The sequence below is a fragment of the Bradysia coprophila genome, unplaced genomic scaffold (assembly GCF_014529535.1).
Source record: "Bradysia coprophila strain Holo2 unplaced genomic scaffold, BU_Bcop_v1 contig_350, whole genome shotgun sequence".
NCBI classification, from domain to species: Eukaryota; Metazoa; Arthropoda; class Insecta; order Diptera; family Sciaridae; genus Bradysia; species Bradysia coprophila.
In genome coordinates, this window is record NW_023503608.1 from 11,376,646 (window position 1) to 11,648,486 (window position 271,841).

Below are 271,841 nucleotides of genomic sequence, written 5' to 3' on the forward strand. Positions count from 1 at the left end.
GGTCTTCCGCAAGGGAGTACACTTAGCCCTTACTTGTACAATTTGTTTACTGCGGACCTGAATGTTCTGTCTGGAGCTGATCTGGCACAGTTCGCCGACGACACTGGTATTTTGTGTAATGGAAAGTAGCCTGAGAGGATTACGAAAGTTCTTGAGAAGTCTTTCAAAGCGATCTCGAAATTCTACTACAGGTGGAAAATCAAAATCAATGACCGAAAAACTGGAGCAGTATTATTCTCGAAGAGACGTGCTGCTAGATTTTCTTCGAGTCGTGAAATCAGCCTGAATGGAAACGTCGTTCCTTGATCTGAACACATTAAATATTTGGGTGTACTGCTGGACCGAAAGTTGACCTTTGGCGAGCATTCGAAGCACACTCAGGTAAAAGCACAAAAGAGCATGGGGTTGGTGTACCCCTTGATCAACAGGAAGTCGAAGTTAAGTTCAAGAAACAAGTTGTTGGTTTTTAAAAGCTCTTTCCGGCCGGTACTTCTGTATGGGGTGGATGGTCAACAGTCACTTGAAGGGGCTGCAAGTCGCCCAAAATAAGTGCCTCAAGATGGTGTCAAATAAACCATACTATTTCCCCACTTTGAGTTTACACGAAAACACATGTGTGAGCTTTGTTAAAGATTCAATTAAGACTCAGACGGGGAAGTTTATTTCAAGTTGCTTGCTTTCCGAAAATCCGATGATCTCCAGCCTGTTTAGTTAAGGCTAGTGTCTCTAGTCTGTTTTCATTGTATCTCGTTGTAAACGTGCTAGTTGCTCATTTCACGATGCCGTGAGGCCCCACTCCCCCCGTCTTATCGCCAGTTAAGTCGTAGTCTTTAGTTTTTAAGTTAAGTAAAGTCAAGTATAAGAAAAGGTTTTTGTCAAGTTTTCCTATCGCCTTCTCGCTCGTCAGTCGCCATGTAAATAACTAACTAACACACTAACGCTAAATTAAGTTGGAAAGTCGTCCTTAGGCTAAACACTTGCAACAAGTGAAATATTATTATTATTATATTCGTAATTTGTATTTTTTTTTTAAATAATAAAGTTCGTTAAGTTAAACTGTTATCATTGTACTTTTCTTTTGTTTGTCTGTGACATCTTACGCCCATTTTTGAAAGTATCGGAACAAAATAGTCATTTACGCCACAAGAACTGAAGTCCGAAAGTAACTTTTCCACACCAATCTGCCGAAATGAAATGAAAAACTTTCCACTTTTCATTATTTTATATCCTTTATTTCAGTTATTTTTATACAAATATATTTCTTTATCATTTTTTTTATATTTATATCACATTCCAATTATGTTTTATTTATAGAGTTCAATAAAAAAAACATTTTCCTTTGCTTTTTTTTAATAATTAATTTAACTTTAATACAAAATAACTTTATTTAGAACATTGGCCATTACTATATTTTTTATGAACTAAATAAAGTTTGTATTCTCATCATCGCCTTTATCATTTTCTCGTTCTTTCTTTCTGTTTTCACTTTTCAATTTAAATTCCATAAACTTAATTTTTCATTGTAATCTTTTATTTTTATCCGGTAATAAACTCTCTCAATTTAATAGAATTTTTTTTTAAGTTTTTTTTTTCATTTTAAATTTTTAGAAGATATACGCTTGCCTATGTAAAATAAACTAGTTAAAACAAGCCAAATGCATTTAAATAGATTAATAATCTTTTAATAGTTTCATTGTTTGTTATTTTGAGGAGTATGTCTTATTAAGTGCAAATATTAATGTATTAACCTTCGCGGAAAGGCATCACATTATATGAAACAAAAAAACTAATTTTACGATTTCATTATAAATTTTCATAACATTTTAAATAAAAATAAATGTAAAGAAACGCACACGTCCCGGTCATGTCCAACATCAAAATGGCATAACTACCAAAGTGAAACAATTACATTTCACAAAGTATAATAATGCTCATCTCGATTCGTATCTCTGACCACACTGTGTACACTGCATTATGCATGTATTCAAAAGAAAGTAAAACGAAATGTGTATATAATATTGATGTTCGAAATTTAAATTGACATGGCCCTCAATAAAGGACTTTTGGCATAAGAAACTCTCAATTTCAATGATGATGATTGCGAGAGAGAGAGAGAGAGTGTGTCGCCATAGACGGAAAGTTGATTTTCATTAACCATTTAGTTTTTTTGTTAAAAACGGTCTAATTTACGATATTGCGGTATCATTTTATCGAAAAAAAAAATTTGTTTACTAACCAGGAGTCATAGGAGCGAGACAGAGAGAAACAATCCTATCACTTTGGACGAACCAAGATGAGGATTTTCATTTTTTGTTTTTAATTTTATCAAATGAGACTTTTAACAATTCATTATAAACGTGACAGTTATTCGGTATAATCCTAAAACCTAAAATATGTTTCCTGATAAAATGGATCCGCTCAAATTTGATAAAGAATCACGAACATTATGTAACACAAACACTTACAACTAGTGCGAAAAATGCGATATGCACAACAAATCGTTAGACTGACTAACCATCACACACGTAATTAACTTGGCCTGTCCCTTTGCTATGGATTTTTTTTCCCTATTTTTTTGCTTTCAATTTCAAAGCCCTGTAAGAAATTGAGGAAATCATAGCGGTAAAAAATGACGACAAAAAGTTTGTAAAAAAATATCATGAGACACTACTTTTTGAATCGGTTATCTCCTAGAACTTACAGATCAGTGGCCCAGAAATAAGTTGTCGGTACGGACTGTAATCGGTGAAATTCTAATTTCTAAATTAATCGTCCCTATAATCGGTTGCAGTTCAAGGTGCCGCTGGATTCGTATGATCGACGTGCTGTAATTGCGGTATTGATGATGTACCAGCGTCGATCTGCTGGGACTCCATGTATGATGGAAAGGAATTAAACGTTGGCGAAAATGTAGTTGTGGTTGTTGATAATGCGGTGGAATTTAATTGAAATGGCGTTGTGCTGCTCAGCGTTGGTTGTTGCATCATCTGCGATTGCTGTTGCTGTGACTGTTGAATAACGATTGTACCTTGTTGTGATGGTCGATTCTGCATCGAATATTGAATTTGAGGCTGACTGGTCTGCAACGATGGTGCGGCAGATGTAGTCGCTGACATATTTTCCATCCATTGATTCGCTAGAAAGAGAATACCTAAAGTTAGACAGAATATTGTTGTGGCAGGCTGTGGTGATCATTGCAGTTTCACAAACCGGAGCTACTATACTGCTTTATTCACGCATTGTCACATTGTTTTCCTAATATTTGAAAACTCCACCATCATTCTATTGAAATTTGAAAACTTTTGAGTGGATTAAATTCCCAAAAATTAAGACTTGTTGTTTGCTGTTGAGACAGGGAAGTACGTACGAAAGATTGAGAAATACTCAAGACTCACCTGAATCCAAATTCTTTTGGAATTTTTCCAATTCCATGTAGTGGCGCAGTCTCAATTCCTCTTCTTCTAAATGTTGTCGTTGCAGCAGTAATTGTAGTTGCTGTCGAGACTTAGGCTCTAATTGCATTGTGCTAATGATGTTCCGCGCATATTCTAGATTATGTTTGAAATCCTGAAACCAATCGTAGAGGTATATTTAAGTAAATTCATTTTGACGGTTGTGCAGATGAAAATGGTTTGCGATGTTGTTGGTCTTTCAATGTATATATTTGAGCCTTAATTGTCTAGACGTTTTTTATTGGACAGACCCAGTTTTGCTTCTGTGATTCACACATTCAAAGTTTGATTTTCTGGCTCAGGGATGGGCCTTCATAATAAATCTTTCTAATGACAAAATTGATTTCTTTTTCTTGAGACACTGGGCCAGAATGGCGAAGTGTTATATATTCAATATGCCTCAGTATTATTTGAAATGCTATCCGGCCCAGCGGTTCAAAGTAACTTTATTATCGTTGATATCTCTTCCCTCTGAACAAATAAGCAAATGCCAATACCTTCACAAAAAGGATATTTCATTTTTCGGAAGCGGATTATTTCCCTGATTGAACTGTTCTGTTTTCACAGTAAGGGAAATCAACAAAATCCTTTAAGAAGTTCCGAGCGTACGCTGAAATTGTAGTCTACATTTCTGCGTTTCGAAATTTTTGATCGCTGATATCTTTTTACGAGAGCCCTTTTTGAAAAATGTACGACCACATTTTCGAGTAAAAATATGTCAGCTTTGAATAAAAAATAAAATTGTCTGTGAAAGTTTCATGTGCTTTGAGAAAACTGTACCGATGCCCCAAATTTGCATCAAAGGTACACTTTTCTCAATGCACATGGAACTTTCACAGACAATTTTATTTTTTATTCAAAGCTGACATATTTTTACTCGAAAATGTGGTCGTACATTTTTCAAAAAGGGCTCTCGTAAAAAGATATCAGCGATCAAAAATTTCGAAAAGCAGAAATGTAGACTACAATTTCAGCGTACGCTCGGAAGCTCTTAATAAATGGCTATGACATCTATCCTAACCCTAGATTCGTCAACAATCTGTTAGAGATATTTCGATCAAAAGAAGTAACAGATTTATACTGGTGACATGCTTGTCGTTTGTGAAAGACAAGCTATTAGATCAGTTAATATCAAAAAGAAAAATTGGAACACGAAATTAGTTACATTATGTGTGATCAAATGAAAATAGCTAATCCCATGTTGAAGTCTTACGTCACTCTCATTGTACTCATTGTACTACCAGGATATAGATGGTTAAACTTGTTTGCCCGAAGAGTTTTGTGGATGTTAAACGAACTTACCGGACAAAATTAATGCCACTGCATTCATGAGAGTAACGCAAACTTGCATATTCTTAAACAACAAAAGGACGAGGAAAATCAGTTGATTTTCAGTTATCATAGCCTATTGCACTGATGGGAAGTCTTGTAATTTTATGCGAACAAGCAATGACAACCACAGTCAAACCGTACTTGCTAATTACTAACGACCACAGTAACAATCAGTAGTTTTGATACGGTTAAGTTAATGTTACACCAGAATAAAAATGGGAACAACCGACAGAGAAGAAAATGATGGTAAAACAAGTTAAAGTCGAGTGTTTTTTTTTACAATGGTTGAAAGTCTTTTGCCTGCATTTCTTTATAACAGATAATCGAAAAGTTAAAGCTAGTGAAGAAGCTGGTGCTGAACTAGGAACAAGGCGTGTAAACATCGAATCTATGGATTGTGAGGCCGATTAGGGTGTGGACATAAAAACTAGTATTGTGTTCAAGCGACTGGAAAAGGTATGGACGTCAATAATATATTTATTAGGACGAAAAGCGATAACGAGTTTTTTTCGCTTTGGTTCACCTTCAACTTTTACAGACAAGTATGAGTATTTTACTGACGGTATGCTTGCCACCTGTAGCCACATCGCCTGCAAAATATTTCATTTTCTTGTAACTAATTTAATTTTAAAAGGACTCCAAAAATAGGAAAGGCGTATAAGGAGTTTTAAAAGATTCTTATAAAAGAAATGTTCATTTTGATTAGTACAGTCCATCAATTAAGTTTAGAATATTTGTTACTACTTCTACTAGTATAGAGGTAGTTCGGAACGCGTAACAGCAAAAACTACGTTCCATTTGTTGTCTTATTTGTTTGTGTTAACATTGAAAGCTTATCTGATTGTATGATTCGAACAGATATTTTGGTTAATTTTCTATAATATTATATTCCATTGCATTTTCACAAAAGTAAGAATGTAGCACAAATAATTGTGTTATTACAAAGTGTAAGGTGTGCAGCAATACATACATTATACATTATAACATTAGCATACGTCAATCCATTCCATCTAATTAAAAATTCGAGCATTAATGCGGTAAAAGCAAACAAAAGGGAAAAAAAAAATTCTGAGATAGCTGAGTTAGGAAGCGTCAATCGAAAATTTCTGTGCGCAAGGAGAGTGTTCCAATCCGGATGAACAAAGCAATATAAAAATTTGAAGCAATGCCTTACCAACGGTGAATTTTGCCATACAATATTCGACAGCGATGTACCACTATTCAAATTTTTTGGCGTCGCAGCTACCATCGTTGACATGGATGATGATTTCTTTGGCAAATTAATCATGGGCATCGTTAATTTAGTTGTCTGATGACAACCATAAGATGCCATTGAATTAATGCCTCCCATCATAGAGTTATTATATTGTTGTTGGTTCAGAGATTTAAAGAATTGCTGTTGCGGATGCGATCTATTTTCCAGATCAAAGTATGTCGGCGTTACAGCCCGACTCTGTAGTGGGCTCGACACGGGACTGCCAGTCCTTGAATGAGGCACCGTACGGCTGGTGTTTTTTATTTTCGGATTGATCATTGGAACATTGGTTTGGGATTGAGTGAAATCTAGACTCTGCATTCGAGTGAAACGGTCGGCGCGTTTAGAACGGAAAGGCATACGTTGAACATTTGGTACTGAAGACAATGAGCTGGACTGTTTCAATAGCACCGGGGGTGGATCCATTTCACAGGACATGTCACTAGACGAACTGTCCGTCAGCGAACCATCATCATACTCATCAAACGTATCACTATTTGAATAGTCATTGGTTGTGGGCTGGGGTACTTCTTTTCCGGTTCGAACAAATTTAAAGATTGTGTGTAGTCGTGACTGCTGCACTGGCAACACCGACACCGATGTACCATGAATGGTACGATAAGCTGTTTGATCATGGTGATTCTTTTGTGGCGAAACGTTTAGATTACCGCAACTTCCTCCAAACGGCAACGACAGACTACTCGGTTTGCTGACCAACGTCGATGACTTCGTTCTTGAGTATTTTTTTCTACTCTTGTTGACTGGTGGAAATTCATTGGATAATAAATTGTCAAAACTTTGGCTATATCCCTGGGCATTTTGATGCTCTTCGATGGAATTTTGGCGTGAGTAAAATGGCTTTAAGTTCGATTGAATCAGTTTACTATGCCGTGTCCGAAGCTTTGGAATCACTTCGGCATTTTGATAAATCGGTTGGAATGTCATGTCATTTTTGGTCCTCGCTATATCATACTGATGATATTTCTGTATGGTCTTTACGAGAAATCGATTCTCTGCAACGGCTTTGCTCAACAATTGCTTATTCAGTTCAGCAGATGTCCGAGTATGTAAAGTCTTCGGAATGTACGGAGAAGAAATACTCTTGCTACGCTGAAACCGACTCAGCTTATTGCCTTTCATATTCGGTGTTGCGTTACGATGTGTCATCGATCCCGAGCTGGTTTCACTCTGATGCGAATTTTCAAATTTGTCTGAGCTAGACCTAGTAATTTCGTAACTGAAGTTGTAGTTCGATCTGTTCAGCGGAGCATCTTTGTCAATAGTTGCAACGCTCTGAGTGGATGAACGAAGGCTAGCATTAGCACCACGTTGAAATGGTTGGAAGATTTGTTGTAAGTTTTGAGATAAAGAGCGCGTTCGAACGCCCATTGCACTCGATTTTTTTCGTGTCTTTTCCCTGGCGCCGGTTTGATTAGTGGCTTTTTGTGAACCGAATTTTGTAGCGGTGGTATTGCGTTCTACAAGTGGCTTCTGTGTTTTCAGCTGCATTTTATTTTGAACATTTGAACCAGTTCATAAGAAAATTAATGAAAAAAATAACAATAAAAATGCAAAGGTACACTCAAAAAAGTAGCGCAAAAAATTAGGAAAATAAAAAAAAACACTTTTGCAGTCCAAAGTAATGTGGAAATGTCACAACGAAAACGTAATAACTTACCGTGGGCACTTGATTCTGATCGCTGATACCAGTCATGGATCGATAGTAGTCATCTCGGCCATATTGTTCTCGTGATGTCTGCTCCACGAATTGGTCTGTCAGTTCTATTGAACAAGATGCGTTTATTATACCAGAATAGCCGCTGAAAACTGACGTTTTGACTTACCACTTCCACCTGTTGAATTGGTAAAATTCTGAAAATTCATTGCACCGTAATCGTGTCGCTGCTCATCTACGCCTGAGTTAGATGATGAGACGAGAGGTGCGTTCGTTTGCAGCGTTCGTACAGAGTCTTGTGGCTGTACCTGAATGGGCGGTGTCGCTTCGCTCACAACACTCACTTGGAAACGAGAAATTTTCCGTGCAGCCTGTTGTGTTGGAACATTTAAGGCGTTGTCGTTGGAATCGGCTGAAGCGGTCGGAATTGAAATGTGCACCGAACCGACTGGCTGTTCGGCATGTGATGTTTGACTAGCATTGATTGGAAGCGTTGGGATGGCCTGAGTATTCGGAGCATTAGCCGTTTGTACGATATTCGATAACAATTCAACAGGCGGATTCGATGGTGGTTGTTGATCTTTGTTGTAACGTTTCTGGTGAATTTTGGCTAACTCTTGCTCTAAGTCAGAGAGCTGTTTCGGTTGAACGGTGACGGATGTTGTATTTGGCTGGTCTGCTGTTTGCGGAAAAACGGTCTCGTTTTGTTCGATAACTGGTGTTGATACAGCCGATGATGATTGGGTTGATGTTAGTTTCAATTGATTGATGTCGAGCTGAACTGTCGGCGAGTTGAGTTGGGACTGCTGCTGTTCCTAAGTGTCAAATAAAATCAATTTTTAGTGAACGATTCGGGCAATGCAATGTGTGTCAAGAGGATGGGCTATTCCCGTTCGTTCTTAATCTAAATAACGGAAGTATTTACTTGTTGAAGTTGTGATGTTTCGGTTAAATCCTGTGATGGTCCTGTATACACTTGCTGATGCTGTTCGTCTATTTGTTGATACAAAACAGGTTGCTCTGACTGACCCGGCGGCTGTTGACCTGAAGTCAACTGAGCCAATTTTAACTGTAACGCAGCCAATGTATTCTGCGGTTGTTGGGGAGCACTGAAAATTCAAACAAAAGATTAAAATTGTGAGCCGTGACTGGACTTCAGTTACTATTACATTTCTTGCTTGTCGATACTTCCTTGCTGAGACAATTTCCTTTCTGCAGACTCAACGTTGTCCAAAGTCACAGTATCGTTTGCAGCTCTGTTGTATTGCTCGAAAGCCGCTAACTCGGCTGATGTTCTCCGAGAATTGTAAACGGATGTAGTTTGGGACATATTCTCACTGGTCGAGGTGATAATTGGATCCGCAACCGCTCCGATATTAGATTGTTGTGGTGATGATGCAGCTAATTGAATGCCCGTTTGAGGTGATTGCAACTGCTGAACTATCGGATGCTGTTGAGGATATATGTCAGCTACAGGCTCAAATTGTTGCCCAGTTATTTCATTCATGATTTGAACAGTACCGCCAGCCGTAACGTCAGCATAGCTTAAGGGACCTTCAACCATACAGGCCAGTTGTTCATCAGATATTTGGCCGGTCGATTTTATAGCTTCAGAGACAGTCGGTTGAGAGTCCTTAGATTTTGTCTGAACATGCGCATGGGTAATGTTTTCTAAGCCAATTTTCAGTTGTTCCAATGTGTTTATTGACTCGGGTCCCAGTGGTTTATTCGGCATAGTGGCATTATACTGTTCAATAGTTTGATTCCTCAAATCATTCATTAGATTAGCATCGATCATATCACTACTATATCCCAGTCCTGGCTGTTGATTATTTTGACTATAAATCATTTGCTGCTGTGATGCATCGAATTGCTGAATGTTGACCACAGTTCCATCTTCATTATATATTTGTTGATGTATTGTATTCGGTTGACCGTCGAAAGGTGTCTCTGGTTTCGGCTGCTGCTCATGCTGAAGTTCGTCAATGTTATCACAGTCAATGGATACTACACTAGGAGTAACCAAAAACCGTGAAATCTTTCTAGCACGCTGCATTTGAGCTGGAGGAACATCTACATCTGGACTTCGTACGTTTTCATTCACTAGGGTTGAAGCGGTATCCTGTTCGCCAGAGGCAGGCTTATCAGTCATTTGAATAACGCACGATTCATCGCTACGAATAAATTCACCAGTCGGTAACGCATCACTACGGTCAATACACTCATCAGCAAAATCGTTTCGTAACGTTGACGTGGTTACAGACGATTCCCTTGTCACAGTATTTTCCGGTGTATAGTCGGACAGTGATGTATATTCGGATGCAGTGCTAGTTTTTCGTGAAATTGTATCCAATTCCTCGTAATTTCCATCCGTTTGATAATCTCTCAAACCCTTTTGGTCTTCGCCCAGCACCACAATGTCTTTCAAAGACGAACTGCCACTGTGCCCATCTGATGACGGCGATGGATCATGGTCACTGATATTTTGTTGTGTGTCACTCGACGATGCGGATGTTGTTGATGCTGCTTGTGATGGTATAGTAACTGGTGTCGTGACCAACGGCTGAAGACTGTAAATGGTCGGATCGAACATTTTTGTCATAGACATTTCATCGCGCTGTAACGGCAAATCGTTTTTAATTAGAATGTAATCTGTCGATAATTTTCAAAATCATTTTTATTGATGGAAGAAAGTTTAGTATTGTTAGAAGCAAACAAAAAATAATCTACTGAGAATATGCAAAAAAATATAAGCCAAACCAATAAGAAATAAGTGGAAATAGGAAAGTTATTTCACTAACGGAAGCGAAAGTAGTTGAGAAAAATGAATAATTTCATTGCGCAACTGTTCAGATAATGAAATGATGTAAGTTGCCTTCGATGGCAAAACATAAAAGTAGACATATGCCAATGAGGACAAATATAAACAGATGACTCTTCTACGATATGCTGCTTCAACATAGAAAAAGTCCTCTCTACTTCTATAGGTTTTTTTTTTTAATTATTTTGTTTGTAACAAGAATTTTTGGCTGAACGTTAAGACACATCGCGAATTGTGGTTCTACAACTCTTTTCGTGCGCATGCGAAAATGTCAAGTGGACTAGAACATCCTAGTCAATTATTTAACTTTTTCTATAATTTGTTGTCAAAACACGGATGAGAAGAATTTAAAGTTTACTCCTGGCACTGAAAATTTTACGATTCCTTCTCTCTTTGTTCTCTCTCTCAAACCAAGTTAACAAATTAAAAATCTAATTTCTCTAAAAAATAAATTTAAATTAAACAAAACTGATTCAAAAAAAGCGCCCACAATCAACAAATCGTTTAAAAAAAAAACAAAATGAAAAACAAAACCAAAATAAACTGCGGAATTACATGAATTTATTCATTTAGCGACTTACAGAACGATGTCTTTGATGAGTTTTAAACGGAGAACGTTGACGAGTTAACGACGCATGCCTCACCTAAACCAAAAATTAATATTGCTTTTATAGAACTTTTTAGATTACATTTTGCGAAACAAATTTTTATTAGTTGAAAAAAATTACTGAATTTAATTTAATAAATTAATAATCGTCAGACGACGTCGATATATATTTGGCAAAACATCAGGAATATTCGGATAATTTCTTCTATTTTACCGATATTTCACCAATCGTTACCGTTCAATGTTGTTGGTGAAGAGATTTAAATACAACTTTTTTAGGACATTTTTTCGCATTTACCGACCAGAAGCACGTAAAGCACTGTACATGCGAGGTTCCAAATTTTTATTTTCACGAGTTGGAATACAGTCCTCCGCCATAACGTCCCCACTCGTCAAAATAAAATATAGGAACCTCGGACGTAATGTAATTATAGGAACGGAGAATGACATTATTAAAACACATTCACTGGAAAATGTTTTCCTTACATATTACTGATGGTAGCAAAAATGACACTATTTAAGAAACATTTAAAGTTCGTTGGAAAATTTTCTAAACTGAAAGGAAATTCTTATTAATTTTCTAACTACTGGTCAATAAAGAGAAACAAATAGATTGTGGAAATTGTTATCGTCACTACCGCAAAAATCAGTGAGTCGGTCTTTTGAGATACGAAATTTAAAAATCAAAATCATTTGTTAGGAAATTAATTTTTCGATCATTGTCTATGAAAATATTGTTCGGTGAAGTGACAGAAGTGACCGACTTGCCGACAGCGTCAATCATTGGGAGTCCCGTGAAATAGTGCTCAAATCCATAATCTATTACTGAACATGATAAGAGAATGTAACAAAGTTTTTTTTTTAAATTGTATTTGAAGAATTATTTTTCGGTGGAATGAACTATACAAAGTTTCGAATATCAAAAACAGCTAGTCATCTGTCATCGACAATAACGACCAAAATAAATAGTACCACTGACTTGGATTGTATTAGCTAAATCTATGTTAAACCTGCGAAGTAAAAGATTTGATATCAAACACAGTGGTAATCTTTCAATCAACAAAAAGAAGTACTAGCCTTAATGGCTATGATTCTAATTTCTAGAATGAACGTTCTCTCACTATATACATCAGCGTAAAATATTATTAAAAAATTTTCAAGCTTAAATTCAGGATTGAGTCGATTTCATTTACTATAGCGTAGGATTGTTTTGATTTTTTTCACCTGCTGGTATTATGCCTTCTCCATTTTCAAACAGATTTCAGATTATCAACTCTTCTTGATATATCTATGTTTACGTTGAATGCAGGTTTTGTTAATTGTTGTTTTCATCTCTAAACTATACCATTTCGTCAGTTTTACGATTTTTATGACGAATGTACATCACGAACATGTTCACTATAAACTATCCAACGAAATAGACCAACGAAATTTGGTTAAATGCTCTCGCCCCTAAATATACACGGATGGTCCGAGTCAATTATCCGTAGATTGTTGGTAATAACTTTTACATCCTTCCCAAATTGAAGAATTGGGGTGTCAGGTAATAACTGTGTGGAAGGGAAGATTGATAGCTATCGACGATCATACACGATTCTACAAATAATTTTCGACTGTCCACTGCTGAGGATTAAAAACACTGAATTAGTTACTCTGAAGCGCTCATAACTCCCAAAGATGCCCTACACTCACAGAGTCAAAGCTCTCACAGAGTTACTATCAATGAACCGTAAGTTTTGATAATACTCTTGTTGTGTATTGCTGGTGTGCAAAAATCGCGACTCACACCACTCACACTGACCAAAAGATTTTTTTTTATTTTCACGATTCTTTTTCAAGTGATATAACCATATCCGGTCCTGCGACCTTTTTGGCAGAGTGTCCAAAGTTTTACATTAAATTTTGTGTCATTAACCACCTGGTTTTCTCATCTATTGAAAATACGCCTCCATTGCTATAAACGATTATTTTTGAGCATGCTCTTGTTAATGTGTCTGAACCAAATGTTTAATGTTCGTTTCACCCTGTTATCCCCTTGTTAACAAACTCTTTGATTAATTTTTGTATATTTTGTGTGCAGTAGTGCATGCAATGGATAATGCATTAATCAATACATCCCAATACCCAAGAACAATAATGTTGGTGTCTGTTGAACAAGCATCTTCAAACGAAGACGGGTGTATTATTTTTGCAAGTCAATTCGTTTTAGTTACAACTTACAATTGATCGGTTAGTGTATACTTGTAAGAAACAACACAAAAGAACTTGAAATTGTTACCTTATCCACATTTCGTCGAGAGGCTGTGGGAACAGGAATCTGATTCGGATTTAACTTCAGTTGACGGACAATATCTCTCACCATATCAGCGAAAACAACACTTTGACTTTCGGACAGCAAATCTTTAGATATCTGGAATAAGGATTTTGTCAACATTGTATTTTGAAGATAGTAAAAAACGTCTCACCAAATCATTTGCTACTTCGACTGGATTCACGTCGCTAATATCAAATTTAAACGTGATGGTCTTCAGTTTATTGTCCATTGAACAGTCAACTAGTGTCCCATTTTGAACGCTCATTACGACCAGTTTCGGGACTCGTTCGGTTGATTTATTTGATCGTCGCGATTTCTGCTTAGTCGTTGGTGTTTTAGTGATATTACTAGTTGGGTTCGGTGATGATGACAACGATTGGGACTGTGATTGAACGGGCTGTTGAACTGGTGTTTGAGATGGCACCTGGATTGGATTTTGCGGTAGTTGAGGAGAATTGACAGAATTTAACTGCTGGAAGTTTGGTGAAATTGACTGTTGGTTGTGTTGTTGATTTTGTGCAAAAATTATTTGTTGCTCTTGAGGAACTTGTTGTTGCTGCTGAATAATCTGTCCAGAATAATTTGAATTCGTCATCTGATGTTGAGCAAAGGCCTCTTTTTGATCGGCCTGAACTGTCTGAACAGTTTGTTGCTGAACAGGCTGTTGTTGAACGGATTGTTGTTGAACGGACTGTTGCTGAACAGATTGTTGTTGAACGGATTGCTGCTGATCAGGCTGTTGTTGAACGGGCAGTTGCTGAATAAGCTGTTGTTGAACAGGATGTTGCTGAATAGGCTGTTGTTGAACAGGATGTTGCTGAAGATGCTGTTGAACCGGTTGTTGTTGTTGAACATACTGTTGTTGAACCTGTTGTTGCTGAATATGCTGTTGTTGAACCGGTTGTTGCTGAACATGCTGTTGTTGAACCGGTTGTTGCTGAACATGCTGTTGTTGAACCTGTTGCTGTTGAATGTGTTGTTGTGGAACCTGTGTTTGATGAAGCTGTTGTTGTTGTTGTTGAACCTGTTGTTGTTGAACCTGTTGTTGTTGTTGAACCTGTTGTTGTTGTTGAACCTGTTGTTGTTGTTGAACTTGTTGTTGTTGTTGTTGAACCTGTGGTTGTTGCTGCACAGGCGGTTGCTGAACAGGTATGTGTTGTTGATGCTGCTGCTGTATATGTTGTTGCTGAACGGATTGCTGCTGTAACAGTGGCGCTTGAACGGGTTGTGCCTGTGAGGATTGTTGATGCATAGACGATTGCTGCTGAAGTGAATGCTGTTGCTGTTGATGCATCGTTTGTTGCGGCGGATGTTGTTGAGTCATGTGTTGAATTTGCGGTTGTTGTATGATATAATTGGAATTTGGAATGGCAGTTTGATTAGGATATAGTTGCTCTTGGGGGTGTGTTGCGTACATTTGCGTTGTTTGAGCAACTTGTGTCCCTTGCAATTGACCCTGGACTTGCGGAGAGACAGCGAAGTTTGGGGGACCTCCAGGTGGAAGAGACGAATTTTGAAGATTCATTTGTGGTTGAAGTGCAACAGATTGAATAAATTGTGGTTCTTGATTGACCTGTTGAGGCAATGACTGGTAAGAAATAGTTTGGTGTGGTTGAAGATTTCCTTGATTTGATTGTAGCGTCGAAGAAACTGTAGGCTGATTGTGAAGTTGTATTACTTGATTTACGGGAGGCTGCGGTGATTGATAAGCAAGAGGGTAGTTGCCTTGAGCTGAAGATTGCTGGGGCTGTAAATTTTGTTGAGGTGACTGCAAAGTTTGTTGTAAATTGGATTGCGGTGGTTGTAATGTTTGTTGTAAGACTTGCTGAGACTGTTGTAATATCGCTTGTTGCATTAATTGCTGTTGTTGTTGTGTTGGTGGATGAGTCATAATCTGCTGTTGTGGAGGTGATGGCGTTTGCTGCTGTATATTTTGATATTGTGCATGTTGCTGTGATACTTGTTGTCCAATAATTTGATTCTGCTGATAAGATTGCTGTGTTGGTTGGTTATTTTGAACAATTGACTGAACTTGACTGTAATTATTATTAGACGCAAGAACTTGGGTGTTGGGCGAAACCACTGCAGTAGAATTGCTTTGACCAGAAGCATATTGTTGTGGACTAGAAGATACAAGTACATTTTGCTGTGTTCCTTGAATTGACTGATTATACTGCATTTGTTGCGGTTGAAAAGTATTATTTTGTTGAATATATTGATTCTGCTGCGGTTGTTGTAATTGCATCGTCTGTGATACTTGATTCTGTTGGTAATACTGCGTTTGAGTAAACACTTGTCCTGACGTTACGAAATTGGAAGTATTTTGAATATTCTGTTGGATGTGCTGTTCATTTAAAATCATCTGGTGCTCAATTACTTGTTGCTGTTCCAATTGATTCTGAAATGCATGCTGTGCTTGTAGAGCTTGCATTTCAAGAGCAGCCTTCTCAATGTTCTCCAATTCTAATTGATGTTGTGCCCTTTTTTCACGTCGCTCCTTCAACATTGACGAAACTTGAACCTTCAACAATTTCGAAACTGCTCGTGCATCTTCTTCACTAATTATTGCCGCCTTTAACATTTCACTAGCAGTGTCTTCTGCATTATCAGTCACAATGTCGAATTCGAATTGAATAGCTTCATTTTCCTTGTGCTTGTACGTCCGTTTCTTCGAATCTAACAGTCTCAGTCGAAATTCAATTTTGTTGCATTCAGCCGAATTCAGAAAATTCTCCTTCGATATGGGCTCCAACTTAATGCCCAAATCTTCGCTGAAAAATTCCGAATTCAGAAGTTCCTTACAACCCGGTCGATCTTCCTTCTGCAATTGGATGCACTTCTCGATAATTTCTTTCACTTCTGGATTCTCGACTTTGTCAAAACTAGCAGGCTTATGCCCATTAACTACTTTCTTATAGATCTGAGCCGGGCCAGAACATTCATTGTATGGATATTCAGAGGTTGCCATCTCCAACATGCACATGCCAAAAGCGTACACATCGACAGCCTCGTCGTAGTGCTCTTCGTACATTTCGGGTGCCATGAACTCAGGTGTTCCAATGACCGATTTTGCAAAGCTGCGATTCTTTAATGTTGCCAGTCCTAAGTCACCTATTTTAACACTACCAGTTGTTCCCGTTATAAAAATATTGTCACACTTAAGATCACGATGAATGATCGGCGGTGTACGAGAATGCAGGAAATATAATCCCTTCAAAATCTGTCGACACCAAGACTTGAGTACTTTTGGGTTAATTTTCTTGAATCGTCGTAGATATCTGCAAGAGAAAAATGTATCGTTACAAAGGTGTGTTAGGCGGAAGAAATGGTCGCCACTTACGATTTTAGTGTGCCCGACAACATCAATTCAGTGACTAGAACAATATTTTTCTTTTTGGCAATGCTGGTTTCCCAGTAGTTATAAAATCGTACGATATTTGGATGCTGTAATTTTTTAAGCATGTCAGCCTCTTCACGGAAGCGTTGTCTCTCAGCCTTGTTTACTTTTTTGTCCTGCACATTGAAATTCTGTTGGTTAGTAGAAGAATGACAGAAAATTACAGTTCAGACTTACCAGCAGCTCACACCATGCCACTGCTACACCAGTCTGTGTATCCAGTCCACGAAAAACAGTTTTAAATGAACCACGGCCAACTTCTTTGTCATACTTGAAAAATCTTCCACACGGTGACATTCCGATCGGCTCGTCCTCATCATCGTCTTTTTTCTGTTGCTGCCGTTGTTCTTCAAACTTTTTCGGATCATAGATGGGCACGTAGTGCAACAGCTTCTCTTCCGAGGCAGTAAACTGCTCTTCCAAATGTTCAGTTTCACGACTAAGCAGTTCAATGTTGTCATCAAAATTTCTCGGATACTCGGTTTCGATTGTGTCCGTGTCATAATAACTTTTTGAGTACATGACGCTTAGTGTAGTATTTTCAAGACTTTTCCTCACAAATCGAATGTTTGTACGTTGACTACTGCTACTCGCAGTAGTCTCAGCAGCAGTTGTTCCACCTCCATCCGGAACCGTTTCGAGGCTCGAACCCGAGTTCATATTACTAACTGACGTAGACGATTTATCGATGCCCTTCGTTACTATCTCATCGACTATCGGATCAACAATATCTTTCGTCTCTGTCGGAAGGTCAGACTCTGGTTGCTCTGGTGGCTTTGGCTGCTCTGGCTGCTCTGACTGATTTGAATCACTGACAGCGTTCGAGTTTTCAGTTTCCTCTTTCGTCTCGTTTTGAAAACAGTCCTCCGTAACCTCATCGGCTTCAAGAACAGAATTGGAATCGCTAGTGTCCATTGCCTCCTTGGTATTAGTTTCACTTGTAATCGTTTCAGTTGAATCGTTCACGGTGCTATCATCCAATTTGGCAGAAGTTGTTTCTTTCACTTTTGCCTTAGCTAGTCCTTCATCTGTTTGTCGGCTGGAACTTGCTACCGTTGTGGCGTTCGTTGGTAACGAAGCTGTTGTAGCGATGTTGTTATTATTTATATTGTTGCTGTTCGAACCGACTAATGCTGCTCTTGCCCGATTCGTACGTGAAGAACCGGAAAACTCTCGAACCAATCGCTGAAAAAAAATAATTCGACTTGTCAGTAAGAATCGTCTATAGTATCTGTAGTTCATGAAAAATGTAAATTTGAACTAAAAATTGACAAGGGAATCGTTACAGGTCTTAGATTGAAACCTTCATTTCTTACGTGACTCAATGGCCTAGCAAATTTTCCATTGCTCGGTAATTGGTCTGTGACACTCCCCCCATAGCTACATCACACTACCCCTGTCAGTGAAAATTAATGATAGAGGTGACTACCGATTATGAACGAAAAAAAAATTAACAAAAGAACAACGAACCGTTATTAATGACCCCGTTGTGCTTATAACAGACGGCTCTGACGCCGTCGTCGTTGCTGTGGTGGTTGATTGCTGTGATGTTATTGTTTTTGTTTGAATATTGCCGGAATTAGCATTGGTTTCAGTTAATTTTGTGCTAACTGATGCCGTAGTTGAAGGTGATGTTACGGTTCCGAATTTTCGTTGACGTGTCGTTGGCCTTGAACTCGTATTTGGATTTCTGTAATCAAGTTACGAAAATAAAATTTACTTTTGCATGATTCATGTGTTTAGTGTTTGAAACAACAATGTGCAACCGAAAACAATGAACAAATTTGAGTGCTTTTTTCGATGTGACACGTCAATGTTCCGTATTACATACTACGATTGGTTTAACGACTTTCCTCCAGCCCATGACATCACGAATTTGTTAAACTTTTTTTTTTGGAACAAAAATTTTCCTGAAGCAAAAACCTTATTTGCATCAACCTTTCGGTTGAATTTATTTTCATTCTGTTTTTAATTAGCAAACAAACGTGTTTTTCCATGTTCAAAACCGACACAACCAAAATTTATAATTAAAAACCATGCTCAGCAACAGACATAAACGTATCTCCGTAAATGCCGTAACTGTTCGGTTAAATGATCCGTGTAAATTTACCTTGCAAAGGGTACTCCCCCAGCTGTAGTGGGAGTCCTTTGTGCCGCATTATTTCTACGGCCAATATTTTCTGCCTGTCGATGACCCAATTCGCACAAGTTTTGACCAATTGTCGCTAGTTTGGGCTTCGTCAATTTTCGCGAACACTTAGAGCGTCCGCTTTTAGCCGTCGAATCAATTTTAACAATTGAATTTAGATAAATTAGAATTTGCACTGGTTTCAATTGAATCTCATCAGGACTTCGACTTGTATCACTTTTGCAAATACAACCAGAACGTTGATATTACGTTGAAATTTGATAAATTTATTGATTTAGCCAACGAGCTGATTTGACTTTTTCTTAGTGATTTGAGTTCAACGCTTGTCGTCAATTTAGCAAATAATTATTTTAAAAAATATTTCGTTTGTCCCAACAGTAAATCTGGAAAGAGAAGAAATTAATCGTATTAGTTAAAATCAATTAGGCCGGGTGTGTAATACAATGTTGAAGGGTGCGGTATTCGATATAAATAACTTGGAAGATTCTGAATAATTCCGAATCGCACAGCGAATGGAATTCCCTGCTGAAAACGTACACGGAAAGATAAACAAATGAACAGGAAAGACGTTGATCAGCACACAATAATGTACTTAGTCTTAGTTGTTTATGTAAATATTGTACCAATCGACATTAATTTAATGATTATTCATCAGTCTCATCCTTTCGGATGTAGTCGATGTGGTTAATAAATTTATTATCTTGAATGTGGGAGCTAGAACATCAATCTTTAGATAAGGAACTAAGTACAACGGTCAATGGAATCAAATAGCCGTTTGGGTAATCCCAGAAATACAATCATTTTTATATCATTTCATTGATATCACTGAGGATGACATTCCTGAGAATCGCTTTTAATTCTTAGCAAATCTTTGTCATAAACTTTAATCAAAATATTGGTGTTCGATACGGAAATAAATTTCACAGAAATATGATTTGAATGGAAACGTGTTAGAATGGACTGCTAGAGGAAAGGGTAATATATCAAAAGGATATCGAGTACACACTGCACACAATACACGGTTGACGTAACCAATGAAGTAAATTTAGAACTAAAATGGAAACATCGTAACAATTTACGAATCAATATTACTCATAACACGTCGTACCGTCTGCCTCTAGTCAACCAACCATTCTGAGTTCAATGCAGTGTATGAACATAAAACAGCTTTTCTGGTTATATCGTACACTCACTGTTCATTTAATATTTGTGTGGCGATTTCTGTCGGATCCCCTTTTTTCTGGTCCCAGACACGTCTCTTTTCCAATTTAAACTGAGCTCTAGTCTTTCAACCACCTCATGTGAAAAAAAAATAAGATGAACAGGACACGTATCACGTATATAATGTAGGTATTTTAAATGAGCGAATTGCAAATATTTTGCTGGTCAATATCTTTGGAACATAATATTTTTTGACAGCTAACAAACCATATAGACGTTGGAGGAAATTACGTTTAAGATATTTCTGTGTTATGCATATAAATACCTACGACGATGGATTTTTTTTTGTTGGTTCTGCGTGTTCTTAACAAAAATGATTTAAGATTTTCGAAAGAAAAAGAATTCATTTAGGCCTTGCTCCCCAATTAAAATAAATTTGTCAATCTATGCACTTTCAAGGCCACCTAATTTTAATTCTTTTAAAATTAATTAAGATACTGTCATTCGATTATGTTTTCGTACAAAGGCACAGTAGTTATATTATTTGAGACACAAATACTCAGACATCATACACTTTAAATGTGCATATACATTTATTTTTTTTATAAATATAACACACAGCACATCTACCTAAATAGTACTCACATCACACTCATAATTCACGTCCATACTTCTTTTTTATATAAATAAATATGGCCAATATCAGATATCACTTCCATATAAAAAAAAATACTGAACAACTCATAGATTCAATTCAATTAAACTGATTTCCGAAATTATTCTGCACAAAATTGCAATATCCAAATTTCACTCCATATTGAAATTGTCGAAAACAAACACAAATCCGTACGGGAATGAATTTGAGGAAAAAAAAACTAACTTTGGTTCATCGTATATTTTGATTAGATTGAAACGTAAATTCCACGTTATTTTGATCTTTTACGGATAATTTTCACTTACTAAATCAACCAATTTATTCTTAAATTGCTGAATTTATAGACTACACCCTTTCATAATAGTCAAAAAAAATCTATATTATTTCTATGTGATCTCTTTTGGAATTAACGACACAGTAAGTCGTACAAGAAATATTTTTTTTTTCATATGGATCGTGTCCGTAGAGATGAACTGTAGGAATGAACGAATACATACGCAATATACTTTGATGTTAATTTTATACACACTGTCCAAGAAGTGAGCACGCGCACAAACCCACTCGTGAAGATGTGTGCATCAAACAGATTGATTTCAGTCGAATAGGCCAGTTACGATTCGAAATATTTATCATATTAGGTAGGTGGCGCCACTATCTTCATCTGTCATTCTCTTTTATCCGAAGAGAGTTTTTGTCAATTTTCTTATAGGTTTGTTCCAAGGCCATATGAATTGTCAAAATTCATCCGTATAACCATAACCTCAATAATATCTCTGTGTAAATCGCGTAGGCGACGTTGCTCGATTTGTATGAAATATCACGAAAGCGACGTTGCTATGGATGAAATTGTCGTTGTTCGGGTTGTCAAAGTTCGTGTTTACAGTTACTTGGAACAAACCTATTGTCGGTTCACACTTAAAAGTATGTTCCGGGCAATGAAAGTATAAACCAGGTATGGTCTGTTCATACAAACCGGAGGGCATGGCGATTTCATATAAACAAACTCACCTCTCATGAGAGGTACTTGGAACAAACCTATTGTCGGTTCACACTTAAAAGTATGTTCCGGGCAATGAAAGTATAAACCAGGTATGGTCTGTTCATACAAACCGGAGGGCATGGCGATTTCATATAAACAAACTCACCTCTCATGAGAGGTGAGTTTTTTTTATATGAAATCGCTGTGTCATCCGGTTTGTATGAACATACCATACCTTGTGTTGAGGTTCATTGGATCAAGGTACACACAGCCAAGTTAGCGAAACATTGAATTTTCACAAAAATTAGTTTTTATTAAAATGTATCACTTACGGATCATATGAAATTTTGTTTACAGACTTACCGGCAGCGCTGTACCAAAGCGTACTAAAATGCAGCCAAGTATTGAACAAATCCCACTATCTATATATAACTTTTCGACTTAAACCTATTTTACAGGAATACTTGTGAGGAAGGCAGACATCTCTTGTAGCAAAATCAAAATGTTTTTTCACTCACCACTAGTTTTCCCTGAAAACTACATAAGTACCATACTTGTTCTCATAGCTGAATACGGTTGTTTCGTGAAATTTTACCGTGAAAACTACAACAGCGCCATCTTCAACTAAAGGAAATTTGCGGAGAAGTTTAGAAAACGTCTCTAATAGAAAATTAGTAGTGGTTAGAGTGGTTCTGATTTCTGTTATACTGTTGGGAGATAACGTCAATAGGTTTGTTCCAAGTAACTGTAAACACGAACTTTGACAACCCGAACAACGACAATTTCATCCACAGCAACGTCGCTTACGTGAATTTTCATACAAATCGAGCTACGTCGCCTACGCGATTTACACAGAAATATTATTGAGGTTATGGTTCTGTGGATGAAATTTGACAATTCATATGGCCTTGGAACAAAGCTATTAGATGAGCCGTTGACATGCACTTACCAGCACATGGACATACGTTGGACATCCCCAACATATATAGAAAACATAGAAATGATCCAGTAACGACTGTAATCCAAGGTTCTGAAAGACCGACTCACGAAGGCGAGTGACATCAAATTTGTTAAACGTGTGAACTTGAAGACATATTTTTTTTGTCAAGTTGAATTCGTCGAGCCACAGAAAAGTTTTGATGCCACCGCTTGCACCGCCTTCGTGATCAACTCAGAAGTGTCTTAGCCTGTTCTTTCAGACCCTTGCTATAATCGTCGATAATCATGATCAGGATCGGTTGCCTTCATCACTGGGCTACGGAACGCATCAATAATTTTTTTTTATAATATGTGTCTTTTAAAATTTTTTACGTAAACGGTACTATCTGAAAGGTCTGATTCTAGTAAACAATGTCTACGACCTCCTGTGAGGCGAAGACGCAATACTATAGATTGTCAACGACTTTGAACCTGCAATTTCCCTTGCTGTTAATCTAGCTATCGCTCGAGAGTCTCAGCAAATCAATAAAATAAAACATCGTAAACTTTTACGATGCCTTGCCTATGTGGGAACAATGGCGTGTACACATTCAACGTATGACTAAGATGAGTGACATGATACACACATCTACCTTTTCTGGCAGGTCTACACTAGCACAACATTTTTTTTATGAATGTGTGTATTTCGCCGGAATTATGACTTATTTTGAAAATAATCTTTTTATTATTTCCACTGGCATGCAGGAAATAGATAATGTCAAATACCTACCTTAACGCATATCCTGAGTATCCTTTACGGGGTATCGGGTTTCGTGTAGACCATAAATAAATTCCATGCACAAACACATTTATTTTCTGATGGTACTCGAGCAATATTTACTTTAATTGACTTTCGAAGCGAACTCAAATCAAAACGTTTGTGTTTCCTCCACTCCGCGTATAAACATTTCAATTAAATACAACCGAATTAAAGGATGATACACTGTTGGTATAATGGAAAATTCCTTTTTCATAAATGGTTCGTAGTGAAGAAACTTAACCTTTTAAAAGCGACCAGCAAATAGAGGTATCATCATTATAACAGTCACTTCTGCTGTTGTCGCCTAGTGTTCAATGCAATATATTTTACTTCATTTCTTTTAACATTCGTTTTAAGTACTAACAACACATTAATGGTAGGTCATCGCTTGACTTATTTTCGTCGTTGCTGTCGATAACAGATGAATAACCATTTATACCCTCCGATATGGTGACACTTTTCGTACTTAGTCAAATAAAAATTGAAAATGAAAGAAAGTCGATTAAAGACACCGAAAGATGACTAATATTGCTGATTAAAGCTTATTCAAAGATTCCAATCGCTGAGATACATTGAAAACGCAGCATATAGTCGCATTTCGTGCTACAATTTAAAAAAAGTCTTTTTTCTTGTGGTTGAACAGAAAATACTTATCCATTCATTTTTGTCACCGTTTTTCTGTCGTTTTATTCAACCGATATGGGAGTGTTGCTCTCTATAATCAATACGTCATACGGATTTTAAGTTTTGTACAGCAGATGTTTTACAATACCAATCGATTGTGATACTAATAAACAGTCAACTGGACTTTCAGTTTTTTATTTAAACTTTTATTTAGTTCTAAAAAAACCCGTCTGAGTTATCAACCTTTTACATGGTTGAGTATTTTGGAGTGAGGAACTGTGTAGTTGTGTCATTCGAAAATGATCTGTTTCCACGGTTCTTGTTACTTATAATAGGCAGAGACTCGGCATTTTTTTTTATGGATATGCACGCACACAAGTTCAATAATGCTTCAAAACTCATACCAACATAACGGAAAAACATAACCACCTCCCATTTGGTTACCAGTTTCGATTCAATGTCAGTGGATCAGAAAAGAAATATTTTTATTTAATTTTAGTTTAGTCGCAAAGTGCTTGAAACAATCGAATTTACAAATTTATATTTTTAGTTTATTGAAATTTTTCGTATCGATAACATTCGTTCAATGGTGGCACATTTGTATTACTTTAGGAGTTGCTGATGCTGACTTAAGTATGTGAAAGTGAAATTTTTGAATGGGAAAATCGACAAGAAAAAAATCACTTGAAATAATTAATTGTTTGTCAAGTTGTGCATTTTGTGTGTTGAATTTCATTCTACAATAACATTTTGATTGTGATTCATTTTGACGTATGAATCAAATCTTTGTGTAGTATAAGAGAACCAGTCGAAATTCCTTCGCATTTATATAAAGAAAAAGCCCAACACCCAAGCGGATTTTTCGGTGGCATCAATGTTAACGTATCACAGTTATTACATAGATTCAGGTATATTTTCTATATTAATGAAGAAGGGAAACCCATTTAGATGTTTAATATACGTTTAGTTGTTAATGATCGTTTCGTAATTGGAAAGAATGTTAATAAGCAATTAAACCCCTTGTTTAAAGCAATATAATAGCTTTAGAGGCGAAATAAAAAGAATCGAATGATAACATCGTTTAGTCAATCTCTTACTCGTGCTATCTATTTAAAAGCGCGATAACGTTCAACCGAACCAAAAAAAAAAATGAATCGTGACAAATAATGCTAACACGGTTGGGCTCATGATTCATTCGAGTTTGATTTTATTCCGAAAAGGCTGAATATTCATTAAGACAGGTGTGAAATCTCTGAAAGTCTAAAGAATTTTGTTTGGAATTTCGCAGTTATAACCGGACTGGTTCAGGTAAAAACAAACAGTTTCATTGTTTCGGATTTCTGTTGTTGAGAGACATCATCAGTTTTTCGTAATGTTTTTCCTATAGACGTTTCCATTATTTTGATGGACTTGTCTCTAAACAATTGTTATTCATATTTACATTCGGTTAAGATCAATTCATAAAATCTACTTCTTAAAATCAATAAACTTGTTGTTAACCGCATCTTGAACCAAATTTGTTTAAGATTCCGACATTGATAGTTTTATCAATGATAAGGCGTACAATCCAAACTTGTTACATGGTAAGTGGCTTGCCATTTTTTCTGAGCACACAATCAGATTACGGTAACCTAATTGAGGAAGATATCACAGCCCAAAAAGCGAGTGCTGCTTTTTAGTGTTACTGTTGCCAAATACTGTTTCGTTCAATTAGAACCACTGATTCTTGCAACAATTTACTTGTTCCATTTAATCAAATTTTTGTGTGGTGACTGTGGTTCGTCTTTGTATTGTTATTTGTTGTCGGGTTCGAGTTGAACATGAACTAAACATATTTTTTGTCAATGTGAAAGCGAAAACCAATCCCAAAAAGGTAAAACTGATATCGAAAACAAAAATAAAAAAAATTAACAACACCGCTTGTATATCGATACGACAGTTCAAACATAGTTTTGACTGAGTTATTCGGATGTTACACCAAAGTGATAGAGGTACAACTGGAATTTCAATTCCCATTGCACACATACTTTCCACGTTATTGTTTTGATAACATTTATCGAGGAGAAGTTATTCGGTGTATGGATTTTGTCTTCAACACATCATACACCGTATGCATTGACGGTATATACCTTATTGACTTTCAAATTGTAAATCATTATTGCCAGCAAGTTATTTGTTACTTCGATGTATTTATATTTTTGTTAGGTATAGACCGTACAGACCGACACAACTTTGAGTTTTCTATTTGTACAATATCTTAAAAAGAAGTGAAATTCTTCGAAGAATTGGGTATACTTTTCTCAATTAATATGTTTTTCGATGAAATTAGAGACTAATTAAGCAATCGGTTATTTATACTACCTATGCTAACGTAAAAGGAAACAGGGTCAATTAAGTGGCTAACCGAAAACGGTTTCGATTCCGTAAACACCCATTAATTTTATGTTCCCTCACCGATCGCAAGGTTAATTGCAATTTTCTCGATTTCGTTTCAGATCGTTTTATATTTTTATCGTTGCTAAAATGACCTGGACAGTAGTGTGTTAAGTTTCCTACTTTATAAGCCAATGCAGTTACGATAGCCGGAGAGAACATGTCGCCAATGATCTATACGTTGTACGGATTCGCAATTTTCTTTTTCGTATTTTGGTGCGGAATTTGGTTCGTTCATTTATTGGCCATCACTTATGGGTAAGTTATTGTCATTCACAGACATTTTTATTATAAAATTGGGCAAATATTCGAACTTCGGATTGTGTTTCACAGAAAAGTAAAACTTCATCGGAAAGTATCTATTCAGCCGCGAGAGACACCCTTACCGAGCGTCTCGATCTTAAAACCTCTGATGGGTGTGGATCCGAATTTGGCGCAGAATTTGGAAACATTTTTCACATTAAATTATCCGGTGGTAAGTTTATCGACGGAAATTGAATTTTCTTTTCATTTCAACTGAAATTTTCATAATTCCACCCCCCCTCCAACAGTATGAATTACTATTTTGCATTGAGGATAAAGATGATCCAGCCATAGCGATTGTGAACTCTCTGATGGAAAAATATCCGTTGGTGGACGCTCATTTGTTTCTGGGTGGTTCTGTGGTTGGTGTTAATCCAAAAATTAATAACATGCAACCCGGCTACGAAGCAGCCAAATACGAATACATTATGATCTCAGACAGTGGTATTCGCAGTAAGTCTTCACTGACTTGTTCCTCGCGCATTTCGGCCCTAAAATGTTTTGTTTTCACAGTGAAAGAGGACACCTTGTTAGACATGGTACAACATATGACCGAAAAAGTAGGACTCGTTCATCAAATGCCGTTTACATGCGATCGGGATGGTTTTGCTGCCACATTCGAAAAGGTTTGTCATTTCCAATCGTTTCGAGTGTAAACAGAAATTGAAATCGATATTTTTTTAAGATATTTTTTGGCACCGTCCAGTCTCGCATATACTTAACCGCTGATCTAGCCGGCATTAACTGTCACACGGGCATGTCCTGCTTGATGCGAAAAAATGTTTTGATCGAAATGGGTGGCATCCGAATATTCGGATGTTATCTGGCTGAGGATTTTTTTATGGCCAAAGCATTCACCGATTACGGTTGGAAGACGTCGATCAGTAGCCAACCGGCAATGCAAAACTGTGGAACATGTAACATTGCGAGCTTTCAAGCCAGACTGACCAGATGGGCCAAATTACGAGTGGCAATGGTGCCGACTATGATTCTGTTGGAACCGCTATCCGAATGTATGATCGTTGGAGTTTTTGCTTCATGGGCTGTTAATGTGTTATTCCATTGGGACTCGTTGGTATTTTACTTAGTTCATATTTTACTTTGGTTCTTATCCGACTGGATTCTGTTGTCCATAGTTCAGGTAAGAATTTGCTAAATCGATTCGATAAAATGGATGGAGTGTTAATTGCAGTTCGATCATTACAGAACGGTTCGCTTCCATTCAACAAATTCGATTTTGTTGTTGGTTGGGTGTTTAGAGAATTCAGTGGTCCGTACCTATTCCTGCATGCCCTATGGAATCCGGCAATAAGATGGCGTGCCCGAGTATATAAACTAGCTTGGGGTGGCGTAGCATATGAAATATCTCCGAAAATTAAGTCATAGCTACCACAATGCGCTGATGTTGCGGTCATTTTCCTCGAAGAACGTTTCACGTGTTCTTGATTAATATATTTTTTTTTGTTTAGTCTTTAAGCTAAATCAGGTAATAAGCCGAATGCGAGCGGTTAATACATTTATTTTGTATGTGATGCCACATGATGAACAATAACACTGCGCTTGTTAGAAAATGAATTTTGATTTTTTTGGAAATTCTTTTGATGCAAGCAAATTTCTACTGATCGAGATCCCGTTTTACCGAATAAATTAATAGAAAAAAAAATTGCAAACAGTACCTTGGACCGTGTACATAAAATTCAATTTTTGAATTTATGGGAAAATTTCATTGCGTAACTCCGAAGATAAGAATTAGTTAAAATTATTAAATTATTTGCGGGGTGACACGTCATGATTATGTGTGTAAAGTAAAGTAAAGTTTTAGGGAATAATTATATTTAAAGTTTAATAATTTAATTAAAAACAAAGATAAAGTGAAAATGAAGCGATATTATATTATATTTTATATATAAAAATCAGAATAAAGAAAAATGATGGGCGTATTCACCGTTAGTATTCGTTTTGTATCGTAAGAGCAGGCCCTCCCAGTTAACCTCATTATTTCCGATTGCCGAAATTTAGCTAAACATTTACTCAATTTACCAAATGAAATTTGGACAAATTTCCTCGCAAATTTCAGCAACGTGTTTCAAGCACAAGTGGTACTCGAGGTGGTACTCTAAATAGAGTACTTAAACTGGACTGGATAGTGTATCAAGCAAATCTTGTCAATATAAAAAAACATAGCTAACGCCGACCCGTACGAAACACCTATTCGTATCAAAAGCCTTTACTGTGAAACTCTTCATTTCTTTTACTTCATTCTCTACTGAAAAGCTATTCGCCCTTTAAAATCACTTACATTATCTTTCTTTGCCTTGTTAGCATATACAAATAAATTGCCGGAGGCAATATAGACAGCCCCGTGTGAAGTCAACTTTCATAAATTCCTATTTAAACAGCTATATACCGCTATATTTACCTATATTTCACTATAAATAAACATTCCACAAATGAATTTGCTAGTATATACCTCTATATGCCTGTATATAGCTCAATATAGGTGAATATAGATATATATAGATGTCCATATATGGAATGCCTGAAACACCCCACACACATAACAAATTATTTCCATGTTAACATAAACACTCTAAGTACCATTTTTTATTTAGTTTTATTTTCCCAATATATATCACTTTTATTAAAATCCAATATGGCTGCCGGTGGCCATTTTGTTAGGAGACCGACGCTTTACATTCGTTAATACCTTTCAAATAAAAAAAAATTCATGAAATTCGGTCAAAATTTACTCGAGATATTGACAAAATACTCCACGTTCATTGTACGACCGAGTAGCCAGATAAGAGCTCACTCCAAGAGACCTAGCTCACGCTCCGGAGAACATAATTTCAAAAACTTTTTTTCCCTGATTGGTACGGTCAATACCTATCTAATAAAGCTAAAACAGACGAAATATGTTGAAATGTGGCCGACCTACAAGCAAAAACTGCTTGCCGCCCTGTGCCTGTTTCACACCAAGGGGCCTAACTCACGAGTCGGTCATCCGATTTCCATAAACTTTTTTTTGTCGATCGGTAGTGTAAATACCTTTTATTTGACGTATCACTTAGAAGTGTAACGTTTGAATGTCCGGAGATATCTTCGAAAAACCGTAAAGCACTTATGGGGCCACAGCTCGGGAAGGGTCGATCCAAAATCACTCATCTTCGAACTTAGCCTGTCTTTTAACATTACCAAACGGGAAAAAAAAGAATTTTCAAAATCGGATGCGTTTTACTCAAGTTATCGTGCAGACGGACAGACGGACAGACGGACATTTTTTTTTCACTGATTTGGCATCTCTAGACAACCACAATAGGTTTCCCCTTACTCAGGGAGTCCAATTCGACGTGTTACGGACGTATGCGTAAACGCATAAGACCCCAGTACTTCATACGGGTCTAAAAATGTAAAATATGTTCATACTCTATTTGGCAGCTGTCATTCGAAGCGTTTTTGCTGGAAACTGGAATTGCGTCGATTTCAGAAAATTTTCGGCTGCTACGTTTGTATATAAAAAAAGAACCTACTCTGAGATATAACAGGAATTTAGTGTCCACACATTTTCCAGGTGTTTTCCAAAAAAAATTGAAAATGGTTGCGAACTCAAACTAGAGAAGAGATGTGCGACCCGAGGTTATTTTGAAGCCCGGTCCGAAATTCAATAATTCGTTCTAACATGAGAATCTTAAGCAATAAAACTTATTTATTTATTTATAAGCAAACGCGAAAATCTGATATGTCTATGCCGAGTAGAGTAGTCAGAGCTCCACTTCTTTCTTTCTTTCTTTCTTTTTATTTTACAGCATAGCTTCATTCATAATCAGGAATTGCAAACCTGAAAAATACTATGCCCCACCTTTTGGGCGGGTCAGGTCCCTTGACTGACAATTTTATAAATATATTTTTACTCCATTTCATTTTATTTACCACTGTTAAACTTCCGAAACATCACAAATAACTGATATAAAACCTTCGCCTGAAATTCAAATTCTTTGGAAAAGTGTTTTCAATTATCGTAAATTTGCGGCAAGATTTTTAATCAACCATAAATCATAAATTCAAGGACTCGTGTGAATTACGGCCTTCGCTCCGCTCTGGTCGCAGACGTCCCACTTGTATAAGTTGTCTATTATTCTGTTTCAACGTCTTATTGTTAACGTTAATCAGAAGAAAGTGATGAGAATGTAGAATGATTACTCTTGGTACAAAATAAAGAAGTACGATAAATGTTCTTCTCATACACTTATGCAGAAAGAAGAAGTCTCCCGATATTTACTACGGCCGCAAACTTCACACTCCTTAAAGTCTTAAAGTTTTCTGTTTGATTATTTTTTAATGTCATTCCATACATTTGAATAACGATTCAGAAATTGGTTTTTCATAAAATTGTATTCATTTTTTATGCCATGGCCATGGCTACTTTTGCCCGTGATAGCTGACTATCACTGTGATAGCTGACTATCATGCGTGATCTGGATATAACTAACCGACAAAATCAAATTTCATCAAAGTAATCTTTTTCGATTGATTGAATTTCCAACAGTGTAAAATACTGTTTTTCTGGAATAACTTCCAGATTCTTAATCCCACATAGCCCATCTTCGAATTTAACCTCAGGAATTGAATTCTGCGATTACAAAAATAAAATTAGTAATTGGTTGATAATTACTCAAGTTATCGTGTTTACAAGCAAAATATTGGGACAAACAATTCCGTTTTTCATAACATTTCATACAACCTTTGGGACAAACATTTTAGGGTATTTTCTGGCATAAGACCCTGACTTACAGTCAAGGCCAATACATAACCAAGTCGACTCTTAAAAGAAAAGAAAATTCAGGTTACCCAAATCTGGTTTCACAAAGTCCGAACCGGATCGATCGGTTTGAGGTCCGTCCAACTAAAAATTGAAAATGGGTGCGAGGTCGATTCAGAGGGTAAAAGAAAAATTTACGATTTTGCGATAGAATTCTGTGAAAGGAGAATTTACGATTTTTTCTTATTTCAAAAATTAAAAAGATTTCAAGATCATGATATTCGTTTAACCTTATGTAAAAAATCCTTTCACGGATGGCAAGCATATAAATAGTATTATTATAGGATCTGCAGCTTCTTTCGTCTAAGTGATTGATTTATTTTAATAATCTTTTCCAGGGTACATCGCTTTTTTGTAGTCTCTATCCTCTGTCGATAACAGATGACATTGCCGCTGTTACGACTGCAGCAGGGCGATAGTAACTGAACAATATTACCCAACTGGAAGAGTTCCTTTGGTCAGGAACCAGAACTTAAGTTCCCCTCTCAATAGAAGTAAATTAAGGCAACGCAATGGAGAGTAGAGGCTTGGTGTAGAGTGCGCAAGGAAAGGACGGAGAAAATAACAATTGTTGGAACTTAAAAAAACATTGTGAACCAATTCTGCGTAAATTGTTTTATTCACTCTGTTAAAACACAAATGATTGATTTTCATAACACAAAAACGATTCAACTTCAATCATGCAATGCTAGATCTGCAGGTCCAAGAGCAAACTTGGTAAATCGGACCTGCAGTCCGGTACGAGTCGGTGAACATACCATTGGACCAGTGGTAATCTTAGCATTTTCCTCGATCGGCGTTAGTCGTACAAATTGCCATGGATTGTTACCCAATCTCGCTCTTATCGTAAGTGCGTTCCCTGAACGACTTACTCTGACTGTCACTGGTGTAGATCCATCATTCCAATTCGGTACAGGAGCTACAGACCAATCCGACATAGTTTTCGTGACAACAGCGCCCAGTTGCGGTACTCCATCCGATAATTCAACACCCGCTTTGATCCAGTTTTTTTCGTCAATGTAAACGAGAAGGCCTGCCTGGTCAAACTGAGCGTCAAACAGTGCCTTAAAAGTAACTTCTACTGCTCTTCCATCACTCAGTTCAGTTAAAAGAGCATGACCATTGTCATGTATGAAATTGTACGACGTTATCTGAAGTGTAAAAGGTGATTCACTGATTTATACCCGCGATTTGAGTGTTTTTGCTGCAAAATATTTGTTCTTACTCTCCAAAAGTCTGTTTCTGCACCTGTTGACACCAATATATCATTTTCTATTTCTGAAACTTGTGGGGGTGGATTTAGCCACACAGCTTGTGACCAAGGTACATTAAAATCTGTATCTGGAATCTTGGTGGTCATTGTATCTTACTCGATTCTGACAATAAACAACGCTTAAATACACAATGTAAACGTTCGTCCGCAACAACTATTACTATCTGATACACTTCAATGTTGATACCAAGGCTATATAATCGTACTAGTTGACTTACGAACATATCAAGTTGATTACAAAACTCTTATCAAATCTGTGATAAGACCAATAAACCGCGAAAAGTGCATTTATCTTGTAACCATAGAATCTTATAGTAAAGCATTCCGCAAAAGTCTATATTTTAGTACAGGTTCTGAAAGAAGTTAATTTCTATATTAAATTCTGTACATTGGTAGAACTGCTTGTCTTAATCTTTTCGTCACTTTTTATGTCTTAGAATGCGACGGAAAGAGAGCACCACTTTGATTGTTTCATCGAACGAAACAGGAAACACTTTTATGTGTTTTTATCTGCCTAGAACGATAATCTCGATGTTATCCCCTTGGGGCAAATTTCTTTATCTCGATATATCTGTTCTCGGCAGATAAAATAGCGTTTGCACCTCCGTCTGAAATGTTTATTTTGACGATTTAGATTATGTACATAACTTCGGCTCGGTAAATAACTTCCACAATAAACTTTTTAGACAGAGATGCATAATTTTACAAAAAAAACTGGATTGGTGTTCAATCACATTTTCAATTTCACTATCTTGGATATAGGAAAAATCGCTACATTGAAGAGTAGGACGAGTAGGATTAAAAACTACCAAAAAGGTACGAACGTCTTGCATGGACAGCCCCTAAAAATTAATTAGTTTGACTAATGAAGTAAAAAATTCTGCACACACGCCAAAAGTCAGAATAAAAGATTGTAAGACGATTGATGCTTAAAGAACTTTTTAAATTAGGACAGTAAAATGCGTTTGAATCTTTTATAGTTCTTGAATTAGGGATTTTGTTCGTAGCTCTAGAATTTTAAAAACGATCAACACAGACGACGAAAAAAAAACGATGGTATATGTCGGAGTTACTAAATACAGAAAGGGATTTTACATGAAACGCCAGACTATCCGGCGATATGTTGCTCTTTGATAAAATGTTCAAATTGCATTGAATTTTACAAAAATTATCTACTAAAAATTTACATCACTTAAAGTGGATCAGTGACATCTACGACCTCCAGTGTAAATAATATTTGGTTGTGATAAAATCTTTATTTAACTGGGAGAGAATATTGCACAATGTTACACATTTTGTTGGCATCTTTTATACACAGCGTTAACAAGAAGAAGCGAAGAAATTTTGGCCAGTGCGATCTAAAAAATACCGAAATGACTCAGACTCAGACTTCACATAATGAGCTTGGGCGTGTCCCGCCTCCAGCACGAATCCAATTTTTAAAAAGCTAATGATATGGTCAGCTCATACCTATCGAACTTTGAGGTTCCACAAGTTTACAGAGTAATAGTGATCAAGGTTGATTTTTCATGAAAAAAAACTCTCTATGGTCACTTCCTCCAAAACAGCACTGGCGGCTACTCGAAATCCTTACACTTAGATGCTACAATAATTTACTGTGGCAACTATAATAACCGCCGCCGCTCGGTCTTCGCTGGACTATAGCTACTAATATAACATAGATTATACAGTCAATTTGGTCTTTTCGCCTCCTATTACTATGCCCTTTAGTACGTTTTATTTCATTAGTTTTAACAAACATTTTGCTATAAAAGACCGTACCGTAATAGCCAGTGTTAAGTGTGTCGGTTAGCAAAACACAAAAATATTGTTTTTGTTTTTCAATTTCTATTATCGCAAGAGAAAACGATTCGAACATCAATCATGCAATGCTAAATCTGCAGGTCCAAGAGCAAACTTAGTAAATCGAACCTGTAGACCAGCACGAGTCGGTGAACATGCCATTGGACCAGCGGTTATCTTAGCATTTTCCTCGATCGGCGTGAGTCGTACAAATTGCCATGGACTGTCACTCAATCTCGCTCTTATCGTAAGTGCGTTTCCTGAACGACTTACTCGAACTGTCACTGGTGTATCATTCCAATTAGAAACAGGAGCTACTGACCAATCGGACATATTTCTCGTGACTACAGCGCCCAGTTGCAGTATTCCATCCGATAATTCAACACCCGCTTTGATCCAGTTTTTTTCGTCAATGTAAAGGAAAAGACCTGCATGGTCATATGCAGCGTCAAATAATGCCTTATAAGTAACTTCTACTGCTCTTCCGTCACTTAGTTCAGTTAAAAGAGCATGACCATTGTTATGTATGAAATTGTACGATGTTATCTGAAGTGTAAGAAGTGATTCACTGTTTTATACCCGCGATTGAAGTGTTTTTGCTGCAAAATATTTATTCTTACACGCCAAAAGTCCGACTCTGCACCTGTTGACACCAATAAATCATTTTCTATTTCTGAAACTTGTGGGGGTCGATTTAGCCACACAGCTTGTGACCAAGGTACATTAAAATCGGTAGCTGGAATCTTGGTGGTCATTGTATTTTACTCGATTCTGACAATAAACAACGCTGACACGTTCGTCTACAACAACTATTAATGTCTGTTACACTTCAATGTTGATACCATTGATACCAGAGCTATAATATAGTACTAGTTGACTTACGAAAAGTATAAAGTGGATTACGAAATTATTATCAACTCTGTGATAAGACCGATAAGACCAATGAACCACGAAAAGTGCACTTATCTTGTAACCACACAATCGTATCTGTAAAGCATTCTGTAAAAGTCTCTATTCTAGTACAGGTTCTCAAAGACGTTAATTTGTTAACATTGGCAGAACTGCCTGTCTCAAAATAATCTTTTCGGCACTTTTTTTGTCTGAGAACGCTAAAAAGAGCATCAATTGGATTGATTTGTGCCACCCTTTTTCAGTAGATTAGGGGTTATGAAAACGTATGGAGCTGTACATTTTTTGAAGAGAAAAACTCTCAACATTTTGTAATGTTGTCGATCACAAAACATTTATTTGTTGTCGACAACAACGACAGACAATGTTACAGATACAGGAAAAATCACTACGTTGAAGTAGGGTATGGGGTTGAAGTATCGATGCTTAAGGCCTGGTTTTTCTTTCATTGAATTGTCGTATTATAGAGAGGAGTGAGATATCTTTAAGATCGCCCGGTCCATTATAACGCATCGTCCAACTTAACCCCAGGGCACCGATTTTCGAAACATTCGTAACTTTAAGAATTAGTAACCTTACAGTTTTTATAGGATTTTATGCATGCAACTGTCAAATTAGGAATTCTTAGTGTACTAATGCTACGAGAATCTACGCCCAGGAATTACAAAAAAAATATAGGAAATCCATGAAAAATGTCTCACGATGTTTTATGAAGCAACGACACCAAAATTCTTTTGGGAATATCTCTAAGATCACCAATCTGTTGTAGCCCATCTTCGAACTAAACCTCAGGAATTCGATTCTTTGTCGATTAAAAAAGTTTTTGGAATTCCATTGAGAATTTCTTATCGTGTCATGAGTGGCAAACACATTTAAGGTTTTTGGTATACATTCATAGGGAACATTTTGTATGACAAACATTTTCAAGTTTTTATTATCATCCGAAAGACCCTGAATTTCAGTCAATCAAATAAAAGTGTTAGACCTTGTAAGCGACGCAGGCAAATTTTTGATTACATTTTTGTTTCTTTTGAATTACGTTGATTCCGAAAATTCCGAAAATTTTGAAAAGGTTCCGAAAAAGTTCTGAAAAATTCCGAAAAAAATTTTCAGAATTTTTCGGAACTTTTTCAGAATTTTCGGAATTAAAATTCTCCAAAGTAAGCCCTGCTTTGAGTAAGGTCAAAATGATTTTTCTTGTCGGTAAATCTGGATTTGCAGGTGGGAATTCGGGGGGCGAAGGGTGGTAAATTCCAACCTGCAATGTTCCTTAGTTTAGTCCCTGCAAAAAAGTGATTTTGATACATTTTTTTTCCTCTGAACCTGAAGGGTAGTAAAAAATTATTAATTTTGAGCCAAACATAAATTTCAGTGAAATTAGCATTGTTCGTCGAATTCTCTAGTGGCTCTATAGGCCTTTTAGTTTTTCGATAATAACATGTACCTTTTAGGAAAAAAAGTTTGTCAGAATCGATTCAGTAGTTTCTAAGATATCATTGCTGCAATAAGTTTCTCTATGATAAAATGTCCAAAATCGAAATAGCCTGAAGAACTAACACATTAACAAAATTCCCAGTAAATAATCTGTTAAAGCAACTATTTCACGTAAATGAATTGAATTTTTCAAAAATTATCATCTAAAAATTTACATAATTTAAAGTGGTTCCGTCACGACCTTCAGTGTAAATAATATTTGGGCATGATAAAATCGCTATTTAACAGGGAGAGAATCTTGTACACATTTGGTTGACATCTGTTAGCAAGCGATAACAAGAAAAGGCGAAGAAATTTTACCCATTGATATCTATAAAATATCCAAAATGTAACGCAATTGAAGTAAAAGATTGTTCCTCAAACTATGACATAAAATCAACCGAATGTTTTCGAAGCATGATATAGAACACGTTTTTATACTAAATGTTTGCATCATTTAAAAATAACTTTGTTCGATAGCGACCGGTCTGTTGCATCAGTGACATTTTTGTCACCAGACGAGATGTTGATAATAACAGACGCAATATTGTGATTTTTTTTATCATTTTTTTTATTTTGTTTTCTTTTCTACACTTCGAAAACTATAATATAATTAAATAAATTTTTGTTTTAACAATTTCTTATTATTTTTAGGCACATTTTTTTAATTATATCAATGTAAAATAAAACTTAAAATTAAAAACTAAACAACAGAAACTTGTAATCTTTTTTTATTCCTTCTTCTCTCGTGGATGAAACAACTTAATTGTAAAAACTTACAATAAAAATATTTATTTCCATATTTTACAATTTATTCATTTCTTGCTTTTTGTTTTAAAGTAATAAGACGACGTAAGACGATATTTTATGTAATTAATATTTTCTGTTTTCCTTTTTTTTTTCAACGCGAAACATTTTATTTTATGATTTAAATTCACATTTTGTTTATCTTCTTTATTATGCATTATAGGTGAGAGTGGTACATCTTAATAAGTGATAATTTATACTTCGATCGAAACGAAACGTTAATTAATAAACAGACACGTAACGCTATTTTCTTATGACAATTGTCATTTGTTAGATTGTACAATTCGGGACGAACAAAATCATCTTTTCTCAGGATATATTGTAAAACGGTTGCGTACAACTATAGAATGAAACTAGTTGCTAGGGTCATTTTTTCGTGTTAAAAGTACACATTCTCATTTGCCATTTTCGACAGAATGACTTAAGTAAGAGAACTGAGCAAACAATCACTGGACGAGAACAGTTAATGGAACATAATTTTATACATCTTCGCGTTGATAAAGCCGATCGAGAAATATATGAATAAACGCTTAAGACAACCGTGAAGTTATCACATTATTGTCGTTTTATTAAAAACTGAATATTGTCCCAGGACTACGTATTCAGGAGTTGGGAACGAAGTTATTTTCTCATTTTTCTTTTTTAATGAAATAAAATGCAAATGTAACAGGACAAGTCATGGTAATGGAATTTGTAGGTGCGATAAAGAATGTCCTCTCGAAAACCAAAGGATTGCCAAAAATAATCAGTTTGCTACCTCCTTAACATTGCAATAAACTTCTGTACATATTAAAGAACCCAAAAAAAATGTCACCAAAACATTTTTGGCTTTATTTGCTTAACGGCGAACATATAGATCTTGTTTTATTTAACAAAAAGAAAAAAATTAGCAAGAAAAATTATTTTTTAAAAAAAGAAACAAATTTCTATAAAATTATACAGAAAGAATCAATCAACGACATAAAAGAAATTTAGTCAAAAAATTTTAACCACTCAAAAAAAATAATCATTTTTTACATCAGGGTTATAAGCGAATCAAAAAATGGAAATCATATTTGTGTTAATTGATGAATTTTTATTCCGAAAAAGAAATGATAGATAAAATCGAAGATGTTTTCTCTTTCTTCTCCCATATCAAAACCGTTTGTAACATTCAAACGATTCTATTATTTCGTACGTTCAATGTTTAATCACTCGGTAAAAGTATGATAATTCCAGGACATTATAAAAATAGAGCTATGTGTGTTTTGCATATATACGAATATAACATGTACCGTTTTTCTTTTATTGGTTATTATTCATCTTCAATCCGTCTTCCTCTCTTTTTCTTTTTTTTTTAAGTATAACCAGAGAAATAATCATTAAATTAAAATCAAAAATTTCAAACCTAAAATTCCGCTCAATTTTTCAGTTTCAGTTTTACTTTTTCGCCGTTCCCTTTCGTCCACACTCCACTGACAGTTTAACGTGTTTTCGAAGTGATGCGATGACTGGGTATCTATGGTGCATCACCGTAACTATAGTCACGATCACCAACATTTAAACGATCTTGGGCTGCAGTCACCGAAAATCCAAGTATACGAGAATCTAATTTAAGCATTTTATTCTTCTTCTTTTCCTTTTTGCCTTTTCCCTGGAAAAAATTCGTAGAAAAGGATTTCTTTTAGTAAAGTAACCACTAAGTCCAGCTACACTTAGCACGAAAGAGAGCTAATTCAAACATTTCTTTTGTTCTTCTGTAAAGTTTGACAGTTTAAGAAAAGTAAAGTTGGAATTAGGTTTCTTTTGCATTGCTATGTGTAGCTACAGTAAGAATCGAGTGAGCATGAGTCGGTTGGAGGTGATTTTGCTGTAAGCAAGGAAGAAGAATGACACGCCGTATTGAAGATACTGCTAGACTGTTAAAAGGTTTTGAAGACAGCTATACCATTTGCAGTCAAAAATAAGCGATAAAACTAATGAAGTGAAAGATTGGAAATAACTGGATCACATGGAGTAATTATAGTACGACCTAAGGTTTGACCTAAACCTTCGTGACAGCTGAAAATATGTTTTCTCTAGATTCAAAATAGTTTTGTACATTCTGCGACTACGAGCTCTAATTCTACTCACTTCTAGTGATCGATAAGTTTTAAAAATTTCAGTTTGCGTTAAAATGACCCTAACTGGGTTTCAAAATAATTCGCCTGTTCATAGAATTTTTGATTTAACTTTAAAGTCACCTTACATTTGCCTACCTATCTTAGTCTTCTTATACTGGAAGTGCACTTTCAGAAGTCGTAGTTCTGTAAAAATATTGCAAATCTCTCCATTTATAAGCCTCGCTCTTTACGCTCCAATAGTGACTTCTTCTTATGCATTAAAAAAAGAACATGTCCAGGTCAAGATCAGGTCCAAGTAAGGCGAGTTTAAGGTCAGGGTAGAAACGGGACAAATTAAAATTAGGTCTAGCTCAGACCAAATTCTGATTTTCAAGTTTTCAAGCCTGATAAGCTGCTTTTTTAACGAATAAATTGACTTTAGATTCTACGGGGTCATGCTATCATGGAAAGACGTTTATGGAGTAATGTTCAAATAAAGCAATTGTTAAGCGACAACTTTCCATTTGCCTACCTTTACCTCCTGAAAATCATTCGACGGGGTAATAGCTGGAGCTGGCGAACACATATCATCAATGTGTGCATTGGCTGCACGTTGTTGATTTTTGTATTTACTACGACGCTCTAAGAACTGCTTTGCAAATTCTGTACATTCCTTGGTCTCACCTGAAAACAGAGAGAAATCATTGGAATCAGATTTTATTCGCTCTGAAATGGAAGATTTTATTTGTCGTACCCAAGTACATTCGAATGTAGTCTTTCACTTCAAATGGCGATTCAAGGTCTCGTAAAAATGACACAAATGTGGGAACTGAAAGTAATTCATCAAATTATTTTTCCCGAACAAAAAATTGAACAGAGAGAATATCATTTTTACCATCGATAGCATTTTCGTGAGCAGCTAGAGCCTTGAAGCACCAAACATTAAATTCTTGATTCGAATTTTCACTGGCTTCACGATCTTTTTTTCCTGCCTTTCCACTTTTCACACCAGCAGCAGAAACAGTAGCATTCGAATTGACCTTAACAGCTGGCTTAGCTGCAGCTGCTTGCAATTTACTGGTTGACTTAGCTGCAGCTTGTTGCATGTTCGACACCGTTTGACTTTTGACGAGTGTTTTAGTAGAAGCACTTACACCGGCTGGCATATTAGAAATTGAATTTGACATTCTAACATTGGTTTTGTTCGGCTCTTCCCAGAAGCCACCACTACTTATAGAACTGCCATTGCTCCACATTTTGCCTGCTCCGGCATTCCACATGGCTGGCGGACTTGTCGTGTTCGTGTTCCATATGGACGCCAAATGTTGTTGCGCTTGATCGGCTTCTCGTTTCTTAGCAGATGCGGTTACAATTGAATTTAGTGTCATTTGATCAGAAATACTTTGGCGTTTGACACTTTCTTCTGCTTGAATTTCTGCCAACGATTTAACACTGTGAGGTTGTAGATTCCATTTTTGGGTGGCCTCCTTTTGTTGCCGGGAATCGAGTAAGCTTTGGGTCTGCTGTTGTTCACGATACATCTGTTCGATGCGACTTTGTTCAGCTCTACGTTCCCGTTCAGCCTTTTGAATTTCGGCTAGGCTTAAACTAGGCTTAGCGACCTGAGCAACAGGATTGATCGACCATGGTGCAACCGAAGCGTTGGCGCTTTGCCTTGACAGAGATTGATTTTGATCGTTTTGTTGTGAACGACGTTGGCCTTCCATCAACTTAGCTTTACGTTGCTCAGCTATATCATCCAACCTCTTTTGTTCTTCAATGCTTTGACGACGTTTTTCTTCTTCTTGTTGCCTGCGGCGTTCATCTTCAGCTTGTTGCTTCTTCAATTCCTTTTGACGCTTCTTTTCGTCGTTTTCTTTCTTCTTATCATCCTTGGATTCCTTCTTGGATCCACTGCCATCTGATTTAGCAGCTTCTTTTTTTGACTGTTTCGGTTTTTCTTCTTCAGCCTTGGTTCTTTTTTCACTATCAATATCGCGTTTTCGTTTTTCGTCGCGTTGTTTCTCGAGCATTTGCTTTTCTATTAATTGCTGTTGCTGCTGCTGCTGCTGCTGCTGTTGTTGTTGATGTTGTTGCTGCTGCTGTTGTTGTTGTTGCTGTTGTACAACCTGTTGTAAGTGTTGATGTTGGGCTGCTTGCTGCTGCTGTTGAACCGTCAAATTCGGAATTTTCCAATTAATCAGGTCTTCTTTTTTAGGTTCATCTTTCTTCAATTCATCACGTATCTGCTTTTCAGTCTTCATTTGCTGTTGTTGATTGATTGTAGTTGGTAGCTTAATAGCATTTGCGGGCATTGGAGGCATTTGAATGGGCCATATACGATTCGTAGCCCAGGAAGATGCGGCTGCATTAGTTGATGGTTGACCTAAAGTTGGTTGTGGATGTGGAATACCTATGTTTGTTCCCATCCAACCACCGTTGTTCGGCGAATTTTTATCGATTGGATGTTGATTGCTGTTTGGCATAGTTACAAGACCGGTTGATGGTACTTTTTGCATGGCCAATTGCATCATTAGCGATTGGATTGCATCGTATTGATTCTGAGTTGATGGCTGAGGTGGTTGTTGATGCTGCATCGGAATAGGTAATGGAGTTTGATGTTGATTAAGCGACATTTGTTGCATAAGTCGGTTCAGCGCTGACGATGCATCGGGTGGTGAGGTCGTATTGGACGTAATGAAGTCATGGTTGTTGAACATATTTTGTTGGTTTGATGGTGATGGTTGTTGTTGTTTGAGGATCGGATGTTTAGGATGATTTATATTGGGTGGAATACCTAAGGTTTGAGATTGTTTGGCGCTCATCGGTGTCGGTGGCAATAAATAGTCGTTAATGTCTACCATTCCTTTATTAGCGACTTGTTGTTCGGGACTCACAATCGACCACGGATCTTCGGCTAATTTCATTAGTAATGCCTTCTGCTGAAGAAATTGAAATTCACTGGGCATCATTGGAACGGGATTTGTGGTTGGCTTCACTTGAGGAATGTTTGAAAGAGGAATTTCGTGTGATACGTGTGATGTGGATAAGTCATTCTTCATTGCATGTGACAACGCGTTGATCGTACCGAAAGGTAAACTTCCACGTTGTTTTACTAAATCACCAAGTGCTGAATAACGAGTCTCAAAGACCTGACGAACCAATAAATTCTCGTCGAAGTAACCAGCACGATACCATTCAGTCATTTCAGCTGCTGTAAATGGTCCCTGGATTTTTCCCTGTGGATCTTCGTACAGCCATTGATCACTAGGTGCGGGAGCATACTGCGATTCTTTGTACAATTGGTGTGGTGGTACATTGTCCGATTTTTTACGCAACAATGCAGCTGGACCGGATACATCTCGATCATTAGACGACATCTCATCGTCACTTATTAAGTGTTTAACCATATCATCGGCGACTTCTTGCATGCGATCAACGCTAGCTGACTCAGACATTGGTGGATGGGTAGATTTATTTTGCTTTTGCTGTGCTTGTAACATGGATTGGAGTTTTATGGATTGTTGCTGACTCTCTACGCTGTCATTAGCAGCATGGGTTGATTCAGACATGATCGGCTGGGGATTGGGTATAGTGGACATGTTCGGTTCTTTCTTAGCATCATTAGCCATGTTTCCGGTTGCCGATAAATTTTCTTTATTAGAATCTTCAACGACTCCATCCACTTTCTTATTTTGATTATTTACTGCATCGTTCTGTTCCGGTTTCGATACCCGCTTCCTATCAGGCTCACTCATTGGCACAGTTTTCTTTTCACTGTCAACAGCATCAATGTTAGCTCTATTATCAACATCGTCCTGCGTCTGAGGTTGATTTGCTTTCGATCTTGGAGTAGCTACTGGCTCGAGCGAAGATTCCTTTCTCATTTGACCTTCATCAGCTCGGATCGATGTTCTTCGATTGCTTTTTACGTTGCTGTCGGTCGCCTGACCATCATCATCTTCTTGGGTGCCGTGGAATGCACCGGAAGAATCAAAACTGCCGCCACCTTCGATTGGGTCTTCGGAAGCCCTATAAGTATACAGTTTTGTAAGTTTCGAATGCATTTTCGAACAGTTGCACGTTCATACCATTCCGGTAATTTTTCTTCGTCATTCCATGTGTGCAATGATTTACGAACAGCAGGACCTGCCAAAGATGACTTGTTTCCTGGGCCCGTTAAACTTCTATCAGATAAATTACTTGAGATAAACGGTCTGTTTTCGCTATTAGCATGACCGAGCGTTGACTCTTCATCCCTCCAGCTCTGTGACCTTGCTACATTGATTCAATGAAGAGGTTGATATAAACACTTTTGAAGCATAATTTATAGCAAAGTACCCCATTTATATCCTGTCGTTGCTCCACTCGGCCCTATACCACGCCATGTATCAGCTGCTACTGTTGTGGTTGACGTAGACGTTGTTGATGTTGAATCATCGTCACGACTTCTACGCCAACTTTCCACCGACGAGTTTCGCGTTATGTATTCCTTTCTCGGACTGGTTGATGAACCACCATTCCATTCGGCTGCATCGGTTCCATTTCTATCTAACCAGGGTGCCTGAGAAATTATGAATTACGTCAATGTGCTGTCATAAGGATGTTACATAAATCAATGGTAAGATCCTCAAAATTTTGACAGTTTCTCACAAGAATTAAATCATGAAATATTCAGTAATATTATTAATAAAGAAAGGAACTCACGCGTCCTCCTCCTCTAGCGTCCTCGTCATACATTGAACTTGACCGTTGGTATCCCAAAGTAGAGTGATATCCTCCTCTTCCACGGCCACGACCTCTCTCGATGGAGCCACCGCGACCGCCTCTACTTGATATACCAATCGGTGGCTGTACACCGCGAACGACCCAAGGTGTACGCTGCAAAAATGCAATAAATTCTTAATCCATTGGGTTCTTCAAGTTTTTGACTGGTAAATTTTCATTGTCCAATTGTTACCTCGTAAGGGACAACATCGTCGTCTGTACTCGGTGTTAATGCCAATGGACCGTTCATTTTTTCAACAAACAATTTTTTATATTTCGGTAAAATTTCTGGTATGCGCGCCTTATCACAAAGTAACAACATCTCTTCCCGACCGTATCGATATTCCGCTAACTGATACCTAGGTGCTGATATATTACTCGTGCTGTTGTTGTTGTTGCCGCTGTTTATGTTATTGTTGTTGTTTTGCCCGAACATATTACTCAGTCCTCCACCAGACTGTCCACTTTGGCCACCGCCGCCGATGTCGCTGGACATGTTGCGTAACCATTCCGGCCCAAATTTCATGGATTCCGTCATACTTGTTACTTGATTTGATTCGGTAAAATGCTTGAACGTGCAAGATTGTGGTTTTGTTTGACGAATTTTACCGTAGCTTTTGGTGTGTGATTTTCGATTATTTCTTTTTTCTTTTTGCAAATTTTTCACCTAGAAGGGAGGAAGAGAAATATTTTCAAATTCCAGTAAACTTTAGGTTTAAACGACTCAAATGAACAATGAACACTCGGAATGGACTAGAAGCAATTGACAGTGGCATCTTGATAAGTTAGAAGACCATGGACAAAGGCCTCGAAAGCAATTAACTGTATGAAACTACTTTTTCGATTGTGATAGTGTCCGAAACCTCAGACGTAAGGCTAGACTGTGTACAAGAATACAGCTTCACGTATGTACACCATACCACGTATATAGCAGACATTTAAAATGTTGTTGTAATTAGTATCTTTTGCAAGTACTACGACTGTCATTTTGCTGCATTTTCCGTTTTACTGATAACTTTTATCAGCATCCTAATACTAAAAGAATTTCTTACAAGATACATCGGTAGGCTGTACCCACAAATTACGTAGTAGTTCAACATGAGATTTTAGTAAGTTTAAGATTTGCATTTCTACGATGTTAATGTAATCGTTTCAAGAATAGTTTGCTCTCTCCAACGAGCTCTTGATCTTTCGACGTAAAAATAAAATAATTTGAAGTCAACGAGACTGACCCCGAAACTAGTATCTCTCACTTTTTAAAATTACACAGCACTTGAAAAGTCGTACTGATCGTCTTCAAAAAAAATCTTTTATTACACCACGAGAACTCATCAGAGGAAAATGACCGACTTTCTTCCATTATCCTGACACTCACTACTGCTTTACACCTAATCCACCTTCTCTCAGAATTAGATTCTTAGCGTAAAGTTCGTAAATCTGACACAATGTTAACGTGGAAACTTGCGAAATTTCAAATGGTACTATCAGAAGTTTATCACCTCCGATGATAAAGTACTTGCAAGTACCCCGTCGACGATTTAATTTCAATTTAATTTGTTGGCTAAAAATAATGAAAACCAATCTCAAGAAAACCCAAAATAAATCTTGTTCAAGCAGAACATATATTTCCTAGACTCGATGATTTTATTCTGGGCAACCAGCAATAAAATGTGATGTGTGCGTTTCAATGTGCGATTTTTTCGGCTCATTTTTTTTTTAAGGTCGTAAATGGACAAAATAGACGGTACTGCTTCGACAATAATGAAAGGAAATGTTTCACTCAACGTTTCGACGAAATTGAACATAACTAAATCATCGTGATCTCATACAGGTGCAATCGATAAATTCGTCGAAAATTAAATCTGAAAAAATTTGCTTCCGCACATTCATTCACACACACACTTTTTCTCCATCAACCAAAATTCTTTTTTTTTTAGTAAATGCACTCTTAACCACACAGTCCTGAACTAAACTTAATACATAAACGTCACTTAATTTATGAAAAAAATTATCCACAGGATTTATTTGCAATGAAATCTTCACTTATTTAATCCAAGTACCTGTAAATACGTAAGAGAAGATCCAAATTTGTAACTTTGATAATGACCGTCGTTTGCAAGAAACTAAAAAAAATTTCAAGATGGTAGATGTCGATGTGACTTATATTGCCAGAAAGAAAGATGGCGAAATAGTGACATAAATCAAATATGTGGAAATGGGTACTCTAAGTTCTGTACACCATTTCTTACAGTGCAATATCAGACAGGCCCATTGATTTTCATTTTCAATAGGTTGTGAATTGACGATTGTTCTATTTTCCGATCAAGTTGATCAAGTTTAAAACTTATAAGTAGGGTGAATGACACTGTTGTTGATCGATACTGCTAGATAATTTATTTATAGCAAAAGAAACATGCACCGCCAAAACAAAAGCGATGGGGTACTATACAATTGACTAAGATACATCAAAATTGCATAAAAATAAAAACAAATTCATTTCGTACTTTTACATTAAGATGGCAATGATGTATGGGACGTGAGGGGAAGTGAATGTAAATTATTTCTGTACTAAGCAGAGGTTCTAAAAAACAGTCTTTTGTGTTAACTTTGAACGGAACTAGTACAGAAACTATTATTTTCTTCCCAAGACCTTTTTATTTCATATTTTTGAATTGACTTCGATTATTGTAGAAATTTGCAATTGATACGAGGTACTTGCTGTTGACGAAGGTTCTGAAAGGACAGGCTATCACACATGTCCGGTGACAGTGATATCAAAACTAGTTTTTTTATATTAATTTTCTGTCAAAATTCGCGTCGGGTAAGTTGCCTGCATAACAAAAACAGAAACATTTATTGCCACTGTAAGACATCAAATTCGGATGTTTTGTGGAACACAACCTGTTCCTTCAGAATTTTGGTACATACAGCTGATATCCCCACATGTATACAATTAGCAATTTGTTCTTCTCGTTTCATTGAAATTTGCATGTTTATACACTTTTAACGACGTTATAAAAACATGATTCTTTCCCCTTCGCCACTGGTTATATGATCACAAAGTCTAGACCCCTACGACGTTCTCGCATTTTCGCAACACGCGCATTTCCTTATATTTTTGTTATTATTGTCACGCCTGTCTAAAAACGCAATTTCAAGTTCTCTGAACAAAAACCGAACGACGTGAACCGAGCAAAGTGCGACTGTTGATAAATCAAAACAACATGGCGTCGCAGGACGAGAATTCCCGTGAAATTTATCAATACTACATAAAAGTCGACCCGCCACACACGTCGCAAAACTCAGTGTCTAACATTAGTAACATTCTACGATATTCGAGCGTTGAAGAGGCGAAGCCAATGCCAAAACAACAACAAATGCTGTTATCAGTTGATCAACAACAACAATCATCCGAATCACAACATACCCGAACAATATTATCGCCTCCTGTACATATTCCACCCTTGGAATTGTTGCCAGCCGACGAACGTGAAATATCTCAGCACGATGATACATTCGGAGAGGAACGAGCCTCTCCAACACCTGACCAACGTTCCAACCCAAGAATACAAAGTCGTCGTTCAAGTGATTATTTCTCGCCACAAGGTATGGACCCAGCACCAACATTTCACAGTCCGCATGCACATCCTCAACATATCACGTCGGCATCATTAACATCAAGTGCACCGTCGCACATCGTTCGATCAGCCCGATCAGCATTAGCTCGACTTAGCTACAAGGATACAGTGCATTATGTTAGCGACCAATCGGTCGATATTGGTCGTAATTCGTCCACTTCTCAGGTACATTTTTCCGTTGGAAAAAACAGTTTTGTGTCACGGAAGCATTTGCGCATTCTGCCGAATGACGGAGAATTCGAGCTTATTTGTTTGGGCAAAAATGGTGTGTTTGTTGACGATGTTTTTCAGCGAAAAACTGACGAGCCATTGAAATTGGCAAAAATGTATGTGTTCCACCACCACCAACGACACTGTAACGTTATTATAAATCTAAACGGTTCAATGATTGTCTTACAGATGTACATTTCGATTTCCAAGCACAAACATTCGTATTCTTTTCGAAATGGATTGTGAAGACGATGTGATTTATTCCCCGTTAAAAATCTCAATACCAGAAGCTGATAACAAGAGAAGCCCGTTTCCATCGCCTACCGGTAATATTAGAACTGCTCCTTTCTATGGACCGTAAATGTAGACGACGTTTTTTTTTACTCCATCCAGGTACAATTAGCGCAGCCAATAGCTGTCCAACGAGTCCACGGCACAGTTTCCAGGACTATCACTTTTACAACAACAACAACACATTTCAAAATGTAAGACAAAATTGACAGGGCGTTGCATAATATGCATTTAATGATACTTTGCTTACCTGTAGGACTTATTTCAACCACCGTCGACAGCAGCATATACTAACGATCTTGAAAAACCGCCATATAGTTACGCTCAATTAATCGTACAGTCGATATCATCCGCACCGGATAGGCAACTAACTTTATCTGGCATTTATTCGTTTATTGCCAAACAATATCCCTTCTATCGGCGCGAAGCCAACAAGGGATGGCAGAATTCCATTCGACACAATTTAAGTCTAAACAGGTATGTCGAATGCTTTCGATTTAGATTTGGGCACCTCAATTCATCGTCATGAATGTATTTCATCCGCAGGTACTTTGTGAAAGTACCACGTTCTCAGGACGAGCCGGGAAAGGGGAGTTTCTGGAGGATTGATCCGACTAGCGAGGTAAAGCTAATTGAACAGAGCTATAAAAAGCGTCGGCAACGTGGTAGTCAATGCTTTCGAACGCCATTTGGTATGCCTAGATCTGCACCTGTGTCTCCGTCCAGTCATATTGGTAAGTTCGTTGCACGATTTTCCATACTTCCTCATTTTATCACTGATACCAAAGATCTGTTAACATAGAAATAGAACTGTGGAAGTGTCTTACAGTAATGCATAGGCTGTCGTTGACTAAAATTTTCCTTTCATTTTCAGATCATTCGCGAGACAATTCTCCATTGCACGATGTCGTCTTACAATCTGCACCAGGATCACCACGTGGTTCCTACCACAACCACCGTGATTCGCATGCATTACAAGACATAGAGTTGCAATCAGCCCCTTCGTCTCCATCATCGTCAACCGTTCACCCGTACAATGTACTGCATGAGGTCATTCAGTCGAATTCTAATTCATCTCCGAGTGGTTACCGTGAAGATCAAAAACTGATTATCGAGTCTGTTACGCAGAGCAGAGCTCCGATACCATCGTGGAGACCGAACTATGACCCGTCGACGGGGTAAGTTTGAAGGAGAAACCAAATTTAATCGAAATTGAATACGAAAAATTGAATTTCATGTAATCAGCAACAAGCAAATCACCATTATAACCAGTGGAGTGCGAACATCCCCGATCATAAAGCGTCCGCACGACGACGACAATGATTTCACGGATGAGCAGGATATGGAAGACGACGATACCGGTGAATTTGATTCGCCTGTTAAGCGTTTGAAGTTCAACTGAATATATCCTTTTGATAAGGATATTCAGCGTCGGCCATCCGTTCGATAAAAAACAACAAATTTTTTTTCAACGAAAAATTGTTCGTTTAGTCGTTGTTTAAAATGAAGACAAAAAACAACAACTGACCGACTGCAGTTATTTGGAGTTTTTGTGAAAGGAATACAAAAGAGACACAATTGCAGTACAAATTAAAGCATTTTGTGTGTTTAAATTTCGTTAATTTATCCAAAAGAAAGAAATAAATAGAATTGCATGTATGTACAGTTGAAAAGGCGGTGTTATTACTCATATGCAGTCAGCGAATGTAGGACATTTCATACGGACAGTGATCCCAAAACACACCCAAGACATAACCAATCACTTCCATCGTGACAGCACCTCTCTAAGTATCATTTTTACCGAGTTATTTCATTATTGCTAAAATCCAATATGGCGGTTGGCGGCCATTTTGTTAGGCAACTGAAAATAGTACTATAGTGTTACAGTGGTCATTACCTTTCAAACAAAAAAAAATCGTGAAAATCGAATGAAATTTACTCGAGATATAGCCAAAAAAATCTAGTTTCACTGTACGGCCGAGTAGCTAGACTGACGTTCAGTGTAGGAGTGAATCTATGAGACCATCGTATCTCGTACGGCTCTAAAAATTGCGAAAAGGTAGGTTCGGTCACAGAGCCAACGATGAAAAAATGACAATAAGACCTAAGTCAGTTTTTTCACTCTGTCTCTCTCACACCTCAATCAATGAGATGGAAAAGTGCAGAAGTTAACTGAGTCTTGTTGTAATTTTTTCATCGCAATACAATCTCTAGCAACTAAACTCGTCTGAATTGCGGATTTGCTGAGAAAGAAAGTTCCAATTTTGAAGCATAAACGAAAATTCGTGTACTCGAAATAGCAACGGAATTTGCTAGTTTCACTCTACCGGACTTACATTATATGCGGTGGATGTAATTCATTATAAATTTGTGATACGAGCCGAACTCACGAGTGTGTTTTAAGCAACGTGATTTGGAAAGTGTTATTTTGCCAAGTGTAGAGTTTGCATATCCGATCCAAAGGCAAGGTATGCAGCTACAAGAGTTCGCGGGAAGGATGAAATTGCAAATCATTATAACTTGTTCTAAGTTCCTCATGAGCGCCTCTATCCAAATCAGTAACACTTTTTTCGGTACATTTTCATAAAACTAATTTCTTGTTCAGGACCACAGTGTTCTTTGAGTAAAAAATTTCCTGATCATATTGTCGTTTTCAACAGATTGAAGATTTTATTAAATATTTAATCAAATTAGTGACAATCAAAAATTTTATGGAAGTTGCTTTAGAATTCTCAGATTAAAAATATTCAAAAAAGTGCATTCGGATTTTTTTTTTTTCCCTAAAACGCTGGGGTTAGGTTTTATGCAGAATCTTCCAATGATCTTTTCTGTATAATTCGATTTTTTTTTTAAATCTTTCTTCTGGTGGTAAAATTTAAAAAAATGATTTTCGTCCTAGTTTTAAAAAATTCCATGTTCAGCCACTAATTTCTCTGAAAATTTTTGATAAACATAATTGGTTCTTTTTCCTATTATTTAGTGCGTCTCAAGAGCTACTTGTATCAGCAAAAAGAAATTTTCGAAAAGTCATTCTCTCCCATTTATACATCTGTTTAGCTTCCCGATGGCCACTTTTCATACAATTTTATTTACTTTGAGTACGAGTATCGAACATGTAAAGGATAAGAAAAAATTTATTCTTATATGCAAAAATTAGTTTCTTTTTTAAATTTTACCACCAGAAGATTGATTTAAAAAAAAATCGAATTATACGGAAAAGATCATTGGAAGATTCTGCATGCATAAAACCTAACCCCAGCGTTTTACTGAAAAAAAAAATCTCGACCCACCCTATCACCAATGAATCACCATGTTTATAGAACTTCATTCAACCACACCATGTAGCGTAGCAGTGGAAATTTTCAATTTTACTTACTAACTGATCTGATTAGTAATTTTGCTGCACAAATGAAAATTGAATGCTCTTACTTCTTACTGTTTTAACAAAGCAATAACGTTTCGCTTCATGTCGTCAATGTTTTCCCTTGACAGTCGGGGCACCGAATATTCTATTTTACTGTTTTCGGCTTCAACTGATAGAATACCATTTTCATCGAATTGAAAGGTAATTTCGTTTTTCGCTTCACCGGCCGGCATTGGTGGAATGTTACGTATGTAAACTGTGAGCTGTTTGGATAATTCATACACAACAACCTCACATTTTGTCTGATTATTATGAGCTGTTCGACAGATTTCCTTTTTTGTTAGAGGAATTTTACTAAATACAGGAATCACAACAATTTCGCGTGAAAACGTTGATTTTTTCATTTGTACGCCCCTGTAAATAATATCTCTCAGTTTAATGTCACCTGCATCTGTTTGACCATTCAATACGGCTGCTAGCTTAGCGCTACCAGAAACAACTGCATTATCTGATAAGTGCTTAATTGCCGTGTCACGGAATTTCACTTTAAGATATCTCTTTATCTTTGACATTATTGTCGTAGCACCGACCAATAACATTTCATCCACTTTGCTTAATGTGATATTGTCGAATGAACTAGTACTTAATATATCGTTCCATAAACTGTCGAACAATTCAGCGGTTATTTCTTCAAATTTTGTTCGTTGCAGCGTTTCTAAATAGTCGATGCCTTCAACAAATGACTTTATTTCAATGGTTGCAACATGTTCCGATGACAATTTACATATCGCTCGGTCAATTTCTTTTCGTAATTTTTTAATGGCGCCACCGTCTAAGCGATAGTGTTCTCCGACCTTTTTGCTATACACAAGATCATCAATAAAATATTGCAATACCATGTTGGTGAAGTCTTCTCCACATAAAGACAATTTTCGAGTTTCTATCACTTGGTACGTGCGATTCTCCACTGTTATTAACGACACAACACCTTCTTCAGCACTCAAATGCAACACGAAAATAATTTTTTTGCCGACATTGGAAGCCAGACTTTCTGAAATGGCAGTAGCGCCTTGTTCATTTATGAGGCGCATTACTTTCAGTCCAGCTATTTCTACAGCATCGATGGTTGCTTGTCGTTTAATACTTTCGAAGTCGGCAGGAACAGTAACGACGGCATGCGTTACTTTTTCATTCAAATAATTTTCGGCTTTTTTCTTCAATTCGCTTACTATCATCGCATAAAGTTCTTCTAATACAAATTCTTTTGTTTCTGTTCCAGCTTGAACTTTCGCATAAGTTCTGCCGTCTCTTCTTAAAAACAATTCGTAATCATATTTTTTATACGGCGTATTATCGGTTGCCATAAAACGTCTAATATCATAAATGGTATTTTTTGGATTTTCTAATTGCTGACTTTTTGCTTCTTCACCAATTAGGATTTCGCCTTTGGAACCGAATGCCACTATTGGCGGTATATCGGCTATAATTTTTGCATTTCCATTTCTGAATACGGCCACACTGAAATGGAGAGAATAGATATTTATAGATCAAAAGAAGCGAAAACACGAAATTGCAGTATAAGTGTGAATTCGTATATCGAGAGAATTATTTTTTCATGCTTCGGGGCCGAAAATGAGGGCAATTTTCTCGGGTTTCCGGCCCTCTGCATGAAAACTTACATGTGCACCTGTTTGGGACGGTTGATTTAAGGCACTTTCGCTTGTAAGCCTCACTTCGTTCGGCCTACAATCCGCGAAATTGCCTAAAATCAATCGTCCAAAACAGGTACACAAATAACCATTACATTTTCATGCATAATTGTATGCAAAGAATGGTCAACTTCAAGTAGTGATTCAAGCGACCTTTTACAAAGCCCTGTCCTGTGGTAAAATATAAACATCTGTCTATATCGTCTATAGTAGTGTTCTTTCTTGTGCTGATCTAAGACCTTTTGTAACACAATTTCTCGTTAAAACTCTATCTCTGCTATCCATCCACCTAAAATTTATTTATAGTATGTTACACACTTGGTCAAGTAAGTGAGTCATGATTGCTCGAGTTTGAATGTGTGCGAGAGTATATAATCTGAGTTTAAATGATTGTGAAATGAGTGGACCCACAGGAGGAACGAGCGCACAATATAGTTTCAACAGTTATTTATTACGATTGCTGTAATTCAGCGAACACAAAAATTTTGGTAATGGGAAATTGTGTGCGAGTTCACTTTTTACAAGTTCAAAAGTGCGTTGTTTGCCAGATTACCTCATGCTCATGCCAAAAATGTAAGCACTGTAAAGTGAACTTTACTGGAAACGACATTTTTCTTACCTTGCTACTTGCTTTGAATATAGATTCTTCATGCATATGAAGGAGAACTTAAACTCTCTCTGCCTATCTTTTGTTTGTGTTTTTCGTATCATGACGCGAGTAAAACTTGTCAAACAAATAACTATTGTGCATCACATGGAGGGAAGCCATGAAATGGCCAGTAACTTCCCTTATCAATATCTATTACACAAAGCAGATTATACACTGACAAATGACTAATATAAGTATAATACAATGCTTTGGGTAGGTCACGCAGATGCAGATACGCAGGTTACACACCACACTTGATGGTAGTATGGCGGATTTTCATACAAAAAATTCACCTAACGTGATGATAATAGTCGCCGTGATGATGTGGTGAATTTTTTTATATGGAAAATCATCAGAGGTGGGGTGTTACCGCGTATCTAATAAAATGGCGGTCTCCGTGACCTCCACAACAGTATACAGCCTTGGGTATAATATACCAGGTATATGAATTTTTCACGAAAAGTATCCATTAGACCCAAAAATTGTTATGAGGGATTCTTTTGAAAAGCCGCCTACCAAAATCGGACCCATTTCGCCTGGGATTGATATATACATGGTTTGAAAGGTCTTTGCCAGTAGACCTCACACGGTCTCTAGCCACACCTGGTTGCTGGTTGAACATCTCCGAAGTTGGTAAAATGGTGATTTTTATCCGAATTTTTTGGCCGTTATAAACGATCGTCCCGGGCGAGAGTGGGCTCGTTGGAAAGCTGAGTTCAAGTAGTTTCGGGTCATGCCTAGTTTAATTTAATTCATTGATATATGTTTGCAAAAATCTGCAAGAAAAATTTTCAAAATCTGTGTGAACTTTAGACAGGTCTGGGCTGGTACTGATGACACTTAATGGGAACCTAACATGCTAGTCGTAACATACATTGTCTAAGCTTTCCATTGATACCCCATTTGCAGTGCTGGTGATTGCCGACATAACAGAATTTTATGTTAGCACAACCGCTACTCGTAAAACTCGCCAGCAATCACCAGCACTAGACAATGTATGTTACGACTAGCATGTTAGGTTCCCATTAAGCGTCATCAGTACCAGCCCAGACCTGTCTAAAGTTCACACAGATTTTGAAAATTTTTCTTGCAGATTTATGCAAACATATATCAATGAATTAAATTAAACTAGGCATGACCCGAAACTACTTGAACTCAGCTTTCCAACGAGCCACTCTCGCCCGGGACGATCGTTTATAACGGCCAAAAAATTCGGATAAAAATCACCATTTTACCAACTTCGGAGATGTTCAACCAGCAACCAGGTGTGGCTAGAGACCGTGTGAGGCCTGTTTTGAGGTCTACTGGCAAAGACCTTTCAAACAATGTATATATCAATCCTATGCGAAATGGGTCCGATTTTGGTAGGCGGCTTTTCAAAAGAATCCCTCTATACCTCAATACACATCGTGTGCCTAAAAAATCATTTATCACCAAGTCGCATAAAACGTTTTTCTCAATAAAGGCAACGAATGTTTCACTGAGTTGAGAAATTGTAATTTATGCAACAAGTTATTCTTTTTGTCACTAGATGTGTCACATCGTGTGACAAAAACAACAACTTTCGAAACGTATTGCATACAACGTTTTGTTCAATTTTGTCGCAAAATCACTTTTTCATGTATACGTAAAACCTTTATAAGTTGACCACCAAAATGATCGGATTAGGATTGTAGGTCGGCTATATAATAAGGCCGAGTTTTTGATTTTCGCACATGAAATCGGACTGCTGAGAGCCAAGTAGATCGATTTCATATGCGAAATTCCAAAACTCGGCCGTATAGCCGACTCACAGTCTGAACGTTTTTTATCACTAGTGACAAAAAGTTAGAATGGAAATCCTTTATGACACTAGCGAGAAATAATATATCGATACACCATTGAAATGATGCATGAATATTTTGCGACGGAATCGCATAAAGATAATTTAAACACGTATGAAAGTATCAATCAAATTTACCGTGCATTTTTCGCTCCCACATCGATTCCAATAACGGCTCCTATTTTATCTTCTTCATTTCTGGCTACTAAATTCGAATCATTCGAGCCTTCAGCTGCCGTTGATGTAGATAGATTATGGAACTTTGCATCTAATATACTTATTGCAGTAAATAGTTGTTCACTAGAGACTGAACTAATTTTTGGACTGGTGGACGAAAATCGAAAATCATTTCTTTTTGCAATGTCCCATGCAGATGGCTGCGATGTGGTGGATCTGGAATTCGTGATTTCGAAGTTGAATGGAAGTAGTGAAGTTGTTGATTGGTAATTGCATGGATTTTTAGTTCTATGTTTGATGAGAACTCTTTCTACTTTAGCTCGATTTTTAGTTTTTACTTCTTCATCATCCTTAGCAATCGAATTCGGAACTTCGGTAGATGCTAGTGCCTGTGGTTGCATACATTTTTTGACGTCAGTATGAATATCTGTCAGCATGCCATATATATCACGCATTGTAGGAACATGTTCACATTGTTCGCAGAACCATTTCATGCCTTTCACGCTAGCGAGATGTTGAAGTGCTTCTTTCGTCACCGGTACGCATTGGTAATGAAAGTATTTGCCGCAGGCACCACTGCATTTCATTTTTTCACTGAACCATGATGTGGAGCATCTAGCACAGGGCTCAATCGAAGAAGGATCATTTGCAGTTCCTAATTTAAAATGATGAGTTCGATTTCGTTTAAAAATGAATGGCTCATTACTTGATGAAATGGGTGCATTTGGATTTAGACCACCGATTGTACTTGTGGATGATGGTTGCTGGTCCCCGATAAGCGTGTTTGCTGGTGCAGCTGGCGTTCCAAATGGTCCTGGACCGAACCAGGTGTTAGTAGCTGGTTGCTGTAGCCCGAATGTATAGTTCATTCCTATATAATAAATTATTCAATATTTTTTTTAAATTATTAAATAATGACGTTAAGGTTACACTTGAGTCATTGGCGCGCGTCAACAAAAAATTTTGCAGCACAAGTGGGAGATGTTGATGAAAGTTAGGAAAATTTTTAAAATACAGAAAAATATGTACGGCAAGAAAGGCAAGACAAAGAGGGCCTAATCATCTGCCACTTTGTGATGCATTTTTTTTGTAAAATTTTCTTTCTAAATGTTTTTGGGTTGATATCAGTTTTTTTTTTGGAAGTATGCACAAGGAATCAAGGCTGTATACTTTGGGGAGGTCACGCAGATACAGATACGCGGGTTACGGTTACACACCACAGTTGATGATAAAATGGCCGATTTCATACAAAAATTCACCTACTCTGATGATTCTCGTCGTCTTGATGATGTGGTGAATTTTTTGTATATGTAAAGTCATCAGAAGTGGTGTTTCCCGCGTATCTAATAAAATGGCGGTCTGCGTGACCTCCCCAAAGTATACAGCCTTGCAAGGAATTGCGCCACCTTTACCCTTTTATGGGTTTCTTACTGATTTTGATTAGTGTGTTTTGCGCAGTTATTGTTCAGTTTATATCAGTTAGTTAATCTGTTCGGACGTTTTCAATAAATTCTTGTGTTCATTTTGCAATCCTTCTGGTCAGGTCATACTGACATACTGGCATCTAACAAATTCAAACTTCTCTTTATATTACACTCACGTTAAAAAATTTTAAAGCAAAGTTGTAAGTAAGGCTCGTCTGAAGTTGGAGTTAAAATATATAGATAAATGGGATAAATTGAACACATAGCCAATTCATTCACTCTTGACTTCAACATCATCATTTTTACCGAGATATTTCATTTTTACTGTAGGCCATTTTGTTAGGGAACTGAAAACAATTCCACCGCTTTACGGCCTTTATTACCTTTCAAACATAAAATCAAGACTTACCCGATGTACAGGCAAAAAACACTACTCTTCATTGTTCGGCCGAGTAGCCAGGACCTACTTTCAGTCTGTGACCTCTAGACATACCGATCGCTTTCATTTTGCATACCTAAAACTGCTTTTGGTCGCTTCGTTTTACGCAGTTAAAAACCTTGACCAGCACTTAAAATATCATCTTTCTGACCCTTTCACTGTACATACTCGACCGATTTTGCTCTTCTTGGAACTTATAGCCTTAATTTTCGAAAAGAAAATTTATCGAAATGGGGTATTGTTCAGTGAGAAACCTTACTCAGGGATTCGAATTCGCAATGTTGCAAACGTAACGCTGAAAGCTTGAGTCTTGTGTATTTCGTATCAGTCTTAAAATAACGATTTTTCTTACCAAACGTATTAACTGGCTTGCTTCCAAATAATCCAGGCGGTTGGGGTTGCGTTTGACCAAACGTCGATTGAGATTGTCCAAATATGTTTGCATTTTGCTGGGTTGATCCGAAAAATCCACCTGGTTGCACTGGTGGAGTCTCTAAAGTTCTCCTTATTGGAGACGTATTATTTTCTAAACATTTTCCGTCATATTCGAACATTGTTGTAGTACAATATAGTTATTTGGATCACAAGGGACGAAAGTAAAGAAATTCAACCGTGTGCGAGAGTTGCTGCCCGCGCCGAAGGCAAGGGCCGCAATCGCACAGGTTGAATTTCTTTACGTCGTCCCGTGTGATCCACATAACTTTTTATCACGAGAACTACGAAAATTGTAATTGAGGCTCATAAACTCGAAGAAATGCGTTATCGTATGATGAATTAAACCAAAATATGGTGACATTTGCGGGGGTCCAGGGGGCGGCAGCCCTCTGGTATAAGAAAATATTAATATTATCAACCATCACAACAATCAGACGTAAAAACAACAACAATATCCTTAGAATTATTCGTCATCTACTTTGTATGCTAACATTAATCAGAGCACTGGCGCACGGTTTGTTCAATATTGATCAAAGTAAACATCTTGACAAGATTTGACTTTCGCATTATGTACATCGACTTTCGCATTATATACATAGACTTTCGCATTATGTATTAACCGATTTCGATACATAACTTGCATTTTTTTACTTTCGCTTCCCGTTTGGGAACCGAAATAGTCATTTTCATGCTTCGGGGCCGAAAATGAGGGCAATTTTTTGAATTTTCTCGGGTTTCTGGCCCTCTGCATGAAAACTTACATGTGCACCTGTTTGGGACGGTTGATTTAAGGCACTTTCGCTTGTAAGCCTCACTTCGTTCGGCCTACAATCCGCGAAATTGCCTAAAATCAATCGTCCAAAACAGGTACACAAATAACCATTGTGTACCTGTTTTGGACGATTGATTTAAGGCAATTTCGCGGATTGTAGGCCGAACGAAGTGAGGTCTACAAGCGAAAGTGCCTTAAATCAACCGTCCCAAACAGGTGCACATGTGAGTTTTCATGCAGAGGGCCGGAAACCCGAGAAAATTCGAAAAATTGCCCTCATTTTCGGCCCCGAAGCATGAAAATTACAATTTTCGTAGTTCGTGTGATGAAAATATACTTACATATTCTCAGACCCACTTATCGCTGTCGACGTTAGAAATTGAGCAAAAATTAATAATTATTTGATAATATTTACATTACAGCAATGAGAATTACTCTAAAGTTTAACAAAAAAAATGGATTATGTATTTTACCACCGCACTTCAAGCATGAATACTGAAATACTAAATAGAGTACTGCAACCGGACAACTGGACAGTGTATCATACAAATTTTCAATGAAAGTACACTCTGAATACAATTGCTAAAAGTTTCTCATATGCAGAATGAGCACCAGCTGAATATCACCAGCTGGTGTACAAACAAAAACACTTTGTATTGTATACAATTCAAAGACAACCTACACACAGTGCATTTCTACGTTAACGTCATCTACGCGCACATAACACGTATGAATGAAGTAAACACATTGTTAAGAATGTTTTTTGATTGTTTATCATACAATAGTGTGTTAGCAGATCCAGCTGGTGATATTCAGCTGGTGCTCATTCTGCATATGAAAAATATTTACAGGCTGTGTAAGTACAGTCGAAGGCAGTCAATTTTCAGCATAAATTAGCTTCAGCTGTTTTTCAGCTCATACAAACAATCAGCACCGTTTATACGTCTTTATACGGTTTTACCACTATCATGCGCGTGCGTCAACCGTATAAACAAGTATAAACCGTTTTGATTGTATGTGTGGATCAGCTGAAAAACAGCTGAAGCAATTTATGCTGAAAATTGACTGCCTTTGACTGTGTAGTCTAATGTCGAAATTTGTATGGAGCGGAAGAAATAGCAATTTCATATAAACAAACTCACCTTTCAATCATTTTCATTGAAAGGTGAGTTTGTTTGTATGAAATCGCTATTTCCTCCGGTTTGTATGGACAAACCATACCTACTATACTTTCTCGATGTGGCAGCTGTCCCTAGGGTCACTCATGCTTGCAGTACGTTGCTCTTTCGTGTCGCTATGTGTAGCTAGAGTAACGTGTGAGACCCGACGATAAGACTAACTGAAGTTACACATAGCGACGCGAAGGAGACCTAATTCAAATTTTTCAAAAGAAATTGGTCTCCTTCGCGTCGCTACACATTTAAAAACATTTGTGCTTCGGATAACTGAAATACGACCTTTTTCTTAATCGTAGATACTATCTGCCAGATAGCATTGAAATACTTGGTTTTTGTTGATCTAAGGCGAGAATGAAATTTCATATATATTTTCCCGCACGAGTTGTGGTAGACTACTTGTTGATTTGATTGTTCGTCGAAGTGATTTATCGATTTATTTGGGTGTTAGTCTATTTCAGTTGTCCGAAGAACAAAACGTTGTGTGTACCAAGACAGGAAATAGAATTTTTTTCGTACCAAGACAGGAAATAGTATTTTACTTTACTAGTGAGGTAATGTGGCCTTTCCCTCACTAGTGAAGACCCTTTCCCTCGATCGTGAAGTAAAACGCCATACTTTACACGTGAAATAATTTGATATCTCGTATCACGATGAGTAAAAGTACCTCGGGCTGAAGCTCTCGGATACTTTTGGATATCTGGATACGAGATATCAAATTACTTCACTGGTATAGTAATGTACTATTTCGTACCAAGACAGGAAATGACGATTTTTTCAGCACCAGTCCTAAGTTAGGTAAAAAGTTAGTTAAAATTAGGACGTGTCCTGAAAAAATCAATTTCCTGTCGAGGTACGAACAACGTTTTGTGCATCGGACAATTGAAATAGGCAAAGCACATCAATTTACTTGAAAACATACACACTTCACATTCACCATATTAAATTTGACCAATCGTATAGTCATGGAAAAATACATGTGATTCCTTTCACGCACAATAAATCGTAAAGAAAAGAATTTTTTCCCGCATGATATTTATTTCGTTCGTATTATCATGGCAAAATATGTCGTATTTCGATTGTGCGATGCACAAAGTCGATTTGTTGAAAAAATTGACTCTTCCTCTCTTGGTACAAAAAAACTATTTTACATTTAATTACAAATCATAACTAAACTACAACTCACTTCCGAAAGTATTCTCCATTTTTATATCGAGTGCCAAATATCTCTAAAAAACGCAATTCAATTCAATTGGAACTTGTATTATAAAGTGGCAAAATGCAGTACGTGGTATCCGTATCGCTCTTATCTACCTTAAAAATGACTCAGTTACGTAATTCAGCAGATTACTTAACATGTCTACTAACATGCTAAATAATAGTCATTTATGCCACCGAGTGGTAAATGCCTTTTTAGGCACACGATGTCGTCATATAAAAATCATGTTTAGTAATACCGATTTCTTCTTTCTCATGTGTAGAGCGAGTAGAAAAATGGAAGAGCGAGAGAGCCAATATGAATATTTACAAATATATCACATAACGAGTGTATATGGTCACTTGAGGCCGCAGGCCGAGTGTTACAATGATGAAATTATTTATTAAAGAGGTGCATACAAAGGTTTTCTCAAAAAAGCCAACGAAGATTTTACATTTCGTCACTCTAGCGAAATAATTTATTGACAATTCCATTAAATTAACGTTAAAAGTTCAAACCAGCATTGACTTTCTCTTCTTGATTTACCCGGGGTGAACAATCCTGCCTGGCTTTTTCTAATCACAAGGTGATTAAGTAACCGTTATTAATCATTAATTGTGTCTCTCAACTATACCATAATATACAGGTAGTTCTTATAAGCCACATCGGCAACATAACACCATTACGTCACAACCACGACTATCTCTGATTTACAGATGGAAGCTTATACATTATTTCGAGTTGAAGAATGCTTGAATTAGAATTAATGAGTACGCACAACAGGCCCATTTAAGGTCAAGGTGCAGGGTTCATCCCACTAAATTATCCTAATCCTAATGGGTGTGTCAAAATTGACAGAATTTTGTTTTGTTCTAGTGTCAATTTAACATTATATACGTAGCCAATGCGTCATCATTTAAATAAATCAAAGGTTACACAGATCACACTTAAAGTCATCTTCATGCCACTTGTGTATTTACATGTGAAGCCGGCGCTTATGTTATTACATAAGCACTATATTTGAATGTTTTAGTGTTACCTGATTGAAAAAATTTGTTATCGTTCATCGTTACACATTTTTGTCAATCTACTCGTGCGTCGATATTTAATTTTAAACTTCAAAATCAGTTTTGAATTTGTTTGTGAAAAATGGAAGGAATGGAAGCAACTACCGACTTGTTCATAAATTTGATTCAAAACAACAGAATAATTTACGATAAGTCGATGAAGGAGTTCAAAAATACAAGGAAGAAAGAGGAAGTATGGCAAAACATCGCTAACCAAAGCAGAATGACTGGTATTGTTTGTTATGGTAAATAAACAGCAGAGATTTTAATAAAACTATGTAAATTCTAGTTGACAATGCCAAAAAGAGATACGCCTCGCTCCGCCAGAAATATTCTCGCGAAAAACGAAGCAGTGAATTGAAAAGACGTTATAAAACTGCAGTTTCAAGAAATTGGGTCTTCTACGAGCGCCTGAATTTTCTGGATTCGTTTATTCAACCAAGATCGTACGTGTTGTAGGGTGCCATTCGTTTTGCAATTGTACGCTATTTCAATTCATGTTTTAGGACGTACACAAATGATAAATTTGATGAAAATGACGATGACACTGAAATGCTAAATGAATTTGGTACCGAAGAAACGAATGGTGGTGATTCGAATGCTGTTGAGATCGAGATTGAAGCAGGAATCGGTGTGGATGAACTTGGAGGCCTAGCTACCGATGATGGTCTGAATACGTGCGTACAGCTTGACACAACGCAGCATGAGCAGAGCGATATCGATCAACAGCAAACAGACGGGAATATTTTTAACTGCCATGAACGGATTGCCTCGGAATATTCTCGAAACGAGTCAACATTCCATCATCATCAATCTTCAGTTGTACTGCGTACTATATCACGGGATGATAGAAATGATACCAACATTGGTGATACTGCAGCACAACCATCATCTGAAAATGTCGAACAAATTGTCGGTGCCAATGTTGTGGACATGGACAGCTATATGTCACCTCATCCAGGTACCAGTTCATCGACTGGAAACATTACAGTGCCACCGTATGCCTCACGCTGCTACGACCCAAAGACTGGTGAAATCGTAATTGCACGAACAGTTAACCTTCCCAGAGTAAATATATTTTTCAGACTTCCGATCGGAGAAAGTTAACTTTTAAACGCTTTAATTTCCTTGATAGATTCAGATGACGTCTAACGATGTCCCCAACTCTTCCCAGCGACAGCAATCATCATCAATCCAAAAAAACACAACAACTTCAACGCAACATCCTGCAGCATCCTCAGCAGCAACTACAATCCGTTCAAGTCAATCAGCGAGAAGCTCAACTATCGCTCCAAATATCGCCCGAGTTGCCCAGTTGACATCAACTTCAGCGTCCAAAAATGAGAAACGAATTGACGAAATTCGTCAAAGAATGGAAAGTTGCTTGACGGCAATTACCAACAAAGTCACTGACAAGGCACAGAAGTCACCCCATGGTCCGTTTCTATCATATTTGGGAACAAGATTGCCATCCGTTCCGAAGGAGCGACTTCCAAAATTGGAACGCGAAATTTTAGATCTTGTCGAGCAATACGTGCCATAATATTTTTATTTGATAATTCAAATCCAGTACGAGTAGTCAAGGGTTTGTTTCAAAAAAACATCGAATGATGCCAAAAAAGTAAACAGTGATTTCACATTTGTAAATAGTTCTGATCATATGGGCCAGTCAAAAAGGTAAACAATGATTTCATATTTGTAAATAGTTCTGATCATATGGGTAAATAAAATAGCATGAATTCTGACAAGAGAGATCTATTTATACCACGACAGTGAAAAATGCCCTAGATGGAACATGAATCTATCGCTTAAAAAATGTAAACAAAAAACTGAACAGTTAACAACGGAACGGCTTTCACAAAACATTCTTGAGATAATTTGCATACGTATTTCTGGCGGCACTAGCGTATTCACTTGAGTCAGCAGCGGCCAGCTGGAGACCCGATTCGTAAAAGCTTCGAAGCGACTCATTCGAGGAATATTTACATCTGTCTTCGCGCATGTACCGGATTGCTGCTGGGTCGTCAAAGGATTTTATGTAATTGTGCAGAACGATTGTAGCCTTCAGAATTTTATCTATATTGTCCGGATGCATCTCAATCGGTCCTTTAAATATTTGCCATCGTCGCACCAAAATAGCAAATGCATTTTCAATAATTTTTCGGGCACTGCTCTGTTCTTTATTGAAATTTGCCTCCTCATCTGATAAATCCAATTGACGGCCTGCATACGGAGTTAGTAGATTCTCTTTCAAAGGAAAAGCACTGTCGGCGACGAAAAAAAATGGAAAGGCGACGGATGTGTGGGGTAGGAATGATGGTAGTGGAAAATTCAATTTTTTCATGTCCAGCCTTTGCCGAATGTAGAATGGAATAGCACCCCACCGTCCGTTTGCTGACCGTAGCTGCCAATGTCAACGTAGATGAAACTCTTTAGAGCATCGCATACCGCTAGCAAATTTGTGCTGAAATATTTGCTGTAGTTGAAGTATATAGATCCGGAATGTGAAGGAGCAAATATTTCGATTAATTTTCCGTCCAATGCACCGACACAATTCGGAAGATTCAATTTTTCACGAAACTGTTTCTCGATTCGGATCCAGTCTTCCTCTTCGGGGAACTTCAAATAAGTTGGTTGTAGAACATCCCACAATGCATCGCAAGTTTCACGTATTATGTAGTGAGCTGTAGAAATCCCAACACGAAAATTGTAATGTAGACTCGTCAGCGTATCGCCAGTAGCAAGAAAACTGAAATAAAATAACTGAAGTACTTTCACGTTCTTTCACCGAATTGATTTTAAACATCAGAAATATACCGTAAGGTCAGCAAAAGTCTACACATAGGTGGAATCGCATTAGGAGAAGTTTTCGTAATCTTGGTTTCAACCAGTTCAAACAAATGCTGAAATCTTTCGGGTGTCATTCTCGTAAAGTTGAAAAACTTTATTTGGTCGTGAGACAACATCTCCTTAAAAAGGTTTTCGAAATGCCCTTGCTCACGTCGCATTTGATTCAGGGGATGTACACCCCATCTTTTTTCTCCTTTGCGTCGTACCTCTGGATTGTCAGCTTGCAAAATGTATTCCAGGTCGATTAAATTGATAATGCATTGCATTATGTTAATTGAAATGTCGTCGTCGTCTTCAAGATTATCAATGGCTGTATCTTCAGATTCGTTTACAAATTCGTCGGTGTCGCTGGATTCTTCAATCGCAACAAATTCACTTGCTACTTGAAGGAATTCAATATACGACAGTAGTTCTTCCTGTTCACTAATTTCATCCATTTTTGCATATATAAATTTAATATTTTTGTCACGATCAACAATTATTTCTTCTCAATTTCACGACACAAAAAATTTGTTCGACTAAGCCAACTTAGCAAATTTTCAAATATAATTCTCATCTGGCAACATTTCAGTTTTTATCGTTGCGTTGGTTTCTTATGCAATTACATGCAATTACACAAGTAACAGCTACTCATGTAAATACACAAGCGACATGAAGATGACTTAATTCTACTTATTTCGTTGTCTCTTGTACACGCAACAGTCATATTTCTTGCAGATACCCTGTTTGTGTCCCTTATACCGCCAAAGTATCTTGTTCTGAAATATCAACGTAACCGTTAAGCTACACGTTAAAAGAATTTTTATCTGGTTAAGTTTTATTGGATATAGGTACCTTTCAAGTGGTATATTTGGGCGATTTGAGATTGCAAATAATGTAATCGTCGAAATTCAAAAAAAAAATTTCATTATAAGTATCACATCACATTTTATATACTGGAGCTGATAGTAATAAATACCTATGATAGACGCTTTGTTGTTCATGTTTGTTAGCCGCTAGCTGACGGGTTGAACTTGTGTACTGTGTAGATGGTGGCTAGGGTTATGATTTTTGAATTAATTGTCAATCAAATTTATATTAAAGTGTTATCAAGCTATTTTCCCGCCACATGTTGATTATGGTGTGTCGATTTCAATTTTAATTTTTAGAGATTCCGGATTCCGACCTACTGCGATTCACCATCGCACTAGCAATAATAATCAGCAAAAAGTTTTTTTAGAAGTCAATATAAGCTTGCATCATTGTTTTTTTTTGTAATTTTCGAGCTAAACGAGGTAGCTGGATTGTGGGTCCGAACCAAAAAAATCTACAGATGCTTTTGCAGAGTTTTCACTATGTACGACAAAAATTAAAAAACCTTAAAAAAAATGTTTTACCGTCGTTTTAGTAAAGCACTAAGTTTCACCGAGATGCAATTTTCAAGAATCTTGTAAGTGAAAAAGTCATCTCTTTTGGGTGAATTTTTTTTTCGAGGTATTGTTGTGATAGCTCATTTTGTCGGTATTTCAATAGCTCATCCGGGATCCGAGAATTTGGCACACGGGTAGCGTGTGCCAAATTCCTTACATGAAGTGGAATCCAGCACATGTGCCAGATTACCTTTTTTCCTAGGTTTTTGAGAATTTGGCACACACAACTAAGAAATTTGTCTTTTTACAAAATGACGCAAAAAGCTATGGCTTTGAAGGCACCGAAAGAAATTCAATAATTTGTCTCCAAACTAGAAAATTCGTCCTTTTACGAAATCTTGCATAAAAGTTGCGATGTCTTGGAGGAATTATCGTTTTCCTACCTTTCGCTGGAAAACCTAGGAAATTCGTCCTTTTAAAAAAGGTCGCAAAAAAGCTTCGAAGGCATCCAGACACATTCAATAATTTGTCTCACAAGCGAACATATGATACTCGATGTGTACTTCTAACTCCTACAAACGATCTTATTGAAATAAGAAAAAACGATCACTCATTCCGTGATTTTTTTAACGGAAAATTCGCGAATATTATATCGTTCAGTTTGTGTGTAAAAGTCACGTGAAAATTCGCGAAAAATAATTCATTCGAAAAAAAAAATGGATAAGTAGAGCGAATCGTAGTTCCTCGAATCGAAACATCACAATTCCCTAAATTTTGCCAAGCCTTTCCTTCATAGGTAAGTAGTAATGTTGACTAATAGTGACAGACGGCTAACTATGATTAGCACACCATTCACTTTTTTTTTCTATTATGGCTACCGTGTGCCAATTTCCAAAGTTGCATGGTGCCAAATTACTCTTCAGATGGTGAATCTGGCACTGTGCTAAATTCACATTACAGTGGAAACTGGCACGCATCAAACTTGCATGGTGCCAAATTACCCTACCCCATTCAACTACTTCTGATTTCAGCCAGCCGGCCATGATCTATGCACAGGAGCCTGAGATATGGCCTGGGAAAGTCATGTATGTCCTTATAAGGACTTTTAGCTTTTTTTCTAGATCAACAAAAGACATGTAGCTATAATGTGGGGTATTCTAATTCCTTCAGTTTCTTGCACATACATTTTTATTATTTACACTGACGAAATTTTGAAAACCGGCACATTTTCTGTATCAGTGTTTTCTTTTATTTTTTGATTTCTCCATATAAAAATACATGCAAAATTCACAAAAAGTTAGTAAACCACAAAACAGAAAATGTGTCAGTTTTCAAAGTTCCGTGAGAGTAAGAGAAATTTAATTTAAGTTTTGACCAAAATTAGCAGAATGAAAGAAACAACTACTAGACAGCTCCAGTAAAACCATGTAAATTGAATTAATTGACATAGAATGTATGGTATGCATATCGAGCAGATTCACAACAAGCTTTAAATTCCTTGGCACGGGCTGGATCATTAGTTTCGCAGACCGTATTACTGTACCATTTATGACAATAGAGTCCAGTGCTGCATTTACTTGTTTGTCTATTGGAAGGAATGTTGTTGATGTTTCCGAGAGCCGTTGGTGTCAAGCATTGCGAGACCTGACCAGTTCCATTAACTAACTCGAAAAAGCTTCCACAGAACAAAACCATGATTGCCAACATTGTTGGGACTGAAAATTTGGACATTTTGCACCGTTGTTGTCTCTGAAACAGCAATTGTTAAAAAATGTGAAAAGATTTCTCATGTCTTGGGCATAAATTTCGGAATCTTTCTCTCAATTTAGGACCTCAGCATGAAAAGTTGTATTCGTATCTGTTGTGGCCGTTGGAAATAAACCAATTTTTAATCAAGGTTCTAAAAGAGCAGGTTAAGACACTTCTGACTTGATCTCGAAGGTGGTGACATCAATATTTCTCTGTGGTGTCGTCTACGTTTATGATAATTTATATGGCGACTTCAACTTAACAAAAATAAAAATTATTTTGGTCAAGTTGAATTTGCACACAATTTGTAATAAGTGCGTTTAACAAAGTTGGTATCACCCGCCTTCGTGGGCGTCTTACCCTGTTCTTTCAGAACCTTGTTTTTAATGACTATACTGACTAAACAGTACACATCTCTCTCTCTCTCTATATATCTCTATACTAATACGAATTGCATTAGAACAAAAATACCGTATTTCAAACACTTACAATAAAACTTTATGTTTACAATCTATACTTCCTTACTTTTTTCTGACTTTCGAATTAAATGGACTGCCTTTATATACCAAAAACTTATTCTCGATTTACACGATAACTTATTTAAATAATCAATAGATTACAAATCAGGCATGATCAAAAAGCAGGAACCAGGATCATTAAAAGTAACGTCTGCGGCACGACCCAAAATTGACTTCCTTGTATTACGTATTATGGGGACACCTTAGACTAAATAAAAATAGACTGGCAATACGTATTGGCGCTTTCATGCAAAATGTCCCTTGATCGTAGTTAATTTATTTAAGATAAATACCACACGTCATGTGGAATGTGTGGAACGCGAGTGCATGGAGTGACTGCGACTGCTACGACAGTAACTTTTGATTTGTTTTTGTTCACTCGTTGGTCTTGTACACTAGTTTTTAATTAAATATTTTCTTTTCTTTTCTGTGTAATACCGTTTTTAATCGCTTTACAGTCGTCAATACCAAGGCTATAAACTTTGGGGAGGTCACGCAAATCGCTATTTTATTACTCTAAACTATAACTAAAGTATAGATAAACTCAACCATTACTAATTTACATCCTTTTTCATGTTCAGACAGGATAACTGTGTCTGCGTTATTTTCAAAAAATATGTTCTATGCAAAACATGCAAAGCTAACAGAGAGATGATGTTGATGACGAATCAAATTAAATTCAAAGAAATTTTGCCTTTTTTATATCAGATAGCAAGTACCTGTACATCGCCGTGTTCGCATATCGGCTGGGTACTCTATTTTTTTTTAAAAAAAGGGAGATAAGACATATTAAAGTATCAAAATCTGTCAAAAGGGTTGAAAGAAGGATAAACTGAATATACACAAAACTTGTATTTCTCTAAATTTATCCACTGTATAAGAGGTCACATCTACAGTGTTTCACTTACTTTTGTTGTCAATAGATCCAAATGTTGACCCCTGGCAGTGCGATCGCATACCACAATTTTGTGTGCTAACTGATAACTTAACACAGCAAACTTCGCGAAACAGGGTAATTTTTGAATTCTTTGTTAAGAAAACGAATAAACTGAAAATTTGGACTTAAAAGTTGATTGAACAATTTAAAGTAAGAAAGAAAAGTTTACATTTGAAGTTAAGCAAAGCAAAGTCATTCCAATTGTTCCAAAAAATGCTGAAATTTGAGGTTAATTTCTCGGGAATTTAAAAATATTTCGCCTTTGTAAAGTTAGCTACAATTGGCTAACACACAAAATAGTCAAAGTGAACTAGATACTGCCAAATGAAGAGATCTATAACGAAATCTTAAATATTTCTTTGGTGAACCAACTCCCAATATATCATGTCTCTGAAAATGCAAAAAAAAACAATCTGGCCACCCTAACAACAATCGGCACACACACACACATCAATCTCTCTGGAACACACGTTTACATTTTTATTGAATAAAAATAAAGAAGGTTAAAATAGCAAAAATAAAAATATGTCTCATAATCAAGTTCGGAATACACAGAGTCTGTGTTCAATGGGTCCTATTTCGTTCATTTGAAATATTTTAAATAATTCGTTAAAATCACGGTTAATTGTATAGTTTTTGTTCCGAATCGTTCGTTAAATAAAATTCTTTATTTTCGTTTTGTGTGTCAAACTTAAAAGAAAAATTATTACGTTCCTGAGTGCTAACCCAACTATATACAACGTAGCGTTGTAAGTATGACGAGAATTTCCTAAATGATGTTTTTCTCAAATTCAAGTGAAAAAGGTTTTTTCGTTTTGTGAAAAGATTCAATTAAAATTTGTGTTTTAAATGGATGAATGGAGGTGATTCCTATGAATGTGCGTTGTTAATTTTTTCCGTGAATAGAAAATCTGAAATTTGACAGATTGTTCTTGATGATTGTACATTTGTTCAACATACATATTAAATAACATACAAAATCAATAAATTATATCGGGTTTGTTAGTGCAGAATATGCACGAAAGCCATAAATCTTTAAATTTTTTGTTATGTCACCGGTTCGAAATGGAACAACGATTATAGTCATCCAAACAGTTTTGCTAATTTGAATCCGACATCGAAAAAATTGAATTATAGACACGTAGTCGTTATTATTATGCTCCCTCCTGGCCGCTCATTCAATTCAGTTTATTCAGATTGGTATATTTACCTTGTCACATAATACATCTAACTAGACAATTGACGGTAACAATGTTCATTTGGCTTCTGTGCATTCGAAATAAAAAAGCACAAAAGTGATTAGCTCGTTTTGTTCGCATAATTCAATGTCAGGCTCGTCTTTCATACAATTTTTTTTTTGTTTTCAAATCTGTCACAGGGTCATGATAGGAACATAGAAAGTAGAATTTTATGTCAATATTCTTATCGTGCTGTAGTATAGTGTTGTCGGTGCGTGTGATACTCATTACGAATATTTTTTTGTGTTAATGCTTATGACTTGGAATCATTTGTAGGATTTATGTTCTCGGCGATTTTCATTTGTCATTTTTCCGTTTCGTTTCGTTTTCTTCCTTGTTTAACGCTTGACCGCCTTGAGTTGTTCCATGAAAATTTTGGCTGGAGAGAAGTAAAAGATCCTTACAAACAATTTTTAAGACATTTATTGAAATTTGATTTGTTTTTTTTTCTTAAATTTTGGCGACACTTTGTAACGAGACCACTAAAATCACTAAAATAATGTGATTTAAATCAATCAAACAATTCTTAACCATGACGGCGTATGATAACAACGATACCATATGGAAATTCGAAAAGTAAACAAAATTCATTCATTTCCACATTTCTCTTTGCAAAAAACAACATCTAAGTAATTGTGTGTAACACAATATAAGAACTCAATGATGATTTCACGATTATAACTGGTATAATCCGAAAAGAAATCAATGTAACCGTCAATTCTGCCTAGCTATATATAACATACTTATTTGAATTTTCTTTCCAAGATTAAGTCTAATGAAGATAATTTGTAGATTAGCAGTGAATAGCTTTCAATTGTAAACATTTTCCACGACATTTTTTTGTGTTCATGGAATTGTACATTTTTTCTGATATATTTGATTATAGTCTTAATATAGAAACCAAGTTATGTGCAATAAAAGCATCATATATATATAGCATCACAATCTTATACACATGGTTACGATACACAGATATATCATCGTTACTTACAGTGCTTACAATTATATTCGAAAGTATAAGTGTAAAATGAATTCACTTTTTATTAAAGCTAGCAACAAAACATGTAGTCAGTTTTAGTTGGTTTCAGTACGAATTCAGTTCAAGTTTGATTGATACAGCGTTACAGAATCTTTTCATTTTTTTTTAAGTTTTGATTGTGAATCAAAATTTTGGAATTTCCAACTTTAGACTAAAATTGTCAATTGGTGTGTGTTGTTTTTAGATTATCGAAAAAAATGAGTGAACCCACAGTGACAATAAATATGCACGATGTACCAGTTGCATCACAACAACAATTGACCGGAATATTAGTCGGAACGAAATCGAATCTGTCAACCATTTCTGATACACCAGTTACTGATCCAGGGGGCTCGTCGAATAAGGTAAATTTATCGATAAAAAACTGATTAGTTTGGAACAAACAAACAAACAAAATTAAATCAAAATAATAAACAAAAATGATTAAAATCAAATTCGATAAATGCAAACATTTAGCCATCATATCAGTGATCCAGACTCATATCCCACGGTGAGCTTGAAATATTTTTTAATTGACCTCTCGTGGACATGAAATGTTTTTAGTGGTTTTTGTAGAGGGCGGCACCACGAGTAAGAATAACATAACAAGAAAATACTTCGATTGGAAAATTTTTAATTAGACCGATTTTTCGTTTTTTTTGGAACCTGCGGAAAGCTTCGAAGACTGATTGGACCCTACCGGTGACTTGTTTGATCACAAAGATATAGTAACTGTTTAGCCTGAGGTCTAAGCTTTTGAGCAGTACCAATCATGACATTCATGACTACCAACAAACATCTTTTATAAAGGAAAGTCATTCAACTAGGTCGATGTGAATTTTGAAGGCTTACTTTTATTTTCTGTCAAAAAGTATTTTTAGTTAATTTGGTTAATTTACATAATTAAACGGGTTAATAAAAGGTCGAAGGATGAGTTTGTAATTCATTCTGATACAATTTTTGTTGTTAGACCTGAACGACCATTCAATTTTCTACGTATGTCTCATTTTTAGTGGAAACAACTATAATGTTGCAGAATTAGCTTAGAATGGAGAAAGTATCGGAGAAACTACAAAAGAAAATTTTGACTCGAGATAGTGCAATTTACTCATGGGTGCGATTCATACAAAAACCGATTTCGAGTAAAAAATCTTCTTTCGACCTTAAATTATGTAAAATAACTGAATATACTTTATAAGAGAAAATGAAAGTAATCTACGTATAATACAGCCTTGAAAATTCACAGCGACCTAGTTGAATGACTTTCCTTTAAAAAAGATCTTCAAAGCTTCTTGCAGGTCCCAAAAAAAAACGAAAAATCGATCCAATTAAAAAATTTCCCATCGAAATATTTTCTTGTTATGTTATTCTTACTCGTGGTGCCGCCCTCTACAAAACCCATTAAAACCATTTCATGTCCACAAGGGGCCGAATAAAAAAAAATTCAAGCTCACCGTGATCCCACATCATTTTTATTGATTCATTCAAAAAAACCTCATTATCTCATATTTCGAAATTCAAAACATACTAGTTCTAACCGTTCCAAGCTCGCATAACAGTTTTATTCATTAAATTATTATCGTCGTACTTAGTGAGCACAAATTTTGTTAATTTAAATTAATTTAAAACCTCAACTGGGATCGCATGACGAACAAGAGTATGTTTGTCTTTAACTTAACACTGGTTGACTTAATGATACATTTTTCTCTTTGCTAAAATAAGAAAATTAAAGACACAGTGTGTGTACACAGCAATTACATATTAAGCACAGTTTGTGTTTGAAGAGTGTCAAAAGCAAATTACACATTTATGATGCTTACATCAGAGCTAGTATGTTTTGCTTAGACATTCAAAACAGAGCCGTATATAAGTGGAACAATGTTGAGTTAAGCTCTCCATGGAAACGATACATCTGACACAGGTTGATTATAATGTACAAATTTATACTTACTAAACAGACTTTACATTTCATGGAAAATGGAAACTTAAGCACACTATAAAGGGAAATTGTGCTGTAAGTTCCAGGAAAATTTAATATGAAAAGTCAATATCAATAAAATTCTTAACTCTATACACATCAGAACATCCTTTGACATAAATTCTATCTATCCGTTTCCACCTCCGGATAACCGTAAGGACTTCTTCGAAAATATGCTGTAGATACGACCCTGTATTTATTGAGGAGTTACCGTCAATGGTAAATAGAAGATGTTTTGAAACAATATAACCGTGATTCAACAACTGTGAAGGTTCTTGGAAATTTGCATTATTTTTTATCTAAAAATCATTTGTCGTATTATGCAATTTCCTGAATTTTATAGCCAAAAAGCATTATTTCGCTCATAACATGGTGACATTACGATAGCTCACATGTCAGTACATCCTCAATATTATAGTTTTAACGCTGTGAGATTGTAATGGATTTGATTTTATTGTGTCAGTAATTATGCATACGTGTATATGAGACAGTTGATAGAAATGATCCTTTATGAGTTGTTGATCCGAGCCGAAGTGGAGGTATTATTATAACACAAAAGGTCATTTGAATCATTTGTTCCACTAAAATGCGAGGTATTTTATTCAAAACTGCTACATTAAGCTAAAATTTCCCAGTACAGTAAATGTCAACCAAAGTTGTGTATTAGTTTGTTCCAGCTGTTTCGCTCAACAAACACACATCTTACACGTCTTTATGCGACTAAAATAGTATAACAGTACGTACAAGCAGTATAGCTACATATACTGTAGGAGTCGGTAAACCAGCTGAGTCAAAGTTAGACAAAAATTCTGCTGACGTTAACTGTAATACAGCTAATTAAACTTTATCTCCCGGTGTACGTAAATTTGAATTTCAAAATCTATTTTCATTAAAATTTAACAATAAATTTACATTAAATGTATCAACTGACGTTAACTGGTTTTTAACTGGTAACTGAAGAAGAAGCAAATATTTGCTGTTTTAATTAAAATTTATTGTCAAATACAAGGTCAAATACGCAAACAATAGTCTTGCGGAAAAAAACAAATTTCACTGTCTTATCAAAACAAAACGAAGATCAGGTGCTTTCAACGCGATAAGAATAATTATTTCCTCTCAAAGTAGCATCTGGGAGAGATATCTTGAAAGGGTACTAACATCCAATAATTATTATCAAATTGCACAATGGTACATAACATTATAAGATAAAATCCACAAATTCTGTCAGTTACAGGAAGCGTCCCTCAAAAAGTGAAGAAAGGCAGTGAGTAATTTGTTTTATACGATCACATGCTCAGATTGGGGTCCGTTAAAGAAAGAAATAGTACCAACAGGTTACAACTTCTGATATTATCGAAATAAGTGTTTCGTAAGTTGTAGGAATTTTCAGATTTGTTAGAATTTTTACGAAGTTATGTTTTGGAAGATAAGCTCTGATCAGAATAAAGTCCATTTCACAGTGTACTCTCACTGTATTGACTTCCGTAATTTTCAATTCAAACGAGCCACTAATCGGGCACAGGAGTACAATATAGCCATTAAAAAATCTGTTTTATTTTTCAGTTTATTGTTGACATACAAAAGACCAATTTGTTACACTTAATATTTGAATATCTTGACACCTTTATCAATAACTTTGTTTAAACAAACCGAAACGCTAACATAAAACTGACTTTACGTTCAAATATTGACATGTCTTTGTTGTTTCCAATGGTTAATGTCAATTTAAAAAAGAAAGAAAGATTGAGTACATACATGATTTCGGAAGATTGGTTGAAGAAACTCTACATCACTATCATCAATAATATATTATCAAATAATGGAATATAAATGTTTCTTGTTTTTGCACTTTGCTACTGCTAATTTAGCAGTGCTAAACGTAGTTAAGAGTCAATTTGCCAAAACTTCGAACAACTTAAAAACAAGCCATCGGCGATTTTTGGAAGGTATACAGTAATTGAATCTAGGGTGACCAAAAAATTTTTGTTGCATATCACCGACAATACGTCACGCATTTATCTGAAATTGTGGTCATTGGTAGAGGTGTTGACGCCGCATATGCTGGACTTTAAAACATTTAGAAATTTTTCGTGTATGTGGTGCAGTAGCTATTTTAGGGAAAAAATATTACTCTACTATCCATGACACCATGAACCTACCGCGGCATGACTTTCGTTGCGCTTTAATTTTGATTGATTTTGATTAACACAAAAATTCTTTAGAATTCCACTTTTCTTCGAGTCCATTTTAATTTTTCTGGCGTAATTACTGTATACCCTCCAAAAATCGCCGATGGCTCGTTTTCCCGTTTTATACAACTTGTTCGAAGTTTTAGCAAATTGACTCTTAATTGTTAAATCCAAACGAACGATTTTCCCATAATTTTTTCTATAATCAAGGGATAACATGTGAGCTCTGCCTTCGATGTATAAACTATAAATTAAAAAATTAAAATTAAAGGATGAGAAAAGTTAATTAATAGCTAAGTTAACACACCCAGTTAGATAAAAAAAAATTCGGTCAACAAAATTAATTTTCTCTGACAGAATTATTGTTTTTGATCAGCAAATTTATTGGTATTGTGAAGACGTAACGACGTAACATTACTCTTTAATAGGCGCAAACATATCAACAGTTTTATGAGCTGATCTATTACTTCATTTAATTTTCAAGAAATTGTTTTCAAATCTTTTACTTAATTTTTTGCGTTTTGCTATATAAGACCGCATTGGTAAGACCTTCGTTTATTCTTGAAGTCGTTATCGACAAGAGATGATAGTCATCCTTAACGAATTACGAGTAATAAAATGTGTCTTGGAGACAACTGTTTGTATAAATCCTTTTAATTTTATATTTGTATAAAATCCACCTTGCATTAGGCATTTGAAATGAATGAGTATCATTGTAAAGGGTATTTGCTGCCCTCTATTAGATCGGATTTGAAATAGTTGTATTACTTGTCTATTTAAGCGCGAACAACTAATTGTTGAAACAAAGAGGACGAACAATTAGTTGTTCGCGCTTAAATAGACAAGTAATACAACTATTTCAAATCCGATCTAAAAGAGGGCAGCAAATACCCTTTACAATGATACTCATTCATTTCAAATGCCTAATGCAAGGTGGATTTTATACAATATTTTATCCAGTTATTCAACAAATAATTTTGCAAACTGACGTTGCCGCAAAGAACAATAATACTGTTTCAAGCTTCATAAATAATTTTTTTGATCGACAAATACTGCATGCCTTACACAGACCACACATGTCTGAAAAGCAAATAAATCAATTGACCATTTAATTTATAGGGAATTTCGGAAGCTTCCAATTCATTTCCAGGGCAACGATCAAAATTGGTAAGGTGCTCGTTAAGACCGTTTACTCTTTACGTATATTTTGTTTTATGGCTATATGTTTTCGATGTATTTTTTTCTGACTTTAATTATATATAAGTATATATAGCTTTCTTTATCTAGATAAACGTTTGACAACGCAAAGTTGATAAGTTGATCGACATTAGTTATGCAAACAAGAGTGTATTGGCCAGTAAAATTATGTCACTAAGTTAATAACTTAAGACAAAGTGACTACACGTAATGCTTTTATGTAGTTAAACACGACTTATTTTGATCGATAGTCCTGAATGGGATCTTTTTTGTCGTCATTTACAATTAACTCATTATCTCATTAATTATCAGCTCCTAATTTGCTTACAAGTGTACTGTGAACTTCGTTAAGGAGTGCAGTCACACAAATCTGATGAATACATTTGCAAGCAAAATAGTTATTTAATTTATAACTAGGGTGGACAAGTTGAAAAGTTTAACTTTCGCTGGAAATGTGCTGGTCCGAGGCGAAGACGAGATCAATAACCACATGAAAACGCAACTTTTCATTTTTCTCCCGAGTTTATTAATATAACGTCACTTGCTAAAACTGCTACTAAAGTAGTGCTTGAAGAACGATAAGAATTATGCTTTTCGGCATTAAAGAATGTAAAAGTATAGTTTACTCGTAACGTGTTTGAGCAAATGGATTACTTCAAATGCTTATACTGCTCAGAGTCATTTTTCGAACACGTAGCGAGTATAATAATACTTCTCTTGCTATAGATCCGAAAATAGTCGTTCTCACAGACGCAAGCGACGGAAGAACTATTTTCAGCTTTATGTAAATTTACCGCGTTGCTAGGGGAAATTGCTGTTTTGATGGTGTGATGCTGGCGTATTGACACACTCCCAAAATTTATTTTTCCCCAGCGACGTACTTTTATTCTCTAAATGTTGAACAATGAAATCGTCGCACCTCAACAGTAAGATTTTCTTTTCTCATTTCATTTTATTATTTCTACAATCTACGCCATTCTCCGTCAACCATGAAGGACACTAAATCTGGCGCTTTAAAGAAGACCAGTCGATATCGCAGCCGTAGTCTGTCAGCATCTTCATCAGACTCATTCAGTTCAGGTTGGTATTTGTGCAAATAAACTTAGTTAAGAAAATAAGTCCTAACCATCAACACCACTAGCTTCCTACACTGGCAGCAGCTCTGAAGAAGACGATGTTTCTCCACGAGAGAAAGTACAGAAGAATACAACGGGCGGATCGGATTTTTGTGTTCGCAGTATCAACCAGCACGGTTTCGGTCGACGGGAAATCGAAATTGCGGAGCAAGAAATGCCGGGTATAATGGCGTTGCGGAAACGGGCAAGTGATGATAAACCGTTGAAAAATGCTCGAATTGTTGGATGTACACACATAAATGCACAGACGGCTATTTTAATCGAAACTTTGGTTGAATTGGGTGCATCCGTGCGATGGGCTGCGTGCAATATTTACTCCACACAGGTGATGTTCATCATACCCTTTCTATAAAAACTATCAAATTTCAACGAAAATCTTTGAAAACTTTTAGAACGAAGTAGCTGCTGCTCTAGCCGAAGCTGGTTTTCCGATTTTCGCTTGGCGTGGCGAAACCGAAGAAGACTTTTGGTGGTGCATTGACAAATGCGTCAACGCTGAAAACTGGCAACCGAATATGATCTTAGACGACGGCGGTGATGCCACACATTTAATGTTAAAAAAGTATCCGGCAATGTTCAAAATGGTTAAGGGCATTGTTGAAGAGAGCGTCACTGGAGTGCATCGTTTGTATCAATTATCTAAAGCTGGGAAATTAACCGTACCAGCTATGAATGTTAACGATTCGGTTACGAAAACCAAATTCGACAATTTGTACAGTTGCAAAGAGTCAATTCTGGACAGGTGAGTCGGATGCACGAACTAATTGGTAATTTTGTGATTTTTATTTAGTTTTGTCTTACAGTTTGAAACGTTCCACGGACGTTATGTTTGGTGGTAAACAAGTTGTTATTTGTGGATATGGTGAAGTCGGAAAAGGATGTTCGCAGGCGATGAAAGGCCTTGGCTGTATTGTGTACATTACGGAAATCGATCCGATTTGTGCACTACAAGCAAGCATGGATGGTTTTCGAGTTGTTAAATTGAACGAAGTCGTACGCACCGTTGATATTGTTATTACGGCAACAGGAAACAAAAATGTCGTTTCTCGCGAACATATGGACAAAATGAAAAACGGATGCATTGTGTGCAATATGGGACATTCGAATACAGAAATCGATGTGGTGCGTACACACATTAAATCCCCGTCTTCGTTGTAATAACATTTTCATTCCACAGAATAATCTTCGCACACCGGATCTGACCTGGGAGAAAGTCCGATCACAGGTGGATCATATCATATGGCCCGATGGCAAACGACTTATTTTGCTAGCCGAAGGTCGATTGGTGAATTTGTCGTGTTCCAGCATACCATCGTTTGTCGTATCCGTCACTTCAGCCACACAGGCATTGGCTTTGATTGAACTGTTCAATGCGCCACCCGGACGCTACAAGTCCGATGTTTATTTGTTACCAAAAAAGATGGACGAGTACGTAGCTAGTTTGCATTTACCTACTTTCGATGCACATCTAACGGAACTGTCGGACGAACAAGCTAAATACATGGGTCTGAACAAAGCTGGTCCATTTAAACCTAATTATTACAGGTATGTTTGCATTGCTGTTTTGATGTGTGGGTCAGAATTTCGATTAGGAATTTTTGAAATGTAGAGTGTCCATTGAGTTACTTTGAATTGAATCACTCATAAGGCTCGGATCGGGATCGGGAATCTGAACTACAATTTTAAGTTCGAACCGAACTTTACGTGTTCCTGAAATTTTCGGTTTTGAACCGGACCCGAAAATCGGTTCGACCCGACCTGACTGGAACCTGAAGTTTTTAGAATGGATCAGGTCGGGACCGGAACCTAAAATTTTCAGAGTGGATTGGGTTCGGGTAGCTTGTAATTTTAACACCAAGTGTCACACATTTTCACGAAATATTTCGGGTTACCCGAACCCAATTTGATACACCCTAAAAATTTAAGATTCAGGTCAGGTTGGAGTTTGGTTCCAACACTTCCAACCATTAAAGATATGTTGCTGTTTAATTAATCGATTTTATTTTCTCTCCAAAAAATCAGGTACTAAATGGCTACGCGAGGGAGATCGAATCGAAGGAAATGTAGCAGAGTAAATGAAACAATAATTGAAAATACCATTTTACATCTCCACACAACAAAATTGATTTATATTTTATATAACTGTTTACATTATACCTACACATTAACGCTGATGCTTATTTATTTTTAAGACAAAGCTGGAGTACTTATTGTTACGAACACTTAAAAAACCGAATTGATGTAAGGGAAAACACTTAATTTAACATCAGACATTCTTACGTTGATTTAATATATGAAATAGAATATTTGAGCAGTGCGTTCGATTGAGTTAGGGTGCATATCTGTAGTTAGTATTATTTAGCAGTATTTCGTAATTCACCTTCTTGTTTTGCTGAATTGTGTAGTATTTTGGCATCACTGTAGGAGAACAGCTGCTCACTTATTTTACACACACAAAAGAATCTTAAATGGAATCAAATTTTAAAAGGATTTCGTGGCTTAAGTACGAATGAAGTACATTCGACCATTCTACGCATCGGTGACGCATTTATGAATATTTTTTTACGGCGTTTATAGTAATTTCGATAATTTCTTTTATTAAGCAGAGAAGATAGTAGAAAATATTGACGGAAAAATCTCAAGAAAAATTCTGTAAATCACGTAGAAAATATCAACCATTTTGCTAATGCATGATCCGTTACAGCCTATTCTGATACCATCAGCCTACAAATATTTTCTATGTAATGCTAGAAGCAGTGCTATGGCTAAAGGTTCACAATTGAACTTATTGATTTACAAACTTTTCGGTAATTTCATGTTTTCGGTTTTCGGAATGACTGTCAAATCGAATGGGGCCTAATAAAGCTTTTTTTTCTGAATTTATGTACTTTGAAGTAAAATGTACATTCGATTTGTTGAAATTTGCATTTTACACCACATACCAGTGAATAAATTAGTAAAATTATTGCAATTCGTCTCAAACCAGAGATTCTCAGTAGATGTCTGTTCGCGATGTTAATTGATTTAATTCTGAGTTCCTCTTAGTATTTACACAAACAATTGCTATAAACGCCTTTAAGCAGGTACTTAAATCAATTAATTTTTAGGTAGTTCTTCCTATACTTTTTAAAATGAAGTTAACTACCAACTAAACCCCATATAAGAGGTGCAGACATTTTTTTTTCGAGAAAATGTAAGTTAGTCATAAAAATAATAAAAATTTAAAGAAAAGAAAAATGAAAATAACTTTTAAAAAAATGTAAGAAAAATGTTAGATACAATCATGATTGTACAATGATGTATAATTGAGAATAAAAATATTAAAAAATGAAAGTGAAAGTGTTCTTACATCCCGGCGAATTACGAGATCCAACAAGTTCAATCAAATTCATACCTGCCCACATGCAAGTATAACACAGAAAATTTAATGTTAAAAAGTGGACGAAAACAGTTGCTATTAATAGTAGTTTTGACGAGCAAAATGTTGGTACAAAACGAGTTTTCAGAAGCTGATTCATCACATTTTTACTGAAATTCTAACTGGAGTATAGTGACTAGTGACTCATAGGAGGAATAGATCTAATTATAATACGTCTGCAATGCTCGGCGTCTACTAGTGTGGATCATTTTCATCTGCTTAGAATGATAATTTTGATGTTATTCCTCTAGGGAAAATTTGTTGATCCCGATATATCTGTTCTCTGCAGATAAAATACCGTATGCTTTGGACACCTTCGGCTGAAAAATGCAATCTGAAATTCTTGCAACCTGAACTGATCTAAAATCTGAAAACATGAAAGAGATCGATCTGAAATCTGAAAATTTAAATCTGATCTGAAAATCGTTATGACCAAAAAATGCAATTTTATTATAAAGTCTTGCAAGTTTAGGAAATCGCAAAGAGGAACTGATTGAAAACAAAAAAAGTAAGAAAAGATTTAATTTTTGGAATTTTTAATTTAATACCAGAACCTTTCAGATCGCTTCAGGCTCAGATTGGATTCAACTATTCCGACTTCAGATCATAATCGGATCAGATCAAAATTTTCAGATCAGATTCAGATTCAGATCCCTATTTTAGACAGAGGTGCATAATCTACTATTATTCATTATTCACAAAGTGTTCCATGACCAACATAGCCACCTGATCATTTTCTAGAAGAACCTTTTCTTAATTAATTTTCAGGTATATCTGCCTTACAGTTACGACAATTAAATTTAGGACTTTCCAAAGACGCGACAACCGAACGTACACGACATAAATTAAAAATCAAAAATTATATAACAAACCTCGCAAGCGTTTTCGAAATCTTCGGTAGATCATTTAATGTTTTTCTTGCATCTCCACAAGCTCCTTTAAGTCGCTCGGTCTCGTATATACTCTTCAAGCGTTCATTTAAGTTGAATACTAGTATTTTTTCCTCGTTTTATTGGCGAGCGAGTACATCATTGGCACTAAAGAGATTACTTAACGATGCCAGGCGATCTCTATTTCTTATTGCGACAATCAGTTCTCTATTCACGTGTGATCTTTTAATGATGATTATTGAAGGTGATGGTTGATGTTGATTGTTCAACAATTTTCTGCAGCACTTTATTTCGTTCATTGCCACAGGTAATGGTGTTCTAACTACAAAGTTGCCAACTTTCAGTGCAGCTCGGCTGAGGCTCAGCTTAAAAGTTTGATCTGACAATTCGTTCGATGGTACGATTCTTCTCCAATTTGTCTCCAAGATTTGGTTACTACTGCAGTTCTAACTGCATTTCACCAACGCGTTTCAAATGAAATATCAAACTTGGAATTGGTACAGATTATATTTTAAAACATATAAACCAGCGGACACTTCAGAAAATAAGTTTTTTGCTTGCAACTTTTGTCGCATTTTGTAGGCACACATAATTATTGTTTGTTACAATTACTTTCATTAATTTTTCATGTTTCTCTCTCTCTCTCTCCATCTCTATGTATCTCTATTTATATCAATGAATTTAGTGAGTATCTTAGCTTGCTGTGAAAAATTGATAATTTTGTGGTATCATTGGCCGCGTCTTCCCATTCTCAACTTGTCCGTACGGCATCATTGGCATTGCTGAGGCATCAACATGTTTGAATGCACCAAAATTGGTGAATTCACCGCCAGCTTCCCCTTTCAGTTCCATCATCACTTCCATCATTTTACGACTCATGAAGTAGGGACGCGATTGGCCGTCATTCTGTTCACAATCGACACAGAAACAGATGAAAATAGTGTCCAGTGTCATCTCGTAAACGGTCATGAAACAGTGAATGATGAGGAAGGCCAATATGACTGACAATATGATCGGTATGAATTTGAACTCGATGCTATCGTTTCGCTATAGGGGACGAAAGAAAGAAAAATATTGAAAAATTGTCAGATTTGAATGCCATTGATGTGAACGTACGCTAGCAACTTCGTAGCTGATGAAGCCGGCAATAAGAGTTACGAATATACGACCCAAGAAGAGAACAAAGTCCCCTACATGGTTCAAAGTCAGCACGTCTTTTAGATTCTCTGTGAGCAGTCGGAACGCTTTCTGTCCAGATTCAATTAGAGGTGTCCCGTCCAGAGCGACAATGATATAAGCATTTCGAACAAGATATTTCAGTAGCCTTTCGAGTTGTTCTACGATGAACTCACAACAGCATGCGACAGCCTTCGCGAACGCACTATCAGAGTTTCTCATGGAATTCTAACAAAAGAAAAAGAAATTTTTTATGGAACGGCAGAATCAACACACAAAACATTCTTCTTACCGTTGCGCCTTCAACAAGCATCCTAATTATTTTAACAATCGTGATGAAAATGGATCCCAGACAAATCGAACCGATGTGGATGCGCAATAAATGATGGAAAGCCCGGCTTATCGGCGAGTCCAGCTTACTTTTAGTGCGTGCGAAAAACCATTGGCTAACGGTTGAAGCGATAACGAAATGTTGACAACCAAGAATGAATTGGGTGAACCAAATATATGCAACCAAATTGATGTAATAAGCACCGTGACAACCGATATCTTTGACGTATAAGGCTTTGAAGAATTTTCCGTTTTCGTCGTTTTCTGACTTTAACTTGCCGGAACTTTCGATCATAACATAAAAGTACAGAAATGCAGCTGTTGCTAATCCCATAGCCAGGAACGTGAGCAACGGTTCCAATACAATCAACGGTACATCTCCCAATGTTTTCGACGCTTCTTTGAAAAGCTGAACAACTAAACGGATTCGTCTTCTGACCATAAAAATGATAAATCCCAAAATCAATGCGAGTAAGGCCAGAACTCCTGCCACTGCCAAAAAGCCCGCAGGTTGTGACTCTGGATCACTACTTTTGGCTTTAAAGTAAAACACGGTGAAGACAATGGCACCGACAACCAGCAAAACGATGAGTCCGATGTAAATGACCCAAATTACATATTTTATCGCATAGCGGAAGAGAATGAGCAAGATGTACGAGAATATAAGTGCCACAACGCACGATATTAATATTGGTGACCATGAATGAACCAAATCGTTGCTTATTGTATGTAGAAATGCCTTGTCGTTGACTGACGATGTGTCAGTTCCGTTGGACCGCAAGAAACAACGATTGACGATTTCCACATATTCAGGACTATTACAACTTTTCACACACGTCGAATGGCTGATGGTGTTGTTCGGATTCGTAGGATCTTTCGTATACAAGACCAAGGTGAAAGGTAGTTCCACTTTGTTGTTCGACTAATGAGAAAATGTTTCCATTAAATCAAAGCTTGATTTATTAAGGTAAAATGACTTACTCCGCAAAAGTTTATTGTGTTGTCGTCATTCGTTCTGCCGCAAACATTGCCGCAATCATCTATTCCATTAATTAGTCTGAAAATGCTTGCATTAAAGAGAGCATATCCAACGAAGCCACCGAACTATCAAAATATAACAAAAGAAGTAATTTTATCCAAACGTTCATGAATACAATGGACACAATCGAACTTACGATTAATAAAACAAATCCGGTACAAAAATACAAAGCCGGCACATCGGTCGGCTTTCTCTCCTGAGAATTTCCAGCAATCTGTAATACAAATATTGCAATCAGGTATGTACTTTGCGATAATGTAACGACTTAGAACCACTGAGTGCTTAACTCATATCTTAGACATACCGGGTTGAGCAGTTTTCTTCCCTAAAAATGCTATTACTCACATGATATTTGTACGCCTGCATCGTTTTTAAAATAATTTGAAAAATGTTTAATTTATCGCCCAATATAAACTAACATTGATAATATGTGGCTTATCTGGCAAGTAAACGTCACTATCTGAATGTTAATTGCTTTAGAATTTAACCGCATATGCTCAGAGAAACATTCGCAAAAATATACTAAACTTCAGAGAGTATGGATAACCTTGCGATAATATATCGTCGTTTATCATCGAAAAATACTTATCTTTCAATAGATGGAACTAGAATCTTGTGAGAGTAAAATATTTTAAAATTAGAACTTTAAAAAAATTCAAAAAAGTAAGTAATGAGCTCTAAGGTATTTATGATGATACTTGTTTTTGTTAGTCTCGATAAGGGATTATCGGAAATATTTCCTTCAGACTAATTTATCATTTAAAAACAAATTTGTCGTTCAAAATGAAGAGGAAGATTCATTGTCGTCTGTCTGTCCATCTGTTCCACAAATTTGGTAGCTTTGGAAGTTAGTAGTTTTGGTAGCTGGATTGATATTCCAAATTGCAAAGCCACTATGAGCAAATCAACACCAGGCAAATAATAATTATATGTTATCTGATAACCTATAGCTCAGAGTTAATATTGCAATTCGAAAGTTTGGTAGTTGGTAACTAACTACCAAGGTTATACCAAGCGTAACTTTTGGAGAAGAGATGTTTGCTATTTGAGAACTACATGACGACTGACAAAATTATTCTACGTGCTCGCCTAAAGCTTGACTACCAAACTGGTAGTTGACTACCAAACTGGTAGTTGACTACCAAACTGGTAGTTGACGACCAAACTGGTAGTTGACGACCATGCTGATAGAGATGTGGAAGAGATGTTTACTGTTTGAGAGCTGCACACCGACTGATGAAATTATTTAGGCTGCTTGCCTATTTATAATTCGATAATGTGGTAGTTGACTACCAAATTGGTGAAAGTTGGTGGAGATGTTTATTGTTCAACATCTGGATATCGACTAATGAAACTATTCTTCCTGCTTGCCTCCAGAAAAAATCGAGAAAAAGAAAAAAGACCTCACCAGCCTTTAGCCGGTCCTTTCTATGGTAAAATGCATGTTAAAAAATGAAGTACAAGATTTGAAATCAACTGATTCAAAATACTTTGATCGATGGAAGTAATTGACCCGATAATAATACTGGTCATATGCTTGCCGTCTGCAACAAGTTAAAATACAACTGGATCAACGTACTAACATTTGCACTGCTCTTGACAATGACACGAAAAGTATCTTCGTTCTATGAACTTGTTTTTATAAGCCTTCGTCGAATGTATGATACAATGCCTGATTGTGGAATCTAAAATCCAGATATGTAAATACTGGTGCGTTGTTGGATGCATAGAGGTAGACTAGGGTGGATGTTTCGACAGTCCTTCAATATTTTTTGTACTAAACGCTAGGCGATACTCTAATTAAATTGAGAAAGCAACGAGTAATATTTGTGCCACAGCAGAGTAAAATAAACCAGGTAGGTGTTCTTAATTTGAGTAGTCTTATGAGTATTTTGCGAATAAAATTAATAAAATTAATGTCAGTATTCATTTGAGATTCATTTTCACATAGTGTAACCGCTTCCGCCTGGTTTATTTTACTTTGACGTGATTTGTATGAAACGATGAACGAAAAGAATTCTGCAAAGTTACTGTTTGAAATCGGTAACTAAATGAATTTCCCTGTTTGCGTGACATCAAATAGATATAGTAGAGAAACTTAATATAACTTTGGGCACGCGAATTACCGTTGCATGGAAACCATTTTAGGAAAACTGATAGCATATGCTCATATAATATGTAATGGAGGAATGGTTGTGGCCAATCAGCTAATGTTGACCTACATTAGCATTTATGACGAAAATGGATACCTTATTCATTTTGTAAGCAATAGGGTGGGTCGATTTTAAAAACTTGAAAATCCACACCTAGTGGCATGTGTAGCTTGCCAAAACTAGTCAAACTGTATCATTACTTTTTCTTTTCCGAATAGTTTTGAGTACCGCACAATAGATTGAATGGGTCTGTCAGCCTTCATTGAAATTTTCATAGAATTTTTTTTTGAAAAAAGTTTTGGAAAGCCTTGTAGAGGCTGAAATAGACTGAAACAAACAAAATCAACTTAATTTGAAAAAAATCGGTGCAGTCGAAGTGAAAAAATGTACATTTTCTATATAAAATTGGGGGTCTGTCAACTTTGAACCACCGTAATATCCAATAAACTTCCTCAAATTTGATTAAATCTTTCTGTTAGACTTAGAATAGATAAAAGCGACAATGATATATATTGTCGGAATGTCTCAGATTAGGACATGATTTTCAATGTTTGCACAACTTTTGTAAGAGATTTTTGGAAATATCAAACTAATCTGAAATGCATTTATGTAGCGTTGTAGTAGTAGTAGATTCGAAGGAACATATTTCGTTCTAACAACAGAATCTACTACTTCGAAAAATGACGTTTTTATCAAATTTGAGGAAGTTTATTGTATATTATGGTGGTTAAAAGTTGACATACCCCCAATTTTATATAGAAAATGTCCATTTTTCACTTCGACTGCACCGATTTTTTCAAATTGCGTTGATTTTGTTTGTTTCAGTCCATTTCAGCCTCTACAAGGCTTTGCAAAGCTTTTTTCAACAAAAAATTCTATGAAAATTTCTAAGAAGCCTGACAGACCCATTCAATCTATTGTGCGGTACTCAAAAGTATTCGGGAAAGAAAAAGTAATGATGCAGTTTGACTAGTTTTGGCCAGCTACACATGCCACTGGGTGTGGATTTTCAAGTTTTTAAAATCGACCCACCCTAGTAAGCAACAATGTTTCTATTAATTTAATAGCATTTTACGTTTGTATTATCTCTCTCATATAGTCCTTAAACCTACCGTCGTACTTGATACCATAACTTTGAACATAAATTTTGTCATACAGCCATGTTGTATGTTATATGTTATATACATATTTCGTACGAAACGAGTCATGCACTCATTAAATTAACTTCAATGATTAGATTTATCCAATACACCAAATTTTATTGAGAAGTTAATGAAGTGATTCCCTGATGAGTGTATTTAGAATATTTCTTGGTGTATTGTGGATATTTTTAGCACAAAAATTGTTAAGTAAGAAGTGCATCCAAAAAGATTAAAATGCCGTACAATGTAACGTCCCCTCTTTAAAACCAGCGCTAAATTTTTTATTTGAAATATAAATAGATATACGAACGGAACGGATTCTAATTTGATTTCTAAATTTGTCATCTTTCGTCTACCCATTAGATATTTTGTAACATTATTGGTTATAAAAGAAGAATATTTTGGTTTTCGGTCAAACGTGCTAACATGTTGAGGCGTATAAATAACGAAATATCAGTTTAGAATACAAAAAAAAACTTAGGTTTAAAAAACCGGTCCACTATTAAACCTAATCGTATTCAAACACATATAACTCGTCTCCACTATTTTATATTATTTTTCGATTCGGTAATACCGATGCCGTATTATTATTATTACTGACTCAAATTATTCAAGCATGGGAATGCATTATGATGTAATTTTGTTAAAAAAATTTAAGCGATCAAAATACGAGACAACAGGAATATTCTGTGCAAAAACACATTCTCCCATAATACTCACCATGGCCTTGGAACTATATACGCCTACAACCGGCGTCGTCGTCGTCGTGTATTAAATTTATAATAATTGTAATTCCAATGCTTCGATTACGTTTTTGTTTTGAACACAAAATAATTACGATGAAATTCTCGTTTAAAAGAACTAAGAAATTCGACAAATGGCTTCGCTTCACAATTTTTTCTTCATGCAATACGCGCCCATTCGATCACTACTGTTTTCGTCGGCATCAAAACTGAATCCTTACCACACAATGTTCTCAAAATATACTAATACGCAAAAAGATCCAGAGACAAAATTCGTTTGGTCTCCACCCGAAGACGAATAGAACCAATATGTGTGTATTGAGTATTATAGTGCTATCGCGGCTTCTATGCTGTAATAGAATGTTGAGAGTGAATGTTTTGTGAACGAACGCTTGTTTTGGTTTTGTGTTGTATACAGCGAGCATACGAAATAGTTAGCGATTATGCGTTTTATTTTGGTAGTTGAAGACGATTTTTACATTCCATTGTTATGTTATTCGCTTTTTTATCGATCAGTCGAATATAAAAAGAAACTTTCGCGTTGTGAGCACAGTTACAGTATATTCATTTGTCGACTCTCAATCGATTCTGAATGCTACGTACGAATTAATTTTGTCAGTTACAAAATTATGAGCCACCCGCCAGTTACTAGCACTGATATGAAAGAGAAAATTAAGTCACATAAATGTGTGCTTGAAAGAGTTAAAACCACGGGCTCGTAACTAAAATGAAGGGAGCTCGTAACTGATGTTTTTACCCTATAAATTATTTTCAGATACAGTCGTAGTTGTTGGTCATAGTTTGGATGGAAACACTGATAAGTCAATTAGTCATATATGATTAACTACAAATGACAATTAATTGAAGAAAAAACTGAGCAGAGGATGTATGATTCAAAATTGCAATTAGTACATTACGTCCGTGTTCTAATTTTTGTTTGGACGAGTGGTGAAGTTAACGTCTGACCTGAAGGTAAGGACTTTATCTACACTCGTCAAAAAAAAAAAATTGATCGACGTAGGTACGGTGCTTGATAATGCAATGTAAAGAATATTCTAATGTTTGACTCAATGAACGTCAACACAAGCTATGGTCGAATTTCAAACTTTGTATGGAGCGGAGGACATAGAGATTTCATATAAACAAACTTATCTCTCCATGTCCTCCGGTTTGTAAGAGCAGACCATACCTGGTTTATACTTTCATTGGTTCGACTCACAACACAAAGTAAAGTTTGATTTATTTCACGCAAGAACAATTTTCGCCGCAATTACCATTTCCATCATTTGTTTCATGTTGCTTGAACATTAACATAGTGACATCATTGGGAAAGCTTTACTTTGTTGTGCATAGTTAAGCACAAAAAGATGATTACGATGGCTAAAATAAAGTCAGACTCTAATACTATCTCAAATGCTTCGAGTTAACTGTAACAGTTACTGTAGATACCACCACGGTGTGCCTGAACCAAATTTAAACAAAAAGTTTTCCATCTCTGATTTCTCTACGTCGTTCACTTTTTTAGGTCATAACAAACATCTTTTGCTCGAAGGGTAGAGTGGCGCAGCGGGCGCTTTTCGAAATAATATAAAAAAAATTGTGTTTCATCGATTTCCATACATTTTTGCGAGTGAAAGTGGCGAAAATAAGTCCCCTCATGGAATCTGTTGATTGAATATTGTTTGTGGACACAAATTAAACATTTTTTTGTATTTGTACACAAAATTTTTTACATTATTTCGAAAAGCGCCCGCTGCGCCACTCAACCAGTCGAACAAAAGTTGTTTGTTATGACCTAAAAAAGTGAAATACGAAGAGAAATGAGAGGTGCAAAATTTTTTGTTTAAATTAGGTTCAGGCACACCGTGATACACCATAGCAACGCGAGTTTGACATAAAGTTCTTTTGTTTTCGGGCCTTTTCCGATTGTTTTAAAATGTTAAAATTGCGATCGCTACGCTATTTGGTCGATTGATTCATTTCAATCATCAAAATTGCTTAGCTTTCGCAAGTATGAACTTTTGAAAACAATTGGAAAAGGCCCGAAAGCGAAAGAATTTTATGTCAAACTGGCGTTGCCATCTGCAGTTAGAATTTAAATTTAAATAAAAATTGCCTTCCAAAAAGATATACGGGGCTCGATTTTTAGAGTCGAAATTCCTTATGACTTCCCGAGGCAAAATTATTACTTACAGCCCAATAATATTTTTTTGTAAAATCAACTCAATTTTAGTACATTACTGTCTTGCTGGGATATTTTTTGTTGAGGGGTTGAGAGGGAAGGAAGAATTTCAAGATGACCAGAAATGCATCCCACAAAAAATTTCCCAGCAATACAGTACGGTACTTTGTTGTCTTGTGACCAGAAAATGCGAAAAACCTGTTTTGAGCAAGACAGTAATACCACATTTTCTGGTCTCAAGATAACAACACTTTCTACATGGTTAGCAATCTACAGTTTTAATTGTACTACGTCGTTCCACATGTTGTCAACAACATAAACGTAAAAAGATAGTCGTTTCAGTTACACGTACGTGTGGAATTGAAGAAACGTGAAGACAAGTGCTAATTCTATGTGGCGGAACAATTAAAACGAAAGAAACAAACGAAACCAACGAGAAGTAAAAACCTATGATGAGGTTGATTGAAGACGTCGAATATAGAAATTCTTCTGTCAACGAGGATTTTCAATTGAATCTGCGGTAACGGTGAATTTATGATTAGGGTTGAACCAAAATTTCTGCTCCACACAGGACCCTGATACAGATCGTTGGTGCTTGCCGTCTACATAAAATGACTTATTCCTTCGATATTCATTTGTATAATTAAGATATGCGTTTAACATAAGCTTATTCCTTCCACGCCGACAAATCCATCGGTGGAAATTCAGTGCATTTAGTTGTCGGATTCATTGCACTAGGTGTTAATGACCAGTACTTATTAGTTTCTTTCAAGCCCGAATTCGCACAGAAAAGATTTGGAATGGCATAGTTACGGACGGCATTGATTTGAGCAGTAGTAAATGGATGCGGATTTTCGGGATGCGAGAAGTAATATATGTCGCCGCCCATGACGTTGTTATAATTCTCTCCAATTATACAACCGAAAGTAGGTCCAGCGAACGGATTAGCAACCGAAACGAAGGCTTCCAACAAACCGCCAACATAAAAATCGACGTCTTCATAAGACGCGTACATGCTCTTCAATAGATCGACGTTTGCCTTGTTGAAAATTTTGCCGAAATCGTCGAAGCTATTTATTTCTGGCTGTAACTTGCACTTTCTTCTTATTTCGACGAAGGACGGAATTCCTTGGTCTCGTGCACGTTGAATATCCAGAGAAATAAGATCCAATCCGTAGCCTTTTGAATCCTTACCGATTCTGTTAATTATCTACGGAGAAATAATTTCGTCAAATGTCATTCAGTTTTCTTCTAAAAGTTACCTCATCCGCGTATTGTTCGTCATTCACATGCTGTTGGGCGGCACCTCTTAGTGCAGCATCGAAATCATTTTCCAATATATCGATTTTTCCAATTGTGTCAGACTGTAAGTGTTTTGTTTCAGAACTGTTTTTATGTCGCAGAACCATGTGCTGTGGTATATAATAGTGTCCGCCTCTGTACGTAAATGAAAATTCAGCGAATGTCGCTGCATTCCTTTTGTCGGAATAGCTTTCATTGACGACTTTGTTAAAGACTTTCTCGATCGATTTTGCTGTAATCAAATTAAATTGAAAATTTGCAATGTTGATTCTCCGTGCTTCTTGGAAGAGAGTTTCATCGTCCCAACGTCTATTTAATTTTGCCAGTCCTGAAGCCAAATTATTATGATTTCGAGCGAACAGTGCTGGCCAAATGCTGGCAATTGGAGTGACAACGAATCGATCCATAGATGGCAGATATTTTCCATTGCAGTTAACCGGAAGCAAATTACCTTTTCCCATTCTCAACTTTCCACCCTTATAAAGTCTGATTGGTCGCATCTCCGAGTCGTTATTTCCATAAATCAAAGACAAATCTAAATAAGCCGTAGCTCGGTTCAGTATTTGTCCAGGTTTAGCAACATTTGAATACGTTCCCAACTGTGATCTTACAACATTGAGACAGCCAATATTTTCGTGTTTGTAGAACGGATCCTCTTTCGATATTTCTATCGGAAAACAGGCAGAATTTGATAAGTCATTTGGTAATGCGTATTGACCATCTTTCGAACAGCATCTGATGTCAGCTTCTTTACAATGGGGGGTAGTCGGAACTTGGTAATGTAAATCATGAGTGGCAAATAAAATAATCAGAAGACCCATCATATTGTAAGTCACTTTCGGTGGGGGAGATCTTACAGCTTTCATCAACAGATCTCGAACGAGTAACCGAGCATTGGGTAAATCCGCTCCTGTTACACTTTTCTTAATTTTATAAACTCCATCTTCGTAATTGTGTGGTCCATATCGGGAGAATGGTGTGTCGGATGCTCCCCATTCTGGATTTTTCAAATTATTTCCACGGCCGTCGATCGAACGGTATTTGGGATGAGCTCTTATCATTGGTGATTTGGCCTTCATGCACTTATTCGCCAACGTTTCAAACTCTTGTAAGGTTATATTGTATTCGCTTCTATAAATTTGTGCAGCGACCGTAAGTACTTTCGCATTTTTAACTTTCGTGTTCAAATCTGCGTTGCAAGAATCGACTGAGAACAAAAACGGACTTTTCAGATACCCAATTCGTTCCAGAAAAATATCTTGCAGTGTTTCGGATCCAATCAAAGTTTTGGCTTTCAGCATAACTAATGAAAAATCCAGGCAGCTAAGGAAATGTGTTTTTTTTTACTGATTCTCAAATTATTTAAAGAGATAGTAGCATTTACCCCAATTTTTGGTTTAGTATATTCGAGCCATCAGAGAGGGACAAGCTCAAAAGGAGCGATATTACTACCACTGATGTACTTTCCAATGTACCCATGTTGATGACTAACATTAAACTTATCGATATTTAGAAAATTTGCAAATTTATAACCAACGGAAGAACAGCGTAGATCACGCTTTTGAATTTTAATTTCTATTTCGGGATGATTGAAAAATCGTGATCGTGAAATAGGTCGAATGTAAACTAAAAGGCATCATATCAACAGCAGTTTTGCAACCTTTTCGAAATGCAGCTATTGTGTTAAATTGTAAAATCTTCACCTCAAAACAATTGCAAACTCGCTAAGATCTTTTTCTGTCTCACTCAATGAGTGTAATGGAATCCAATTAAACATACACTTGAAAAAGGGTTTGTTTCACATTTATTGAACAGCATAGAAAATTCGCAAAATTAATGACTGCATGGTTCAATCTTTCCAAGCCGACAAATCCATGGGCGGATAATCATCGCATTTGATTTTCGGATTGATTGCACCAGGCGTTAACGACCAGTATTTATAAGTTTCGTTCAAGTTCGAATTTGTGCAGAAAATATTCGAAACTCTATATTTACGGACAGCGTTGATTTGTGCTGTCGTAAATGGATACGGATTATCGGGGTGCGTAAAAAAGTATATGTCGCCACCCATCACATTGTTATAATTCTCACCAATTACGCAACCGAAAGTTGGGCCTGCTAACGGATTTCCAATCGATGCGAAAGACTCCAACAAGCCACCGACGTAAAAATCGACGTCTTCAAAGGATTCGTACATTCTCTTTAATAGGTCGACGTTTGTTTTGTTCACAATTTTTCCGAAATCGTCAAAGCTATTTATTTCTGGCTTCAAATTGCATTTTCTTCTTATTTCCACAAAAGATGAGATTCCTTGATCTCGACCGCGTTGAATGTCCAAAGCAATTAAATCCATTCCATATCCCCTAGGATTCTTACCGATTCTATTAACTACCTAAAGTAAAACGGTATAGGAATATATTTGAGTCTGAGTTAAAAAAAATATTAAAAGACTATCGAAATACAATCTGAGTATGAATCTGATGTGAGAAGGGATTCCGATAGTTAAGGTGTCCACGCCGTTTCGATAGTTTTGGTTTTCAATGTATTTCGCAATGATTTTTTAGAAGACTTACCTCGTCCGCATATTGTTCAACATTTAGATGCTGCTGGGTGGCCCCACTTAACACAGCGTCAAAATCATTTTCCAATATATCGATTTTTCCAATTGTGTCAGACTGCAAGTATTTTGTTTCAGAATCGTTTTCATGTCGAAGAACCATATGCTGTGGTATGTAATAGTGTCCGGCTCTGTATGTAAATGAAAATTCTGCGCAGGTGGCTGCATTCCTTTCTTCGGAGTAACTTTCATTAACAACTTTGTTAAACACCTTTTCGATGTTCTTTGCTGTAATCAAATTGAATTGAAAATTTGCAATGTTGATCCTCCGTGCTTCTTGGAAGACAGTTTCGTTGTCCCAATGTTTATTTAATTTTGCCAGTCGTTCAGCCAAATTGTTATGATTTCGAGCGAACAATGCTGGCCAAATACTCCCAATCGGAGTGACAACGAATCGATCCATAGATGGCAGATATTTGCCTTTAGAGTCAACCGGAAGCAAATTACCTTTTCCCATTCTCAATTTTCCACCCTCATAAAGTCTGATTGGTCGCAGCTCTGAGGCATGATTTCCATAAATTAAGGACAGATCTAAATAAGCCGTAGCTCGGTTCAATATTTGTCCCGGCTTAGCATCATTTGAATATGTTCCCAATTGTGATCTTACAACATTGAGACACCCAATATTCTCGTGCTTGTAGAACGGATCTTCTTTTGATATTTCTATCGGAAAACAGGCAGAATTTGATAACTCATTTGGTAATGCGTATTGACCATCTTTCGAGCAGCATCTGATGTCAGCGTCTTTACAGTGGGTGGTAGTCGGAACTTGGTAGTGTAAATCGTGAGTGGCAAATAAAATAATTAAGAGAGCCATCATATTATAAGTCACTTTCGGTGGGGGAGATCTTACGGCTTTCATCAACAGATCTTGAACGAGTAAACGAGCATTGGGTAGATCCGCTCCTGTCACACTTTTCTTAATTTTATAAATTCCATCTTCATAATTGGGTGGTCCATATCGAGAGAATGGGGTATCGGATGCTCCCCATTCTGGATTTTTCAAATTGTTTCCACGTCCATCGATCGAACGGTATTTTTGGTGAGCGCTTATCTTTCGTGTTTTGGCTTTTGTGCAATTAATCGCTGAAGTTTCAAACTCCTGTAAGCTTACGTTGTAATCGCTTCGGTAAATTTGTGCAGCGATCGTGTTTACTTTTGCATTTTTAACTTTCGTGTTCAAATCTGTGTTGCAGGAATCGGCTGAGAACAAAAATGGACGTTTCAGAAACCCAATTTGTTCCAGAAGCTCAGAATAGTTTGTTTCAGATTCAACCAAACTTTTGGCTTTCCTCATAATTCTTGACAATTCTGGGCAGCTATTAAAAAATATGAAAAGTGATTTCAGAAGCAAAAACTCAAAAATATTTGCAAATTCAATGTTAAAGAAATGTCCATCCATACCCAATTTTTGAGTTCATCTGATTCGAGTCTTCGAAAGACGAAATCAAAACGAACGAAAACACCAAGAACGCTGTACATTTTGAAATACCCATGCTGGCGTTTAAAACTAAACTGCTCGCAAAATGTACAGTTTCCGGCTTTATCAGTTTTAATGGAAGGTTTATTAACTGGGACCAATTAAAATCGTATTTTTATTTTGAGGAATTTTATTATTTTTTTGCGCATAATATTTAAATGCGATGATGTGCGTCGAAACGGCGGCCAGATAGTGTTATTCGTAAAAAAAATCGTATCATTTAGTCGATTTTTTCCCCACACAAACTGGTCGATGCCCTCTCGACTTGGAACTGCCCTCTTATTACCTCAAATGAAACAATGAAGAAAATCAGATAAAAACCCGTAAAATTTATGAGTTCGAGAGAAGACGATAGAACATCAGGAAGTGACCACCAATCGTATGTATATTGTGTAGGTAGTTATCACCATTTATGATTCTTCTGCTTTTTTGTAGCTAGTATACAATTATAAGCCCTTGTTGGTCAGAAAAATGTAATAATATATGTGTTAGAGGAAACGTGGTAAGTCTGGCTTATACTGTTCATCTAGGTAAGAAAAGACCCGCCCCGCCAAGCAGCATTCAAAGGCACTGATTGCTTTATTAAAAAAAAACTTCATTTCATGGCTGCAAAGTTTTGGATTTTTCCGGGTATTTTTTTAGGATTTTAAAGATTTGCAAGGGACAACTTGCAGGAAATACTCGATTTTAATTTTTTTTCATTGAATCTCTTTTCCAGTCGGATTTTCCAGTCTCCAGAAAAAACATTTATACAAATTGTTGTGTGATTGGGCACGAGACAAGGAAAAAAAATTAACAACGTAAAGCGATGGTAAATTTCTGTTAAGATATGTAAATTTTATTCGTTAAAAATTGATACCGCCTTTCGACCGATGAATTTCATACCGCCTGACTTGTTTATTTTTAATTATTAAAATTGTTTAGAATGACATCGAATTGTGAAGAATATACATTTTAAACAACAATGTATCAATATGAACGCTACAAATAATTAAAAAAAATGCTTTAATTGTGTAAAGAATAAGATTCTATCAATGTGACCCACCATTTTTTGAACTTAAATATTTCAGTATTCAATTGTTCACCGCGATCAAGTTTAATTTAATTTATAGTTTGAGTCTCGTTTGAGGTATTGCAAAATGAGCCAGCACCGTTTTTTTAGGTTTTCTATTTTTAGTCGATGCAACTCTTTATTTTGAACAAAAAATTGTTCTACAAAGTATCCTCAAAGTCTAGTCCTTCAAAATAAAAATTTAGGATAAATTTCCGCTGAATGAATAATGTCCGCTTTCTTGTGGTGGTACATCCACATCGTCCTTATGGCCGTCCTCATGGCCGCACGATTAAAAATGTAAACCAGTTTCATTTTCATAGTTTACGAATGATCAGCCTAAAGATCTACAGATCACAATAACAAAGTGTCATTGGAAAGACAATCACAAAATGTTCATTACCAAATTGGTATAGGCTCCATCAGAAAGCATTCTGTCACGAGCTAGGAACTTAGAACTCAGAGAAAATAAAGGCTTCGTAATGAAAGGAAAATATATACAGCCAAGAAGATTGGAAGCTTCCTTAGATCATCTAAATGCGAAGAATCAACCAAAGATTACTTATGTAATAATCTCTTTTGATAACAAACGTTCACATCTGCACCTATGTTCCTTTTCCTTCAGTCAGCTCCAGATTTTTCAAGTTATCTTCTTACATCAATTTAGTAGAGAGCTTCATACGAATCATCGATCCATTTAATGAAATTACAATTTCTTAAATTCAGCACAATAAACAATTCAATGCCGAAACTATAAATGTTTCAATTCTTTGGCAACATCGGATAGATTTTTGAAAGTTTTCTGCAAGGCTTCCGAATAAGAATGAACCACATATGGAATGTTATGCTTGTCAGCCAGAGCTTTCACACGATCTTTAATTAGTGGATGACGAAATTGAGGCATCGTCGGGAAAAGATGATGTTCGATTTGATAGTTGAGATAACCCATCCACCAGTCACACCACGGTCTCTGTTCAACGTCGGCAGTGTGAATCAATGAGTATTCTACCCAGTGAGTTGGTTCTGTTGTTACCGGTAAAAAGGTGTGATTCAGCGCGAAGTTAACGAATAAGTAGACTGACATAACCCAAGTCGAAGCTAACCAGGGCCAGAAACCAATTTGATACGCAAGCACATAATGTGCCATCATTGAGCCCATTTGCAGATAGTATTTGTGTCTCAGAACGAATCTTGGATGTAAATATAGCTTCCATAATAACGTTCCGATGCATGTATCCATCAACGCAAACAGCAAAACCTTTGAAAAAGGGGAGATGACAATAAATAAGACATTCGCTGACGTCCTATTCATTCATTCATACCTGGTTCTGAACCATGAATCCTTTGCCAGCTTTCGGATTTTTAACTACTTTTGAGTTGTAAGCTAAAAGAGGCATTGTTTCCAAGTCGACATCGTAGTGTAATCTTTGCGGCATGGCATGATGACGGTTGTGGCCACGAGTCCACCAAGTCGAAGATAGACCTAATCCAATTCCTAAGCACGACGTTCCAATTTTTACTTAGAGTCATTAGTTCTTGGGGTTGTAAATATTACCAAAAATGATAGCATGGAAGAACCGGTCAAATTTTGGATTTCCACTAAAGGAATGATGGCCACTTTCATGTTGTATCCATCCACTTCGTCCTTGCATGAGTCCGAGTAAAAATATTCCGACGAATCTAACTGGCATGTGATGAGACTGAAGTAAAACATATCCAACAGCCGTCATCAGAAATAGTTCTGCCATTCGTAAAATGTTGTGAACGTAAGATGGCTTGAAGTAACCTTCCTTTTCAAGTTGTAAGTACAGTTTCGTGAAATCTTCCGATAGAGCACGGTTCTTTTTTAGCACTGCTACATCTAATTGAACTGATCATAGAAAATAGTGTCACTCGTAAAGATGCCTACGTAAAAATGTTAGAATAGCTTATACTTTCACCATCTGGAGCCGGTCGCTTTTTCATGGAGCTCATGATAGATCTTACTCGTCCTGTAGATCGATGATGAAATTGCTGTATGGCATGGGTTGAATCTTCACCGGATTTAGTATAATATTCGATGATACTTCCTCCTTGCAAAATCAAAGAGCATGCGAAATTAAGCAAAGCAAACAACTGAGATATTACCTGGATGCCTCTTAACAAAATCAGTTACATCGTAAAAATAACCATCAAATAGAATCTCTTTCCTGTCCATATTGCGATCAGCAGTTATCGAAATTTTCGATTTCTAAACAATTTCAATCGACTTTATTCTGTGACAAATTTACAGTAAAGCAATTAACACACAATTATTAATAACCGATATTAATTCGTTCAACTTAATTCAATTTAATTTAAATGTTTTTTGCCTGTTAAAGGGCATTTACAGAACGCAGGGTGTGTCTAGGGAGATAAATAGTACATTACTATCCCATGCAAAATTTTGTTTTGTTGATTTCGTGTTTTATTAAGTGAAATACCTCACGTTTCTGCAGGAAAATTTCGACTTCGGCTGAGGATACAGCTTGCAGGTGTGCCCATCGAAGTTAACATATTTTCTGCAGATACGTACGTAATGTATTATTATTTAGAACTTTTAGAAGACATGATAGGTTGGTAGAAAATTATGTACGATCTTTAGGAGGAGAGTGTCTGCCGAAGAAGCGCACAACGTCGACGTCATACATAATAATCGAAATTCTCTCCATAAATACATTTTGAGGTACGTAAGCAAGTTCGAACTGACATGATAACAGTAGGTAATTTAAGTCACAATATGATATGACCTGCATAAAGTTTTCTGGCTGGCCTGACCCGGTAGGATGTCTTGTTTGTGACAGGTCATGTTCAACTAAAGTTAGCCGATCTAATTGCTTTACGTCGCCAATAAACGTTCTTTAAGTGCACTACCTGAATAAACTATAGCTCGCTCGCATAAATATTCGTTTTCTTTTTTTTATAAAATAATGGATTATTATAAGTATATTATAAGTAAATGAATAGATGTGCGTCGTAACTGTCGCGGATATTCTGCACGACTTTGTAACAGTAAATTGAAGAAGAATAGAAAAAAGATGCTCACGCAATTATTCACTTAATTTGTATACAATCAATGAAGAGTAATAGAATTAGAACTATAGGTTTCATCCGGAAGGATTTACTAAATAATTTACAGAATATTCCGCCATGGTATTACGAGCTAAGAATTAAGAAAATGAAAAATGTGTTTTCTTTTACCGACAGTACAATGGACGTCAGATTGAGGCATGGATTTGCTTCAGCTGTTTTTAAGCTGATACACTCATATAAATAAAAGTGCTTGTACGTTTATGCGGATGAAATAGTTGTGTATAAAGACGTATGATCAGAATAATCGAGTTTTTTTCTTTTACGTATGATCAGGTTTTTTTCGAATGTGGATCATCTGAAAAACATCTGAAGCAAATGCAAGTCTAAATTTCACTGACGTCCACTTTAGCTCGTATAACGGTTCAACAGTATAAAATCAATCAGCGGAAAAGTCTGTATAGCATATATTTAATATATATTAATTAAATAATATTTTAATATTGAATTCTACGTAAAATTCTACGTGAAAAACTCCCACATAAATTTTCTGTATAGAGACAAAAAAAAGTTTGGGTGATCTGAATATCAGATTCTGAAAGAGGCGAATTAATTAATAATCCTATTCCCAGAACCGTTTGTATTCATCGACGCACATTGATGCAAATATTTTTATATAATTAAAGCAAATTAACGTCAAACAGAATTAAAATAAGCATTGATGCGCTTGCAACCTACCTGGCATTTAAAAATTTTTAATATTCGTTTTCAGTCATTATATTTATTTATTATAAATACAAATTCAGTTAACTACAAGAGTCGAGAAAAGAATTCATTGACGAATGTAATTTTACAGTCGACAATCTAATTCATCGAATTTTGACCAAGTTATTGATTGATTTTCATCGATGGATGTTAAGTTTTGTCAAACAAAAAATTAGCCAAAGAATTTTCGTGGTAGAAACGATGACCTTCAACAATACTGTCAAAAAGCGACGCTGAGTAAAAAACTTATCTACTTGCTCGTGAAGTGCATTTCAACTAAAATTTGTCTGCGAAAAGTTAAAGAAATCGGTTTAAGCATTACAACTATATCAGATATTATATCACAAGAACTAGTTCCCATCCTAAAACACGTCCAGAATATAACCAACGTAGTAGCACAAGCTCATTATTATGGAATCTATAATTAAGAGACCTGAGTTTCAGATTCAAGTGTGTCCTTGACTCTTATCGGTTCGGTATGTCCTGAGATGCCACCAAGAACAAATCTGATGTCTCCAATTTTTTTTATCTCTAGAAAAATTACTATTCCTCCCAGCAACAGTCGTTAGATAAGCAAATAAAACTTCGCACATACCAATTTTGCTTAACCTGAGACGAAAAGCTCAAGGGCGATTTGTACATCAAGTTATACTTGCTGCTTGATGTCGATGACTTGATCTTAAACACCAACGCTTTTAAAGTGATTCCAGAGAATCCAATACAACAATGCATCGGGATTGACGTTAGACATGTGGTCCCTGGTGTAGTTCTTTCAGTGCAATTACTCTAGTCGTAACACGACGGCAGCGGAACTAGTCACCTTTTTATGTGTGTGGATTCTGGTAAAAAATATTTTTAGGCGAAGACGACCCCTAAGGCAAGTTGAAGCCCGTTTCTAGATTCTTTTCCATCGATAGTTTATTGTACATTTCGGCAAAATTTATGATACATTTGTGCCAGCTCGCATTCTTTTCTTACTGTAGCATCGGATACCAATTTAGTAGAGCGTAGAGCCCCATGTAAAATCCTAAACTAGTTCATTTAACAAAATTAGTTTTTTTTTTATTTAAAACAATAATTCAGTAAATATTCGACGCCGAAACTATAAATGTTTCAATTCTTTGGCAACTTCGGATAGATTTTTAAATGTTTTCTGCACTGCTTCCGCATAAGAATGAACCACGTACGGAATATTATGCTTTTCCGCCAGAGCTTTCACTCTGTCCTTAATTAGTGGATGACGGAATTGAGGCATTGTCGGAAAGAGATGATGCTCGATCTGGTAGTTGAGATAACCCATCCACCAGTTACACCACGGTCTTTGTTCAACATCAGCAGTGTGAATCAATGAATATTCCACCCAATGAGTGGGCTCTGTCGTAACTGGTAAAAAGCTGTGTGACAATGCGAAATTTGCGAACAAGTAGACGGACATGACCCAAGTGGAAATCAACCAAGGCCAAAAACCGATTTGATAAGCAAGGACATAGTGTCCCATCATTGAAACCATTTGTAAGTAAAACTTGTGCTTCAACACGAATCTGGGATGAATGTAGATCTGCCATATTAACGTGCCCAGCAATGTGTCGATCAGCAAGAACAAGAAGGCCTTGAGAGAGCATGCAATTAAATACCGACGTTTTATATGCAGGACGTAATCATCCTTACCTGATTTTGTATCATAAATCCTTTGCCAGTTTTGGCATTCTTCACAACTTTTGCATTATACGCTAGAAGTGGCAATGTGTCCAGATCAACATCATGGTTTAATCGTTGGGGCATGGCATGGTGACGATTGTGTCCGCGTGACCACCAAGTTGATGAAAGACCCAGTCCGATTCCTACAAAAAAATATTGGATTTAGCGACGCCAGTAACATTTGTTTGTCGGCATAGATCGATCGATTTGCCATTACTTACCAAATATGACGGCATGAAAAAATCGATCGAAATTTGGATTTCCACTGACCGAGTGGTGACCGCTTTCGTGTTGTATCCATCCACTCCGGCCTTGTACCAAGCCAATCAAAACGATTCCCATCAATTTGGCACCACTATTTTGCCACTGTAGCAGGCTATAGCCTAGTGCAGCGATCACAAACAGTTCAGCCATTCGTAAAATATTGTGTACATACGATGGTTTGAAAAGACCTTCCCGCTCTAACTCTAAATACAACTTGGTAAAATCTTCTGACAAAGCTTGATTCTTTTTCCGCACACCATCATCCGATTGAACTGAAAATTAAAAAAAAAAATTTTTTTGCTCACTTCACTTCAGACAGTCTTATCTGTTGTGTACTATAATTACTTTCATTATCGGACGCCGGTCGCCTTCTCAATGAGCTCATGATGGCTTTCACTCGCTTAGTTGATCGCTGATGAAATTGCTGTATGGCATGTGTCGCATCTTCGCCGGTTTTTGTATAATATTCGATGATGCTTCCTCCTACGGAAATGCCGTTGAATAAAATTTTTCGTTACTAATTTTCCAAGAACATTACCTGGATGCCTCTTGACAAAATCAGTCACATCATAAAAATAACCGTCTAACAGCACCTCTTTTCTTCCTGTGATCGGTCCAGAACTTTCTGTTTCAGCGTCGATAGTGTTAGTCTTGTCGCTTTCCATTTTGTTCTTCGATTCCGGTTCTCCAATGCGTTAGCCAAAAAATCTCTATCCCGGTTTCCAGGGAAAGTTTACTGTATTTGCGCGCTGTTCGATTATGAAACCAAATCAAAAAAATTCGTTAATTTTACGCGATATTTGAAATGTTAAATGTTCCAAAAAAAATGCTGTTGATACACAATATAACCTTTCATTATCATTTTATGGTGAATGGCGCGATTTTCGAACTCGACACACAGAAAATTTTCAGTTATTGATTAAGCATTGAAGCATTCACATTTAGGCAAATAAATGTCTGTAATGCTGAGTAATGATTTTTCTTTCACGAAATTATAAATGTTAAAACTTTATTGTCGTTCAAATGCATCGTAGACACTTATTCACCAGCCACAGCGTTCACCTTTAATTGATTTTGTATATGAATTATGAATTGTTCGATGTTATTAAATAATTAGACAAATTTGAGTGAAAGGGTCACGACAGGTCAAAATTTTAAGGCAAATTCCGGAAACTAAAAAACTGAACCAGAACCGGCAACAGAAGAGCGGTCTGAATGATCTGTCCGTAAAACATGTAATGTCAGTTATTTACAGCTGAAAGTTTAAAACGAGTCTCACCATCAAACATTTAAAAACATCCGAAACACAAAGGTAATAATGAGGTGCAATGACAATGAAATCACACAATAAACACCACCTTTCCAGTCACCACTTTAAAATCACGCCACTTAATTCAAAAAGTTAAAATGTGCCTTACCGAAAATTAATCATTGATGGAACCAAACATCCGATTTCGAACAATTCTTAATACTAAGCTGAATTAGTTAAAATTAAATTTGAAGAGGCTATCAAAATTTGAGCTGCTGTAATCTGCACGATGATAAAAGTGCTCGTTGACATTTCTTATGCCCGTTCAGATTATTCCGATAAGGTGGACAGAAATTTATTCGTACAATTGTTGCGAATATACGGGAAATGATTTCTACTAAATAAATACTTACTACAATTTAACAAATGAAACGTCTGTAGTGGAATCACTACACACTTCATAATGTTGTGTTTCGTCAGTCGTCACATGACATTCAAGGCGATTCAAATAAGTATTACGTAAATCTGTCGATTGTATGGGCAATACGTATTCGGTAGGGTCATTTGGTAGACGATTATGGGAAATCCTTAACACCTAGAATGACGATAAGAAGTCCGAATTTGATTTTACACTCTATGAAAGCGTGTACGTCGGTGTCGGACGCTTTTAGAATGAATGGAATTTTTTTTAAATCACAGTTCAAATCCAAGGGTCTAATTTTAACTGTCGAAGTTGTAGTCGAGAGTCCAGTAAAATTTTGAGGATTGAAGTTTGTTGATTGATAATTTATAAATGCACAATTACAAACAGTCTAAAAATGCTCTATCTACAATGGGCTACAATCTTAAAATCTGTTCTTCTGTTCTTCGAAATATTAACTAGTGTCTATACCGCATCTTTTACTTCGTTTGTTGAAATGTTAATTTTTCTTTACATATAAGACCAAACGAATCTTTCGTTGTCGCTTATTTTTGTCGTTGCTTTTGATAACAGATGAAACATTATTGAAACACTTTTGCGGACAGGTGCAGATTATGTCACCCTCAGCGGTATCAGTTATTTTGTAAGTAGAAACAGGGACTTACTTGAATCAATTTCACCGTTTAGGATTTTCTGACTGATTATTGTTTCTCCCTGACTTAAAGACCTAATCCTAAACAACCATATTGTAAATGTAACAGTCCCTTGCGCACAAATATTCTACTCGTCATTTTTGCTTATATTTATTTTTAAACCTGTTACTGAAAGCAGCGAATCCTACTAACTCCTAAAGTTTAGTAGCACATGTCTGACGTTATGCAGTTTCGATCGACTTTGCTTATTACAGGTGAGAATGATGAATTCTACATAATTGATATCTGAAACAATATTCTTAGAACGAAAGTAGACCTAACAAAATGTGTATTTTGCTGTCCATTAACATATATGAAATAAGAGACAAATTTTTCGTTTATTTATATTAATTTCATAAAAGTCGTTGATTGTGAAAATAAATAAATAAAGTCAATTGGAATTTGAATATCAACATATAAAGTATGTAATTACTTTATCAATCGTAATGCATGCATACGATAACTTTGATTTTGACTTTATGGACTGTTCTCGTCATCAGTTTCAGACTACAAAGACGATGTGTAAACATTTGTCGATCGACTACCTTCCACAAATGAATAAACTTTTTGAGACGTTGAAGTTTTAAATGTGATGACTACACTGTTACGATCATGTTTTTATAAGGAAAATGTAAAATGTAAAATTTGGCTTAGGCCAAGTCTGCTTAAGACACATCAGCTTAGGTGTCAACATCCTTTCGCTTTTGAGAAGTTCCTTCACCTGTTTTTCAGCTGGTCCACACATTCCAGGGCTTACTTTCGAGAATTTTAATTCCGAAAATTCCGAAAATTCTGCAAAAATTGCGAAAAAGTTCCGAAAAATTCAGAAATAATTTTTCGGAATTTTTCAGAACTTTTTCGGAACTTTTTCAGAATTTTCGGAATTAAAATTCTCTAAAGTAAGCCCTGACACATTCAGGCAAAACTGCTTATTGGTCTATATACGGTCCTACCACCAGCACTCTCATGAGTGTAATTATTTTACCAGTATAAACAAGTATAAGCATTTTCGTTTGTATGAGTGGACCAGCTGAAGCCAATTTCTATTAAACTTTCACTGGCGTCCACTGTGCTATAATTTGGAGCTTTCTTATGATTTAAAAGTGGCGTTTGAAGTAAATGTAAGGACAGTCGAGCCGAAACACAAGTGCGATAAATTCTAGGATAAACTCTTAATCTCTTAACATGAGATTAGTTGCGTACCACGAAGAAATGAAGCTCAGTGCAGCCTTCACTGTATTAGATTTAAAGTATAAAAACAATGTCCGCTATCACACTATCTGAACATTTCAACTCAACATTAAACTCATGTGGCAAGTTCTATGACCTGCCTAGTGATAAACGAATTTGCCCTATAGCTGGAACTTTATTTCATCGAATAGTGAACCAGCTTCAAAACTCGGACTGTGACGTAGGGTTTTTTGAAGGTGTGGGGAAAGTAACGATAAAAGAGAATGGAGTCAAAGAATCCAATAAAACAGGATGACATTGATGAACTGTCCCAGATGATCTACAGTGATTTATAATCGGATAAGAAGTAATAAAGTGAGCAAAAAGCTTGCATTGTTGCTTTTTTTAAATTTTTAGAATTTTTCGAACAGTACTAAAGGTGCAACCAAAAAATCTACAGGTGCTTTTTGTGTGAATTTTATACGTGAAAAAGTCACCTCTTCATGGTAAAATTTCATGGTAAGTTTTCCAAACTCTTCTTGTGAATCAAAAAGAATAGTTCCGTATTTTGGGATTGGGCATCGAGCTTATACCAAACAATGATAACGATCAAAATCGAGATTCCTTTGTAGTCAATTCAGCGAAATTTGTTGACAATAATTTGTTTATTATTGTTATGAGCCAAATCTTTTAAATTTTACTTGTTTTTACTTGTGGGAAAATCCTTAATTCGTAGGTGGGAATTCACGAGGCGCTTGGCAAAGTGTCTACCTTTTATGTTCCTCAGTGAGACGAATTATCTTCTGAATCCTCTGATATCTTTTTTTTTGATGGAGTAGACAATTTTTTTTTAAATGGCGGGAAATGAAATACGAGTTATTTTCATATATAATTATTTATTAATATTGTAATTAATTAATAAACGGTCTACTAATAAGATAACATATTTGTTTGTTTGTTTTGTTTTCTCTTTTTTTTAAATTTAACTTTCTTTCAAATTTCCTCTTCAATTATTCATAAAATTTTTTATATAATTTTTTTTTTATTATTTTAATCTCATTTTTAACCGCATATAATCACTAGTTAAGTTCTCCATTTCTTGTGTTTTTTTTCCTCTTCTTATTTTTCTCCATTTTTATCAAATAATTCTCAATCATTATAATTGTGTCATTTTTTTCATTTATTTTCTTTCGTTACTACCTAATTTGATTTCTTTTCTTTTTTTGTTTTGTTTTAGACGTTATTCTTTTTATATCTTGAATGCAATAAATAATCAAAAGAAATTATTTCCCAAAAACAAAATCAAAAATGTTCGTCTGATGTTTATAGTTTAAATGTATAATAATGTAGTTTTTCATTCATTTGTGGAAATAAATTGGTTGAGTGTGTTTCCATTCAGTAGACAGCAGGGTGCAAAGTGTTTTTCTTTTCTTTGAATGATGGTAAAATGGTAGGTGAAAGAAGAAAAAACCAATAAATCCCTCCGAATCAACAATATATTATTAAACATAATCAACAACAACAATATATATTATAAATAAATAAATATATATTTTCATTTTAATTTTTTTTTCATTTTTTTTTAGTTTTTATTGGCAAAAAAGTAACAAGTTGATTTGGTAATTTATTGATCTTTCTTTTATGAATTCTTTCAATTATGAACGTTCTGTTTGAATATTGTTTTTTTTTTTAATTCTCAAATGTTATCTTATCTTCTTAAGTAAGTATATAAAATATGCATCGACACATTTGGTGGTTTGTTTTTAGTTAAGTTTTGTAAATTTAATTTAATTTTTTTTATCTTGTTTCGACACAAATTAAAATTTAAATGTTCTGTGTTCTTTTCCTTAATATTTTTTTGTTTAGAATAGTAGAATTTTCATTACACTTAAACCACATTATCATCATTGAATTTTTCACTGCTTTTCACTTTGTTTATTCGGATAATAATTTTTGTTTGCAAATTTTCTTTCAACATTTTAAATTTCTTTTAATTCTGGTTCTGGATGTGTTAGTTTAAATTCTCTTAAGTTAATGTTCTCCTAAGATTAACGATTGTTATGTAGCATAAGGACAGGGATAACATTCGATTAAAAAGATTACACAGATGGCGTCCCCAATTAAATTCAAATTTTTTATGATGCAATATCATTGAAAATATTTTTTGTATAAAAAAAACCCAAATTGAAATTAATTTTCGGTTCCATCTGTTTGTATTTTTGCAAATAAAAAATTAGTAGATCAGTTGCACGAATGCTACATAAGGAAAGGTATATCTTCACTTTTTTTTTTACTTTCAATTTGTATATAAGTACACCGTTTTATATTTTCGTCTTAAGTACCTTTTTTAATAACTATAGAAGCGTTTCATTCATTATTTTGTTTTCTTTCTATTTTAATTCAATAATGTTTTGCCATTTACTCTTAAAAATGTAATAAATTACTAAACGAAAAGTTTTTTTAATAACATAAACATTTTATTAATTCTATTAATTTAAAGCATTCATTTAAAATGACTTTTTTTTTGTAATAATAGTTAATGGTTTCCTTTTTGTTTTAAATGTCAAGAAGTATGTAACATACGAATAAGAAGTAGTAGAACAGGAAGAAGAAATAGAAGAATATTACTAACTAGATAGACGTACGAAAACAAAATTAATAATAAACATTCAACGAACACGTTGTGTGCGAACGTGTTTTGAAATTTAGTGTGGTACATAGCTGTAACTTGTAAATGGTTTTGACAAAACTTAAAAAAAAAACATTTTTTTTAAATCAAAAAGAAAAATTGCAGTTAATCACAAGAACTTACGACAAGAGAACACATTTGCATGACATTGCTATTTAAAAATTATTTAATTATAATTTTCAATGTCTCTAACTATCTCACGTTTGGGACTTAATTTACAAAATGAATCTAAATTCCGAGTACAATTCGAGTTTGCTTTTAATTTCGATAAAAAAATGTTTTTATTGGTGTCTAAATTGATACTCGCTTTAGATTTACTTACTTTTCCTTTTTATTTCGTCGAAACAAATTTTCGAAATGTAGCCGTCTTAGTTCAGGGATCTTATTTTGCCAGTCGAAAAGCCGACACCATTTGGTTGATTTTTTCACTTCACAATTTGTCTGTACATAAATAGGAAACTGTTGCCATCAAACTTATGCAGATTTTGTGTGTGTGTTTGTTTGTTGTTGTTTTTTTTTATTCATTGATGGTAAATTACCGTACATTAGAAGATACAACACTTTCATGAATGTAAGGCAAATTGTGAATATTACTACAGGAATTTTAGAGGACAATAACTTTCATTCCGATTTATTTTCAAACATTTATAATTTTACCAGAACCTACCAGAGCTTATTGATTAAAAAAAAAGTTTTGTTGTCTCGTAAAAAATTATATTCTTAGAAAATCCTCGAATATTTTTGTCAAAAAGATTTTTGGAGTAAAGAAATATTCGGACATCGGTCTGGAACATACATACATCCAAATGTGATCAAATTAAGAACGACTCCACAAACATTTACATTATTCCAATTTCCAAGAATTTCTTGTCTTTATCTAAACTCAATTGAACATTATATCTGGGTCTCATGGTGGGCGGAGAGGATCGAGAATAAAAGTTAACTGATGCAAATTTTGAAAATGATTTGATTGTAATGCCTAAGATGAGGCAGCCTTGTCGTACAATTCAAATGGTCCCATTGTCTTATCAGATAATCATTCGTCAAGTAAATAATTATTTTCTTTGTTAATCAGTCAGTCGATATGATAATACGTTTCAATAATCGGAATAATCCTCCGGTGAACGCTTTTGGGCGGGGGGAACAGCTACATTTTGACGAAAGTTTCGATACAAAAGCTCGATTATTAACTTTCAGAGATCAAAGCATAAAATAACAAAAATAAAAACAAAAACTAAATTCAGTTAGAAACATTGGAAATGTAATGGTTAAAAAGAAATTGGCTGATTTCACATTTAGAATTAAGATTTTTTTTATAATAAGATCATCAATTAGAAGCATTTTATTAAACATTTCATTGGTTTTTTTAAGTAAAAATTCAGTTATTTAAATATCTAATTTATTTTTACATTTCTAAAATATTTACTTTGTAATCTTGTGGCAGCTCTATGTTGTCGAGTTTCTTCATTTTATTTTAAAATTTCTTTTATGTTTTTGTTTTTTTATTTACTTTCTTTTTGTTTATTTTTATTTTTAAATTTTTATTATTTTCTTTATGATTAAGAATTTTCAAAAATATGCTACTTAGAGCGGTTTTTGCATTTTAGCTAGCATTTTCATAATTAATTTTCTCTCTTTTTCTGGTTTGGTTTTTATCGGAAAAGCCTGTTGTCAAGTAGATAGTAATAATAATAATTTTAAAAAAACCCAGTATTTTCTTTACACATTTGAGGATGTTTTTTTTGCATACTACAATCGGTTATAGTAAAACGAGAAGACAATCAGTAAGTCCGTAACTGATTTATTTATTATAATGGTAATATGTACATTGTGGTTGGTGTTACATATTCGGTTAAGCCAGGTTTTTCATTCATTATTTATATTTTACGTTTGGTTTGATTAACTGGATAAAAGACTCAAAATCAAATTTAGTTTAAAAAAAATCTATGAACCCAGAGTACGCCCAACAATCATTTGAAGCGAACAAAAAAAAAAACATTTCACGGGGAAATATTTATCATCTGATTCGAGTTTTCGTCAATACGAAATGGTCATTGAATAGAAAATAATTAAAATACTTATTAAGGGACATTGTTCCACGAAAGAGGTGTGTGAGCGTGCTTGATTGAAAGAAATGTCCAACTCGATTTTCTCTGACATTTTAATGTGGTTCACAGAGAGAAAGAAAAAAATCATTTAAAAAAGAGAAGCAAAATTTTTAATGATTCATACCAAAGTCATACAAAAATAAAATTAAGAACAAAAAAAGAAAAAAAATTGTTGAATTGGATTTTTAAGTTTCACTTTCTTGCTTTAACTTTCTAATTAATTTTATTTTATTCTTTTCATCATTTTTTTTTTAATTTAATGTAATTTTTATACTACTAAATAACAACAAACAGTATGCCTTAAAAATAATATAAGATCGTTTTTCTTTGTGTGTGTGTGTTATGCTGTGTGTTGGATCCTCAACACCATAATAAATAACAATTTTCTTTTCCTTTTTTTTGTTAAATTTAATATAATTATTGTTAAAATTCATTCTCTTAACTTGACGGCTGGCTAACATCAGCTGTTCAACCGATGCGCATGGTCATGGCAAATTTATTATATTTTGTTCATTCTAATAAAAACAAAACAAAACAAAAATTCTATCTTTTAAGTACATTGAAATGGAGTATGCTGGTTTTCTTTGGTTTGATCATCAAGTTTTAACGTAAAATTATAAATCTCAATTGAATAGCTTTTTACTTACTTTTCTATTTAGGTTTACCGATATAATAGGAGAGACAACAAAAGCTACAACGCGATCTCAGTGTAATCGAATCGAATATTTCCAAAATGTTTTTATCGAAAGTATGGTCCGTCCCAACTCATTGACTCATTTTTCAGGCTCCAGCATGAATTTCTGGATTAGAAAGCTCCCGATTCTTTTTACTTGACAAATATTGAACGTCCAATTATTTGAATTTCTTCATTTGGACCATCTGACTAGTGATAAGAATTGATTTTCTTTGCAAAAATGGCTTTAAGATTTCGAGTGGTAGTGGGCAGTGAATAATTTAGTAATTCGGTGGGTAATTACCCTAAATAAAAGACGATTAATCATTTAATAGCAATGAAACCCCGTTTTGGGCACTATGGTAATATAAATTGTGAGTGTTATTTCACAGAACGAATATGCTCGCTGTTCCCGTTGAGTATGAACTTTGAGAGGGTTGACAATATGAAGTAAGTTTGTCGAAAGAATTCATTCCCGAACTCATTGTCTAATGCCTTCGAGACCGGGCATTAATGAGATTCCAGCTTTTATTTAGAATTTCCAGTTACAAACATTGTGGTATGTTATTGACAGGAACGTATTGGCTATATACAATTGAATGGTAAACACTAAAAGCTTTAATGCATAAAAAGCTCGTGATAAATTGTATTTGTTATTATTTAATTCTAAGACTGGTGTAGTAGTCAAATACTTTTCAAATTTAATATTATTGGAAATTTTCGAATTGTGTTTTTGTGATTTTTTTTTATTAGCAAAACAATATTTTAAGTCCGAAACCATTGACCGTTTAAGTGGGTGAATTCGTCAAAGTCACAGTTTGAGTGAATTACAGCAAGTCCGAATAATAAATAAAAATTGTTAATTAGTATGACCGAAAATGCCATTTAATGTTGTTCCATTGTCCTAAAATGTGTGATAAACCTGCAGCACTGGAAAGTAAATATTCTCAAGCTATTGAACTGAATCGGATGAGAAGAGAAAAATAGATTTTAATTTTTCTTTTCAAGTTCTTGTTCGATTATTTTTTTGTGAAGAAATCTTTGTGACGAATAGAAAATTAGGAAAATGTTGATTATCAGAGATGTCTTTATCGGATGTTTTTGGTTTTCATTTTTTTTTAAATTGTTTACTGAAAATGTATTTCTATCATTTTTTTCTTCTTCATCAATTTTTTTAAATTATTTTTCATTCTTTTTTTGTATACAAATTTAATTATTTTTTTTTTTTCATTTTTATTTTTTTGTTACTAAAAAATAGTGTGTGATTTTTTAAATTTTATATTATTTTTAATTTATACATGTTACTTTCTTTTAAATATATATTTATAATGTACCTTTCATATTTTGTTTGTTTGTTGTTTTTTTTTTAATTTTTAAACAGCAGTTTCTGTATGGCTATGCGATGATAATCGTTCCACATCGATTTCGGGTATCGTTAGTTCGTCTGGTATATTATCGGCATATTCAATGGATGACGTTTGCGATAGACGTTTACTCAGTGATGTTTGCTTGCGTAGTACTTCTGCTAGTGATGTGTTACTGTGTTCACCGTATCGAGCATCTAAACCCTGACGAAATGCGTTTACAACTCGAATCTGTACATTGGTTGTGGTTGAATAGATGTTGTTGTTTTGTTGGTTGGTTGGATGGACATAATTCGAGGTTGTGTATAAATACAACACACATATATAAACGAATATATGTACAGAAACACACACATTGACGAGATATAGGAGGATTTTTTTTGGTTTTTTCAAAAAAAAAGAAAGAAAAATCATGAATTAGTTAAGTTCATCTTTAGTTAAACGGAAAAAAAAAATGTTTTTTTTTTTCAACAAAAGTAATAACAAAATAAACAAAAAAATTGGTTCTTTACAGCTTCGGTGTAAGGGACTGTTCAGTTACACCCAACAAACAAGCTACGCTAATTTATTTAGATATCAATTTTCTTCTCTAATTTTTTTAAATCGCTGATCTTTCTGAACAATCCCCGATCACCCAACTTTAAACTTGTAACATGTTATTAAGGTCATACAAAGTCAGCCACACAATAGCAAGCATTTCAATTTACTAGTTACTATTCTATTCTCCATTACCAAAATTGCAGATCTAAAATCTTTTAAAAAGAAAACAATCAATCGCCAACAATTGCAGTTATTAGTCGATGATTAACTTTCGGTTTTCTTCTTATGGACGTAACAATTTACAGACTAGCATGCAAACATATTTTGTTAATGGACTGACAAAAAATGTTATTTGATTGATCGTGTCCATTTTCATTGAAAAGGGAGTTTATAAAGCCTGAAGAGCTAAAGAACGGAGCAGTTAGAACGGAAAATTCGTTACGCACTTATTTTATTTCAAAAACAAATTTGAATCCTATTACTACCTACCTACCTACCACTAATAATTACATTCAAAAATGGATGTAGGCTATAAACTTTCCATTAAAACTAATCAACTGGGATAAGAATGACCATGCTCATCGACTAATTTAATGTGTTAAGAAACAAGTTCACGTCAATTTGAATGAATCCCAAGAGACCTACGTTCATTTTAACGAAAAGAGATTCATTGTAATGAGAATATTTATGAAAATTTTAACTTACATGTACGATATCAATAAAACTGTGAATGTAATTCAAAATGCATAGGAAACGATAAACATGGTCGGTGAATCAAGAATAAAATTACAGTCTACATGCCGATGAAGGCTATCGTTTTTTACGTTTTAAGACGATTATGCAAAGAGTTTCTTTTTGTACAACTTTCTCAACAACAGCACTCAGGAGCAGATGCTTGTGCTAAAAATATGCTACTCCATATTCCGTTAGAGTGATTATGGCGGATTTTTATTTTCCTTTTTCGTTTTTATTTCCTTCTTCTTAACAACCAGCCAAAAAAAAGAAAAGAAATCGAATGCACATGAAAGTAGCAATGCTCACGCATATCTCATGTTCTTTTCATTTTTAGATTAAAGGGCAGAAGAATGAAAAACAATAAAAATAATTCATTTCGGAATTTTAATGAAACGCAATTTAATTTTAAATAAAACGCCCCCCGAAACGCGTGTGTTTTTCATTCCATTTTACAAAACCATCATTTTCTTTGTAATGAAAATTTACGGTTGTTGTTCATGGAAACTACATGGATATCGAAAAATATAGAAAGGAAATTTTTTACTGGGTTCACACAATTATTTTGGCGTTTGAAAATCTGCCAGCTTTTCAGGATAATACAGGGGGCTTATCATATTATTTTACGTATATATGGAGGCTATCGTTCACATGCTAATGCTAATGCACATGTGTTGCTGCTAATTGAATTTTATGCTCTCAGGCGAATCTTTGCTTTTAGCGTACGCCTCGTCTATTTTCCCTGATCAGACACTAGGACATTTATTTCTTTTTTTATCCCCTATATACAGTCTTCGTTTTTCATTACAATAAAATAAAAAAATCTCATTCGCACAACACTACACTATGAATGTAAATGTAACCAATTGCTCATTTTAAAATTGTAACTTTAATATGAAATGTTATGGCCAAAGTGTATGCCTCTATAATGAGTTCTTGTTTCTGTATATATGTGTAAAAAGGTTAAAGTTAAAAATGGTGAAAAAAAAAAAACAAAACAAAGAAGAGTCATAGTTCAAAGGCATTAAGCACAGGGGATGTATAGAGAAATATATATATATAGTTCATTCAGTGGGATCGAAAACAGTAAGTAAAAGTAAAACAATAAAAGCAAATCATTTTAAAATCAGTCAATAAAACATGCATGTTTCACGCAAAATAAAAAAAATTGTTTTTATTGTTCATGCGGTGAAAAGTGCTTCAATTTTAATTTCTAAACATTACACAATACATTGTCATGATGCACGAATTAAAAATTACACAGAAAACGGATATAATGATGGAAATGAAAGGTTTTCATGTGATTTTCCGTTGAAGCATTTTCCATGAATTTTTTTCATTTTTTATTACTTTCGGTTTTATATCTTGGATTCAGACAAACGAAACATTAAGTAGTTTGATTTTTTATATATATATATAATGGCTTTGTGGGCGTTCTAAAGAACAAAACCGAACTTGGACAGCCTCTTTCGGTTCATTTGCATGACATAAGTTGGTAGAATTGACGTAAAATCGCGTAAAATAATTTATTCGTTTTCTAATTGCCAAAGGGGGAATGAATTTTTGAACGACCTCCTTGGTTGGACGATGTGATGTGATGATATAGCAAGTATTATAATATTATTCATATACTCAAAAGTCAATGACCTCTTCTTCGATGCATTCAAAATATCGGAAAACTACGTAACAAATCAACTAGAAAAACATGAATGCAGAAACGTTTAAACGTCAACGCCCAACTTATGTATACCAGCTACCAAGATCAACATAAAAGAGACTCGGCATCAGAAATTCAAGATAAATAAAAAAAAATATTTTCAAAACAAAAAACCAATAAAACAGACGTCTGAGTTAAAAACGACAACAAAAAAAAAGTTACAAAGAAACTCATATCACATACAGTAGATTTTCAACAAATAAAAATTGAAAAACGAAAAAATAGACTTTGATAGTGGAAAAAACAGCTTACAGCTTGATCAGTGGAGCTCTTGCTGTATGGTACCGGTATTAGACGCTCTTGCAATTCACCACCTATCACCTTTAGGTAAGAGAAAAATAGTAGTCAAAAATAGAAAGAAATTTACAATAATCGAAAAAACAAAAATTATAAGTAAATTCATGGGATGTAACATCGAATTCGAATCGCATAGAAAAGTAGAAAATTAAAATTTAACTTTAACCGAAACGGTGTCACTTCGAGTAATACTCTTTTTTTTCCAATGAGTGGAAATGAATCCATAAAGAAAAAAAATTCGTGTAAAATTGTTGGAGGAATAATTCAAACAAAATCTAAAATATGACTGAAGTTTTCCAGTATAGTGGGGGCCAATGAGTCAGTTATTTGACAACTAATTCAGAGTTCATGTGTCAGAGACCGAATAATGTAATTGGTATATGAAGCTGTAAGATTTGTAATATAAAACGTGGCGCAATATTAAACGTACTTAAAACGGTGAATGATACACAAGTATTTATATATATATTTTTTGTAGAATAAGATTTGGTAAACAAAAATAGTAAATTACGATAGCTAAGACGAAAACGAAAACGAAAAACTATTGAACTCAAAATGTAACAACCTAAAAAGGTAAATGTGAAATTTTGCAAATTAAAAAACATTCAGGATCGTTTTGTGTGAAATAGAAAAAATGCTACTTCATATCTGTAGAGGTTAAGTGGTTCCATATCTCAATTAAAGAGATAAATGAAATTTGAACCAACCAACCAACCAACCAACGCCAACGACGCATAACCAAATCCCTAATTCAACCAATTGTATAAAGCTATATATTTTGTAAGAACGGTAAATGGTTTTTTGTTTGCAAAATTTTGTATGTCCAATGGCCATTCAATGGGTCCAAATCGTCAATAATTTTATGTTGGTTCACATACAATACTTTGCAAAACAGAAAATTATTCAAAAATTTATTATTTTCCTGAAATTTTATTACGGAAGTTTTTGATATGCATAAGATTTCCCTCAGAAACATATCCGATGCACTTTTTCGACATTTGAGATGATTAGATTTTTGTTTCTTAGTTACAGTTCACAGGCCGGTAACATAAGAGATGTTTTTTTGGTTTAAAGAATAAAATTCATACGAGAGATTGGTTTGTAAGTAAGTTAACATCAACATCAACATCAAATAAATTCATGTAAATCGTTAAAGTCAAAGTTATAAGTAGAGTTTCCTAGCTTTCATCAGACGATGTTCGAAAATCACTTCAAATACTAAAACGATGTCCAAAATACTAAAATGATCATAACCTTTCCATCATTTAATATTCAACTATAAAGTAATTGTTAGCTTTGAAATAACGTCAGATCCCAGGTCAACTTTTTGCTCGAATGAACCTCACTGACAAAAAAGATTTGAAAATCTTACCTGTTGCAGGTAACTTTGTCTTCAGGTAATCTATGTTATCTGTCACAGCTGTATTTTTTGAGTGGAGAGCTATAGCTGTGGCAGCTACTGTAGGTTACCTGGAGACAAACTTACCTGCAACAGGAAAGATTTTAAACTTTTTTTCTCATTGCTTTCAAGCATGGATCGTTGTTCAATTTTTCGCTACCTATAGCACTCCGTTAACGATTTCGGATTGGTTCAAATTTGTCACGTAATTTCGTTTTAACCAATAGAAACGGAGCGGAACGGGGCGGCAGACGAAGTGATTTCGTTTTTACCTCTTTGGATTTTTAAGAAAGCGCTGAACTTAAAATAAATTAAAACGATTGAGAATACGCTCTTAAGGGCAGTGATGCCATTTGTTATTTCTCGCGTATTGAGGAATGGTTGTTCTATGTCTCAATTTACTGTTTGCATAAAGGCGTTAAACAAAACCCATGGGAAAGATTTTTTTTTAAATTTAATGGAATTCCATCTTGACGAAATCTAGTGAGACTGAAAAAACCCTCAGTGATTCCAACACATTATCGCGTATATCTTAAAGCACTTTCATCTTGGGAATGATTGTCCTCTTTCTTAAAATAAAAACATTTGGAAGACAGCAGATCTAATTATCAACCATTGATTTCGTTTATTTTTCAATCCAAAATTTACGGTAATATCTTAGCCACTTTACATCCAAAATTTTGAAGACATTTTAGAAATGGATAAATCCGAGAGAATAATGTTCAACGATAATCAATTGGGCCTTAGACGTTATTCGTTAGCATTGTTTTTTTGGATTGTAAAATCATGGAAATCAATTTTTCACTAATAATTTATCTTACAATCTGCCCAATGCGTAAGTTATATACATACCACGATTCAAATTTTATTGACAATTTTTCTTTCAGCTTCCATTGATTTAATAACAGACATCTAAAAATAAATGCGATAAGACTTAATTATAGAGTTTACGTTCTATCTAATATTTTTTTTGCATTTATTGAGGTTTCATTTTTATTGGTGAATTATTATTTTTGTGCCACAGTTTTGTTTGTAAATTGCAAGTTGTGTGTACGGTTGAACATAAATATATGGGGGGGTGGGTTAGGTTAAACTCATTTTAATCATGGACAACATACAAAAAAACATAAAATATTGCAAGTTCGCAAGTTGCTGTAGTATGATACGGCAGATCGTTTTTATAGTATGTAACCGGCAGAAAACCTCTGAGTTTTGTGAATAGACCAAAAAAAAATTGTTTTAATTAGGGACAGGTTTTCCTGCAATTGCAATTTATTTGGCATCCAGAAAGGTATTTTGCATATGGAAGTAGTAATATATATATATATAGTAAATATAGGGCCATTCGGTTCTCCGAATCGATGTAAAGGCAGAGCATTGATTTTAACAACAAAAAATAAATGTTTTTTTGAAGAATTTTAATAAATTATTTTTAAAGGTTATAATTTATACAACTAAAAGGCTAAATATATTCTTGTAGTTCTGTAAGTTTTTTTATTCATTCTTTCGTAAAGTTATGTGTTCTCTACTTTAACTTCATTGACTTATAGTTTTTGTTTTACTTTAATTTACACATCTAAATTCTTTTTTTTTTCTTAAATCGACGTCAATTTTTAGCATCGTAGGATAGGAAAGTTCGTTCTAACAAGAGAAACAAATGGATGAAATTTAGGCACAGAAGATTGAATCTGATTATTATTAATTCCCAAAATATTTTCCATAAATTAAGTTTCCTAACACATTTACTGAAATGACATAACCAAATCGCACGTATATGTCAACGATTGAGGTCGATAAAATTTATACAAAAAAAAAAAAACAAAAATCTACCAATTCTAAGCTAGTGAGAATAAAAATGTATTCGGTAAAAATAAGTTTTCTTTTCTTTTAAAATATGAGGCAGGCAATCGATTAATAGTTTAATTACGTAAAATATTTTTGTTAGCATTTATATACGAAATAGAACTTGGAACTTTTTATAAAAGGATTCTCAAAACACCAATCAGCCAAAAACTATTTTTTTGTGACTGGACTACTATATATAAATATATGAAAATATTTTGACCTTTGCGATTAAATGTAGTCGGCGTATAGCGTAATATGTTCAAGAGATAAGCCTTTACCGGACTTCATACACATCTAACAAAGAGGAAAGACCTTCCCTTCTTTGAAATAATACTTTGCCAGTATATTGGATATATTGCTCATCTTGGTATTGAGCAGAAAAGGGTTGTTTGAGAAAACAACTCGGAAGATGTACACTTGGAATCTTTGTTGTTTCTTTTTCTTTCTTGGAATGAGTTTTATTCTACTTTTTCCCTCTTCTTTGCAGTTGGAATCACGTAAAAGGTAATTAAATCTACAATGGGCCATCAATTGTAAGTTGTTTTTTTAACGATCAAATATGTAACAAGAATTTATCATATAAATGTGCGCATCACATCCATATTTAAAATGTTCTAAATGTTTGCTAAAACGAGAGATTTTCAATATAATTTGATTGCACCGAGAAATAAAAAATCGAATCAAATTATAAAATAAAAACAAAACATTTTTAAATACAACAGCCGCTAATGTTTCTATGGATTTGATCTTAAGAATGTAGTGATCTGTATATACCTGTCTATTTTCTTTATTTAAATTTTTTTATAAATAAAACCAAAACTAGAAAAATTACACTAAAGTGTTGTGTGTGGCGTATTACATTTCCTGTAACTTCTAAGTACCGTTTTACTTAAAGGGATATTTATTCATTATCCAACGTGGATGGAATGTTGTTAAACAATAAATGTTAAAGTTAAAAAAACCAAAAAAAAAATATTCAAAATTGCTGGCCGGACGCAAATTAAAACATAATTAAGATTAGTTAAATAATAAAAAAAAAATTAAGCAAATTTCTATCAAATTGTTAATGATTAAAGATAAACTAAGCCTATCTTCGTTTGATAATTGAATTGATTCTTTAAATGAATTTGAAAATTCATAAGAAATGAAATCATAAAAAAAACACAAAATAAAAACGATCTAAATCCGAGTCTCATGGATTTGTTTCGAATCGTCATCGTCATCATCTTTGTTAACACCACTCTTTTTTTGGCCATTTTTTCCATTAACTCCATGTTGTGGTGGCTCTTCATCAATATAAGATATTTCCGTATAATTAACCGATAACGGTGGTACGGTCAGTGTGGATGTGTACGGACGCGTCGGTTGAGCATACATGCCTGGTGTCACACCACCAATACCGCCGGTATGGCTGCGACTACTACGCATACTATGAACGGAGCGACGTTCTTCTAAATCTTCCAATGTCGACCGGAATGCACGAATAACACGTAGCTAGAAACAATTTAAATAAAAAACAAAAGAAAATATCGCAAGCGGCAAAACACAATAAATTAAAATTAAATTAAAAAAAAAAAATTACATAAAAAAAGATTTATGAGTTGAAAATGAGACTTTAGTTAGAGGAAAGCGAAGTAGATGATTTTTATTTTTTATACAAAGCAAAAGAAATTCATCGGAACTGTGCTACAAGCATGCAAAGTTCGGCATTATGAAGTATAATGTGAAATAAAAATGGTCGAACCTTTCCCAATGAAATTTTGCTGAACGTTTAGCATCAGATGTTCATCAAAAGTTTTGAACAACCGATGAAAAGGTCCGTATACGCCCGGTGTTACAAAATGCATGATATTATAGTTTTTCCATGAAACTTTGCTTTTCGAAAGTTTATTAATCATACACCTGTAAACTGTACACATTCCACCTGGCTACAATCTTATTTATGCATGAAGTGAACGTTGTAGCAGATGGACGTTTCAGTTCAAAGTACAGATATTGTACGCTTGTTGTAAATAGATTCAAGATTGTACGTTTGAGTGGAAAATTATTTCTATTATCCATTATAATACCCGAGGATTAGAATCATATAATTGGTTAGATGAAATCAATATATAATTCGTCCAAGAAACAACGAAACTTTTTCTGAGCAGAGAATAGACGACGTTATAAAAACACAAACAGACGTAATTGTGTGATGTTGTTTATGGATGGATAGATGAAAGTTTTTTTTTTTTGAAAAGAAATGATGAAAAATACAACTTATTTAGAATAAAAAAGTTTGCCAATTCAGTAACGAGAAGACGGGTATTCAGGGTATATAATTATGTATATAAATGCATCGATGATGGTGTGTGAAAAATCAAAAACAAAAGGAACAAAAACAAAAAATTAAGCGTAAAGTATCAAAATAATGTGAAACATTTGCTGTCCAAACAAAAGGACAGTGGTCAGAGATAAATGAGATTCTGAATGAAATCGTTGACATTTTATATTATTTTTGGATTCTTTTTTGTATAGTACATGGTCCCATTGAAATGAGACTCACATCTATCTTTTAAAAGCTTGTAAAAAATTTCGAACATTAATTAGTCGCAAGGGTTTTGAATAGACACAATTTTTCAACTGGCTTTTATACGGCTGTATGCTTATAGAAACCAGAAAAGGTTAAATTGAAATTTATATTTTGATTGTTGCGAACAAGAGCGGTTAAATCAATCGGAATTGACGAGATAGCGGACCGTTGTTTCGTTGTTTATTATTATTGTTAGTAAAAAATAATAAAAGAAAAATTAATAAAAATAAAAAACACAACAAAAACCAAACACTAACACAAACACAACTAGTAATCTATGTAATTTTATCTAAAACCTACTCGAACTAATAACAATTGGCTTTCTTTATGAAAAATATTTTTTGTTCAATTTTTTGAAAAACTTTGGTTCGTTTTCATTTATTTATTTGCTAAATTTCATTTCCTATATTTCTTTCGCATTTTTTCTTATCTATCCTTCAAATGTTAAAAATTAGAATCGGCGAACTATTAACTTCAAAGTAATCTCATCATCTGATAAATCGATTCAAAGCTAAAAAACAATGCACACATAACAGATTGACGTACGTAACCCACTCACCGCTTAATGAATGTGATGCAAAAATGGGTGTGTCGCATCTAGATCTAATTTAAACGAGCTCTACATTCCGATTTTGAAGTAGTGGCTTGATCAAATATTGTTTACAAATATTGGGCTCAACTTCCAATGAAACAATCTCGAATGTAAATTGCAGTTTCTGTTATTATAAACAGCAATTTATTGTCTAATGATTTGAGCTACTTGTATTTCGGTATTTTTCAAACATCGTACAATTATCAATGTAAGTGATAATACAAATAATTTTTGTGAAAATATCAACATATAATGTTCGGAATACCTACGCTGCGGTTTCCGAAACGGGTAGATATTTTCACCGAAATTAAGAATGAACTTTAGCCTCTTGAAGTGATTTTAGGGTAGAGTTTGTTTTGTCTTTATCTTTTATTTTAACCTTTTACAAACGACAAAGGTCTTGCGATGTAATAATTCAATCTGTTACTTCATTTGTTTAAAGTATAGCCGAGTGTTCCATAATAAATCTATTACTTCGATGACTAGACGTTTCTAAAAGGTTAAACCAGTGAGACCATACTTTTTATAATCGAATAATTCGTATTGCATAGATGTTGTGGTATTGAAAAGAAAATGAAAACAAAAAAAATTTTAAAGAAAAAATTTGTGTTCGACAACTTGTATCTACACAGTTCACAATATAGTTCATGGACAATCGAAACCTTACATTGGAATACAGGACATAATATAAGATATTAAAAATACAAATCAATTATGAATCTCAAGTAAAGAATCCCAGATATAGATATGGTCTAACCAAAACGAATCCTACTGTTCTGCGCATAAAATGTGAGGAGGGATACATTGTATGTACCACATTTCCAGTGGGTGAAATAAGGAAATAATGTTTTTTTTTCGTTCACGATAAACAATGAAGGAAAAATGAAGAGAAATTTCTATAAATATTTATAACGTGCGTGAATGTGCGTCTTAAGCATATTCAAAAATTAAAATTTCATCAAAATATGCGTTCTTTTTTCGCATCATTAAATTTATTGCCAAAAAATAAAAGAAACAATCATCTAAGTTTGTCAATGCTGTTCTAGAAATTCTTTTTGCAATGCAACACATCAACGAACAAAATGAAATAGATGGATTTCAATTTCAATCGAAAAGTTTTTTTTTATGTTGATAACTATTAGTGAGGGGATTTGAATGAATATATTTGGTAAAAGGGGTTAGACAATTCACAAATTTCTAACAAAAATGCTAAGACAAACATAACTTCAATTTTTTATAACAAGAATGGTTTAAGTAAGTGTTGTTGGATGTGTAATTGGCGAGATTAAGGTGATTAAATTGAATAGAGAACAGGCTATAAAATGAAGTAGATAATTATTAAGTAGAAAGTGTGGGTAATTTTTTGGGGGTAAACAGTGCGCATGCTTGGTGTTTGTAGATAGAACCAAGTAGATTCAATTATCTTAAATACTTAGCGATGATCGATTATCTTCTAAAAAATTGTTTTTCCAATTTTGGCTGACCTTTTCATGTCGATGAACATTTTTTTAAATTAATATTCTCTTCCCATAAGTTAAAATTAGATTTCTTTCCGATTAGTCGCATTCGTAAAATATTCGATTCTGATCTTAATCTCTTTTTCATTGATATGACCTAATTTGATATCGGAAAAATGCACAGCATGCTCTTAGTTTCTGAACAATTCATATTGAATAGAATTTACTTAATTATCTGCTGTGGAAACACGCTTTGAGGATGAACTCTATGTGAACTGAAAAATAGGCCACGGAATATTTTTTCAACAATATATCTTGAAGTTGCCTTGACGACAATTAGAATAGCAATAAAAGGTCATCGATAATTGATCAACTACTTTCCCAAACACCACGCACACCAGATGATTTCTTTTATATAATTTTAATAATTGGGACAGTCGTTTGTTTTAAATTAAAATTTAAATGAATTCATTCCGGTCGAACTAATGAATTGATTGTGAAAACAAAATAAAATAAATCAGAAAAATTAAAAGTGAATTCAACGGAACGAAATGATGTTGTTATAAAAGTTAACAAAATGTAAGGTGCAACATGAATCGTCAGCAACATAATCATTAAAATTACAACAAATAAAAAATTAAAAAAATTTATATAAAAATTAGGAAAAGGAAAAAAAGGAAGAAAAAAAATAGTTACATCACGCACGGGCACGACTAAGCAAGGCCATTTTAACTTTTTTTGTCTAAAATTTTCTAACAACCAATATTTAAACGAAAAATAAAAATTAAATAAAAAGATTAAAAATAAATTCAAGACTATCAACTAAACAAAAAAAGTCGTCCGTACGTACTTGTTTCTTGTTATATTTTGTTATTGATTTATCTGACTTTTTGTAATGGATTTTTTATTGGTTTTGAATTGAATCTAACGGAAGCTGTATACTCTATTCATTATCTTTTTTTATCGGATCGACCTCTGGAACACACTGTTTCTTTTTCTTATTAAATTTGCTTTAAATTTACGTTTTCTTTTTCTTTTATTGAGTGTCGCTTCATTATACTTCAGTCTCTCTCATTGGTTCCGGCGGCTAATAATTGATAAAAAGAAATTAAAAAAATAAAAACTTTGCATTTTTGGTTTTTTAGTAAAACGATCAATTAAGATGCTATATTGACTGAGTGAAAACTAACGAAAAATAAATATGATGGAAGAAGTGAGTATATTATTAAAGGAAGAAAATAAATTCTTCTATAAAACGGTAGCGGTAAAAGTAAAATAAAAATAAAAATTTTATTAAATTTATGTTGTGAAGATGAAAATATTTTTGTGTCAATATTTCTCAATGTCAAAAATCAAAAACAAAAATTGTGGGTTTTGGGTCGTTAAAAGACAAATTTTTAATGTTAAAACTCAAATTTTTAATTATAAAAATTTTAAAAAGTTTTTTTTTGTTTATTAGACGGGCCTTTTAGTCATTATCATTGTCTCGTGCATACATCCGTAACTATTAAAATATATTTAAATCAATTCATATTTGTCGGGGTTGGTACTGGAGAATATTTTAGATGTCTAATTTCTTATCCTTTTCCAATGCCATAAAATTTAAAAAATTTAAATTACTCAGATTAGCAGAACATTAGCGCGTCAATCGCGACCATTTCTAAGCGGATTTAGCTTTTATTCTCCCGAATATGTGATAAGGCTTAAGGATGTTCTAGCGAAATCGTTGGGAAACATATTTTCTAATTTATCATTCATGAGCGTAACAGAGTTTTATTCACTTCACAAACATTTAAAAAAAAGTTGAATTTCTGCGGAAAATATTTCTCGTATGCAACAAGAAGATTAATAACCAACTCATTATTATTATCACGTTTGTATATTTCAATTTTCTAATTATAAATATGACTGGCATGAAAAGAGAACTCATTTTTTTGTATAGTAAAACGACTAGTGAAACTCGGGCAGGGTTATCTTAATTTTAAATTTAGATCTAAAAAATGACTTTTGATGATGCGTTGTTTTGTTGTTATTATTATTTTTTTGTTTAAATCCTGTAATAATCGCATTTCGTTGGATGTGTCTTAGAAACATGTAAATAGAATTTAAGTTAAATGTGCCGGTTTGAAATCAATGTTCTGAATAAATTACGGAATACTTTAACTGTAGTGTTTCAAAACTATAAAAAAATGTGAACATCCGTCTCTTAAAAGGTTGCAAGGAAATCGCCTCTCAACTGATTCATTATCAATTTCAGACTTGATTGTCGCACAATCTCATTCCAATGTTTCCGATTATAAACACTATGAATGTAAATTCATTAATCAACAAAAAGGAAATGAAATTATTATCGAAGTAATCATAACATGGACAATGCCCTCTATAAGCAGATTGATTTAACGACTGTCTTTCTCATTGTATTGAGAAGTGATCGCAACGCAGATTAAATTCTATTCAATCTTTACAATAGTATTGGCGAACAGTAAAAAAAACTGCAGGATTTTATAGAATTCATCAAAATTATGATCATAGTAAATTCAAAAAATTATAAAACAAAAGAAGAAAAACGAAAAAATATAATTATGAAAACGTATGTGTGCTGTTGATGTGTATAGTATGCATTCTTTTGATGTTGTGTTTGATGTTGTGTACGTATAATGTTTGGCTAAAAGCTATTTATCGTGGTAGAAAGTTTTTCTCTTTTAAAATAAATCGGAAAATATTATTTATGTTTGAAATTGTATGATTGAAAAGAATGATTTTCCTGTTTCCCTGTTAGTAAAATGTTGTTCATTTGGTTAAAACAATGGAAATGTTAAAGAAATGTTGCGAAAATGATAACAGAGATGGTTTTTTTGTTATTTATATTTATTAAAAATTGTATGTTTAAAGGCTGTCATTTACATTACGTAATCCTCACGATTGAGACGATTTTTAAACAAAACACCGAATTTCACAAAAAAAAAATGAAAAGTGAATGGCATCTTTATTAACAATCGCGCTAGATTGATTTTTACATTTATTTTTAGTTGAATCAGACAATCATTTTCTGAGTCAAATATAATTCAATCACAAGGTCCCGGAAAATGTTTGGTTGGTGTTACGACCGTTGCCTTATCTTCTTTGAAAACAGTATCATTTAAAGCCGTACAAAACACTAGATCAAATTTTTGTATCGAGGCGGAAAATTGTCTCTTACGTCACTCAGGATAGGAAACCGAAAAGTCCAGTTTTCATGTGCGTTTTATTGATCCGAGGCAAAGCCGAAGTCAGTATACACCCGAAAACGTGATGTTTCAATTTATCCCGAGTTACGTAAATGATTAACACAGTGTGTAAGCTGGGCGCCAAAAGTGCTTGCGTAATGAAAAGTACGGCTTTCGATGCATGAAAATTGATTTTGTGATCAAGCTCATAAGCGCGATGAACCGTAACGAAAGCGCTGACACATTAGGTATAACTTAACACTGTACACCGGGGAGTACAGTCTGCAATACAATATTTTTCACACCAAGACTTTATTTGATAGAGTTTTCAACTGTGACGTCAAAACTGTCTTTTCTAAACAAAATCGCACGCAACGCTTCAAATTGTGTCTTTGTCACAAATAAATTGCAATCTCAACGGAACAGTTAAAAGTGTCTTATCACAATCATAATAAATGCCTTGCCAGAAAAGAATGTTTGCTCACACTCAATTCGGTATTATATTTTATGAACTTAATTTTATCAATTTAATCAATTGTGAGGCTATGTAATACAAAGAGCAGTGCCTTAAAAAGAGAGAGCGAGATATTAAAAATTCGAAAGTGATGATAAAATGATAAAATTTGATTTGGTAAAAATGTTGTTTTGTTGTTGTGTTTTTATATGGTTTATTGATATTATTTCATATTTTTTTTAAATCATTTTTTATATAAAAATTTTTACTGGCGAAGGAAAAACTGTGACAAAAAAGGTAAATATAAAAAATTCCGTGATACTTTTTCTTACACCAAAAAGAGAGAAATAAAAGCGGTTAAATAAAAGGAACCTCAGATAGGTGTAATAGAAATTTGTATATTAAATAGACTCTATAGAAACCCAAAAAAAATATGAAATAATAAAATTCAAACTATAGAAACTAGAATGGTCGTTACGAGTATTTATATATATAATTTATATTATGATATAAGGTGGCGGGGGGCAAAATAGGGGGGGTCGAAAAGTGGATATATAGAGTAATATATAATGTATAATAAGATTTGATATTTATATAATAAATATTTGTGATAGAAAGAGAAATGTTATTCGAGATCGAAAAGAGAGTTAAAAAACAGAACATAACATACCTGTGTTTGGAGCCGAGTCAATCCACGAATCCAGAGTATTTGGCCAGCTCGTGGTTTTTTGTCGGAATCCATTGAATCAAATCGTTCATCGCCCAAATTAATGGCTTCAGTGTATTGCTCTGGGTGTCCTCGTCCCCATCTACATATATTCAATAAAACATTTTCAGTTGGAATATTATAATCTGCTTATAATTTCGAGCTCTCTGTGTTCGTTAGTTGTGTTCGCACATGCAATTCCAAAATTTTCATTGTAAATTACACTAAGGCGATTGTATATTTCCATTATACCAAGGTGGAATGGTAGTTTGACCCGTATAATATATAATACTATTTGCATACGAAATTCGCAAAGTTCAAACTTACAGCAACCACATCGAATTGGCTCTAATCGAAGCTAAAGTTTGCATTAGATACATATTGGAAACCCTTCGCTAATTATTAGTTTCGAAACTACGAAATGCACATGAGAGAAACTAATTTTCAATTGGGATCGGATTTCCAAAGTAAAAACAAAAAAAAAATATTTTGGGTAACACTTTAGTTATCACATGAATACGGTCAGTAATCAAACGGTAATGCATCTTGATAAAGTCAAGTAATCCCACGATTTAGCCCGTTATCAACCTAATCGATTTACAAAACAAATCACGGCGCTGGACAAAGACATTAAAACCACAAATATTAGATATGCATGTCCGTCTTATCGATTACTATCTTTCGGAGATTGATGAATGAAAGACGACATCGAAATAGAATACCATCGACGACGAAAAGCGATACCGCAAGACCCATTTAGAGTTCGGTTTTTAACCGGTTCAGTCTTACACAGGACAAGTCTCGGTAGTTATTGTGAAATTTTAACCGGTTTAGTCTCGTCTAACGGTCGGATTGTAAAATTCTCTGTTTCGTGTGTGGAATAAGTGTTAAGGCCTAAGAAATCTATACAAACAGTTTGATGTAGTAAAGCAAAATCATTAACTATGACTTACGATAACAATTTTGGTAATGTTCGTGTAGGCACGGTTGTGATTACTTGTCCCCAAAGCAGTGTGCCAAGTCCGAAGAATAGACACCACAGCCATTGCTCTAGGGTAAGTTCTTTAGTTGAAAATGCCATTTTACCGTATTGGATGATGACAACCTGTACAACAAAATTTGGAAAATGTTTTGCTTACCAGTCTGGTCATATGTAATGGAGAAAGGTTCGAAATAGCTCAAAATCGAGTCATGGAAAATTAAGTGAATCGCCCTGTGTGTAACTCGGCAATAATATACAAGTAGCATGATGTACAGTCAGTCAGAATGTAAAATGACTTTGACTACAAATCATGCCATTATCGGACCTGCGTACACTACCCAGCGCGATTGACTTAATTTTAAATGACCAGAGTTCGAGCTATTCCAAGCATTGCGTGGATATTGAATAATTGAAATGTACGCACCTGAGAAACGCACGTACCAATCCAAATGGAATAGAAAATCGGGTTTGTGAAAACGCCTTCGAACACATTTCTTTGTCCATGAATTTTTCGCGCATTGAATTCATTGAACAAGGTCATCATTACGAATGAATTGAAAATAATGGTGAAGTGTTGAGTTGGCGGTTGTCCGTGACCAGATTCAACGTCTAACAACTTGTCTCCTGTTCAGTAAAGAAACACACAACGATTTATATGCCGCCACAAATATTGATCATGATTTACACTTCGTACCTACGAACAGGAGTGAAAATATAACGCCCAATTGATATATTGCTTGTCCTATAATATTTTTCATCATTGTGCGCGATATGAGTGGTTTCGTTCGACCGTACGGTTTACGTAACAACAAATCTGGCGTTGGCATTTCCGTAGCTAAGGCCAATGATGCTAGCGTATCCATAATCAAGTTAACCCATAACATTTGAACGGCCTGCGAAGTGCAAATTTACAGTCAAATGATCGACGGCAGAATGTCTCCGCTGGCTTACCTTTAATGGTGAATCTTGTACCGCACAAGCACCAATAAATGCCACAATCACAGCAACTACATTGACGGTCAATTGAAATTGTAAAAACTTTGCAATCGAATCGTAAACGTTGCGTCCCCACATGACCGCTTTGACTATACTGCTGAAGTTATCGTCGGTAAGAATAATATCCGACGCTTCTTTTGCGACATCGGTACCGGCAATACCCATAGCGAAACCAACATCAGCTTTCTTTAGCGCAGGTCCATCGTTTGTACCGTCACCGGTTACAGCGACAACTTCGCGATTCTCACTTACCTTACTGTCGATGATACCTGCAGTAGAATTTTTGTTTTAGTTGAAAGGCAAGGGGATTTCTTTAGTCTTACTACTGAGACTGAGACGGTTAAGGAATAAGACAATCGTTACGTCAAGAATCAATTGAAACCTACCTTTGACTAGAGTATATTTATCAGTTGGAGAAGACCGGGCTAATACTCTTAATTTCGGCCAAACTTTATCAAGCAAATGTTGTTGAACCTATGGAACAATAAGCACAAAGAGTTAGGTTCAGTTTTCGAAATGATCTTAAAGGTCGTGCTTACATCTCCGTTACTATCACGAATACGACGATTAAATTCCTTTCCTTCCAAAATGAGAAAGTCTTCATTTGGCTTGACGATGCCGCATTTAGCAGCAATTGATCGGGCAGTGTTGATATTGTCACCGGTGACCATACGCACGGTGATGCCAGCTTTTTGACATCGACGGATCGCATCAGGCACCTAACGACAAATTTATTTAAAATAAATAATTTTTCAGGGAAAACTTATTTCTGATTGTAATCTCACCTCAGGACGGACGGGATCCTCAATACCAACGACACATAAACATGTCAAATTGCTGACTATGTTCGCCTCATCGTCCCAATTCGGTTCATTATCGATATGAACTTCATTGATTGCTGCTTTGCCAGGAACAAAATCACGATATGCCACCGAAATCGTTCGCAAACCATCGCAGGCCATCGGTTCAATAACTTGATGAAGCAAACGTTCTTGCATGTCTCTGGTGAATTTTTCCAAAACACCATCATGTCCGTAGATAAATGCACATCTGAAACGGAAATAGTTTTCGTAATGATCGACTAAAGCATCCCTGTATAACGTTGAACATACTTTGTTAGGACCATTTCTGACGCTCCCTTCGTGAACAATCTGTAACCACCTCCCGGTCTTGGTACGACTGTACTCATCGATTTTCGTGTAGAGTTAAATGTGAACACACGTGTGAATATCTCTTCTGGAATATCATCGCGAATGCTTTGATAGCTCATTCCTAATCCTTGAACGAAGCCCAAAAGAGCGCACTCTGTTTTGTTACCGACTTGCTGAGCTTGTTCGCCAGGTGCATGGCCAGGCTATAATCAAAACATTGACTTTTTAGTTTTTCGTGCGAATCACAACGTGATGAACAATCTTACCATAATTCGTGAAGTGTATGCAGAGTTTACCGAAATGCCTTGAACAATCGTGTTGCCAACGTGCGAAGGTATGTCAGAGAATTTAGGAGTCACCTTACATAGTTTCTCGCAAATGTATGATTGAACAACTGTCATCCGGTTTGTGGTCAATGTACCGGTCTTGTCTGAACAGATAGATGTTGCGTTGCCCATAGTTTCACAGGCGTCCAAATGACGTACGAGATTGTTGTCTTTCATCATTTTCTAGTAACAAAATTCCACATTTAATGTAAACGACAAAAACCAACTTTTAACTGAACTGACCTTGACGGAATAAGCTAATGACAATGTCACAGCCAATGGCAATCCTTCAGGTACTGCAACCACGAGCACAGTCACACCAATAATCAAATGCTTGACCAATGTATTCGCATAGGTATTGCTCCATTCCTTGCCGTCGATAACGAATGTCTTAACACAGAATTGTACGACCAAAATAAGAACGGTTAAAACAGCGATGGTCGAACCAGCATAACCAATTTGAATGGCAAGTTTTGTCAGTTTTGCTTGTAAAACAGATTTCTCTTTTTTGGCACCCGAACCTTCCGGAGCAGCACTCGATGATTCGACGTGATTTTCAGCCGCCTCTTCTTTACTTGGTGGTAATTGGGCTGGAATATGACTGTTTACGGCTGTTAATCCATCCTCGCCTTTAGTGCCATTTAATGGTATTGGCAATGTTTGAAGTAATTTGTTTTGGTGGGTGCGGAAGAAAATGATGAATGAAAAAAGAAATTCAGATTAGTTTCGATTCAGAAAATGAAATAATTTTTATGATCGTAACTTAGGCTACCAGCAAAAATAACAAAGCATTAATCTCGTTTAATCTAGTAATTATTTTCTCTCTAAAAATATATCTACTTAAATCAGCACTCAAAGTGTAACAGTGCCATTGGTCTTATTGCTCTGTATGTGTTCGAACGAAAAATAATTTAAGGTTTTAAGCCAAACATTTTCATATTGTATGGTACTAGATTATCAAAAATTGATACTGTTATTATGCTAGGATAAAAGAGCTGCACGATATTAATAAGCATACGTTTCTTTGCGACGCAGATCCAGAACAGTTTTAATCATTTGCTATAGACAGCAACGACAACAATAAGCTAAATCTCCGTTTAACATGGGCATACATAGTGAAATGTTACGTTGAAACGAAAAAAGTAAAAGATTTTGCATTGAATATTTGAATTAAACAAAAGAAATGACAGATTTACTGTGATTATACTGTTTCTCAGACTTTGTAGACAATATTCAGCACTCATAATTATGGTAATTTTTAATACATTGTCTTATATTTTCGTCTGTCTATCTGCAAATCTATGCATATATTTATGAGTGTAATAGAATTTGAAGCAAAATATTTACTTAAAGTAAATTAATTCGTCTCAAGGAACACATCTTTAAATTTCTTTGAATTTTAAAAAATATGTCACACACATGGGCGTTTGTTTTGTTATGTCAGTAACACTGTATTCAGAGCTCGTAGTTTTGTCCATAATATCAGACGTACTCCATTTTCTATCATGACGTTAGCTGAATTTTATAATGCTCAAAAACTGAATAAAATATCGTGCAGCATATTAGATAGTAGAGTGCAAATTGGAACTAGAACTCCAAACAGTTCCACATTTATATATCAATTTGTTCGTCAGCACTCTACCACTCGACTTAATCAATATAATTGTAATAGAGAATAAAATTTTGCATATTTCGTTTGCGACTTATTTCTCAAATCAACAAATATTTTTTTTTTTGTAAAAAAGGCTCAGTGATTATTAACAGGAAATTAAATCAAAACAAAATAAAAACGGAATGGTTCAAATGCGTTCATGCGAGAAAAAAAAAACTTTAGTAGTGCAACTGTAAAACAACAAATAATGCTTTTACACAGACTTTTTTTATATATATATTTACGTGAACAAAGAAGACATAGTTGAATTGGTATCAAGATTTTTTTTGTTCATACTGGGTTTTAAGCTTTAACTGTGTTCGTAAGTGAAAATTATGTACCAACGATCGGTGGATTAATTAAATACCACAAACTTCTCATAGATAAAACTGAGAATTTTTACATAGAAAAAAAGTATCAAAGCCATACTGCTAGATGCGTTCAGATGAACAAAGTTTGAGTTTAATGGTTTAATTGTGAACATTTTCACCTCGTTGTAAAATTTTCTTTATCGCATCGAAATGGATGTCACCCACTTCGGATGATTAATTTTGTTCGTGGAACAAAATTACGAGAACATTTTAATTTCTGATATATACGAGAGAATGAAAATCAAGTTGGAATGAAAAGTCTGTTATTTTGCAAATTTGTCTTCTCGATTTTTGTAGACACAACGAATGTGATTTTGGCAAATAATTCTCACGTACAAACTTGAAATCATAATATAAAACAAATCTTTATTCAGCAGCTTATTCATTTCAATTAGCGCGACTTTTTTTTGATTTTTTGTTTCGAAGATTTTATTGAAAATATTTTCAAAATAGAAGAAAAGAGAAATGGTAGTGACGGGTTAATTATCATTTGGTTTTTAACTTGAATTTTAAAGGCACGAAGCCGTTTTGGTTTTGATTTATCTTTGGATTTTATGTTTGGTTTTAATAAAATGAATTTTCTTCTACTTTTAAAAATATTTTACTAATCTATTTGTAGCGCAAACTATGATTATGGGTATTAAATATTGGTAAAAAATTAATTTAATTTTTATTATTAAAAATAAATTAGAATTCATTCGATCAACTTAAAGAAATGAATTTTAATTTATTTTCAATTTTTTTTTTTTAACTTTTTCTTTTGTAATTTAAAATTCACCTGTTAAACTCTTCTTCTTCCTCTGCTTTTTAGCTTCTGCCAATGCAAATTTTTCACACATGCAAAATAAACATATTAGAATAGATTGGTGGTAAAAATAAATAAAATTAAAGTTTTGGTTAAACGAAAAAAAAATTGTAAAAACAAAATGTTCATATTTTCATTGTCGGATGATGCCTAAACGATTGCGTCCTTAAAACTGTAATGTCCGACATCCGACAAACGAACAGTCAGACTATACCATTTTAAAAGCGCAGATTAATGATAAATTAGATGTACAAATTGTCTTGTTTCTGACGACTGTGGAACCCCTTTTCTCTGAAACTCTTAGACCTTTAACTATCTGAAATTTAACAATTAATGTAAATTCCTCGGTAAGCAAATAGGACCAATTAATGACTGGTAATCAGTTTATAGAAGAGAATGAAAGTTACAGAATGAAGAACTAACATTGGAGTTGGAAAGTTGAAATTTTTGGGGAACAGTTCTGATTTAAAACGTCTACACATCAACCTACTTTCACGCTTTGTTTAAAGTACTCTGTGGTTTCCAAAAAAAAACTTTGGATAAAAAAACTGTAACATGTTGATTGTTGGAACAAAAACTTTTAATCCGGCACATCATATAATATTGAGGTAAAAGTAAATTTTACCATTATCTGTCCAGAATGAAAATGTGGGAAACTATATACCACACATACTACCAGCAAGAGCAAAAATAAATTGTTCAGGGACGCCTAAAAATTAATCTGTTAAATATTATGTTACAGCAACTCTATCAATCTACGGTGGATGAATGTGTTGTTGTTTATTACCAATTTATTATGTGAAATGAGTACGAAAATGCAACCAAAAAAATTGGGTAGGGGGTGTCGAAACTAAATATTTCAAAAAAATAACAAAATTTTGCTGTGACATTCATTGCATTTTATATCAAAAATAATCAAATTATAATCCAATGAATATCCCATTGAAATAAATATGAAAAATGTAAGATTGAAAGGCTAAACAAATTCGTTCAATAAAATATAGGGTAAAAACATTACAACTGCAACTTTGGGGGACAAGTTCACAAAACATGTTAAAAATCAAATAAAAATCAAGAAATCATTCATAGATTGGGGTACAAGTATTGTTAAAACTCAATCGGGGTTTTGGGTGGGGGGTACAAAATACTATTTTGTAAAATTTTCAAACTCAAAAATCATATCACTGTTCCTTTTGCGTTTACCAGTTTCATTATAATCCCAAACATTTAAAAGGAAAATAAAACTTTCCGTCCAGAAAAACTATATTTACAAACTGAATTGTCACTCGAAAAGGTATTTTGAACAGCAGAAAATTCAAAACACAAAAATCCGGAATGAAATGTTAAAATTTTATGATTATCCATTCGGATAATCATAACGTTCATTTGAATGAGAGAGCAAAGCAAAGAATTTCAAACTCACCCTTCTTCATCTTACGAATTTCAGCCTCTTGTTGGTCAACCGCTGCACCTAACAGAGTGAATATAATACCGGCCTGAGAGTTTACACCGACAGCGGTTACAACCATCTTTCCACTGCCTTCCATGACGTGTGTGCCAGATAGGACCATTGGATCGTAATTTTCACCTTTCTTGACATGGTCAGATTCACCGGTGAGAGAAGATTCGTCAACCTTTAAAGGTAAGGTCGAGTTTAGCACACGATTTTTAGATAAACTTTCTCAAAGCCAACGATGATCGAACACCTGAAGCATGAAGAGCTTACCTTTAAGTCATTGCTTTGAATTAAAATGCCATCAGCCGGCAGCAAATCTCCGTATTTGATCTGACAAATATCGCCAACAACAATATCACCAACACCAATATTCCTTGCCTCTGTACCACGGATAACCGAAAATTTGTGTTCACCTTCTATTCGATTTTGTAAGCCCCGGAATTGTCGCTCTTTTGAATAATCATTGAATGCTGTAACAATTACTACAACTATGACGGATATCAATATAGCTAGACCCTCAATCCAGCCATGATGATCGTCTTCTTCGACCTGTTTAGACGAAGCTATTTGGAAAGCAGAATTGATCGAACATTAGTGTTCAGGTTGAGAACAAATGAAGTGATTAGATTCTTACGAGCATTTTCATCAGCTGGCTGATAAAATGATAGACCAAGTGATACTAAAGCAGCTACTTCTAATATGATCAGAGTTACGTCCTGTAGTGCCTCCCAAACTAATTGAAGAAATGTTTTAGGTGGTTTCGGTGGTATTGTATTCGATCCAAACGTTTCGCGTCTGTGCTCTATATCAGCTGCGGATCCACTTAAACCTATTTTCGTAACCAGACATTTATGTTACCAATATGATCAACCGGCTAAATATGAATTCGATTTCTTTTTTGCGAATGGAAATTACCTTCGTTTGGTGATGTGTACAGTTTTTTGCATAATTCTTGAACACCTCCTTGCTCTTGTATTCGGAGAATTCCTTCGCGTCCTCGATGCTCCATGAGCTCTCGAAGATTTTTAAGGGAAATGCCATATTGGGCAGGTCGTCCATCTATTGTCGCCATTTGTTATGAGTATCTGGAAAAAGGTAAATGATAATTAAACTTAACGTGATTTTAGTAAGGGAAATTTCCGACGTTATTCTAATCGATGTCATCGATAAAATAGTTGATTTTAAGAAAATTTTGTGTCAGGTGGATGTGTCAGCTGAAAACCCCACTTCCACGAAACGTGGAACAGAAATTAACTTTTATTTAATGATTTGACAAGTGACGATACGCCTTGATATACTTGGAATTGAGTAATTTCGTAAAAAAAATGAAACTAAACAATAGCATGTAAAGATAATAATTTAACTTTTGTGAGTAAATGCCTATCAATATCTATCTATCCACCCACATATATCACCTTAGAATCCTCACAAATGTTTCTCATTTTATATATCTAATATCTATAAATACTCGAAGAAATAAACTGAATAGAAATAATAAAATATAACTGGGTGATTAGCACATTTACACACATATTAACATTGTACTTCTCTATGTGTTCGAAATTATGAAAATCAGATTATATTAATAAATTGGATGATGTCTCAGATATTTTGGTGAAGTATTATTGAATATTCGATAAAAATCGATAATTAATACAAGCCAGTCTCCTGTCTGTTTCGGTTTTGACGCTAATCAAATTCCATGTTTTCATTTAAACGAACAGAAAAATTAAATTGAATTAAAAATACTTTTCCAATTTTTTAGTTATTAACTTCTATGTATTACAGAAGGGATGCGTGTAAAAAAAATTGTATTTTCGTGTTGCATACTTCATTAAATTAGACCTTGATGCCGACATGACGGGCAGTTTTTTTTTGAAAAAAAGGTGTGATTTTCGTGTAAAAACGAAAGAATGGAAAAACCGAAATCGTTTACATGAATTATGAAAACGTAAATGAAGTAAAAAGAAAGGACTTTCGGCAGCTATGAGCTGAGCACTGAATGAAAAATTTCAAAAGAAAGCGCCCTTCTCGATCACTTCTATTGACTGATATAAATATTTTCCGTTACCCGGTACGGACTGATAGTTTTCATAGACTGTAAACTCATCATGATACAAGCACGTGTTTATACATCTATCCTTGTATTTGCAGGTAGAACAATAGTTGGTTTGGGTTGGATGATGATATATCGACGAAAGTTATTATTAAAATCGTTTAAAATGATAATGTACCTACTGTAACCTACTGATGTTGTATTTGACTTTTGTTAAAGTCCAAACAGTTCGTAAGGTCGACGTATTGGTTTAGTTTGGTGGCGTGAGACCTTGAGTAGCGTGTGATTTTTAACAATATTTTTTCCTGGAAAAACTATGAAACCGTCGGCAAAAGAGAACGTGACACAAAAGCAAATATTTATTGCTTTTACTGAACATAATAAATAACATATTGAACGGCCAATTTAGATGCCATATGGTTCATAAAGTCAAATGTATTTTTTCTGGTCGAGTACAGTTGGAATCCAATTTGTTATCTTACTTCAACAATCTGAGAAAACATACTCATTTACTATTGTTGCAGATTTACAACACAAAATAAAAAAAAACACCACCCGCACATTTGTAAACATACACACACAACCAGATTCGCACCGTCCATATTCTCACGAAAGCAATTTCTTCGAATGAAACAAAAAAAAAACCTTTCGAATTTAAATAGAAATGTCAAAGGTTACATCAGTTTAACACACAATGTTGGAAAAAAGCGTACTACATTGACTGTGGAAAGTCTATTCTAATTCCGTAACACTCAACGTTTTGTAAAAGGTTGTGGGTGGGAAAGTGGTACGGGTGCGATTTATTTAGTTGTCACACGGTTTAGTAATGGGAGGGTTCACGCAAAGAGGCTCAGTTTCATCACGTTCTGTCGAAATTTTTTAATGAAAAATAAATACTCGTAATTGTTGTGCAAATAGATAGTTTTTTAGTAACATCCCTTTTTGTGTGCATAAAAGCTGAAAGGAAAAAACCCCGAAACTTAACATGTTTGTAGGAAACACAGACAGTAACTAAAGGCTATATTTGATTATAAATGTATGGACGGTCAACATTATTTATTACAGCAAAGAACACAATATTGCAAGTTTCAACTACAATCGCTACATTTGGTACCGTCTCTCTTAGATTAAATTCGAGAACAACAATTTTATATGGTGAATAAACTACAGATAAAGTTGCACGTAATCAATCTACCCCGAAAGCCACTAATGAAAACTCTTACAAATACCATTTTAATTGAGCACAAGTGCTTTCAATTATGTTTTCAGTTGACCACTCTATGTTGAAATTGAGTTTAGGTGTATTAATTACATGTATACACCAACAGACATTGTGCTTTATAAATCTTCGACAGGCTATCCTTATTCAAGTGGTCTGTCATAGTGTGTTTTTGCTTTATAATTTCAACAACAAAGTTATTTCGCCTAGCGAAACCTAGCAAACATTTCACTTTGACTCATACGAAATTCATTAACCGATATCGAACGGTGATAAAGGAATTTCCTTATTCCAGTATCACCAGCTGAAATTGGAAAGTCTTTGTTTTTGAAAAGCTATTTATATCAGCCATTATCATTGTAAAGAAATGCGACAGCGAGATAATGGTCTGCAACAAAAAAAAATCGAGCAAATAGTGAGCGCAAATGTTTGAACTACATTGTCTGTAATGTATATACCTGACTGTTGTTATCAGTTATCTTTTACAATTCGATTTCAAGTTTTGCTTCTTTTGGCTTTTGGTAGACAAATAGCAGTTTCTTTTTCGTCATTTAATGTTATTTCTGTTTTTATGATAAATGAACAAACCTGTTTTTTTTCGTTGTAAAAAACAGATAGAAACAAAAATTGTTCAACTATGTCGGTCGAGGTAACGACACGCCGTGCATATACGGCAATTAGTATGAATGAATGTGTATAAAAATCACTGATATGAATGGCGAATTATTATATGATTATTTTCTTTAACAAACCCAAATGTTTTATTCATTGCAGATAAATGAGATTCATTATTTAACCTGAAACTGACTTGAGGCGAATTAGGTTACATCATTTAGCGCCCGGTTTTTTGAAGTTATTTTTCTTATCAACAGATATTCTTAGTCTCTATATCACCTTCAATATACAAATTGTAAATTTGGTGAGCAACCACACAGTTAAGGTTTTTCATTTACATAAAAGTAACAAATTCTTAAAACAATTTATTTAAATCTGGCTAACTGAAAAACCAAATAATTCACTACAATCTACAGTATGTTTACGATAGAAATGCCTTGCTGTTACAGGGTATACGTCATCGTAATACAACATAAACCATGACAACATCGCTGATACAATCTTGTTGCTATAAACTGAAAAATTGAATCGACTGAATGAAGAGAAGAAGAAAAAAAATCGCTATTTTATTCTTCGTAAACTTGTATATATAATACCGAATAAATAAGCCAAAATGGTGGTTACAAAAATGCATGGGTGTGCCGCCGTGCCGCACACGTTTCATCGGACGCGCTAGACTAAGTCGATATAGACGAAGAAATAAATGCACTGAAAACACTTTCTTGATTAGTTTTCGTTAAATTGTGCATATAATCGTACAAAATGAATTATTTTTCATTTGTTTTTTTTACTGCAGAAAAACTACTTAAGTTTATGTTCAATTTCAACGATTGATTGAAAATACAAAATAATGAAAATACATTCCGTAGATTAACAAAACTAAAAAAATTGCAATTCTCTTGCATTAACTTAATGGTTGAATTTTATGTTTTAAAAGTTCACGGTATCATATTGACAGTCCACGTTCGTTTTGTCTATTATACCTAGACACTGATACTGAAATTAGCAAACGTGGACTGGTATTTTCTATATTTTTTTCGTAAATATAATGCTAGCGAAAAAAAAGTGTGATAGACTCATCAGTCTTGGCATGGTGTTGAAGGAGCAGAGGAGATATTATATGAAACAGTTCGGACAAGTCAAAAGTCAATTAACACATTTTTTTTATTCGATAATGGTTACCATTGCTGAATATAAACCTGCATAGTTGTTCAAATAGTTTTAATGGAAAAAAGAAATATTGGGGTTACGTGTCATATACATGACAATTTCAAATATATATATATTCGTTCATATGACTAATCCGAAGAACGTTGAGTAGTCATTCTATGATAAATAATAAATGTTGGCTCTACATTCTTTCGATTCATTGAATCAGAAAATTAAAAGCGAACACCTCGTTGAACGTAGATAAAAAGAGTAAAAATCAGAGTAATTTCTTGCTAATTTAAATCAAATGAATAATATTTAAAGTGCGACATGAAGTACATCGTTACATTTGAACGACTAATTCGTAAAGAAAAATTCCTTCGATGGTCAAAAACGCGTCCAAGGTTAGAGAGAAGTGCCATGATCAATGTTGTCATCCAGTTATAACAATCTAATGTGTCAATTAATTTCATATTAAAATTAAGTGATTTCTTCTCTCTCTTTTTTTCGATCAAGCAGTTTAGTATGCTGAATATATATTTAGGGAAAAAAAACCTAGTGAAGGCGATATTGGACCCTCTAATTATCTTTATATTGTGTACAAAGATAATAAAAACTTTTAAACGAATACTCAAAATTATAATGACATCATACATTTACGACAGCAGATTGTTACGTAAAAAAATCTTTTTTCTTCTCTTCTCCATTGACGCATTTTGAAACGAAAATCTTTTTTGTGTTACAAGTACAAGTACATGTTTAATCTCGATGCAAAGATAAAATTTAATGGCGTCATTGTTAATAAAATCGTGTATATTGCGAGGCAGTATTTTTGAAGAGGGAAAATGTTTAAGACGTCATAGAAATGAAGAATCAAGCACTTGATTTTAAATGGTTGACAATTTACACGTACATATTCGTTTAACTGCCAATCAACCATGCATGATATATACACCTACAAAATACTCATAAACGGAAAAAACATTTTTTTTTTGACGTAATCTCATATTTGATATGAAACAATTAAAAACTAAAAATCACTTTCCTAAGGCTAATATAATTAACATGAAGAAATCGCGCATGTTCTCCACATGCAAGAGTTTCGTGACAAACCAGATTTTTTTCTCGAATGAAAATATTGGCACTAACACGACAAAGACGACTCATCTTCGTCTGATGACGTCATGGAACAATCATTTTCTTACACTTATTCTTTCAATTTCCGGTCTACACATGTACTCCGTAATAGAATGATGTGTAGTAAAACGAAAATTGATTTGTAAAGGACTCTAGAAATGAATGTTATACCGTTCAGATAACATTGTGTCTGGGCGAATACACGTCAGCAAAAGTTATGACATCATATTTAATTACTTGCAAAATGACTATTTGGGATAGAAAGTGATTCACTTTATGCGTTTTCCGTAATCAACGTTATGCACAGAGGGAGATTTTGTGAAACATACCATCGAATAGACTCATGGACTACATATTCATTACCATTATCGTATAATAATCAAAATTTCATTTTCCAGTGGCCATTCTACTAAATCCAAGAAAACTCCCAAAAAACATGCTCTAATTCAGGGGTGATATTTAACTACACTATAAGCTCTGGAAAACATTATCCATAAATTCAACAAACATTGACTATACATATCGTTATGGCACTAATGTCATGTTCGTGCGACCTGGTCATTCTCGTCTCTCATACATAATTAAATTACTAATTAATTATTTCGGATCAACATAGCAGTACCAGCATATTTGCGTTAGGTATGAATATTATGATGGGTGTTCCGATGTTTGTACGAGCGAGCATGCATGTGATAATGCAAAATTTGGTAGCTTCAATTATTGTCACAATATGATTTTGGGTTCTAAGGTTTATTGTGATGACACAGTAATAAAATTCTGAATTTTAGAGCCTAAAATGCTTAATGTGGTTTTAAATTCTTAAACCAACATTGGTCCGACATTATTTTGAAATTGGTGACTGTTTGTCATGTCGATCAGAGATACATTTAAAAAAAGGCATTTAATAATGAATGGAGGCTCTCAAAGTCGATCATCAATGATAAACGTTTTTAATAACAAATTTTTAGAATCAGATGGGAACATTTTGTTCGAATACATCCATTCTGTTACATTGTGTCCGCAATCGCCTAATTAATTGGAATGTTTTTTGTGTATTGATTTTTTTCTGTCTGAAAAATGACCCGAAGTCTTTAGCGGTATATAACATGATGAGTGAATGTAGGTGGAGGTATAATGGAATCACATAATTTCTATTTGCGGAGTACCCTGTGCTAAGTAAATAATTCGTTTGCTTTCGAATGAAATGAAATTCACCATTAATTGGTGCTACCTTACCGAAGTAAGTAAAATTTAGTCGAGAGACACTTGCCATTGAAGACAAAATAATGTTCAGCGATGAACAATGAGAGAAAGTTGTTCGATATTCAAAAGTTTACTAAAATTTACTTTTGGTAAGAATTTTAATTAATTTGTTTATTTGACACGAATTACCGCAAATGACTATTAAATGATACAAGTCAACATCATAACCATCAATACCACCAGTCATAAATTATTATTATTGAACGTACTGAGTACAGTTATAGTTTGGGAACTGTTTTAGTTTTCCCCCAAAACTAAATGTTATTTTTCAATTATGTTTCTCCGTTTACTTGGGATATATTCAACTGAAAGCACCAAACACTTTTGGGTAATTAAAATTTAGTATTTTGCACAAAAACAACACTCAGAATTTAATATGTTTTACAATAAATTGCTAAACTTAAAATAAATGCACAAATTTCCGGGCACATATTAATTATTGTATGAAATAAACGTGCAAACTATAGCATCTTACGTACATTTTGAATTCACAATTTCGGAAAGAAAAGTAAATTCGAAAACTAACCGTCCAAATGAATGCCAAATCTAACACTGAACTTTTTTAATGAAAGATTATTTCACAAGAGTAAGAACGTCGGAGCTAGTTGGAGCTGGTTGATATCAGATAATAAAATAAATAAGGAATACAACTTTTTAGTCCAATTGTGTAGTTTATCTGCAGTATGTCGAAAATTGTAAAGCACGTCAAATAAATCCAAAAAATGCGATAAGAATAGCACCAAAACCCTGAGCAAACTGTACCATTCTCCTGCTTATTTTCTGTGTACAATAATTTTTGTTGCAATAAAGATATGCGACAATGATGATAATGAGAATAGCTTTGATGTGTGATTTTCTGAATGTTTGCTCTGCGAGATTTGTCACATTTTAACGCATATGCTGGAAGATAATTCCGTTCACATTATATAATCTTATCGGAGAAAACATTTCGGAAAAAACACTTCCATTAGCTAGACCAACAAATCATTTTTATTTCGGGCTCTTTTAGCGAGCCAAATTTCCAGTCAACTCGAATGCGAAAAATTACAAGCAAATTTGATGAATTCCAATAAAAATCCCATCAATTTTGCGATTTATTCGCCTTGTCTTGAATGAATTGGGTGAATCATCGGTTTTGGAACGTAAAGATTTTACATGCCTAGGTTTAAAATACAATTGAAGATGTCTGTGAAATCTGATCATTAAAGAGCGAAAAGATCTTTTCATTCAATGCTGAGTTACATAAAGCGTTCGTAATTATTTGACTAAAATCTTTTTACTAACACTTCTGCCCAGTAGTCTGAATTGAAAATCGTCAAGATTTTGAAATACAATTAAAGACACTTGCGTATTGCGGACATAATTACAGTCTCTATCATAATTTGATGATAATTTTATTCATCGTGTGAATTAGATATGCATAAAAGGTCCGGGAGATAAGTTCTTCGAATTCAAGGCTAATAAGCTCACCGTAACAGTAGATATGTGTATACCTTAACGAGTATACATGATACACACAATCTACGTGCAGATGATAATGTCTGCAACATTGACGAGATAAGACATTCTTTACACGAGAGAAAAATATTCAAAATGTTCATGGAATGACTGATTCACAATGACATCATTCTTAAAGAGACTACCTCCTTCGCACAGATTTTATATGAATTACAACATAAACAAACGAAGTAAATGTTTCAAAGTTTATATAGATAAACTAGTCAATATATCGGATGGTATTTATCATAGTATCAATGGAAATCGATTCTGTTTTAATAAACAATTTTCTATTTATCCATGCAATATGTTTCTGGCGTGGATAAACATTATTTACATACAGAATATATTTCCCTGGTTCGAAGAAGCGAAGATAAAAAAAAAACGGTAATTGTATAGTTACAAACCATATCGCAGACCATTTCTCGCACCCAGAGCAAATCAACGAAAATATTTCAAATACGACGAGTACATTATTTCGACACAACCTTGATTTTATAACATTCTATTTCGCACAGCCTGATGTATATGTAAAATCTTTCCATTCCATAGGAGTTAACTATTCTTATTCTTAAACACACAATACAATTTTTCAATGGCTATTCTCATCGCTTTTAAATCCATTTAACCACTCGGAATCGAGGAAAGTGTGGAAACGAAAGAAAAAAAAAATGAACACATACCGGTATACATTTTGCAACAGCACACATTGATTTATTCGCAATGATTCTGTTGGAATTATTTTTAGATTATTTGTATTGTAAATCGTTGATTATTGAAACGTGAGATAAGGTATCAAGTAATTGGTTTTCCATTTTCCACACAAAAGAAACCTCCGCTGTGATTTTGTTGGGAATAATAGTGAAGCTTAATCTATTGAAAGCTTTTAAGATTTCGTAAAGCATGAAATGAGAAAGTGAAGTCGCTCTCTTAATCGTGTAAGATAACTTCTGCTGGATTAATTTGAAAATTATTTTTGATTTTTTTTTCTTTCATCGACGTAAAACTTCATTCGATGTAATTGCTATGTCCCCTATAACTAGCACAGTTTTATCATTCTACCTGGTATTCACATGCCGTAATTTTTCATCAGTTTTTTTTTCTTCTTCTACATCTTTGCAACTCTCTCTTGTTGATATGAAAATGTGTTGTGTATAATTACATGAGACCTGCAGAGGGATATATTCATAATATTTGTACATTTCCAAGTACATTAATTCGTGTCATGCTGAGCGTTTTCCTTAACATAATTAAATGCTTTACGTGTTACTTGCATCAGATGGAATGGATTCGATATATTTTTAAATTTGATTTGATTAGAGAATGCTGTCTGAACGGAAAGTTGGGTGGTGTTTGGCGTTGCAGAAATAAACAGCCTCAGTTCTCAGTGGAAATGTGAACGGCAAAAATGGGGGACGGGACAACTTTTATATTGTGCAAAACTTTGGATGTTTCTTTTATCTTTAAAAATTAGAACTGACAATTTTTTAAGAAGCTTTGTCATGTACAATTTCATATACCTATAAATCTGTCGTGTTCCATTGTATTTTTCTTGGATAATGTTAAAGCCTATACTTTGACAATGGTATATTGGTGTATGATAACCAGTTGGTAAGTACTCTATACTTCGGTTATACGGAAAGAGTTCTTGTTTTTTTTATGAATAAAATAATTAATTATTATTTTCGACTTTCCGAGGAAAAGAACAATCGTTGGACATTGTTCGTTTCGAGGCTGATTTCCATAAAAAAAAAATCGCAGAAAAAATAATGGAAAGTGGAACGAACATTTTTCTGAACACAAGGCGAACCCATTTTAGACAAGAGAAAAAAAGAACGGAAAATGTTGCTTTTCCTTTTAGTCAGCCAATTCGACAAAACTAACAACTTGTATCGATCTAAACAAAAAAAAAAAACCAACGAGATTGTAACAAACTATTTTTATCGCCCGGTATTCATGGGAAAGCATTTTTCTTTAGTCATTCCAAATTTACATAATATTCAAAATACTGATATGCGTTAAATAACCAACATACTTAGCTTAAAAAATAATATTCTATTTATACGTCTCGACTCCCGCCGTATAATACCGGTAAATATAATTTTTTTATATTTTGAGTAACAACAAAATTTTAACGCGTTTTTGTTCTAGTCAAATTCTGATTTTTTTTCGCCGTAGAAATAACAAACTTTGAAAATTTAGACAAACGATCTCGCATGTAAAATACGATAATTTCTAATTGAAATATTCGTTTGATCATTGACATGATTTTGTACCTTGTACGATGCTAAACATAAAAACGGCTAATTCGTTTCAAATCATAAAATCTTCGAGTTGACACCAAGTCTTCTCTAGCAGGAAATCTACGCGAAATGTGTGCATTGTGCCGTAATATCGTGTCTACATATTCGTGTTGGTATTGGTTGTACTGCCTACGCAATAATTATACAATCGTACCGGTCAACCATATGGAAGAAGTAAGTTTTAAAATGTAGAACATCGAAAATCGAATAGAATAGAATAGAATTTTATACATTTTTCGCCGTCTCGGTTTTTAGTTGTTTGTAAATGATTTTAATATATTCATCATCGTTGGTTAAACACCAGTAACACGTTCACAAACGATGATAGAATTTACGAAAAAAAATGTGCGAAAAATTTCTAATTTAAATTTACTTTTATATGAAACGTTTTTTTATTACTCAGGTGAAACATGGTTAATATGTCTATGTCTGCTTGTTTTATTTGTGTTTACGTGTTACGGAATGTTTCATTTTCATTTACATTGCCTAATCACGTAAAGCATTGTACTTACGAGGTTCCAAGTTGTTATTTGACAAGTGGGGAATACAGCCCGACCCAAAGGGTCCCCCACTTATCAAATACACAACTTGGAACCTCGGAAGTAATATACTATTAATCGCAATACAAAGCTATATGCAATGTGACTTTACGGATGGCATTTGAAAGGTGAACATAAGTCGAAAAATTATGTCGTTGTGCCGGAAAAGCGTACACACTCGTACAAAGGCATTTCCGCCAAAAAAAGCGTACTTTTAAAGTTAGGTTAATGATGTTTATCGTGTCTCTTAATTATCTTCTACAACAGTTACGTCGACAATATTTGCTTGCCTGATATAGATACTTTTTCGCATCGTTCTATGTGGAGTTCACATCTTTTTTGGATCGGGATTGGAGAAATTAACAAATTAACAAACCGGAAATACTCCGAAATTATCAATTTTTGCGACAAAATATGAAATACATGTATTCGCTTGGGTGTATTCGTTTTAGAGTTTCAACAAGGCTAACAAATTTAACTCGTCGATAAAATGATATTTCACATCAAATCAACTTAAAGTTAAACTTTCATCCGGATAAATGTTGATTGTAGCCGCAAGGCAAGTTTTATATATCTGCAAATCTAAAATGTGTACAGTAATGTTGCGTTTAGAAGTAAATGTGGTCAATTAATGAATTTGATATCGATTTTCACAAGTAATTTTGTCTCTACACTCGGTACGTGTCAATGGAGTGCAGAATTTGTAACATCTGGTCTTTTATCATGCTATTGTTTATGTAGTGTAGTGTATTTGAGGGTTTATTCACTCACATGTGTATGTATGGGCCCATACTATGGGCTAATAAATGACTTATGAACTATTGAAGCATAGCATGAACACCAGCTCGTGAAAGATTTTGGCACTTCAGTGAAATTTACCGAGTGTAGCTTAAGTTTTACCGTCAATTCATCGAAGTAAAATTGAATTACTGTTTGACCACGTCTCATATTACATTTATAGATTTTTTGGCAAAAATAGTCTAAATAACCAACATGACCGTGTAAAGGAAACAACGGAGTGAGGGAGCATTATAACACACCTACGCACTGAAGTTACAAAAAAGTATATGCTCTCACTATAGTGTGGAAAAAGCACGAGATGGTCACACGGAAATATGAGTACAGTTTTTTTCGGAAGTGAATCGATGCATAATTTATGTATGATTTCATACTAAGAAGAAGAGAGACACCGTCGAAAAAACTTATTTCAAACAATATTCATAACTACACATTTTATTTGTTTTTTTTTTCTGCCCATGTTTGTCGAGTTGCCTATATACATGTAGTCAAGGAACTCGTAAATAGTATACAAACAGAATAACAAAACTAAACGTTGAATATTTTTATTTCGTGCATACTAAGTGCGATTTATAAATAATTTGAAAATTTGGTATCGACATTTGTAGCATTTACAATTCATTTTGATTGGTTATATCGCTTCATCAATAAAATATTTAAAAAAAAGTCATTCCACTTGTGTATTTACACCTAAATTTTAGCACATCTATTAGAGTAAATAGCCGCAATACATCACCGATAAATAGCGGTCGAGCCAAAATTTTGCACGACTTGTATAGGTGGTTGCGTTGGTCTCAATAAAAATTGAATGGAAGATGGTTGTATTATTTTGATGATAAACAGATCACATCTTTCTGTTGGATTAAAACCTAATATTTAGCCGTTATGAATTTGGTACATTTTGGCTCGATCACTATCGAAATAAATGTGTTGTTTGTGAAGATAGAAATTGAATTTAAAATAGAAAATAAGGGCTTGCGCCTATGCTCGCTGGTGGAAATTATGTTTTCTTCCCGGAAGTAAAAATAACTATCCGTTTTGCAATAAAAATTTTCCAGTTTTTAATTTAACATCAGATTTATACATAGCTGTGGTCCCGTAATCCGGCAATTTTTCCACAATAATCTATTGCTGTATATTCTAGAAAAATACAGCTCAAGCAAGGATATTCTATAACCTTTTCGTTAGCCTATTTCTCTTGGAAGATGATTCAGGCTTTGTAACAGAATTGCTTTCGACAATACTTATCCAAAGCACTGTATTACGTCCCGACGATAAGTAAGCTCAAAATACAACAAATCTTCAGGATTTCCTGTCAGTACCAGATGTCAATTAACATTTTCAGTCAAAGTAACAAACAAAAAAATGTTTATCGGTTCTGCTAAGTATTAAAATATGCAAAGACTGATGATGACTAACCAATTGATTTTTTTTTACATTTTTAATTATTGTTTTCAACACTATCAAGTGGATTTGTAAAACAGATACTTTATCAATTGAAACTATTAAGTTCATCAAATGAAAATTCATTAAAAAGTCTGATTAGACACTTTTTATTCCAAATCAGTTTGAGCCGGGCGAAAAAGAAAAGATAATTACTGGAACATGGAATACGATCCATAAAATTTGTCGTTTTTACAGTCAACAATATCTCAAATGTCTCATATCTTATGATTTCCACGTTTTCAATGAATTCCACACATTCCATACAGCTCACACTCTGCATCAGTATGATCCGCTGTGGTTGCCAAGGTTGTATATTATTAGGAGGTTGCGTCAACAGCCTTTTTTCGTGGTGACATTAAATCAAAAATAAATGGTTGCTGGTGTGTTGTGGTTCAAGTAAGTTGAATTCTTGGTTGTGACATTAACGCAAAAAAGAAGTGACAGCTGCGAGGAATTCACTTAAATACAAATAATACCACAGTTGCGGTTATTTATTTTTCTTGTTTACTGCGACAGTGAATCGCGCAACCATCTAATTAAAAATCTAAGTCGATGCGGTAATTTATTTGGTTTCGTTAGACGTCACACGACAATCCTATCGGTTTATTCCGAGGCCATATGATTGTCGAATTTCATCCATAGAGATACAACCTCATCAATATGAAAACCGATCTCTATGGATGAAATCGTGCTCGTTCGGCCAGTCAAAATTCGTGTTTACAGTTATTTGGAACAAAGTTATTTTGTCATTATGAATTTTCAAAGAAAGCAGAACGAAATGTAAAAATTGTGTTGTTTCAGAAATTGACAAAACTTATGGATGGTGCAAATGAAATCTTTTAATGACTGTCACTATGAAAATGTTGTGAAATTTTTGTCAGATAAAATAGAGATGCATTTATTTAAACTTGTCTTCCAACAAGAATTTGGCAAACGGATCTACCCTCAATGTCCATGTGCCTTGGTACATGATTTTTTTTTTTCATTGTACAACTGTTGTGATTCTAATGTAGTTTTGCATTTTCTAATTGATTTTTTTAAATTTAATTTTAATGTTTGTGTACAATATGTGAGTTCAAATTTAACTTAATTCGCGTGAACGTCGTCGAAAATTCAACTTGTGTATGCAGAAAATGCGTAAGCCAAGACTTTGCATTGTTGTTTGGAAAAACATCAACAATCAATGTCTTGGTCGTCTTTTCGCATGTTAATAAAACGACCACTTTTTGTCTTCAAATTGTAAACAAATTGTACAAGCCGAAGAACATTATTTTCATTTTCTATAGCGATGTGGAAAGAAACTTGTATTGTAATGGGCTCCGAAACGACGGTCAGTTGTCGCTCGGTGGCTCTATGGAGAAAAGATTTGGACAAAGGTTTTTCACTTTACCACCAGCTTTGTGTTTCGCAGAGACATTGTGTTATTAGATGTAACATTTAATTGTAGCAGGGACGCTTGATTGACATCGTTCATAAACGAGTTCATATCCGCTTGAATCGACAGCAGGAATTAAACATTTTTCAGGTCGTCTTCAATGATCGCTAAATGTAGGATATTTAGACCTCTCTGATCCATATGTTCAGTTTTAGATTTTTGATAACTATATCCAGAGCTGTCTTTTTGTCACCATTTACTGCATTCACATAAGCAGCATGGTTGATCGAAGTTTCAAGCAGTCGTAATATTCGCAGGGCAGAATCTAGAACACAGCGCCTGACACCGATCCCCATATCAACAATCCGTCTCCACTCCGTGATTTTTACCAGCACGTCTGCAATATCTTTTAGATCCGAACCCAATGCAGTCCACAATGGTGCATTTATGCAATCAAAAACTACTTCAGGTGGTAGTTCCAGCCGGGCTAGCGTTTATGCCAAATTTTTGATTTGTTAAGTCTTGTGTTTTATTGGTGGAGATTGAAACGGTGTCTATTTCAAACATAATTCCGAAAAATATTTTTGTCGAGGAACAAGCGAAATCTGGAAATCATTTCTTTCACAGAATAATTTATGAAAATTAATTCAAAAGTGAACACCTTGCTACAGAAAATGAAAATAATGTTCTTTGGCTTGCATAGTTTACAATTTGAAGACAAAAAGTGGTCGTTTTATTTACATGCGAAAAGACGACCAAGATATTGATTGTTGATGTTTTTGTAAACAATAATGCAACGTCTTGGCTTACGCATTTTCTGCATACACATTTACACTTATGTCTTCAAGCTGAATTTTCGACGACGTTCACGCGAATTAAATTAAATTTGAACTCACAAATTGTACACAAACATTAAAATTAAATTTAAAGAAATCAATTAGAAAATGCAAAACTACATTAGAATCACAACACAACTGACTGACAGTTGCACAATGAAAAAAACATCATGTACCAAGACATGTCCATTGAAAGGTGAGGGTAGATCCGTTTGCCAAATTCTTGTTGGAAGACAAGTTTAAATAAATGCATCTTTATTTTATCTGACAAAAAATTTCACAACATTTTCATAGTGACAGTCATTAAAAGATTTCATTTGCACCATCCATAAGTTTTGTCAATTTCTGAAACAACACAATTTCATTTCGTTCTGCTTTCTTTGAAAATTCATAATGACAAAATAACTTTGTTCCAAATAACTGTAAACACGAATTTTCACTGGCCGAACGAGCACGATTTCATCCATAGATGAGGTTGTATCTCTATGGATGAAATTCGACAATCATATGGCCTCGGAATAAACTGATAGGATTGTCGTGTGACGTCTAATGAAACCAAATAAATTACTGCACCGACTTAGATTTTTAATTAGATGGTTGCGCGATTCACTGTCACAGTAAACGAGAAAAAGAAATGACCGCAACTGTGGTATTATTTGTATTTAGGTGAATTCCTCGCAGCTGTCACTTCTTTTTTGCGTTAATGTCACAACGAAGAATTCTACTTACTTGAAACACACCAGCGACCATTTTTTTTTTTTGATTTATTGTCACCACGAAAAAAGGCTGTTGGCGCAACCTCCTAATAATATACAACCATGGCAACCACAGCGGATCATACTGATACAGAGTGTGAGCTGTGTGGAATGTGTGGAATTCATTGAAAACGTGGAAATCATAAGATATGAGACTTTTGAGATGTTGTGGACTGTACTACTTCTAACTGCACAGAAATATTCCGTTTACATAAGACAATTTAATCCATCTGCGTTAAGCATAACATATTACAGGAACATACATATAACAGTACTATGAACGTACGTATGCTATAAGGAAAACCAATAAACACCAAACGAAGTCAGTTTTGTTCGGTTTTCACACATCGGACGATAAAACTGTAACTATACTTTTCTTTTGCCTAAAAATAAATTTATTAAATTGAGCTAGATTTTTAGAAACAATGAAACATTTTGACGTTTTCAGTGCTTTCAGTCGGTCAGAAATTTTGTTCGTATCGAACAGTATATAATAATGAACATATGAGTGAACGTAAGATAATTCTACCTTAAATTACACAGTGACGCAAATCGAATAATAAATTATGTCATATCTTAGATTATAACTCATTTTAAATTTAAAAATAAAAATCGTCACGGTCAGACAGCGCGTAGACAAAATAAATTATTTAAAAAAGAAAATCCACCGTAACATATATGAAAACAGTTTTTTTTACACTATACCGCAGTTATTATAGTATTGCCTGCCCCATGTTACCATGGCGCATCGCATATACATCAATCAGTGCCAATAAGCGGTTCAATATTATAAAATATTGTTTTTTATGAATGTGTATCAAAGGAGATCGTATTCAGACGCACACAAAAAACAACAGTGGAGAATCGTTGTTATTATTGTTACTCGACTCTTTCATTATCAATGACATTTGACTATTTGTATATCGAAGACCGTGTTGCAATTTAATTATGAATTAATTATTTTATGAACCATTTTGAATTAATTTTATTAATAGAACATATATTTGTTTATGTTACAACGATGTTGGTTTGGTATACGAAGATTTATGATGGCATGATCAAGAACAACGATTCCGTATAACAACTCGCTTTGAATGTAAATAAATAATTAATAAAACTTTCATATCAACACATATATATACACAGAATCGGGAAAAAAACTACATAAAATTAGAAAATCAAACACATTACGTTATCCAAACAACATAACATATATATCCCAACGATGTGCTCGTCTTACCGGTACTCGGTGAATTTTTCTTCAATTAAAGTTTCTTTTTTTTATTCAAAACATAAAAATTAACTGGGAACTAAGAAAGTATATGAACGATAAAATTATTTCGAGAATTTTTTTTTTAATTTCAGAGTTCATATCTAGAGCCGTTAGAATGTCATCGGTATTCTCGTCTATGTTGAAAGGATTGTATGGCAATAAATTAGAGATTCAATGTCGACCCATTTTGAAGCTATAATTCATCTATTAGTGTAACACTGTAATATATATGGAGGGATGACTTTTAGCCTTGAGGGTTTCCCTCTGCCTCGTCAAAATCAACCTGACTGATAACAGAGGCTATTTTTGGAAAATCATTTTCCTAAATTTTGGCATATTTTCCTAGATTTTTTTCGTATTTTCCTTAATTTTCCCAAGAAATAATTTTGTGAAAATTCGGTAAAATGTGGAAAAATTTAGGAAAGTATGAGAAAATGTTTAGCTAATAGTAGCCCCTGTAGGCATATGCCGCAATAAGTCTATCTAATACGAGAACCGACTAAACCAAATATTTCTTCGAATTATCAGTGGTTTGCCATCAAAAATCTAAAACCATGTGTTTCTTTTAGGGAAGTGTATGAGTGGAAATTGCTTCATTTCCGTCTTTTTTTATAGACTCGTCAACTGTATTTCCAAATCACTTACTTATTGTGCTGTAGAAGTTTGTATGAAAAACAATTATTTTCTACTTTCTAAGGCACAAAACTAGCCACTTAAGATTTATGATATAAGTTTGAAATCAGATTATTTTTTTAAAATTGTTGTTTCGCTTGGTCAGTAAATCAACATTAACAGAACATTATAATGCGTACTTTATCAAAATTGTTGAAAAATAGTACATTTTGTTACGAGTGATGAAAAATTCAGCTTTCATCACGAGTCACAAACGACGATTTTTGTGCTTAAAAACTGAAATGAGACGAAACCACAACACCATTAACATAGAAATCACTCGACAGCCATTTCAACAACAGAGCATACACACTTGATCGCGGCCGAAAAATATATATGAAAATCCATTTTCGGCCGGAGAGAGCGTCCGTGAAAGTACTTTTCATACCTAGGACCCGAAAAGTGCGAAAATACTATTCGTACCACGGACTAAAAGTCTTTTTTAGCGTATTCGATTCCAGACCTCGCCTTCGGCTCTCTCCGAGCCTCTCTCTGAGAAGTACAGAAAAATTGAACTTTTCGATCGTAGAATGTCGAAATCCGTCAGTCTTCAAGCACAAAATAGTTATTTGTGTATCTGTTTTGGACGATTATTTTTAGGCAATTTCGCGAGTTCGGGCTACATGCGAAAGTGCCTAAAATCAATCGTCCAAAACAGATACTCAAAACAATTTCATGTAAGGGGTCGAAAACCAGAGAAAAATCTTAAAACTCAACCAAGGGCGAACGAAACGTGTTGCCTGTTTTTGGTAATTTTTGTGATTTATTTTCCAAAATTCACCAAAAATTTCAAAACGTTAGGTAAAATTTGGATTTTTTTGAAGCAATTTTTGGTTTTTTATTAATTTTTTGCATCGACAAGCCATCAACGTAAAATCTATTGGTCTATCACTATCTAGTAGTCAATCAATTCAAGGTCCTTCATAATATTTGGTGTTTATATTATAAACTAGAAAGTTGTTAAGGGCAGTGCCATTAAGCTTAATCAATCGATGTATTACGATCACGGAAAGATCACATTCGATTAATAAAAACCACAGAGAATTCCTTTCCCTCTCTGATCTAAATAATTATGAATTTCGAGGGAACCTATACAACACGATGAGACTCATATATACACGTGCGGACTGAAAGTAATGTTACATAAAGTCATCAAAATCGCTTAATAAAGCGATAGGCTAGACCATCATTTCGTGGATTTCTTCGTCATATTCAATAATATTGATTGGCACTATCACAGCTGAATCAAAAATAAACAACATTGTCAAAACAAAATTAAAATAACCACTAGAATCAACCGAATAGGTAATTGGTATTGCATACTAATTATTTATTTGTTTTGGTTACGAAAACATCGGTAACATATTCATTAATTACACTATAATTTTGTAATATCCCCGAGAAACTTTATTTGGATAATTCACCCCATGTAAAAGAGGTACCTAAATGTAAATGATAAGATCTTTACTGTATAATTCATAACTTCTTTTTATATATACAGACACTATACGGAAAGTGCTTACAGCACCTGCATGTGCAATATTGTCAAATAATATAAATATTAAACACGAAAATTCGTTCGTAAAAATAGTAAAATGAGAAAAAGTCTACAACTGCCAACTGAACAAATTAATAAATTTAAATAATGTTTTCAGTTTTCAGAAGCGTTTGTAAGTAAATATTACTTAGCATAAATATACATTGACGTGTATAAAATGGCTATGTTATCTATGTAATATCTATTTATATATACATCCAACAGAAGAAAATCTGACGCCGCGCCGGTGCATTTTTCTATAGGTCATGACGTCATTCATGAACTCATTTTTATAATTAATGAAAAACGAAGGCAAACAATAACAATAATAAAATGATTTTGATTATCCATTCTGGTGGAAAAGGCAAACATTATCGACAACAATTGACTAGGAATAGAAGGGCAATATAAAGTTTCGAGGCGAGAAAAACGGAAAAAAAGAAATATTTCATTCAATAGAGAAAGGGTTGGAAAATCATTCAACTTTATGTTGGCAATATTGTAGACCTTTCCAATATGAATGTGTATATATGTGTGTGTGTGTTAACAGCTGCAACAATTTACAAAGCCTAATTAATACCAAAACGTCTCTTAAAATTCCGTTACAAGTTTTCTTTATCAGAAAAACTCATTCAGGATATTTTGTTATGAAAATTTTGTGTTGAAAGATTGTTCGAAATCGAAACATATTACACATGCACTTGAACAATTTGAGTGTTTGTTTTAAAAATAAATTTCATTTCTATGTGGTTAGTTATACATATTTCATTTGTTATGCAATCGAATTTGATTTAAGAAAAATAAAGCAAAAAAGTTTAAACAAAGTTTGTTTTTGTTGAATAGTATGGCTTACCTGTCTTTTTGAATCCTTAATCGAATAACACAATTTTTTTATTTAACAAAACAATTTTTTTTTACTGTTCCTTTATGAATTTTGTTTAATATTTTAATTTGTATATATAGCTATCGATTTGCTCTGGGTTTCGTTGCATGAGGATAATTTAATTTACGAATTCGATTTGGATATTAAATTATGATTAGTGGATTTGTGTTTTGCGTTTAAGAAAAATCAATTTTGACGATTCTTGCTTACATAATTTATCGATTTTAATAAATACAACTGACATGAGGTTTTGTTTAGCATTAATTTGAAGCTTTTGTTGGTCCATTACAAATAACTAAACCGTCGTCCGATTGTCGCAATCATCGATAAAACAATTTACATAAAAAATGGGGCGGTTGGTTGAAGGAAGTTAACCAGATTTTCCAGTTGTTTTAATTTCAATCAGAAAATGTGTTGTAAGTGTGATACATAGTCACAAAAGAAATCTTTGCCCTGACAATCGTCATACCCCCAAAAAAACATAAAAGTCAACCAAACAAATTTTCATATGGTCACATACAACGTTAAAAGTGTTGGAAGTCAATAATTTCAGAAATCACATAACCATACGATCGATAAAGTGGATATTCAAAGCAAAATTCATTATGTCAGTCCAATAACAATAAAAGCACATACGTAGTTGGTAATGGCACCGCAACTAGAAAGAAGCTTCAGTTCAAAAAAAATTTATTATGATTACGTCAATGCAAAACAAGAAGTAAAATTTCACTTTAATGGATTTTAATCATTATGTAAAAGCAAAAGACGTCAAAATTGGTAGTTAATTGTCAATTTAGAAGAAGAGAAAAAAAAAATTTACTTTTCCTGACGTTTTTATACACCTTCACCACACACTGAAAATCCAACCAAACCAACACGACAAACAAAAAACGAAATTAATTATGTTCTCTACATCATCTGGTTAGTTTCACCATTTTTCCGTCCATAAAAACACTTTTCCAATTCATTTTTTGAAAAGTTTTTTTTTCTCCTTATATTTTAATTATTTTCTGCTGTACAAAGTTGCTCTCTTCTCGAACTATAATATTCGTTCTATTGTTGAACTCGTATTGAATTGGGGTATCGATTAGTCTATTTCTTCACATCTTTCGTTTCGTTCCATAAACTTTCTTTTTGTAAGAAAACGTCAAAATGAAGGCTATATCTGGTTCAGTTTTTTTTATCAGAAATATTGATGGTCTCACGAGGGTCTTCTTGAATAAATCACATAGCAGCAATTGTTTTCACGATATTTTTTCGTCTAAAAATTTTTCAGTTTCTTTTTTTTTCAATTAAATTCACTCTTAGCTCAGCACCGATAATAATAACAACAACAACAATAACAGAATTATATATATTCTCGTACACTTTGCGATTTAAAATACCAATCAACTGTGTAAAATGATGAAAATTCAAAATGAAAGTTTCAATTAAACGAAATAACACAAAAAACTGACAGTTACGACCATTTGTGTAAGTGGTTGAAAATGGGTTACAAAGGAAATAGAATTAATTTTCTATTATATATCGGTAGTTCCGCACGCCTTGAAAGCAGCTCTTTTGCTTCCATCTGCAGAGCACACAACACTGAAAACCCGAATCGACAAACCCGTCCCGTAATTTTTTTTTTCTTTAACGACGATCCCTTTGGTTGTGTGTGAAAACATCTTCGTAACATCGAATAATTTCTGGTGCTTTTTCTCAGTCAAAAATCACATACAGTTTTATACGTTTTCATCCTCTCCTACATTTTACTGTGAACATTCGTGCACATGAAAATTAAAATAGAATTCTGCCGCTCAAGAAAACGTCTATGTCAGGGAAAATCTAATATGAAAAACCAAAATGAAAACGTTGAAATTTTCTCAATGTCGTCGGGTTTTTCATACTGCGACGACTCGGTCTTTAGGTATTTCACAAATGACGGTTTACGTTGGTTGAGAGAGTATTTGTGAAAATTTTTCACATAATTTTTCCTAATGTTTAATGTCACTTATGCTACATATGTAGAGTATATGACTGTTTTTTTAGGAAATTGAGCTCATGGTGGACTTTGTTTGATATAAACAGGTGTAGGATACATTTTGAAAATATAATTTTGATACCGATGCAACATAAACGTAATATTATATTCGAAAATAATGATCCGAACATTTTTTCAGTTGACTTGGAACCGAACATTCTCGTCACGGTTCACCGGCATAAAACGTTCGACAGATTGGACATGGTTCCATCTTTCGGCTGTTTTGCGAGTTCAAGAGAATTTATAGGAGAATTATTATTTCATCCGACCTTCACAAAACGAAGTGACCGAATGGGCTTATGGTTGTGTTGTGACATTACGTTTAGTTTTATGAAGTAATGTTATAATATGATATTGCTTGGCAAGTAGACTTTAAGACTGTGTACAACCATTAGGATATGCGACAGTTAAATGGATATTTCGTTTCTTTTCTTTTTTGAACGAAAATTCGTATATGTATCGCCTATGACAACGAGGAAAATGTAAGATTTTGAATGGTATTATGCTCTATCGATGTTATAAAGAAAAAGATAGCGACTTTTACTCTATCTATGAAACTTGTAACGCCCTAAAGTATTTTGTATAGTAGTGAGTCATGGATACAATTTTTATGATGGACATTGTACCAGCAAAAAGTAAGATAGAAAGTAAAGAAGAAAAATTCGGCGAATGATGCGAAATGAACATAACTTTTTCAGATGTCGAATGTTCTGTTCAAAATTCGGTTCCAATCAGCTTCACTATTATATCACATTAAAACATAATCAGCTGGCTGATGTACGGTCTGAAACTTTTAATGTTATACTTGTCACGAGATTGTACGGTATCTGTTCCGAACATTTTTCGCTCTCTATAGATTAGATAATGCTATTTATTCTCCTTCAATTAGTTAATGAGCTACACTATTAAATCCAGTGCATTTTAAAGAATTTACCTTCTTAGGTAGGTCGAGATCACTTCACATTTATACGGATGATAAGTTTGATGATATGTGAACTCGATGATCCGGCAATTATATTTAACGGAATATAAAATTTTTGTAAAAGGAAAATTAGTGTTTCTTTTCTGGTTGCTGCATCTCAATGATCCCAAACTAATTTTCCTGTTACAGGACCGAGTTTCGTATATGTTGGTGACAACTTTGGCTACTACTTACTTTGGGGTTGAAATGTGATGACTCAGCAAGAGGGGCGTTCGTGTTCATTCGCCCTTAAGCGGTGGTATGCGAGCATATTCGTATGAAGAATATCTCAAATGCACACTGTGTAATCTAGAACAACAATGTATTTTACCCACAATCTTATGTTTTAAGTGGTTATGCATCAGACAAGTGATATCTAATACCAGTAAATGAGTCGTTTGGTATGTTGTTGCGTTATAAACGAAAACTTTTGAAAAAATGTGAGATTATAAACATTTGTAACGACCGTTTATTTTAAGGAAATATTTCTGATATCAAACAAGTATACTGTATGCTTGGACAAATTAGGTGACCTCGAAAATGAAACCATGTATAATGGGTGGGTGATGGAAAGAAAATCTATTTCTAGCACTAGTGTAGACGCCATCCATTAAGGGTTAAGCAAGAATTGAAATTATTTCCATAGAATATCGTAGTTTCCGTTGAAGCTTTGTATTGGTAAAATAAGTCAGTGCACCGATTTTTTTACAAAATAATCTTGTTTCCAAAATACGACACTCATTTGAGACCCACCCAGAAACTTGACTGAGGCTGTTCGTAACGGCGATATGAAAAAAATTGTCTGACGTAAGCTAGAACAATTTAACAACATTTTCAGTAATAGAATATCTTGAAACAGTTTAAACTGAAAGCGATTGGATAGGCAGTTTCGAAATTTTATGATTTAGAAGCATTCCGTAGAACAATTTTTTGCTTAGAATAATGATTTACGTCGATTAAAAATAGCTTTCAAGAAGAAGAATTGCCTTATTGGGTAACCTTTTACTAACTTAGAAAACACCTCTTTACACTGCAAGTGCGCCTTCTCAATCAAATTAAAGCGTAAATGTGAAGAACATTTTAAAGGACCATTTTTGACGGTTAGTTTGTCAAAATCGGTATTATGTTTATAAATTGTCAAGGTAATATTAGATTAAGTACTTCCTTGGATATATGTTGTTTTGACTAGTTGGAGGTTTATAGCCCAAGCCAAAGGCAAGGGCCGACTAGTCAAAACAACAATTGTTAAGTAAAAATATATTGTTTTTTACATGCTGAAGCGATCTATCAACGTACAACGAGATGAGTACTGATAACACCATTAGTAATGGTTCATTACTTATATCCTGAAAAATGTAATAGTCTGTTGTGTTGCGGCCAGAAAATGCGTTCTTACTGTCTTGCTCAAAACCGGTATTTCGCATTTTCCGGTCACAAGACAACAGAGTACCGTATTTTCTTGCTGGGAAATTTTTTGTTGAGACGTGTATTTCGGCTCAAAATAAAACCTCACCACGTCCATACCCCTCAACAAAAAATGTCCCAGCAAGACAGTAATGTACTAATAGTACAGTACTATAGAGCCTTGCGGACTTTACGAATAGTAATATTTTCATAGAGGGAAAGATGAGTAATGAATTGAGAATATTCTCCTAAACAGGCAATCGAAGCTCTTTTATACATTTACATGAAAATTTAAAAAAAAAAAATTTAACAATTTTAAAAGTACGAATAATTCAAACACGATTCAAGTAACATTGTTTAAACATAACTTACGATTATACTCAGAAATTTTGGAAATAAAGTGTTAGACTTAAACAAATCAAAAAAATGTCGTCATCTAGCGCATGTGTGTCCAAAATACATCGTTAAAGTGACACCATGGTTGCATATTGTATATGCAAACCTGTCTTGAACAATCAGTTGCTATTGCTTGGTTGCAGATGCTTTGATGTAATTCGTTTAGGGAAGAAATCCGTTCCGTTTTTCATATACGAATGTTCTTCATATTTCGTGAGGGGTCTTGTCTATACTCAATTATGTCATTGGTGACTTGAACTAGTCGTAAACTAGCGCCAGTTTAGCGCTATGTTCACATTTAACACGTTGCCGGTTACTGTGACTTGTCAACTTTAGGCACACCGGAAAGTGCTATAAAAGTCGGGGAATACCTCCAAATAAATTTCTAAAAATAAAAAATTTGACTTCTGACTTTTAGAAATTTCTTTGGAGGTATTCCTTGACCCCCTTAGCACATTGCGGTGTGCCTAAAGTGCCTGCTAGAGCATTATCCCCTATGTGTTAAAGGTGAATAGCAAAAACGTTCCGATTTTCCATGTTCGACCTCTTTCAATCGGTTCGGACCATTGTCCATCTGGTCACAATGAAGAAAAGGCATTAACTAGCAAACCAGTAAGCAAATAAATTGTATTTCTCATATTGTACAGTGTACAGTGTCATTCCAATGGACACTGTTCAGCCGCAGGTAAATTTAAAGTTAATTATCAGCATAATTATAAGTGCACAAACACCAAATGTAGAAGCTTTTGGTTACTCGTAAAAATAACTGAGTAAATACGCTAATCTTAAAATAATTTTACAATAATGGCCAATTCTATTGGAAACGATACCACCATACCTTAGAAGTATATGCACTCTGCACAGCACATGCATGTAAAATGTACATTGTACTTACATTTACTATAAATTGATGTTCAAAGCTATGCTATACTTTATTAGTACTAATTTAGAGCTACCAGCAACCACTCCTTCTTTGGCTCTAATGTTTTATTGGTAATATTATGTTTTAAACAAAAGGTTGACTATTTGTCATGAATAAAGCTCGTTCTCAGTACTCATATTGATCAAATTGGTCATTATCGTTGCAATTTGATTTGGTATTCATTTTGATTAAAAAAACAACTCATGACTTTGTACGTAAGCAGATTATGTACTTGAATAAGAACGGATGTAATGATTGGGCATAACCGATTAATTATAAATTCATAATTAAGAACAGTATACCTTTATATCAATCATGAGAATTGGCATACAATACATGCATCGGTTGATGAATGTTATTATCTTCAGAGAAACATTAACTTTTGATTGAACTGAATGTTTGACAAAAAAAAAAGTTTTAACCAAAAAAGCAGCCAATAAGTTTCTGTTCTACTTTTTACCCAGTCAAATGATGTCATTTAGCCGTTGCTACACACAAACTGTGCAAAAAAACTCCAGATGCACTAGAAAATATTTTGCAGATTTTGCGTAGTAAGTTCAATCACTTTTAAAAGGCCAAAGTATCATGGGAGCTATTTGGGTTTTTCGGTTGTATCATAACTATGACAAAATAGCAACTCCTACGTAAAGATATCATCTCTGCAACAATACCTCATTTTGAACTTAATGATAATCAAATTGGTACAGCTCACAACTCATCAAATTTTTTTTTGTAAGCTTTGATAAGACTGTTCGAACCATTTATCCAATGGAAAGCAACGTGTAAAGTATTTAACATATTAAAAAACGAAAACATGAAATTTCTGGTTTTCATTTATAGATTTTTCATCTATACAAAGAATCAAGAATTGAGCATTGCAATTCAATTCTCCATATCGTTACCCTACATAATTTATTTGAAAAACGAAAAAAAAAAATCGATTGTATATTGGAATAGGCAGGCATTGGAATGCCATTTGAATGTATTATAAAATGAATAAACTCACCTGTGTAACGTGTTTCAAATCTGTGTATGCGTGCGTGCTTCAGAGGTGGTTTCTTTTTTGCAATTTAATCTCGAAAAATTAAAAAATAAAAATTTATTTCTTCAATATTGGACACTAATTTCCGAAAACTATTTTTCACTGACAGATCCGTTTCTGTTTTTCTAGCAACGAATTCCTGTTACGTGCGCTACGACCAACAAAACATTTTATCTGTCATTAAATGCAAACTGTTTTTCTTTCGGTTAGGATAATTTTCAATTTTTCTCCGGTCAATTGTCCACAAACAGTTAATGTTAATTTTTTTCCACCGAAAATCATACACACTGTACGTGTGTGTTATAGTTCAATTAAACAGTTTTGGAAAAAGCGGTACAAAAACTTCCACCATACACATTTATCACTCATGTTTGGATTGGTTTTTGACTCAATGTGAATTTTGGTCTTTACCGTGGATTACATTTGCCGAAACGAAATTCCGATTGCTTAATCAATTACTAATCACTCAAATACATTTGCACAGAAAATGTTCGATTATTTTAAACACACAAAATTAACCAAAAAATTATAAACAAAAACCGCGACTTCCAAAACCAGGCAAATATTCGATATTTGTGGTGGATGAAGAAGCTCTTGGTCACGTCACTGTTCGTCGCTCTCTTTTTCTCTCGGATGAACGCAACGCAATGCGCATGATCGTTATGCCGACAGCTCCTATGTCAAAGCGGTCGTAATTTTATGCCGCAACGAATGTGAAGTGACATTTTATAAGAGACAGTTCACCGCCATTGATTTGAAATTGTTTGAACAACAAAATTGTATCAATCTGGGTGCATGATGCGTAATTTTGAGGTTGGGTAGCTAAAGTAATGCTTGCTAGATGTTCGTCCGTCTACAAGTGAATGTAATTCATGATTATGTAAAAGCTGTTCTATTTAAGGCTTAACGATGTGTAATAGCGTGTCTGCCTATAGGCAAGCGGATTTTAGGCTTTTTCCCGTGTTGTAAAGGCTGTTAGTCTTACCACACAGAGACATAAAAAATCCATTACATAACTCGGTATAAAAATAAAAAGTCTCGTGTGTTTACTGACCTCAGCTTCGCCCCGGATCAATACACTGCTCAAATTTTCATCCCTTGTTACGTAAATAACTGAACATTGTAAAATCCTACTTGGTCTGTCTTCAGAATATAGTCGCATTCACTTCTAGAACAGGCACGAGAACAAAATTAAATAAGAGGCCACCATGACGCAGTAGTCTAAAATTCTCATATAAATTCAGTTTTTTTATGTTGGTATAGGTATAAGTCCGCTGAAAATTCAAAATGAAACGCACAACAACCAAATCAAAGGCATCGTTGTATTTGGTCAACTCGCTTAATTTTCGTAAAAGAATGCGTTGAGTTTTTAATTCATTAGTTCATCGAAAATTTAAATTCTTAAGCGCACTTATGGCGTGAATCCACACTAGTGGGTGTGACAAGTATGTAGGTCATACCTTATTCAACCTTCAGAAATGTTGCACACATAAGAAATCCCACTTTCATATCTAAGCTGTTCTTGTTGGTTTTTTTTTTTCTTATTTGCTATTAAAAACTAAATGAGAGATATCAGAGAAACGCAAAATTTTAACGCTTTGTATTTGAAATTTTTATCATACAAAACGTCTTCTACAGTCTTCCCAGTCGATGAAACCACAAGAAAATTTTGGGTCCAGTTTTCTCTTTCAGCAAGCAAAAACTGGTTTTCATACAACCAATAACTTGATCTGCATATATGGGTCTGTGATTGCGCTCATCAATCACATGTCGCCATAAGAAGCTCTATAAACACAAATAGATTGTGGGCATAGTATAGTACTCGTCACTTCCGCAAAAGCGATGGCACTGCCGGCGAGGCGGTCTTTTGAGCTAAAAAAAAGATCTATACTTTCCTACAGCGTCACTGACAGTACTGAGAAATATTGGACAGTGTCAGGCAAGTCAGTCTTCTGTCACTTCATAACAAGTACAGAGAAATGCTGTTTGAAAACTAACGCTCAACTCTAAAAGATTTTTGTAGAATTCTGTTACATTTCCAGTATATTTCGTCAGGGATGAAAGTCCTAAAAAAAAATTGTGGCTCCTCTACAGATAACTTGGGACCCTTGCTTAAGTTTTCCATCATTATAATCATGCTTAATCGTGTAAGGGTAAGACAATCAAAGAATCTGAGTAAATCAAAGTATTCCTTGGTAGGTTCTTATTTCAATGGCACATACATACCAACGCACTTCCAGCTCTCGAGTGGTGCTCTAAATGGAGGCAGATGAATAGCCGTATGTGACAGGTTAATAGTACAAGAACTGTAAAGGGTACTTTATGTTCGAGGAATGGTAAATGGTTCTTTTAGAATAATTTTTTTTTTAACACATTCTGTGAGTATATAACCGCGTCATCTATGTACCTTTGCAGTTCAACGATAAAACTTATACACGCGACTATAAAGCTTATGTATTGGCTTATGTATTTGATGTTTATACGCGAATCGCAAAGCCTTCTTTATATCGAGGTTTGCGGTCAGATACAGTGCGTTTTTTAAGCGAGAAATATAAAAACATTGTAAAAAAAACCATTTCACACAAAATAGTACTATATTTGGCAGCTGTCGCCTATGATCACTTTTGCTTGAAGTGCGTTGGCGGCAGTCATTAGAAGCACTTTTGGTTGAAGTACGTTGTGCACACTCTTCTGTTTTCGACATCGACAAAAATAAGAGATGAACTTTAGCTAGAGTTCTGTTAAAACTATTAGAGTAAGTTTTTAGTAAACTATTGCCCAGCATCGGCATTAACAAAGTTTTTATAACAAACTTCATAATACATGACACACCATCTCAACCACATCATTATCTCTATTTAAAAACGACTTTCTTTACCAGAATGAATCCTTAAAATTCAATAAAACGTTCAATTAATTTACGAATCATTGATAGAATACTGGGAAATCATACAAACGCATACAATTTCTCAGTCTGATTTCGCTTAGGAGAAAATACGCTTTACTTTGAATGCATTGTATAAATAATATGCAACCAAATGCTTTTTATTTGCATTTCGATATGGAAATAAAAGTTTTCAAGCACTCGGAACCGTACCATCATAAGTTGTGCTAACCACTCAATGAAAAATAGAACTAACATAACAAGACATATAAATGTAATATGTTAAGCCATTAAACCCACAAACATTTTCATCGTGTGTAGAAGATACGTTGTCTACTAAAATTGTTACAAATACATCCGTATTATGTGTGTGTCGACAATAATTATGTGCACATAAACCATAAAAATAATATTTTACGACACCGAAAATGAACCAGAAAACCATCGAAAACTAAAAAAAGATTCACTCCAATCTCGCAAGTTTTATCTTATCAAACCTACATCCCCTCATAATATAACATTGTTAACGATAAAACATATCGTTACTAGAAATTAATCAACATTTGGAGTATCATAAAATAATTAACAATTCTCGTTGAGCCTACTTTAATATGTGGATGATTATGAATTTTTTTTTTTCGCCAAGCTGCATTTATACAGTCAAATTCAGATCAACAAATTGAAGATAAAATTAATAAAAACCATCTATTAATGTCACAGTATTATTTCTTTGTATGATTAGTATGTATGTATGGGCTGTGCCGGCAATTTTCCATGAAATGTGTAACTGCGTCCAGCAGAGCGTACCACATTTTGCTATGTATTTTACTTATTCTACCAGTTTGATGAAATAAAACAAACAATTATACACAGATGGCCTAAATATTGTGATACATTTCGTGAAAATACCTGAAAGCTATTCCAAAATGTAGTCCTTTCCAATCTGAACAAAAGTTTAAAATGCTTGGTTTCGACGATTTCGACATAACCGTTATTTAATCTGCTACTTATTTTGTTCAGACCGCACCAGTTTGCAGACATGTACCGGAAGTAGAACACCTATTGTTTTTTCACTCATAAAAAAGTTTATCAATGAAAGAACTCTGACTATCCGACTGTCCAGAGACTGATGCGCCCACCCCATCACCTAGTTATTATTTATTTATTTCTTATCAAAATATGAAATTCCAAAAGAAGTGAAGTGAATGAACGTACACTATTGAACCATTATATTTTGAAGAGATATTCAACTTCTTATAAATGAAAATTCTGCTCAAACCAGATTTCGAGCCCCCCTGACGACAAAAGTTGAATGTCAAACAATGCCTATAGCCAATTGGGCTGTATGGAGCCAAATACATTCATGTCGAGTGTATTTTTGTTTGAGATCGAAAGAGTCTCATATTCGCGGAAAGCTCATTTCAGAATAATCAAAAATTCAATTTAAAAATTTAACCGAAAGCATGTGGTGTGTAGTTTCTGTGTATAAAAATTTCTGTACTCCAAAGATTCCATCAAATCAGCCGTAATGAAACTCGACTGTATAAGTAAATAAGAAAGAGGAATAAAAACAAAAAAAATACTAAAGTTTAAGAAAAGTGAATAGAATGCCGATCTGTTTCTGATTAGGTAGTTATTTGTGATTTGTGTTAATAAATCCACATATTTTGTTTAACAAAATAAGATCTAGATTTTTATGTTTTGATTTTTTCCTAGATATGCGCAAGAGCCTCTGTATCAGAAGAATCTACGTTTTCATTTGATAAACAAAATATATGGAATGTGGATTGAAAATATAAACCGCAACAATTCCCAAATCAGGAACATTTCTTTGACAGTAATTTATTATTCAGGAAGTCGACGGTTTCGAAGAAACGGTGACTTTCTGAAAAAAATGGCGAAATGTAATGACGAATGACCCACTCTTGCGTGATTATGACAAAGATTGTGATGATTGGTTTAGAAATACCCTGTTGTCTGTAAATGGCTGGTAAAACTTTGTATTAATGTAAATATCAAAAATAGCAGATTTAATAAGCTTGCTGCTTGTAATCACAGGTCAGCTTCTAGCATGAACATAAGAAATATTCAAAGGCTAATGCTATCAAAATAGGCCTCGCATTTTCTCGTACAGTTAGGAGTCATGAGTTCTTGGTGAAGCAGAGCTATGCCTTAATACTCTAGCTTCCAAGAGATAAAATGAAACTTGAAGTTTTAGTATCAGGCCCGAACCGCTCAAAAAAGCCCATTGGGGAAAAAGTCAAAATGATCTTTCGTTCGGGCTAAATTTTCGAATTAGGTCATCGATTCGTATGACTGATTAATATTGTGTAACTTACACAGTGTATTGACATTTGGGTCATTTGCCTAGGGCGCAGCGATTTGGCGGTGCAAAAAAAAATATAAAAAATGGGGAAAAAGCTCAGGGAAAACTTTTCGAGTGGAATATAAAAATGTACACGAAAAATTTATTTCAAAAATTTCCCTCAGTTCGCCAGCTAAAGTAACTGTACAAATTTTGATTACGATAGGGCTTTTCGTTAACTTTTTCTTCAATTTCCAATCGAAATTGCTCCACGGAGGCCTTTCTCTTAATTTTTCTTTGTTTTCCAATCGAAGTTTTCCTACTGAGGCCTTCCTCTCAAATTTTTCTTTGTTTTCCAATCGAAATTTTTGTTCATTTTTTTAATTTGAAATCGAAATTTATTACTGAGACCTTTCTCTTAATTTTTTTCGACTTTGTATCGAAATTTTCCTATTGTGGCCTTTCTCTTAATTTTTTCTTTGTTTTCCAATTGAAATTTATGTTCATTTTTTTAATTTTTTACTGAGGCCTTTCTGTTGATTTTTTTTTCGATTTTCAATTCGATGAAAAAAAGGAATAAGGAAAACAAAGAAAAAATTAAGAGAAAGACCTTAGTAGGAAAATTTGGCACCGGGGAATCTTGCACACGCGATCATAGTATGCGCCCCTTTACGACATGCAACGAAAAGTCATGACAGTGCCAGATTCGCCCCTTAGAGGTGAATCTGGCACACCATCAATTTGTATGGTGTGCCAGATTACCCCACGCCCTAAAATGGAGAGAAGAGCCTCACTAAGAAAATTTTGATTTGAAATAGAAATAGAATTCTGGAAAGGCCTCAGTAGAAAATTTCGATTGGAAATTAAAGATTTTGTCTATGTTCGCTAAATGGGTTTCATCTGTTTGAACAATAAATCGTTGTTCAAAAAAGTCCTGCCGGGACCTCGCCCGTGTAAGGCAAAAGGCCCTTCGGGAATCTCCCAGTATGGCCAGTTCGGGCCTGCTTAGTATACCTTTTTTGCCTCGTACCCACATGTTTCCTTTGTATGAGTTGAAACACAAACACACCATATAGAGTTTTGTATGCATTTGATGAGTAAAATGTATTCAAATTATTGACATTTTACCTTTGAGTATTCATGCTTGGGGCTAGAGTGCTAAGAGAAGACTAATAAAGGCAAGTAGTCAAGAGAGTTTTCGATTCAGGAGTATAATTTTGGTTAATGATTTAAATTCTTAATTTCAAATTAATTGTGGTTAGTTTCGATATAGTAGCTCTAAGTGATAATATTAGAATACCTTTGTATCAATTTCGATAACACAAAATTGAGACAAGTTCTTTTGTTCTATACAACTAAGACTTTGTATATACCAGCAATTGATTATTTCATTGCCTGGTCCTTCTGTTATTTTATCTGCCTGGAACGATAATATCCCATTTATTCTTCTGGTTCTGTTTATATCTCCTATCGGCAGATAAAATAGTGTATGCACCTCTGTCCAAAATGTTTATTGTTGTGAATACACTATTATTCTGCAGCTGCCTGCTTAACAAGTGAAGAAATGCTTCAAAACGTGCAAATTTAAAAAACGAAGTGACTATTGGCAGGCGCCTGCAAATAGCCATTCTATTATTGAAAATACTATTGGCAGGCGCCTGCCAATAGCCAATTTATTATTGAAAATGCTATTGGCAGGCGCCTGCCAATAGCCAATTTATTATTTAAAATGCTATCGGCAGGCACCTACCAATAGCCCATGTATTATTGAAAATGCTATTGGCAGGCACCTGCCAATAGTTAATTTATTATTGAAAATGCTATTCGGAGGTGGATTTAGTCTAACTTCAAAATAAAAATAACAAAATTGCAAACGAAACGACTAATAATCTGGCGGGTCATTAGCCTCCTACAATTTTTTCGTTTTAAGTGACTTGTCCAACAGACAGCACATCATTTTACTGCTATGTGACCTTATTCTCCTTATACGAAATGATAAAGGAAACAATTTTGCCATGACACGAATTTGATTTTCCTGTGGAAATATTATCGAAATTATTTTAAAATTTGGAAGAAGCATTTTACAGTGAACTCGAATTTTCTCTCGAAGACTATTGGCACGCATGAGTGATTGCTCTATAAAAGACTAATTGCTAATTAGCAACGGCCACTCTATTATAAATTTAGCTTTTCCATAAATGCAATTTTTGTGTCCGAAATCGTGCTAATTTTCCACATAATAAAAAATGAGAATATCCAAAAACTTGATTAGACTTAAAGACTGCAAATGTTGGAATAAAACTTAAAGAAACGGAGATATTGTAACTCCGTTTTTATGCTCTGAACTGCTGCAATAAGTCTATGGCTGTCAGACTGGGAAGTTCATCCCTTAATTGTTGCAGTGGATATATTGAAAGACGTATTTAGACTGAGCAATAATAATACTGTGTATTCAGGTTTTATAACACATAATGTCACACGATACAATAACTATATTAGTAAAGGAATTTGCTTACTAATTTCCCTTTACACAATGACCGTTGTCATTGCACTCACTAAATATGCTCACGGTGAAACATTCCATACTCGATATTTCAACACTTTCCCTTAATGAATAATCAATTTCCTAAAGATTCTTCATTATACAATGCAAATATCCAAAATCACTTGAAACTAAAAATTGATAACACATTAACCATAACCCAAGTCTCAACTGTTACACATCATTTCACCAATCACATTCCATTCAGATGATTGCCATTCTACAAGTTAATCGGACCTCACTCTCCCGAAATCAAACTCTCTCAAACTCAAGTGATTACCCACTTCTTCTTTTACTTGGCCATTTAACAACATGGATATAATCTAACGATTCACGAGCGTGCACTACTGTGCAACATACGAAGTGTCGATTCATCAATTCATTACTTCAAAATTAATGAACTTCAGCAAAAGGTCTGTGGCTGACAGACTAGAAAGTTCATCCTTTCAAGAAGTGCTGCAAAAGATCTGTGGCTGACACACTAGAAAGTTCATCCTCTTACGAAATGCTGCAACAGGTCTGTGGCTCACATGCTAGGAAGTTCATAATTTATGAAGTGACTGTTGCAAAAGGTCTGCAATTGACAGACTAAAAAGTTGGGATATTATATTCGACCTATAGTTTAATTCAATACTACCGATAAAAAGTAACCGACACCATATTTATACTCTAAATACAGCATAGTTTAAAGAGCCGTGAATAACCGATAAAATCTCTTGTAATAAATTATCGATTAAAAAAGGCATTACGCCCATAAGTCATAACCCATACAGGTTAATGCTCGTCATCGTTGGTATAGTATCAAATATTAATCAAATAAAGAAATTTACCTTAATAGTCTAATTATTATTGACAAGACTATTCGCAGTCGAAAGTGGAGAACATGAGGTGTTTTGGCGCTGCGCCAAAACACCTCATGTTCTCCACTTTCGACTGCGAATAGTCTTGTCAATAATAATTAGACTTATCGCAGGCGCCTGCCAATAGCCAATGTATTATTAAAAATTATATTGGCAGGTGCCTGCGAATAGTCTCTTCAATAATAAATCGGCTACTTGCAGGCGCCTGCCAATAGCATTTTTAATAATACATTGGCTATTGGCATGCGCCTGCGAATAGTCTTTTCAATAATAAATATGCTATTGGCAGGCGCCTGCCAATAGCATTTTCAAACATAGATTGGCTATTGGCAGGTTTTGCCTGCCAATAGCATTTTCAATAATGAGTTGGCTATTGGCAGGCGCCTGCCAATAGTCTCTACCTTTAAAAAATATAGAAGAGCACAGAACCATATATCTGTTATCGACAGCAACGACATAAATAAGTAAATAAGCGATTAATTCTGGCTTATATCGTATGTATAATGAAATACATAACACAACTAATGACGTAAAAGACTCTGCGTCAAACAGTCGAAAATTCTTGAACCGGTAGAAGTAACAGATTTGATAATTACATTGGTGATATGCTTCCCGTATATGAAAGGTCATCAAAAATATTTAAAAAAATGTCAAATTACACAAAGAATCGATGAACCTGAATCGATGCTTCACCCGATTGATTTCGGTCATCGTTTAGGATTTCGAAGAACATTGAATTGCATCAGTTTGGAAACAAAATTTCCAATTTCGCAACAGTTACCATTTTTGTTGCACGAAAAATGTACTCAACCTTATAATAGCGTATCTAAACAAAATTTAAGAAATATGCAAATTTTCAAACATTTTATGCAGCTCAAAAATGTATGATAGTGCAAAAAGTATAAATTCAAAATAAACGTAAACATTATAAACATGCCACGAACCAGGATTACAATGTTTCCTGCAAACAATATACAAAATGCAATTTATTTCAATTTGTAGTTTGAACATTAATTCAGTAAAGTATCGAGCGTAACGAAAAGTACCACAACAAAAATCAACGAAATCCATTAACAGAAATGTGTGTGTCTGTTTCTGGGATAAAATAGCAATAACAAAATCCACTGGAAAGCCTTTTAAAATACAATCATAAAAGTATATTTTCATTTATATTCAATAATAATTCTGATATACCATTTGCATTCGCTGAGTTTGTTGATTCAATTTTAAATAATAATTTTTTTTATATCGAGGTAAATCAACAGGTAGGAGTAATGCAGTACACAAATACAATACAATCTGTGAAAATACAATAAACTGTAGCAAAATCTAATGCACTAAAAATATTAAAAACCATAAAGGACGATACATTTTTAATGTAAAAATACGATAAAAAAGAATTGAAACAAAAATCTGCAAAGTCTGCGCAACATCTTTCTTCATGCTCATGCATACGATATATAGCTTAAGATAGATATTTGGTTTTCCAGCCATTTCTCCAGCGAATACGTTTTTCGTTGTTATACTTTTGAATTTCTCCTCTGTGACGGTATATAATATGATTTTTATACACGACAACAACACATCGACCACCATTCTATATAAAGATGGTTGAATTCTTCAAATTGCTGGCAGTTTACCATTACTGATAGTCATCAACAGATCTACCAGCAAAATATAAAGTTAAAATAAAAGTTAAGTTTTCACACAAAAAAGGACCAAACTATTACAATAGAAAATAATATTTTGAGGAAAATTTCATAAAAGTAAAGTTTATCGCTTCTAGCAAACCACATAAAAAAAAAATATGTTAGCATTTTGAGATAACGATTGTAGTTAAGTTTATGCAAGTGGTAAAACGTGCTAATTACAAAAAAAAAATAGAGTTTTAGTTAAAGCAACAACGGGGTATAGACAACTGACTTTATGAACCAATTCATAACAAATGTAAAACATTTGAAAGTTATAATTTACTGAAGAAAAATAATTGCGAGTGAGTTCCAATTAAAGCCAACATAAGGTGAGTTTTATTTGTGGATAACCGGAAGTTCAATTTTTATTATGAAATTATAAGTTTTCCACAAGTTTCTGTCTGACATGTGGGGGATTTTAACACTTTGAGTTAATTAATTGCACTCCACTCAAGTAATTGAGGCGTCAAATTTATCGAATTCATAAAATGCGGAAAAATATGAGTTGTGCGATTACGAATTTTTTTGAAAGGATTTATCAAAATTTGTTAATTAGATAATCTTACACAAGCCTCGCATTACGCAATCAACAGGCAAAATGGGAGGTTATTTCTATTGTGAAGCAACCCTAAAAAAATCAGTGTTTTCGCAGAAATTCAGAGTTTTGGTTTAAGTAATATAATAAAGAGATTCCGCTTGCAGTCATTTGGAAGTATTCGGGCGTTTTGCAGGTATTATTACGTTTTTGGGTATTAACATGGAATGGCGTCTCAGCGAGACTAAATGACAGTTCCAACACCTAAACACATTCCGACTGCACCATACCGTTTCCAATTTTCTACTTTGCAATAAAATAATTCGATGCAATATGCGAGAAAACGAATTGAAATCCATAAAATTTTATAGAATTCTTTTAATACAAAAAGTTTTTTGAAACCACCACACAACAATGACGTCGATATTATAGTTCAGTAATTCAGACTACATTCGCAGTCAGAACGAATAAAAAATAATTTTCCTTCCTTCGAATCAAATTATTGTTGTCATAGGGTTTCAACACCGAACATATTAAAATACTGATGGAGAGAATACCAGATGCAGACAAAGTTATGTTTACCAGCAGTTAAGCATAAAACAAAAAGTTTTGTCTCATTTACTGTACATATCTGCCTCTGCCATGATTATATCTATTTTGATGTGCAATTCTGTCAGTATAATTACTTGGAATTAGCATTAAAATAGGAAAATCAAATATGTGACCGAAAGGATTGTAGGTGGTGAAATTCCATGTTTTTGTAAATTATTTTTTGTCGATGTTGCGAAGTAGAAAATTAAATGGATTGTGTAACAAAACATTTTTATAACACTGTTGCTTGCTGCGAAAGAAAACAATAATTCATTTTCCGAAATCGAACGCATAACAACATCCAGCCAGCACACAGAATCTCTTAGCTTTTTAATTTTCAGAATTGAATTCTTCAATTGTTATTGCCCATTATATTTCTTTATAGGCGAATAAAATCAGTTGTGTATTTTAGTGTACATTTCACATTCACATGCGTGATATTTTTAGGATTATAAATAAATTGATTATCTCTGTGTTAGCATTGAATAAACATATAAGCTGAAATGAATAAAAACAATTGTTGCGCTTGAGTGTTCCGACATTTAAATTATTGGAAAATTTGATGAAAAATTTGCATATATCACTGTAGCGGAGACCTGAGGATTCTATTACAAATGATTTCGGAAATGGCTAATCATCTGTTAATGAGAGCAATGTCAAAAATAAGCTTGACCTCCAGATAATGTGGTTCTGTATAGTAACATTTTTGTTAAACCGACTGAAGTAACAGACTTTGTATCATTGCATCAAACATCAGAGTTACTTTAGCCAGAAAAGTTTTAACAGATTTAACTATTAAATGAAACTGCGGTTATCGGCTCGTTACGAGCTATCTCATCTTTGTTAGGCATTTATTAGCTGTTGATTATGTTCTCTTTCTCCGCTGGAGTCGGCATTAACATTTTCTGTGAATCTTCCATCAAGTTGGCACGCTAAAAAAAATACACAAAACCATTTGAATTTTGTTGTTAAATGTCTTCGTGCCTTCAGCATATTTTCTTTCATTGTGTGGGTCACTTGTATGCAAAAAAAATTTAATACAGCCCTTAACAGTTATTTAATTCTTCGATAGATTCGATAATAATATTGGGTACATGCTTACCGTCCGTATAAGTATAAATTGTGAAACAACACCTTAATAGTAAGTTGATCAATTCTTCCTTTTACTGTGTGAAACAGTTACAATAAGCTGAAGCCATTACACTATTTGATACGCCTAAAGTTTTAGTTATCTTATCATCTTTTTAATAATTATAGCCACAAAGGATCGGATTTGCAACTTTCAATATTTAATTTGTTACATTTTTCTGGAATTAGAAATAAAAAAAATCTTTTTAGCGAAATTGAAACAATTTAGTTTACATGCTACATGCGTCGAAAACCGTACTTTTCATACCTCAACCACTCCTCTAGCCGTTCTCAACATATAAAATCCATTACATAACTTGGTATCAAGATTCTAGTTTTCGTGTGTTTATTGACCTGGATCAATAAAATTCACATAAAAACTCTTCTTTTCAACTTTTTATCCCTAGTAATGTAATAGTTATTTACATGCTACATGCGTCGGAAACCGTAATTTTCATGTTTCAATCACTTCTTTCGACGCCCTCAGCATGTAATAGTACATTTCGTACCTAGGACTAAAAAGTTTTTTTAGCGTGTGAGAAATTTCCAGACAGAGCCGAAGGCGAGGTCTGGAATCGAATACGCTAAAAAAGACTTTTAGTCCGTGGTAAGAATAGTATTTTTCATATTGGACGGAGAAAAAGTGCGACGAAGTCGGGTCCTAGGTATGAAAAATCCATTACATAACTTAGGATAAAAAATGAAAATTCTCATTTTCATATGTTTATTGACCTCGGCTTCACCTCGGATCAACAAAATTCACACGAAAACTCTACTTTTCAATAAATGACAATACACATCGTGTGCCTAAAAAAGCATTTATCATCAAGTTGTATACAACGTTTTTCGCAATAAGGCAACAGGAAGTCCTCCTTTTCGTCACTTGTTGCGAAAGATACTATATCATTCGGAATGGACTATATTTGCTAACATATTCTCAAAAAATGTTTTTTAGGAAAAGTTTTATTTTTGGAATAGCGCTAAAATTATAAAAAAAATAAAGATTTATAAATTGTGTATGTGTCCGAAAACAAACACACTAAAACTCAAATAAAATTTAATTTTAAAAATTAATTGCTTTCCTGCTTTTTTATTTACAATTTCAATTTCAAAAGATCGGACACAATTGTACATGAATTAACAAATATATGTGAATTGTTGAAGAATAAAGCCTTTCTTATACAACCACATAAGTAAGAACATATCCTTTTCTTGACTTTCGATACCTTTAATCCTAAATACACAAACATAACAAACACACGATCTGCTTCCGGCAAATATGGGAATATTTCGAATAATATTATTCTCAGATGGGGTGCATGATATATAATCACTTCAAATGGAACAACTATAGAATACAAGCAATGAAAGATGGGAAATGGTGAAACGAAAAAAAATGGAGAATTTTTAAATGACCTATTCCCAATTGGGAATTTTCATTTTTCATTTTAAATTTTTTTTCTATTAAATGTTACTCAAAAAAAAAAGTTCCGTTGATGGCCGAGACTTGATGACGAATTCCCCGGCATATATGTGTGACGCATGTAATACATTTATGTGGCAGCATCTGTGTGAACAGAAAAGTGAATAGACGTCTTAAATAATTGGTTGTGTTGGAATGAATTTCACTTTAATCAAAAATCAACGTTGAGTTTTCAAATGCTTTACAACCGACAAATTTGATTAAAAGTCCTCAAAAGCACTTTCATATCTTTTATCAATATCAGTGAATTAATGTTCTTTTGTGTAACTTCTGTTTCTGTTTTAGCTTTTATTTTTATTAAGATTTTCGCTTATCATACGTACAACAACCAAGAGCGACAGTTTTACTCAAATTCCAAAAAAAAAACGTAAAATTTTTCTGCTTTTTCATTTAATCCTATTAATTATCGTTGATTTGTTTTCCCATTTTTCTTGTCTCTTTTCTTGTGGGTTGCTAAATTTATTTGATTTTCCTGTGCTAATCTATTTAATTTCATTTGAGGTTTCTTTCGGGCAAAAGTTGATGAATTCATAATTTGTGGACAATACCATGGGGATGGACTTTTTTTTATTTGTTAATAAAGGCGAGAATAAAGACTACCAACCAATGTGAATGTAAAGAATAAAAATTCGATAATTTCTGTATTATTTGAGTAGTATCATAAACATCAATTTAATAAATTTTACCCACTGTGGATAATCAACCAAAGGAACGTCTCTCACGAGAAAATTCGTCGGAATAAGAGAGGTTCCATGAGACAATTGTCGAAAGGAAAATAGGGGGGACATGGTGTAAAATCCAATGTGATTCTACTCTTAAGATTAAGTTTTCAAATTCTGAATTAGCAGATTGTTTGAGTAGTGGAAACGAGGGTGAGGTCGTTGTTTGGATTACATTTGCTTAATCTGAACAGTATCGTTATAATAGCTGTTAAATCCATAGAAAATCTATTACTTCTTCAGTTTTGCCTAACGCTACGGTGTAAAAAAACACAGCCGGAGCAAACCAGTCTTTTTTACTCACTGGCCGCTGCTTCTGTCAATGATAGTAGTGTTCAACTAGTCCCCCTTGATGGTTCAAAGATTTTGATTTGTGTGAATGCATCACGCTCACATCAAAATAAAAATCTCCAAACCAGGACTAAATCATTGTCGTCGATAACAAACAAGGATTTTCTAAACAAGACTAAAGTGTCCCCTAATTTGAAGTAATTGTTTCCAATCATCCAATCTAAAGTAATTTATTCGGTAATTAGCTCAGTCATTTTTCTTGAGAATAGAACCAAAAAATCTATGATGAAACTGTATTACTATATTCGCTAACCGTCCTTAGTATGGAGGATTGAAGGAATGGGGATCTCTATGGGAATTGTAACCAGACGCTATGCTTTTAGATACAAAAAAACGTACATTTCCAAGCACATTTTTTTAGCGCAGATTAAACAAAACAAAGAGTGTTGTCTGTGTTGCTCTCATCATTTATTCGGCATAATGCCTAACACCTTCCATGGCTTGTATAAGATATAAAAATATTCTGGTTGTGTGTAACATGTTTATGACGCAACATCTATTACTTACATCCATACTTACATATTTAATGCGCTTAAGGAAAGAAATTTTTCACTGACAAAACAACGTGTACCCAACAATATTATAAGAACAACGTAATACATTACTTAATGGGATACTTATTTGCACTTATTTGATGCCTGTACGTGTATAGTTTACATCTTGTGTCCCATATGTTCTCAGGGCAATTGAAAATAAATTGGAAACAAGGAGAGAGGCACGGAATTTATGAAATATTTCAGTAACCTGAAAATTTTGTCGCAACACGGTAAGTGGAATAAAAAGGTCGATTTTTTAAAATTATTTTCTCCTCGATAAACTATTGCAACTTACAAAACGATTCATACATCCCACTTACTCGACATTATTAGTCATCCGTGAAATATATGCGATAATTAATAATCACATTATTGATATCGGAGACAATAAAGTCGCATCTATCTATCAGTTATTTCTATATCCGCCAAAGAGACATTCGTTTGATCGTAACATAATCCTAGGAAATATCTATATTTATTGTTTACTTATATATTAGGTATAATAAAATTTTATGTTATGGTTGAACCATGTGTGGCAGTTAATACATTTCATCGCACCATGAATTAGAATTAGAGAGTGGCCAAAATACCCTTCCACAGTACTGGATATATCGTGCAATCAGTGTGGTTCTAACTGTATTGCTAGGAGTAACTTTTCTTTCATTCTGTAGAAACGGAGGCTCATGTTTAACTCAATGGCCACACGAATGATGGACATAATCAGATTGTTTTACTTTTCTCATGTTGAACATACAAAAAAAAGTAATTTCAATATTTTATACCTTCCGTTAAGTGGCCAACGTTCAAAATATGATTTAATATGCTAGGAAACACTTGATACAGTACACTGGCCATACTGGGAAGTCGGGAGATACCCGAGTAACGTATGCATTTTTATATGACAAAATTGAATTAGTTGGTTTTTTTTTGTAAGGTGGCAGGTGGCAGTAAGTCCAGCCCAAGTTAAATATAGTGAGGAGGTAATGCCATTCAGACGCGCGGCCTAGCACAATAGTTCGTTGCCAATGACATCTTTTTTTAAAATGGTTGACTAAGAAGGTAATGCCATTCAGACGCGCGGCCTAGCACAATAGTTCGTTGCCACTGACATCTTTTTTTAAAATGGTTGACTAAGATTTACTTGTGTTTAACAAAATGTTGTGCCTGTCACAAAACAGATGGCCCAGGTTTCTAAGCAATTTTGTTATTTTAAATACAGGGAGAGATGGCGTTTATAGCAAACTTTCGTGCCACTGCACATCTGATTCGGTTGTATATGGCATTACCTCCGTCCATATATTTACCTTGGTCCAGTATAGACTTAAAATTGTCTCATACGTCAGAAAAATTAAAATAGACGCAAAGGAAAGTGGAATTCTAAAGAATTTGTGTGTTAGTACACTTCAATCAAAATTGAAGCTCAACGAAAGTCGAGCCGCGGTAGGTTCATGGTGCCTTGGATATCGTAGATATAGTACAAAACGACACCCATATCTTCCAACCCAAGTAGCATTTCAGAAAAAATAACTTATTCGTTAAAATAACGTTGTAGCAACGTTGCCACAACGGTTGTGCAACCGTTGTTGCCCGGTTATAGTTTAACCTACGTCAATTAACCGTTGGATAACCGTTAAACAACGAAAAAGTTAAAAGTTATAGTTGCTCTACCTTAAATTTTTAACTTTTTCGTTGTTTAACTGTTATCCAACGGTTAATTGACCTAGGTTAAACTATAACCGGGCAACAACGGTTGCAAAACCGTTGTGACAACGTTGCTACAACGTTATTCTAACGAATAAGTTTTTTTTTCTGAAATGCTACTTGGCTACTAGTCTATAATTTTTCATTTTTAATGTTTTTTGACGTGAAAACATAATTACTTCGAGATTATTTTTTTTTTGCTTGTTTTTAAGTTGTTTGAAGTTTGGGCACATTGACTCTTAAGAATTGGTTTTGTCAAGTATCCTTAGATAGATAGTTTATTTAGTGATATCTCGAATTTAAAGAAAGTCGTAACTTTTTCTCCGAATTTTCCCCATAACTTTTAATTTTTCCAATACAAAGAATCACTTGGACTTAATCAGTTAGAGACTGATAGTCATTTGCTGCCAACAGTGACCACAAAATTCACTGATGAGCTCTGGTTTACGTTGTCTTATGGAGCAAAATATGTGCTATAACAAATGAAGTAACAAATTTTGAATCAAACACTATACGATACTTTAAACAAAAGCCGTAGGAGATCACATGGAATTTTGAAAACCGACAAATTTTCTGTTTTGTGGTTTACTGATTTTTTTAAGAATTTGGCATGTACTTTTATACAATGAACGTCAACACAAGATATGGTCGAATGTCAAACTTTGTATGGAGCGGAGGACATATAGATTTTATATAAGCAAACTCACCTCTCATGAGAGGCGAGTTTGTTTATATGAAATCGCCATGTCCTCCGGTTTGTATGAACAGACCATACCTGGTTTATACTTTCATTGCTTTTATATGGAGAAATCAGAAACTCAAGTCAAAATTCTGTGCGTGTATTGTCAAAGGGGCCCAACGGCGGCTCAAGCAATATACAGTAAAGAAGCTCGTAGCAGCTGTAAAATTCATTTTTGAAATTTTGATCAGCCAAAATAGACAGCGGCTCCAGTATGGCCAGTTAGAGCCTGATTGTCATACGATTGCCATTAAGATGTAAGATCGGTGAAAAACACAATCCCTTATCCATAATCGCAAATCAAACATACATTTTCCATAATAATTTCAAAGTTTTACAATTTGAATCTCTTTTCTTTTTCATAGCGCGAATGTATATAAAATTCTGAGGATTCGAAGTGGGTTGGCAATAAATTCAACTGTAAAACCCATTACTAATTCATCGTTAATTATTTATTCCAGCAAGATGATAATGAATGTATTTTAATATTCCATAATATGTTGTATAGCTTGTAGCCAAACCCTAGATTATGCCAAAAAAGGAACTTCTCCAATTTAACCGCAAAAGTAAAATAAAATTTATGACACGTGCATCTTTATTCGAATAAATCCTAACTGGTAATCTTTTAACTCTTCTCTCTTCCCACTTAGAAAAATTTAAACTTAAAATGAAGATTATTTATACATGCAAAGGTAATTTTGTGGGTTTACGTGAGAATTAATGTTTTCGCTAAGGCATAAAAAATCAAACAAAAATCCTGTGTGAAGCTCAGAATTAAACAGAATGATACGAAAAATTTTCTTTTCAAAATATTCTTTTGCATAATCAATCAATCGTTTGATCAATAAAAAAGTTCAGTGAGAACAAATGGATCCAGTGAAATAAAAGTTTCCAGCAATGTTGTATACTTATGTATATGTAACTGCTCAAATGTATTTCAATCGTTCGAAATTTAGAGTAATAAAATCAATTCTTTAACGAGATACCATTAAGACTCAAGTAAAAGTAAATAAACAGTGGAAATTGAATCCTTTTCCAAATAATGAACCTATCATAAAGACGGGTTTTTTTTCGATTCTTACGTTAAAAGAAATTGAAACGCATTTCTTAGCAGCATACAAGGCGTGTGTGTCGCGTGTAGGACGAAATATTCCCACAATGATTATGCTGATTTTTGTTGTCATGAAATTTTTATTTTTGAGCATTATTGATCAATGTTGAAGTGGGGATTTGTTCAAATTAAATGTAACAGCTTGTAACACTTGTGGAGACGAGAAATTATTCCAATGAACAGAATCGGTTTGTGTACTTCAAATCAACCAGTATTTCCCTTTGGAGAAATTTACATATTGAACACTGTTAGAGATGTTGTGTCACATATAGACAGGATGATATAATAATGAAGCCTTAAATGAATTTCCAAAATTTATAGAAGCAGAGTTCAACCCCGTGTAGTATTCGTTAAGTCAATTTCAATAATTAACCTTTTAGAAATAGCTCGGCGAGCCATCTGTTGTCGACAAAGATGACAAAATAAGCGACGAGTTTCAACTCGGCGGGTGCTTAGCAAAACCAAAGCACCTAGCAGGGTAATAGAAAAAAACAAAGGAGTACTTTAATCGAAGTATGCGAATATTTCCATACCTTTTTTTTCATAATGTCATTGCAAAATTACCATTAAGGCTGCTAATGGTATTATTGGTATCAAAAAACTACTCTATTTGACGTGTAAAAACTTCTATTACCCTGCTAGGTGCTTTGGCAAAACACATAGTAAGACTAACGAAGTGGAAGATTTGATTTGGAGCACAAAGTTATAATTTGAGTAATTTGTTTAAATATTACACGCTCTTGAGAGACTGCTGGATAAAAAAAAGTTTAGAATTTAACTAATCGTCTTGTTTTTGGTTCAACATGGACATTAATTTTAGCATATTACTTTATTGTCTTTTTACATAATTTAATTCACTTTCTACTCTCATTAAAAAAATTTTAACGAAAAATGGAACGAAGAAGGTAGTACTCATCTACTCCAATACACCTTAAGATATATATTATATAATCATCAAGTACTAAAAGTGATTATAAATGCTAAAGCTACCATAATTTGTCGAAGAAACTTTGGTTGAGAAGGTCAGTAATAATTCAATCTCCGTAGGGATAACCGATCCAAGTTACGCGATTAGACGTCGTTCTAACTAAAATCCATTTTTTTTTTCTAAAATGAAATGAAAGAAATGCATTTGGAAACCATAAAGCTGTCGTAATGGATATTTTATATAGTTCGCATATCTGTATGTGTATTCATTATGAAACGATTCTTTCAAAGTAGAAATAAGTATTTGTCGACGGTAATTATAACCTGCTGTTACTTACAAGAAGTTGCTTTTTGTTCGATTTTAATGGGATTAATAGTTTAACAGGACTCTCAAATGGACAACATGAGTGTGTGATTTTCTCCAACTTATACTCAATAAAATGTTTGTTGGGATTTGATTTCGATTGAGCTGTTATATTGCTTATTGATTGATTATTTGATATGAAATAAGCGTTTATTTCCCTTTCGGCTTTCCAATAGATTGGTAAATGAAGTGCGTTGATAGAACAGGATTATAAACACATTCATTGTTTAATATGACTCTTTGAAAATATGCGATGAATGTTAGCTAGAGGGTTGTATGTCATCCTACGTCCTAATATAAATATTGTCGGTCATTTCTTGAAAAGCCATATATTCAAATTTGATGTTCAAAAATTCAATAAATCTTGTAGGTCCCATACGGAGAATGAGATCATGGAATCATTTCTGCTATCTTTTGCAATCCAATCTATTATTCATTATACACTATGCGATATGTTGAGGTTACACGTAATCACGAATGAATAGGATTTAAATCCTGATCATAACAACTGAACTTAACAAGCATGATCGAGGAGTAGTCGGTTAAATTAAAACACAAGAAGTGCTATTTTCACCATTTGTTTCATTGCTAAGTAAGGTCTACAATACTGATCATTAAGAATTTAAACGATCCTTCAAATACAGTTTCGTTTTGAATAAAAAACGTAAAAAAATTATTTTGTTTATTTTAACAGCATTTCCTCATCTATAAAGAAAATATTGGTAAAGAACGACAAAGATGACGTCTTTCATTAAATCCGCCGTCACATTCCTCATCTGGATCTTCATATCAAACATCTATCAATTGAACGTTGTAGCTGATCAACAATCATCAAACGCGATGACAGATAACGTGCAACGAACTATGCAAGACGTGTCACCGCTCGAACAAATGTCCAGATATTTGAAATCAAAAAAGTCGTGGCAAAACTTGCAAGGGTCATGGGGCAAACGTAATATTGGCTATCCCCTGGAAGAGTACAGCGATGATGCGTTGAGTAATCGATATGCTGATGATGATCTATTCAACGGCGACTTTCAGGATGTGGACACTGCTGGTTATGCGGACGACGGTGATGTCGAACGTCAGGAATATTATCCGGATAAACGGGCCTGGAAATCTATGCACGGTGGTTGGGGCAAACGAATTGGTAAATGATTTCTGTTTTATCACGACTATGTGTTTTGCTATAACTGGTTTTATTTTATGACAGGAACATGGGGTAAGCGTGAACCTGGCTGGAACAATTTGAAAGGTCTGTGGGGAAAGCGTTCAACCAATTGGAACAAACTATCATCGGCATGGGGAAAACGTAGTGTATAAATCAGTGAAGGAAACCAAAGGAAATCAAATGAAATGTTGGTTGGTTGAAAAATTGTAATTTTCGTTGGAAAGAAATTGTTAGGACGGGAAAATATTTAAGAAAATTAAATTTTAAAAAATAAAAATAAAAATCATATTGAAGGTAATGTTTCTTAATTTATGCTCAAGATGTACAACCAAAATTCATGAAAATATTTGTTAAAATAAATAAACTGTGTATTTCTAATCGTATTCTACGTCATCATGAAAGTAAATTGCAAATAAACTTTAAAAACTGTAATTAATTAATCGACCTGTGGTGTTTCAGAACATTTCTCTGCCCTATATTCATGCTAAAATAAAGTTTTCCCAGTTTGAGCTTTCAATCATTCCAAATATAATTTTTATTAAAAAAAATGCTTCTACCTTTAGAACTTTTTAAATGTTGTACGCTATCAGTTGAATAACTTTGGTAAGAAGCCACTTTTATATTTCCATTCGGAATATTCGTTCGTCGTTTTCGACGTCTAATTTAAAGAATAGGTAAGTACAATACGCATTACGCAATACGCACCGCTTAGTTTCTCATATCAATTATCGCTCCAAATCTTTATAAAGAGACTCAGTCGAATAACCTTCTCCAAATGAAATATTCTTCTATGACTCACTGAGTGAAAACTAATTATTAAAAAGTTGAAATAACAATTTCACAGATGACTTTCATATCACCACTCTTATGATGAGGAATCTGTTACTTCTTTTGATACAAGTCTTTCTTATTGATCTGTTCATAAATCTTCTACTTCTTTGTTTGAACATAAATTACTTGTATAAAATGGTATAAGCTAGAGCTTATCGTTTTATTTTAAAGAAAATATATATTTACAACTAGGTCCCACCTTTTGGTAGGGTCAGGTCCCTTGACTGACACTTCTCTAAGTGTATTTTTGATCTATTTCATTGCATTTTCATTTTTTATTGTTCAGCTTCAGAAGCATCACTGATTCCAGTTTTTCTTTCAGCTGTATCACGACAGAGTAAAGTTTACCAGGCAGTAGCGCTGATTTGACTAGGGACCTGAAGTAGCCCTATATTTTTTGCGAATATAATTTTTCAATTTATGTCAGTGTTCATTCGAGTTCACTTTCATACGGTGTATTAGGTCCGTCAAATGAACCGATCCTGCCTGGTTTATTTTACTCTGCCGTTCTAATACCAACGTTTGAAGGTACAATTTTTTTCATGTGAAACAAAATGGCGTCGACATAGGGATTTCCCAACCTGGAAATTCCTAAACTTTTAGTTCAACTCACACCGTCAATTCTAAACCGATTTTATTAAATGAGGAGTTAGAAGTTAAAGAATCAATAAGAAATGATCAGTTGTTAGGAACTGACCTCTAATTACCTCAAGAACGACATAAACGCCGAAAAACATGAAAACCCGATACAATTCCAGAAAGCTATAGGTGCTAGAGCTGAGAAGACTCAATTCAATTCAATTCAAGTTGGAAAATATCAGTTCTAGGAACTGTGGAAGTCCTGGCAGTGTCAGAGTTTAGGAATTTTCCGGGTCACTATTTAGAACTTTTTCTCCGTCCAATATGAAAACTACTATTCGTACCACGGACTAAAAGTCTTTTTGATCGTCTCCTTCGTCTCGTTCCGGAAACACGCTAAAAAACGTTTTTTTTAGTTCTAGGTAGGAAATAGTATGTTACATACCAAGGATCAAAAAGGTGTGTTTTAGACCCAGGTGGTGAAAACGTCCAGGGATGGAGCGACGCGAAGCGGAGCGGAGACTAAGGACGTTTTCACCACCGTGGTCTAAAACACACCTTTTTGATCCGTGGTTTGTATACTATTTTTCTTCCTGGAGTACCAAAGTCACATTCCGAACAAAACATAACAACAAAACTGAACAACATACCGGTGCAAAAGCATTCCATATTAATGCCGAAAGTAATCCGTATGAATGCCTAAAGAAGTCCGTTCCGTGTGCATGTATTCTCACAAATGTCGAAAAATAAGCAATCTGTAGGAATGCCGAAAGACATCCGAATGAATGCCGAAAGCAGTCCGTATGAATGCTGAAAGCAATCCTTATGAATGCATTGTCACAAAACACTAAAAACATTACATTCGCGTACATACAACAACTTGACACATTTGGGAAAGAATAAAGATAGGATCGAAAATGACATAAGCGGGAATGAAAATTGAGAGAAAATAGTAGGGGAGAATGTTGCTCTTTCGGTACTAAATTTGGTGAGTGAATGTGACGGTTTTGGTACTACAGGAAGAAAAATACTATTATTTTTAATTTTTCATATAAACCACTTTTCCGGCAGGAAAAGTGATTTTCCATTTTCCAGATAAAGAAAGAATTCGAAAAATTTAAAACGAGCGGATTGACACAAAGGCCTGGACTATTTGTGTTTGTAATATGCTTAAACATATTTTATGCAACTCAGCATCATAACCTTTTAAAATTGCCTCTGTTGCATAAACCGTTGTATGAATCTCGGCGCAGAGTACTTTATTTGGCTCACGATGTGGATTATGTCACACGGCTTCGTGTCATAATTCACGCCGTAAGTGTCAAGGTTCTGAAAGAACAGGTTAAGACCTTTTCGAGTTGATTACGAAGGCGGTGAAATCAAAATTTTCCTGTAGCGACAACTAGGTGTGGAAAATTTTGTATGACGATTTCAACTTAACAAAAAAAAATTGTTTTCAAGTTGACGTTTCGAACAATATGTATGTCTACATCGTCTATATTGTCAAGATTTGTGTTTCACCCGCTTTCGTAAGTGTCTTGTCTTAACCGGAACCTTGGTAAGTGTGCCTAAAATTAGAATTTTAAGTGAACAATTCGATGAAAAAGTTAACCGAAAAATACATTTCAATGCTTCCTCCACACTTTCCATTTTGAATTTCGACCGCACTTACGGCGTTAATTACACATCTAGAGCCTAATAAAATACTTTGCACTCAATGTTATAAATAACTATGATGCAGGTCTATTTATGTGAACTATATCATATAAATCAGTGAAAGTATAGGTATGGTCTAATGTCAAAATTTGTATGATGCGGAGGAAATAGCGATTTCAAATCAAGGTTCTGAAAGAACCCGGTTAAGACAACTCTGAGTTGATCACGAAGGCGGTGACACACAAATTGAGTTCAGCGGCTACGAAGTTTATATGAAAATAGCAACTTACCAAAAACAAAATTCCGAATTTTCAAGTTGATATCACACACAATCTGTACTGAGTGCGTTTATCGATTTCGGTGTCACCCGCCCTTCTGGGTGTCTTAACATGTTCTTTCAGAACCTTGTTTCAAATAAACAAACTCACGTTTCAGTGAAAATCATTGAAAGGTGAGTTTTTTTTAAAATGAAATCTATTTCTATTTCCTCCACATCAACTTCCATGTCAGAAAACAAATCGGTGTTCACTTTTGCTCGTGTACTTTCAAATTTATTTGAAGTATCGCATAGAGCTTGATATGAAACGAATTTTAAAAGCTAGGGTCGCGTAAAATGTCTCATTGCGAAACATTTTACTGCGAAATCGTTTATTTGGACAGCCCCAACCTTCATGTTGCTAATGTGTTACATGGCAATTATTCAATTGTACATGCACACACACGTGATATATAATAAGGAAACACTAGCGTGAACTCACTTGTTTCCGTTAACAGATGACTTTCAATTCCACATCGTCGATGCCTTTTTAAGAGTACCCATGTTACTTATGCTAACATTCAATTCCGCTGAAAAAATGCGCTTCTGTTTGAATATGACAAAATAGACGGCAGATCTCTTCTGTGTTTAGTGAAAACAGCTGACAAGACACGCCAGACACTAACACCACGTATCTGACAATTTTTGACATTTGATTTTATTTCATTTGCATCGTAGATTAAAAAACGAAATGGAAAATTTGAAGCGACCAAAAACAACGTATAGTTTCGCATAAATACATTTTGTGATTGTTACTTATCGGTTGCTCCTCCCCTTCCTCATCCATGATACCGACTGTCGTTGATGTTTTTGTGTCGTGAGTCATTCTGTTGCAGTTGATGACTGTCATACACATAGGAAATATTGTAAATAAACACCAACAACAAAGAGAATCAAAATATAGGTCCCAGGTACACAAGTATCATATTTGAATACTTGCCACGATTGATATAGTGTGCTGTAAGTGTGAATAATGCCTTTTCGTGAAAGAGTTGCCGGTGATGAATATTCGCCATGGGTAAGTTCTTGAAATTAAGCAGCTTTTCACTTCGCCTGGCAACATGCCATTATGATAAACAAAATTTGCAGATTGGTCTGGTGTTTATATTCAATTTAATCGTTGGTACGGGTGCACTTACCTTGCCTGCTGTGTTTGCGAAAGCAGGATGGTGTCTCGGTTTGATAATGATAGTCGTCCTGGCATTCATATCTTACATGACTGTTACATTCATAATAGAGAGTATGGCCTGCGCAAATGCTGTCATACATTGGAGGAGATTACAATTTCTGAAACGCGATCGGGTAATGATTCTATATTTTACCATAAGCCGCGTTCGTTAGTCGAATGATTCCATTTGATTTCATTACAGCTGGCCACTGATGATGAAGTAGACAGCACTGATCCAGATGAGGCAATCAATCCAGAAATTAGTGAAGCAAGTATTGAACATACTCCGCTCTTCTCACAGAGCTCCAGATATTATGTCCTTGACCACAAAATAGAACTCGGTGAAATGGCCGGACTATTCTTCAACGATATTGGTCGAATACTGTTCTACCTGTGCATAGCAATCTACTTGTACGGTGACTTGAGCATATACTCGGCAGCTGTTTCAAAAACACTGCGGGATGTTATTTGGTGAGTTTGAATGTCTTGAATTTTACAGACTCAACAGAAATGTGGTCGGAACCGCAAGCATAATTGTTGAGAAAAAGTTTATCATCTGCAACTCCAACACACGTCAAATAACTATATTTTGTCTCTAGCGATCGCAACATGACATCGGACAATATGACCGACGATCAAATGGACTTACAACCTTGCTGGCAAGACTATGAGACACTCACCAGACTAGATTGTTATCGATTGTCACTAGTCGCATTTATCATGCTATTGGGGCCGTTTACCTTTTTCAATGTCACTAAAACGAAATACATCCAGATGTGCACAATACTCTTACGGTGGCTGGGTAAGTCCTACAAGTATCATTCAAGATATTTTCGAATCTAACCTTTCACTTCTTTCCGAATTTTAGCTTTTACAGTCATGATAAGCATTGCTGTCCATCGTCTATTTGTATCGGGAAATCAAGGTCAACCGCCAGCGGCCAGGATTTTCGGTGTACCGACTCTGTTTGGTGTTTGTATATATTCATTTATGTGTCACCACTCTTTGCCGTCGTTACTAGCTCCAATCAGCTCTAAGAAATCATTAAAGTCACTCCTATCAATTGACTATTCGTTGATAGCTGCGTTCTACTTGTGCCTGGCACTCACCGGAGCGTTTGCATTCTCTCATTTGGAGGACTTGTACACATTGAACTTCGTGCCAGTCGGACAAGGATCATTTCTTTTAAAATCAATTGAGTATTTCCTGTCGCTATTCCCAGTGTTCACATTGTCCGCCAGTTTTCCTATAATCGCTATAACGCTACGCAACAATCTGCAGACTCTATTCCTGGATACAACGCGCATTGAGTCGTACAATTTCTTTTTAAGGCGAGTAATGTTCCCTTTATTGGCCATTGTACCGCCCGTTTTGGTCACATACTATACGGACAGTCTAACCAGTTTAGTTGGATTTACTGGATCATATGCCGGTTCTGGAATTCAATATTTCATTCCGATTGCATTAGTGTATTCGGCACGAAAAACCTGTAGTGACTTGCTGGGTCAAGGTATTCAAAATGAATTCCGAAGCCCATTCGTGAGTAATGCTTGGTTGGTTGGCGTGGGTGTGTGGGCCATTACGTGCGTCATATTGGTGACAGTGAATTTTTTCATTCGAGTTTAAATCGGGAGAAGCGTATGTACACCAAAGTGATTTTGAATGTTTTATCTGGAAGAAAATTGTTGTGTAAAGAAGAGAGTTTCAAGTTATCATAGAGACTGAGAAGATACAAAATAAGTAACTTTTAACAATAATAATTTTTAAGCGATGAATTGAGAAGCAACAGTTTAGTGTGAAAAGCGATCTCAGATCAATTTCCTTTAGTCAGAGTTTTTGTTTTGTTCTTCATTAACCGAACTTACAATACTGAATGACGACAATAATTTTTTTTCAACACTTTTCTTAAACAAATATACCAGTTGGCCAATAGTTTGCATAGAAAAATTAGTCTCGCAAGAAATACTGTCTTCCTCTCTCAAAATCAAATGATGTCTTTCATCGCGACATTTTAATTTCTTTTTCGAATTTGAATTGTAAATTGATCGATTGATTAGTATCATTTTTTGCATTTATTTTACTGAGAACGTATAAGCGTAAAGCTTCTAAAATTAACAACAAAAATATTTTACTTAAGGAAAACAACTGTTGAATTATCATATTTTAAGTGAATTGTACATTACATGTGACTACTTCCATCTATATTTGTTAAAATATGAATTTATTTATGAGACAATAAAATCATTGTGAAACAATTATCATTTTCCTATCCAGTTTAATTTCCCAAAATGTTTTTTCATGCCTTAGGGCGAAATTAGCTGCTTTCGCCCGCTAAAGAATATAAATCAACTTTCACCATTTCATGTTGTAGGTGACGAATTCGTATTAGGTGGAACACCAAAGTAGGAGATATCGATTTAGACTTAATAGTAGTCTATTCTATTATACAACTGTAAAGTGCACTTTACAGCAGAGCAAGCGAACTTTCAGAAGATCTTATGCTACTAGACCTTGAAACCAGTATATCGGTTCTCCAATGTTTACAAGTCTACAGTTCGAGCAGCATAAATATTCTATTCTTTCATTGTTAGTGCTATATGAACTTTTCTTACGAATGAGTGAGATTACGCTGATAAGTGGGACTTTCGAAAACCTCGTACATGCAAATAACCTTAATAAAAAGTCATATTAGGAGTACCCACCTTGCACCTTTAGATAAAGAAAACCAAAGTTAGTCCAAAAACTAGTGTTTATATGCTTCATACTGTCATTTTCTGCACTTGGGCTTAAATTTTTCAACGTTTGTCCCAGTAGGCAGCATATAATAGTTATTTATCTACCAAGGTAGGTATGAAGGTATTTTTTCGCACTAGATGTCGATTGTCGATCCGAGGCGAAGCCGGGGTCGACAAGACGTCGTGTGCGAAAAAATACCGGCATACCTACCGTGGCAGATACAACGTTTTTCGCAATTTCGGGCCATAATCACCTTTCCAATGCAAAATATTACCAAAATTTCTACCAAACATTCACATGCAAACATGAATTCATTTGAATGATCAAGCAACCTGTTCTATATACACATTGCAATGTGATGTATAGAGACGCGTTAAATAAAATCAAGTAGTCAATGCTTAGTATGTACGCTTCAACAATACGTTCTGTATAATTGTGTGACTCTGTAGCCGAATGGCTATGGTCGTTGCTTGGTGTTTGGAAGAATTTTGGTGTTGGATGTTCAAATCCTGGTCTGTGCAAAGTTTTTATTTATAAAATTTAGTCTTTCTTAAAGGTACTGAGCTATGTAGCGTGCAAAAAAAATTTGAAAAAGCCCAAGTGCAAAAAAATAATCAAAAACGCACTGTGAAATAAATACCTTCAAAACGACATTAAAGGGATGCATGGAAAGGTGATGATTATGGACCGGAATTGCGAAAAACTTAATACGTAACTCTTTCGGCCTCCTCAATCGATACGTAAATAACTATTAAATATCGTGACTTCGTCGCTCTTTTCCTATGTCGTTAAGGAAAAACGTTGTTCCTAACTTATGCAAAAAGGATTTTTTATCGAATTCGATTCCAGCACTCCGGCCCGAGGTGGAAAAAGCATTTCAGCATGCGTTAGGAAAATAACTATTACATAGCTAGAGACAAAAGGATGAAAAGTGAAGCTTTAGTGTGAGTTTTGTTGATCCGAGGCGAAGCCGAGGTCAATAAACACACAAAAACGAGACTTTTCATTTTTATCCTGAGTTATGTAATGGATTTTACATGCTGAGGGCGTCGAAAGTAGTGCTCAACGTACAAAATATGATTTTAATATACTAGTAAACACTTGATACAGTGCCGCACTGGCCATACTAGGAAGTTTGGAGATACCCGAGGAACTTATGAATTTTTATATGACAAAATTTAATTAGTTGGTTCTTTTCAGGGGCAGCCCTGACTTAAAATTGTCTCATACGTCAGAAAAATTCAAATAGACCCGAAGAAAAGTGGAATTCTACCGAATATATTCATGGTGTCATGGATAGTGTCATTCTCCAAAAGTTGAAAAACCCTAAAATAGCTACTGCACAACATACACGAAAAATTTCGAAATGTTTTAAAGGCCAGCATACGCGACATCAACACCTCTATCAATTACCATAATTTCAGTCAAATGCGTTACGTATTATCGGTAATATGCAACAAAAACTATTTTGATCACCCTAAGGCAGACCATTTTTTCATGATCTCTGGCGTGAAAACATAATTACTTTGAGGATTTTTTTTGTTGCAAATGACTCAAAAGGGTCCCCTGATTCAATTACTGTATTCCCTCAAAAATCGCCGATGGCTTGTTTTTAAGTTGTTCGAAGTTTTGGCAATTTGACTCTTAACTTTTTTTCAATCTAGACAAAATCTGTTACTTTGAAATTGCACCTAGGTGCTCCTTTTAGAAACAGTTAGTCATATGTTTTCGACGATGATGATAAGAATAGACGATAAAATGCGGCTAATATTCTCTTATATAGCCGTATACATTAACATTGAAGTAACAGACTGAGCATGATCATTAAATTCAAGATGCTACTACTGTTAACATAAGAAGTAGCAGAACTAATGATATCATTCTACAGCCTGCTCAATTATGTTAGAAATTTGTATGAGAGTTCTGGTTTTTCTTCGTTCCACTCGTTCTATATTTTTTATATGTTCTATAATGTTAATACGTTTCCAATTTGTGGTTGTAAAAGGTTGAATGGAACACTATGTTGAAAAAAAGGATAATTAAAACTCACTGTGGAAGGAATTTAAATTATTTTTTATATTTGTTTTATACTTTGATTAAACTTAGCCCTAAAACAAACCCTCTAATTTTATTCTCATAGCGATTTATTTTGGTAAATTTATTTAATTTTTAATTTTTTTTATTATTTTATTTATTATCTCTTTCTTGTTTTGTGGTAGGTTAATATTTTTTTAATATAAAATTTCATTATAAAAAAATATTTTTTTTCTTATTTTTCATTGCTCTTTAAATTCGTTTGTCTATATACTTTTTTATTTATTTATTTAAACTTATAGATATTAATAGTAATTTTCATTTAATTATCTTCAACTATACAAATTAAATCAAAAAAATTAAGTGACGTAATTGTTCTAACTAGAGTTTTTTTTGTTTTGAATTTTTATTTTTAAATTTTTATAATGAAATTTGTAAGTAAATTGTTTTGTTTAATATTAAGTTTAATTTCGTGAGATATAATTGAATATTTACCATAGTATGAATAATGCGTTCTCATGTTTTTGTTTCATTTTTTTAAATTTATAAATTGAATTTTTGTTTTTGTTATACTTCATTTTTGTTTTAGTATTTATCTACAATTTAATTTAGCGAGGCCAAATTATTGGAAGAAAAATTTGTCGCTTATTGCTTCTTCAATTTTTACTTTTAAGTTTTTATGTACATTTTTGATTCAATCAAGTAAATAATTTATTTTTGGTTTGTAGCTATAATATCACAATTCGGCCTCCATTTCAATAATAATAATAATAAGGAACTATTATAATGACTACGTTTATTTATAATTTGTCTTTTTTAACTACAATAATTTTGATGCAAAAAATTTTTAATGAGAAGAGTGAAATGATTGTTCATGTATGGTATATGTAATGTTATTAATTGCAATTTTGGCATAAAATGGTTTTTTTTAAATGAATTTGGTAATCAATTCAGATGTGCGTATATTTGTCATTCAAAAGCTTTTTTTAATGATTTTTAAAATGTTCCTATCTATATCTCTATAATCAATAAGCGTCATGGATTTGGAGTTCGGTAATTTGATCAGTGGAAAAAGAAAATCATTTTGAATCTCATAGGATCACTATTTTGAATTTTATTTAAATAAGCCTGCGGAAAATGACTGATAACAGGTAACCAGGGCGGCAAACATGTATATGTGAAATGAAAACTATTTTTAAGTAAAACGTTAATGCACTTTTAAAGTTCTCTTGATTTAGTAGCAGACTCTACATCATCATTAACTGTGGATGCTGACTAACAAATACATTCAAAACTACAATCGCATCTGTGAAGTACAAAATTCACACAGAACAAAATAATTGTAACATTGTCACTATCCCTAAAATCTCGTTTGAATTTCGGTTTACAAAAGTTTAGCCTAGGGGATTTTGCCGATCTTCATTTTGTAAAAACAAATATTCCAAAGACGTAGAAGAGATATCAAAATGAAAATCAATAAAACTTTAGGTGGTTCTTGGTTCATATCAAGATGTAATTTTATGAAATTTTTAAGAAAAAAATAAGAATAAACATTTCTAAAATAAATTCTGGGTTAAGTCAACATAAGGCTTTGTGTGATTAATGTTTTCCAGCTGTTTTTTTTTTCTTCGACATCGTCTTCAGTGCTTTCAAAAAAGAAGAGTATATAGAGTCATCTCACCCATAAGTGTGAAATTGAAGAAGTGTAACGAGAGTCGCATGTGGAATACACATGGAATGAATGGAACGGATTGAACATAGAAAACTCATCAAAAAGACGTTGGTTTTACGTTTCTAAATACTAAATTCATGTTTAACATTTAGATCCAACTTCATTCGATAACTGTTGGTATTTTACTTCATTCTAAAACAAAAAATGAAACATTTAGTTTGTCTAAACTATTTGACTTTAAACATATTTCGACACAAAATGAAATGACAATTTAACTATCTATTCATCTGTATCGACAACGGCGACGATAATAATAAATGATGATATCCAGCTAATTATCTCTTATTATAATAACAAAATATACGCTAAACCAATGAAGGAAAAGAATTTTTGCACCAAAAATGTGAAAGTAATTCAAACAAAAGAAGTAACAGATATAATCATTATATCGCGATAGGTTTACAAAAAGATTAAAAGATTAATTTTAATTTTAATGATGAAGTGTATAAAGTATGTCCCAAGAAGCATACAACTCTACATAACTATAGTTATTTCTCTCGCTATTGTCGAATAGAACGATGATAAATTCAATATCATTCGCTAAAAGAAATTTTGAACCAGTAACAATGCAGTTGCAAATAATTACACACAAAAGCTGTAAAGCTTTTTGAAATGTCACGATGAAATTGTCAAAGCTCATGTGAGCAACCGTTGTTGTTATGTCTCCATTACTAATGACATTTAAAGAAACATAGACTGGCAGTAACGAAGAAAGGTCAGCGTGAAATCACCGAATGATGAACTATCAAAAGGTCAACGTTATTTCATGGCGTAAAATTTTCAGCATTAACAATATCAATGACGGAAAAAATTAAACATTTAAGTGAACTTCTGAAGTTCTTTGAATGAACGCCACACCAGTCTACATTTATGATATCATTGTCCATTACTTATTTGATTGTGTCTTTGATGTGAAATTGGAAAAAGCTTAAGCTTAATTTTTAAATTGTAATCGTTATAAGGGTTTAATTTAGAGTCTTATTACTAGTTAAACGGCTCTCATTTCTTTTATATACATAACATCAACAATACTGAATAATCACAAAGCATGAACCAAGAAAATCTGTCCATTTCAAAATAATTTTCTTGTTAACATACATCATTAACAGACCAACGCATAAAATTGATCTTCAAATTATAGTACAATTTTTGATCCCATAAAAATCGACGTTTAATATCACACCACTGAAATATGCTGCGACGCTACATTCAGTGATTTCCAGCAAAACAAAAATTTAATCAAACAGAATAACATTATCTTTTCCTGGGGTGAGTGTCGACAGTGCGCTGGTTAGTGTTTACTTGAAACCATTTTATCAATTTCATACAAAAAAAAACGTTATTGTCATTGCCTTTATCAAATTGTTTCAAGTCGAACAAACAAAATTTCCACCGCTCAAGGACACCCACATTCTTCTACGATCATTTTAGGTAGATCGCGTTTAACAATTTTCTTATTTTCTTCGTAATATATCAGCGACATGCTGGAGAATTTTACCGGAGCACAACACGGTTGTATGCCGCTCAGGCGATCAATTTTACGATATTCCTCTATCACATGGCTATGGTACGATTGAAATACGTCCGGTGTGCGAGGGCCACTACAATCGCCCTTACAATAGTTGGCATAGTAGCCATGCGGTGCTATAATCCAATCATCCCAACCCAGTTCACGAAAATCAACGTAAAACTTCTGTTTGCAACATTGTCCGGCCGGAGCACCGGAACAATCGAATGCACGCCGTCGAACACGTTTCATAACATTCGGATCAATGAAAACTACTAGAAATGGTCGATTCGGTATTGCTTGCCGATTAATATGCTGTTTCGTTGGTACGTTTAAAATGTAATTTAGATTTTTGTCATTTTTGGTGTGTTGTCCAGTGCGATATCCTGGATGTGAATGATCGAAACTGTTGAATAAATGCAAATCGACACGATCGCCACAACCGGAACAGTCAACCAATAGTCGAAGGCACCTTTTATCGCCTTCTGCATACCATTTTCGTACCGTATGAGTTATATCGAATTTTTGCCAGCCCAATTTCGATAAATCCAGACTTTTCGATTTTATCAATTCGGTGCGACGGTCGAATTCCTACAATTAATCAAAAATTGAATCATAACTTTGTTTCCTAGTGCGTTGATAAATTACGTAACGCAAAAATGGGATGTTTCAATAATCTCCCACCATTGCTACCGATTTCAATAGCTGGCGAATCTATCTATCAAATCTAGCCGCTATTGACTGAGGAGGCTACGAAGTAAAAACAAGAACCCTAAATCTCTGCTATTCTATGCACCATGTTTCTTATTGCCGTTTTTAAGAAGCAACCTTCTTCAACGATATGGGATATGGGCTGCAACAAAAAATCGATTCATTTGAAATTTCGTAAACAATTTTATAGCCAGTGTTACAACCACAAATGGTTACTATAATATGCTATATTCATTAATATTTCAAAGGATCAAAGTAATTCACGAATCCTTACATTAATACAAACACTGCACACTCTTTGTTTGTATTGAGAATTCAGGCGATTTATACATATTTACGTGTTACGGCATGTTTCATTTTCATTTACATTGCCTAATCACGTAAAGCATTGTACTTACGAGGTTCCAAGTTGTTATTTGACAAGTGGGGAATACAGCCCTCCCCTTCGGGTCGGGCTGTAACACCCCACTTATCAAATACACAACTTGGAACCTCGGAAGTAATATACTAATAAAAATTTGGAATTTTAGAGTGAAATTATGAGCTCGCGTGACGAACTGTGGCTGTTGATATTCCTGCCCCGATATCTCACCTCTGTCACTTTGGGTTTTCCCTGTTCTGTCGTCACGTAGTTTCCATACACATAAGTATTTACATAAATTGAAACGGGGAACAAACCGAAACCGTTAAAAGCTTACGACAGGAGCTTTCGTTTTACTTGAAATTTTTAATAAGGAAACTATTGTTTGTTTGTTTGTTTATGTTCGTCCTCACAGGATGATGTTACCGTCGTTTGAAACGACCAGGCAAGAATAAGCAAACTACATGTCGAAATCAAAAAAGTAATAGATTTTGCATCGGGTACTAGAAAATACCCTGAACAACTCAAGTAGCAGATGAGTAAAGATATATCTTGATAATTCTGTCGCAAGTAAAAGGTTGAATAAAGGTTGGTATGCTATTTTTAGTGAACTGTTCTAATTTGTCAAATCTGCTCACTTATTGAAACCGCTTCCAACAACAAATTAATTTGCAAAATTTTACAATATTTACCTTATCCGCTAGTACTGTTGAATTGGATGGAGTATATGATTCCATAACACGAAAGACCCATAGTGTTAGGCTTCGATCTGGTGATGCAGCAAAGTTTTTTCTTCGAAATTTTCGATAATTTGATCGTAACTCAATTTTAATCCAAAGTACAGCTGATCGAACACGTAAATCTTTTCCTGATACACGATCCTCATTCGTTGAAAATTCAATTAATCGTTGCCCGTTCAGCAAATAGCCTGCAAAAGTTACAGAGTTTTATTTTTGAGTTTCTAAATATAAATGTAATTTCTTGTGTACCGAGTAGGTAGATCTGTCTATAAATTCATATTTTACAGTCTCGAAGTATGCAAATAAGCAAATTATGAAGCTTGAGTGAACTTTAGGACGTTCCTAATTCGATATAAAATTTCAAATGGAATTGTCTGACACGGGATCTAGCCCAGATCATTTTGGTGAAAGGTTAGTACATATCCACTGAACCATCCCGTCCGCACAATTTTTGACCTTTTGATTTGATTTGCATTTGAGAAAGGTTTGAAAGTTCTGGAATCTGTATATTTTAAATGTCTATTTTTCGCCACATACATGACATAGGAATCTTAAATACATTCATTGGTGTAATTGAGAATATTCCTTTCTAAAGTGAACCCGTGTCTCTAAGAACAATATTCTCTACCAATTAAAGCTAATTTCTTAACTTCAATTTTAATTGCAAAAAGTTACTACATTTGATTGTCTCCTCCGAAATACTCTACGTTAACCGATCAATTTATCTGAGTAAATTATTTTCAGTGTAGTAATTTCAAAGTAGGTCAGACAAATCTCAAATATTTTATCAAACTGCTTTTATCGACTGAAAATTATGTCTTTAATAAAGCTCATAATAGTTGTAGTAGCATCAGCACTATCACCAGCGGTAGGAGAAGAAGATGTAAGCTATCTTTTATTATACAAATGAAGAGAAGGAGATATTTCCGATTGCTGCAATCAATTAAATATTCGAAATGAGAAAGATTTTATTCAGTTTTTTTTTTCATCTTCGCCTAGATACATAAAATATGCTATGGACATGTCTAAGTCTAATCTCAATAAAGTATTCGCATAAAATTTTTTGGAGTTGCTCTATTGACCATCCGAAAAATCTGAATATATGTATATCCAATCGGTTCATCTATAAACTACGATTTTGTATGTATATATACATGAACTGAACAACCAATAATTGTAAAGAAAAAAAAAATTATTAAATCCAACCCTCTTTGTGCTCTCGGACATTTATCAAAGATAAATTACAACAATTTTTACATCCTTAAAAGCTATGTCTGATCTTCTCCCCATGTGATGGCACTATCCCATTTCAGTTTTTTATTTTTTTTTATTTCATATTCTTAAACAGCAAGAGACAATCAAACCGGGAGACATCAACGGCTAGAGCATTCACACATATATTATATCGTACACAAGCATATAACATAGTAATGGTATGTATAGTACAATACAAACGACGTTTTACAATAGATTTCTGTGTGGCGTCACGTCGGAGCCACAAAAAATCGATCTTGTCTAGTCTTAACTTTCTGTGCTATCCCGATATTCATTTCATATTATACTTACTACCTACATATATACCATCTACTTGCATTCGTATATCACTCAATGTATTTCATGCTTTATTTAGTGTAATGCATAAATGTGCGCACATGTTTGCAGAGAGATGCACTATGAGTGTAATTATGTACTTTCCAAGAATTTTGGCCAGTATTTACGAGCATTTAATTTATTTGCTGGATTCCACTTGATGGATGTCGTAGGGACAGAGCTTAATTTCGTTTCTATGTCCAATGTTTAACGGAAGGACCAACACAATATAAATGTATAGGAAACTGAATTTTGGCATTGAAACAATGTACATTGCATGCGATTGTGCAGTAAGAAAAATGATACAAATCATACATCCTTTGGAAAGAATGATTTTTATGAGTAAGTCATCCACACTCCAACGGGCACTGTGGACTAACATTCACATAGATACGGATTATCTAACGAAATCTTTCGCAGAAACTATTTTAGCACTGTTGGTTCGCTGACTTCAAAAAAGGATGGTAGAAATCATTGGGAGCCAAATTTGATTCTAATCATGTTTTCGCATAAATTTAGCAAATTTGACGATATTCGAGAATGTCAGAAACTCGAGTATCGAGTTATAAGCTGTCAATTTACTTTGCGTCCATTAACATCCCCAAAAAGCGTTTTCTTCAGTAACTTCGAGCTTTAAGATTTTAGGAATGTCTATAAAAAAAATTTCAATAAGTTGGAAAAATTTTCTTTATGCCAGCATTATATTTGCGTTAACATTATTCAGATTTTTTCGTAACATTCTCGAATGAAATCAATTCAAATGAAGGATAAATAACAAATCTGTCGGAAGTTGAAGTAGAAACTTTCAGATTTGAAAGTTGAGGTTGTCAATATCAACAACTCATCCTGAGTTTAAGTTTTAATTTATTCACTTTTTTGTCAGTGCGAACGATACTATGTCAAGGTTTGGCTTATATTTGCGCATTTATAATTGATTATGCATACTCCTGAGTGGATTATGTTCTAATTGGGTGATTCATACTACGGCCTCATCGGTTATCGAAAAAAGATGGCAAAGTGATAAGTTCTAGGTAGTGTCTGTAGTGTCCCTTTAATAGTAAAATGCTAAAGAAGTAAAAGAATTCGAATCAATATGGATGATACCTAGCTCAATAGAGTAGCAGACTTGTCGTAAATGAAAGTTCTAGGTTTTAGGCGAGTGGTATCGGCTTAAAAGCTTTAAATAAGTGGCGTCAATGAAAGAAAACGGAAAACCAACATATTTTCCAAGTTGGAGGTTGTGGTGGTTATTACTTTTAATCCACAATTTTTGAGAGACATTGGAATAACTAGATAACAATTTCTCGTTGCTTTTTATACGGACGCGGTACGACATGAGAAATCCTAAGAATTCTTTGAGTGTATGAACTTTCTAGTTTCACTTTACTTGCCATGCCGCCATATAAACGGTTCCTAAATGTGAGCCTGCTAATGCATTTTCACAAATAAAGCGATTGTTATAACGCACTTCTTCTTTTGTCAAAATATCGTTCTGTGGTACAGAATCTGTACCCGTTGAGTATTTTCATTTCAGGCTTTACGTCAAGTTTTAATGACAGAACTAATAATAGTTTCGAGCAGCAGTTTCGAAGTTGTAATGAATGCTACTTATGCAACGCATAAAAAACTTTATTTTAATCGGCAAGAAACTTTTTAAATTTGTCTGAAAATTCATTTCCTCTCGAAAGTAGTTTTTTATAACAATGTGAAGTTTGAAATTTACACACACGGTATTTTGAAAACCAACACACTTTCTGTTTTGTGGTTTACTGATTTCTTGTGAATTTTGCATGTATTTTTATATGCAGAAATTAAAAACTCAAGAAAAACACAGAAACAAAAATGTGCCGGGTTTCAAAATTCAGTGTGGTAACCAAGGATGAAGAGGTGTTGGTGGGTCTAAAAACAACTTTAATGAACTTGAAATCACCTCTTTAGATTTTTTTTTTCATGGAAAAATCTAGTATTTAAGGACCAAAGCACCTTGAACGTTTACAATGTAGCTATTCACATATTCGCTGCTAACAGCATTTCTTCGGCTTGCTATGAAGGGACGCTTTATCTTTTAGGTCTAAGAACCAAGGCTCCCTCCATAGTATGCCGAGGAAATGCTTTCACAAGCGAATATGTTAAATACTAGACGAAGGAACGAGAACTCGTAAAGGCAGCAAGTGTCTGGGATATTCAAGGTTAACATTGAAAGAATTTCGAATAATATTGAAGAATGATAATTTAGCTGAAAGAGTTTTTATATATTTCCCTACTGTAAAGTGCACTTTTCGGTAGAGCAAGCGAACTCTAAATCGCTCGATGTATAATAAATATTATGCACCTGTGTCTAAATGTTTATTTTGACGAATTGGTGATGGTGATCCTAGGCCGACTCGTCAAAATAAACATTTGGACATAGGTGCATATCATTTTTTACGTGTCGATGCAAAGATAAACCCAAACTCCCTCTCCAAACTGATGCATAATGTTAGTCTTACTAAAAAACTTTAAACTCGATGTAGAAACCGTTCGAGACGGAGTCTAGTCTCCGAGCTGATGCATAATGTTAGTCTTACAACACAGAGACATATAGAACTATTTACTAGAACTTGAAACTCGATGTAGTAAACAAGGTTCTTGACTTCGTCTCGAACCGTTTACTACATCTCGAATCTAGATACCGTTTAGCATAAATATCTAAAATATAAAAAAAAACTGAAAGGTGGAACATTTGCACAGTAAAATCTGAAAAATTAGAACTGCCAGTTTTTAGGAACTGACAATTTTTCCAAAAATGTGTATGAAAATTCGAGAAAATGTTCACAAAAATTTCACTGGAAACTATTTTGTGTCCAACAATTGAGAGCATTCTTTGAGGACGACGACGACGACTTTTGTCTTCGACAACTTGTCGCCGACAAGGACAACTCAATCAAATAATTTTTTTTTCGAAGTTGGAAAATAGCTTGTTTTAGGGCCATTAGTCAAATAAAAATATCCTGCAATGTTGTTACTAGATCACACATCTCAAAAAGAATATTTAAATGAAATATCAACTCTTACCTTGCTCTGCAAAAGTGATAACTTCGCGTGTACGTCCAAAATAGTCGTCCGGTTCGGCATCGACATTGTCTGGCGGTTGATTCAACTGTTCTGGCTGCTGATGAAATTCATGCCGTTGCAATAATTGTCCGTCAATATGATATGAATCATCCTCATTTACAAATAACAAATTATTATCACTGTGGTCACTGATATCACTGAAATTGTTTATTTTATATAAGTCCTTGGGTCCGTTGATTGTGGTACGATTTCGGTGCACTTTTAATTTATGGTTGTTATTCGAAATGCTACTTTTGTGCGCGTTATGATTCAATGGGATTTTCGTCGTAGTACTCGATCTGTGTTTGTCGGGCTGAGAGCATACATGATTTTTACTTTTGCTGGGATGGTAACTGGTCTGATGTTTGTGTGTGATATGATGCTTGGGATTATAGTTGGCGTAAATGTAGTTGGTGTTGCTGTTCGAGTCCATGAGATTTTTGTTGTAATGGTTGTCGTTGTGGTCGATGTTGATGCGGTCGTTGTCCTGAATGATATGATTATTGGTGAAGGTAGAGTCTCTGTAGGTAGCGTTCATATTGTTGGTGATATGGTTTTTTGATGTAACGAAGTCATAGTTATTGTTGTTATTGGTATTGATCGAGTTACTATCAAACAAATGACGATCGATTGACTTAAAATAGTCGTAGTAATTTCTCGTATTCGGTTCGAATTCGTCATTCTGCAAATTCGTATCGTCTGCCCGGCTCAAAGTATTTAGGATTGTTTGTTTCGAAAACTCGTGCGTTATATTAGGTTTCGATTTGAGTCCTAATTTCGATAGAATTTGTTGTTTTATCGCTTCCAAACGCAAAGAATCTGTGTTTATGGGCCTGAACGTCGCAGCAGTCATTTTAAATTTAGATTTCGTTGACTGGAAACGCGGTCGCATTTTATTTGATTTTGTCTGAGTGTCGCCTACACTCAATCCAATAGCACAATTTGGACATACTGCCCTCGACTTTTTCTGAATCACTTCATTGCCATTTACCATAAAATTACTGTCAGATTTCAGATCATTAGAGTCTATCAATTGTACCGGATGATGTAAATGATGATGATGATGGTTGTGGTGTTGATTGGTAAGCCTATCTTGCTGTGTTTGTTTCATTTGTTTAGACTTTCGCTTGCTGAATTTCAGTGTGTCGTCCGATTGAACTAAATTCATTTGGTATCCATGTTCATTTGACGGATTGATGATGAGGCTGCTATCGAAAGTATTTTCGCCGTTGGCGTTTATTACATCTGTACTACATTCAGACACGCGAACAATGATCGGACTTCCTAGCCACACCAAGCCCAATAGTACCCAAACCAGTCCACCGGCTAATGAACGTCTTCGCTTTCGTCCAGGTCCTGGAAGTGACATTTTGGGATTCAGTGGTATTCAAATAAAACATTTTTATGATTGCATCTGTGTTATCAAATACAGTCGGAGAAATAAAGATTAATATAGGTTTTTTTTAGAGATATCATCATTTATCTAATTCTCTCAATTGCCATTTGAAATAACATGCGAAATGAAAGAATACAGAAAAACGATGAAAACGATGATGCCTCTTAAAATCCCGAAATCTATTCTTCTCCGGCTGAATTGATAAAGTGAACTGCATTTTATTGTAAATGATTTAAGGGTGGAAATATCGTCTCTTTGTTTAAGAGATTGACCAATAACCATTGTAGTAGATTACATTGGATGCGGCGGAAGTAATTCATCACATGAGGGATCAATTTGTGTTACAAGCCAAACTCACGAGTATAACACTCATGAGTTTGCGAAAGTGTTATTTTGAAAGGGGTAGAGTTTGCATATCAGAGCCGAAGGCGAGGTACACAACTAGCAGTAAATTCTATAACTCGTAAGGCGATATATTGGGTTTTTCACATAGAAGTTAGCAATTTCTGAGAATTAAAATTTTATGAAAAAAGAAAAGTGAGGCCAGAGCCTACTCGTAACTTTTATATGAACAATGCAAGTTTCGCATAACTTTGTGTAGTCATATTACTGAGTTATTGCAAATTTTCAACAAACTTCACATACAAATCTTAAGCTTTTAAATTCTTCCTAGGTCTGTATGCAAAGATTGTTTTTTTGACAGCAATTTTGACGCACAATCTACTACTTCAAAAAATTATTTTCTTCTTACCTGGACAACTGGGGCCTGGACCAGGTACTGGATATAAATTTGTCCAACGTATCCAACAATATGTCGCTGAATATTTTACATTTTTTGACGGTTTTCCCATCACCTAGCTAATTTAATAATTACTTTTTGCCGTTTAATTTTAACAATTTTTTTTCTATCTTTAATTGGTTATTATTAATTAAATTGAAATTTTATTGTTATTATGGTGTGACTTATTGCATTACTAACAAATCTAATTATATTACGGTCATAGTCCGATGTCATATTTAAAATGTAAAACTTAACAATATTTTTTGGTTTTTGTTTTTTATTTTTTAAATAAAATGCAAACCGAAAAAGATATTTTTGATACAAAGCGTATAAAACTAATTTTCTGTTGTTTGTTGACTAATTATTTTTTTCTGTTTTTTTTTTTTTAATATTTATTTCGGTGGATTTTTACTCTAAGTTGTATACAAGAGAACGAAATCTAAAAAAAATATTACAGAATTTTTGATTGTATTTTTACCTTAATACCTTTTAGTTAATTGTTGTTTTTACTTGTCTAAATCCATAGAACAATTTTTAAATTTGTTTTTTTTTTCGTAATTTTCAGAAATATTTTTCGGAAATTGGTGTTTAGAATTATTTTTTTAATTTTTAATATTTATAGAGAAGAGAAGGATGTATAGTTATAGAAAGAGAGAGGATTGAAAAGATAGAGAAAAGTGAGTTTTAATACTGTAGAAAACTTAATTGATTGGGGTTCGTTTTTCTTGTTTTGTCAAAAATTGATTTTTTTATCATTTAAGTTTAGTTTTCTTTTCTTTTGTATATATAGTATAATGTATAATAAAGGACAATATATATAAAATTGGACGGTATAGATTTTACTTTTTATTTAGCTTGTTTATATAATAATTTTACTATTTTATTTTCATTAAATTATGTCATTTATTTTGTGATACTTGGGTTTATTTAATTTCGAAATTGAAACGAATATTTAACATCCAAAAATTTAACTTAAATGGAAAAGAGAAGGAGTAGGAATTGGAAGGAGAGGCACTGACAATTTTTTTATTTATTATTTTTTGTTGTTTTCTTTATATCTAACAATTTTCACAATAACATTTTTCATTCATTTTTTATTCATTTTTCTGCAGTTTTAATTACACTAGTTTGTTTTATTCAGTTTGAAACATACAAAATTGTCATCATTAAAAAATCTACTGGACTTTAAGTCGTTAAGAATTTTTCGCAAAATTTTTAAAACAAAAACTCGTCTTTCCATCGAGTTGTTAAAACAAAATGATTTCTTTCCTTTCCGCTCGGCGGTTATTTTAACGTTGCTGATGCACGATACACGAAACAAATAAATACAATCATGTGAAAAATGAAAAATTAATTGACAAGAAAATATTTTTTCTCAACTGCACACGCGCATTTTTCAATCAACCATACAATATTCGAATGCTTGTATGCATAGATACTATTAGTACAAAAAAGAAATAAATGTGTGTGGAAATGCATGGAAAAAACTATTATTTATTTTAAGTTTTTTTGATTCAAAAATTTTTTGAAATGATATTCAGCCGAAGGATATTCTTATACTGGCGATGCAATGTTAGCCCCGTTCAAAGCATAGTCTAACTTCCGTTATATTTGCTTCGAAGCAGAGAAAACCGTTCTCTGTTAATATACGAATAGGAAGAAGTGGGAGCTGAACCACCCAAAAACCTCAATAGACTCCCATGTATAATTTTTTTTAACTATATCATACATGATACGATTGTGAAACTATACGAAACTATTTATGTACATTTATATGTTATATCGAATAGATGGGCTACGAGTGTATGTGATGTTCGAGAAAAAAAAAACCTTTTCAAATTGTGCACTGTTTGTGAATACGGCGTTGCTCATATGTAGAGATGCATAATGTTTTTTTTTTCTTTGGTGTGGAATGGGATCTGGATTGTATGAACTGATTTTGTTAGAGCATTTGACGCAGTCTATTTTATTTTTTTTAATTCAATTTTTTATTTATATTAATTGGGAGTTTTATTCCTAAATGCAATGGTCATTTCAATTTTTTAATTTTTTTTTTCGTTGAGAAAGCGTCCTCTGTTTTAATTTAAATTATTTTAAAAGTTCCAACCAACTGTCATTGTACACAATTTGTATCGAAAATTATTCACGTTCCTCAAGACACACATGCATTCATTTGATTCACTTCGCTCTTCAATTGATTATTAATTTAACTTTAATTTTTAAATTTTTATTAATCCAACGATTCTTTCCTTTTCGTTGATAGTCTACCACTACGTCTAATAAGCTACTGTGCAGAGACAATGATGAGACAATGTTCTGAGTGTATATAAAATTTGTAAAGGGACTTTATGGTGATTCCGTATAAACAGCAATCTCCTCTCAAATGAAGTTATGTGTCTGACGAATATACATTTTCATATACACAGATTCTCGCTCAACATTGTTTGCAATGTCTTTTTTTTTAAGTTTTTCTATTTTCTGTTTTTTCTTTTTTTTTCTCAAATTTATTATCTTGGTATGACCGCATTGGAATCATATCTATGTGCAGACATATACACTGTTATTGTTGATAAATCCCGAAGCGAATGTGAGCGAAATGTCGACATGGAAAAAGAAGAAATATTTTAACTGCAAATTTTTGGCTACGAAAAAAATGGTTTTTTTTATTACGAATTTTGATTTGACAACGCTACACGAGTTAAGATACAACTGTGGACAGAGCATAGGGTGAAACTGAGCTTACTATTCGCTACGTCTAACAATTTCATAATAAATTTCCTCTTTAAATTATGTGTTTTATACACGCTCAGTGTGAGTTTGGCGGGTAGTGAATTCAATTTACGAATCGGCAATTATTTAACTTACTTAACAATAGGTGTTCACACAAAAGATTAGTCATAGCAAACAAGATTCAAACAAGTTCAAATTGTACTTACGTCTTCAGTGAAAGATTCTACACCATTGCACCCATTGCACCTTCAGGTATTATAAACGAGCAGCTGCACCATTTTCTTCGTAGTAAGTATGGTCCCTACCATCGTAAGAACTATTTATTAAAAACATGAATTCGCATTTGAAAGATTTAGGACAGGAAATAGGGAAAAAAGGACCTTTAACCTGGGTTTTTGCTTCTTTCGAAGAAGTTTCTAATCACTCTAACCTAATTTGTGGTTTTAATATCGCTTGTCAATTCCCTTATTTCTAAATTGAGAAAATTTGTGGACATGTAAGAATAAGTTCACTTTTTTGTTTGTACTGCAACAGTTACATTATCTTGCGTAGTGTACCGGTTCCATTATAGTGTGTATTTACCTGGTTTTCTTAATCAAGAAATGAAATTAAAGACTATTTGAAGAGAGATGATACTTGTATACTGTTACCGTAAGCCTAAGTTTGTTTGGTTACCCTGTTATATGTCGATGCAAACGTTCTCCATGTAGACTTACTTAAAATTGATACTCAACCTTACAGAAACTGCTAGTCATCTGCTATAATGACTTATTTAATGATGTTGTTGCGATACGCTTGCCGTTTCTACAATGTTAAAATAGGGGAATTACTTTCATTTTATTTATACTGAGTATATCGAGTATATCGCGTATATTCTGAGTATATCCAGTATAACGAGTACATCGAGTATAAGTTGACAACATGCCAGTGTGTAGCTTGTGATCTCAGGAGTCTGGCAAAGTAATCAGTTTTTCAATAAGACCAATATCAGCTGAGCGATTAGACTTTGGAAAATGTTTGTTTTTGTATGCGATTGGCACATGATTTTATAGTATATATCGCTCAGCTAATATTAGTCCGATAGAAAAACTAATTACCTTGCCAGACTCCTGAGATCACAAGCTACACACTGACATTTTGTTTGATCGAAATCCATCGCGTAGAAAATTTCATTTTTCTGAATGTGGTAGTTGTCAAACTTATACTTATACTCGATATACTTGTTATACTGGATATATTCAGAATATACGCGATATACTCAGCATAAATAAAACGAAAGGAATTCCCCTAATGTTTCAGTTTTCATTTATTTTGTCGCGCTGCTATTTGAAATCTATCTGATGTGATGGCATTACTTGATTATTAGATTAAAACACAAACCGGCATACGGTCTAAAATTTACTTTTATTTTAATATGAATCTTAATATGAATACATAAGATTTTTGTTTTTTGTAAAATATTGTATTTAAATTCATGGTTTTTTGTTTCAAGTAGTCTGATGTTAGATCAGCACTTTTAAATAGTCAAGAAATATTTTAAAACGAAAAATCTCAATTACAGATTGAATTCATGTTTGAAAAAATATTATTTTTTTAATAAATTGACTACAATGTGTGTGTGTAACATCTATGATTGTATTTTACTTTTATTTTATCCTCGAAAATTGCTTACAAAAAGTGAGTGTAATAGATCTTAAAAACAAAATTCAAAATTTTGATTCATTGAGTAAACAGCGTCACCAATTCATAAATTCATAGAGATGAAATTGAGTGACCATAAAATTTCCATTGTAAAAATAATTATCATTTTTGTATAACATGAGAAGATTGGTGAAGAACATTGGGAGGTATTAGAGCACACACAAGTCCTTATCTATACCACAAATCAGAAACATATAGCGGCACCAAACTAATTACCTTTTTTTTCCTTTACACATGTACACTATAAGAAACAACACAACTGTTGTCTGACAACAGCAAAAAAGAAATTTCATTTTGTCTAGAAGAGAGGACATCTCCACGCTTTTGATTATAGAGAAATATATTTATATCTAAAACAGCATATCATAATTAATAAGAATTACAATATTACATAAGACTTCTTATAGACATAAAAATCCAATTAATTTTTTACTTTTATTAATCCAGTGACAATCGCTTATCGACTGATCTGATAAAATTAAACACATTTCTCACTGTAACAATTATTATTCTAGGATTTTATATCTTTGACAAAATGGAACATGCATAATAAGAAGAATACATAACAGAGATGTTACAGGATCTCTTCTCTGGACATTATGTGTAGACGTTTAAATATCAATTTTTCTTATTATTTTACTACTTACGACAACGTCGGGTAAAATAAGTGTAAAGTCGACACTACAAAGTAATGTGCTATAGGTCAAATTATTAATTACTGACTGGTGTTGATGCTACATAAGATTAGATATAAGATTCATAAGAATTTTGTATTAATGGGAAATCAAATATTCCACCTATATTGGGATTGGACAATTTTATTTTTTATTTTTAGGGTAATTCTAAAAGGATCTCACTTTCGATACAAAGTTCCATACTTTTTGTATAAACAATGGAGAGAGCAGTCAAAAATCAAAAGGATAACAATTAACGGGTAACCACCAGCAAAACGGTTTCACTACACTATCTGTGCATGGTATCCTAAATTTTCTAAAAAAAAATCTTCGTCGTAAAAATGTATAATTTTAATTCAAAACAATTCCAAAAGGAAGGCATGTTGATATTTTGATTGGATTTGGAACAATCACAGAACGACTTTTTATTATCGGTGTGATCGTCAGACTATTGACTTGACAGTTGTTCGTGCAAATATTGTCCAATGGGTTGTGTTTTAACTAGTCTTAATTTACTTTCATAAGTTTTGCTAATAGAAAGGAAAAACTGTCGATTTTTTTTTTATTAATTTAACATCAAATCTTCTCTTGGAGAATAAATTTGAGAAAAAAAATTCTGGCTAAAATTGGGTATAAACAAGAAACTTTTCATTTTTCTTCTGTTGTCAAAACAATCAGAAAAATACGCATTGTCTTATTAACTACTTATAAAAGGCCAGTCATCTGTTATCGATATCGATGATAAGATCTAGCTCATGTTCTTTTATACAGTAAAACAGACGAAGTACAAGATTTCATATCAAACACTAAGCGATGCCCCAAAACAAAATTAGTATCAGATTTAGGTAACGTTGCGATACGATTGCCGTTTTTTAAGTTGAATCTTATACAAAAGGCAAGCCTATCACACCAGAATCATTTAAATCTGACGCATCTATTGTATAAACAATTTTGTGTGTAGTGTTTGGTATAAATCTATCACTTGATTTAATCATATATTTTGTAACTGACCAGTACTCAAGTCCAAGGTCATACCGTCTTCATTAACAGATGAATAGCTGTATCTCACGCGTTAATCAGATCATATTGTTGGCACCTTCACATTAACAGATTAAAAACCATGTCAATTAAATTGATTATTTACATAACTACGGATGATAAGTCGAAAAGTGATGTTTTCGAAGTGAATTTTGTTGATCCGAGGCGATGCTGAGATCAATAAAAGCACACCTGGCTTTTCATTTTTATCCTGAGTTATGAGATGCATTTTACATGCTGGGTGCGTCTAAAGAAATGCTTTTAACACGACAAAAACGAGTTTCTTTTGTCGCATGTAACACAAATAAATACAACAGATGTGAAAATAGATCTAAATGGCCAAGGGAAAGCCAATTTTAATTTAGATGTAAAATAAAACTTAAAGCTTTCTTCGGTTGAACCGTAATCAATTTATGAATTAAAATTTATTGTTTTTTTCTTTTTTAAATATAAAAAATTTACCAACATGTATACTCACTCACAAAATAAATTAACAAAAAGAAAATGTTTTAATGGTTCTCAACCAGAATATCATTAAATCCGATTTTTTATTAATAGTTTTTTTTTTGTTTAAAAAATGTTGCTTTTTTTACTTTTACTTTTCATTATCGATATTACATTTTGTATTGATAGATTCTCAATATTTTCTTTTGACAAATCGGTGTAAATGATCCAAATATTATTACTATAAATTTAGAATGGGGAGATAGATGTAGGTTTATAATTTTATCTTGAGGTTAGATTAATTAAATGTTTGTTTATCCGGTAAAGTACGTCAAAGTATGTGCCGTCAGTTCTTCACTGCAAAAAATTATTTAAAAAATATATTAGAAACTTCGATAAGACAATCGATCAATAAGACAGGGAGCGCAGGGAACTCTTTATAATTGTAACGCAACCCTATGTAAATACAACTGATATCACTGACAGGAAAGCTTTCACATTGGAATTATATTCTCCTACCATAAGCGTTTTTGCTTGACTTTTATTGGCCGGCCCGAGGCGAAGCCAAGAGACAATCTTTTAAATTTGACATAGTAAATAGAGACCTTGTATGACTAAGTCCATAGATGTCGTGAAAAATTATCGTCTTCATCAATTTAAAAATATGAAAACCGATGGAATCACGAAGACTACAGTCGTATTGATCCTACTTAGTCGCAATAATTCCAGGATAGCAGGATTTTTTTTGTTTTTTTTTTCTCGAAAAACCCGATACTGCGAAATCTACTCAGATAAAAGAAGCGGGAAAGTCACCAGAAATCGGGAAATTGAGGAGAGATATGCATGAACCGAAAAAAATTTATTTGAAAAATGTCTTTTTGTGACGGCATAACTCTACTCAAATATGGAAACGTACCGATGGAAACGACCAGAAATCGGGAAATGACTAGAAATCGAAAAATTACGAGAAATAAAAAAAACGGAAAATCGGTCCTTGCAATCGAGATCGAGACTTGATCGATAAATTAGAAAATCGTCCAAATAGCGAGATGAATGCGAAACGAACAGGAATCAGGATTTTGAAGGAAAATAGAAACAAAGCCTTGTCATTGAACTGTGAGAGGTATCGAACGAACGTTTTCTCTCCTTTCGCTCACGATTTCAGGTTTAAAAAAATCGTTAATCGAGTTTCTTTATTTCGGAAACGTTGAAATAATGTACCTTTAATCCTCTGTACTTGCATCATTTCAAGGGAACAAGGAATTTCAAGGGATTCTGTCAATTAGATTCGTCCACAATAAGAACATCTGATTGAATAGGTTCATTGGTTTGCGGCTGAGATAGTATCTACGAGCGAAATCACTCGTTGTCCCGTTGTGTCTATGTCTTGTGCATCGTTCCGTTTATCTCATGTAAAAAAGGCGCAGACATTAAAACGCAATGGAATTCCACCTTATCGCTTGTTTGTCACGGTTTGCATTGTCATTCAGACATTTAGGCAAAAAGTCCGTTGACGAAGTGAGTTGTCTTTTTAACACCGACATATTCAACCGAAAGCTAGAACAGTTTAAAAATCAAACTAATTCGAGCTATTGCATCGCGGTTAGGCAATAAGTTAATTATGCAAAATCTGAATTTCACATATTCCTAGCCTTTATCAAAGGACATTTCACTTTGAATGATGAACCTAGCTCTGTTTCAGAAACAATACTTCTGTCATCGATCATAACATCAAGGAGTCAATCTGTTTAATCGTGGGAATTAGAAAATATTTTTTACTTACTTCATCGGCCTCATTCTATAATGTTTGCATGAAATGGGAACAAGAGGTGACTATAGAATAATGAAATTTCAAAGAAATGAGCCAACCAAATAGGGCACATTATAACCGAAAAAATATTTAATTCCTTAGCAACATTAATCTAATTAACTGTGATAAGAAATTGTTTTCCGCGTTATTTTGAATAAAAACAGAGAAAAACAGACATCTTCCCTCTCTTTCTTTCAAACACTCACCACAAATCGATTGACTTTAATCCTTTCACGTGGTTCAGCATGACTAGTGTCTCGCATATTTTCGAATTTGGCTCTGATCCTGCAATATCATAAGCATTAATTTCCTTGCATAACTTTCGTTTTACGTTTCGCTGTCACTCACTCTTTAGCTGTTTCAACTTGACTCTGTTCATTTCCGTCGTACAACGCGACCGAACTGTTGTTCTGTTCTCGAGCGATTTCCTTCGATTCCCATCGTTCAAATTTGGCTCTTAATTGTTTGGCACGTGCAGCAGACTGAGCTTGTTGCAGAAACTCATCCACATTCTTGTCCGATGACCGAACGTAGTCCTGATTCGATGGCGGCTGTGGATCACTTTCACTTTCCTCTTCGCCATCATCATCGTCCTCGTCGTCTTCGGAATCGGTACAATCATTTTCGGATTCGCTATTGCGGGTGCGAATACGTCGATTGTCATCAGGTGGTGGTGTGAAGCGTTTCAACGGTTTAAGACCTATAGCAACGAGTTCTTGTAGTTAATACCACTCAAATTTTACAGTACACCTGCTACTAACCGTTAGAATTCTGGTTTTCGTGTTTCTTTTCCTCCATTTGTCGGAACATCGATAACATTTTTGTAGTCGTCTGACTATTCTCAGCAATGGTTGAGTCCTCAATTAATTCACCTGATCGAACCACATCCGGATCAATATAAACGTCTTGTCGCTCTGGTGATGGCTGTTTTACAACACCTTCACGGGGTGGAGTGATGCGAAACTGTTTCTTTTCCGCGGCACTCGGTTTGTATGTCTCGAAAAATTTGAATTTGTTTGAAATGTCAGCAGTTTCGATTTTGATGTCGTCAACCTTATCGTCACATTTTACGACATCCTCGAAGGGCTACGATTTTAGTAAACATTGTGAAGATCAATTAGGTAAACTTTTCTTCGGATCACGAATGAATTTTACCTTTGTTTTAATTGGTGGCGGCCAAATGGGGCTGGAGTTCTTCTTTATATCAGGTGTTTGCGGAGCAGATACAACTGACGGTGACTTAGCAGCGTTGGCATCCATTTCCATGAACATCGAACGGGATTTTTTGCCAATTCCTAAATGAAATATTTCCTGTTTTGTGTGTGCCTTTAAGACTTTTATACTGTTGTCTACTTGCCTTGTTCAAATACAGCCATATCCTCATCCTGATGTTTATGATGATTTCCCTCATTCTCCTCATTGAATATTTCTCCCTTTTCAAAACGATCTTTGATAGACTTGGCTTTATCACCAATGTCCACATCATGTTTCTTATCCACAGAACGAACACCTACAGCAACAGTACATCAAAATTGTTATAATTAATCTGCATTTTGAATGCAATTTCATGCAAACATCGAACCTTGTTCAGAATCTAGCACAGCCTGTTGATACATTTCCTTTATCTTTGCTTGTTTGCCCATAAAAAGTCTCGAACGAATATTTTGTATTTCCTGTTTGCGTTCTTCGCGTCGTTCCTCTTTACTCATAGAATGACCCGTTTCAAATTTGCTTTTAATATCGCTCATGTTCGCAAAGCTTAACGGTCGTTCGCGTTGGGCACGCTTTGCGCGAATCAATTCTATATCTTCACCATTTTCATCATCTCCATTTAGTTCGTCCTCAGACGAATCTTCCAATGTTACCCCATTTAGAGACTCATCAGTCAGGCCAACATCCATACCTTTGGATTGAAATCTGGAAATTAAAAAATTAAATTAATTCAGGCTCCCAGGCAACTGGAATTAGATATTACCTAGCCAATTTGGACAAAATTGTGGCACTTCTTTTAACACCACTAGGCGAGCGATCTAGCTGTACAGTCTCCTGTTCCATTTGACCAGCATTTTCGAAAATTTCATATCGCGACTTAACATTCAATTGATGCAATTCTTCCAGACCAAGATCTGTTTTATCACTAGACCTGACTACGTCCGGTGGCAATTCGATGGGTTGATTTTCACGAATTATTAATTCTGGTCGTCGTGGAGGCGCTGCAATCGATAACGAATGTGGTTATCATTCCGAGAGGAATTTTTACAAAAACAACTTACCTGGTTCACTATCCTCTACAGCTTTCGGTGTAAATAGAGCTTTAAAATGTGGCTTGCAATACAAAATACTCTCATGGCTTTCATATGTGTCCACACTAAGAAAATGGATGAAAATTTCATTAATCGAATTTCGTTAATTCTCATCTAAATCTTTTACTTCAATTGTTTATTGCATTCGCTGCACTTGAAGCAATTCTTATGCCAGATATTCCGTTCAGCTTTCATTTCTTCCATTTTGTAGACAGCCTTTCCACATGCTCGGCAATTTTTCTCCGCTTCAGCTGCAACGCCCTGTGATTAAAAGATTCGTTTAAATGAATGTGTGTAGCAGAGCGATATTAACATTTTTAGACAGGTACAAGATTTGGCGAGACTTTCAGACTCAAAAATAAAACAAAAATGAAAATCAAAATTACATTGAATTTTTCTTGTGCTTTTCCAGCATCACTGGATCGAACGTGGAGAATATTTTTCTTTTGTAATGCGTCAAATTTACTGAAACTTGATTTCTGAAATAAAAAATAAATAAAAAAAATTTAAAAAAAAATCAAAAACTGAAAATGAAGAAGAAACCATCGGTTTCATGTTCCTATATGAATGTAACGGCTAGCGGCTAACCGACTGATTGAACAAAATATCTCAAATTTTGATGATTTCAAAAACGTACCATATCATACTGAATAACGCCAAATTTTACTTGTTTAGCTTTGGTGTGCCGTTGCAGACACCCATCGCCCAATGCGACTAGACTGCAGTAACTATCTCTCTACACATTCACCATGCAAGCAAAACAAAAATAAAACGTTAGCAACACTCGTCGTTAATACACATTAATTTTTCTATAAAAGGCCTGTAAAAATAGAACATCACTCACCAAAGCTCTGACCGATACACCTGTTTGAATAGGCAATTGTTCAAGCTTTCTCAAATCACCTACTGATTTAGCGCGCTGATTTCATGCACATCATTATTTACGAGCAAGTCACATGAATAACACAAACAGGGCATGGTTAGGTATACATAACAGGACATAATGATTAAACTTAAATTAGTGATTCAAGCGGAATACAAAATTAGTGAACCGCAAACTTACGTGTATGGGAGAAAATAAATTACTACAAAATTGTTCGTCATCATTCAATGTTGTTAGATCACCGAAACTTCGACACTAAAAAAATGTTTTTTTTTTAAGTAAATCTATTTTCAGTCAAGCCCACACGTCACCATTTAGTGACATCCGATAAGAAGCTTATTAAAATGATTGCGATTAGATGATTCAATTAAAAGCAACACTCCCCGAAACACATTTTTTTTAATTAAACAAACTTACCAAATGTTTGACAGAGACATCCTTAACGATTACACGATTTTCTTTGCATCGTTCGCGGTGTACGTGTTGGTGTGGAGGTTGTTCCATAAGATAAATTTTTTTCTAATAAAAACAAAAAATGTGCGAAAAAAACACGTTTAAACACACATGCACACACAAGAAAGAATATTTTTATCACTACGAAGAAGATGGCACCGGCAATCGACTAAACCGAATTTATATGCAAAGTCGTTAAAAAGAAGAATATTCAAAGTCGTGTTAGCTATGGTACTTAAAGTTTATTGACGACAATAAGTCAATGACTCAAATTCGAACATGATTTAACCTTTTGTAGACGGTATGTAAGATGCACTGAGAAGAATAAACGATAAGCCTGCAGCAAGACTCATGTTAAAACAAATGAAGTAAAAGATTTTGTTTCTGAGCAACAGCAATACCACATGAATTATTACTGTTCTTTAGGAGTACGTACGTCTAGCACTAGCTTAGTGGAACTGTTCAAGGACGCAATAAATTAAGAATTAGAAAATCAAATGACGCGCAATCACAATAAAAATGAGTAATTATCGACTTCAATATATACTTCGGATTTAGGAGGGCTCCAATGCTATTCACGATACTACGAAAATCATACCGATGCCATTCATAAAAGTGAAGCTCAAAAATATATAGCTCAAGCAAAACACTTACCAGATTTTTCACATCAACGCTCGATAGATCATCTTCATGCAATACCACATTCGACGGGATAATCTTCTTCGACAATGTTTCTTCGACAAATTTATCAACAGAAGATCGACGCACTATTTTCTCGTCACCTTTTTCACTCCGATTACCATCACAGGTAGAGTCGTCTTCTTGTTTAACTACTTGTTTGTTCGACATGTCGCAGCATTGGTCGGTCAATTTATCACTGTTTCGGAGCGACATTTGACATCGTCGTCCACAAATTCGGTCACCATTCAAAACGGCGTTCACAATAAACGGATTGTTGAGCACAATCGAATTAGTTTTCTGGTTCGATAGGAATTGACCGATATTATTCGTTGCCGGTGGTATATCAGATGAAGAGGTATTGTTTGTAGTCCATCGATTGCGGGGCGACTTTTTCGTTTGATTAGTAACACTGGTAGCGTTGTGATTGCAGTCGTTCTTATCGCAACAAGCATTGTTAGAATTCCAACTTTGCAATGTATCATATCGATACGTTGGTGATAAGGCACTCTATGTATGGTATAGCGTTCATAATGCAAAATCAAAAATAAAAACAGTCAACAAATCATGCAAAAAAAATATATTTTGGGATGACTAAGTGTGTCTTATCTTGATGGCAAAATATTTTTAATCAATTTTGGTAATTCAATAAAAAATAATAATTTGGCAGGAACCAAAACCTAGTATGATTGGGATTAACAACAATCTTCTATGGAAAGATAAAAATTCTAGACCGCATCGGATTAAGGCCTCTGCAATCTGAACAAAGAAAAATTGTCAGTGCAACTGATCAATTTGTCATTTACACAACAAGTGACAAAATGTAGGAAAATTCAGTTTTCGTGTGAATTTTGTTAATCCGAGACAAGGCCGAGGTTAAAATGTGACTTTTCACTTTAACCAATACACTCTCTAGCAACCAAACTTCGTTTTGACGCAGTCAAACTACACATTTTATTTTGACAAATTTGACACACCCTTTTTTTGAAATGAAGTTGCCGTGCCGCCCTTTTTTTAAAGCAATATCGACATCACATAAAAATGACGGAGCAACGAACAAAAAAAGACATCACCGTGGATTTACATAGAAACGTAAAAGTGACAGATGCAATGTTTTTTAAATACTGCAACCCGAAATTTCATTCATAAAATTAAAATTATGAATGAAATTTCGAGTTGCCGTATGAGAAAATTTTTGCATCTGTCACTTTTACGTTGCTATGTAAATCCACAGTAACAAATTATTCACTTTTGAACACCGAAATGGTGACGGAGACGTAATATTTTCAACGCAAAAAAGGACATCGCTGCTCATACTTCGTGTAACTTATTTTTAAAAGTGTAAAATTTTCGATGACAGCATTCTCTGTGCAGTTTTACAATCCTAATTTTCCTAGTTTGTTTGCTAGAGAGGGTAAGTTTTGTAATGGACTTTTGAAGAGTGATATCGCCAAATCTTCAGGTGATTGGGGAACAAGCGGTCTCCGATTTTAATGAGTGATAGCTCGTTGGATTCGTCTTTCAATTCTAAACACGTAGCTTTCACTTTTTCTAAAAAAAAATGGTTTCCTGTGAAAAGCGTTCAAAAGCGTTCAGAAGACATATCAGAGGGTACCGGAAACAGTTTTTCGACAATAACTCAAGAAAAAAATATTTTAAATTGTTGTAATGTTGTACGAATGTCGGCCTTGGAAAGACCTACAGGTAGAGTATACGCACCGCTCCAGATGCTGTTCCAGCTGTAGAGCCCCCGGAAAGAAGGAAAAAATCTGCATTTTGGCACCAACTTTTTTTCCAACACTTCTGTGGGCTTGCAGCACAAAAGTACTGGGTTCATTTATATATGGAACGATAGTGGGTGAGGCCAGCTACAACACCCCTAACTCAGTTCCGTGGAACATCAAAGCTGCAGAGAAGGCGGACTCTCCAAACATTCACTATATTTTTAGTCATAACTCTCGTGGATCTACTCGCACCAAGCGGTGCGTATACTCTACCTGTAGGTCTTTCCAAGGCCGACATTCGTATCGTACAACATTACAACAATTTAACATAATTTTTTCTTGAGTTATTGTCGAAAAACTGTTTTCGGTACCCTATGACATGTCTTCACTTTTGAACGCTTTTCACAGAAAACCAATTTTTTTTAGTGTTTCCTAGAATTGAAAGACGAATCCAACGAGATATTACTCATTAAAATTAAATAGCCTCAATACAAACAACACACACTCTACGGATAATAGCGGCAGAGTCGAAATTTTGTTTGATTTTTGCAAGTAGTTCCAGGTGGTTCTGGGTGGTTCCCGTGGTCCAATCGAAAAGTGATGTATGGAAGTGCCCCTTATTTTTGATAATGAACAAGTCGTGCATACATCATTTTGTCCAAAAACTTCAAATTTAGCCGATATAATTTTGGGTCATTTTGACTCTGCCGCATCTGCCGCTTTTATCCGTAGAGTGTGTGTTGTTCGTATTGAGGCTATTTAATTAAAATCGGAGACCGCTTGTTCCCAAAGTTGAAATAATCACCTGCAGATTTGGCGACTCTTAAGTCGAAAGTTCATGAGATTTGATGTAAAGAACTGTTTACGACCGACCAGCAGATTTGCCCTATATTTCATAAGAGCGATAATTTTAAAGAAAAGAATTCTTTTGTTTTAATTTTTCACGGCGCGGCAGAAGCATGTAATAGTCATTTGTGCACACATGTGAATTTTCATGCAAAGGGCAGACGACCCGAGAAAATTTGAAAAATTGCCCTCATTTTCGGCCCCGAAGCATGAAAACGTTATTTGTCAACATATCGCTTCGAAGAGAAATGTTCGTAAGAATGTGGTGCTAATAGACGGCAATTAAAATAAACCGTCAATTACAATAGCATTAAAATTTAAATTTGGCAGCGGAAAGAGGAAGACACAAGTAGTCATAAAAAAAATTAAAGGAAAAAAATCCATGCAATTTCTAAGGCAAACGTAAATGCATATTGTCACAGCTCTGCTACAGTGCTATGATATTGTACACTAGCGCCTCTAATTTTACAATAATTGTGTCGAAGACCTATTTCAAAGCAAAATTTATATCAACAACTCACCACAGATATATTTTCTTTCTCCGGATCCGACTTCTTGGACTTTTTAGACTTTTTCTTCTTTTCACCGGTAGCTTCTGATTTCTTTTTCGTTGCTTTTTCTGATTTTTTCGCTGTGATCGCCTCGACTTCTTCGACACCAGCGGTGACCGTTGCCGATGCTGTGGTAGCTGTTGTTGATGACGATGTCACCGAAGATTGTTTGATTGTTTTCTTTGTTGTTACCATTGTCGACGTTTCCGATTCAAAACGCTCGATGGCTTTCTGTTTGTGTAAATGAAAGGAGAACAACCAATCAATAAAATGAAGCAAAGTGGCAAGGCTAACTTTAATTTTTCAATTTACAAACAATGATTTCAACGTTAATGAATGAATGATTAAACAGAAAATAACTTAAGCTGAACAAAGTGTTGGGCTACGGTAAAAAAAATACGAAAGAAATTATTAAAGCTTTGTGATGGACTTACGTGTACTTCAACATTACTACAACTTTCCTTAATATCATCATCTTCATCTACACTATCGCTGTTATCGTCTTCTTCTGAACTTGATGTCTCTCCATCACCGGCATCACCCAACTTAACACTACCATTCTCGCATTCATTTTTTCCGTAGTCATTATAGATATCAATGTCGTCCTCATCTTCAATGGTTTGATCAAAATACGACGCAACAACAACATTATATGCATCGTCTGTTACAGCTGGTTCAACATTAAAATGTTCTGCCGAGCCGGCATCATCAGTGTAACAGTCAACAACGATGCTAGGTCTTTGTTTGTATGCTCCTCTGAGCATCAAAACATTTTCGTAAATTCCATCGTCCTCATCATCGTCATTCGAACGTTTATCAGCGTTGGTTTGTTCTACATTTTCGTAATGGTGAGCTTTGGAGGAGTCAACATCGTCTTCTTCGTCATATCGATCGAAATCATCACCATCTAAACAAACAGTGTGTGTCAATGATACCAAACCCTCGTTGTAATTGTCCAAATTTTCGGTGTGAGATTCATTCATCGAATGGTCCGCATTTACAGTGTCATCAACAGTCATCCACTGATCGCCCCCAACACCCGTTTTCTCCACCTCATTCGCGCCATTAATAGCTACCGATTCTGTAAATGGAGGGTCAAACGAGTAGGAAAGATCATCATCCGTTGGAGTCGCTGTGGTTGATGTAATGGTTTGTGAAAATATTGCCGAAATAAATGCGTCATCCGTTTCATAAAACTTTTTCGTTTTATTCACTATGGGTGGATCGGTTCCATCATCAGTGTCGGTGATAACAAGTCGCAATGATGTAGGCTTTGACGATTTCTTGCCGACATGATTCGACGAATCAGCGGTACCATTCTGATCCAAACAATCGTCATGGGTGATGCCATTCGATTGATCGACATCTAATGCACCGTCGATGTACTCAATACTTTTATCATGAGTGTCGCCATTCCGTGCATCATGATGGTCGACCGAATCAGTAATGTCATTATCGGGTGATGGACTAACAACGGGATCCCGTGAATCTTTGTCTGTGTTCAAAAGAGTATCAAACGATTGGAGCTCTTGATCCGTAAACAAGGTTAGATTTTGAGTGTTTATGAATTCGTCATCATTTTCGCTGTTATTTAGTGTTATTGAATCGCTCAAATCAGTTGGAATTAATGGATTGTCAGCATCGGTTAATATTAGCTTTGTGTTAAGTGACGATGTGCTGTGTAATGATTCTGTAGCATTACTTACAATTTGTTGAGCACTTTTCGCTGACATGTTCAATCTGAAATTGGGAAAAGTAATTGCTCAGTTAATGCTGTTTGGGTGAGATAAGATTAGAAATTTGAATCCCAGTCGCTTGAAATGTTCGGTTTTCGGAGCGTTTCTATCCTACTCGCTCTAACGACTTCGAATTATATTTGTCTCACTCGCACTTATGCCAATACCAAGTGAACGGGGGGACTTTTTTATTAGGATGAGAAGATCTAAGATTCACTGAACAAGTTTTAATATTCGACACTACCTAACGCTGAAACTTTCCTTTCCTATAAGGTGTGGAAATTCTTACTACACTAAACGTAACAATGCAAAGCAAATCGAATCTATCAATATTTCCTTAGACTTGTCTTTGAAAGTCATTGTCAAAACGCAACCAACCTATGTGTATCGTTATCGTATTAAATTACAGTCTAGCAAAACATTGTTTTTGCATCATCATAATTACCGACTGAAGATATGATGTATACGTGAATAAAATGTTGAGTTCATGAACCGCGTTCTATAACGGCAGCCATTTACAATGGCATCATTAATTCAGTGGAAATTACACCGGCTCAATCATTTGCATTTTGAATTTGTTTAACTTATAGCTAGGTGCATTCACTTTTCATAATTGGTCAATATATTGAATAATTACTGATGATACCTTTCCAATTCGTATGGAAAAACTAACATTTTTGAAATTTCACGTGTCACACCAAAATTATTCCCAAGTAAAATGTTCAGTTCAACAATTTCTTCTGTTCATCGAGAAGTGTAATTTGTATACAAATGGATTCGTGCTGCATAATATATACTCGAATATAATGCATCTTATTAGTCTAAATATAATTAACATTGCTGACAACTCGGTGCAAAACTTTAAAATTAAATTCAAGTAAAATTAAACGAAGAAATATATATAAATCACATCTCGCGTAGGCACTACCTTTTGAAAATTGGGTCACATCATCACATATGGTGTTTAATGATTGCATTTCCTATATAAAACAATTTCATGAGAAATTTTACTATTTTTCTTTTACTTGAAAATATTTTTCCATTGCACAATCTTTGCAGTGTTTACTTTGGCTTCGTTTATTTGGTTGCCGATGAATTTCATTCATGTCAATTTTATGCTTTAAGCTAAATTTTCTTTTTATTCGTTTTTCTTTTCAATGTAGAATATAAGTTCGTGGAATAAAAATCTGTTGCAACATTCTACAACAAAGATATAGAATTGACTCATCTCCAGTCAAACGACCGAAATAGGGTAACCAGGTTAGTTATACGAGCCTGAGCCCTCTGTAAGTTAAGGCCACTGGAAAAGGAAATCAATCACACAAATTTGTGCTTGAAAGAGATAGAACCAGATAAAGGGGATGGTAACTGAGCCAAGCTAATTGAGTATAGCCTATCATTTCCATCCATTTTACCATTGTTTTTCAACGTATTTTTGTGTTCATTATCTACATAGGTCATCTTCAAGGACGTCTGAAATGCCATCCACGTTAAGAAATGTCATCCATGATATTAAAAAAAGCATACAAAATTTGTATTACAAATGAACTAATGAACGAAACATTTAACGAAACTTAAGTAAGGCTACGTCTGAGAGTACCGTAACTTGAAGATGATACCAATGAAGTGAAGTATCGACCTGAAATACAAGTCAGTTGACCGCAGTCAACCATTTTGCTTAGAAGGACAAAATTATTCGTAATGAAATACATTCTTTGACAAAAGAAACTAACAAAGAAATATATGATTCGATTTCTACAAGATCTTTGAACTGTAGTTGAAGCATCTCCACAATCCATATAACAGCACCCATCCGGCGTACTAATAAAGTCAATTTTTAGTTGGAATCCGAATTTTTCGTTATACAGCAACCTTATCCTTTTCAGACAATAATTTGAATTTTTGATTGCTAGATTTCGTGCGGACTTTCAGTAGGGCTCGAAGGGTTCAAAAATCATGCAAAAGCATACAAGTTGAAAAGTGGACACAAAAATAGTTATTTATACAACCGAGTGATAAATGCTTTTTTAGGCACTAGATGTGTGCCTGCGGCCTCGAGTGACAATACGCATCGTGTGCCTAAACACACATTTATCATCGAGTTGTATACAACGTTTTTCTCAATAAAGGCAATAGAAAGTCCTACTTTTTGTCACTTGTTGCGAAAAGGTTATTTTACAGCGTGCGCACTATTTGAATAACCACTAAACTTTGATGTTTTTCGGATTCTGTTAAGATCAGATATAAGATCGAACTAAGCTAACCAAATTATTCTGGAATAGTAGCTTATAGAAAATGTAGAAAATTTGATCACACAGATTCCAGTCTTGACTTGAACAGAAAATTCTGATCGATTATTAATTGTAATTGTAATAGAACAGGTCAAGTAAATATTTTATACCATACATTGTTCAAACAATTACGTTACTATCGATTTTGTTCATCAAGCAAAATTAACTGCAAACAATAAATTCTTGTCGGGGTCGTTAACTCTTTCGATTTTATTAGGAAATTTTGAGCAAAAAAAAAATTATTTCAGTTCGAATCATTCATGGTTGATGGACCAAAAGAATTGAAATAATTGCTTTTAGTGCCTCGTATTATTAAGCTCTCAAAATCATTCTTTATTAACCGATAGTGCGCCACTTCGATAGTTCGGTACATGTATAGATATATCGAACTGTAATTTTATTTCAACCGATTTCTCAAAGCAGCCAATGATGATTTCAGCACAGATGGTACAATCAAATTTTTAATTCGATTCGATTTTTTTTACTCGTCTGCGAAGCAAGTGAAAGAATTTTTATGCCAACGCTTGTTTAAACGTACGAAATAATTACAATCCGAGACTGATCCGATAAACAATTGTATAGGTCGCTACCAACAATGCTCGCGTATACCGATTAGAAGTGTAATTGAGCTTGCAAATACGTCTGATAGAAAAGCAACATCATCAAAGGTTCAGAGCATTTGACAAAAAGTCAAAGAAAAAATCACGGTTAAAAGGCATGTCATTCCATACCATTTACACAAAGTTACTTCATTACAACCAAACCGAAATCAACGACAAGGTTCCAATTTAACTTCCATATTCTTCTATTTTTCTGCGTAATATTTGAATGAGAACCGGATTTCAATGTTCCGATTTATGTATGTAATATACAGTGAGGTGTTATATGGGATGCATGGAATTATATATATTTTTTTGTCGATGCTGTTTTAAATACTCTTGTATAAGTTGCATGTGGTCGACTGAAGTTCAATGAATCTAAGACTCGTTTTTTCTCGTTTAATTTGTTGTGTACGGTTGTTAAATCATTATAACTTAAAGTAATTTCATTTTTTTTGTCTTTCACAATGTTTGTGGTTGTATATATACTTGCTCAACAAGCAGCTGTGTATTTTATAAAAATTCGCTATCGCTTGAATGACTAGGGGATCATTGAATGTTTTTTCTCTTCATATTTTAGATTGTTATTTAGTTCCGAAATTAACTTATTAATGAACTTATCTGTATTTCTAATAGACCAATGTTGGTACAATCGTAAAAATAAATTTTTATTAAACTTACAGACATTAGGTATATGTTGGTATGCGATTCAACCGCATGCATTCTTTTATTTAAAAAAAGAGAAGAAGAAGAAGAAACGATGGATAGCAACGCATGGGATGTACTATTCCAAAACAGTTCAGAATTGTAATATTCACGTTCATAACATGGATATTCATAGATGTGATTCTTAATTAGAGAATCTTAACACAGAAACCCTATATCGATAATGTTCCCAATTTGTTTTAGAACAAAATGAGATTGAGGTATACTTGCGCCTTGAGTTCATCTATATTTTGATGTCCCTACTGTAATCCAGAGTGAATAAAAAAAAATCGAAAATCTAATTAAAAGCAATGACAAAACTGAAAACGTTCAAAGTAATTTTTCACAATGAGTCTCCATTGCTTTGTAACTAAGGTATTCCATGGTTTTTCATGTTACATTAATTCTAATTTTATATGATAGCTGCAATTATGTTATTACACACTGTTCATGTTATACATTCCGAATCAATTTGCAGAACATAGATGGTGTAAATTTCATAGTTGTCGAGGCTTCCACGCTACATTTTTCTATTTACATACCGAATTAACCCAGCTACAACTCATTGTTGTATTATCAGAAATGACGCCGAGAGTTAACAGTTCTTCGCAACGTTGGAATGAGTCTTAGATTTGCATACGAATAACACTAGAAACTGTTTTCTTCGTCGAATCGTCTTGCCGATATAATTTATGTAAACATCATCGTCGAACGAAATCGCAATAATTTCGAAAATTCTTTCAAATAAAATAAATTGCTTTCTTCGATGTATAAGTATTCTGTACTGTCGAAGAGAAAATTATTTTGTTTTCCATTTTTTTTATGGAAAACGGTCAATAGAAGTGCAATCATTTAAGTGAAACATGAAAAGCGAAAATTCGCGTTGGTAGAAACCTCAAATGGAATTGAACTAAATTTTCCGATGCGTTGCGAAATGGTCTATAAAGTACACGTCATGTTTGCTCATTTTTTTAATTATAACTTCACAATAAATCTGAATCAGAGTCATGTAATATTGTAAATGCAAGCGAAAAAAATTTCTTTAAATTTTCAACTTGCGAAATGTTTTAACCATTTTAAGGTGTTCGGGGATGGGCAAAGCTGATAAACATTAATTACAAGTCACTTTACTTACTGGTTTGACGACGTCTAAAAAGATGATGAATTTTATTAATTTACAAATGTCTTCTCTCAGCACATTTGTCGTTGTCCAATTTCAGTAACACTTGTTTTATTTTACAACTTTCGATGAAAATATCCAACAATATTTCTATCTGTCTGTAAGCACACACACAGTCAATTAGAAGTACCCAATCGAAAGGTGTTATCTGAAACCGAAATCACTGCAAATTCTATTACACCTGTCGACGAATTAACTGTGAATTTCGAAATGAAAATTTATTAATTCGAACAATTGACCCGAAAAAAAATGATTTTATTTCCGTAAATTTGTTCAAATTCTTGTTGTTGTTATTTTTGTTTTCCTATTTTTATCGGTGACATTTACGTCGAAATTGTGCGCTGTTCTTGGGGATTTTTGATATTTTCACGCATATTTCAGAAAATGTTTTCAGAGGACTGAGAATTATATTACTCTCGCACGTAGCGGAGAAAATTGCTGTGCTGACGGAAAACTGTTACAATTGTGAGAGTTTCGGCTCTGTCTGGTGGTTTTTCGTTCGGGTGTAGAAAATTGAGATTTTACTTTCTTCGTATGCATATAGAGGTAACAGAAACAGGGACCTGATTATGTATGTGTGGAAAAAAACTCCTATGTGCTACATACTTATGCTTGACTCATTCAAATTCACAACCCAAGAATGATTAACTGGAATATTCTAACGTATACATTTTTCTGCGATTTGTACTTTTACCGCTTGATGGATCGATTAACATAGCGTTGGTCCTAAAGCTAGGACGTAATTCAGTAATTAAAAGAGCATTCTATCATTGCGATGCATTGAGATTCCCCTGTTATCGATAGAGATAAGATAAAACAACAAGCTCTGCCTATGGTGCTCTTAAAGAAGCAAAATGAACGCTGAAAGGAATGAAGTACAAGATTTTGCATGAATATCTTGAAACTTGTTTTATCACTAAAGGAGTAATAGAGCCGATAATAATACTTGGTGATTTGTTTGCCGTCTGTGAAAGGTTAAAGAATACAGTGTAAGTCTGATCTCAAAAACTTTGAGTTTTTTGTCAGTCTTCCCATTCATTTCTTTCTCCTGTGGTGTCGATTGAACTATTTATTATTATGTGCAAGCAGGTATTTGCGTTACAAACTGTTGAATGATATGTTCAACAAAAAAACAAAATCTTTGTCATAAACATACTTCCAAAAATAAGTCAATTTTCGTTTTACAAAAAAAAACTGACGGCTTTTCCATTTCGAATTTTTTTTTCACCTCTCCACATTTATTACAGTTCTGATCTTCTGAGATATAATTGACTCAGTCGAATTGAGAACAGAATGTTCGGTCTGAGGTAAAAGTAAATTTTCGCATTTATTTTTGGACTTGAGAGATATCTGTTTTCGTAATGGATAATGTACACAATGTTCATAAAATGTGTATAATTTTTTTTCTTTCATGGTTTTCTTGAATTATTCATACACAGAACGGTTAAATGGAACTGTTATACATACACATCTCTACTACCAATTTACATTGATATATAACAGACGATTTGGTCAACTCAAAATCGCGAGAACATTCATTTCAGTAACAAATTATAAATACCGTACACTCGCGTATACTCCTTTCCCCTCCTTTTGTACAAAAATAAACATCAAAAATACCTTAAAGAAACCACGAGCTTAAGAGCAGTGACATAGAATCACTATGGTATGCCGGCTAAGAGATGCTTTCGTCGAATTGATATTTTTTTTTGTATTTTATTTTAACTAAAAATAATCGCGAATTGGATCAAACTTCAACAAAGGAATTTCTGTGTATTTCGTTTCATGCACACAACATTATAAAAACCGAATAAGAATATCAAATTTCATTTTCGACCTATGTACCCCGTATACCCATGCATATATACAAAGGTTCTTTATGAGACGAATTTCGAAGATCAATAAGGTGTGTTATGTTATGATTCTGTGGATATTCTTGGAATTCGAATTGGATGGGATGTGTGATTCTAATTGGAACGCTATATCGTTCGTAGCACAATTAGTATTATTATTTACCGCGTCTCTATATTTTTATTGCCCAAAAAGCAAGAAGCGCACCAGAAAAAGAATTTATTTTAATTACACACGCGACGAATCTTTTTTAAATTGCGAAAAATATATTATAAAAAAACAACAACTAAGAACACGTTCAATTGCACACGATGTACTGACGTTGCTCGTTGTGGATTATAGTGGCTGTATAGTACTGAGCCGGTCCGTTCCGTTTCAGCGTTGCATGTATATTTTTGTTATGTATCATCCGTCTATATAATACACACAGAGGAGAAATTCTCTTAGATTCATTTCTGATTTTCTCTTTCTTAGACGTCTGCTAAATGGTTTTGAAATTTGTGTGTTTTTTCTTAAATCTTTTTCTTATTTATTTTATATTAAACTTGTGTATGCACGAAGTGAGATGATGTGATGATGAAACTACATTTGGCTCAAAAATGCAATGTATCTTTTTTTACAAAAGAAAAAAAAATGGTTCTCTTGTAGGGCTTTGAACGCAAAAATTGCAGTTTTGGACATTAAAAATGTTGAATGAGGTTGAGATGTAATTATACATTTATTGATGCAATTTTTATACGTATTATACACGAACACACGACAAGAAAATCAACCGAAAGGTAGAAACGAGAATTATACATAATGTTGCGTCATCACCCACATCTTTGATCGTTTCTCAAAATTTAAGGTATTTCAGATTCCAGTGTAACCGAAATGCCCCTATTTTCCTAAAACCCTAAACCCTAAAACTAAAGTGCTAAACCACCGTTAACAACTTATGTCCAATCTCTATCCCTGTCGCAAACAAAAACTGTGTTTTTTGTCTGCTGGTGGTCCATCAGCAAGATTTATGTTACTGCATTTCGACATTTCAAATAGTTTTGAACCTGTGAGAGCAGCGGTTTCACGATCAATTGATAGATACGTTAACGTTAAGCTTTTCAGGGACAACAGGTCACCAGAATTCGAGTATCAAGTCTACTACTTCGTTTGTTCTAATAAATTTCAAAAGATTAATGTGAAATCTTTTACTTCACTAATTTGAACAGACATCTTGCTATAAAGCTCACACTAGGCAGAGCTTGTCGTTTGAGTTGGTTGTCGCTGTCGATAGCATATGTAACATTTTTACTGTAATTACTGCTGTAATTTCAACGATCATGTCAACTTGATGTTTTTATGGCGACTACAAGACAGCATTCGACAAAGTAGTGATTCGACTAATGATTGTCAAACTCGCAAGATTCGGAATCGGGAAGAAAACGGTAAAGTGGTTGGTCAATTCCTCGTCGGAAGGACAAATTACGTAAAAATTTGCAGTGATACCATCCAGGACGTTTGAATCAGCATCAGAAGTGTCACCTGGAAGTTCACTTGTGATGTTCATCGTATTTATTAACGACGTGGTTGAAGAAGAGAATTTCGCTTGCCCCTTGCTATTTGCCGACGATATAAAATTGGCTGCTATTATTGGCGATTACGTGGACATTCGAAGATTGAGGGACGACATCGACATCAATAGTTCGAACACGGCAACTCGTCTGCAATTCAATAATGAAAAATGTCACATCTTTAGTATATATCGACTCGATTCCGCATTCACGTAGTAGTGGTAAGACCGTTTGTCTGCCTAGAACAATAATTTCCCACTTACCCTTCTAGGGCATTTTGGTTTATCTCGGTAAATATGTAATTGTACATTACTGCTGTATATGAGAGACGTGTACGTATACAAGAGCTTCCGCGAGTGCTGAAATTTCACTAGTTCTAACTGTAAGATTAGTCAAAATTAAAGTAAATTGAAAACAAAACAGCATTACTGTTGATCGCTACTGAAAAAGTTCAATAATATCACAAAAGTCAACAGACTACATTTCACCGAAATCCAGCAATCCACTTCTGAGGCATTTCCGGTATTTAGATCAGTAAAATTTTTCAAAATTCCTAGAAATCCGTCAAACGAATTTTAAGAATTTTTAGGAATTGGACGGAATTAAATTATCACAAATAGGCCCTGTTCTGAGGTCATTACTCAAGATAGAACTTTACGATTTGCGTAGTTTCAATTGAACCAAACATAGGCACACTTACCTTCTCCACTTGAAACTTTTATTGGACGGAAAACCAACTCAAATGTTTTTGAAAGTTTGAAACTCTCTTATGGAATTTTATCCCGCAGTATAGAATGGAAATGAAACAACATTGTTAGTTTTGTATAATACTTTTTTTTACAAATTGTTTACAATATTTTTATGAAATTTGGTAAGCAGTTGTTTTTCCATAATTATTATTTCATATGCAATGATTTTTTTGTTAATTTTTCATAAGTGATATAGATATTTATATATGTAACATAATAATACGACTTTAAATTAAAAAAAACAACATTAAAAATGATAATTTAGCCATAATTTATTGTGTGTTTCTCTCTTTCTGAATTTCTCTTTCAATTTTTCTTTTATATTGAAGAAAACCCCTAAACGCATATCAACGTTTCATTATGATTGAATGGTCAGTTGAGTAGTAGATAGTAGACTCTTTAAAACAAATGGTAAGACGACATTAGAAAGATTGCGTTAGTACATGATTTGGATAGTAAATAAACGTGAAACTTGGAAATTATTAGATTAATTTCTCCATTATATGTCGACGAATGAGTGGTATAATTTCCAAGTTGTGAGTCGACTTATAGTTTGTCGCAATCTCTTTGTTATGTATGCAAAGAAGATTTTTTTTTTTAATTTAGTTATCAAGTTGCAAGTCTTTCATTTTAATTCTTTTCAAATTTAAATTACACGAAGTGACACTAACACATTAAAAATTTCATTAATAAACGCTTCAATAGAATGCGCTGCGGCTTTAATTTCATTTTTATTTAAATAATTTTAATAAATTGTTCAGTAAATCTAGTGGTATATTTCATTTAATTTCTCTTTTTTATGTTACGTTTCATACTTTTTTTTTAATAAAAATTATTGATTTTCTTTTCTGTTTTTCATTATCACGGATATGCTATTCGTACATAAATATTTTGTTTTGTTTTTTGTTAACAAGATAGCCCATACCACCAATGTTTATAATATTATTTTAAGTACGGTGGCCATAGGTAAATTAAGCTTAATTTTCCAAAACTGGAAAATTATCGGTTATAGCCGGTTTTTCTTTCTTTCGATCATCACTTAACAAGATTAGACCGTCACACGACTTTTTGTTCGTCAAGTTTTCTTTCTTCTTTTTATACATGCTCTAAGTACATCTATAGCCAAATAATTGGCGATTTAAGTGTTACGGTTAAGTACGTAAAAATTGCTAGAATGGGTAGAAGTAAGAAATTTTTCCACTGCCCGATAAATCCATAAGCAAGCCGAGCTGTGATAACCAAGGTGAAAAAACCAATTTAAAAATTGTATTTTACATGATTAGGAATGAAAATTAGAGTTTTCGTGTGAATTTTGTTGATCCGAGGCGTAGGTCAATAAACACACGAAAACGAAACTTTTCATTTTTATCCTGAGTTATGTAATGGTAAAAAGCCCTTCGGGTGTTGTGTGAAGAAATTTTTGAAAAGGCCATTCATATCCATACAAAAATCAAAAGGCCCTTCGGGAATCGCCCGAACGCCCATACGGCTAGTGCGGCACTGGAACATGAAACGTACGACTTTCGACGCATGTAGCATGTAAAAAAATATCTTCGTTGTTTAGCATAGAAGGTACCTGATCAAAGTTTATTGGATCGATCATAATTTACATAAATTCAGATTTTGAAAATTGTTCGTTTTCTTGTGTGCAATGTTGTCACATTTCTACCAAAATACCTCTATACAAAGGGAAAATGTATATTCCTCAGAGGGGGCCATTACCCAAAAAAAGATGCAAAGAGTTCCATGCAGAAAAAAGGAGTTGCAAAAAAGGTACGGACCAAGTGCTTTGTTCCTCTTCTAATGTTCTTAATATCGTTTGGAAAATATATCACTTCCCCTTTGTGCCATTTTTCCCCATCTGTGCTAGTTTCGGGTTACGGTCATGATTTCTCATTTATCAAAATTTATGTCAATAATATCAAACTATGCGACTTCTCGCCGAGGTCTTCTTCTTTCCAATTAATTTGTTATGAAAATTTCAGAATTATTATGAGGAAACGTTTTCCCAACTTTGGTCCAACAAGCCGGGCTCATTTTAGACGATTTTAATTCTGAAAAATTGAGGAAACTTTGAATAGTTCCTAAAAATTCCGAATAATTCCAAAACATTCCGAAAATTCCGAATAATATAATTCCGAAAAATTGTGAAAATAGGGCCTGCCAACAAGTGTGATGTTATCTTAGAGCTAGTGTAAGTAGCTCGGTTAGTAATTTGTGAAAGTGTTGGGAGACCATATGTACTGGACTGGTGTCAGTTAACGAAGAATATGGAACTGACAGTCCAAAAATAAACTGATGAAGTGACTTTAGAACGATCTGTAAGTCACTTGCCCATAAGTCTTATAAACATGGATTCGTTCGGCAGGACAATGTTTTACTGTAAAGAACAAACCAAGCAAAATTCTTACCAGAAATAAACTCATTTATCAAAAAAGAAAAATCAAATCTGTTAATAATTTCTGCGAAAAAAGACAGTTCATGTACTAATTGACTAATAAACGAAGTTAGTAACGATTATTCCAAAAACTAATGAAATAGAGCCAAAATTACGAGAACAAACAAACCAATTAGAATACTTAGACTTAAAAACAATAATTTTCTGCTTGAATTACACCTGACACTTTTGTCTCTTAAACAAACAAAGAACGGCCCGCGCAATATTAGGCCAAATCTGAATCGGTAATTTCTAATCGCCATGATTTTGATATGTTTGCTATTTTTCATGAATCAAAAACACCGTTCACGGGATGCCTATTCTAAAAACAATTTACGGAGAGCAACTCCAACATTTATACCTTCCAATGGAAAAATTCAAGGGGGCTGCAACCGTTTCAAGAATTGAAAAAATTTAGTACGGGCTTCGAGGGCTGTTAACATAAAGCATTAGCTTTTGGAATATTCCATGCACTTAAACTGATCTAATTAAGAGATGTGTTAATTGATACTACGAACAAAACGCAAACATTTCTACCTAAAAAGAGTAAACCGTACAAATCGACACATATAAAAATCAACATTCGAACGTTTTTAACGAAGAAACGTTTTCAATGAATGTTCCAATAAATTTTTGTTTTGCTTTTTCTAGACTATTTCAAATTTAGACCACATCAAAAACAATTTTCCCGCATCGCTCAAATCGAAAACATCCCATTCGATTTGTGTTGATAGTAGTGTGGCTATATGCTGTGGCCACTGGAGTATATTTCAGCTTAGTTTTATGTTGGACAATTCTAATGACATCGTACGGACGTGATCATCATCATCGTGCCCATTCAAATAATGTTGATTGTAGGTAGTCATTTGGCTAGTAGCTGTAATCTTGGTGTCATTGTTGAATCTCGGTTCCGGATTCGGATTGGATGGCTTATTAGTGTTCGTTTGCGGTAGATTATGTGGGTCATCATCATAGTCACTGTCACTGTCTGAACTGTCATCGTCAAATACATTGTTATTGACTGGTTTCGCAGTAGTATTGTCGGCGAGAGATTGCGTCGAGTGATTCTGTGGCATTGTTTCATTGGGCTTCACTTCGAAGAAACTGTTGAGAACGCTGTTGTTTTTATCGAATGGTAGCTCACTGTCCAGACCAGTTTCAACGTAGATTTCGGCAAATGTTTGTGCGGGCTCCTTCTCAATTAACGGCGTATAGTTCTGATATAGACTAAGCGGTGGCCAAGCTAGTTGCTGACGCAAATTATTTTCAATTGAAAGGAATTTACGGCGCGATTTTTCAATGTTATGGAAACGGTATCGCAGTTTACGCATAAACAATCTATCGATGATAAAGGCTTCAATCAATAACGATAGAATAAAATTCAGTGCGCCATAACCAATGATGTACGCCCGGAACGTTCTGTCCGGCGGTACAACTAATTCGAAAACATTCGCTAATGCTGCTGGCGGTTCCAAAGTCAGCCATATCGAAAAAGCTACGTTCAGTACGATGGCAGCCAAAAATCCGTAGTTTGTGAGTATTGACTTGCGGTACGGTGCTCCCTTAGAGAAAATGAATGCCAGAATGACGTACTGGAAGCAACTTATACTAAACACGGTATAATTCTCCAGGCATCCATGATTGAATTTCGCTTCTTCGGTGTAGTTGAACGGAACGAACCAATCCTGTGCACGGAGATGAAACCATCCGCCAACTTGGAAGGCTGCTGCGACAAGAAAATGAAGTGCCAATGATGCTATTGGTGTCATGGACACTAGCGAACTGAGTGGTGTTTGTTTCACCAGGGGTCCGTCATACGCTTCCGTCCTTCCGAAAAAGAACGCAAACACCGATATCATAAACAGATCGATGTACAAGAACTGGATGTCCGTTAAATTCGAATCGATCGAGTATAGAATCAGCACCGATAGAAATTGAACCAGCGAATAGGCAGCCATATACTTAAATATGCCGACAGACGTTACCAAAGCTGCACGACCCTGCTTTATAATGTCCGGAACACAGGCTATTGTTGGATTCTTTGATGTAAAAGGCGAGGCAACCGAACTTTCGGCTTCCGACAGGGAAATTCCAGTGTGAGCTGCTTTCAACGCACCTGAAACATACAAATAGAAACTGTCAAGGTGCAAAACTACATCTTTGGCTTAATCTCATTTAAAACGTGAAAGGAGCGAAAGAAAGTTTTTAGCCCCGTACGAAGTACGAAGGGGCTTATAGGATTACGATGCCGTGTGTAATTGATGGAATTCGAAGCAGACGGTAAGGGCAAAGTGTTTGCCTATGTTCATAGATGACGAATCCGCAATAAAAATTTGGGCCGTCTGTCCGTCTGTCCGTCTGTCCGTCTGTCCGTCTGTCCGTCTGTCCGTCTGTCCGTCTGTCCGTCACGTCAATATCTTGAGTAAATCAAATCCGATTTCAAAAATTTTTTTTTTCCCTGAAAGATAGTCAAAATAGTGAGGCTAAGTTCGAAGATGGGCATATTCGGGTCGGCCCTTCGTCAGTTAGGGCCACCTAAGTGATTTAAGGTCTTTTGGTGATATTTATGGCAAAATAAACGATGGAAATGTAAATGACACGGCAAATGATAGGTATTGTCAATACCAATCCAGGAAAAAAAAGTTTTTTAAAATCGGGTGAGTGGACCGTGAGTTAGGGCCTTAGAAGTGAAAAGCTACTAGGGCCCTAAGTGTATTTTACATAGAACTCAAGTAAATTTCATTCGTTTTTCGTAATTTTTGTGTCATTTGGAAGGTAATCAAAAGCCGAATAGAATGTTGTTGAAAAAAAATTAAATTTGGGTCCTCGGACTAAGGCCGCTACTAGGGCCCTATGCGTATTTTACATACAACACGAGTAAATTTCATCCGTTTTTCGTAATTTTTGTTTCATTTGAAAGATAATCGAACACCGAATAGAATGTTGTTGAAAAAAAAATTAAATTTGGGTCCTTGGACTAAGGCCGCTACTATGGCCCTATGTGTATTTTACATATAACTCGAGCAAATTTCATCCGTTTTTCGTAATTTTTGTTTCATTTGGAAGGTAATCAAAGACCGAATAGAATGTTGTTGAAAAAAAATTAAATTTGGGTCCTTGGACTAAGGCCACTACTAGGGCCCTATGTGTATTTTACATTGAACTCGAGTAAATTTCATTCGTTTTTCGTAATTTTTGTGTCATTTGGAAGGTAATCAAAGGCCGAATAGAATGTTGTTAAAAAAAATTAAATTTGGGTCCTCGGACTAAGGCTGCTACTAGGGCCCTATGCGTATTTTACATATAACTCGAGCAAATTTCATCCGTTTTTCGTAATTTTTGTTTCATTTGGAAGGTAATCAAAGGCCGAATAGAATGTTGTATAAAAAAAAATTAAATTTGTGTCCTCGGACTAAGGCCGCTACTAGGGCCCTATGCGTATTTTACATACAACTCGAGTAAATTTCATCCGTTTTTCGTAATTTTTGTTTCATTTGAAAGATAATCGAACACCGAATAGAATGTTGTTGAAAAAAAAATTAAATTTGGGTCCTCGGACTAAGGCCGCTACTAGGGCCCTATGCGTATTTTACATACAACTCGAGTAAATTTCATCCGTTTTTCGTAATTTTTGTATCATTTGAAAGATAATCGAACACCGAATAGAATGTTGGTGAAAAAAAAATTAAATTTGGGTCCTTGGACTAAGGCCGTTACTAGGGCCCTATGTGTATTTTACATATAGCTCGAGCAAATTTCATCCGTTTTTCGTAATTTTTGTTTCATTTGGAAGGTAATCAAAGGCCGAATAGAATGTTGTTGAAAAAAAATTAAATTTGGGTCCTCGGACTAAGGCCGCTACTAGGGCCCAATGTGTATTTTACATATAACTCGAGCAAATTTCATCCGTTTTTCGTATTTTTTGTTTCATTTGGAAGGTAATCAAAGGCCGAATAGAATGTAGTTGAAAAAAAAATATATTTGGATCATCGGACTGAGGCCGATACTAGGCCCTATGTGTATTTATATTCAATAAATTAAAATTTTAGGGCTATTTGAAATTTTTGTTTTATTTGAAAGAAACGTCGTACGGGGCTTCGTAATTGCGCTATGCGCAATTTCTAAGATGTACACATTACATAATAATTTTACTTTAACTACTTTAACCGGCGCATAGGCTTAAGGTCAAAGTAGGGTGACAGACGCACTAGGGTCACGTACGCAATAGATATACGGGTTTGTACGGGGCTCAGTCGCAGCAAACGCTCCGACTGTTCTGATGGCTCGTTTTATTTAAATTTTGACGCAAAAGTCTGGTGTCTTACCTACGTCATTAGCGCCATCGCCACACATCGCAACATAATATCCCAGATCTTGCAATTCCAATATCAGAGACTGTTTTTGTTCCGGTGCCATTCGCGCAAATATAGTGCCACGAGTAACGAACTTTGGCAACAGTTCCGGAAAATGATCGCGAATAATACCCCACGTCTTACCAATCATGGCAAACCGGTAATTGTTACTTGGTAATTCAGGCACTAATTTTAATGGATCCTCGTCGTCGTAATCATCGTCATCAGCTTTCTCTTTCATCCGGTATCCAGCTTCCACATCACGTTGCGTTACATTTGTTGTCTGTGTGCACGTATCAATTTCAAGGCTTGCAACACTGTTACTATTGGTCATGAGGCAATACTCTCCGCCGTATCCATTCGGTGTCTGTGCAATAGACGAATGACAGCCCATATTGGCCGCACCGTCACCCAAATCACCATCAACCATATTAGTAACCAATGGCATCATAACTGGTCTGCCTGATGTACCATTTAGATTGTAAAACAATTCGTAGGCTCCCGGTTCGGTTGGATGCGGCCTGGTATTAACAATTATTACACTTTGTCCCTTTGTTATCATATCACAGTCACGGGCAACGCTCAGAGCCGTCAGTATGTTATCACCAGTCACCATAATTGTTCGGATATTCGCCGACATTAAATTGTTGATAATTGTAATTGTATCCGTCTTCAGTCGATTTTCCAACACAACAAAACCTTGGAATTCTAAGTCGCATTCGATTTTTTCACGAGATATTCGTTGCACCTTAGCATAGGTCATTTTCGGACTAAGTGGCTTATGCGCAACAGCAATGATACGGTATCCTTGTTGAGCGTATTCGTCCAATTTCGAATGAAAGTCATTTGGGATCGTCTCCTGAAAACCAATTGGATGTCAGAAAAAATCCGAATCACGACGCAGTCAATCAAACTTACTGGCTTGCATAATGTTAGGATCATTTCCGGTGAACCCTTACAGTACACATTGAAGTTCTTGTCCATAAGTTTTCGTGTTATTACCGACATTCTCTGCAATGAACTGGTAAAGGTGAACTCGCGTACGATACCTATGTCCATTGAGTTCAAGGTACCGTCATAGTTGTCACCTTCAGTAACTGTGAAGACTATGGGAAACGTTCAAATCAATTAATTTGAAATACAACTGTCGTCAGTCATTTTTGTATCAAAGTTTACTTCAACTAAATCCATCACTGGTGCGTATTCCTTTCGTACCACTATCATGTGGGTGTGAATGACTATTGCACCATCATAAGAATATTTCAGGAATGCGTACCAGCTAGTGCATCCAAACTTCAGTACAAAATTGATTGCGACTCACTGTAACATTTGTTGAAGAGCGTCGAAGTAAAAAACTTACCAGCATCTTTCGGTGGCTTCACAGTTGTGGGGAACAGAAGATCGTATTTTGTATCATCGGAGACGTTCGCTTCTTCCAATTGCCATCCGGTTGATTCAAACATTTTAAGATCCAACGGATCACCCTTCATCTCTCCATTCATAATAGTGATTGAGTGGCATGTAACCATACCGAAAAGGAAGTGATCATAAGGTAATCGATCGACCTGACGCATTGGTATTTGGAAATAGTTTGTGGACGCTTTCGGCACAACACCCCACATGTCCAGTCCATCTTCAGTTAGTGTACCAGTCTAAAACAATTTGGCGCAATTCATTTAAAATTGGAATCATGTTTGCTTGAATGATTGACATACTTTATCGAAACAGACACAATCAATGCTCCCAGAAACGTTTATCGATCTCGGTGATATGCAGTAAATGTTGTTCTTTTCCAATCGACGTTGAGCGTAGAATCTTCCAACACTCATTGCAGCGGGAAGAGCAGGTGGAACAGCTATTGTTATAAGATCTAAAGATTCGATTGCAATTTTTCCAGCAGACACTCCACGGGAAATCTATAAGAATGACGAAACCGATGATTAATTATACAGATCTTCCAAATGCGAAGAACTTTGTTGAATTTACTCACCTTGGTAAACAGGGTGTACATAAAACCGATACCAGCCATACAACCCAACAGCATGATGAACTTATACGAATCCTGTTCGAATTTATAATCGACTGGAGGCGGATACAAGATAGAGCGAACCAGGCCTCCTTTCGCAGTTATATTGCCGGTGTTTACAACAACAGCTAACACTTTCTCCGTACCAATGTATCGTGTTTGAATAACCTTTGTGCCGCTAAACAAAACATGCCTTGCATGTTCTTTCGGATGGAATATCAGGTCACGCTTACAAGGTAGCGGCGTCTTAGTAACCGGAACACTTTCACCTTACGATAGATAATATAAGATTGGTAAGAATACGGGATTATCAACGCTATTCAAACATTTACTCACCTGTCAGCATGGATTCATCGAGAATGCAATTGCCGGATAAAAGGACTGCATCACATGTCATTGTACATCCCGACGATGGTATTTCCAAAACATCACCGGGTACCAAATATTTTGTTTCAGTTAGTGTGGAAATTCCACCGCTGTCAATCACATTGGCTGAATCAGTGGTCATAACCGTTCTGTACAGTGCAAGTTGATTCTATTCCAGATCGTGATTAATGAACGTGTTCTCTTCATTGACAAATCTCTACTTACTTTTCTCGTTTGTATGATGGACATTGATATGCCAAATACGGACATTAGAACGATCACAATGGCATAGTAGTAGTAGTTGTATGAGAACCAAAGGCAGACCGAAAATACTTGGAAAACATAAAATGGATTCAGCAGTTCGAGGAACAGTAGTGTGAGGACACTTTTCAAAGGTATCGCAATTTTGTTGTATCCGTAGACCAAACGACGGGCATATTGGTCAGCCTTCGTTAAACCTTTTTGTTGATGTAAAACCACACTTGGAACATTGAAATCGAGCCCTTTAAGTTTAGTAAAAGTACTAGTCTGTGTGTCCCATACGTATCGAAGCTGCTTGCATTTAAATAATCGTATGGAATCGATAACTGCAAATAAATTAAATTGAATGTCAGTGACAACCTATGTATTTGCACCAGTAAACAGATTGACTAGAGCTCACGTTTAAAGATTCCACTTTGAAAGTGAATTGGAAGTCTATTCGGCAACTCATTTGTGCTGTCTTCAAACGGAACAACGTCCAACCATTTCTCCTTCTCCAATTGCATCAATTTCATCGTTTCCGCATTCAGTGTGATCACATCTTTGACATAATAAACCGTATGCTTTCCCTCGTAATGCTCGCTGACCAAGACTTTTTCGGCATATTCCAACGGGCAGCATCGGTGCGTTGCTAATAGGAACCAGTGTTTCCACCAATGCATCAACAGACGCAATAGACCACCGGTGATGATGAAACCAATCCAGCACATTGCCGTTTTGATCGGCGATCGTTGGTAACCAACCACGAACATTTCATCATCTTCACCTGCGTTAAGTATGGCATGACTAGAATTTGTATGGGATTCTGTCAAATAAAAATGGATTTTGTTAGTGGCAATATAAGATACATTTAGTGGTAATGGAGCAAAGATTCAGATTTCAAGATAAAACGATTTCAGATATCCGAAAATAGCGATTCATAAATCAAATCAGCTAAACAAATCAAGATTATTTTCGTTTATCAGTGATTAAGCACTTGATTGGATCGAAGCACCTGGTGCTTTTCTTGGATACATAAATGCAACTTGATAAAGAGCCCCCTTCCTTAAACAATGCTCTGTGTGAAATTTTACAAATTTCTGAATTTTTAAAACGATTGTCTTGTAGACGCTCCATCATGTCAGACATGCGTTAATCGAATACTTATCTTAATAGCATGCACTCAAGTGTACATAATATAATTGCACAACCTATGACGTAAGTATTTCGTTTTAAAAACAAACTCGTATCAATTTGAAAAATGCGAACAATTGGAAACGGTGACAAATTCTCAGCAAGATATGAAGGATTCCCAAGAAATATATGTAGGAATTTGGGGGTAAAAGAATTTAGAGAGTGTAAACAGAGTGAATGAAAATGATATGTTTGTGACAGTGTTACGTTCTGTGTTTTAGCGATAATGTGATTAACTGGGAGACTTGTCTAGCTAAATGAGTTTTGGTATTTAAGAGAATATTTCAAATATGCTGGTAACCTTATAGAAACGTTTCGCAGATAACCATTAAAACTGTTATCTCTATTGTTCAAATTATCTATAGCTTCGTGTTTAATTTATAAAATCTTTTACTTCATTTGTTTTAACATTCATTTTACTTTTTAATCTCAATAACCCCAGTAAGTTACTTATTTTTGTCATGGCAAAAGGTTGGTAGTGAATTGTGAAGGAATACAGACAAATTTCTACGCAGAACTAAAATTGTATTAAGGCCAGTTCATGGTCGCATATATCGCAAAAATGTATGCGAGTATGAACTGGCCTTAAGGCCAGTTCATGGTCGCATATATCGCAAAAATGTATGCGAGTATGAACTGGCCTTAAGGCCAGTTCATGGTCGCATATATCGCAAAAATGTATGCGAGTATGAACTGGCCTTAAGGCCAGTTCATGGTCGCATATATCGCAAAAATGTATGCGAGTATGAACTGGCCTTAAACCTCGTTACTAGTTACCTTTGAGTAACTCCGATATTTGTTCCAGATTTTCTAAATGTTCTTTTTGAGTTCTATGAGTACGTTTTCCAAATGAAAATCGACTTGTCGGTTTTCGTTGATTTTGATTAGCAGTTGATGTTCTGGTAGCGATAGGCATTTTCAAATAGTAATTATATGTTACGTAAAGACGGTAAATAAATAACAGCTCACTCGAGACGAAAAAAAAAGTTACACAAAAGATAAAACGCTAAATACGCTTAACGGGGTTTTCTCGCATAGTTCGATATATCGATTATATGTAGCTTAAACTAATCTCCACTTAAAATTGTATGTCTTTGATCATTTCCTGTATTCACATCGATATTGTCTTTTGCGTCTTTTCCGGTATCACAAAACAAAATCTAATTAAGTTTCTTTCTCATAAAATTTTAACACATCGCCACTTAACGCTCGGCAAATTACAGTTGTGCTATCTATTCGTAGCTAGAAGATGTCAGTCCATTACGATTGTTTTAATTGGTTGACAAACGGAAATGCTATCCAATATTCGATGTCAGTCGCCGGGATCTGGTTTCACTCTCCATCCAACAAGTGCCAAACCGATAGCCAGTCGAACAATAAGCATATTAAATGTTGCAGCAACAGTGTCGGATGAAATGTATGTTGAGTTATCGAAAATGGTCGATTCCTTTCGGATGACTGGGGTTGGATTATGGCTATACGATCGGCTGGATTCCAATGAATTGATGTGGCTTGAATGACGATCAGTGTAATACTTTAAATAATACAATTCTATTGATTCACTTCCAGAAATCATTACGTTTTAAATGGAACGTCTGCTAAAACGATATGTCCAGTCGAATGAATGTCTAATCAACACAATTTTTACTTGAAAGTTTTTTGATCAATTGAAAACGTTCTTGACATTTAGCACTACAGACCGAAAATCACAGACAGTCAATCCGCCCAATTCAATTAAATTTATTTTATTTTTTGTCGTATTGATCAAAAGGCACTCGACGATTTCTTTTTTGTGATACACTTTTTAATTATCCTCAATTAAGTACAATTTTTTCTTTGCTAACTCAAGAGTTTCTTGAATTATTGTCACGATCAAATTGCGCTATGCGTCAACTACAAATCAATTAAAGTTTTTTTTTATTGTTGTATGCTGACCAATTCAGTTCACAGATTCACTTATTAGTTCACCAGAATTCTTTTATGATTTCGTTTTATTCAAATTAACAATTCTTTTTGAAAAATACTTTTCAATTTAGAACTTCTAAGAGCACGATTTAATATGTTCATTCGCAACATACTCATATTGATGGTTGTTTGATGATATTCGCTGTGAAGTGGCAGGTCTTCGGCGATATTAATCAGTGTCATTCAACGAATATATTATTATGGTTTAGTCGATGGAAATACGCACTTCGTTTGTTGATTTATATTTTCGTTTCACTTTAATAAAATTATTTATTTTTATTTCATGTATGAGCTGTAACGCATTATCTTCACAAAGCTAAATAAAAAGATAGAAAAAGAAAATGGTCAACATTTATACGATGTCGTGGTATAATGGAAACTAAGCTCGTGAAATAATTCATAGCAAAAAGTACTCTCCAATACTCGCTTCCATATTCGCTAATTCGTGCGAAACGAGAGAAATAAATGAAAAAAAAAAAATGTGGCACCAATGACCCAACACTTAATTTAATCGCTCATTTTTCTTTAATTAATAGTACCCGTGATAGTATCCTCATTAACGCATAATCTGAATATTATTCGTTGTATGGGATTTATTCATCAATTTTCAGTTATCTACAAAATTAATTAGTTGTAATTCAAGTGGATTATTGCGTCATATGATGAATGCACCATAACGTCAATTGGGAAAGTTCAGTTACATTTGTGGAGCGATTGTTGAAAATCTCTTGAGTAATTGAATCTTCAATTATAGAAATTCTGGACATCTTCTGTTGCTAGGACGACAAAAATTTAACTTCGAACTAGTAAAGTAATCTGAGATGTCTGTAACGAAGTTATATGTCGAGTAGATGAACTTTATTTCACATGACACAGAGAGTTTTCCGTTTTCTTTCAAATATTAATTCGCTAAGAAGGACATGACAATCCACATTACATTATGAAAAATTCAATGAAATTTCTGCTATCATCGGAATTATTACGAAGAAGAAAAATACCGTCATGTGCTACTAATACAACATCTACATGAAAAATTGATTCGAACATTAATACAGATCATTCGTGCTGTGTAATGGAGAATAACTTTTTCCCTAAACGTTACGATTATCGTAAAATGTTGACAAAATCATATCTACTTGTTTCATTAATATTATACAAATGCTCATTATCCGCTGATTTATGTTAAGTTTTTCGATGAGTTTACAGTCGAAGCAGATGGACAAATATTGAAAAATATTAATAGAATTGAACAGACATGATGTGGAATATTAGGATCAAGCTGCAATATTGTCTGGCTTGATCAAATAATCAAGCTGGTTCTAACGACTTGTGTTTATTGAAATTGAAATCGAACAAACTACGAGAAATCTATTCGTTAAATAAATAGTCCGATTTAGAGTTTTTGGATTTAAATATTCGATTCCTCAGTCTCTAACAACCTTCGATCAAAAATCGCGTAAACTACTGAAAGTTCTATATCATTCCGAAAGCACTTTTCGATTCTATTAAACTACACGCTCATGAACCAATTCAAAGTCCGATCGTTTCCTGTTTGTATTGTTTCATCGATTTCAGCTGCTTAGTCAACGAATATATTACACTATAACAATAGGTAAAACAGCTGATATAGGCCGATCAAACACAAATAGTGAACAAGTTTTGAAAGTTCTTGGCCACTCTTGGGGTATACTAAAGTGGGAGCCATTTAAGACGTTGGCAGATATCAAATAAGTGAGATCATTGTGTTGGAATTTCCAATTGAAATCGATCGAATAATGTGTATGACTTTGTTGATTATACCAGACTGCGACTTATTTCGACTGGTTTCTATAATGAAAATCAGAAAAGGAACTGAATTCCACAAAAATTTAACTCAATAGAAGTTATACGTTGAAAAGTACTACTAAGCTTAACCAAATGGACGGGAAAATGCAATATGTTATCGAACAACTGGAAAACTGTCACAACCAGCTGCTTGCACAAATTAAATTGCCCTTCGAACTTTTTATTTAGTTAAATAATGAAATGATGCACAGGCTTAGCTATTTATAGAAGCATTTAAAGAAGCTGAACTATTTTTCAAAATATTTTATCAACAAACAAAAAAATATTATTCTCTTATCACTGATAGAGTCATAGAAACGAGACCTTCTAACAATTAATAATGTAGGTTAATTTTTCAATGTTACAACTGATTTACTGCGCGAATTACCTACACTTGGTAAAAAAGGAAATTGATATAGTGAATTTCTCTATAAAATAAAAACTGACACAACTATAATTCCGGTATAGATATGGATATTGAAACGCAAACAGATTAACTACATGTGATGTAATTTATTCAACAAGCGCACGTAAAAATTAGAGCCACCTTTTTTACACCTCCCATGTGAATTATGATATATATTTCTTTCTAAAACAAACGTGTGTGAATATACATAATATTCTCAACGAATTAAGTGGTGTGCGTTCGTAGAAGTGGCTGAATTTCGGTCTTTTGCACTGTCTTATCTGAGAATATCGTTTAAATATTTAGCAATTCTGTCGAAATTATTTCCACGAATTCTCTTATTTCATTCATTACAGAAAAAAAAAATTATTGAGTATTAGTGTCAACGTGGTATACGACTGGCATAGCATATGGCTGTGTGCAATGAATCATTTCAATAATCTAAAATAATTTAGTTTCTGTTCAAAACTATTCCACTGAATAAATTCTCATTATCAGCGATAGGAAATTCAGATTAATATTACTGATAATCAATCATGGTGTCGACTGTAAGAGCTGGTCACGAAGATATACTTCATATACACGGTACTTTTTCAGAGTGAAGTGTGACCAAATTATCACGCCTCGTTCATTCAAAATGTAATTATTTTCGGAGGAAATGTTTCCCCGAAAGTGTCGCAATCGGAAGTCATACACACGACCCAATAATAACCAAAGTTCGCGGACCGCAAAATGAAAAAAACGCACTTAGAACAAAATCAATAAAATATTCTCTAACGTGTTTTATGCTCGAATTGTATAAGACAGTATCGTTTCGAATTATGGATGATATCAGTGGAAAAAACTAAATCATCGACTGTTTCGACTCAATTCACCGATCGGTAACCTATTTTCACAGTTTTTCGCGACAGTTTATTTCACAATCGGTTAAATCCTTCAACAATTTAGACTTGTCTACTCGAAATTTTACCAATATTATATTTTATTACAACTATTCGTTTATCTGCTGTCACTCTGACTGAGACACACACACTGATGTTCCACATATATTTTTCCGTGCTGATTCATAAATATACGTACACATGGTTTTTCAAATTCACTCATTGTATGTTGGATACATTCATAAGATGAATGGAATCGCGCATGCACATTTTCAGAATGAATTTTGACAGTTGAAAGACGAGAAAAAAAAATTGGTGAACACAGGGTGACGATGGAGACACTCAATTTTAGACCATTGGAAGATGTGTCAACTATGCTTTTCGCTCTATACGAATTCATTTGTTATCTGCGTCGGCGACAATAATAAACGATGAGCTTTTGCTTATGCGGTCACATACAACCAAATTAATGTTAAATTTAATGAAGTATCAGATTTTGTATAATGAACTTTGAAATTACTTCAGTCAAAGAAGTAAAAGATTCGATGATTATATTGGTAATATGTTTACCGTCGACAGAAGGTTCGAGTGAACTTTCAGCTTCAAAACTAGAAGGGGATTCATATCCGCTGAACAAGTTCAGGACAAAAGAGAAACAGCACGGAAAATCGTATATTTATACATTGAGTCTTTAGTTCAACTGAGTCTTAGAGAGTAATTAATCTTATGGTAGACTGTTGATGGAACCTTGTTTGAAATCTAATATGAAACAAATAATTTTCAAATTCGTTTCATTTCACATCTACTCATATTATACGTTGTTCGTGGTGCACACCGGTTTCGTTAACTACGTTAACATCATCAGAGGCTAATAAAATTGATTCATTTCATAGTCGAATCGGAAATGGTGCTCTCCGACTATTTGAAATGTGTACTTTATGGTACACTGTAAAATGTAAAAGACCATCTTCGGAGGTAACTGGAAATGTAAGGAAAAATCAGTTTGCGTTTACATTTTCATTGCAAAATTAAACAACGAAAATAATTGTTGGAGAGGGTCATTTACGGGTGGTACGATGTCTATAACTCACGTTACAATATTTGTGGGCATACAAAACCGTTGGGTTGATCGATTTTTTCACTTCTTGTAGGTGCTTTATCAACGATATATCGGATAAAGTTGTGGTGGGTAAAGTAATTTTAATTTTCATTCATTAATTCAACAAAATGGCGTTTTCACTGTCATATATTGTAAGTATCAAGCAGAATCGGAACAAACTGGGTATAGTCGGTTTAATGGAAGAAACTTGTACGCTCGTTTTGTTTGAAGTTCATAATGTAGATACAAAATTGTAATGGACATGTGTTTGGTTGGGTTGAGCGATATACATAAACCTTTTAGCTGTAATTAATTGCTGCAAGCATTGATACGCAATTTAACAGATTTTATGACACTAACGTTATACATTGTTTTAATTCCAATGTCAATAACTGAGTATTGAAATACGAAATGCATTTCATTTATATAAAAAATATCAGAGTTTTGTGTTTGCATATCATTTCCAGGGTGATAGTATAAGAAAGCTTTCTTCTCAGAAAAGTTATGTAGAAATCGTCTGGGGACGCATAATATGCAAGTATCCAATTTCTTGTTTCAAAGTTGAATTCGTTTGAGTATTTCTTCTTTTTGTTAGAAGCTGGAAGCAGATAGTTTTAATAATAAATAAGAAAAAGGAAAACATGATTTTTGCTGCTTGATATGAAATTCATAAATAAAATTAGGTCGTTTCAGTGAGAGTAATTTCTCGGCTGATTATATTTAGTAAAATCATCACATGATAATTTGTGTTCCGTAAAGAATTGAGTTTTTATATGTTCCCGTTTGAGATGTTAAGAGGATTAAAGGAACTTAAAGAGGTGAACAGCCTGACGGAGCTACGGAATGAAGAAAATATAAAATAATCCGGAAAATAAAGTTGTCAAAATAAGTCAAAATAATCCGTTTATAATGCTAAGAGGAAAATGTCTGTTCAAAGGATGTTCCTGCGACACTCTTATAAATATGAAACCAGACAAAATTCTTTAATTCCTCTTCTGTCTGCTACAAACAGACGAACAACTTAAATTGTAGAGTCTTACCATTTCGCACCAAATCATGGTACGTGATTTTGGACAAAAATCTAGGTCTTCGTTTGTTAATCAACCAAATTACAATCTACACGTAAATCACATTCCACCGTAGATTATGCCTGTTTTCACTCGGCTCCGATTGTAGGACGATCAGGAATTGATACTGTTAAATTCTGAATCTGGAATAATCTGGGTCTATTGGAAACACTTTGACTCTCTCTTCTAAACTTGATTGATGGAGAAATTCACGTCAAGGAAATATAAATACATTTCCATAGACTTGTAATGATATAGATCGTGTATTTCTTCTATTACCTAACTATTACTCATATACCAAGCGAAAAACCTGTTACCATTCATTGCTAATATTTTCTACAACTAAACATTTTATGGTAATTTTCATAATATTTTGCATTTATTAGACATATTGGCTACAAATTCTTTAATTTACGACTAGTAAAGTACATTTGATTAGAATGTTATATCATTGTAATTTTCTATTTAAATTGTTAATGGTAATTGTTGGTAGTGGGAAATGAAGAGAAGAAAAAACCAGAATAAATTTCCACGCCGAGACGTAAATGTGAAGAGACGTATGGGTAACTCCAGGGTTAGTTGCGTTACAAATCTCGTCATTTCTGAGGCATAAAGTGAGCTGTGTTGGCTATGTTTTGCGGTGACAAATCAGTCTATAAATTTTCTAATACTCAGGAAACCCAGTGCTTTCATGCCAACACGAATTTGAATTTTTAGCCTGCGAAGTGTGACTTGTGTGACCGAAGAAGTCGGCGGTTAGTTGTGTTACACGTTTGTGACTTTTCGAAATACCTTTCACCAAATGTAAACTGATTTCTGTAAACTTTTTTTTCCCTGAAAGATATGGTCAAGACGCGCAGTCTAAGCCCAATATGAGGTTGGTAGCCCAAATATAAGGTGATGTGTCTATAAAAGTGATAATTTTCGATGGTCACATTAATAGCCAGAATTTTTTTTTTTTCGAAATTGGTTGTTGTTGCCCCACAGAAAATGTTGCTTTGACTCAAAAATGTTTAAAAAAATGGTTACAAAATTTTTCGAGATAACCTCGACGAGTCAAAATTCGAGGATGACACTTATCACCACTAAGAAGCTGATTTCACCTACTTCACTCACCCAACTAACCTGATCGAGCCAAAGTTATTTTTCTCGTGAAGTCATATGCTGTAGCTTTTGAATGACACCGATCTTCAGTTTTTATATGAAAAATTTAATTTTGGCAACGTTTGGGTCGAGGTGATTTCACCTTACTTCGAAGCAGAATGAACCAAAAATCTTCTAAAAATTTAATTTTGTATCATTTGGTGCAATTGTGGAATTATAGCGTTCGTTTCTACAGGGAAACAAGTTTACAGAAATCATTTCAGATTTATTGAGAATATCTTGGAAAGTCGAATACAAACAAACACTTTTCGGTCACATCTCTCCGAGACGTTATGCCAATGACCTCATATTGGTGTCAAACTACGCGTCTTGTCAATAGATTTCAGCAAAAAAAAAAGTTTAGTGAAATCGGTTCAGGTTTCGTGAAATAAACTATAATTTTCAAAAATTTTATAAAAACAAGCATACATTTCTCCACGAGATTTTCAGCCACCTTATATTAGGCTTAAACGACGAGTCTGGTCAACAGCTTTCAAGAAAAAAAAAAGTTTACTGAAGTCGGTTTTCATTTGGTGAAAATATTTCGAAAAGTCTCAAATTAGCTGGAGTTACCCATATATTGGTCGGTTAAAATAAGTAAAATTATATTTGGAGTACTTCAACTCGTTAATCTTAATAAGTTACGGATGAGCAATGGAATTAATGGCATACCTTGTTCCAAATATTGCAAAAAGTCGATATTTTTTTTGGCTATTTTCGAAAACCATTTCTTTTCTAAGTTATTTGTCTTAAAAATGAAAATTATATTCAGATCATGTATCCGCATTTTTATTTTTTCTTCCCTTACGCTGTGGATATAATATACGCTGGAAGAAAAAGGTCGATTTCAATTTTCAATACATTTAGTTATCATTCTTAAGGCGTTGTAGCATACATAAAAAAGGAAGAAGTGAAGAAGAAAAAGAAAAACGACAAAAGAAAATTTTGCGTGGGAATGTTACGTGAAAAATTGCGTTTTTCATGGATTTTAAATTGTGTGTACATTATATATGGTTGGCACAAGTCTGCTGAAGTTAAGGAATTTATATTTTCAATATGTTGGTTCATGCGAAATTTCAGTGTCTCTTAACTGAGATGATAACAAGTTTTTTTTGGGTATTGAAGCTGACAATATTATTACAAAATTTAACGCGCAGATATATCCAATATACTGCATGAATGTAGTGAAAACATTTTAACAAACCCAAAATACGATCGAATCGATTTTAATTATATTTTTTCCTGTAAGCCTTTGACAAAGGCACGATTTTCTAGAGATTTTTTTTTTGTCATTCATGGTTAATATCTTTTTTTCGATAGGAAAAACATATACCACAAACAGCTAAAAATACTTCTTCTTAGGCTAACAAAAAATTAAAAGCTTAGCCACAAAAACTTTTTATTGGAAATAAATTAATGGTTCACCTTCTATTGACCCATGAACAGTAAAAGCACACCGAGAGAACACCAATAAATACACAATTTATACCAAGTTATTTCGGCAATAAATATTGAGGTAAGCGAAAGTTAAAGTTGTCAAATCGATGAAGTGAGAGGCGTTGGGTCAAGTACAATTTTCTTCAATAATATCAACTTAACCAGCAATGTGTAACATAAAGTTTACGCTCTCTATCATAATAGGTATATTTACACCCGCAATACAATAAATATCTAACGAGATAATTAGTTTCACTTAAGTGTTCACTTCATATGAAAAGATAAAAATTTATCTTTTTTACGGCAAAATCGATTATAGATGTTACTACAATAAGTAGAAGGAATCTCCTTTATCTATAGATATTCAATGCAAAGTGTGCGTATAGTAATACTATACATACATGCACGGTGTTGAAGCGTTTAATGCTGGAGTCGTTATCAAGTTTGTAATAAAATTATTTTTGATCGGATAAAATAAGCCAACCATATAAGAGGACAATATTATAGATATACAGATTGTTAAGTTGTTGGCTGAATGTGACGTCATGGCATTAACAAAAATGTACGAAGTTGATTTTAACTTGAAGTCAGTTCATGTTATTTACAGTGGACTGGCTCTAAGCCAAGAACACGCCTAAATTTAGCTAAATCTTCAGTCTATTAAAGATGATGTTATTTAGGGGAGATCTATGAATCACGTCAGGGCGGGGTTCGGACTTTATTTTGAAAAAGTATTTTATTGTGTTCTACGAGGGGAAAGGGTCAGAAAATTCGAGAACTCACATGATTTATTTATATTCTTTTCCAATCTTGTTCAAGAACTTTATATGAAATATATCGAAAACGAACCCGTTCTATATAAGAAAGTATTGATCATAATATAACAAACTCTGTATCAGTTCAACGGCAGCAATTTCAAAAATGTTCATATACTGCTTAAGTTCAGAATGAGTCGACCGATCAGTTAGTTTTCCTACAAATTTTAAGTCAGAATCGATAGTTGGGTCTGAAACTGATATTATCGATTTCAGGTAACGCTGGCCTGTTTCGAGTTTTGAAATCCACTGAAGTTCCAAATTCTTAGTAATAAGTGAACGTAGATTGCAGTTTGTAATTAAACTATCAAAAGGATATCTGTGTAGCTCTAGTATGAAAGAAATCAATACGAAGGAGCTACAAAAATAGTACTCTTTAGATTATGTCCGGCCCAAGCTTCCAAATTTTAACTTTTAAGAATGAGTCCCACAAGAGGTTTCATTTATTTTACTCCATTAAAACTCATTTCTCATACTGTAAAGAGGGATTCTTTTGAAAAAGTATCTACCAAAATCGGAGCATTTTTTAGCGGACTTTTTTATATGTGCCCTGAAAGGTATGGGTCTCTGGAAACCAAAACTACTGTCAAAAAAATTATCCTCTTGAAAAACTGCTTTTGGATCCCGAAATTGAATTACATAGTTCGAACGACACCAACGTGGATGTATCCAGAAATAGTTTCTCAATTTGATGCTTATTTCAAAGAAACCGTGTCATCAATAACGAACATAGAATTCAATGAAAAGAAATGGCAAATTTGCAGTCTTCCAATTAGAGACGGTGGTATCGGCATACGAAGTGTCAATGACATTGGACTTAAATCTTTCTTATCCTCAGTAGCAAATACTCGTCGGCTCGTCCACTATATTCTGTCAATTTATGACCCAGACGAGATTAATAATGTGTCTTATTACAACGAGGCCTTGGATGAATGGAATCGACGTTATACAACTATTCCACACTAAAACAAGCAATTCAGAAAAACTGGGACAAAATCGTTATCAATTCGTTCAAGTCATCTGTTCATTCTTCAAACAAGGAAGACTCAGCTATATTCCTCGCATCTCAAGCTCCTGAGGCTGGTGCCTGGCTGAATGTTCTACCTTCAAAAACGATTGGAACATTACTACAAAATAATGTCTTCAGAATCTTGTTAGCACTACGATATGGATGTAATGTTTGTATCCCGCATGAATGTCGTTGTACTGAAGCAGTTGTAAACTAAGATGGCATACACGGTCTATCTTGCAAATTGAGCGCAGCTAGATTTGCAAGACATGCGGAATTCAATAATATAATCAAATTATCACTATGCTCAGCTCAAATCCCGGCGAGATTAGAACCACCTGGACTAAACCATCAGAACAACGAGAAAACGGATGGCATTACTTTAATACCTTGGTCCAATGGTCGTTTCCTAACATGGGATGCCACTTGTAATTATACTCTGGCGTCTTCATATATTGACATATCAAGTACATCTTGCGGTAAAATTGCCGAAAATTTTGCTAAAAGGAAACGAAACAAGTACAAGGACCTGTTAGCTAACAACAATCATCTGTTCGTTCCTTTTGCAATTGAAACACTGGGACCCATTTGTGACGCGGAAAAAAAAAAATTTGTTTACAATATTGGAAAAAGAATGGAACAGATATTGGTGGACCTGTTTCAAAGAATTAGTGTGGCATTACAAAATTACAATGCTGGCTGCGTGATGGGCACACTACCAGAATCAAAATCTCTGGACGAAATATTTTTATTGTAATTCAAAAAACTTTTGTTAAAGCATTTTACAATGAATACAATGAATGTACCTTCGAAGATCGAAGTACTCAAAGTTCTTCGAACACGGAAAGATCCAAAAATATTTTTCGATATCAGCGAAAGCAATACGCGGTAACCTTCCGATTATACGTTGAAAATATGAAAAACATCCATCATTACCTGTGCTTATTATTGTGTGATAATGACTGTTTATAGAGTAAATTATTTAATTTCTATTACATAAGCTCATGACAAGACATGCATTGAATTTAATGAATACGTTTGTGAATAGCGAGTAAATTTAATAATTTATGTACACAATATAATTATATTCAACAAACGTAAAGCACCTAAACTTTTAGATAAGCTAGATGAATTATATCGTGTGAAGATTATTTAATAAAATTTAATTAATTCTCACAACTTGATGAAATTGCATCCGGAGTTATAATGGAATGGCGGACTAAAGTGTATACAAAGTTCAGAAGTTCTTGTTGTTCTTTGAACGAACAAAAAGGAGCTTATTCGAAGGTCGAGTGGTTCGGTTCGGTAAACAATAAAGTTACCTCGACGGTTGAACGAGAATAAATCTCTGCCACAATAAATAATTAATTGCATTTATATTGCTTGAATATTGTCATCATTGTAAAAGTTGGAAAAATCACGTTCCTCAGAATGTTTACTTGCAATGTTCCACATTCATAATTAAAACAGGAAAGCACAGCTAGTTGCATAAATAAATAAAATTAAACTTTTTTAGAAAGAATTTTTTCACATGAAAAGTACTTTACGTCTTCACCTACATTAAGTTGAATCAGTAATTTAGACGTAAGTAGTTTTCATTACTAATAGTGGTTTTTCGATCGCGAGCATCATTTCTAGCATATTTACAGTATGATAATTTAGACAATATCATTCTTACTCTATGAAAATAAGTCGATTTTTGGATAGATTCGGAAACTGCAGCGGACTTCAGTGTAATTTAAAAATTAATTGAATGGGTATATGAGCTGGTCCATTCATACAGACAAAACTGTTCTTTATCTCGTTCAAGTACCAGCAGTTCTATTTGTATGAGTGGACCAGCTAAAAATCAGCTGAAGCAAATTCCTATCTAAATTTGACAGTTCGTATAAACAAGTACAAGCAGTTCTATTTGTATGAGTGGACCAGCTGAAGCAAATTCCTATCTAAATTTGACTGATGTCCACTGCATGTTATGAATAGAGCTTAAGTTTTACCGAAGAAGTTCAGAACATATTAGTCATTGCCACTCCACTCCCCACTTCCAGACCTCCGCTGGCTACAGACTTCGGGACGATTTATTCTGTTACAAACGGTACGTTGTAATTACAATTGACGTGCTTCTCCTCGGTATATGCAATTTTTGTTTGTTAATTTAAGGATTTACCGACCGGCAGCACGTCAAGTACAGTACGTACTTGGTTCCAAATTTTTATTTTGGAGAGTGGGGATGTTATAGCCCGACCCGAAGGGTATGAATGTACTCATAACTGTTATGTTTTACTCCATGGGTTTTTTTTTATTTATTAGTTCTATGAGAGATTTTGCTTATACGCAACCGATGACTAGCCGTTTGTGAAAGGTCGTTAATGGCTAACAATTCAGTGAACTTTTAATAAGTCGCAGCAACAATAAACAATACAAGAAGCATAGTCATGCGAATGTTTTGCAGTTGAAAATATTCAATTTCAAATATAATCTAGTCGAGAAAAAATGTCAAGGTCATTTTTAAGGTTTTATTTACTAACAACTTAGGTATATATTTTGTACATAATACAATTTAGGTACTTCACTTGGAATGTCTTTTTTTGTTATTATTCTGTTTCAATGAATTCGTGTTTTAACAGCCACTTCGTGATCAGATAAACTTTCGGAATTAGTAAATAATAAAGAATTTACGGTGCCTATATCGTACGAATGTAACTAATAAACCAATTTGGACTCTATGATGTTTTCCATGAATTTTTTTTTGTTCATTTCGTTTACCGCAGTGTACCTACTTACTATACCTAGCAAAAACAAGCAGGCTTATTGTGCATGAATGCCACAATCAAATTGATATTTCATTATATTCATTTTGTTCGCTAATCTATGTGTAATGAGGACAATGCGAATTCTAATTAATTCGTTAATAAACATTGTCAAATTGTCACGAACCAGTTCAGTTTTATGTGATAAGGCACAGCTGTTTCGTATCAAATTCTTTCAACGTCTTGCTGTAGTTGTTTAGTCAAAAGATCATTCTTGTAGAGATCGTGTTATCACTTTGTATATTACTCCATGTGAGATATATATTCGTTCATTCCACACATTCGCTCAAAGATGAACATGTACGTACACAGATTCATTCATTCATACCACTTCCACACGCGAAACTGATAAGACATTTTATTTCGTTGAATGAAAGTTATGGTTTGATTAGCAATTTAGTAGAAAGATACTGGAAGATAACTTGTTAAAGGAAAGGAATGTCTAAGTACTTTGTACCAACAATATTGAGGTGATATATTTTGTATAAAACACTGGCCGATTCTTTACACAAATGCCTTAACAGAAGTAGTGATTTTGTAACCATACGCTTACTGTTTTTGAAAAGGTAAAAAGTGGTTGTGTTGGGTACGCTGAGCATTAGTGATCGACAAAAAAACACCAGAAAAACCAAAATATGAAACACAAGTACGAAATTATGGATAATAACATCAACTGGTTTTTCTCAACAACAACACAATGATTTTCCATTTTAATTTTTTTTTTCATGCCAGACCATGACCGTGAAAATGTATTACAAAAACAGAATTCTGAATTATTTGTACACATATCGATTTGTAGTAGTTCATAACGAAAATATGAGACAATGGATCGAATCTCAAAACTATAATACAGTCAACAATGTCGACTCAACATTCACATTACTTATTCTTACCCCTTTCGTACGGAACTTTTTTCATGTTGCTCGTCTGTCTGTTGATAGTTTATTCCGATGTACATCAAATTGCATTTTCTGGTTATATCAGGTCTGATGTGATTCTTTTCTCAATGTAATTTTGTTCTTATCCACTAATACACTAAATATTAAAATTGGTTTGAAAGTACACCGACTCTTTGTTTATGAACAAAAAAAAATGTTAAGGAGTTTTGCACAACTTCGAATTATATTCACTTAGACAACACAACAAAAGACACGTATAACTTTGCACAGAATTCGATATTGCAAATGATTATCAATTCAATAACTTTTTTTCTTCGCTCAAACCTTTTATGAACACACAAGAACAACAAAGTACATCTGTGTACGAAACAGGTAGATTTTATGTTTTATTATTTTGAACCGAAAATTTTCGAAACAACTTACTACACAGGAGAGATAATAACTATCTACATTTTGAAACGACAAAAAAAAAGTTACCAAGACACAAATATCAACAACATGCCTGTTATCCGCACATTCAATCTATTGGATGCTCTTAGCCATAATGTGTTACACACTATCCATCTCACTTTTACTTCAACACAAATCGCATTGATTCGGCTAACGATCTTTTTCAGTCAACGTGTTTTTAGCGACTGTATATGTCAAATTAAAATTAAAAGAAAAAAAAAACATTATTTACACCGTGCGATTATCAAAATGAGCCTCTATGTATGTATATAGATCTAATATTTCTCGTATTTGTATTCACAATCATATAACAACAACACTCATGTATCAATATTTTGAGCTATGACTTGGTATTGCCACGTGAGGTAGCAGTTAGATGGGGATAATAAGAAGATGTTTTGTAATCGGTCAATTGCTCAATTAATTTTGCTTTGAACTATTCTCAAAGCTTTACCAGAGATTTTTTTCTTATTTTAACGACTGGTATATCTATTTATTTATTCAAAGCGAAAAAAAAGACTGCTCGCATACGGCGCAGTCAATAAAAAAACGATCTTTTCAATCAACAAATATTATAATAAATAAAAATCATCCGCTCTATTACTTCCTAAAGTTCCAAGAATACATGCCGCATTGCCTCTTTGTATAGCAATAGAAATTTTCTGCAACAGATAATCTTTGGAACGTGGCTCCCCTGATGCTCTCTTCATCAACGATCCCAACTTGTCAATAAATTTCCTTGTTTCTGGACCCATGCAACCTAATGATTCAAAGGCAAGGGGGGTAAATAAATAGTTTTCTTTAAGACGTATATAATGATTATGCTTAAATCTCTCCGCTTTATCTGCAATAGACCCTGCTTTCTTAGAGGATTCACTGATGTATGAAGGAGCCAAAGTATCACGTATTGTTACATCCCATAAAAGTGATTTTCCATGACTCCACGGAACTACTGTCATACCATCAGGTCTTTTACCGTCGTCTCTAGAAATACCAGGTGGTTGCAAAATATTGGGAAATCCTGCAGAGGAAAATGCATGACCAAAAACATTATTGACAGAATCGTGTTTAGCAATAATCCCTATCTTTAATTTGCACGATAAACCATGCAAACCGTCCTTCTTAACCACAGCACCACAATTACACTTGTACTCTTCACACAACTGGGATCCTAAACGAAGACCAACAGCAATTCTCGCTGCATTGTTATCTAATAGTAAACCTAGTTGACTCGATGGGACAACCTGCAGCCACTTTGAAGATTCTTTTGTAGATGACGCAAGTAATCTAGCACGAGTAACAGGTTCACTAGAATCTAACATCTCGCTAAAACTGCTCCTGCACCGGTAGGTCCCAGTTTCGTTGCACCTTTCTCATTTCATCATTATCTGGAATAAAATCGTTAGGAATGGTATCTACTATGCTTGAAATGTCATCATCAATTATTCGCAAATTAAATTTACTCAAAATTTCATTCGAAAAATCAGATGATGAATACACAGATGACAGATAAGCAGGCATTGCCAAGTCTTCAACTTTCCGAATCCCCAATCCACCAAAAACTAAAGGAAGAGAAGCTTGATCCCAAGCAAAATCTGACAACCTAACATTCGTAATCGCCTCAAGCGTAGAACGGAAAATCTCGTCAACACTTTTCAAACGATCGAACAAATAACTAAACCTACAGCTCCCTAAAGACTTCCTAAAAATGCACAAAGCCGGATGAACATCCATTAATTTCAAACGGTCGCACATTATTCTCAACGATTCAACCTTGGAAGAAAAAACCCTCTCTAAACCTGACTCAAAAATCGGAGACCCTAATATCTCAAGAAAAGACTCATCAACTCTCCTGATACCTGGCAACAATGCTGATATATCAGCATACATCCTAGCTTCGTCTTCACTCGAAGCATTAACAAAAAAAACCTCACATTTCTTTGTATTCAGCGGTAAACCAGACAAAACACAAAAATCTAAAACTCTCCTAATATCGGCAAGTATCACTGATAATTTATCAGCAATCGTTCCGTCATCTAAATACCAACCATTAAGCCTAGAAGAAAGAGAGTGCGTCATTCTCATAATACCAATACAAAAACCAGGGGGACCCATTGGATCACCTTGTTGGTATCCTCTTCTTGACAGCAAAACCTCATCAAGATAATAGAGATTAGAGAAATGACTATAAGCCTGCTGCAACAAAGGAAGCAATTCTGGGCACACATCCCTAACTTCACCTAACATAAACTTCCTAAACAACATATTAAAAGCATTCCCAAAATCAAACTTAACCAACGCCATAGGTTCTTCATGTTCAGCTGTACAGAAACTACGTACTGCATGAACCAGAGCCTCAGCACCCCCTTTTACACCAAACCCAAACTGAAAAGGCTTCAATTTTTCAACTAAACTATCTCTAACATTAAAACACGCAACTTTACCTGTCAAACGCCTCCAAACGATTCCAACCGCTATAGGTCTCACATCGTCCTCGCCTTTCATAAGCGCGGTCAACGAAGCTCCAAAAAACACCTTAGTTATATCCCTCTGAACCTTACCATACTTAACAACATCAATCAATGAAGCTGTCGCCCTCAACAAACGGTTCGCAGAATCACCACAAGTAAAAGAAGTTAAATCTTTTAAATGTCGTGGTCGTAAACCACCTATCCCCCCTGAAGAACTCAACGGAAAGCTTCTAATAGCCTTCACGACATCCTCAACAGAAGTCGGAGTTAAAGAACTCCTCAAATCCGCTTCACCTACTTCCTCAAAAACCTCCCCATCACCATCAGGGTGCTTATCCCTCAGTTTGGAAACTGTTTCCAATGTCTGAGGCGCAACTGAATCAGCCGAACACAGAACCCTAACCGCGCCCCTGATATCACCCTCACCAACCTTCCTAGTTGCAACCTTTATAGCGACACTATCATCACTAGAAGATTTACCTACTGTGAACGGAACACTTGCATCTCGCAACACGTTAGACAATGCCTCATTCACGTCAGTACAATTTCGAAAAACATTCAAATTAGACCTGATAACATTTATGCCACCTTTTCCTTTCGACTTACTATTCAAAACAACATAAGGAAATGCAAGCAATCTCATCCACGAACCCACATCATTCTTACTCAGCAAACACTCTATCTCTCTACAAAGTTCCTGACATACAGCAATCCTCACAGATTTCTGTATAATCCGAGTCAACGGAACCGAAACTCTACACCTATTAAGAAGCAATCCGAAATCATTAAGCATTTCTGATACATCTTCTACTACAGCTGACCCACCACTAAGGCCACCACCACTTTTAGGTGCTACATCATCTACTCTCCTATGTTTACGCTCATGAATACTCAACCCGTGTGCATTCTTAGCCAAAAAACCACACATACTACAAGTCACCCTCCCAAAACTAGCCTCACCTCCCAAACCGAAAGACTCTGAAGCAGATCGCACAGCCTTTTTTCCCTTACACTTCCTAACTAATCTCTCGCGAACATTACGCTCCCTACCGTCATTATTCCTATCCTTCAAAAGAGAAAATACCTTCTGGCACTTGACTGGTATATGTTTGAATTATTTTTTCGTACGTGTGGCGTGAATAACGTTATTTTCTCCAATTGCGGTAAGAAGATGGCGTTTTGTTGACGCTCACTCTCTCTCTCTCTCTCTCTCTCTCTCTCTCTGATGACAGTTTAGATGAGAAAATTGGTATTTTCTCACCTCTTATTTCCATGGCGTGAACAAGAGTATGTCCTCTTTACAACTGTCACTTTATTTTGGTTTTGAAAAATAGTGATGATGTGTTGGTTTGTGGATAAAAACGGTTATTCACGCCACGCACGGATGAAAAATTATGTGTTCACCTCGGGAAGAAATAGTAAATTTCAACTCGAGCGAATTGCAGCCCTAGCTTCTCTTTGGTCGTAAACTTTCACTCTTGTTGGAAGTTACTATATTCTTCCCTTGGTAAACAAATAACAATTAAGTCACTATTACTATATTGCGTATCAAATTGTCCCGGCTTATCACTGTTTCCCAAACTGTGGGTAGCTGTTATCAATAATTTTTTTGGGAAGTATTGCTATTAAGCAATGATCTGATAAAATGTATCTCAGACTCTGATACGATACACTAAAACTCGTTAGATACTTCGGATGTACACCTTTTAGTTGAGATCGTTTACATTTAAAAGAACGTAAACCCTACTAACCTAGTTGGGTCGAGAATGACTATGTGCTCTTCACTGTGTATTGTTACTTCTTATCTCAAACAAAACTTTCGTATCAGCTAGCAATCTTGAGCGATACAGTGAATCACCATTCCATGTACTATTCAATCTACAACAAGTGAATTGAGTATTTCAACTTGATAAGTCAGTTTAATGGCTAGTCAATAATATTTGTTCGGTGTCTGGTTTATTCACATTATTTCATCAGCGTTGGATTGAGTGTAATAGTCTGTTCGTGGTGTGTGCTTTATTCACATTATTTCATCAGAATTTGATTTTGTGCAATATTTTAAAATGAAAGTTGAATATTTGACAATTCTATTTGTGCTGTTAAGTGGCATGAGCTACGGCTCGCGAATATTGATTTACTATCCAACGATCGGCATTTCGCATGTTCTACCGGTGCAGGCGTTAGCTAAAAGTCTGGCTGAACGAAACCATGAGATAACTTTCATCTCCCCATTTCCGCTCAGTAAACCTATGAACAACTATCGAGACATTAAGTTACAGTACAACGATTCGGCGACGTCTGCCTTCATAAGCGAGGTAACAAAAAACCCGAAAAATGTCTCGATGTTCCAGATGATGTCGAAGATGCCAGAATTGATTTTTAATCTTGGAAACGATACACTGCAATCGTATGAGGTACGCAAGTTGATGAGAGAAGAACAATTCGACTTGGTGATCGTTGGCTTCTTTTTCACTGATTTTGGACTCGGACTTGCCGACCACTTTAAATGTCCGAGTATTGTGTTCAGTCACGCTGGAAGTTTCTGGACATTGAATAAAATGGTTGGTAATCCACTATCAGTGTCTGCTGTTCCTAGTTCATTTGTTCGTGGCGAAATGACCAGTTTTGTAAATAGACTGAAAACCTTTTTCTTAACTATTGTGGAAATGACAATGGCTGAATACATGAAGTACCGTTCCAAGCAAGTCTATGAGTAAGTAAGGTCTACATCGGGCTGCTATTAATATTTGTCATGGGATTGTCAATGATTTGTTTTTATTGATTGCAGCTACAACTTCCCGAAAAGTGAAGGATATATCAGCTATGAGGAGGCACACAACAACGTCTCACTTGTGTTTATGAATTCACATTTCAGCAGTGGTACGGTACGACCAATTCTACCGAACATGGTTGAAGTCGGTGGATTACAAGTTAAAACTAAAAACGAACCCCTTCCCGAAGTAAAGTTACGAAATTTACGTTAATACAACAGGATTCACAGCCAAATTTTTTCGTATAGAAACTACAGACATTCCTTGACGATGCAAAAGACGGTGCGATCTTGTTTACACTCGGATCTAATTCAAAAAGCACCTACCTGCCACAGAAGACTCTCAACATACTTCTAAAAGTGTTTTCTACACTGAAGCAAAGGATTGTTATGAAATGGGAATCGGAAGTTCTGGAAGGAAAACCTGAAAACGTTTTCGTTGGCACTTGGCTACCTCAAGATGACATTCTCGCCCATCCGAATATAAAACTTTTTATTTCCCATTGTGGTTTAGGTGGTGTCGTTGAGGCGAAGCACCATGGAGTGCCTGTGCTGGGCCTACCAGTTTATGGTGATCAGCCTAAAAATGCTGAGATTGTTGTTAACGAGGGCTGGGGTATTTCATTGGATTTAATGGAATTAACTGAGGTTACCTTAAAAGACTCGATCAGCACTATTTTGAACACTCCGACGTAAGATCCTTGTGTTTTGATTATAAATAATTTGTAAATTTTGTAAATTTTCGTATTGTCATAGTTATTCGGAAATTGCAAAGAGGTTGTCCACTCTTACCAGAGATCGTCCATTAAATCCTCAAGAAACAGCAGTGTATTGGGTTGAGTACGTTCTGCGACATCGAGGTGCACCTCACATGCATTACAACGGTGCTGACTTGAATTTCTTCCAATATAATTCGTTCGATATCATCGGATTTTTGATATTGATGTTGTGGATTGGAACTAAAATTATTAAACTTCTTATTGGACTTTGTTTCCGAAAAAAAGTGTCGACTGATAAACAACAAAAGAAAATAAAGAGAAACTAAAAATGTTTAAACTGTTGAAAATAATTTTTTTTTTATGGAAAAGTGTTTTCCATAAATCCAGTCGAATTATCATAATAAAGTAGCAGTGAGAAATTGTAATTGTTTTCCTGTATGGAAACAAAACCCCTAATGTGGAATAATAATAATGTGGAAAATGGTGGAATAATAAAATCCAAAAACAAATTCTGCATAGTGAATAGCACAGTGTAATATGGGGCAAAATGAGAAGAGTTACTGAAAGTATTAATAAAATATGAATGAACGAATCTAATTGTCTATATGTATAATACCAGACACTCGTATTCCATGTTCATTGTCTTGCATGCAGGGATTGTTACAGGGACTATTTTTGAATAAAAATGATCTTCTCGATTTTATCAGAATTAGACGAATCTAAAACCATGGGGTTTGTCAACTCTCGAAAAAACTACCGATTTAAGAAACCACTCCGATCTTGCACGCAACAAAGTCTGAAGAAAATTTCGAAAATTTGTGATGCCTTCGCTTTCGCACACCTACCCTCCAAAGAGAATACACAATTTGTGAATGGTCAATAAATGTGAATCTTTGCATGCCTTCAAAAGATCCTTTAGTATTACATTTTACCGAATATTACATATTGTGAAAAAGTCGAGAAAATATTTCCTCGAAAATACTCACTGGATGGTTGAATGAAAAGTGAAAAGAGTAAAAAGGATTTATTTGAACACATTAATGTTTTTCAGAGAGTTGTGTTAAACGGAAGATGACAAAGAATAAGAGAAAGTTTTTATTGCTGACAAAAGGGTGACATATTGCTGAACAGGAAGGCTGTTGGAGCCGTTTTAAATTACTTTTTTTTAATTATTTTTTTTGTGTACTTAGTTGATTTTCATCATGACAATTTTCCACTGTTTAGTAATGATTTATATCAAACATTAACTACACTCGCGGAAAAGTGAATTCAGACATATTTTCTGATTTGGGATTTGTTGAGGGCGATAATCGTTCCCACAAAAATTTCGTTTAACAAATGAAAATCTAGACTACTACTGTCGGAACAATTACTGACCAAAACAACTCTAAAATCAGAAAATTCTGATTCACGTTTCTACTATAGTGTAACTTATAAGACTGTGATGTTTCGAATCTGTTAATTTTTTTTCTAATTTTCTAGTTGCTTCTATGAACGGAAAGTGTATAGCGAATAATCATCATAATCTATTACTACATCTATTTCATAGTATGATACGTCCATGTTTGTAAATATTTGTTTAGGCCTAAACAAGCATTTACAAGCAGTGACGTAACACATTTGAAATGTTTGTGGACGGTAAGTGCATTTTCCCTGTCACAAGCAGTGATGTAAAGTGCACTTTACCGTGCATAACCATATAACAACGTTTGATATACATTCTTTTATTTCATGATTATAGTCGTTTTTAATTAGTATATTACTTCCGAGGATCCAAGTTGTGTGTTTGATAAGTGTGGTGTTACAGCCCGACCCGAAGGGGAGGGCTGTATTCCTCACTTGTCAAATAACAACTTGGAACCTCGTAAGTACAATGCTTGAGTGAGTAGGCAATGTAAATGAAAATGAAACATGCCGTAACACGTAAAAGAGTTTAATTGAAAGAAATGTATTCGCTGCACGTATATCGTAAATCATCTCTGTAAGTAGAAAAGTACAAATAGGCAGCAGAATTTTCACATTTCTACAAAAAAAACTTTCCGAATTCGGAAAATGAGAAGAAATAACATCCTTTTTGAAAGTTTTCAACAACTACTTTGGCTTCAACTACCACTTCGACAGCCAATATTATTTTATTGATATAGTTTTTCTTACGCGAACATATTATACTTATGAACGAACGAAGAGAATTTGGTTGGGTTGTTCGGTGAAATGGAGAACTCATGGACGTCTGTATTATATCATATCAACCCACGACTTAAATGGTTCCCGTAATGAAGTACTCAAGACAAAACTTATAACTTATAATTTCTTTAACTTTAACAATTTAAACCAAACATTTCCCCACCGAATAAGAGCGGTTTTATATTGAAATAGTCGGGTGCAACAACAAGAAATAAGAAAACGAACAGTAACAGTTCAAAATGCAAAGTTAACCTTTAACTTTTCGACATATCGTCGATTATTTTCACTGTCATTTTGCTCACTTATACAACTTACATGAGCTGAGTATTCATACCAGTAAACTTTTGTGATCGAATGCTATCCTCAATTAGGATGTGAACAGAAAAATTGTCATGAAACAGTTTTACGGACACCATTTTGTAATAACCAAGTTTCTACCATTTAAAAAATGTCTTTAAACATGACTATTGCAAAATGCTGCTGATTTGACAGATGGTTTGCCCCTCACGAATACAGATCATATTCAAGGATGTTGGAAATGACACCCACGTTAAGAGCTGCCATCCACGTTTTAATATTTAAAAGCTCATACAAATGAATGAACACAACATTTAACGAAACTTAGTTGACGTTTAGTATGAAAGTACCGTAACCTGAAGTTGATCTATATTTTTCGAATCTGTTACTTGATATGATTAAAGTTTTTTCGCAAATTATATAGGTCCATACCTATAAGAAAACCAATAATAATTTGAACATAGCTTCCTATCGAAATAACAACAAAATTGATTTCAATAGAATTGTGAAAAATCGTTTTCCCATGAATTTTTATTCGATTTCATTTACAGAATATTTACAATACACAATACTACAAACTAATATCAACATTTCGTTGTTTATTTATTACACTCAAAGAGACTTACGAGCAAAAATCTTCATAAATATTTCATCTACGATATCGTTCTTTACATAACATAAGTTGAGAATGGAGAAAATACGATCCAACGCTATGAGATTTTCTCCATATAAGGTGAAAATATTTTTCAATTTGGAGTGGAATTATCAATTTCAATTTTTCTGCGAATTGACTTATGGAGAAAACGAACAAAAAAGAAATTGCAAATCTTCTTATTTTTTTCTTTATCTTGCAGTGCCAATCTAATGAAAATTGAATCTTTGTGATAGAATTTCCCATAATTTATTAGAGATTTGGTGGAGTAGAGGCTGAATAGTACTTTCATCTGTTATCGACCACACTGACAAAAAAAAGCGATTGCCTGCAAGCTTCTTTCTCTTGTATATCTATGTTTTAACAAATGAATTTCATAAAAACGAAGTAACAGATTTAACGAATATATCGCGATACGTTTACCATTTCTAACAGGTTAAAAAAAACCATTTCCAAATTAGGAATGTCTACCATTTTGCTGCTCAGTGCCGGACTGGCTACCAAAAGGCCCTTCGGGGCAACCAAATACTAATGACGTTCGTTTATTACCATCCATTAAACAATCGAATCCTGATATTTTTGGGTAT

At 34.6% G+C, this 271,841-nt stretch overlaps 20 protein-coding genes and 1 long non-coding RNA gene across 58 annotated transcripts; 8 read left to right on the plus strand and 13 right to left on the minus strand.

The window, feature by feature from the left end:
- Window positions 1-1,479: 1,479 nt before the first annotated feature.
- On the minus strand, window positions 1,480-23,634 carry LOC119080996. 10 transcript variants are annotated; one of them, XM_037189658.1, is made up of 16 exons: window positions 23,506-23,634; window positions 18,964-19,385; window positions 18,324-18,543; window positions 17,031-18,038; window positions 16,797-16,969; window positions 14,571-16,734; window positions 13,608-14,444; window positions 13,421-13,552; window positions 11,117-11,179; window positions 8,884-10,331; window positions 8,640-8,823; window positions 7,884-8,529; window positions 7,718-7,821; window positions 5,959-7,545; window positions 3,396-3,567; window positions 1,480-3,136 (listed from the first exon to the last, which is right to left on the minus strand). In XM_037189658.1, the coding sequence occupies exons 4-16, from the start codon at window positions 17,766-17,768 to the stop codon at window positions 2,793-2,795; spliced, it is 8,592 nt and encodes a 2,863-aa protein (XP_037045553.1). In that variant the 5' UTR covers window positions 17,769-18,038; window positions 18,324-18,543; window positions 18,964-19,385; window positions 23,506-23,634; the 3' UTR covers window positions 1,480-2,792. The 10 variants fall into 10 exon arrangements, 8 of the variants coding, with proteins under 8 accessions (XP_037045553.1, XP_037045552.1, XP_037045550.1 ...); XM_037189657.1 differs by lacking the exon at window positions 23,506-23,634 and adding an exon at window positions 21,124-21,279; XR_005088413.1 differs by lacking the exon at window positions 23,506-23,634 and adding an exon at window positions 20,809-21,275 and having other exon boundaries at window positions 1,480-2,595; window positions 2,702-3,136; window positions 17,031-19,385.
- On the plus strand, window positions 23,623-28,470 carry LOC119080997 (ceramide glucosyltransferase). Of its 6 annotated transcripts, none has more exons than XM_037189665.1 (7): window positions 23,623-23,754; window positions 26,655-26,850; window positions 26,926-27,067; window positions 27,144-27,348; window positions 27,409-27,521; window positions 27,581-28,036; window positions 28,102-28,470. In XM_037189665.1, exons 2-7 carry the CDS (start codon window positions 26,753-26,755, stop codon window positions 28,279-28,281), a joined length of 1,194 nt encoding a protein of 397 aa, XP_037045560.1. In that variant the 5' UTR covers window positions 23,623-23,754; window positions 26,655-26,752; the 3' UTR covers window positions 28,282-28,470. The 6 variants fall into 6 exon arrangements, with proteins under 6 accessions (XP_037045560.1, XP_037045558.1, XP_037045557.1 ...); XM_037189663.1 differs by lacking the exon at window positions 23,623-23,754 and adding an exon at window positions 24,573-24,792; XM_037189662.1 differs by lacking the exon at window positions 23,623-23,754 and adding an exon at window positions 24,593-25,067.
- Window positions 28,471-32,360: 3,890 nt separating this feature from the next.
- LOC119081032 (regulation of enolase protein 1-like) lies at window positions 32,361-35,745 on the minus strand. 7 transcript variants are annotated; one of them, XM_037189732.1, is made up of 3 exons: window positions 35,673-35,745; window positions 35,411-35,561; window positions 32,361-32,865 (listed from the first exon to the last, which is right to left on the minus strand). In XM_037189732.1, exons 2-3 carry the CDS (start codon window positions 35,543-35,545, stop codon window positions 32,389-32,391), a joined length of 612 nt encoding a protein of 203 aa, XP_037045627.1. In that variant the 5' UTR covers window positions 35,546-35,561; window positions 35,673-35,745; the 3' UTR covers window positions 32,361-32,388. The 7 variants fall into 7 exon arrangements, with proteins under 7 accessions (XP_037045627.1, XP_037045626.1, XP_037045628.1 ...); XM_037189731.1 differs by having other exon boundaries at window positions 35,607-35,711; XM_037189733.1 differs by lacking the exon at window positions 35,673-35,745 and adding an exon at window positions 35,619-35,634.
- Window positions 35,746-38,120: 2,375 nt separating this feature from the next.
- On the minus strand, window positions 38,121-47,015 carry LOC119080999 (GIGYF family protein CG11148). 2 transcript variants are annotated; one of them, XM_037189669.1, is made up of 9 exons: window positions 46,888-47,015; window positions 45,021-45,494; window positions 44,768-44,941; window positions 44,402-44,624; window positions 44,152-44,338; window positions 40,956-44,092; window positions 40,815-40,889; window positions 40,599-40,744; window positions 38,121-39,612 (listed from the first exon to the last, which is right to left on the minus strand). In XM_037189669.1, the coding sequence occupies exons 2-9, from the start codon at window positions 45,363-45,365 to the stop codon at window positions 39,478-39,480; spliced, it is 4,422 nt and encodes a 1,473-aa protein (XP_037045564.1). In that variant the 5' UTR covers window positions 45,366-45,494; window positions 46,888-47,015; the 3' UTR covers window positions 38,121-39,477. The 2 variants fall into 2 exon arrangements, with proteins under 2 accessions (XP_037045564.1, XP_037045562.1); XM_037189667.1 differs by having other exon boundaries at window positions 40,593-40,744.
- An 883-nt stretch (window positions 47,016-47,898) lies between these two features.
- LOC119081009 (forkhead box protein K1-like) lies at window positions 47,899-50,639 on the plus strand. The gene is made up of 7 exons (XM_037189690.1): window positions 47,899-48,791; window positions 48,865-49,001; window positions 49,069-49,160; window positions 49,223-49,443; window positions 49,513-49,700; window positions 49,841-50,144; window positions 50,212-50,639. The coding sequence occupies exons 1-7, from the start codon at window positions 48,052-48,054 to the stop codon at window positions 50,366-50,368; spliced, it is 1,839 nt and encodes a 612-aa protein (XP_037045585.1). The 5' UTR covers window positions 47,899-48,051; the 3' UTR covers window positions 50,369-50,639.
- A 12,494-nt stretch (window positions 50,640-63,133) lies between these two features.
- Window positions 63,134-64,740, plus strand: LOC119081133. Its single transcript, XM_037189878.1, has 4 exons — window positions 63,134-63,427; window positions 63,487-63,643; window positions 63,704-64,235; window positions 64,333-64,740. The coding sequence occupies exons 1-4, from the start codon at window positions 63,280-63,282 to the stop codon at window positions 64,738-64,740; spliced, it is 1,245 nt and encodes a 414-aa protein (XP_037045773.1). The 5' UTR covers window positions 63,134-63,279.
- A 203-nt stretch (window positions 64,741-64,943) lies between these two features.
- Window positions 64,944-66,484, minus strand: LOC119081134. Its single transcript, XM_037189879.1, has 2 exons — window positions 66,015-66,484; window positions 64,944-65,946 (listed from the first exon to the last, which is right to left on the minus strand). The coding sequence occupies exons 1-2, from the start codon at window positions 66,482-66,484 to the stop codon at window positions 65,538-65,540; spliced, it is 879 nt and encodes a 292-aa protein (XP_037045774.1). The 3' UTR covers window positions 64,944-65,537.
- Window positions 66,485-71,082: 4,598 nt separating this feature from the next.
- LOC119081012 (adenosylhomocysteinase-like 1) lies at window positions 71,083-82,577 on the plus strand. 2 transcript variants are annotated; one of them, XM_037189693.1, is made up of 9 exons: window positions 71,083-71,349; window positions 73,062-73,221; window positions 78,143-78,190; window positions 79,216-79,300; window positions 79,362-79,681; window positions 79,749-80,098; window positions 80,160-80,478; window positions 80,534-80,901; window positions 81,379-82,577. In XM_037189693.1, the coding sequence occupies exons 2-9, from the start codon at window positions 73,075-73,077 to the stop codon at window positions 81,383-81,385; spliced, it is 1,644 nt and encodes a 547-aa protein (XP_037045588.1). In that variant the 5' UTR covers window positions 71,083-71,349; window positions 73,062-73,074; the 3' UTR covers window positions 81,386-82,577. The 2 variants fall into 2 exon arrangements, with proteins under 2 accessions (XP_037045588.1, XP_037045590.1); XM_037189695.1 differs by lacking the exon at window positions 78,143-78,190 and having other exon boundaries at window positions 71,084-71,349.
- Window positions 82,578-84,152: 1,575 nt separating this feature from the next.
- Window positions 84,153-90,589, minus strand: LOC119081011 (choline transporter-like protein 1). Of its 2 annotated transcripts, none has more exons than XM_037189692.1 (6): window positions 90,225-90,589; window positions 86,346-86,423; window positions 86,152-86,274; window positions 85,133-86,092; window positions 84,781-85,068; window positions 84,153-84,711 (listed from the first exon to the last, which is right to left on the minus strand). In XM_037189692.1, the coding sequence occupies exons 1-6, from the start codon at window positions 90,225-90,227 to the stop codon at window positions 84,358-84,360; spliced, it is 1,806 nt and encodes a 601-aa protein (XP_037045587.1). In that variant the 5' UTR covers window positions 90,228-90,589; the 3' UTR covers window positions 84,153-84,357. The 2 variants fall into 2 exon arrangements, with proteins under 2 accessions (XP_037045587.1, XP_037045586.1); XM_037189691.1 differs by lacking the exon at window positions 90,225-90,589 and adding an exon at window positions 86,555-86,737.
- A 2,441-nt stretch (window positions 90,590-93,030) lies between these two features.
- LOC119081006 (peroxidase-like) lies at window positions 93,031-95,226 on the minus strand. The gene is made up of 3 exons (XM_037189686.1): window positions 95,116-95,226; window positions 93,692-95,054; window positions 93,031-93,639 (listed from the first exon to the last, which is right to left on the minus strand). The coding sequence occupies exons 1-3, from the start codon at window positions 95,223-95,225 to the stop codon at window positions 93,097-93,099; spliced, it is 2,016 nt and encodes a 671-aa protein (XP_037045581.1). The 5' UTR covers window position 95,226; the 3' UTR covers window positions 93,031-93,096.
- A 292-nt stretch (window positions 95,227-95,518) lies between these two features.
- On the minus strand, window positions 95,519-97,863 carry LOC119081007 (peroxidase-like). The gene is made up of 3 exons (XM_037189687.1): window positions 97,753-97,863; window positions 96,305-97,667; window positions 95,519-96,123 (listed from the first exon to the last, which is right to left on the minus strand). The coding sequence occupies exons 1-3, from the start codon at window positions 97,842-97,844 to the stop codon at window positions 95,581-95,583; spliced, it is 1,998 nt and encodes a 665-aa protein (XP_037045582.1). The 5' UTR covers window positions 97,845-97,863; the 3' UTR covers window positions 95,519-95,580.
- A 1,695-nt stretch (window positions 97,864-99,558) lies between these two features.
- On the minus strand, window positions 99,559-101,173 carry LOC119081021 (acyl-lipid (8-3)-desaturase-like). Of its 2 annotated transcripts, XM_037189703.1 has the most exons (6): window positions 101,007-101,173; window positions 100,814-100,951; window positions 100,435-100,749; window positions 100,202-100,374; window positions 99,962-100,137; window positions 99,807-99,902 (listed from the first exon to the last, which is right to left on the minus strand). In XM_037189703.1, the coding sequence occupies exons 1-6, from the start codon at window positions 101,074-101,076 to the stop codon at window positions 99,854-99,856; spliced, it is 921 nt and encodes a 306-aa protein (XP_037045598.1). In that variant the 5' UTR covers window positions 101,077-101,173; the 3' UTR covers window positions 99,807-99,853. The 2 variants fall into 2 exon arrangements, with proteins under 2 accessions (XP_037045597.1, XP_037045598.1); XM_037189702.1 differs by having other exon boundaries at window positions 99,559-100,137; window positions 101,007-101,170.
- Window positions 101,174-103,732: 2,559 nt separating this feature from the next.
- Window positions 103,733-106,226, minus strand: LOC119081018 (acyl-lipid (8-3)-desaturase-like). The gene is made up of 6 exons (XM_037189700.1): window positions 106,073-106,226; window positions 105,193-105,403; window positions 105,000-105,137; window positions 104,612-104,926; window positions 104,361-104,533; window positions 103,733-104,301 (listed from the first exon to the last, which is right to left on the minus strand). The coding sequence occupies exons 2-6, from the start codon at window positions 105,317-105,319 to the stop codon at window positions 103,795-103,797; spliced, it is 1,260 nt and encodes a 419-aa protein (XP_037045595.1). The 5' UTR covers window positions 105,320-105,403; window positions 106,073-106,226; the 3' UTR covers window positions 103,733-103,794.
- A 3,633-nt stretch (window positions 106,227-109,859) lies between these two features.
- LOC119081003 (plasma membrane calcium-transporting ATPase 3) lies at window positions 109,860-166,974 on the minus strand. 8 transcript variants are annotated; one of them, XR_005088415.1, is made up of 20 exons: window positions 166,341-166,973; window positions 139,191-139,360; window positions 138,910-139,104; window positions 138,546-138,838; window positions 138,243-138,453; window positions 136,793-136,828; window positions 134,236-134,621; window positions 133,933-134,175; window positions 133,628-133,869; window positions 133,301-133,565; window positions 133,055-133,234; window positions 132,902-132,989; window positions 132,471-132,784; window positions 132,214-132,412; window positions 131,944-132,143; window positions 131,491-131,642; window positions 130,502-130,640; window positions 120,558-120,617; window positions 118,262-118,330; window positions 115,199-115,251 (listed from the first exon to the last, which is right to left on the minus strand). XR_005088415.1 is itself a non-coding variant. In XM_037189679.1 (19 exons), the coding sequence occupies exons 2-19, from the start codon at window positions 139,345-139,347 to the stop codon at window positions 115,030-115,032; spliced, it is 3,564 nt and encodes a 1,187-aa protein (XP_037045574.1). In that variant the 5' UTR covers window positions 139,348-139,360; window positions 166,341-166,974; the 3' UTR covers window positions 109,860-115,029. The 8 variants fall into 8 exon arrangements, 7 of the variants coding, with proteins under 7 accessions (XP_037045574.1, XP_037045573.1, XP_037045576.1 ...); XM_037189679.1 differs by lacking the exon at window positions 120,558-120,617 and having other exon boundaries at window positions 109,860-115,224; window positions 166,341-166,974; XM_037189678.1 differs by lacking the exon at window positions 120,558-120,617 and having other exon boundaries at window positions 109,860-115,251.
- Window positions 138,368-188,458, plus strand: LOC119081033 (allatostatins MIP). Of its 3 annotated transcripts, none has more exons than XM_037189736.1 (3): window positions 138,368-138,461; window positions 187,538-187,993; window positions 188,057-188,458. In XM_037189736.1, exons 2-3 carry the CDS (start codon window positions 187,582-187,584, stop codon window positions 188,164-188,166), a joined length of 522 nt encoding a protein of 173 aa, XP_037045631.1. In that variant the 5' UTR covers window positions 138,368-138,461; window positions 187,538-187,581; the 3' UTR covers window positions 188,167-188,458. The 3 variants fall into 3 exon arrangements, with proteins under 3 accessions (XP_037045631.1, XP_037045632.1, XP_037045630.1); XM_037189737.1 differs by lacking the exon at window positions 138,368-138,461 and adding an exon at window positions 176,577-176,960; XM_037189735.1 differs by lacking the exon at window positions 138,368-138,461 and adding an exon at window positions 176,578-176,987.
- A 3,561-nt stretch (window positions 188,459-192,019) lies between these two features.
- On the plus strand, window positions 192,020-194,819 carry LOC119081014 (transmembrane protein 104 homolog). Its single transcript, XM_037189697.1, has 6 exons — window positions 192,020-192,213; window positions 192,286-192,414; window positions 192,486-192,698; window positions 192,767-193,035; window positions 193,164-193,366; window positions 193,433-194,819. The coding sequence occupies exons 2-6, from the start codon at window positions 192,370-192,372 to the stop codon at window positions 194,188-194,190; spliced, it is 1,488 nt and encodes a 495-aa protein (XP_037045592.1). The 5' UTR covers window positions 192,020-192,213; window positions 192,286-192,369; the 3' UTR covers window positions 194,191-194,819.
- Window positions 194,820-199,510: 4,691 nt separating this feature from the next.
- LOC119081005 (inhibin beta chain) lies at window positions 199,511-210,063 on the minus strand. The gene is made up of 4 exons (XM_037189685.1): window positions 209,216-210,063; window positions 207,030-208,424; window positions 202,338-202,573; window positions 199,511-201,164 (listed from the first exon to the last, which is right to left on the minus strand). Exons 1-4 carry the CDS (start codon window positions 209,313-209,315, stop codon window positions 200,463-200,465), a joined length of 2,433 nt encoding a protein of 810 aa, XP_037045580.1. The 5' UTR covers window positions 209,316-210,063; the 3' UTR covers window positions 199,511-200,462.
- Window positions 210,064-213,421: 3,358 nt separating this feature from the next.
- LOC119081000 lies at window positions 213,422-233,805 on the minus strand. 2 transcript variants are annotated; one of them, XM_037189670.1, is made up of 21 exons: window positions 233,608-233,805; window positions 231,547-231,787; window positions 225,515-226,820; window positions 225,051-225,311; window positions 221,936-222,469; window positions 221,246-221,347; window positions 221,009-221,083; window positions 220,790-220,864; window positions 220,583-220,681; window positions 220,332-220,424; window positions 220,073-220,206; window positions 219,916-220,010; window positions 219,618-219,855; window positions 219,225-219,559; window positions 219,000-219,152; window positions 218,798-218,937; window positions 218,404-218,728; window positions 217,991-218,342; window positions 217,849-217,927; window positions 217,616-217,630; window positions 213,422-216,189 (listed from the first exon to the last, which is right to left on the minus strand). In XM_037189670.1, the coding sequence occupies exons 3-21, from the start codon at window positions 226,811-226,813 to the stop codon at window positions 216,187-216,189; spliced, it is 4,407 nt and encodes a 1,468-aa protein (XP_037045565.1). In that variant the 5' UTR covers window positions 226,814-226,820; window positions 231,547-231,787; window positions 233,608-233,805; the 3' UTR covers window positions 213,422-216,186. The 2 variants fall into 2 exon arrangements, with proteins under 2 accessions (XP_037045565.1, XP_037045566.1); XM_037189671.1 differs by lacking the exons at window positions 217,616-217,630; window positions 220,583-220,681; window positions 220,790-220,864; ... (1 more) ...; window positions 221,246-221,347; window positions 221,936-222,469 and having other exon boundaries at window positions 215,963-216,189; window positions 233,608-233,803.
- A 5,009-nt stretch (window positions 233,806-238,814) lies between these two features.
- LOC119081001 (probable cation-transporting ATPase 13A3) lies at window positions 238,815-262,410 on the minus strand. Of its 4 annotated transcripts, none has more exons than XM_037189673.1 (11): window positions 251,522-251,592; window positions 247,134-248,637; window positions 245,584-245,988; window positions 245,148-245,509; window positions 244,893-245,091; window positions 244,521-244,825; window positions 244,246-244,446; window positions 243,891-244,182; window positions 243,449-243,636; window positions 242,504-243,389; window positions 238,815-240,294 (listed from the first exon to the last, which is right to left on the minus strand). In XM_037189673.1, the coding sequence occupies exons 2-11, from the start codon at window positions 247,270-247,272 to the stop codon at window positions 238,949-238,951; spliced, it is 4,323 nt and encodes a 1,440-aa protein (XP_037045568.1). In that variant the 5' UTR covers window positions 247,273-248,637; window positions 251,522-251,592; the 3' UTR covers window positions 238,815-238,948. The 4 variants fall into 4 exon arrangements, with proteins under 4 accessions (XP_037045568.1, XP_037045567.1, XP_037045569.1 ...); XM_037189672.1 differs by lacking the exon at window positions 251,522-251,592 and adding an exon at window positions 251,330-251,501; XM_037189674.1 differs by lacking the exon at window positions 251,522-251,592 and adding an exon at window positions 251,438-251,499.
- LOC119081037 lies at window positions 258,039-258,503 on the plus strand. Its single transcript, XR_005088422.1, has 2 exons — window positions 258,039-258,090; window positions 258,314-258,503. It is a non-coding gene; the product is annotated as an uncharacterized LOC119081037 (long non-coding RNA).
- Window positions 262,411-266,529: 4,119 nt separating the features above from the next.
- On the plus strand, window positions 266,530-268,509 carry LOC119081013 (UDP-glucosyltransferase 2-like). Its single transcript, XM_037189696.1, has 4 exons — window positions 266,530-267,345; window positions 267,421-267,592; window positions 267,652-268,094; window positions 268,159-268,509. The coding sequence occupies exons 1-4, from the start codon at window positions 266,696-266,698 to the stop codon at window positions 268,445-268,447; spliced, it is 1,554 nt and encodes a 517-aa protein (XP_037045591.1). The 5' UTR covers window positions 266,530-266,695; the 3' UTR covers window positions 268,448-268,509.
- The last annotated feature ends 3,332 nt before the right edge of the window (window positions 268,510-271,841 follow it).

What these genes read in the sequence shown, in the direction of transcription:
- LOC119080996 (XM_037189652.1), bottom strand. Translation starts at nt 18,095, where the DNA reads ATGAACTACAGATACTATAGACGATTCTTACTGACAAGTCGAATTATT. An exon ending in TTGTCGGGCACACTAAAATC is followed by an intron (nt 16,735 to 16,796) that starts GTAAGTGGCGAC and finishes TTTCTCTTGCAG; the next exon opens with ATATCTACGACGATTCAAGA. An exon ending in CAATTCAACAGGTGGAAGTG is followed by an intron (nt 7,822 to 7,883) that starts GTAAGTCAAAAC and finishes CTTGTTCAATAG; the next exon opens with AACTGACAGACCAATTCGTG.
- LOC119080997 (XM_037189661.1), top strand. Translation starts at nt 26,753, where the DNA reads ATGTCGCCAATGATCTATACGTTGTACGGATTCGCAATTTTCTTTTTC. An exon ending in TTATTGGCCATCACTTATGG is followed by an intron (nt 26,851 to 26,925) that starts GTAAGTTATTGT and finishes TGTGTTTCACAG; the next exon opens with AAAAGTAAAACTTCATCGGA. An exon ending in TTCTGTTGTCCATAGTTCAG is followed by an intron (nt 28,037 to 28,101) that starts GTAAGAATTTGC and finishes CGATCATTACAG; the next exon opens with AACGGTTCGCTTCCATTCAA.
- LOC119081032 (XM_037189732.1), bottom strand. Translation starts at nt 35,545, where the DNA reads ATGACCACCAAGATTCCAGCTACCGATTTTAATGTACCTTGGTCACAA. An exon ending in CAGAGTCGGACTTTTGGCGT is followed by an intron (nt 32,866 to 35,410) that starts GTAAGAATAAAT and finishes TTTACACTTCAG; the next exon opens with ATAACGTCGTACAATTTCAT.
- LOC119080999 (XM_037189667.1), bottom strand. Translation starts at nt 45,365, where the DNA reads ATGACGGAATCCATGAAATTTGGGCCGGAATGGTTACGCAACATGTCC. An exon ending in ACGATGTTGTCCCTTACGAG is followed by an intron (nt 44,942 to 45,020) that starts GTAACAATTGGA and finishes GCATTTTTGCAG; the next exon opens with CGTACACCTTGGGTCGTTCG. An exon ending in ACGCTAGAGGAGGAGGACGC is followed by an intron (nt 44,625 to 44,767) that starts GTGAGTTCCTTT and finishes ATAATTTCTCAG; the next exon opens with GCACCCTGGTTAGATAGAAA.
- LOC119081009 (XM_037189690.1), top strand. Translation starts at nt 48,052, where the DNA reads ATGGCGTCGCAGGACGAGAATTCCCGTGAAATTTATCAATACTACATA. An exon ending in CCCGTTTCCATCGCCTACCG is followed by an intron (nt 49,002 to 49,068) that starts GTAATATTAGAA and finishes TACTCCATCCAG; the next exon opens with GTACAATTAGCGCAGCCAAT. An exon ending in CACAATTTAAGTCTAAACAG is followed by an intron (nt 49,444 to 49,512) that starts GTATGTCGAATG and finishes TTTCATCCGCAG; the next exon opens with GTACTTTGTGAAAGTACCAC.
- LOC119081133 (XM_037189878.1), top strand. Translation starts at nt 63,280, where the DNA reads ATGGAAGGAATGGAAGCAACTACCGACTTGTTCATAAATTTGATTCAA. An exon ending in TCGTTTATTCAACCAAGATC is followed by an intron (nt 63,644 to 63,703) that starts GTACGTGTTGTA and finishes TTCATGTTTTAG; the next exon opens with GACGTACACAAATGATAAAT. An exon ending in ACCCAAAGACTGGTGAAATC is followed by an intron (nt 64,236 to 64,332) that starts GTAATTGCACGA and finishes TTTCCTTGATAG; the next exon opens with ATTCAGATGACGTCTAACGA.
- LOC119081134 (XM_037189879.1), bottom strand. Translation starts at nt 66,484, where the DNA reads ATGGATGAAATTAGTGAACAGGAAGAACTACTGTCGTATATTGAATTC. An exon ending in AGACTTTTGCTGACCTTACG is followed by an intron (nt 65,947 to 66,014) that starts GTATATTTCTGA and finishes ATTTTATTTCAG; the next exon opens with TTTTCTTGCTACTGGCGATA.
- LOC119081012 (XM_037189693.1), top strand. Translation starts at nt 73,075, where the DNA reads ATGAGTGAACCCACAGTGACAATAAATATGCACGATGTACCAGTTGCA. An exon ending in ATCAGACTCATTCAGTTCAG is followed by an intron (nt 79,301 to 79,361) that starts GTTGGTATTTGT and finishes CAACACCACTAG; the next exon opens with CTTCCTACACTGGCAGCAGC. An exon ending in AAAGAGTCAATTCTGGACAG is followed by an intron (nt 80,099 to 80,159) that starts GTGAGTCGGATG and finishes TTTGTCTTACAG; the next exon opens with TTTGAAACGTTCCACGGACG.
- LOC119081011 (XM_037189691.1), bottom strand. Translation starts at nt 86,575, where the DNA reads ATGCAGGCGTACAAATATCAT. An exon ending in CCGGATTTGTTTTATTAATC is followed by an intron (nt 86,275 to 86,345) that starts GTAAGTTCGATT and finishes ATATTTTGATAG; the next exon opens with TTCGGTGGCTTCGTTGGATA. An exon ending in TGCTTGTTGAAGGCGCAACG is followed by an intron (nt 85,069 to 85,132) that starts GTAAGAAGAATG and finishes TTCTTTTGTTAG; the next exon opens with AATTCCATGAGAAACTCTGA.
- LOC119081006 (XM_037189686.1), bottom strand. Translation starts at nt 95,225, where the DNA reads ATGTTAGTCATCAACATGGGTACATTGGAAAGTACATCAGTGGTAGTA. An exon ending in ATACTAAACCAAAAATTGGG is followed by an intron (nt 95,055 to 95,115) that starts GTAAATGCTACT and finishes ACATTTCCTTAG; the next exon opens with CTGCCTGGATTTTTCATTAG. An exon ending in ACGAACAATACGCGGATGAG is followed by an intron (nt 93,640 to 93,691) that starts GTAACTTTTAGA and finishes ATTTCTCCGTAG; the next exon opens with ATAATTAACAGAATCGGTAA.
- LOC119081007 (XM_037189687.1), bottom strand. Translation starts at nt 97,844, where the DNA reads ATGGGTATTTCAAAATGTACAGCGTTCTTGGTGTTTTCGTTCGTTTTG. An exon ending in CAGATGAACTCAAAAATTGG is followed by an intron (nt 97,668 to 97,752) that starts GTATGGATGGAC and finishes ATTTTTTAATAG; the next exon opens with CTGCCCAGAATTGTCAAGAA. An exon ending in TTGAACAATATGCGGACGAG is followed by an intron (nt 96,124 to 96,304) that starts GTAAGTCTTCTA and finishes GTTTTACTTTAG; the next exon opens with GTAGTTAATAGAATCGGTAA.
- LOC119081021 (XM_037189702.1), bottom strand. Translation starts at nt 101,076, where the DNA reads ATGGACAGGAAAGAGATTCTATTTGATGGTTATTTTTACGATGTAACT. An exon ending in TTTTGTTAAGAGGCATCCAG is followed by an intron (nt 100,952 to 101,006) that starts GTAATATCTCAG and finishes TGATTTTGCAAG; the next exon opens with GAGGAAGTATCATCGAATAT. An exon ending in ACCGGCTCCAGATGGTGAAA is followed by an intron (nt 100,750 to 100,813) that starts GTATAAGCTATT and finishes TTCTATGATCAG; the next exon opens with TTCAATTAGATGTAGCAGTG.
- LOC119081018 (XM_037189700.1), bottom strand. Translation starts at nt 105,319, where the DNA reads ATGGAAAGCGACAAGACTAACACTATCGACGCTGAAACAGAAAGTTCT. An exon ending in ACCGGCGTCCGATAATGAAA is followed by an intron (nt 104,927 to 104,999) that starts GTAATTATAGTA and finishes TTTAATTTTCAG; the next exon opens with TTCAATCGGATGATGGTGTG. An exon ending in GATTTATGATACAAAATCAG is followed by an intron (nt 104,302 to 104,360) that starts GTAAGGATGATT and finishes TGCTCTCTCAAG; the next exon opens with GCCTTCTTGTTCTTGCTGAT.
- LOC119081003 (XM_037189677.1), bottom strand. Translation starts at nt 139,347, where the DNA reads ATGGCGACAATAGATGGACGACCTGCCCAATATGGCATTTCCCTTAAA. An exon ending in GTACACATCACCAAACGAAG is followed by an intron (nt 139,105 to 139,190) that starts GTAATTTCCATT and finishes TTACGAAAATAG; the next exon opens with GTTTAAGTGGATCCGCAGCT. An exon ending in TAAATATACTCTAGTCAAAG is followed by an intron (nt 132,785 to 132,901) that starts GTAGGTTTCAAT and finishes ATTCTACTGCAG; the next exon opens with GTATCATCGACAGTAAGGTA.
- LOC119081033 (XM_037189736.1), top strand. Translation starts at nt 187,582, where the DNA reads ATGACGTCTTTCATTAAATCCGCCGTCACATTCCTCATCTGGATCTTC. An exon ending in TGGTTGGGGCAAACGAATTG is followed by an intron (nt 187,994 to 188,056) that starts GTAAATGATTTC and finishes ATTTTATGACAG; the next exon opens with GAACATGGGGTAAGCGTGAA.
- LOC119081014 (XM_037189697.1), top strand. Translation starts at nt 192,370, where the DNA reads ATGCCTTTTCGTGAAAGAGTTGCCGGTGATGAATATTCGCCATGG. An exon ending in ACACTGCGGGATGTTATTTG is followed by an intron (nt 193,036 to 193,163) that starts GTGAGTTTGAAT and finishes TTTTGTCTCTAG; the next exon opens with CGATCGCAACATGACATCGG. An exon ending in AATACTCTTACGGTGGCTGG is followed by an intron (nt 193,367 to 193,432) that starts GTAAGTCCTACA and finishes TCCGAATTTTAG; the next exon opens with CTTTTACAGTCATGATAAGC.
- LOC119081005 (XM_037189685.1), bottom strand. Translation starts at nt 209,315, where the DNA reads ATGGGAAAACCGTCAAAAAATGTAAAATATTCAGCGACATATTGTTGG. An exon ending in TCCAGGCCCCAGTTGTCCAG is followed by an intron (nt 208,425 to 209,215) that starts GTAAGAAGAAAA and finishes TGTCACTTCCAG; the next exon opens with GACCTGGACGAAAGCGAAGA. An exon ending in TATCACTTTTGCAGAGCAAG is followed by an intron (nt 202,574 to 207,029) that starts GTAAGAGTTGAT and finishes TAACTTTTGCAG; the next exon opens with GCTATTTGCTGAACGGGCAA.
- LOC119081000 (XM_037189670.1), bottom strand. Translation starts at nt 226,813, where the DNA reads ATGTCAGCGAAAAGTGCTCAACAAATTGTAAGTAATGCTACAGAATCA. An exon ending in GCGTTGATGTGAAAAATCTG is followed by an intron (nt 221,348 to 221,935) that starts GTAAGTGTTTTG and finishes TGTTTTTATTAG; the next exon opens with AAAAAAATTTATCTTATGGA. An exon ending in CGCCACCAATTAAAACAAAG is followed by an intron (nt 218,729 to 218,797) that starts GTAAAATTCATT and finishes CTAAAATCGTAG; the next exon opens with CCCTTCGAGGATGTCGTAAA.
- LOC119081001 (XM_037189673.1), bottom strand. Translation starts at nt 247,272, where the DNA reads ATGCCTATCGCTACCAGAACATCAACTGCTAATCAAAATCAACGAAAA. An exon ending in CCATCATACAAACGAGAAAA is followed by an intron (nt 245,092 to 245,147) that starts GTAAGTAGAGAT and finishes GATCTGGAATAG; the next exon opens with AATCAACTTGCACTGTACAG. An exon ending in CGATGGCGCTAATGACGTAG is followed by an intron (nt 240,295 to 242,503) that starts GTAAGACACCAG and finishes TGTATGTTTCAG; the next exon opens with GTGCGTTGAAAGCAGCTCAC.
- LOC119081013 (XM_037189696.1), top strand. Translation starts at nt 266,696, where the DNA reads ATGAAAGTTGAATATTTGACAATTCTATTTGTGCTGTTAAGTGGCATG. An exon ending in CGTTCCAAGCAAGTCTATGA is followed by an intron (nt 267,346 to 267,420) that starts GTAAGTAAGGTC and finishes TATTGATTGCAG; the next exon opens with CTACAACTTCCCGAAAAGTG. An exon ending in AAAACGAACCCCTTCCCGAA is followed by an intron (nt 267,593 to 267,651) that starts GTAAAGTTACGA and finishes TTTTTCGTATAG; the next exon opens with AAACTACAGACATTCCTTGA.